At 43.2% G+C, this 257,309-nt stretch overlaps 5 protein-coding genes, 1 long non-coding RNA gene and 1 other non-coding gene across 28 annotated transcripts; 2 read left to right on the plus strand and 5 right to left on the minus strand.

The window, feature by feature from the left end:
* Window positions 1-436: 436 nt before the first annotated feature.
* Window positions 437-36,642, minus strand: DERL1 (derlin 1). 6 transcript variants are annotated; one of them, XR_009536514.1, is made up of 9 exons: window positions 36,267-36,642; window positions 26,442-26,553; window positions 23,000-23,064; window positions 21,899-21,925; window positions 21,260-21,355; window positions 19,107-19,159; window positions 17,515-17,625; window positions 7,203-7,288; window positions 437-665 (listed from the first exon to the last, which is right to left on the minus strand). XR_009536514.1 is itself a non-coding variant. In XM_060128338.1 (9 exons), exons 1-8 carry the CDS (start codon window positions 36,417-36,419, stop codon window positions 7,241-7,243), a joined length of 624 nt encoding a protein of 207 aa, XP_059984321.1. In that variant the 5' UTR covers window positions 36,420-36,641; the 3' UTR covers window positions 437-665; window positions 7,203-7,240. The 6 variants fall into 6 exon arrangements, 5 of the variants coding, with proteins under 5 accessions (XP_059984321.1, XP_059984320.1, XP_059984322.1 ...); XM_060128338.1 differs by having other exon boundaries at window positions 7,203-7,247; window positions 36,267-36,641; XM_060128337.1 differs by lacking the exons at window positions 437-665; window positions 7,203-7,288 and adding an exon at window positions 11,849-14,098 and having other exon boundaries at window positions 36,267-36,635.
* Window positions 36,643-56,676: 20,034 nt separating this feature from the next.
* TBC1D31 (TBC1 domain family member 31) lies at window positions 56,677-117,622 on the plus strand. 2 transcript variants are annotated; one of them, XM_060127919.1, is made up of 22 exons: window positions 56,677-56,859; window positions 60,553-60,699; window positions 64,275-64,390; window positions 67,881-68,059; window positions 75,503-75,654; window positions 78,427-78,586; window positions 81,185-81,385; window positions 85,892-86,068; window positions 90,308-90,387; window positions 90,466-90,612; window positions 90,953-91,086; window positions 95,212-95,345; window positions 95,658-95,837; window positions 96,826-97,064; window positions 97,325-97,477; window positions 98,484-98,619; window positions 102,724-102,816; window positions 105,380-105,520; window positions 106,639-106,833; window positions 107,658-107,781; window positions 115,016-115,108; window positions 116,841-117,622. In XM_060127919.1, the coding sequence occupies exons 1-22, from the start codon at window positions 56,783-56,785 to the stop codon at window positions 116,972-116,974; spliced, it is 3,192 nt and encodes a 1,063-aa protein (XP_059983902.1). In that variant the 5' UTR covers window positions 56,677-56,782; the 3' UTR covers window positions 116,975-117,622. The 2 variants fall into 2 exon arrangements, with proteins under 2 accessions (XP_059983902.1, XP_059983904.1); XM_060127921.1 differs by lacking the exon at window positions 115,016-115,108.
* A 14,179-nt stretch (window positions 117,623-131,801) lies between these two features.
* Window positions 131,802-131,874, minus strand: TRNAM-CAU (transfer RNA methionine (anticodon CAU)). Its single transcript has one exon. It is a non-coding gene; the product is annotated as a tRNA-Met (tRNA).
* Window positions 131,875-135,959: 4,085 nt separating this feature from the next.
* Window positions 135,960-155,584, minus strand: LOC132508077 (uncharacterized). 10 transcript variants are annotated; one of them, XR_009536420.1, is made up of 7 exons: window positions 155,417-155,584; window positions 150,053-150,194; window positions 149,078-149,208; window positions 146,932-148,996; window positions 145,903-145,992; window positions 139,946-140,079; window positions 138,860-139,649 (listed from the first exon to the last, which is right to left on the minus strand). It is a non-coding gene; the product is annotated as an uncharacterized LOC132508077 (long non-coding RNA). The 10 variants fall into 10 exon arrangements; XR_009536418.1 differs by having other exon boundaries at window positions 146,932-147,900; window positions 148,768-149,208; XR_009536423.1 differs by having other exon boundaries at window positions 146,932-147,136; window positions 147,722-149,208.
* FAM83A (family with sequence similarity 83 member A) lies at window positions 149,464-178,008 on the plus strand. 3 transcript variants are annotated; one of them, XM_060127935.1, is made up of 5 exons: window positions 149,464-150,148; window positions 160,213-160,380; window positions 161,986-162,110; window positions 177,147-177,323; window positions 177,782-178,008. In XM_060127935.1, exons 1-4 carry the CDS (start codon window positions 149,669-149,671, stop codon window positions 177,319-177,321), a joined length of 948 nt encoding a protein of 315 aa, XP_059983918.1. In that variant the 5' UTR covers window positions 149,464-149,668; the 3' UTR covers window positions 177,322-177,323; window positions 177,782-178,008. The 3 variants fall into 3 exon arrangements, with proteins under 3 accessions (XP_059983918.1, XP_059983916.1, XP_059983917.1); XM_060127933.1 differs by lacking the exons at window positions 177,147-177,323; window positions 177,782-178,008 and adding an exon at window positions 170,392-171,756; XM_060127934.1 differs by lacking the exons at window positions 160,213-160,380; window positions 177,147-177,323; window positions 177,782-178,008 and adding an exon at window positions 170,392-171,756.
* Window positions 178,009-183,842: 5,834 nt separating this feature from the next.
* On the minus strand, window positions 183,843-209,067 carry C17H8orf76 (chromosome 17 C8orf76 homolog). Of its 2 annotated transcripts, none has more exons than XM_060127399.1 (6): window positions 208,911-209,067; window positions 205,849-205,944; window positions 204,992-205,135; window positions 200,087-200,544; window positions 189,847-189,979; window positions 183,843-185,392 (listed from the first exon to the last, which is right to left on the minus strand). In XM_060127399.1, exons 1-6 carry the CDS (start codon window positions 209,025-209,027, stop codon window positions 185,195-185,197), a joined length of 1,146 nt encoding a protein of 381 aa, XP_059983382.1. In that variant the 5' UTR covers window positions 209,028-209,067; the 3' UTR covers window positions 183,843-185,194. The 2 variants fall into 2 exon arrangements, with proteins under 2 accessions (XP_059983382.1, XP_059983383.1); XM_060127400.1 differs by having other exon boundaries at window positions 183,843-185,422.
* Window positions 209,068-221,768: 12,701 nt separating this feature from the next.
* On the minus strand, window positions 221,769-245,908 carry ZHX1 (zinc fingers and homeoboxes 1). 4 transcript variants are annotated; one of them, XR_009536307.1, is made up of 6 exons: window positions 245,892-245,908; window positions 237,809-237,925; window positions 226,179-229,028; window positions 225,696-225,792; window positions 225,001-225,080; window positions 221,769-223,661 (listed from the first exon to the last, which is right to left on the minus strand). XR_009536307.1 is itself a non-coding variant. In XM_060127398.1 (4 exons), the coding sequence occupies exon 3, from the start codon at window positions 228,801-228,803 to the stop codon at window positions 226,182-226,184; it is 2,622 nt and encodes an 873-aa protein (XP_059983381.1). In that variant the 5' UTR covers window positions 228,804-229,028; window positions 237,809-237,925; window positions 245,892-245,908; the 3' UTR covers window positions 221,769-223,661; window positions 226,179-226,181. The 4 variants fall into 4 exon arrangements, 1 of the variants encoding a protein (XP_059983381.1); XR_009536308.1 differs by lacking the exon at window positions 225,001-225,080 and having other exon boundaries at window positions 225,696-225,787; XR_009536306.1 differs by lacking the exon at window positions 225,001-225,080.
* Between the last annotated feature and the right edge of the window lie 11,401 nt (window positions 245,909-257,309).

Raw genomic sequence — 257,309 nt, forward strand, 5'->3', positions numbered from 1 at the left:
CCTAGCCTAACGGATCTTTGAGCTTATATAAGAAATCCAAAATTGCATTTTTGCAATGTTTTGCCAATGATTTTTGCCTATGACAAAAGTAGACAGACACTGGGATGCCGAGAGAAGCCTCGTGGTCAGCTTCTAAATTAGTTAAAGCTTTCTCAGGAAGCAAAGAGATGCATTCAGGTGACCTTAGCTGGTGGGACACTCGTGGTCAAACTTTCTGCCTTAGACAGTGCTTGACTGGTTCACCTGAAGGGATGAAATATGATTTCCAAGACACCTTGCTAGGTCAGGGATTCTGAGAGCGTTCCAGGTGTGAAAGGCAGAAAGAGGCACACTGCATTTAAGAAATTCAGAGAAGACAGTTGGCAGTTCACTACAGCACTTTATAGGAGGTGTATGCATTTCCGAGGGCTGCTGTAACGAATCACCACAAACTTGATAGTGTAAAACAACAGAGCTTTATTTTCTCACAGTTCAGGAGGCCAGAAATCCAAAATCAAGGTGTCAGCGGGACCGCACTCACTCCAAAATCTGTAAGGATTCTGTGCCTTGCCTCTTCCAGCTTCTGGGAGCTTCAAGTGTTCCTTGGCTTTTGGCCACATCACGCCCATCTCTGCCTGTCTTCACATCACCTTCTCCTCTGTGTGTCTGTGTCTTCTCTTCTTTGTCTGTTAAATATCCCCTGTGTGTCTCTTATTGGACACTTGTCATGGGATTCAGGGTTCATCCAGATAATCCAGGATGATCGCCTCATCAAGACCCTTAATTACATCTGCAAAGACCCTTTTTCCAAATAAGGTCACATTCACAGGGTCTGGAAATTAGTCTATGGACATATCTTTTGGGGGCCACCATTCAAGGCACTACAGGGTGCGTATCAGAACTTGGGGAGTTTGTACGTAATGAAATGATCTTAAATTTTTAGCAGCAGAATTCCCCTGCTTCACTGACCAAGAGTCTTACTTTTTATCTACTGAATAACTTTGGTAAGCCTTTCTGAGGTGAGTAGGTCTGATTAACTGCAAGGCTTTTATTTTGCTGAGTAAAGCGTTTTGGAGGCAGAGCTAAACTGACCAAGGAATTAGAGGGGACTGGAAAAGCCACATGAGGAGAGGATGAAGAGGAAGGCAGGGAGCCAGTTGATAGCTGAAGGGAATTTAGGTTATGAAATGGATTCACTCCTTCAACGAATATTTATGTCAAGAAGCCTGGGGCTTCCCTGGTGGCGCAGTGGTTAAGAATCTGCCTGCCAGTGCAGGGGACACGGGTTCGAGCCCTGGTCCGGGAAGATCCCACATGCCGCGGAGCAACTAAGCCCATGCGCCACAACTACTGAGCCTGTGCTCTAGAGCCCCCAAGCCGCAACTACTGAGCCCGAGTGCCTAGAGCCCGTGCTCCACAACAAGAGAAGCCACCGCAATGAGAAGCCTGCACACCACAACGAAGGGTAGCCCCCGCTCGCCGCAAGTAGAGAAAACCCGCATGCAGCAACGAAGACCCAATGCAGCCAAAAATAAATCAGTAAATAAATAAATTTTAAAAAAAGGACCTAGAAGGACCTAGAAGAACTAAAGAGCAAACAAGCAATGATGAACAACACAATAAATGAAATTAAAAGTACTCTAGATGGGATCAATAGCAGAATAACTGAGGCAGAAGAACGGATGAGTGACCTGGAAGATAAAATAGTGGAAATAACTACTGCAGAGCAGAATAAAGAAAAAAGAATGAAAAGAACTGAGGACAGTCTCAGAGACCTCTGGGACAACATTAAACGCACCAACATTCGAATTATAGGGGTTCCAGAAGAAGAAGAGAAAAAGAAAGGGACTGAGAAAATATTTGAAGAGATTATAGTTGAAAACTTCCCTAATAGGGGAAAGGAAATAGTTAATCAAGTCCAGGAAGCACAGAGAGTCCCATACAGGATAAATCCAAGGAGAAATACGCCAAGACACATATTAATCAAACTGTCAAAAATTAAATACAAAGAAAAGATATTAAAAGCAGCAAGGGAAAAACAACAAATAACACATAAGGGAATCCCCATAAGGTTAACAGCTGATCTCTCAGCAGAAACCCTACAAGCCAGAAGGGAGTGGCAGGACATACTGAAAGTGATGAAGGAGAAAAACCTGCAGCCAAGACTACTCTACCCAGCAAGGATCTCGTTCAGATTTGATGGAGAAATTAAAACCTTTACAGACAAGCAAAAGCTGAGAGAGTTCAGCACCACCAAACCAGCTTTACAACAAATGCTAAACGATCTTCTCTAGGCAAGAAACACAAGAGAAGGAAAAGACCTATAATAACGAACCCAAAACAATTTAGAAAATGGGAATAGGAACATACATATCGATAATTACCTTAAATGTAAATGGACTAAATGCTCCCACCAAAAGACACAGATTAGCTGAATGGATACAAAAACAAGACCCTTATATATGCTGTCTACAAGAGACCCACTTCAGACCTAGAGACACATACAGACTGAAAGTAAGGGGATGGAAAAAGATATTCCATGCAAATGGAAACCAAAAGAAAGCTGGACTAGCAATTCTCATATCAGACAAAATAGACTTTAAAACAAAGACTATTACAAAAGACAAAGAAGGACACTACATAATGATCAAGGGATCGATCCAAGAAGAAGATATAACAATTGTAAATATTTATGCACCCAACATAGGAGCACCTCAATACATAAGGCAAATACTAACAGCCATAAAAGGGGAAATCGACAGTAACACATTCATAGTAGGGGACTTTAACACCCCACTTTCACCCATGGACAGATCATCCAAAATGAAAATAAATAAGGAAACACAAGCTTTAAATGATACATTAAACAAGATGGACTTAATTGATATTTATAGGACACTCCATCCAAAAACAACAGAAAACACATTTTTCTCAAGTGCCCATGGATAGATCTCCAGGATAGATCATATCTTAGGTCACAAATCAAGCCTTGGTAAATTTAGGAAAATTGAAATTGTATCAAGTATCTTTTCTGACCACAACGCCATGAGACTAGATATCAATTACAGGAAAAGATCTGTAAAAAATACAAACACATGGAGGCTAAACAATACACTACTTAATAATGAAGTGATCACTGAAGAAATCAAAGAGGAAATCAAAAAATACCTAGAAACAAATGACAATGGAGACACAACGACCCAAAACCTGTGGGATGCAGCAAAAGCAGTTCTAAGGGGGAAGTTTATAGCAATACAAGCCCACCTTAAGAAGCAGGAAACATCTCGAATAAACAACCTAACCTTGCACCTCAAGCAATTAGAGAAAGAAGAACAAAAAAACCCCAAAGTTAGCAGGAGGAAAGAAATAAAAATCAGATCAGAAATAAATGAAAAAGAAATGAAGGAAACGATAGCAAAGATCAATAAAACTAAAAGCTGGTTCTTTGAAAGGATAAACAAAACTGATAAACCATTAGCTAGACTCATCAAGAAAAAAAGGGAGAAGACTCAAATCAATAGAATTAGAAATGAAAAAGGAGAAGTAACAACTGACACTGCAGAAATACAAAAGATCATGAGAGATTACTACAAGCAACTCTATGCCAATAAAATGGACAACCTGGAAGAAATGGACAAATTCTTAGAAAGGCACAACCTGCCAAGACTGAATCAGGAAGAAATAGAAAATATGAACAGACCAATCACAAGCACTGAAGTTGAGACTGTGATTAAAAATCTTCCAACAAGCAAAAGCCCAGGACCAGATGGCTTCACAGGCGAATTCTATCAAACATTTAGAGAAGAGCTATCACCTATCCTTCTCAGACTCTTCCAAAATATAGCAGAGGGAGGAACACTCCCCAACTCATTCTACGAGGCCACCATCACCCTGATACCAAAACCAGACAAGGATGTCACAAAGAAAGAAAACTACAGGCCAATATCACTGATGAACATAGATGCAAAGATCCTCAACAAAATACTAGCAAACAGAATCCAACAGCACATTAAACGGATCATGCACCATGATCAAGTGGGGTTTATTCCAGGAATGCAAGGATTCTTCAATATACGCAAATCAATCAACGTGATACACCATATTAACAAATTGAAGGAGAAAAACCATATGATCATCTCAATAGATGCAGAGAAAGCTTTTGACAAAATTCAACACCCATTTATGATAAAAACCCTGCAGAAAGTAGGCATAGAGGGAACTTTCCTCAACATAATAAAGGCCATATATGACAAACCCACAGCCAACATCGTCCTCAATGGTGAAAAACTGAAAGCAGTTCCACTAAGATCAGGAAAAGACAAGGTTGCCCACTCTCACCACTCTTATTCAACACAGTTTTGGAAGTTTTAGCCACAGCAATCAGAGAAGAAAAGGAAATAAAAGGAATCCAAATCGGAAAAGAAGAAGTAAAGCTGTCACTGTTTGCAGATGACATGATCCTATACATAGAGAATCCTAAAGATGTTACCAGAAAACTACTAGAGCTAATCAATGAATTTGGTAAAGTAGCAGGATACAAAATTAATGCACAGAAATCTCTGGCATTCCTATACACTAAGGATGAAAAATCTGAAAGTGAAATCAAGAAAACACTCCCATTTACCATTGCAACAAAAAGAATAAAATATCTAGGAATAAACCTACCTAAGGAGACAAAAGACCTGTATGCAGAAAATTATAAGACACTGATGAAAGAAATTAAAGATGATACAAATAGATGGAGAGATATACCATGTTCTTGGATTGGAAGAATCAACATTGTGAAAATGACTCTACTACCCAAAGCAATCTACAGATTCAATGCAATCCCTATGAAACTACCACTGGCATTTTTCACAGAACTAGAACAAAAAATTTCACAATTTGTATGGAAACACAAAAGACCCCGAATAGCCAAAGCAATCTTGAGAACGAAAAATGGAGCTGGGGGAATCAGGCTTCCTGACTTCAGACTATACTACAAAGCTACAGTAATCAAGACAGTATGGTACTGGCACAAAAACAGAAATACAGATCAATGGAACAGGATAGAAAGCCCAGATTTAACCCCACGCACATATGGTCACCTTATCTTTGACAAAGGAGGCAGAAATGTACAGTGGAGAAAGGACAGCCTATTCAATAAGTGGTGCTGGGAAAACTGGACAGCTACATGTGAAAGTATGAGATTAGATCACTCCCTAACACCATACACAAAAATAGGCTCAAAATGGATTAAAGACCTAAATGTAAGGCCAGAAACTATCAAACTCTTAGAGGAAAACATAGGCAGAACACTCTATGACATAAATCACAGGTCCTTTTTGACCCACCTCCTAGAGAAATGGAAATAAAAACAAAAGTAAACAAATGGGACCTAATGAAACTTAAAAGCTTTTGCACAGCAAAGGAAACCATAAACAAGACCAAAAGACAACCCTCAGAATGGGAGAAAATATTTGCAAATGAAGCAACTGACAAAGGATTAATCTCCAAAATTTACAAGCAGCTCATGCAGCTTAATAACAAAAAAACAAACAACCCAATCAAAAAATGGGCAGAAGACCTAAATAGACATTTCTCCAAAGAAGATATACAGACGGCCAACAAACACATGAAAGAATGCTCAACATCATTAATCATTAGAGAAATGCAAATCAAAACGACAATGAGATATCATCTCACACCAGTCAGAATGGCCATCATCAAAAAATCTAGAACCAATAAATGCTGGAGAGGGTGTGGAGAAAAGGGAACCCTCTTACACTGTTGGTGGGAATGTAAATTGATACAGCCACTGTGGAGAACAGTATGGAGGTTCCTTAAAAAGCTACAAATAGAACTACTATATGACCCAGCAATCCCACTACTGGGCATATACCCTGAGAAAACCATAATTCAAGAAGAGTCATGTACCAAAATGTTCACTGCAGCTCTATTTACAATAGCCCAGAGACGGAAACAACCTAAGTGTCCATCATCGGATGAATGGATAAAGAAGATGTGGCACATATATACAATGGAATATTACTCAGCCATAAAAAGAGACGAAATTGAGCTATTTGTAATGAGGTGGATAGACCTAGAGTCTGTCATACAGAGTGAAGTAAGTCAGAAAGAGAGAGACAAATACCGTATGCTAACACATATATATGGAATTTAAGAAAAAAAATGTCATGAAAAACCTAGGGGTGAAACAGGAATAAAGACACAGACTTACTAGAGAATGGACTTGAGGCTATGGGGAGGGGGAAGGGTAAACGGTGACAAAGCGATAAAGAGGCATGGACATATATACACTACCAAACGTAAGGTAGATAGCTAGTGGGAAGCAGCCGCATAGCACAGGGAGATCAGCTCGGTGCTTTGTGTCCACCTAGAGGGGTGGGATAGGGAGGGTGGGAGGGAGGGAGACGCAAGCGGGAAGAGATATGGGAACATATGTGTATATATAACTGATTCATTTTGTTGTGAAGCTGAAACTAACATACCATTGTAAAGCAATTATACTCCAATAAAGATGTTTAAAAAAAAAAAAAAAGAAGCTATGCATGCCAATCTTTGCGCTAGGTACTGGGGATGTGGTGGTGAACAGACCGACACAGTCCCTGCTCTCAAGAATGTGGGGAGTCACTTTCCCTAGATGTTCCATGCCTATCCCCCCAAAAATCTTCAGCAAAATCTACACTGCTTATGCTCTGTAGACAAGCTGGAGACAGGAGATGGGAGGAGATACTGAAGCAATAATATGGATAATATGAACGGCAAGTGTTTTCCTCTTTATATAGAATTGGGCAATCACTGTTGAGTTAAGAACAATAATTTACAGGAGGTATTACAGAATCACAAGATTGGACAGGAAGAAGCCGGGAAAAGATACTTTATCTAGAGACTGATTAGGGAATTTGGGGGGGTAGTTAATTTAGAAATGTCTATTTGTTTTCATCATGCCTCTTACCTATTCCTTTCCGGTCATTTAGCTACATTACACATATTAATAAAATAACATTATTTTCTATAAAATAGAATACCTAATTCATCCTAGGTTCCATTTTGACTGATATTAGTAATTTATGTAATTTACTTTTTGATTTGAAGTCCTTTAATGGCTTCATATTGCATTTAGTGTGAAAAAACATAAACTCCTTTCCATTTAAATTTTATGAATTTTATATTTATCTTTGTTAGCTCAGTATGATATCAACAAACAAGCAAGAACTTACATTCAAGCAGAATTGGGTGGATCTGAATCCTGGCTCCATCATACCCTGGACAGATAATTTAACTTCTTAGGACCCCATTTCTTCATCTGTGCAATGGTTTAAATAATAACTTTCAAAATGAGTAATTGTAAGGTTTAAATGATCTAGTGAATAGAAAGCATTTTGAATACTGTTCTCATCCAGGGCACCCGCCTTCTTCCTGAGGGAAAGCCAGACGCTCCTCCAGGAGGTCACACGTGTGGTTTACATGCACCAGTGGGCCAGCCAGGGCTTTTCAGGCATCCGGCACCCTCTTCCCCCTTATGATGCAACAGCGCTTTGCTTTGCTTTTGGAAAATTACCTCCCCCCTCTTAACAGGGAGACTTAAGGCCAAAGTGAGGTCACTAAGACCCAGGAGTTCAATCGTAAAGGGAGAGATGCAAGCACAGAATAAAGGGTGGAGCTGATTTAGGTAAGATCGGTTCCCGATCCCTGGATCCCTGATACACTCTCCGTGTCAGGCTTCTCAGCAGATCCTTGGAATCTCTGAGATAAGTCTATACCCTTCCAATAAATTCCCTTTTGCTTAAGTTAACCAGAGTCCTTTTTGGGTACCTGAAATCAAAGAACCCTAACTGATGGAAAGGATCATGAAAAGTCCCAGTCCCTCCTGCCCCCGCAAGGGGGCAACCTCCAGGGGACAAGGGCCTGGTTATGGGGACAGATGCATCTTATATCCTAAGCACCAGGTTTACAACTTCTGTATCAGGACAGTTTCCATCAAAACCCAAAGTCTCCCTTAAGCTAACAGTGATTGCCCATCGTTAACAAGGATACTCGCTCTATCAGTGCCAGCCCTCAGGAAAAGGCCAACACACGGACTGAGGAGAGAGAGGGATCAAGTTCATCTGGGTCAGGTTGAGGCTTCAAATGACACATCGCGCTTAGTAAACATTTCCTAAGTGATCCTGCAGCCTTGCACCTGAATTCAATCCCGCACTCCCTGGGGGTCTCTCTGGCCCAGACGCCATGGCAGGGGTTTCTCCTTCTCGCTAAATGCATACGCATTTGTACAGGCCACAGAAGTCCTCAAGGGAGAGAAAGCTAAATTTATACCTTCGATTAATCTTCCCAAATGTTTCTGCCTGCCTTCGGTCTATACTGAGTCTCCTTTTGCCCAAATCACCCCAAGTATCCACTCCCATTAGCAGGCAATTACACAACTGCAAACAAAAGCTATTAACTGCCGTTTTAAAAAGTTTCTCAACTTTGAATCCATTCTTCCCAGTATCTCCAACCTCTTCCAACATCCTCTTTCAGGAGGCTTGATTCCCCTGTACGACAACCTCCCCACACCCCCCAATCCATTAAGGCTCCTAGGAGGCCAGGCCATTCGCTCTCTCCCTAAATAGGCCAAATTCCTCCGCAACCTCTTACCCGGTCCAAATTTTAGTTCAGTGCCTCGAACACAGAAGCACCTGTCTGTGGCAGGCACCGTGCTATGCACTGGGAACACAGCCTTGAATCAGGCGCAGTCACTGCCCGCAAGATGCTAACAGACCACAGGAGAGAGACATGAAGCAAATGATTATAGATGGATAAGTCTCATCAGAGAGCAGGGTGCCAGTGGACCCTATGGGGAGACATTCTACCTCGCCTACAACCCCAGATAGGCCTCTCCTTGATGAAATGATGTAAAAGACGGGGAGACCTGAAGGAGGGGGACAGGGTGGACAACAGGAATCAAGAGAACTGTTTCTCTTTCACTTGGGGCCTTCTGGACAGCTGTCCCCAACTCAGGAAGAGGTCATGTTCGAAAAGTTTATTTTCCCATTCATGGATTTAGAGCTCATAATAATAAAACTTTATTTTTCCACAGAAATACACTTAGAAATAGTGGCTAGGTTTCCAGGCTGGTCCACTGGCACCCAATTATCTATAGTGTGCTGCACCATGTATAGCATTTTTTAACCAAACTCGTTTCTATGGGAAACGTATGCTGAGTCCTGATGTCCTGTGCTCACAAGTCCCACTTTTCCTCACTAACTCCCAGCAGCTCCCTCACAGAGGTCTCTCCAATCCAGCCCCCAGCCCCCAGCCCCCAGTCCCACGGCCTTGGTTCAGGCCAACCTCATACCGACCCACGGCCTTGTGTCTGCGCCACAGCAACAAACTCAAAGCTCAGCCACCTGATCTTCAGCTGCCCCTCTCAGCCCTCTCCCCGCCTCCCAATGCTTCAGCCAGTCACTTTTTAAGGAACAAATGTGAAAATCTTTCAATGGTTCCCACTGCTCATTCGTTCTCCTTCTCAGCCTGGAATTTCCCATCGATTTTTCAAGACCTAACCCCTCTATCCAATACAACTTTTTACATATTTCTATTCTAGCAGCTTATCAAGTTGTATTATAATTTGTGCTCACCTATTCAACAAATACGTGAGTACCTACTACCGGCCAAGCTGTGTGCCTTCGTGGAGAGAACACACTGTGAAGACAGAGATTAGGTTCTATTTGCATCTGCCCAGGCACCACTCAGCAGACACTATATTATATTATTTATTAATATCATATTAATATATGGTTTTTTCTTCCCAGGCTACAAGGCAATTCCCCCCCAGGGATGATAGCAATTTATACCTTCAACTAATGTTTCCCAACATGTTGGCCTGCCTTCAGCCTGGCAAGAAAAGAATCTTCTTCGTCACTTAATGCCAGATTCTCAACGTTGGCTTCCTCAACTGCAGCAGCAGAGGTCTTAACTTAGAGTTGAGTTCATATCTTATCTTTGGTAACTTCTAGCTGCTTGCTCTTAAATGACTTAATCTCTCAAGTTTCCTTATTTGGGAAATGGGGATAATACTACTTACTTCACAAGCGGGTTTAAACATTGATTCCCAAACCCAGCTGAATATCAGAATCACTGGGAACTTGAAAAAGATGCAGGATGAAAACGAAACAAGAAATCTGCATTTTTCAAAAGCCCCAAGTGATTCGCACGTGTAGCCAGATTGGAAACCAGAGATTGGAGGCTTAAATTATTCGTGAAGTACCTGTCACATTAACGCTCAATACCCAGATGAGGGGACTTCCCTGGTGGTCCAGTGCGTAAGACTCTGTGCTCCCAATGCAGGGGGCCCGGGTTCCATCCCTGGTCGGGGAACTAGATCCCGCATGCATGCCACAACTAAACAGTTTACATGCCGCAACTAAGAGTTCGCATGCTGCAACTAAAAATCCTGCACACCACAACGAAGATCCTACATGTGCTGCAACGAAGACCTGGTGCAGCCAAAATAAATCAACAAATATGTAAAAAGAAAAAAGAAAGGGAAGAGATTAATTTAAAAAAAAAAATACCCAGGTGTGCTGTAGAAAATGGGATTCTACCCTAAGGAACAGTGGTGGGAAAATAGGAGGAGCACGGGGAAGCATTCTGGGCATAAACCGTACATGGAAGGAATTACATGACATGATATTCCCCTCAATTCCAATTAGAATCACCAGAGCCACTCTGGAAAGCAAGCAAACTGCCAGGAGACACATATTCTCTCAGCCCAGCCTTTCAAGATACTAATGGTGAGAAGTCCAAGCAGACAGGGGTGAATTTTTCCAAAGGTTAAGGTTTGTTAAGTAAATGTTGAAAATTTCAAAGGGGCCGGGACCTCAGAAAGAGTTGGCAACAGATGCAGCTGTTGGCAGCTGCAGCATCACCTATTACACCCGTGTTCTTCAAAAGGTAGCTTTAAAAAAAAAAAAAAAAAAAGGTAGCTTAGAACACAGTGATACTGGCAATGTGCTATCCTCCAAAACAAGCAAGACTGTTCCTATTTTCTCGGTGTTTCTCCAGCACCAGAATAGGGGTGCACAGCCCTGTACCTTCCCATCACCCAACTCGTGATGAAGGAAGAGAGCCTGCCTAAGGCCGGGGCTAGACTTGGATGGTTCAGGAGTGTCACTGCACCTGCCTTTCACGGTCCATGGATCCTCAGAAAGAAAATACAGAAAGGGGATTAAACTAATTCTGTCCAGTTACAAGACTCAGACCCACGGGTGGAGGTGACAAAAATGCTATACAGCATACTACAATCAGATATAACCCCTAACCCAATGTTCTGAAGCATTCTGCTTCCTTATAATGAAAACCTAAAAATCCTGCTTCCAAGAATTAATCCTACAGGTATTTTCCAACACGTGAACAGAAGGAGGTACAAAAATGTTTGCTGGGACTTCCCTGGTGGCGCAGTGGTTAAGAATCCGCCTGCCAATGCAGGGGACACGGGTTCGAGCCCTGGTCAGGGAAGATCCCACACACCGCGGAGCGTCTAAGCCCATGCGCCACAACTACTGAGCCTGCGCTCTACAGCCCGTGAGCCACAACTACTGAGCCCGCATGCTGCAATTACTGAAGCCCGCGCACCTAGAGCTTGTGCTCCAAGCTTCTCCAAGAGAAGTCCCGCTCACCGCAACTAGAGAAAGCCTGCACGCAGCAACAAAGACCCAACACAGCCAAAAAAAAAATTTTTTTTTAAAAGTTTGCTGTGCGGCTATAATAGCAACACACACTGGACACTCCTCAATGCCCACCAAGAGATGACTAGCTACATAAATTACATCATATCTAAAAGAGGCAGCAGAGTAGGGATACAGAAACTTAAGACATACAACCATGAAGCTGTACATTTTAATTTACAATTCTTACCAATAAAAAGGATTAGTTACAAAACGGGAATTTCTCTATACAAAATTAGGATTTATTTTCTTTCACAAAGAGAATCTGCTGTCATGTCTTGCCTTGCCAAATCAAATCTCAAATAGCTTGCTTAGCTAAAATTATTCCCCAAAGATAGGTAATCCAGACAAATTTAATAAAAATTATCAGCTTCTTAAATGTGTTTAAGAGGAAGAATTTAATGAACATTTTGCCTTGAACTGAAGAATTCTAAGGAATACTTGTAACCTTCAGAAAGACTACTGCTCTCAGGCAGTTGAGCTGCTGTGACAGCGTGTAGGAGACTAGCTCACTTACCGTGAGAATCTTCTTACACATACAATGAGTCTCCACTCCTGCACAGTGAGTGCAAGTATGACGTAACAGGAAGAAGGGTTTCTAAAATTTTACAAGTAAATTTTATTCTGGCCACAGGTCAACAGCAAACATATGACAGTTAGGGTTCAGATTCTCCCCGCCACCTATTTTATCATATAAATTAAATATGAAGAGGTACACTCGAACAAACTTCATGAAAAACGAGGAGCGGATTTCAAATCCCCACTTCCTAGAATAACACACGTCACTGCTTCAGAGCGGGGCGAAGAGTCATACTCTTAGCACACAGTGTCTCCTGCACAGAACCGCTGGTCAAAATGTTCAAAGCCTTCTCTAGTTGACTCAAAGTATGGCAGCCACTCAGCACTGCTCCTAGCAGTTTGCTTTCAGAATAAAAATATAAAATAAGAACTTGTGTGAAACGTCGCGGCCTTCAAAAAGCTATCCGGTGACAAGCCTAGCTCTGATGGAAAAAGCCCACCTGTAAAAAAAGGAGCTGTGGGTGAAGATGGTCTGATGTACCTTCATGACTCGAAATAAAAAAGCTCCTCAAACACAGATGATTCTAAAGCCATTACACCCAAAATCACGTGATTCACTTAGATGTGCTTACAACAGCTTCTAAATAAGATCTACATACAGAGGAGCTGCACCCTCCTCACAAGTAACTGAAGCATATGGCCATGGGGGTGGGGAATGGGGGCTTGGTTTAAAAAAAAAGACAACTTAAAGAGGGTTTAAGGTTCTCCCTCCACTCTACTCAATAAACATACACCCAGAAGGAGAAGGAAGTCAAATCAATCAATGCCCAGGCACCTCTCAAAGAGAGCTTCTCCCTGTGGCCAATGTGCTTTGGAACTTTCTAGCACAATACAAATCCACTACTCTGGGTACACACAGAGCCAGTATGCCCTACACGAGATGCATTGCGATTATGCCCACGGTTAAACACAGCCCCTGTGTAAGATGCAACTCCACTAGGGTTTTGATCACTTAGGATAAAAAATGCCTAGCAAGGACCTTCAGGCCTCATTAATACCGATCTGTGGTCCTCACTGACTCAGCGGTGCTTTTTTTATCAGAACAGCTGAAGAGGTGGCAAACGGTGGCAACTGATATCAGGCCACGACTATCCCAAAAGCTGAGGAAGCTCTTCATCTGCTGTCCGCCTTCTGCACTACGGTTACGGTTCTGCCACCGTAAAACGCTGGGAACAAGGCCTCTGTGGCCAAGCCTTGGCAAAAGCCAACAAACAAAGCGAACTTGTCAGAGGCAGGACCAATTCATGGGCAATCTCCTCTAGCTGGGAGTGTGAGGCTGGGGAAGGAGGAGGCAGGCGTGGGTGCGAGAAAGAGCTAAGAGCCCCCGGGACAGGGGTCTGGTGACCCAACGCCGGGTACCCAGCTTGGTGCCAGCAGAGCGGGACCTGCCGAAACCCATGATTCAGACGGACAAGAAGAGAAGACACCAAAAACTAAGGTCAGTTCCGAAATCTGCCCAGTTGATATTTGTTCTTCTTAGCAGTAAGGACTTGAATGAGAATCACGAAACTCGAGGAACATGTATTTTTTCTTCAGGATTTAAAAAACTGTTTGTCTTGTACTGAAAGACTACATTCAGTGTGGGTCAGGTCCAACAGCGTTGGCTAGAACTCGGTGGTAAAGGTCACCCGGCACTGGGAGGAAACGTCATCTGAGTGGAGGGCTGGTGGGCAGGCCAGAGGCCACTCCGTCACTGGTCCCCGAGCCTAAAGCCCTGTCCCCAGTTGTGTCTCCCGCCTCCACCGTTCTGGTCGGCGGCTCGCCTCATGCTAGCGGGGGGCACACCAAACCCTGACACCCCTCCTCTCCTGCTGGGCAGCCAGCGGTACCTAGAGCAGAGGGGGGAAGAAACAAAAGGAGAGAAAAGCACAGTCACTTCTCCACGCAGTTGTCCATCCCATCTCCCTTCCTGGGGTTCCCACGGCATCTGTCACATTGAATTACGTTCGTCTGTGGCCACGGAGAGGCTGAGGACAATGTCTTATTGCACTTTGCCTTTTCAGCACTTAGCTCAATGCCCTGACCACAGAAGTCACTCACTTTTTATGTTTTCTTTTTAATTTACTAAGCTTTCGCACTAACTTCACACTCTAACTTTTTTTTTCCCTGATTATAAAAGCAATTCGTGCAGGAACAGTATGGAAACAAAAATATTACACCCACGAGCCCAACAACCAGAAAGAACCATCTATATAGCACTTTAGTTTATGTAACTATGGCTCTAACTGGCTCAAAGGATACAAAATAAATTCAGTTCCAAAGGACAAATCTGCAGCCAGCGTGCTTGAGCACCGCCCGGCATCACCACGATGCTGCTGGGTTCTTCGGCGTCCATCAAGGGACAGCAGAGAAGACAGCTTTCTGTCTTGGAATTTGGGTGTGTTTTAAAGTTGATTCATAGTTTGCCCTCCAACTGCAATCTTTCTCTCATAGATGGTGGGAAAGCTGAGGCCCGAAAAGGTTAGCTGATTTCTCACCTTACAAATTAATAAATTAAGTCCCAGAACCGCTAAGAAAATGTAAACCCAGGACTCTATGTTCACAATAGTTTTTCTAACTACTTCCCTTCCTTGACTATTAGTAAACTGAGAATGTATTTTAACCTATTCCACTAATCAGATCCTGATGGTTCAATTTTTGTCTTGAAGGCAGAGACCGTGATCTGATACCTCTTTTTAAACCCCTCATGGCACCAAGAGTAAACCACGAGGGGTGACTTGCCCACAGCAGGAAGCCTGCAGAGTTCAACCTTATCATAAAGCATCTCCCTTACACCGGGTGCTGCGTGTTTATAAGTGCCTCTCATCTTCACGACTGCCCTATGAGGTTGGCACTACTATGACCCCATTTTATAGATGGGAAAACTGAGGCAGAATTGAGCAAAGCTCTTCTAAAGTGACCGACAGGATTCAAACCCAGGCAGCCTGACTCTGGAGCTCGTGCCCCACACCACTTCCTACACCTCACACTTCCGCAGGACACACAGCATGAGATTCAGGTGACAACAGTTAGTGACCGGAGTCCTCATGTGTTTACATCAACCCAGTTAGCTGCACGCTGCCTCCCCAAAAAGATGATTAAACCCCTTGTAAACAGAAAAATAACTGTGCACAGAAGAGGATCTGTCTACTTTTCTAAGTGGAATGCAAAATAGTGATACGACTTAGAATTCTATAACTCGCATCCTCCCTTTTAAACAAATACAGTTTTATCATTACATCAACATGTATTTCCAAGCGCTGGTTTCCCAACATTCATGACGTTCTGGCACAATAACATTCCTCCAAAGTATGTAATAAATTGGAAGACTTAAAAAAGGCAACACCAAGGCTGTCTTGCTTTGCTTCTTACTCTGAGACAATATGGAAGCCATCGCCACTGCTTAAACAGATAGTGAAATTAAATGCAAGTAATTAGTATAAAAAGATACCCAATTATACATAATCAACAAAGATTTATGGTAATTTCAAAGCAGTTACTGCTTTTGCAAGGAGCTACATTTTGTCATCTGATCTTTATGCAAAATTTAACAGAAGGGCTTCCACCAACAGGGAAAGCTCAAGTGGAAGGCAGGCTCCAGTGGGATGTCGATTTTGCCACTAGAATCCCATACACATTGTTGCCCACAATTGAGAAATCTCTCCAAGCCATTAAGTCAGAATATGGCTGTTTAAAGTAAAATAGTTCTTGGCTGCCCCCCAAAGCAACAAATTTTTTTTTTTAATGATGCATCTGCCATCCGACTTGATAAACCTAGATCAAAAATCCAAACCTGCTGTTACTGCGCCCTTTGATAATTAGAAAGCAGACTGGTCATTTGGTTTTTTTTTTAGCCTGAAGGCAACTCAAGGCTCACAAGAGAAACAAGTTTCTTCTTATGCTCTTAACGAAAAAAACAGAACAAAACAAAACAGGGCTTCCCTGGTGGCGCAGTGGTTAAGAGTCCACCTGCTGATGCAGGGGACACGGGTTCGTGCCCCGGTCCGGGAAGATACCGCGTGCCGCGGAGCGGCTGGGCCCGTGAGCCATGGCCGTTGAGCCTGCGCGTCCAGAGCCTGTGCTCCGCAACGGGAGAGGCCACAACAGTGAGAGGCCCACATACCACAAGAAAAAAAATACAACAATAGTGTACTTCTCTGTTTGTATACTGTATTTCACCATAAAAAACCTTCCTCTAACCTATAAAAGTAGGGGGAAGGGGTGCCTACTCAAGTTTACTGCCCTCATTGACCCCCTGGAAGAATGACAAACTGGAAAACATTAAAACGAGCAAGATGTGAAAAGGGTTTTTTGCTTTTTTTTTTTTTTTTTTAAGCTTCTAAGTGCTATTATTGCATACGCCCGACTGGAGATTAAGCGTGATTGTCAGGCCGGCTGTGACACCCAGATGGTGATTTCACTTGTCCCGTCTTCGACAGCCTTTTGCTTCACTGACAGAATGGTCACACTACTTGAACGCTTAAGTGTGTCAGCATCTCTGGGGGCTCATCAGAATCCCGCCCCCCACCCCAACTTCAGGAGCAAGGCTGAGAGCTTGTATTCACTGAGCATCCATCCGCTACTGTGCTGCTAACAGTAAAGCCCACCTCCTGCAGACCCGTGAGACAGGGCCTCCCCCCAACACACAGACTCGCAAACTAAAGCTCGGGGGATTTACTAAGTCACTTTCGCAATATATGAACTGGTAGACGACGGGAATGGGATTCCAACCCAAGTCTGTCTCGAAACCAAAGCTGTGCCCCTGGCCTCCTCACCTTAGTAAACTCTGCAAACAGAGAAAGAACACGCACATCCTCCCAGGGGGCGGGACTATACAAGCCTCCCATCTCTCATTTTAACGCTGAAAAGTCCTTTAAACATTCTGGTCTATAATATTGAATATAAAAATGTTTTAAACTGCTAACCAATGAGACTACTTACCCTCTTACCCCTTCCTCAGGCAAAATCTTGGGTAAAACTGATAACCCTGTCACCCTGGCCCCCTGCTGCACACAGGCGTGCCGCCCGCTCTGCAGGGCCCACGGCTCCCCGGGACGCCTGAATCTAGGCTCAGCGGCCCCTGCCTACGAGCGCTCCAGGAGAAGACCAGGCCTTGGCTTGCAGTGACCTGGGCAAGTCCCTGGTTGGCTCACATTTCTCCATCAGACGGAGAGGGAAACCTCACCCCTCACAGAGTTTTTATCAGGATGCTTACAAACAAAGACAATAAGATGATTATCAAACGAGAGGGGGAAGAAACACTTACAAAAACTGAGGCGTGGATAGAAAATTCCTTCCTCCCAAGTCCATTGGGTATCGGAACATGAGGAAGAAATAAAGATGTCCAACAAGATTTCCAATTAGCTCATTGATGACCCTGCAAACAGAGAGCCAAATGAGTTTAAAGACATTCAAGCAGTGAAGTGAGACACAGCAAGTTTTAGCTAATAGCAGAGGGAAGAGATCCTTCGTGGCAGCCTGTTTCTGGTCGCTGGGAGTCTGTGACAACTCGACAGTAAGCCCTTTTATAAAGTCTGAGAGGCATTCTGAATCAGAAGCAAAATCCGTCCTGCTGGACCAATGGGGCCTGTGCTCTTCAAGGCCGGCTGCCCCTCTGACATGTCTTTCAAGCCCCTGCCCATCCTCAACATGTTGTTTTTGCTACTTCCTGCCTCAGGAGTTGGGGCAAGCCGCAAAGCAAGCTTTTGAACGCTTTCAGTCACGAATACCATATTTGCAAAATGTGGGTAAAACTCAAGGCTGGCAAGAGAGAAGCATGGGAGTAAGGAAAGGAGGGATGAAAAACGTCCACTCCCTCGTTCCTGGAACCATGGATCACGTCTCCCTCACCTCTTGGGTCCCTGACTGTAAGACATCACAGAGATCACTCTGGAAAGCCGACCTTCACCTTGTAATCCTAAAATAAACACTGCCCTTCTTCAATCTTCCCATGGCTGACACACAGGCCACTTCAAGGTTTTACAGATCAATTCTTACTGTTACATATCCTTCTCCGCCTCCGCCTGCAACATGATTCCTCTTAGGGACAAATCACCGTCTACAACTGCTCCCAGATTCTGCCCTTCTGGGCGGCAGGGCAGTTTTACCAAGCCCCGGACTTGCTCTACTCTAAACAGAATCTGTTTACTCGATTCATTCCCTTCTCCCTGTGGATATGCAGCAGAAGTTAGAACCATATAGAGCAAAGAGGTCATCGCATTAAGAACTAGCACTAGCAAAATCTGTTTAAAAATGTTAAAAATATTTTGTGGTGTAAGAAACAGGAGTTCTTAGAATAACTGCATCTTGAAATCCTCCTTCCAAAATTCTGACTGGATACATTCAAGATTTTCCTAAGTCTCAGGTCTAATTCCAGACTAGAAATTTGACCCTGTTTGGCCCAAACTTCTATACTATTAAACCACTGACAAAACTTCCCATCTGAGAATCTGTGCATTTCTGTGACTGGTGAGCAGTTTCCAAGGCATTCTGGAAATGCCTTAAGAATTAAAAAAACAGGAATTTTACACACAGAGTTGGCTTGGATAAAATTAGGTCTGTATTTGCTCAATCTGGACAGTGAATCCAGAAATAAATATTTATTCAAAAACACATATATGGAAGCATACTATAACAACAAACAACAACAATAATAAAAAACCATTCAGTGCTAAATGTGCTTAAAGCCCTGCAATTTTAATCAATTACATCCAAATGAAATTATTTCAAAAGTATAAGGTACCAAGGTATCAACGTTGAGATTCTTTGAAGTGTTATAAAGATTAGAGAAGGAAGATGAAGAATAATGGAAGTCTTCCAAGGGTTAGTTTGCAATTAAATAAATCTAATATCACTTACGAGCCTCCGATGATATAGTTGAATCCAAGGATAACCCAAGGTAAATAACAGGCCTAGGAAAGAATACACACAAACATGAATACACCTACAGAGGATACAGCTGCTAGGGGGCTGAAATGGGGAAGGTTCTATCGAGAAGGGCTTTTATAACACACCATTGTAAAGCAATTATACTCCAATAAAGATGTTTAAAAAATAAATAAATAAATCCTTTGGAAAGTCACTGCAAAAGTTCCTTTTAACAATCTAGCATCATTCCTACTGTTTCAAGCCTTCTTATTTATTTATTTATTTATTTATTTATTTATTTATTTATGGCTGCGTTGGGTCTTTGTACTTTGTCTAGTTGCGGCAAGCGGAGGCCACTCTTCGCAGCGGTGTGAGGGCTTCTCTTGCTACGGAGCATGGGCTCTAGGCACATGGGCTTCAGTAGTTGTGGCATGCAGGCTCAGTAGTTCTGGCTCGCAGGCTCTAGAGCGCAGGCTCAGTAGTTGTGGCGCACGGGCTTAGTTGCTCCGCAGCATGTGGGATCTTCCCGGACCAGGGTTCAAACCCATGCCCCTGCACTGGCAGGCAGACTTCCAACCACTGCGCCACCAGAGAGGCCCCTAGCATCATACTTATTCAGATATTAGCAATTGGAGACAGAGTACTTTGCCCATAGTTTTCAGATCCAATACATACCCTGCTGAATTATAACAAATAGCTTTAGAAAGAAGATGAGTGTCTGGGACTTCCCTGGTGGCACAGTGGTTAAGACTCCGTGCTCCCAATGCAGGGGGCCCAGGTTTGATCTCTGGTCGGGGAACTAGATCCCACATGCATGCCACAACTAAGAAGCCCACATGCCGCAACTAAGGAGCCCACCTGCTGCAACTAAGACCTGGTACAAGCAAATAAATAAATAAATACTAAAAAAAAAAGAAAGCAGATGAGTGTCCTATGGATGCTAATAAAAACATGGTCCATAATAGAGTCACATTAAGACTCCTGCCAGCAAACTGTTACCAGTCAGCTATAAAACACCCCATCTTTTTAGGTTCTCCTTTTACATATTTCACAAAATTACTTTGAATCTTTATCACATTACACATTGATCTCTTGAACTAACACTCTCCCAAGTAAGACAGCTCTCCAGATGAATTCAACATTTGAGCCCCTGTAAAAAAAAAAAAATTAGCAAACAGAACCCTCCATTAAGTAGGGTTGGGAGACCAGAAGGGGGAGCTCTCACGCCCTGTTTCAACAGCAGAGCCCGAGAGGAAGAAGACAGACTTCTTTCCCTGCAAGGACTCAGCCAATGAAAAGCTTTGTTTACCACACCTCTTGACTTCCTTTTCCTCTTTACAGAAAAGCGCTCTCCTTCCCTTTGCATGTAGGGACTTGCTCGTGGCTCACCATGGTTGCAGACCCCGAAATGCAGTTCTCCACTGATTCCAAGTAAACCCATCTTTGCTGCAGAAGTATCTGGCAGCCTATTTACTTGAGGTCAACACCCCTTACCAGTTTCAAGACATCATACTAAGAGCTAAGGGCGTTGCAAAAAACATCGCAGACTGGTAAAGAAAGGGTTACACATCAATAGCTTGAAGGCAGAATGCGGTGACTACTATAAGAACACAGCAGAAGCCCAAAGGCAAGACCAATTCCAGGGAGGAGAGGCAGGAAATACGTTTAGTCCCCCACTCAAATTAAGAATGGGCAGGATTTACATCAGAAAGAAAATAAAAAAGATGTTACAGGTGGAAAGCTGTGAGAGAAGGCACAAAGGGAAGTGTTGGGGGGGGAGACCAATCTGTTTCAGCTTAAGTGTAAAATACATAACAGGCAATGATAAGAACAGACTGAAAGAGAGGGTTCCACATGAGTGTCCTTCCTCCCCTCCCCCTACCACACACACATACATGAGATCACTCAGGACACATGCCTAAAGGGCCTGAGCTCCAGAGGGAGTGAGAAGTAATAGTCAGCAAAGGCCTCAGGGTTGGCTAAAGAAACCCAGGGGGACTGAGGAGAGGAGAAGGGGCTTGCCTACGGTTTACTGCTCTGTAGTGACCTCTTCTGCACGTGTCAGAAAGTACATCTCTGGGCTGAAGAGAGGGATTTCTGCAAAGACAAATGAAAAGGAAATTTTCCCAGCTAGGTTAGAGTACCTTAAATCGTGTTCCAAACCAAAATGATACAATCATGTCTCTGTTCAGCTGGGCCCAGACATAAAGTACTGACATGATCAGAGGAATCATCAGCAACTGCAAAAGAAACGAACACGTAAAGGCTCCAGAGGCACTTAAAACAGAGGCTTAGCGTAAACCTACCTTTTTTTGCTTTTTAACCTCTCCCCTCCAAATAAATTCTCCCATGGTTATTCAAAAAGCAGAAGGAAATTCAACTCATCAGAATTACTTAATCATGCAATGCATGCTTTAAAATCCTCTAATAAAATACAACACAATTATATTATTTGGGATGGATTCAGAAATATCAGGGTCAAGCTCTGTTACTTGGAAAAAGTATGCAATAAAGCTTTACTTACCATGTATTCTCCATTTTTTAAAAATACATATCCACACACATGCACAGAAAACACTGGATAAACCATCGTTCTCAACGTTCATACATTAATACAGAAGCCAGAAATGAGCAAGGACAGTAATGATTTAGGTAACTCACATAAGAGCTTCAAAATACCATATAATTAACCACGCAGTTAATGCAATTTAAACTTCTGTCAAAGGTCATTAACAGTAAGTCTGAAACACATGAAAGGCCAAATAGTTTCAAGGGACACTTACCTGCATATCCATCGCTAAACCAGTAATCTGGGTTTGTAAAGTTAAAGATCAGACACAAATAAAGCATTCTACACCTAATAAAAGTTCATTTCATTCCAGTTTTCCGAAGGAAAACACTTTTCTATAGTTCAGGTTGCTTAAAACACCCCGGAACACAAAGGTATCTAATAATCTTCACTGTGAACACGCTATTAAACTATCCGATGACGAGGAAATAGTAGAAATTAACTGCTTTGGCACATGACTCAGTTTGGTTGCCTGTGTCCTCCGTGCCCTGCCACTGTATTTTAGCAGCTCTCCTTCAATTAGGAGATGGAGGGGCATGTGAAACATGCCTCTGAAACAAATAATGCGTCTGTTCACATTCAGGGCTCCACAGCACAGGTGAAGTCCAAAACAATCTTTTTATCTTCCCTTAAAGGAGGGAAAGGGCATCCAGAGTGCCACAATTTTCTGGCTCTTGGCCAGGTTTCAATGGACACTAAACCCCAAAGCCATTCTGAGCTCCCCAACTGTGCACAGGACTTGAGCCACCAAGCCCCTTCTGCTGCTCTCACTATCTGTAAAGGTCTGCGGCCGGAAGGCTGCTGACAGCTGTGGTTGACACACAGCAAGCAGAGAGGCATGCTGTGTCCTTTCCCAGAGCCAGGCACTTACAGAGGGACCGAATTACCATTTAGGACCTCGAGACAAAGACAGCACTAAAGTCAGAAAGGATGCTGTTGTAAATTAATTTTCTGATAAGGACCACAGCTTTCAAAAGCTATCTCATGGCACGGAATCTCTCTGAGCTGCAGTCAACAAGCTGCCACACACCAGAACACAGAGAACTGGGAACAAGAAGAGGGAACAGTAATAAAACTCAACCAAATGTTGAGTGGGAAAAACCCCACCAAGGCAACGGTAGGGGAATGCATCACTCCACGGCTATGTGATTTACTACTGCTTTTGACAAGAACTTTCATGATTCTTAACTATTAACTATAGTAAACAAAGATGCAAATACTAACATTTAAAATGTTATGCAGATTACTGCCCATTTCCCCAAACCTGAAAAAAAATCTGGTTATTTCTGGCCCAAAATGACAGACGGAAGGATACCACGATGCAAATCCAGTTGAAGAGGAGCATGAATAAATAGTCTGCTGGCCTCCCATCAAAAGCTCCTGGAAACAAAAATAAGCCAAATGTCATGGTTCAGAATTTCGGAACAAAGAGACTTCTATGTTGAGAAATACTTCAAAAAATTGTAGAGAAAACACAAAATGAGAATATTTTAAAACCACTCCTTGGAAGTAAAAGAAAATTTTAATATATAAAACCGTGTCCACAATTAAGCCCTAAAGTTGCCCGGGTGTCAAGGCTAATAATCTGTGTTCCCCTAACTGAATTCCAGTCCGTAAAATGCTCTGCTCAACTAGCACGAGCCAAAAGAAACCCAAAGGGAGGACAGTCAGGTCCACAGCTGCTGAGACCCCATCCGCTGAAGCCCCTCACAGCCTGCTGGCCTTTCCTTCATGGCTCTCATCATGAGACGGAGACCTATTCGTGATTACCTGGTTAATCCCTTCTCCCTCCACTAGACCATAAGCTCTGTCAGGGGAGGAACCATGTCCGTTCTGCCTACCACTGTGGCTCCTCCACACAACTAGGCTGGGAAGCACTTACTGTTGTTATGACTGGAGACACGCGCACACGTACGCGCACACACACACGCACGTGCACACGCACACGCACGCGCACTACCGCACAGTCCGGCACTGGGCTCACCAAGAGGATTCGGTCTCCGTCTTCCAGGACCTCACATTCTAGCAAAGGAAAACAATGGCGGGGGAGTAGGGGGCAGCCACACCTTTCCATGGCCCTGACTCTTCCTACCATATCTGTGAGGGACAAAGGAAAGACCTACACCCTCTTTTGGCAGATGAGGAAGTACAGTTACATGACCAAAGTCACATGGCTTTTAGAAGCAGAGTGAAGTCTAACTACTAGTTTCTAGTTTAGTGTTCTTTCTGCTACGCCACATACTGGGCTTTGTCTTATTACTGGGCAGAACAATCAACATTGGCCCAGCTCTCCCTTCTAAGGATGATCCTCTTGCCTCCAGCTGCAAGACTAGGAGAGGGGCGGAGAAAAGAACAAATGACTGTAAGTTCCCTCTATCTCAAACTGTTACCTCCCCCCCCTCCACACCCCATCACAATTACATGATATATATAGCCCACTTAAAAAAAAATAATCCTGGGCTTCCCTGGTGGCGCAGTGGTCGAGAGTCCGCCTGCCGAGGCAGGGGATGCGGGTTTGTGCCCCGGTCCGGGAAGGTCCCACATGCCGCGGAGCGGCTGGGCCCGTGAGCCATGGCCGCTGAGCCTGCGCGTCCGGAGCCTGTGCTCCGCAACGGGAGAGGCCACAACAGTGAGAGGCCCACGTACCGCAAAAAAAAAAAAAAAAAGACTGGCTATGGGATAACTGTTAAAGATGAGTGATGATTAAAAGGGGCTCATACTGACACATGCTACAACATGATGAACCTCAAAAATATTATGCTAAGTGAAAGAAGCCAGTCACAGAAGGACACATAAAATGTCCGAAATGGGCAAATCCATACACAAAGTAGATGAGTGGTTGCCAGAGGCTGGGAGGAGGGGGAGGGATGGAGACTGCTGGCTTGGATTTTTTGGGGGGTGATGAAAATGTCTGGAATTAGTGGTGATGGCTGCACAACTTTGTGAAGATACTAAAGACCACTGGGTTGTACACTTTAAAATGGTTAAAATGAGGAACTTTATGTTAGGTGAGTTTTCTCTAAATGAAAAGGAAAAAAAATAAAGAGGTTCACTAACCTTTCTCTCTACTTTTGTATATGTTTGAAAATGCCCCATAATACAATTTTTAACAAGTGGTCACGGATCATCCACATTTAATCTAGAGTTTACTACTGATATAAAAAAAAATTCCTCCCACAGCTTAACCCTCAATGAAATCATATCAGAGGGGTAGAATGCTAAGCAAGTTGGCAAGGGAGAATGAATATCATATATTCTGGTAGATTTAAGGATCCAATCCCCGATATGGCGGTCAGAGTCCTGGTTGTCAGTTTCACCTCAGCCAGGTCACTTTACTTGCTTGAATCTCCTGTTCTTCCTTTATAAAACTAAGGGAATGGGCTAGGTCCCTTCCAGAAGTAATAGTCTATTACCCAAAACTTTGTATTAACACGGTGATTTCCCTCTTCTTAAAAAGCACCTAACAGCAAATGCCAATTTAAGGAAAAATGATATTTGACACCGAATGTCCAACCTTCTATATCCCTGCCGTTGTGAGACTGATTCACAATTCTCAAGCATATGAGCACTGACTTAGATTTAAGGGTAGCTCAGAATTTTCTAACCTGAGCTAACAGCCATCAGGTTTCTAGTCTCTGAAGTCAGACCACATTTTCAAAATCATTTAGGCTTTGCCAAATTATATTTTGACACAGCAGTCTATCGAGTTATTGCTTCTCAGTATAAGTAGCTCAGAAAAGCATATAAGGTATTGTAGAAAATAAATAACAACTCAGTAAGAAAGTTTTAAGAAAAGAATTTTATAGCTTATCCATATAGGTAGTCATATCCGAAAAACTACCATGCTATTAAAATCCTGGCTGTATATTTTTTAAAGCTTGAGTGCTTCACACTGAGTATAAATGCTCTAACACAGTGAATAATAATTAAAAAAAAAAAGAGGGACTCCCCTGGTGGAGCAGTGGTTAAGAATCCGCCTGCTAATGCAGGGGACACAGGTTCGATCCCTCGTCCAGGAAGATCCCACATGCCACAGAGCAACTAAGCCTGTGCACCACAACCACTGAGCCTGTGCTCTAGAGCCCACGAGACACAACTACTGAGCCTGTGTGCCACAACTACTGAGGCCCGCGCACCTAGAGCCCATGCTCCGCCACAAGAGAAGCCGCCACAATGAGAAGCCCACACACCTCAACAAAGAGTAGCCCCCGCTCATCGCAACTAGAGAAAGCCCACGCGCAGCAACGAAGACCCAACGCAAACAAAACTAAATAAATAAATAAATTTGTTTATTAAAAAAAAATTTTTTTTTAACTTGCATGTTTCAATTACAGAGACTAAGTCTAGGCTTTTACTTGCATAAAGTAGTGTTTTTCAACCCCAATTTAGGAGATATATACACTTCAGCCCAACTGTGCTTTAAAAAACAGGGACTGCTGTGTGACAAATGAGGGAGACGTCACATGAAGTGAGAGGCACACACAGGAGATGGACAGGATGTGTAAACCTCTGCTCTTGTATTTTTTTCACCTATGAAGTGGTGACACTGCTGCTTACATCTCATGATGATGCTGTGAGGATTAAAACACGAATAATCTAAGTGCCTAGTAGACTCCTGGCACAGTCACTACTTACTGCGCATTTACAGCATTATGTCATTCCTTTATATACGCCATCTGCCCTCAAAATTCCTCCAATAATACATGGATTAGTAAATCAGACAGAAACAATACTTAAAACAACCACAGATAACATACCTGTTTCGAGTCGTGTAGAGTACTGATATAAGAAATATAAATTGACCAAATAAAGAAATCCAGTTCCTGGACCCACAGGGAAATAAAAGGTGGCAGTAATCGGCCTCCAAATCTGTCCAGATCAAAATAAACACGGCTGTTAGTTTCTCTAAGCTGGGTGTTTTTTTTTTTTTTCTTTTAACTAAACAAAATTAGCCCTTGAAAAACATTCTCCTCAGTGATGAGAGCTACCAAATGGACATCACCAATATAATTCAAGAAAACTGAAGAAAAGTTCATATTAGCTACAATGACTTCAATGTGCAAGTCAATGGAATGAGATGGCATCATAAAATAAACAATAAATATTTCTAATCAAGTTGAAAAAAATCAATACTAAAGACATATATGGTTAATCTTTACTGGGATCAGGCTTATAGTTATGCCTATCAAAAACGAATTACAGTATAACTGAATCACTTTGCTGTAACACCTGAAACATTGTAAATCAACTACAGTGGGAACAAAAAAAGAAAAAGAAAAAAGATTTATAAAGATAATTTCCAACAGTATAGTAATTATCTCTATTTAGGAAAAGAATACACTGGGATAACAAACCTTGTCAAAATAATGTCATATTCAAAAGATAGAAGTAAAACAGGAACTTTCCATTCAAATCAATGTGCTATTTAGGCAATATGGATACATAACTTAAAAATATTCCCTTCCCCCCAAAAAACTACAGAAGGTCTACAGTGAGAAGTAAGCCTCCCTCCTGACCCTCAGTCTCCCAGCTCCTTTTCCAGCAAGAACGGATCCATTTATTGTACTTCTTTCGAGAAACAATCATTTCTATTACTATTATTCCTCCCTTTTCACCCTAACTTACCTTGCACTGTTCTATACCTTGTTTCACTCCCTTGAAAAGATATTTTTATAGGCTTCATAATATTCCTTCTGTGTGGATATCCAAACTTCACTGAAGCTATTACAATGCTACAATGAATATCCTCTTTATACATACATGTACATATAGGATAAATTCCTGTGGGTCAACCTGCTAGATCAAACATTTGCATTTAATTTCAGCAGATATTGCCAACTGCCTACAAAAATGTTTAACCAATTTATACTTCCTCCTAAAATGGAGATTAATGTCTGTCTTCTCTCCACAGCTTCACCATTTAGTGTATTTCACAGTCACCAATCATGTTTCTAAAGCTTTAGCATTTTCTTTCTTCATTTTTCTACTCAATTTGCATTTCTTTACACATTATGGAAATTGCCCTTTCTCACTGTTGCAATTATTTTCTGGTCTGTCATTAGTCTTATGCTTTTGTGGTATTTTTGCCATATAAAATGAAATGTAAAAGTTTAATTTTTATATAGGCAAATGTATCCATCATGTATCACGTTTACAAGTACTTCTCCCCCCAAGAATACAACAGTGCTCCCAGTTGTACTGTGGTTTATGTAAGAAGTGAGAAAGAGAGTCAACTTATTTTTCTAGACGGTCACTAGTTTTCTCAATACTATTTACAGAGTGACCCGTCTTCTCTCAATTGATTTGAAAAACTACTTTCATCATATATTGATTCCCTTTTATAGGAAAGTCTACTTTTAGACTATTCTGTTTGGAATCGAATGCCAATACCAATACCAAGCTATTTTAATTTCTAGTTTTATAATGTATTTTCTTATCTGGCAAAGTTATATAATTAAATAATCCCCCTCCTGTTTTTCTTCCACATATGTCACAATCTTCTTGGCTAGTCTCCATATTACTTTCCTAAATGAACGAGAACCAACACCTTTCTTATTTCACTGTGATAAAGACAGTTTCCAGCCAGAAAGTCTTTCATACCTTTCTATTGAGCTTTCGATTTCTATCTTTTTTATACTCGACCACCAAAGCTGAATTATCTAATTGTTTGTGATATTTGAAAACTCAGCCTCTTGCACTTTCCAAGTATACAACTCTATCTGTAAATAAAATTTTGTATCTTCTTCTTGCCTAATTTACTGGCTAACACCTCCAGAATCATGTTAAGTTATAGAGGTTGAAGAAGATGGCCTTCCCAGACTTGGAAATGCCAACGTAATGCTGGCTTTTGTCTTGAGAGCTGTGTCTTATCGCATGAGTGTGAAAGATATGGTCCCTATATCAAGGAGGTCTCGATAATGGGGAGTCTGTCCAAAGAAGCAGAGTAGGGACAGGAAGGGGAACTTGTGGTCTTGGAAAAATGAGTACAAAGTCCCAAAGAACTGCAAGAGCACAATAATGAATGGGTATTGCTCACGATTTGGGTGTGGCTAGAATGGAGGGCATTAGCTGTGGGGCTGGCCAGGCATAGCTGACAAGTCAGGTTCTCCAAGTACAGAACTGTAACCCTCAGAGCTTAACTCCCTGTGGAGGAGAATGCACTTCACATATCCCAAAAGTCACTTCCAACAACCTTGAACTAAACCAGTAAAACAAAATAGGTTAAAATTCATTTTGGTTTATTCACAATTTTATCTCAGAAACAGTTGGGTCTGATGGAAAGAGCACCGGAAAGGATTTGAGAAGACAGAGACTTCAGTAGGCGCTTACAAGTCAGCAGTCCTGAGTCTCAATTTCCATTTGTAAAAGAGGAGTGATATACTAATACTTGCTCCATTTTGGTTAATGGTTTAAAAAAAAAAAATAGTGTACTATTATGCTCATTTACATGTCCTAACTCAGGGGGTAGATTGTATAGATGAGGAAGCAGAATGAGAAAAGGCCAAATAATAGCCAGTAAGCGGCTGAGCTAGAATTTTGTCCCAGACAGCCTGACTCCAGAGTTTATAATACTAATAAGCCCCTATTTTTACAATGCCTCTCACAAGTGACATCATTACTATGAGATATAATTAAAATCAGTAAAAACTTTTAGTACCACTATACTACTTGTATAATCCTGAAATGAACAGAGCGTAAGCTCACAAATTCACTCTCCCCGCTTTAAGAAAAAGCATTGGGGGTAAAAGACCAGAAGCAAGCAAGCTGTGGCCTTGGCTCGGGGCCTTGGAAGAGTCTGGACCTGTGAGTTTGCATCTTCATCTACCCAGTAACATCTGTCCTTTGACTCCCGCCTTCCTCATCTCACAGATTTTGTAAAAGGTTGGAATTAAGAAAGCAGATTAAGAAGGTGCTTTGCAAAAAAATTTGTGTGGGCATACAATTATTACAATCTTTTAGGAGACACGTGCTGACCTGGTTTTTACAAATTCACATTTTAAACTCCCCCCGGATTCCTCTCAGTTACTCCAGGCCTGATTTTGGAAAAGAAACCTCAGGGGTTTTCTGACTACATTTTTCACTAACACTTGATGCCATGATGCTATTTTTAGCCACTGTGTGCACCTGTGCTTTGGAAATCAGTGTCTGTCAAAATACCGCACACTTCTTTTCCCAGTTCATTATGCTTACCCTTGAGGTACACTTGCTCTCACTGATCTAAGGGACTTAGTATTATTTTTACATCACTTTAAAATTATAATCTGAAAACACCAGGAGATAGCTCATCTCTTCAGAGGGACACAGTGTAATATATTTCTGAAATCCCCCTTGTAGGTAACCAACTAAATCCCCTCCTCTCCTCTGATATGTAGATAGTTACGATAAGGAAATGGCTTTATTTTCAGGGCTGGGAGTGGTGAAGGCAACTTTCGAGCCTAGAAAGCCTGCACTGACCTGTAAGAAGCAGCCAGGGGCAGTGCAAAGAGCCTGGGACTTGCAGGCAAGCATCTCACTTTAACCCCACAGCAATCCCAAGGCCGGAAGCATAATCACCCACCTTTTCACGAGGAAAGCTGGGCCCTCATTAGAGTTGAGGTAACCCTCCCAGAGTTCCTCACTGAGCAAGAGCAAGAAGCCCACGTGCTCCCCAGCGTAGAGGCCTTCAAAGAAACATCAGACACTGCTCGTCGTCAGCTGCTAGTCCGACAACTTCTGTTGAGTGTTTAGTTCAACCATCCTTCAACAAAAATCTCCCAAACAATGTGCTACTGAAATCATTACAAACGCCACCCAGAGTCTAGGGCAGGTTTTTTTAACTATCAAAAACAAAGATTTTTCTGCAACAATACAGACTGGTTGATTTGGAGTTAAAGAAAGTCTGCCTGGGTCATCAAGCAAGTAAGAATGAAGAGAACCCATGTGCCAAACGCTGATGTTAGCAAACTCTGGCTTTTCTCTCTCTTTTTTTTTTTTTTGGCAGGAGGTGGCGGTGTGGGGGAGAGGAGCCGGGGGTGGGGCTGGGGGGACACTAGACAGGCAAGAAAATCAAATGAAAGGCACTCAGTCTCAACTGAGGACGTTAAACCAGCTATTAGGAGCCATCAATTCTACTCCTAGGTACGTATGCATACCTATGTTCACCAAGACGTGTTCCAGAATGTTCACAGCAGCACTACTCATTCTAGCCAAAACTAGAACTACCCAAAAAGCCCGTTACCAGCAGAAAGGGTAAATAAATGGTGGTCTGTTCACACAAGGGAACAATATAAGGATGAGCAATCTATAACCACATGCAACAATGTGGGTGACTCTCAAACTGTTGAAAAGAGGCTAGACACAAAAAAATACATATTGTATAATTTCATTTATAGAACAGTAAGAAAACTGGCAAAAACCATCAATGGTATTAAAAGTCAAGACAGTAGTTACCCTTGCAGTGGGTAGTGACCAGAAGGGAGCAGCAGGAAGGTTTTGGGGATGCTGGCTGTGTCTTGATCTGGTGGCTGGTTACATACTGATGTTCAATTTTTGAAAATTCAACAAGCTATAAATATATAATACATACACTTTCCTGCTTGAATACTGCAACTCAACAAAAAGTTTAAAAATGAAGCTATGAGCTCACCCTTAGCTACAGACCACAGCAGAACTGTCTTATGTGGACAGGATTGCAAAGGAAAGATTTTAAAGCTGTACATACCAGAACACTTGCCATAAAGTTCTAAATCCAAACCCTGAGGCTACTTCTATGCTCAGCCCACAGACCAAGTTCATTCCCCTTCCGGTTACGGGTCTATATGACTCTCTTTCCCAACACACTCAGATGAGTCTGCTAGGGCTGCTGTCATCAGGCTAAATGTGAGAACATGAGCAAAAGCTTGGCAAATAAATATCAGCACCAGGCCTGGTCACAGACTCGGTTGGTGCCATTTCTTTTTGTTCCCGGAAACAAATCAGAGAAATTGAGAGTACATATCTTCCCATTTCTAGTCAGGACGCCTTTAGTGGGACAAAAAGAAGGATAATAATCCAGCAGTTACATTTTAATTTCAATTACAAATTAAAATTAGAATATTACTGCCCAAGGAGAGAAGGCAGCAATGGCAGGAATTATTATTGACTAATAAGTAAAAATAGGCACTATTTTTTTAATAGATTATCTACCAGATTATTTACTGGGCACCTTACATTCTTTATGTTTTTATATAATAGAGGCATGAAGTGGGTAACATTTCTCCTCAATTTGAAGATACTCATTTTCGTGTTCCTGAAATTCGGACGTGCCTTACCGTCAATATATTCATTTAATGTAATCTGTACTCTCCTCCCCTTCCAAAAAATTGTATTAAATTAAAGGAGCATCTTATAACCAATGGAGTTACAACACAGTTAACTCTTAGAACAGAGTTAATATGGTATTAAATTCTCCCCACTTTTAGGTGGGGAAACTGAGGCTCAGAAAGGATAAACAGCTTGCCTGAGGGCTTACAGCTTGCAAGGGGGCTAAGCCAGGCCTGGAGACCACGACTCAACTACCTGAAATCCCACAGTCTTTCTACTCTAATAGAAAAGGAACAATAATTTGCTACGACTGGTTTGAAAGAAATCACCCTCAAGAATGTTTCGTTAAACACTTAACTATGTGTTTGGGTAGACAGGATGCAAAAGAGTGAAACAAGAGCGCTTAGAACTATCTTGAACTCACCAAAATAGAAACTGAAACTGCAGCTGTCTATCAACTGGGGTAACGCTGACCTCGGGATGTTTATGGGGGTTAAGTGAGGTATCACATGGAGAAGCCCAACACAGATGTAAGGCAGTGATGTTATTTTGTCCAAAGAAACGAAATCTCCCGTGTGGGCAGCCCTGGGAGACATAATCTCAGAAACCACGAGGGCAGCAGCAAAGTGCAGCCTCTCTTCTCGTTAATCAGGGACCAATATGGAGGCATTTCATCACTGTGTACTATCTGATCAATGAGTCTTAAATGTAAGAGATGAGGAACTTTAGGCAATAGTGGAGTGAGTCTTAACATACACCTACGCCTTTCCACTTACCCAAACTAAGGAAATAACATTTTAAACTTTAGAGTTCCAAACCAACAAGCTACTCAGAAGAAACCCACAGATAAGGAGGAAAAGTAACTTTTGTCACTTCCAGCATGAATCCACAATTCTAAATTGATCACTTCCAAGTTGTCCAAAGATGCAGCTTTTAAGGAAAAGAGGAGCCTCTAGCAGAAAGCACACCACAGGCTGTGTGTCCTCACCCATCAGCCTCTCAGATGCAGTTTTTCCTTTAACTGCTTCATTTGCAAATGAGTTCTTCCAGCTTCTGAAAGCTAAACCTGTTCAGAAAGAGTAGGAGTCAGAGTAGCAGAAAGAAAGTATAGATACTGGTCTCTCCACACCCGGGCAGTGAGCACACTGTCCTGCCTTCTACCAGCAGCTTCTCCCCCGTTTCAGGAAAACAAGCCCTGCCTTCTACCAGCAGTTTCTCCCCCGTTTCAGGATAACAAGCCCACAAGACGCAATGCAAGGAAGATGGGAACATTATGGAAGGTGTGACATGAAAGATGACCTTTCTAATCAGTTCACCACTTTTAATATTATACACATGTAGGCTATTAGAAAGACTTACTTTTACTAAGCTGACTACAGAAACAAGCAAGATTTTGCAAGTAGGGCCAAAGAGCCAGTTTTGACCAGGTCCTTCTCATTGACGACCATTGATGATTTACAATCATTTATGACCACTGCTCCTCAGGCGCCGCATTACCTAACATGCCACAGGGCACAAAGTGCACAACATTCACTGCAACAAATATTTTACCAAAGCAAATAGAAAAGAGTCTGCCATTCTGGCTGCACACCCACATCATATTCTAATACTCAACTGCCTCCTTAACTTCTCCACCTGGATGCCTAAAAAGCCTCTCTGGACTTAATATGGTCAAAATATAACTCTTTATTGATACCTTCCTCCACCCCCAAACCTAAGCCTCCCTAAACATTCCCAATCTCAGAAAAGAGCTGCACCAGGCACTCCATTGCTCCTGTGAAAACAGTGACATCTTCAAGTCCTGCCCCTTCACATCCATTAAGCTGCAGTGTAGTCCACTCCAACTCCCAAATCTATCCACTTCTATCTTCACAGCCACTCTGGTCCAAACCACCATCTCTCTTGCCCTCTAACTTGACTCACCTCTCTGATCCTGTTACCTAGCCCACCCTTTCCCCCATTCACATACCAAGTCCATCCCACAGAGTAGCCAAGGCAATTTTTCAGTCCTTTGTTCAAAAGGCTCTGAAGCCTTTCTAGTGCCTTCAAATTAAAGTTCAAACCACAAAGCCCTACACAGTCTAGCCCCAGCCTACCTTTCCTCTTTCACTTTATTGCACTCACCCCTGGCTATCTCTCTGTCCTCAACTACCAATCCTCGTCCCTACAGCTGACTCTGTACTAACTATCCAGTCTTCTTTCTGTTTCTAATTCCTGCTTCTAAGCCTTTCCCTTATTACTCCTTCTTCTTGGAAGATTGTCCCCAGAGCCAGATCTTCCCAAAGCTGGCTCCTCGTCATTCAGATTTCAGTTCAAATACCTTCTCTGAGGCCTTTCTGGAACACTTCATCAAAGTCACTCTCCGTCACACACCCCTCTCTTATTTTCTTCATGTGAGCTGGGACTTTTTCTGTACTATTCACTAATGTACCCCTAGTGCCCAGCACTGGCAAGTACCCAATTATTTCCACGCATTCAACCCATATATAAGCACCTGCTATATGCCAAACACTAATCTACGTAACAAAGACAGTGGTAAACAGACAAGTGGCTCTCACAGACATTTATTCTCTGAAGGGAAGCAGGCTAACAAACATCAAGGGGTGATATGTAACCAAGAAAAATTAAGGATAAGGGAGACAGAGTGAAGGAGAGGTACTATTTTACATAGTGCAATCAAATAAGGCCTTGCCAATAAGGTGGCATTTGGGCAGACTTGAAGGAGGTAATGAGATAAACCACAGTTATCGTCCTCAAGCAGAGAAATAACATGTGCTAAGGGCCTGAGCAGGGATGGAGTTAGGTGCTGAAGAAACAGAAAGGATTCCACTGTGGAGCCTAATATACAAGGTGGAAAGCGGTAGGAGATGAGGTCAGAGAGGCAGTAGGGGCCTTGCAGGCCACTGAAAGGACTTGAGCTTTACTCATCCAGTTGAGAAGACATTAAAAGGTTCTGGGCAGAAGGCTGCCAGGATGTGATTTATGTTTTAAAAGGGTCACTCTAGCTGTCTAGAGAAAAGATTGAAAGGAACAAGGCTGCTATGATAATGGCTTGCAGTAGAGAATGAAAAGGGATTGCATTCTGGACATCTGTCTAAAATAAACAGAATTTGCTAACAGACTGTGGGATGTGAGATAAGAAGTCAAGGATGAGGCCATGACTTTTAGGGTGAGCTCCTGTAATAATGGAATGGCTATTTACTTCTAGGGAAAAGAATATTGTTTTGGACACATTACGTCTGAGATGTCTATTAGTCATCTAAGTGGTAATTTCAAGTATACAAGTCTGGAAGTGAGATAGATCTGGACTGAAAATATGTATATTTGTATTTGAGAATCTTCAGTTTGTAGAAATTATATAAAGCCATGAAGCTACATGAGATCACCCACAGCTAGGGACAATATGGAAAAGAGGTCCTGGGGTACATCACAATATTTAAGGATCAGGAAGATGGGGAACCAGCAAAGAAAACTAAGAAACAGCCAGTGAGGAGAGAGAAGACAAGAGTGTGTTACCCACAGTCCAAACAACGTGTCGAAATTAATGTCAGATCTTAGTATCCGACCTGCCACTGATTAAAGATTTAAATCACAGAATCCAGTGAATAAAGATAACCTCCAGAAAACTAATATTCTCTTGCCAGGAATGTTACTCTGGGCTGTTTCCTTCATGCTTCAAAAAATAAAGACTTCCATTTCAGGAGCAATTTACTCTTTACTCACTCCTTCATAAATACAACTACTACCTGCCAGATACTAGATCAGGATCTGGGATGCACACAAATAAACTCCCTCTTTGCACCTCGGGCTTCAAATCACTCCTACTGGGAAGAAACTCCATTAACATAAAAAGAACTCAGCTAGTAGTTGAGCAAGGCGACGTCCACATAACATCCACTTGGGTGGCAGAGGGAGGTCAGAGGGCAGCTGCTCCAGGTGGCCCCAGGTTGCTACTCACTGGCGTCCAATAGATTGACAACTATCAGACTTACCTTCCCACTGCCGCCTTCTCTGAGTACAGAGGGCGAGGAGCACAATTTTAATGGAAGGACAAAATCAATCCCTTCCCACCGGGCCAAACCGTGTTGTCTCCCTCCACGTCTCCAGCTACCCAGGCCCACGCTCAAACCCCTTGGCCTCCACCCTACCCCCTGGCCACAGGACCCCGCCCTAAACCGCTGGAGCCACCGCACTACAAGTCCCACCAGGCACCGCGCGTCCGCAACCAGCCGGTCTACGCCCCGCCGCTGCGGGGCCACCTGGGGCCTGTAGTCTCCACTTCCCCAGTCGCCGGTCAGTACCTGGAAGCGATAGAGGAAGGCTTCGGGCCAGAGAAAGAAATAGGCCGGGCTGATGAGACCGAGTTTGCCGACTAAGGGCACCGCGACGGTGGCGGCGAACCAATAGCGCGTGATGGCCGGGATGCTCCTGAACCAGTCCCCGATGTCCGACATCTTCGCCTCTTCGGTGGCCGGGATGTGCAAAGCCGCCCGACTCCTGTCCCGGCCCCCTCACGACGCGGTCCGCTGGGCGAGTGGGAGGTGTCGAGGCGGAAGCCGCCCCAGCCCCGTTGCAGAACGCGGAGACCGTCAGACGTGGCGCCACCGAATTCGGACGAACGAGGGAGAATTCGGCAGCGAAACTTCCCCTTCCGGCGGCCGACGACGACGTTAACCAGAAGTCCCGCCGCTTAAAGGGCGAGCACCGTTTTTACCACTGGGCAGAAGCTCGGTGGTTCGAAGGCGGGAGGGCGAGGGACGGGTCCAGGAGGGGCCGACCTCACGACTGGTGGGGAACAGTGGTTGCCAGGAGCAACGACAGATACTCCAGCCAATAGCGAGGCTGAACGCCCTCTACCCAGTTCCTGCCGGATTTATAGCCCAGGTGGCTCCACTTGGAGGGTGTTTAAAGGGGAAGGAGGAAAATAAAGTACAATGTAGCCCCTCAATTGTCCATCCTTTCCACAAATGTTTATTGAGGGCTTAGTAAGTGCGAGATAGGGTTTTAGACTCTGGAGGTGCTGCAGCTATCAGAGCTGTTGTGGTACATTCTCTCCTGGAGCTTCCATACAAAGGTAGGGAGGTAATGAACAAATAATTGAATAAGATAATTTCAAGAGAGTGGTAAGAAAAATAAGGAAGATAAGTTAGGATAGTGGGGATAGAGTGATGGAGTGGGAGTGCAGAAGTGTGGGGAGAGATGGCTGCTTTCGATGAGAAAGGTCAGGGAGAAGCTGATCTTTGAGCTGAGCACACACACAGATCTGGAGAGTTTTCCACACAGAGAAAACAACCACTCTGCACACACAAAATGTTGCCTGCCATTTCAGTAAACAGAATGTTGACTTCTATTCCAGTAAACAGGGAATGTTGCCTGCCATCAGGCCCTTAGCCACTGCAGCCACCCAGATGGTGTGCCCTGAGGAGAATTCAGGGCGGAGAAAAACAGGATACTGGCCCTAAATAGTTAAGGTGCATATCTAAGGAATAATTTCAATGAGCCAGGTTATTGCACCTTCCCATACAAAGAAAAGCACTAAAATCTTTACCTTGAGATGTCTGATTTTTGCAATTAGCAGTAATCTTTTGACATTTGACTACATGGTTTTTTTGTTTGTTTCAGCAAAAACTCCTATATATCTTGGCTTCTCCCTTACCTCTTTGGAGCAGTTCCTCAGAGCTATCTGAGAGGCTATGTCCTGGGCTATAGTCCTCAGTAAATTCCTCGAATAAAATTTAGCCACAACTTTTAGGTTACGTGATTTTTCTTCAGTCAACAACTCCAACTGGCTTGCAATTTGGAGGAACTGAAAGCAGAAATGATCATGACTCTTAATCTAGTTTGCTGGGTAGGACCTAAATTACAAGTAGATGAAAATCCCTCTTGCTTTTAAAAGAATCTATCAAAGGATACAGAGTAGAACTTTTCCTGTTGTCTTTAGATATAGGACTGTTGGGCTGCACCCTGCAGGCCTGCAAGCCCTGCACTTGCCCAGCTTCAAGACCAAAGAAAGAGCCCAGAGTCAGCCACAGAGACATCAAAGGTTTAATGGATAGGGGGAGCTTACACATCTGAAGCAAGGTCCTGGAGCGACACCTCACCACGTGTGGCAGACAGTGGGCAGGATATGGCAGCAGTCTTTGCTACCTGGGGGAGAGACAGGTTACCAGTTATAGGGGGAATTGACTTCAGGTTGGGTTATCGGTTACCAGGGAAACTATTGGAGGAGCATGCCCCTCACCGCCCCTTTGATAAACTATCCTGGGGGAAATGTTCTGATCTAAAGATTAGAACAATCACTAGCTGGGTCATGGGGTAGGAAGGTCAGTCATGTGAGTAGGGTGTAGGTGAAGTACGTATGTACTGGTCCAGCAGGGGATGTACAGAGACAAGAGAACAGTCATCTTGATTGGCCTGATCATATAAGGGCCTACAGTTTAAGACTGATGAGGCCATCCAGTAGAGACCACTAGGAACACACCTATAGTCCAGAAGGTTAGATTTCTTAACTTGCTAGGAGGGAGACTACACTCCAGAGGAAACTGAAACATCTCACCAAACTAAAGAGAATAGGGTCATTATTGGATTATAAGGAAGGGTTGAGTTGTGGTATAATTTAAATGAAGCAGTGTTTTGATAGGCTCAAAACAGAGCAGAGCTGTCTGTAAAAGTGTTAACATCAGGCCTAAGACTGAGCTGAAAAGCAGACCCAGGGTCCTCTTTCCTTACAAATCTCAAAATTAAGTTAAGTGTGGGGCTTCCCTGGTGGTGCAGTGGTTAAGAATCCACCTGCCAATGCAGGAGAAACGGGTTCGAGCCCTGGTCCCGGAAGATCCCACATGCCGTGGAACAACTAAGCCCATGTGCCACAACTACTGAGCCTGCGCTCTAGGGCCCACGAGCCACAACTACTGAAGCCCATGAGCCACAACTACTGAAGCCCGCGTGCCTAGAGCCCGTGCTCCACAACAAGAGAAGCCACCGCAATGAGAAGCCTGCACACTACAACGAAGAGTAGCCCCTGCTCATCGCAACCAGAGAAAAGCCCGCGTGCAGCAACAAAGACGCAAAAGCAGCCCAAAATAAAAAATAAATAAAAATAAAATTTTAAAAAAATACAGTACTCCTATGATTTAAAAAAAAAAAAAGATAAGTGTGGAATGTTGGGTCTGAAAACTCCTTATCTAAAGCTTTGCACCTGGATTTAAAATCCTGTGTCAAAATGACCCGTATGCGTCAGGTCCTTCAGCAAGAATGGGGTGTTCCATCCACACTGATTTCAAACAGCAAAGTTTCTGCCAATCTGTTTGCCAATTTTGGAGAACATTTCTTAGCACCATGTCCTTGATGTTAATTAACAAAAGCATTTTTTACAGAACAAAAAGGCACTAAATATTCCATAGTCTAATGAGACTATACAATATTCGGGGATCTAAGAAATAACAAGCATAGTAAATAGATGAAGAAACGTCTCACCTGGACAAAGCTGGTGGGAGTGTAAATTGGTACAACCTTATAAGCTAATTTTGATATAAAAGAAAAGCTAGTACGTTGTATAAATAGATATTTAGAAATCTCGCCTAAGTTTCCTTCTCTACATCTCCACCCATTTTCTTTTACCTACTACCCATTGTATCCAAGGTACAGTGAGAAAAAAATGGGTTATCTACCTTAGGTGGAGGGATAAATAAGGTTTCTCTGATGAAATCATAAGTAAGGTACGTGAGAAAAAAAACAAGGATAAAACAACATACATCCAGTGTTTGTCAGTATTTATTTCTGGGTTGTACTCTAGAATTCACTGAGTGTGTGCTCTGGAATTCACCTTCAGGGTTTAGAAACACAAGTTTAAATTGCGACTATGCCACTTATTAGCAATATCATGTTTTTAAAATGAAACCTCAGGACTTCCCTGGTGGTCCAGTGGTTAAGACTCCGCGCCCCCCACTGCAGGGTGTATGGGTTCGATCCCTGGATGGGGAATTAAGATCCCGCACGCTGCATGACGCAGCCAAAAATAAAATAAAATAATCTCTCTGTTCTCAGTCTCTTCATCTGTAAAATGGGTGGGGAGAAGGTAACTCATAGGATTGTTGTGAAGATGTACAAGAGACAAATTCATGTCTAGTGCTTGAAGCAGTATACTTATTACAATTCTCTTTGTGCTTATTTCTCCTTTTGAAATGTTTAAAATGAAAATGTATCTATCACTTTTGTAATTTAAACAAGTTGATCGGTAAGAGTGCTTGTCTGCCTTCAAATTGTCCTACCTTAATGACAGAGCATTGTTTCCAAATGAGAGTGAGTATGAGGGTCACCAGTGAGAACTTGGCCCATCCCCCAGAGACTTCAAGTTTCATAAGCTTGAGGTGGTCCTAGAAATTGGCATTTTCAAAAGCCCTTCCCCCACCCACCATGTGATTCTGATGCAAGTTATCTGCAGACCATTCTTTGAGAACCATCAGACTAGATGGACATTCAGGATTTTCCCATTTCTCTTTATTATAAAATCACTCTACATTGTGATAAACTATTCTGGGCATAAAACACAAAGGTGTTTAATTCTTAGTTATCTTAAATAGAGGATTTCCCCAGTGCTCCAGATAGCGTGCTCTAGAATTCAATCACTTAGCTTGTAAGAAAGTTCCTGTGTTACTGTCATCAACACAAGTCATCATTTAAAAACATGCAGGTAATGATACCAGGCTATGTTCTAGGAAAAAATGTGGAGGTTTGAGGGAAACAGGCGCTCTCGTGAATTACTGATGAGAATATATATTTGTACCCCTCCAGCAAGCAATTTGGCAATATTTAAATGCATTTCTAGGAATTTAAATTTTAGGTACACTCAAACTTTTTTTTTAATGTGCAGGGATAATCATTGCTGCATTTTCTGAAATAGCAAAAGACTAGAAATAGCTGATTATCTGTCAATAAGAAACTGATTAAATAAACTACACTTTATCCATATAATTGAATACTATACAAACTTTATTAGAAAAAAATAATTTTGTACGCCCCCCACATGGAATAATCTCTAATAACATACAGCATTAACACAAGAGTAATAGTACAAGACACATGCTACGCCATTACACAGATGAATTGTACAGAAGGCACACACAAAAATATACGCACAGTATTTGCTTGAAACAGTGGTTACCTTTGGGAAGGGAAACTCAGAGGCTGGGAGACAGGAGTGGGAAGGAGGCGTTTCATTGCATATCCTTTTGTGCCTTTTAAATTTTATCCCAATTATATGTACTTGTGTTTTGAAGTTAACTTTAAAAATAAGTAGAAAGGAGGTTTCTTCAGAAAGGAACAGGTTCAATGTCAACATCTTCAGAAAGATTGAGAAATAGAAAAGATAACTTCAACAATGTCTCTCCTGCTGTAATTGAAATACATTTCCTATTGTTTCTCTAAAAAAAAAGAACTTAAAAAAACTGGAGGGAGACCAACAACGGAGAACACATTATTGCCTGGTGATAGATCTCAACACTATGCTGCTGAGTGATGCTGACAGACAGGGAACTGATGATTTAAATACCTTTCTGTCACAACAGTTACATAGGAACACCATCCTAGTGGGATGCCTGCCACGTTAGTGCCGTCTCGGCTTCAAGAAATCCAAAGCACATTGCAAAGATGTAATTAATCTTTATGTTAACTAGTAGGCGGTTTTGTTAGCCCCATCTTGCAGATGAAGAAGCTATGGCAAGAATAATTTATCTCTGTTATGCCTGGCAGAAGCAGTCCATATTTGTAGTCCTAAGCCTGGGCAATTATTTTTATTTTGGCACACTGGGATGGGAAACAAGAGGATTAGTAAATAGCATATAAAGCATTTCCCATTTGTTATTCTGATTAGTGCACGTGTGTGTGTGTGTGTGTTTGTGTGTGTGTCTGTGTGTGTGTGTGTGTGTGTGTGTGTGTACTAAAGAGCCTTCTACACACTGTAAAGGAATCAACCTGGATTCCAGTCCTGCCTCTGTCCTCTGCTGATTGTGTGACCATGGGCAAGTAACTAACCTCTTAGCTGACTTATCCAAATGGGAAAATAGTATTACCTGCCACCTACATCAAGGTTGTTGTTTGTTTGTTTTAATTGAGAGCCTGCTGTTTACCAAGCTCTGTGCTTGTGCTCTCCGGGCATCATCTCTCTCTCTCTCTCTCTTTTTTAAATAAATAAATTTATTTATTTATTTTTCGCTGCGTTGGGTCTTCGTTGCTGCACATGGGCTTTTTCTAGTTGCGGTGATCGGGGGCTATTCTTTGGTGCGGTGAGCGGGCTTCTCAGTGCGGTGGCTTCTCTTGTTGCGAAGCACGGGCTCTAGGCACGCGGGCTTCAGTAGTTGCAGCACACGGGCTCAGTAGTTGTGGCTCAAGGGCTCTAGAGCGAAGGCTCAGTAGTTGTGGCGCACGGGCTTAGACACTCCGCGGTGTGTGGGATCTTCCCGGACCAGGGCTCGAACCCGTGTCCCCTGCACTGGAAGGCAGATTCTTAACCTCTCCGCCACCAGGAAAGTCCCTGGGCATCATCTCTCTTAATGGTCACACTAATGTTGCCGAAACTCGGCCTCTGTTCACCGGTGCCACTAGAAATGCAGAGATAGAGTTTTGGGTGAAGTTGAAAAGAATAGCTTTATTGCTTTCAGGCAAACGGGACCACAGCAGGCTATTGCCCTCAGAACTGTGTGTCCCACCCTGGAGAGGGTAGTGAGTTTTATAGTGTTCAAGGAGCAGGGAGTGGTCAGCTGGTGGACATTTTTCTGATTGGTTGGTGGTGAGGTAATCAGAAGTCAGCATCATCAACTTTCTGTTTCCAATCCATCTGGGGTCTACATGTCTGTGGGCAGCACACAGTTAACTTCTTCCACCTGGTTGGGGGTTTCAGTATCTGCAAAACAGCTCAAAGGCCATGGCTCAGAATATTATCTATAGTCCTTGAGGAAGAAATAAAGGTCCTTAACTTTGTTTAATGGCTAAAGTATTATTATTTTATCTTGCTTGACTGTTTTCCTTTCTGCATTTTCTCACTTCTCTGATTAAATTTATTCTTTGACTAAATTATTTCTACAGACAAAATGTAGGCGGAGGACATGGGTGGAGGTCTATTCTGGGAAGGCTTCATAGAGTCCTGCTCGGTTACACTAACCCCCATAGGCAGGTACTATTATTACAGAAACAGAGATTAATTTATCCAAAGTCACATAAGTGTAAGTGGTGACTCACATCTAGGTCTATCTGACTTGAGTCAATCTTTTAACCACTCTGCTGTACCTCTGTGAAAATAATGAAGGCTTTTTATAAACTCAAAAGCATCTCATAGGTACTGGTTGTCCTATGCATTGATTAATTTTGTGTGTTGACAATTTGAAAATCTTTATGCATATACGTCTTTGTATAAAATAGCTAACTGTTTTTTCCACTAATAGCTAACATTTACTGAGTGTTAACAGTTTGGCACTTTATCCATTAGTCTTTGCAAGAACACATCACCCTGTGAGGTACTTTTATTTCCATTTATAAATGAAGAAACAGGAGACTTCCCTGGTGGCGCAGTGGTTGAGAATCCGCCTGCCAATGCAGGGGACACAGGTTCGATCCCTGGTCCGGGAAGATCCCACATGCCGCGGAACAACTAAGCCTGTGTGCCACAACTACTGAGCCCACGTGCCACAACTACTGAAGCTTGCACACCTAGAGCCTGTGCTCCGCAACAAGAGAAGCCACCACAATGAGAAGGCCACACACTGCAACGAAGAGTAGCCCCTGCTTGCCGCAACTAGAGAGAGCCCACACAGCAACAAAGACCCAACGTGGCCAAAAATAATAATAATAAAAATAAACCTTTAAAAAAATAAAGAATAGAAGGGAAAACATATTTTAAAAATAAATAAATACATGAAGAAACAGCCTCAGAAAAGTGAAGTCACTTGCCACTTGCCAGCAGATGCATAGGTAAGATTTAAACCCAGGTCTATCTGAATTCAAAGGTGGTGCTCTTTTTCTTTTTGTTTTTGTTTTGTGGTACGCGGGTCTCTCACTGTTGTGGCCTCTCCCGTTGCGGAGCACAGGCTCCGGACGCGCAGGCTCAGCAGCCATGGCTCACGGGCCCAGCCGCTCCGCGGCATGTGGGATCTTCCCGGACCGGGGCACGAACCCGTGTCCCCTGCATCGGCAGGCGGACTCTCAACCACTGCGTCACCAGGGAAGCCTGGTGGTGCTCTTTAATTCGGCCCTTCAACAAGGTTTTTGTCAAATACTTGTGTCTTACTCTGAACCAGCTGCTATAACAAAGTTCCATAGATTGGGTGGCTTATAAGCAACAGAAATTTATTTCTCACAACTCTGGAGGCTGGAAGTCCAAGACCAGGGTGCCAGCAGGGCCAGGTTCTGGTGAAGGCCCTCTTCACGTTGCAGACTTCTCCATCACATCCTCACATTGGTGGAAGGGGCAAGGGAGCTCTCCCAGATCTCTTTCATAAGGGTGTTAACCTCATCATGAGGGTGGAGCCTACAAAAGGCCACACCTCCTACATCACATTGGGCAGTAGGATTTCAGCACTTTGGGAAGAATTTGGGAAAAACACCAACAATCAGACCACAGGAGCTTGTTATTTACCGGGTACTCTTGTAGGCATTGAGGATCCGGCTGTAAACCAAATTGACAAATAATTCTGTCCTCTTAGAGGTTACATCCTACAGGACGTAGAAAGACAGTTGAAAAGGGTAAAAGTAAGAAGTTTAGTAGAAAACTGTTGATAAATGCTAGGGAAAAAAAATAAAGAGAATGAGATTTGGGTTGGTCAGGAAAGGCCTCACTGTGACCTCAGGAGATATTTGAGTAAAGGTCTTAAGGAGGTGAAAGAACAAACAATGTGGATATCTGGGGGAACAGCAGTTCAGGTAGAAGGACCAGCAAAGGCCCAGAAGTGAGATGGTGCTGGAACGGAGGCGGTACAGCACGAAGACCAGTGTGGCCAAGTGGAGAGGGAGTTGGGCAGAAGTTCAGAGAGAGAAAGGAAGAATCAGACAAGACTTTGTAGTTTACTGAAAGGACCTTGCATTTTATCTTGCTCTTAACTACTGTGCCACACTGCCTCTCAATAATTCTACGGAACAGATTTCTAGGAGTGGGATTCTGAGATGAAAGGATACAAACATCCTTATGACTATTATTCCCGGAGATCACCTGATTGTAAAGCTAATCAACATTAGGCTACCGGACCCCTCACACGGCTCTTCCAAGGATTTCGCTTAATTTTGTATTCATAATTTTACTCTTTTTCCTTCAAGAGGGCCCCTCAAATTGTATAAACTTCAGGCCCAACAAAACCTGGATCTGCCCACTTACTGCATATTGTCATACTGCTTTTCAGCCATAGAAAGCTTAGGCTACAGGGTCATTTCCCTTGAGCTCTGCATAGCATAGGAGAAGAATCAGATCCCCGGCACCTCCAGCTGAGTTCCCGATCAAATTCCGGTTCCCACGTAGGGACAGGCTCTGGCTCTCAGCCTATCCACAACCCAGATGGCCAGTCCCCTTCACCAGCCACTGGTAAATGATGAACAGATTTAGGACACCAGCAAAGCAGGGCCTCAGTGAATTTATCTATCGATAGAATCTCCCAATCAGATAATCTGTTGTTTCTGATTTTGAATTACAAACGGGAGTAGGTACCTTCATCTTTTTAGATTTAGGGTCTGACTCTAAAGGTGTCAATCCAGCCCTACCTGCCCTCCCTCCCTCCCACTCCAGCCAAAACTCTCCCCTCCTCTTCCTTTTCTTTCCCTCTGAAAACATTCAGGTGCCTCGAGGGAATGGCCTTCCAGAATCCTGTGACTACAGTTGAATAACACCAATGAGTCATGTTACGTATACAACAAGTACTGATTGCTTCCACCAAAAAAGAAGAGGGTCTCAGACTTGTGACCTCTAGCATGTGAGCTCCACAAGGATGGAGACTTTGTTTTGTTCACTTTTGTATCCCCAGTGCTTACATCTGTGCCTGATACATAATGGGTGCTCCAGAAATACTTGTGGAATGGATGAATTATGATTCATTCTAGAAATTTCCCCTGACTCCCCATCCTAGGTCAATGCTCCACACGCTTCCTCTATACTCCTAGAACACCTTACACAAATCACCATCATTGCACTTAGCTCTCTGTTGTATAATTACGTGTGTGTGTGTGTGTAGCTGTCTCCTCTAGAGTATAAGCTCCTTCAGGTGGAGGCTGGGTTGTATAACTCTTCACACAAGACGGAAGAAATTTCATGAGCAAATCCTGGCCTCTCCAACTTCAAAATATATCCCCAATCCAACCACTTTGCAACATCTCCACTATGCTACCCCCCATCCCAACTATTCCTTAGTGACTGAACTTCTGCAGTAGACTTCTAAGTGGTCTCCCTGCTCCCTGCTTCACCACTGCACCATCATGGAAGTCCAAAATACACACTTTTTAAAACAAATATTTGGGGTTTCCCTGGTGGCGCAGTGGTTAAGAATCTGCCTGCCAATGCAGGGGACACGGGTTCAATCCCTGGTCCGGGAAGATCCCACATGCTGCGGAGCAACTAAGCCCGTGTGCCACAGCTACAAAGCCTGTGCTCTAGAGCCCACGAGCCACAACTACTGAGCCCGCGAGCCAGCCCGCGAGCCACAACTACTGAAGCCTGCACACCTAGAGCCCGTGCTCCACAACAAGAGAAGCCACCGCAATGTGAAGACCACGCACCGCAACGAAGAGCAGCCCCTGCTCGCTGCAACTAGAGGAAGCCCGCACACCGAAATGAAGAACCAGTGCAGCCAAAAATAAATAAATTAAATAAATAAATTTATTTTTTAAAAAAACAAATATTTGCTATTCCAAAATGAAAATCATAAGTTATAAATTACAGTTCCAATAAAATCAATATAGTGCCTAATTATCATATAAATGAGAAATAAAAGAAAATTGATTTATACTATAATATGTATTTTAACATATAAATGTTCAGGCACAACTACATCAGCAGGTGGAATGAAATAGTCTGCTGCTTGCAGTTACACATAAAGTCATGATGAGTGAAGAACTACAAGTGCAGACAGATACCCACATGCTATATTTGTAACTCAAACATCACTAGCCACATAGGTTACAGGATTGGCATTGGTTACAGGATTATCTAAAATGGTGGACAACTCAGGAAAGTTCTGAATATAACAAAGGGCATCAGAGTTCATAGATAATTAATAAAAAGATAAATTGAACTTTGTAAAAATAAAATGTTTGCTTAACAAAAAAGTTACAAAGTCAAAAGGCAAAGTGGGAGAAAATAGTTTCAAGGTATATCACAGATAAAAGACTAATATCCCCACGTAAATAAAGAACTTGTAAAATCTGAGGGGAAAAAAGACCAAAAACCCAACAGAAAGTGGACAAAATACACAGATAATTCACCAAAAAATATATTAAATTACCCGAAAACATATTAAAAGATATTCAACTTTTCTCATAATAAGAGAAATGCAACTTAAAACCATACTCAGATACTATTTCTCACCTATTAGACTGGCAAGAATTAGTATCCCTAGGGAAGGAATTTATTACAATAGAAACAACGTATGCATTTACCCTTTAATCTGACAATGTCAATTTTAGTAATTCAACCTGAAGATAAACCTGTAACAGTACAAAAAAAATTGTACAAAAACTTAGATACAAGGTTATTTATTGTGCTGTTTGTAACTGCAACCTATCGGAAAGAACCTAAGTGCCCATACATAGAAGATAGATTGAATAAACTATAATACATTCACACATTAGAATAATATGCAGCTGTAAACAAAGAATAAGAGAGATCTCTACAAAACCATATGGAGTGATATCCAGGATACCTTGATAAGTGAAAAAGAGTGCAAAATAGTATAAATATATATAATGCCATTTTTCATGTAATAAAGAAGAGGAAATAAGAACACATCCACACATACATTAGAAAGAACAAGTACATACACCTTAAATTTACACAATTTTATATGTCAAATATATTTCAATTTTTAAAAAAGAAGAAAGAAAATAAGTACAATCTTGCCTCAATGAGTACGGTAGGTGCATTCTAGGAAATTTTAGTGAATGTAAAATCCCTGTAAATATCCTTTATGTTTATATATATGTAAAACAGAATTCAGTTCTAGTTTAGCTATTACAAACAGGGTTTTCATTTACAGGAATATCTTGGTAACATTCAAAAGGGTTTGGGACCAGTTTATACACTCCAGGATGCCTACCTAGCATCCCTGCCCCCTGTTCTAAAGGCCAGTTGTGCCCCTAGTCATTGTGAGAACCCAAAACAATCATGGTATGGGTTGAATTGTATTCCCCCAAAAGATATATTAATGTCCTAACCCCCAGTACCTGTGACCATGACCTTATTTGACAATAGAGTCTTTGCAGATGTAATTAAGTTAAAATGAGGTTAGACTAGATTAGGGTGAGCTAAACTACTGGATTAGCAATGACTTGGTTTCCTTATAAAAAGAGAAAACAGACACACAGAGGGGAGAAGGCCATGTGAAGACAAGAGCAGAGATTGGAGTAATGCGTTTACAAAGCGAGGGACACCAAGGATTGCCAGCCACCCCCAGGAGTTAGGAGAGAGGCAGGGAACAGATGCTCCGCAGAGCCTCCAGAAGGAATCAACCCTGCCAGTGCCTTGATTGCAGACCTCTGGCCTCTGGAAACATAGAGGCTACATCTGGTTGTTTTAAGCCACCCAATGTGTGATACTTAGTGACAGCAGCCCTGGGAACCAAATACTAAGCTCCCACACTGTGCAATGAGTACACTGTGGGGAACCTGTCATTGTGTCTCCCTCCCGCTCAGCGTCCAGTTCCCTGATCAGACAGCACCCCTCAACAGTGCCTTCCCTAAACCCCTTAATCAGAGTATCACCCCACCCCCATTGTTCTCATCCCTTTACCCTGCTTAAAATTGTCTTCACTTTTCATTACCTAACATGATATCATTTATTTATTCCCTTAGTTGTTGTCTGTCTCCCCAGCTAGAACGGCAAGCTCCATGCCAAGGCAACTGTGTCTCATTCCCTGCTGCACCCCAGCACCCAGGACAGCCCTGGCCAGCAACATGCGTTCCATTGACATTTACTGAACTAATGAGTGAGGATTCTTTTGCTCAGATAGGGCAAATGTAACCTTGGCATAATGAGGAATAGAACAGAATAGCTTCCCTGGAGAAGCGAGCAAAGAGAGGTATCAAGAGCTTCTGAGAGCTGGAAGACTTGGGGGAAAAGGCATTTGAGATATTTTCCTGGAAGTTGGAGGTGTGACCTCTTTCAGTCGCGGAATTTTGCAGACGTGATGTGCAAACATGCATATGCTTGCCTGGCAAGGCACTGGATCCAGAAAGGCTACATCTGTCACATTTGTTTGAAGCCAATCCAAGTAGGCTAAACATGCATTTGGAGAGCTGGGAAAGAATTTTATATCTTGCACGTGCTGTCAGAGGCAGTAGGGAAAACGTGTTGGGAAGAGAGAGCACATACTAAACAGCCAAACTGGTGCTGTGAGGTTACACACAGGGTTTCTTAGCCTCGGCACTCTTGACACTTTGGGTTAGACAGTTATTTGTTGGTGAGGGGCTTCCCTGTGCAAAGGGTGATTGGCAGCAAATGACAACCTCACCAGTTATGACAACCAAGAACGTCTGCAGATGTGGCCAAATGTCCTCTGGGGTTCTGGGGCAAACTCACCGCTGGTTGAGAACCACTGAGTTATATGTGGTGCTTGTCTACTCCCCCTCCTCCATTTGCAATTCCCCATACATCCTACACACACGCACACACATGCGCACGTGCGCACACCCCACACATGTACGGTAGGACAACACTCTCAACTCCCCTCAAAGGAAGCTTTATTCCTATGTGTACCCCCTCCGAATGTGCCCTGGGATTTCCTGATGTCATCCGTGGTCAACCATTATATTAGTAGCCTATGACAAAATACATCTCTCGGGATTCCTGCACATATGTAATTCCCATCTACATTGAGTCTAGACTTGACCATGTGACCTCCTTTAGCCAATGGGACATTAGCGGGCATGGTGATACAAACAGGCTTGTTAAACACTGACACATTCAGGCTTGTCCTATTGGAACATTTCTTTCTTGAGAGCCAGTACCATGTAAAGAAGATCAGGCTAGACTCCTGAAGGCCCAGAGGCCACATGGAGAGACACACTGGTAGATGAGAAGCCATTGTGGATGTTCCAGTTCAAGATGAACTTGGGCTGAATGCAACCGTGAGTGATCTTGGCTATACCATGTGGAACAGAAGAACTGTTCAGCTGAGCCCAGTCAACTCACAGGACTGGAAAACAGGAAATCGGTTTTGTTTTAAGCCAATAAGTTTTGAGGTACCGTGTTACATAGCAAGTCAGCTGAAACATTAGCAAATGTCCAAGTTGATGAAAGTAAGAAACAGTGCAGAGCTGGAGCAGGCTCATGCTAGCTCACAAGAGCAAACTGTTAAATTTTCTGAGTCAATTATTAAATATTAAATTATATTAACTTAGGTAGAAATAAATTATATCTTTTAAAAGGTAATACTCAAAACACATCATTTTTTAAATTATTTTAATTCATTTTACTATTATCCGTGCTCTTGGGGTTGTGTCTATTGTATCCGTATGGTGACCATACTATATAATAGTGTGCTACGGCTCATCTCTCTCCAACTCTGCATTCAATGACATCACATTCACAGCTTGAAATTGGCCATAGTAGGAGTATTTATACCACAGAAATTGCCAAATTCTACAAACCAGAGTTTTTTGTCCAAACAGCCAGTTGTTAAATGTATCTGCATATCACTGGTACTCTCCCTAGAAGGGCTTAAATAATAGCAATAATAATAACTAGGAGACGACTTCTATGTGTCAGCTGCTGTTCTAAATTCTTCACAACTCTATGGGGTTGGCACTATTATTGGCCTGATCTTACAGATGAAGAAATCAAGGCACAAAGAAGTTAAATACTTTGCCCAAGGTTATAGTACTCGTAAGCTCTAGAGCCAATGTACTTAGGCATTCTGGGTACCATGCCTTTACACATAGGCTGCCCACATTTTCCAAACCACTAGTCAGGGTACAAGATCTAATAAGTGCAATGTACTTGGGGGGAGTACAGGGCAGATTACTTGAAATTAGGACTCTATGTTCACAGTACTTATGACTTAGAGGTTTTAATTTTATGCAAAATTTTAATTTTATGCAAAATTCAAATAGGAGCTTCTATAGGATTAAAAAATAAAAGCAAGCAAGACCAAAGAAGAAACTATGTAATAACGAAGTGAAAAGTGGTTACCTACGCCAACCCGCACATGTCCACATCTGCGTCCTCGCACAGAATTCTCTGAAGGGTCAAGCAGATGGAACCAGCGTCCAGCCCACTACTTCACTAACAAAGACAACACCCTTCTAAGGTCTATAGGTGAAAGAGCCCGCCCCACTGTGCATCTCTATCTTATCTTTCTCTTTCCTCCCGTGGATAGATGCTTGCAGTAGTTTTCAAAGCCATCTATATAATGAAAGTAACAAAAATACTTAGAGAGTTAGAGAGGGGGGAGGGATGAATATAGGTGGAGCACATAGGATTTTTAGGGCAATGAAAATGTTACCAAATCAGGTCGGGCTGCTCGCTGCTTGAAAAAAATCAATACTCGCAGAATTTGGTAGAAAGGAAAGTTGCCTTTAATCAGAATGCTGGCAATCTGGGGAGACGGTGGACTTGGTGTCCCCCAAAGACCATCTCCAAAGATTTTGCTCTGCCATGAAAGTGTTCATCCTCACTCGGCTCTGTGGCCTCTCTCCACACACTGCCCAGAGCGGGCAGGAAGGATGCCACGCTGCCCTAGAATACTTCAGTGGACAATAAATGCTTAGCCCAATCAGTTTGCCTTCCTCCCTTACAGCACTTAGAGGCATTTTACTCATGGTTTACTGGCATCCTGTCACACGTGATAGACCGTCTGTCCTCTGAGCCCACAAAAGTTATTAGGAGCCTGTGAATCAAGAATAGTTATCCAGTCCTATGGGAGATATTCCCAGCATTCTCTGACTCCACAGCCCTCTGCCCAGGGAGGCCTTTGGAATAGGCCATTACATGCAGAGCATAATTTGGAAGGTTTAAGCTTCCCTATAGAAGCTTCCTGAGCTGGCTTATATCAGTGCCTACAATTACACACTTAGATATTAATTTCTCTGGCATAATGTTTGCATCTAAGTTTTTTAAACCCAACTGCCCAAAATAGGGGAATTATTAAATTATGCTGCATCCATAAGATGGGATATTATGCAGTTGCAGCTAAGGCAGAGGTGGCTCTAGGCTGTCCTTGCTTCTTAGGACAGCTTTGGACGAGATAGAGATCAAGAATTCTAAGTCCTACTCCTCTCCTGGCCACGCGTAAGGGCTGTAAAGATGAGAAACTTGCAACCACTGCCCACTCTGCCGTGGAAGAGGGAGCTTCACCCTCTGGTCTCCTCCTTCCTTTCGTCTGGAGGAGGCCTTTTAGAAACCCTAGTTTATGTGAGTTGTTTCTCACTGTAGTGGGACTGATCTTGCCGCCTGTCAAGATCAACATCCCATTTTCCCCTCTGCTTTGATACTGTACCATTTCAACTGTAGGTGTCAAATCCTTTTGATTCCACATGAAATACTACCCTTGGTTGCTTTCATGTATGTTTTATGAGAACCCCTAGGCATGAATATTTATTTAAGCAACTTGGAACACAACCCTTTGATTTTCCTTTTCTGTTCTGATTCATGTTTAAAGGTTGGGGGACATGCACTATGTCATAGTTCACCTGTAATGGCTTTGGCCTCCTCACCCCTTTCCTTACAGGGCCAAATAGTTGTCTAGGAAACGGAAAACATTGCCTGGGTTTGTGTCAGTTAGCAGCATGACAAACGTTCTGTTTTACTGATGAAACAGAACTCTTTCCTGTGCAATGTCAGCTTTCCTACACAATATGTCAACGGACCTTTGTCATCCAACTGTTGCCTGTTTGGTTTCCTTCCACGGTGACTGACTTAGTCAACCCTTCATCCATATTAATAGTTTCTGTGCATTCAAAGACATGGTCAAGAGGATGAAAAAACAAGACAAAGACTAGGAGAAAATATTTGCAGAACATAAACATGATAAAAGGCCTATATCCAGAACATATACAGAATCCTCAAAACTCAATAATAAGAAAACAACCCAATTATAAATCAGGCAAAAGATTTGAGCAGATATATGCAGAAGGCAAAAAATCCCATGAAAAGATACTGAACATCATTTGTCATTCCAGAAATGGAACTTAAAATCACTATGAAAGGGAGTTCCCTGGTGGTCCAGCACTTAAGACTCCGAGCTTCCACTGCAGGGTGTGTGGGTTCGATCCCTGGTCAGGGAACTAGGATCCCACACAAAATAAACTCACCATGAAGTACCACCACACTCCTAGAACGGCTATAATGACAAAGACTCATCATAGATACGGAGTATCTGAAACTATCCTACACTATCCAGTATCAGTGGGTATGTAAAATGACAACTACTTTGAAAATGACTGATACTTTCTTAAAAAGTTAAACCTGGGCTTCCCTGGTGGCACAGTGGTTGAGAGTCTGCCTGCCGATGCAGGGGACACGGGTTCGTGCCCCGGTCCGGGAGGATCCCATATGCCGCGGAGTGGCTGGGCCCGTGAGCCATGGCTACTGAGCCTGCGTGTCTGGAGCCTGCGCTCCGCAGCGGGAGAGGCCACAACGGTGAGAGGCCCGCGTACAGCAAAAAAAAAAAAGTTAAACCTACACTTACCATATGGCCCAGCCATTCCACATCTAGGAATTTACTCATCAGAAATGAAAACATATATTTATACAAAGACTTGAACAGGAATGTCCATAACAGCTTTCTTTGTAATAGCCAAACACTGGAAACAATCCCAACGTTCACCAACAGCTGAATATACCACTAATTGTGGTATATCAATCCCATGGAATACTACTCAGCAATAAAAACATATGCACCACTGATATACCCAACAACATAGTTGACTCTCAAAATAATTATGCTGAATGAAAGAAACCGGATCAAAAAAAAAAGAGTACCTAGTTTAACACCCATTTGTATAAATTTCTAGAAAATATTAACTAATCTAAGAGACAAAGCAGATCAGTGGTTGCCCATGGACAAGGTGGGGTAGGGATAAAAAGAGATTGCAAAGAGGCAGAAGGAAAATTTTGGAGGTGATGGATTTATTCATTATCTTGATTATGGTCATGGTTTCACAGGAATATATTTATGTTAAAACTTATAAAATTATACACTTTAAATATGTATAGTTTATTAAATGCGAATTATACCTCAATAAAGCTGAAAAATATCTATGTACAGTATGCATCAGTTATTGACTACGTAATGATTCAAGAAGGAACTAGAAAACGGTCTACCAACTTGGGTTACTAAATTGGGCGATTAGGGACTTCCCTGGTGGTCCAGTGGTTAAGACTCTGCACTTCAAATGCAGGGGGTGCAGATTCGATCCCAGGTCGGGGAACTAAGATCCCACATGCCACATGGTGCGGCCGAAAAAAAAAAGAAAAGAGAAAAAATTGGGAGGTTGGCAGCCATGGGTGCACATCTCTTCAGTTGCCAGCCTGACCTTCAGATCTGGTCCAACTAAATCCAAAGATAAGTGAAAAGTGGGTGTCCAGAAGATCTGTAATATGGAAACCTCTTTACCGATGTATCTGAAATTGAATAGGATGGTCACATAGGCTGTGACAACCCATACAAGCTGAGCTGCAGGCAGGTTAAACCAGAGTAGTTAAGGAAATCATTCAGAGGATTTGTCTCTGCTACTGATAAAAAGTTGTATGGTTACCTGTGTGAGACACAAATGTGGGAAATAACCTGTTTCAAGTTAGGTGCCCTTAAGCTTAACACCTTAAATTTCCTGAATAATAATGCAAACATTCATACATACAGTTTATTACCATCTCAAGTCCAATAAATAAAAATAAAATAAAAATATTGAAAAATAAAAATCTCCTCTGCAAAGGGTTACTAAGAGTTGTCTCTCAGGGCTACCCCTTGATAACAATACAAAAATTTTAAAATTCAGGGCTTCCCTGGTGGTGCAGTGGTTGAGAGTCTGCCTGCCGATGCAGGGGACACGGGTTTGTGCCCCGGTCCGAGAAAATCCCACATGCCGCGGAGCGGCTGGGCCCGTGAGCCACGGCCGCTGAGCCTACGCGTCCGGAGCCTGTGCTCCGCAACGGGAGAGGCCACAACAGTGAGAGGCCCGCGTACCGCAAAAAAAAAAAAAAAGTTTAAAAATCCACACTGCTAAATTTTTGTGAGCGTTTTGTATTTCTGCTAGAGTTTGCGCTTTTTAAATATCATGGTCATATAATTTTGTAAAAAGTCATTTTTCTACCCGTAGTGGGTTGAATGGTGGACCCCGGAAATATATACCCAGGGAGTAATGCCCAGAACGTGTGAATCTTACCTTATTTGGAAAATGGGTCTTTGCAGGTGTAAGTAAGTTAAGGATCTTGAAATGAGGAGATTATCCTAGATTATCCAGGTGGGCCCTAAATCCAAGGACAGGTGTTCTTATAAGAGAAAAGCAAAGGGAGATTTGAGACAGAGATTAGAGGAAAAGACAAGGCTTGGTGAAGTTGCAGGCAGAGAATGGAGTGATGTGGTCCCACGCCAAGGAAGCCAGCAACCACCAGAAGGTGGAAGAGGTAAAGTAATCTTCCCTAGGGCCTCTGGAGGGAGTGACCTGCCAACACTTTGATTCAGACTCCGGCCTCCAGAACTGTGAGAGAATAAATTTCTGTTGTTTTAGCCACCAAGTTTGTGGCACAAAGCCTCAGCAAACCAATACACTACCTCATAAAGCACTAAAGATGAAGGTGACAGTATTACCAATGTTGTAGGTTTGTTATGAGGATTAAAAAACTTAAATGAGTTAATAGTCCTAAAGCACTTAGAAGAATGTTTGATACCTAGTAAGCACTATACAAGTTCTAAGTAAATATTTACCAAAAAGAATTTCTCTGGCGTCAACGCAACTGGTTGTTGATGACATTGCTTTACCGGTGCATGACTGGTGGATCCGACGCCATAATACTGGAGCCTCTTGTTAGACTACGGAATTAAAACAACATTCAGGACGATGATGAAAAGGCCAAGAAGAGTGGACTCCATCAAGGTTCTTTTTTGAACCCGAATGTTCTATAAAAGGAACTCTTCAATTCTCAATGCATTTGGGTCCTTGCTTCTCTATTAGTTGTCTGTACAACTCCTCAATCCCTAAACGCAACGTGAAACGGGATCTGGGGGCCCTGGGGAAAAATCACTTTTATTGCTTCCGTTGAACGCCTAAAACCCAGCGAGGCCCCCAGAAAGCAGAAATCCCAAGCCGATTCCGCGCGCCAGGTTACACCTGCAGAAAACTACGATTCCCAGAAGGTTTTGGGGGGGGTGGGGAGGGGAGAACGGACGGCGAAAGGGGGCGGAGTCTAAGGGAGAAGGTCGTAGGCTGATTCCATTGGCCTGAGCGGGAGGGGTCGTCTGGGCGGGGTTTAGCGCCGTCCAATCGGCGGCCTGCGCGCTCTTGGTACGGTCGGCGGGGGTCCGGGCAGCCACAGCCGGCGCTCAAGTTTCCCGGGCAGGAAGCGCGGGGCGTGCCGGAAAGGCGCCGGGACCGTTGTCCGCTGGATAGGCGGCGGTCGCGCGTGGACTGCGATATGCAGAGCATAAACCTGGGCAACAAGGAGAGCGGCAAGATATGGCACCGCAAACCATCCCCGGCCACTCGGGACGGGTAAAGGCCGCGGCGGGAGGCGCGCGCTGTGGAGGGGGATGGCCGCCGGCGAGGGGCGGGTCCGCGGCTTTGGCGAGGCGTTGGAGGGGCTGTTGGGGAGGATCTCAGGAAGGGTTGCGGGGGCCGGATGGAGGTTCGGGTCCTGACTCTGATCCTGCCCCGGATACCTGGGTTGGGTGACCTCGAGCAACCCAAGTGCCCTGAGTTTCATGATCCTTAGAGACCCCCCTCCCAGTCCTGGGGACGGGGTCTCATTAGGATCAACGTGGAGCGGGAGGTCCTGGTTTATGCCAGGGAATTTGAGTTTCTGGTGAGTACCAGGACTGCCTGCCTTAATTAACACAGAATCCCTGTAGTATTCCTGGCACGCAGTTGATGCTCAGTAAATACTCGTTAGTTATTCCAGCTGGGAAAGAACTCAGGAGGAGGAACTGATGCGGGAGGAGGAGAACAATGCATTTCTCCCCCTTCCAAATGCCGCAGTTTATCCATCCTTGAATCATTGTTTGTATTCAGGCAAGCATTCGCTCATCGACTATTTGATGAGCACTTACTATGTGCCAAGCTTCTAAGCGCTGAGGGACAGCTGTGGATCAAAACAAACTTCTGGTTCTCTTGGAGTTTACGTATTAACGTGTATGGTGATGATAGTGGTGGAGGAAGGGGTTGCGGTTTACAAGGTAGGGCACTCTTTCTAGTAAGGCTATAGTTGCTGCTGCTTTTTTTTTTTTTGATAAACTTTATTTCTTTAGGACAGTTTTAGGTTCACAGCAAAATTGAGAGGAAGGTACAGAGATTTCCCTTATACCCCCTGCTCCCACACATGCCTAGCCTGCCCCTTATTAATATTCTCCACTAGATATTTGTTGCAATTGATGAACCTGCATGAAGGCATCATTATTACCCAAATGCCACAGTTAAGGTTAGGATTCAGTCTTGGTGTTCTACATTCTGTAGGTTTGGACAAATGTATAATGACTCATCCACCATTACGGTCTCATACAAAGTATTCTCACTGCCCTAAAAATTGCCGTTGCCCTGCCCATTCATCCCTCCCTCCCCAACTCTTCTTTTCATTCAGTTCCCAGGTACCTGTCCTGTTTGAGGCTCCTGGGTGACTTTAATGGAAGCCTTTGTCCCAAAGTGGTACCATCTTGGTTCCAGTTGCTGCACACAGATTAACCTTATTGCTTCTAATTCCTTCGGATCCCGTGGACTTTGTTGCCTCACTTGCACTCATATTGCAGTGTGTTTCTTGTTCTCATGATTTTTCTGTTGATCCTTTGCTTGCTCCTCAACAAATCAGTGCCAACTACACATGCCCAAAGCACACTGCTGCACATTGTACCATTAGTTTCTTTGGTTTCTGGTTGCTATCAGTCCCCTAACAATACTGCTGTCCCATCAACTCCATTGAATAAACATTTTATCTAGAATAGGGGTACTTCAGTAGAGGTTTTCATTTTCAAATTTGGAGTTTATGTAAATAGCACCCTTACTTCTCACGTTCTCTAAATGTTGTAAAAGTTATGCCAACCCACAATAATTCTCTTTCTTGCTGTTATAAAATATCTAGATACACATGCAAGATTCAAAAAATGAAAGAAACGAGTTTGTGTGCAAATATCCTCATTTGTTTCTTCCATTAAAACATAGCTTTCTTTCTGTTCAATAAAACCCATTGTTATGGTGTTGAGAGAAGCAAGGAGCATTGACTGCGGAGTCAGATGCACTTTAGTTGAAGTAAATGTCCACTCACTAGCTCTGTGACCTTGGGCAAGTTAATCTCTTAGGCTGTAAGTGAAAATAATCATACTTAACAGCAAGATTGTCTTAGGGAATTAGTGTCTCATGCATCTTGGTGTTCAGTAAATATTTGATGTTTTTACTATGTTTAAGGACTGAGGAACTCTATCAGGCAAATTGTCAGCAATTGAAAATCCGTTTTAAATATTTGCGTGTGTGATTTATATGAAAAATCAGAAGGACAGAATTTTGCTATTAAATGTGATTATATCATGATGATAGGGTTATAATCAAATTATTAGTGTTTTTCTGTATTTTCCATATTTTGAACAGTGATCATGTAATCCAGACACATAATAAATGTTACAGAAAAAAGACTGGAGGGAAAAGTCGTTTGCTTGGTCTGAGCTTAATTGCCAGGGAACATTTTGATGTTGTTACTTATTATTTCAATACATTTATCCCCCCCCATCCCCCTTTGGGAATGTCAAACAAAAACCAGAGCTGGACAGTAGTTAACGTAAAAACAGACTGTATTCAGGACTGTTGCAATAGAGGAAACAAGACCACAGGGTAGAACTGGGCTCAGTTCTGAATACAGCCTGGGCAAGTGGGAAGCTATAGCCAAGGAGAAGGGTGGGGGTCGCTGGATGGAAAATTACTAAGAGAAAACATCTGGGGTTAAGGGAGTTCTGGCTAAATCTACCTCACAGGATTCCTGCTGAAGACAGGCCAAGGTGATCAGACATCACTTGGGAGATGGTGGAGAATGAGGAACCCATCTGATGTCAAAGTAGTATTGAGGGTAGGGGGGTTCTGATTAAACTGACTAAGCAGCATTCTTGCTAAAAGTAGATTTTATAAGGGAGTGCACAGAAGGGCCTAGGAGAAGGTTTGGGAGCCTGACTAAAGTTTGGTCAAGCCAAGAATCTTTGTCAGGGACTAGATTAAAAATAATTTTATGTTTTACCCAATGAGTCTGAAAGCCTTATTTTTAGATACGCTGTAGAAAATGTTTGATATACTTAATTCAATGTAGTGTTTTTTAAATGAAGTGGTAATGAGGCAGATGTTTCAAATATTAAAATTCAAATTCGTAGAAAGTCAATTAAATAAAAAATTTCATGATTTGAAAACTTGTTGCAGGAGAGAATGGGACTTTTCTGGTCTTCATGACCCAAATATAAACACATACATTATTTTAAAGAGTTAGTTAATTTGTGCTACAAGTTTTATAACAGTTTTCTTTTCAGCAGATACATGGTACATGATCTTCCTCTCAAAAAATAATAGCTTTAGACAAATATACCTAAAAATAAAACTCATGTACACTTGGAACGTTCTGTAATCACAAAAACAACATCTCATTAGGATATCTTAAAGTTAGGATATTGAATTGATTTTTTTCTTACATGTGGTAGCTTGTGATTTATATAAAACTCTCTACTTTTCACTAATTACTTCATTGTTTTTATCATGGGTCTGTTGCTTGATGTAACAATTCAACTACTCGATCAGAAATACATTTTCTTATCATATCCTGTTGTCTATGACTTAATCACAGTTTATAAGTCTCTTCATGTGTGTGTTTATATTTTTTAGTGTCTGTCTTTACTACTAAACTGAAAGCTTCCTGAGAGCAGGGCTCCTGTCTATCAACTACTCTTAGCTCCTGGCTTGTTCAGTGTCTGACACCCTGGGTTTTCAGCTATTTGATAAATAAATGAATGGTAGCTACTTTGACAATAACTTCCAGGACAGTTTTCAGAAATCCTTGTAGGGTTGCTTCTAGGAGAGGCAGAGGGGCCGCAGCAATAGGAGAGGGAAGACGGGGTAGGCAGAAAACTTCAACATTAGTGAGGCATGCTACAAAATCCATGGTTTTCATGACAACAAGTAATGCTTGACATAGAATTGAATGGTTCTTGTTTTTGTTTTTTTTGACAGAATTATAGTGAACATCATTCACAACACTTCTGACTACCTGCCCAAAGTTTTACGATTTTTGAATGTGGCTTTTGATAGCTCAGGTGATTCTGTAATTGCTGGGGACCATCAAGGAAATATCTATGTTTTTGACTTGTATGGAAACAGGTGAGCAGATACTTTGGCTATTTACCAAGTAATTAACTCCTTGACTATTTTAGTACCTGCTATTAATTATTCATTCGGAAAGATTTATTAAGTTCTTACTGTATTTCAGGCACTTTGTAAAACTCTGTCATAAGTGTTGGTAGAATAACGTGAGAAAGAATAGAAAGATAAAATGGTTGGATTACTTTTTCAGAGAATTAAAGTTCTGGTTTTAACAGCATCTCTAGTAGCTTCTTTTCCCTTAAATTTAAAATTTTATTATTGCTAATTTATCAGTTAATGTCTGTTAATTGTTTAGAAAGAACACAGTTTCTTTTGTACATTATTGTCAGTATACTAGATCTAGGAGTTTTAAAGAATTGATCCTTACTCTTCCTCGTCTTCTCTTCCTTTGCCGGACAATTAGTGAAAAAGCAATTAGGTGGGATTGATTAAGGCAGGCATCTGTGCAGTGAGGGTGGGTGGATGGGAGGGAAAACTGTGTTAGCCCAGCCAGAGAGTCAGAACGTGTCTGCCTGGGGGCAGGGCAATCATGGGAAAGAGGGGAGGTTTGGTCAAATGAGTAAATAGACTGAGGATGATGGGGGCCAGATTCCTCACTATTGGAAAGGGGAATTACAAACCTGGAAAGGGAGAATACTCGACTGAACCCTGTGGAACTGGATTGTAATTGGGTATATCTGTGTGAACTCCTGGTTTTGAGCATATATAGACAGACATAGAAATGAACAGAGGTGTGTGTATGAGAAAGTGAATGAATTATATGTACATATATTTCCTAGCTTTGTCCACGCATGGGACCTGGGAGCAGGAACACCGCAGTAGTAATGAATATACCTAGTGCCCAGTTCTTTTCTAAATATCACTCTCTATTACAAGAGATCAGGGATCCTTGCAGAGATAGCCAGTTTCAGGATGGAGGCAGTGAGAGTACAAGATGAGCCTGGAACACTTTGTAGCCAGAAAGAAGGACTTGTTCAGAGAATGACGGGGATGTGTCAAAAAGACATAAACGTCAGCTTGAAGGAGCTCTCTCTGGGCAGATTGGAGACAATTTGCGTTTCAGAATAATTGATAGTGATGGGTCATAATCCACTGAATAAAACAGAAATTCGTGAATTCATGCTGTAATCAACAAACAGATAGTTTAATGAGAATGGATATTTGCATAGTCGCAAAGTACCTCCCCACAAAGTATTTATTAATTAAAGAGGAAAAAAAGAGTAATTTTACAGTGAAGAAACCTGGCCAGCACCACCTTATCAAATGATTAAAATTAAATTAACCAGTAGTGGGACAAATCAAAGTTTGTGTGCCACCTTACAGAGTGCAGTGGTAAGACCACAGTGTTGCTTCTCTGATAGTCCTGTCTACCAAAGACAGGTAACCTGAGTCTGTTCAGTAGAATCAGCAGGCAAAGCTGAATTAAGGGCATTGTAGAACAAGACTGGCTTGTGATCTTCATAAGGGTCAAGGTCGTGAAAGTTGTGGAAAGACAGAAGACTGTTCCAGACGGAGGGAGCCTAGACACATGGCAGGTCAAGGCTTGGACCTGGACTGGTCCCGTTGCTGCAAAGGACATTATTAGGACAGTGGGCAAAACTGGGGTCTGGGGATTAGATGGTAGTAATATATAAATGTAATTTTCTAATTTTGATGGTTATATTATGATTATATAGGAGAATTTCCTTGTCTGTGGGAAACGTGATCTCAGTAACTTATTCTCCAATAGTTCAGGGAAGGAAGAGGTCATATATGATTTATCTATCTGTGATTTACTAGGTAGAAATCTGTTAATCATTGTTTCTGCTCCTTACCAAAAAAATAATAGTCACAGTTTTCCCACCCTTTATTCTTGCTAACCTACCCAGCCAGTTCCCAATCTTAAATCAATACACCTGTCTCTTCTTTGCTCCCACTAAAGAAAATAACAGACTAAACAAAATAAAAATAATTGTTGATTGACTCCATTACAGAGTAACGAACTTCAGCATCAGTGATGCTAGTACTTCATTGGCTTGTATCTATTGTCATTTACTTTTCCCATTCTTCTCTGAATATTCCAAACTTTTACCAATTTCCGTGATTCCGTATGTTCAGACTCTACTCTTATTCTGACGGCCTAGCCTCCTAATTCATGAGAAAATAGACGCCCTCGAGCTTCCCTTTCTTCTCAAGGGAACCTCAAATATATCTGTAAGTTCAGCCATCCATAACTCTTTGCCACTTCATCTGTAGACATAGGTGATCCTAATTTCTTCCAGCCCTAATCTCTATCTTCTATGGCCACCCTTGGGACTTTGCACCATGAGTATTCCTCTCTTTTTATTCAGTCCACTGTCCCTTTTCTCTCTGTAAATATTCACATCTGGGCAGAGGTGTAAGTGGCGTAGCCGTAAGTTGAAATCAGGCCTGTCTGATTCTAAAGCCCACTGCAGTGGGCTCCCTCTTCCTAACCGCCTAATCCAGTGGTCTCTTCTCATTTCTATTTGGGCATCTGTCCCTGGCCTGCCTCCTTCCATATTCTAGGTATTCTCTTTAATAATCTTATCACCATCAAGCCTCAGACTTCAGCTGCCACGTAACATTGTTAACTCAGACCTGCTTCTGCCACCCGCGGAGGAGCTTCTCTTTAGCCCTTGAGAGGCGGCTAGTCCAAGTTGAGATGGGTTTTGAAGACTTACTATGAAAAAAAAATGTAAAATATCTCTAACAGTTTTTTATCAATGAAATGTTAAAACAGTAATATTTTAGATACACAATGAATTAAGTTAAATATGTTAAGATTAATTTCATATGTTTCTTTTTACTTTTTTTATGTGGCTCCCAGAAAATTTTAAATGATGCACGTGGCCTGCATTCCATTTCTTTTGTACAGCATGGCGCCAAATGCTTTTCAAGGGCCTTAAACTCTTCATGTTTAAAACCAGAATGATTGTTTCCTACCCCCACGTGGGTTCCTTTTTTGCCTAAGTTTGAAACCTTCATTTTTTAGTAAATGAAACTCTGGCTAGGTGCCAAGTACTCTGCTAAGTACTTAACATACATTATTTCATTTAAGCATCAGATATTATTTCATTTAACGGTCACAACAACCTTACGAGACGTCTTTTCTTACCTTCATTTCACGTGTGAAGAATTCCTGATTCCTCCCTCTTCACCCCATGTTCCATGCATCCCCAGGCCTTTCTCCATTTGACTTCTGACACCTCTCCTATTCGTCATTTCCATTTTATACCCGTAACTCTGGTTGAGAGTCTCTGTAGTAGCTTTCTTAATCATCTCTTCTTGTCCCCCTGTGCATCTGCCATCTCTGCCAGAATCCTCTTCCTGAAAGACATGCCTGACCATGATTCTGCTGTGCTCAAAAATTCCTGATGGCTTCCCATTCTGTGTAAGTAAAATCCAGACTCCTTCACATAGCAGGTAGCACTCTTCGTAATCTGTTTTTGTTCTTCCAAGATGGGAGCTCATTTTTCTGGGTTTCATTTTCTTCATCTCTAAGGACTCCTCCAATGTGAAATTTTACAATTATTGGAAGAATTTCTGATACTAACGCAGTAATCTCTTCATAGGTTTAATCTTGTTCAGCGAACATCGCAAGCTTGCACAGCTCTGGCCTTTAATCTTCATAGGAAGTCTGAATTCCTTGTGGCATTAGCTGATTATTCTATTAAGTGTTTCGATACAGGTAAGAGGTCCTGTTTCTCTTTTGAAGCAGAGTGAAATGCAGACAGAAATACTGCAGGGAGTTGGCTGATGTCTATAGTCTGAGGGATCAGACCCCACCCGATGACCCTCACTTCAGACACTAGCCACAGGTTTGGGGGTCCCAGGGCCATCCGCAATCAGATCAACAGACTACAAACTCAGGGTTCCCCACAACTTCCCCTAGGTTTGGGAGTTCACTAGAATGCCTCACAGAATTCAGGGGAGCACTATGCTTATGGTTATAGTCTTGATATAGCGAAAGGATACAAATTAAAACTAGCCAAAGGAAGAGACGCATAGGGTGGAATCTGGGAGGCTCACAAAAGAGAAGCTTCCGTTGTCCCCAGGGACACATTACCCTCCTGGCATCCATGTGTGGCCATCCGCACCGGGTATTGCCACACCGGGAAAGTCACCCAGGCTCTGACTTCCAGAGTGTTTATTGAGGCTCCATAACACAGGCATGACTGGATTATTGCCCACTTGATTTTAAACTCAGTGTCCAGCCCTCCTCTTCTCTGGAGGTTGGGCTGACATCATGTGGCCAAAAGCCCCAACCTTCCAGTCACTCACATGGTTGGTCTTTCTGGTGTGGCCAGTCCCCACTCTGAGGTTCTCTCCTTAGCATAAACCATCTGCTGTTGTCCAGGGACCTACCACAAATAACAAAGACACTCCTACCGCTGGAGTAATTCCAAGGGTTTAGAGGTTGCCTTCTTGGAGCCTGGACAAAGGCCATACCTCTCTTTGAAGGCCAAATTCCTTACTACACAGGTACAAGAATAAACACTTTTTAAATATAATCTATGTATTTTATACCACATTATATTTTTTAATAGAGAACTTAGAGTTCTGTAAACTGAACTTATTAAGAAAAAAAACTCAACTGCATTGTTTTTTCTTGTTATTAATGTAACCTATGTATTATAATATTTAGAAAAATTATAAACAATAATAAGAATGGTAGTAATAGTGATAGCTAACACTTATTTAGTGTTTACTCCTTGCCAGGTACTGTTCTATGATTTTATACATATTAATTAATTTTACTCATCATAATAACCCACAGAGATGGATACTCTTGTTATGCCCATTTTGCAGATGAGGAAATTGAGGCACAGAAGTAACTTGACTAAGTTCCCACAGCTTGGTAAGCGGTGGAGCCAGGATTCCTAATCTGGGAGTCAAGCTGCAGGGTCCCGGCTCTTAATCACTGGTACCCTCTCACCGCACACGCAGGAAGAAAAGGCACTCATCCTGCAGTAACGCCCAGAGACACAGTCAGTGTTTTTATAACAGGGACTGATCTTTCCAATCTGTTTTCTATGCATATACCTTTTTTATACTCTAACAAATATATGATCATCCTATATATATTGTTTGGTGGAATCACGTCCTTACCTCATGAAAATTTTATATATTTAAGATCAGTACTCAGTAATCATACTCTATAAATGTTTGTAATACCATAATTGTTTAGCCTTTTACCTATTGATGGACTTTAAACTGTTTCCAATTTTTGATATTACAAACACTGCTGTCACTGAAATTCTGAAAAACTAAGTCTTTAAACTCCTGTGTGATTGCTTTCCTTGGATTTTATCCATTCTCTCCTCCTCTCATCTTAGTTTTATCTTTTTATAGTGTCTTCTGTCTTATGGAAACCCCTCTTAACCAAGCCCCTTCCTCAGATACCGTCTCTACTTCCCCAACTACCTCCCTTTCTTTGCTGCCAAATCCTGCTTCTTCACAGCATCCATCAATGGCTTCTGACTCTTAGTCCCCCCATCCAGGCTTCCAAGACTTCTATCTCCAAGGTCTTTAGTAACCTCTGATTGTGTAAATCCTCTTTATCCTTTCCATTTTGTTTCTCCATAGCTTTTAACACTCTGGGTTACTTCAAGAGTCTTAGTTTTCTGCTGTTACCTCTCTTGGTTCTACTTTTCCGACTCTTGCTTTTCTGGGTTCTTTTAGTGGTTCCTAGACTTTTGGGTATTTGACCCAATTAAAAAGAAAAAGTAGAGGAACCAACATAGGTAGTCAATTTTTAATTTTGCTGATTGACATTGGAAAAAAACAATATAACTTCATTTCATAAAACTAGGGATTTTTTTTTTTTTTTTTTGCGGTACGCAGGCCTCTCACTGTTGTGGTCTCTCCCGTTGCGGAGCACAGGCTCCGGATGCGCAGGCTCAGCGACCATGGCTCACGGGCCCAGCCGCTCTGCAGCATGTGGGATCCTCCCGGACCGCGGCACGAACCCGCGTCCCCTGCATCGGCAGGCGGACTCTCAACCACTGTGCCACCAGGGAAGCCCAACAAGGGATTTTTTTTTAAAACATAAAAACTTAGAAGGATACAATAGATTAAAAGGTAGTACTTTTTTTTTTAAAGGTAGTACTTTAAATTTAGCTTTATGAAAAACTCATTACGTTATCCTTTTCTCATTTCACTGAAGGCCAGTGAAAAATTGAGCATTAAGTAATGCCAGACTTCAGACTGGTGTTTGGAAACCACTCCTCCCTTCCCAAGGGTTTATCTGTTCCTCTATCTTCAGTTTTGACCTACTTTGTGTCTTAATGTTTCCCAGATTTACATCTTGCTTTCTGACTGTTCTCCCCACTTCCATCTTTCTGGAGGAAAAAAATATGACCCTAAAAGTATACCATGCCTATTATAGAAAACTTAGAGACACAGAAAAACGGAAAGAGAAAGTAAAAATCACTGTAATTTTATTACCCATTGATAATTATTATGAAGAGTTTTTGGTGTTTTCTCTACCAGACTGTTTTCTCTGCTTGTGTGTCACACACACACACGTACACACACCAAATCAATGTACAAGATCAAATTTCTTACCTCTTCTCACACTGCTAAGCCTGTCCCTCCTTGTGTATTTATGTCAGGAAGTAGAATCACCACCTGCTTATGTAACTAAACCAGAGCCACTGGAGTCTCACCTCCTCTTTTGTCTCAACACATCCATTTAATCACTGAGTCCTTTGATATTTCTTTTGTAGCTCTTGAGTTTGTTCCTTTCTCCATTGCCGCGTTCTTAGTATAGACCCTCCTTATCTCCTGCCTGGGTTATTACAGCAACAGATAAACTAGTCATTTTGTAATCTCTTCCTCTTTCTAGTATATCCATCATATCTTCAAAGTGCTTTCTGAAACAGACCAGATATGGTATTCTTCTGCGTAAAACTATTTCAAGAGAAAGCCCAGACTCCATCACGTCACATTCAAGGCTGTTCTTAAACCCTCTTTCGGCCTTCTCTCCTCCAACCTCGGTGTTACACATGTTACTAACATGTCCTATGGTGCACTTCATCGACCAGCCACCGGCTTCCATTCTTTTTAGATGTTAACGGAGATGGAGGGACCTCATATAATCCCTAGCCATCAGTTGAATCAGTTCTCGGATGAAATATAGGGTTTGACCTGTATATCTGTTTTCCTTTTTCCCACAGTCACCAAGCAGCTAGTTAGTTGGATGAGAGGACATGAATCGTCGGTGTTCTCGATCTCTGTGCACGCATCCGGGAGATACGCCATCACTACTTCTTCTGATACAGCACAGCTATGGGACTTGGATACCTTTCAAAGAAAAAGGAAGCTGAATATTCTCCAGTCTGTGGGTATACAAAAGGTCAGTGAAGGGGGACACATCTTGGTCTGTTATGCTTCTCAGGCTAGTTCCTTGATCAGCAGAATGTAGTAGGTATTATAAGTAATGGTTCGCTTTGTCCCACTTAGCTATGCCTTCATAACTCAGCAACAAGCAAACCTTTTTTTTTTTAATTATTATTATAGTGTGTAACTTCAACTTTAGTTAGGTGTTAGTTTTTACTTAGCTGGTTGATTTCGTTTTATTTCTTAACCCAATTATGAAAAATTTCAAATATATAGCAGATTTTATATATATACAAGAACTTCACAGTGAACACATGTACACCCATGGTCTAGATCCTACTATACTATACTATACTTACATGTTAGTAAACTATATGATGGATCTATCCATCTTTCTGTTCCTCTGTTTATTAACTCATCTTTTTTTTTTTTGCTTTTTTTTTTTTTTTTTTTGGCTGTATGCGGGCCTCTCACTGTTGTGGCCTCTCCCGTTGCGGAGCACAGGCTCAATGGCCATGGCTCACGGGCCCAGCCGCTCTGCGGCATGTGGGATCTTCCCGGACCAGGGCACAAACCCGTGTCCCCTGCATCGGCAGGCGGACTCTCAACCACTGCACCACCAGGGAAGCCGTTTTTCTTTGCATTTTAAAGTAAATTGCAGACATCAGTGCTTGCCCATCCATGCTTTAAGCCTGCATTTAATTAACTACATTTAATTGGGTTCAGTATTTGTTGATGTAAAATTTGTGTATAATGCACAAATCTTTAAGTATTCATTTATTAAGTTTCGGCAAATACATAACACTTTTGTAACATGTGCAGACCTATTATTACCATCATCCCAGGAAGTTACATTATATCCCTTCCCAGGTAAGGATTCCTCTGATGTTTTTCCACCATAGGTTAGTTTTATCTGTTCTAAAATTTCACATAAGTAGAGCTGGTCAGTAGTGGTATGTGTAAAAGCTTTTCTCATTCAGCATCATGTTTTTGAGATTCATCCATGCTGTTGTATGTATCAGTAGTTTGTTCCTTTTTATTGCTGATCAGTATTCCATTGTACACATATATCACTTTTTTAAAAATTCATTTCTTTTGCTTTTAAGTTTTTTTTTTTCTTCTATTTGATTAGCTAAATTCTATTTTCAGAATTGTCTGCACCTCCCATTTAATTATTTTGCTTCAGGTTATATTATACATGCAGTATTGCTTCAGTTTCTTGGTTATTAACATGAACAGCTAGCAGTGCATGTCAACCAAAAATTTATTTTGTAGTCTCCACGGAAATCTCAGAGATCTTAATAATTTAAAAAAGATAAAAGCTATAGCCAGATTACTCATCAGGTATTTAGGCCAAATGCCTTGGTAGGTCTTTTATTCTTTAACTGCTTTAATACTTAAATTGAATTTTAAATTCTAAGGTAGAGAACATTGAAAGTTGAACCCACAGTGGAAACAGTCATGAAACAATGACATAAAAACCATCTGTTCTTTTCGCCATGAAATTAGAATTAGTATACATGGAATAGTTGCCAATTTTAGCCTTGCCTTGGTCATTCAGACATTTTAGTTTAAAGAATAGGATTCCAAATGTTTGTGATAAGAGAATAAAAGTAAATGTAGTAAATGTGAATACAGTATGCAGTATACATTTAAGTATACTCTAAAATAATAGAACATCATAGTCTATAAGTTACCAGCAAACTTTTCCTCGAAACACCAGCTAGTAAACATTTTTGCTTTTGCTGGCCAAGAGCAAAATTGAGGATATTATGTGTGTACTTACATAACCATCTGAAATGAAATAATTTTTAAATGTAAAAGCCATTCTCTCCTGCACCATACAAGGACTGGAGATGAGTCAGGTGGTTGTCACTCCTGGCTTATTCTGTTGAAAATAGGAAATAGTTATAAACTAATCTTAAAGTAAAAGTTTTATTCTTATCAAGTTTTTATTACACCTGTATTTTTATTGCAGTTTCTGCTTTTATACTTTATTTTTTTATATAAATTTATTTATTTATTTTTGGCTGTGCTGGGTCTTTGTTGCTGCGAGTGAGGGCTACTCTTTCATTGTGGTGCACAGGCTTCTCATTGTGGTGGCTTCTCTTGTTGTGGAGCACGGGCTCTAAGAAAGCAGGCTTCAATAGTTGTGGCATGCGGGCTCAGTAGTTGTGGCACACGGGCTTAGTTGCTCTGCGGCATGTGAGATCTTCCTGGACTAGGGATCGACCCCATGTCTCCTGCATTGGCAGGTGCATTCTTAACCACTGTGCCACCAGGGAAGTCCCTGATTTTATATTTTAAATAAAAGTTTTGTGATTTTTTTTTTCCCTTGATGACACGTGGTGACACATGATTCTATGGGTTTCATTTTATGATGGCTCTTTTAACCTAAAATGGTCTCCTACCTTTCTCTTTTTTTCCCATAACATGAATTTTTCTTTTTTTTTTTTTTTGAGAGACGAGGCCAGTTAGTTGTGTTGGAAAATGCCCCACATTCTGGATTTGTCTGTTTCCTCATTATGTCATTTAACTGGTTCTCTCACCTGTATTTGTTGTAAACTTGAATTTAGGTCTAAAGTCTTGAGTAGATTCACGTTAAACATTTTTGACAAGCTGTTTACCTTGTGTGTAAGATGAAAATAGTAATCGTGCTTACCTCAGGGTTCGTTTCTGGACTGAATGTGATAATCTATGCAAAGCACTTAGCACGATGCTTGTTTATAGAAGTGCTTAGTACAAGTTAGCTGCAGCTGCTATTTCTATATTGTCATTAATGTTATTATTTATTATTGTTATCTATTATCTAGCTTTATTATGAGATTATCTCAGTGCAATTACATATCTTCTTAAAAAGCTATAAGGGAAATGTATTCTTTTTCTTTTGAACTATATTAAATAGATGCACAATCCCTTATTAGCAACTCAAAAACCCAGATGTTTTTTAATAACTCATTTTGTGGCAAAATCTGATTGGAATTCATCTAGCAGCAAAATCTGAACTAAATTGACATGAGGCTGAAATATTAGTATGTTTGAGTATGGAGTGTTGCTCCAGGTCACTGGGGGTTCTACATAATATTACAGAACAGGCATTGTATTACCGTTCTCAAATTGGAAGTAATTCTGAATTCTGGAACACATCTGTCCCTAAAGGTTTCAGATAAGGAACTACAGACCTTTGATTTCAAAATGTTTTTAGAGAACTTACCACTCCATCCTCTTTCCACTGATTTTTGTACCCAGCAATAGCGGTAATTAACACTAATAGTAATAGATACCAATTGTTGAGTCCTTACTATGTACTTAACACTTTGTTTTGTTATGTTTAAGCTTAAATAATCCTAAAAGGTAGATACTATTATTCTCATTTTACAATTGGGGAAACTGCACTTCAGAAAGTGTCACATAGTTTATGAAAGAGCTGCAGTTTTGAACCGAAGCTTGTTTCACTCTGAAGTCATTCCATTACACCATACTGCCTCTCAGGTAGACCAATTAACATTTCTTCAAATTAGGAAATTTGGATTCTTTTTTTGATACTTGGAGGTAAGATATTTAGCTCTTTAGTTAAAGATTTTGGAACAAATCCTGAGATTCCTAATTACTGTCTTTCAGTATGTATCAGAAAAGGTTTTGTGATGGGTATCAGAAAACATTAAATAGTGTGTTACCGAACTTACTCAGTCTCTGTATACAATGGGCGCTCACTAAATTTTTGCTGAATTGTACATTTGACCTTAACTTTCTGTTATTACTATCCTGAACTCTTTAAACTTTGGAAAGGACTCACATACCTCTCAAAAGTGAATTGGGAAGGCCAGGATTTTCATATTTTGTAAGGAAAAACTGCAGCCAACCCTCCAAAGAGTATATTTTGTTACTGCTTTTGAAGTTTCTTCTAAGCATTTTATGTTTGTCAGGAGATGACACTATATTAATAATGACATGATTCATTAGGAACAATTTTATAATCATTGAAATCTGGCAATTAAAATCACAAATCTAGTAATGAATAATCATGTTGGCAACAATCTGTCACAGCTGTGCCTCAAAATAGCAGCTGATGTTCATTAACTTTTAAGCTTTTGCTTCTCCCACTAGGAATAAACTTTATTGCTTTTCTAGAAAAATATTGCTAATTATAATAAAAATTTCAAGTCACTTTTTTTTTTTTTTTTTTTTTTGCGGTACGCGGGCCTCTCACTGTTGTGGCCTCTCCCGCTGCGGAGCACAGGCTCCGGACGCACAGGCTCAGCGGCCATGGCTCATGGGCCCAGCCGCTCCGCGGCATGTGGCATCTTCCCGGACCGGGGCACGAACCCATGTCCCCTGCATCGGCAGGCGGACTCTCAACCACTGCGCCACCAGGGAAGCCCCCTCAAGTCACTTTTTTTGACATCAGATTTGAAACAGTGTTTTAGGGCATTCATTATAGATTATAATGTATTCACTGCAAATTCTTTCTGTATGACCTTAATATTACAAATCTTCTTAACATAATGAAACTGGCAAAAGACCTACCAGATTGTCTTGGACAGAGTGAGCTCAGGACAGAAGTGAGGAGGAGTTGCGTCAGGCAAGGGCATCAGCACCTGATGTAGCTGAGTTACCATTTTTTATTGTCTTATTAGCTTTAGTCCTTAGTAGAGTGTTCTAATTAACCAGTATGTTCCATAGTATATTTTATATGTGTGTATGTATGTATTTTTAGTACTATTATCAAAAAACAGATACTAGTATATATGTGTAATATATATATAAATATATATATATATAGTTACAATTCCCTAAAATTCTTATAGTAATGTCATTAACTATTAGAATCATTTCCTAATAGGCTGGGTGACAATAACACAAATTCGTTGCAAGGCTACGGTATTTCACGTAGATGCCTTATTGACCTGTTATTTTTGTAACACTGGGGAAAGCCATGGTAGATGCAGTGTTCATGCTGCTTTTCCCCAGGACAGCTCTCTCTCATTACTGTGATGACGGTTATATCCAGATACTGAATACTCAGAGACGCTCCAATCCAGTGCTGTAGACACTGAACACTTCATCCCCAAGGAATGTAGCCCTCCCTCTGACGCCAGTAAAATTGTGAAGGTGTGTGATAGATCAGGGGTCAGAATAAGAGGTAACAGATCCTTAAAGGTGCCCTGCCTCCTCTGTGAGTCCCTGCCCCTCTCTCTTGCCAACACAGCAAGTCACATATTTTAAAAATAATAAAGCTGGGGCTTCCCTGGTGGCGCAGTGGTTGAGAGTCCGCCTGTCGATGCAGGGGACACGGGTTCGTGCCCCGGTCTGGGAGGATCCCACGTGCCGCAGAGCGGCTGGGCCCGTGAGCCGTGGCCACTGAGCCTGTGCGTCCGGAGCCTGTGCTCCGCAACGGGAGAGGCCACAACAGTGAGAGGCCCGCGTACTGCAAAAAAAATAATAATAATAATAAAGCTTGTAAAGACACACCAGTAGAAGCTACAAGGTATGTTCAAATGTAAAGTGTTACAATAAGCGATAACGCAGTTAAGGCTGGTCTGGATGGGAAAGAATAAATACCTGGAACTCAGCACTAACTGTTAAAGATGGACATACATATACTGTACACCTCAGAAAAGGGTTCATTCATTCATTTATTCAACAAATACTGTTGAGCACCTTTACTACATTCCTGTCATTGTGCTCAGCACTGACTACACAAAAATAAACAAAATAGACAAGATGTCTGCCCTCTCAGAAACCAACCAAGGGTCTTCATCCCAAGGCAGCTGTGAAGGATGACACCTCTCGCTCAATTTTGTCCACAGTGTATGGGGTCCCATGCATAGAGTCCCTGGGTCGATTTCCTGTGGGCAGACATATGTATAAAGAAATTATAATTATTCTGTAATTCAAAAGAGGAGTGATGGGCTTCCCTGGTGGCTCAGTGGTTGAGAATCTGCCTGCCAATGCAGGGGACACAGGTTCGAGCCCTGGTCTGGGAAGATCCCACATGCCGCGGAGCAACTAGGCCCGTGAGCCACAACTACTGAGCCTGAGCTCAGCAACAAGAGAGGCCGCGATAGTGAGAGGCCTGCCCACCGCAATGAAGAGTGGCCCCCGCTTGCCACAACTGCAGAAAGCCCTCGCACAGAAACGAAGACCCAACACAGCCATAAATAAATAAATAAATATATATATATATATATATATATATATATAAAGAGGAGTGAAATATAAGACCAAAGCTATATTGAGGAAAAAATAAGGGAAAAAAAGAATAAATAGCTAGAGCTCTAACTAATGATCAAACCGTGTGAAATGTCTCAAGCTGTTTCTGGGGTGTTATTGGATTGGCCAGAAAGTTCATTTGGTTAATGAATATGTTGTTCAATAAAGTTCTTGGTGAAAATGAAAAATGTGTCTTTTATTTTTACTTAAAACCAAAAGAACTTTTTGGCCAACCCAGTATTTTGAGAGGATAGGTAGGAATATTTGTCCTTAAGACACTGAATTTTTTTCGTTTTCTTTCCTTCTTTGCTTCCTTTCCTACCTCACTTTGTGTGTTTTACACAAATGACACATAAAATTATATTTGAGGCCATTGAAACTCTTATGAGAAAATATTGGTCAACTTTAATAAAAATTTTATATTATCAAAAGTAAGCATTGCTTACTGCTTATGCAATAGAAAAATAGAAATTAGAATAAAATGGTATTTTCAACTTCACTACCAATTTCAGTCTCATCTGTCCATTAAATAAATTGAATCTAATAAAATATCATGTATTTGTTTTCAACTTTTTACTTTTACAAATAATGCTTAGCAAACATTTATACACATTTATCTTAAAGCATTTTGCTGATTTTTTCCCCAAAGGATTAACTCTTAGAAGCAGATTGACTAGTTCAGAAGAGAGAGATTTTTAAGGTTGTTGAGCTGTTAGACAGTATCTTTAACCAGTTTTTACTATCAGCAGCAGTGTATGACAGTGCCTTTATCTATACTTTCACCAACATTTAATATTTTTTAACACTTATCTGTAGTTAGTACTCAATATAGCATTTATATTAGTATATACCTTATAAATATAATACGTATGTTAATATATGTATAGTTTGTGTATATGTATGTGTGTGCATTATTTTAAAATAAATTTGATACACATAACATGGTATCTTATTTTCATTTGAATCTTTTATAAGGTTAAATATTTTAAATTGTTACCTAGTATTTTATGAATAGCCTAGTCATTATAGTCACCTGTTTTTTGTTTAAAGGAGTTTACCTTTTCTTTTTAGTTTATAATAGTATGTAAAAATATCAGTTTTCTCCCGTCATATGTTGTAAATGTATTTTTCTCCATTTTAAGAAAAAATAATTTTAAGACAGAAAAACTAACTACTTGTAAATTTTGAATTTAAAGAGGACTGTATGATCCTTATATGAACAATAACTTTTTTTCTTCCTCTTTAGGTTTTCTTTCTACCACTAACTAATACCATCCTGAGTTGTTTTAAAGATAATTCCATCTTCGCCTGGGAATGTGATACTCTTGTTTGCAAATATCAATTACCAGCTCCACCCGAAAGCTCTAGTATATTATACAAAGTGTTTGCTGTGACCAGGTAATGTCCTCTTTAAGACACTAAGGATTTTTATGAAATTTAACTTCCAGGGAAATTTTATAAATTTTCATTCAGTATTTTATTGTCCTATAAGCAAAAGTTTCCTTCAAACTTAGATATGATCTAAGATATGGTAATAAGTTTTTTACTTATTGTGGAAAATGTACACAAAAATATAAAAGTACATGAAATCTCAAGGCTAGCACTCTAGTTAGCTATAATAAGCGTTAACTAATAGCCACTCCTACTTTGTCTATTACTCTACCTACCATTTCTCTACTACACTGTCATAAAGCAAAGCCCAAGTGTATCATTTCATGCGTAAGTATTTCAGCGTGTATCTCTAAAGGATAGGGCCCTTTTTGAAACATAACCATGGTACTATCATCAGACTTTTAAAAATTCATAATATAATATCATATATCTAGTTATTCATATTTCCCTGATTTGTCTAATAATTATTTTTTATGGTTGGTTTGTTCAAGTCAGGAGCAAAATAAGGTTCACATATTGCCTCGGTTGGTATATCTCTCTTCTTATATTTTCCTTGCAGTTTATTTGTTAAAGAACTGGTCATTTGTCCTGTAGTTTTCTACATTCTGGATTTTGCTCTTTGCATCCCGGTGATGCTGTTTAATATGATCTTCTCTCGTCTATATTTACTATAAGCTGGTTACACCTATATTTCCTATAAATTGGAGGCTAGATCTTGATCTGGTTTGTAGACATTGTAGGCGGTTTGTGTACCTTCATCAAGAGGAGCACAGAACTCTTTCTTTTGTGATATTAGTGGCCATTGATGATCATTACCTAGATATCGTGTGTTGCATTGGGGGTTAGCAAATGGTGCTATTCTGACTCTGTCTTTCCTTCTCCCTTATTAACCAAAACCTTCTATAGAAAGAAACTTCCTCTCATCAACTATACACCATAAAAATTAAAAAAAAAAAAAAAAGGAAGAAACTGCCTCTCAACTCTTTGGTTACTTTACTGTACAGTTTGTAAAGGAAAGGCAGGATAAATGCTGGATTTCTTCCTATTTTAAAAAAAAATTTTTTTCACCAAACTAATGGATTGATTTTTTGGCATCTTCAAAGGTGGCCGATGAAGTTTTTTGTCTTTAATCTTTGTAAGCTCATGGACTTAAACACAGTTGACATGATTTGACCCATTGAAGTTATTATTCTTAGTGATGCTCCAGTTCTCTCATCTTTGACCAGTGGGATCCTCTCCAGGTCGGCTTTGAACGAACCCTTTTGATACAACCCCGGTTGTCTGTGATAGTTCTCATTCTCTCTGGTCCAACAAGATGTTCCAGTCTTATCTTGTGTATTTCCTGTCCCACAATGGAATCAGCCATTTCTCTAAAGGGGGTGGGTTTATTTTTGTGAGAAATGATACATTGACACTTAATCTGGGTGCTAGGTTCTCACTGTGGGTGGGTTGGTCATTGTTTCCAGATATTAATGGATGTTATTTCCTCTCTTTCTCTCACCCTCTTCTTCTGAGTTATCAGTAAATCCCATCAACTCTACAAATGGTATCTTGAATTGGTCTACTTTCCTTTGTCCATTGCTACAGCTATTACCCCAGTCCAAACTATCGTAGTCTTTTTCAGGCTACTGTAATAGCTCCCTTATTTGGTCTCCCTGTTTTCAGTCTCATTTCCTAAAGTCAGTGTCTACAAAGCAGATAGAGTGGTCTTCTCAAATCATTAAGTCAGATCATGTCATTTCCCTATTGAACTCCCGTAAAAGACTTTCCACTGCTCTTAGAAAATCCAACTCCCTGCCATGTCCCTGAGATCTTTGTCCTCTGGTCTAGGCCTCCCTCTCTTTTCTCATCTTATTTCCTCTTACTGTGTTGCAGCCACACTTGAGTGTGGCTTCTCTTTGTTATTTACACCTATCTCAACATTTTTCTTCTGGCCAGTCAGGAATACTGACCAGCGTGGAATTCTTTCTCCAAGTCACCCTGTGACTGGCCCATTCACATCATTTATGTAGTAGATCTTCCTCCTTTGCCAGCTCTGTAACATTACCTTGTTTTAGAGTTCTTTAAAGAACTTAACAGCTGATATCAAGTTCATTTATTTGTTTCTTTACCTTCCTCTAGACTGAAAATCCCCTGAGAGCAGGGATCTTACCTGTCTTCTTGTTCACCACTGTGTCCCTGGCACCTGGAGTGAAACCTAGCTTATAGTAGACACTTTATAATCCTTTGTGAATGAATGAGCAACAGCCTTGCAAATCAATCCAGCTTACTCTTTCTGTACCTTTTAAACATAAAGTAGCTTTCTTTGGCAGGAAAGAAGTTTGGGCTTTTTGGTTTTTCATATAGCAATGCTGTTATCAGTTCAGTACAGTCGTATGTGAAATACAGAAAGTTGGTTAGTAGTAAGTGTCTGTGAGATTATGCTATAAAATATAAATGTTGCTCAGAAACTCCCAGTCAAGTCATCAAACAGATATTTGTTAAGCTGGTATCTTAGCACAATAGGTGAAAAAAAAAAAAATCTACTGTAACCTGAGTTTTCCTATATGGTAGCCACGGGATACCTGGGACTATTTAAATTAATAAAAATTAAATAAAATCAAGAATTAATTTCCTCAGAAACGCTAGCCACATTTTAGTTCTCAATAATCACATGTGGCTAGTAGTGACTACATTGGACAGCATACAGAACATTTCTCTCATCATATTGGATCAGATTGGACAGTGCTGCTATAAATAATTCATCTAGTCTTACTTTCTCACCTTTTTAAAATACAGAGATGGCCAAATCCTGGCTGCTGGGGGCAAATCGAACCATCTTCATTTGTGGTGCTTGGAAGCCAAACAGGTATTTAGAATTATCCAGATGCCCACCAAAGTTCGAGCCATTCGCCACCTAGAATTTCTTCCTGATAGTTTTGATGCTGGTTCTAATCAGGTTAGTAACGTAAATGTTAGTAAAGTTGTACTTGTTTGGAAAGATCGTTATCAATTTCCGCACTATGTTAGTTCTCTTTAACTTGTAGCCTGATTGTTACAAGGTTTTGAAACTGCTGATAACTTGTAAAGAGTCTAAAACTGAAAAAATGGAAAAATCTTAGGTTCTGTATATTACTGATAACTTGTCCTTTTTCTAAAATCGGTATACTTTGTGTCATACTTTATGGTTTACAGGGTGATTAAGCATGCTGTTTTCTATTGGATCCTTAAAGAATTCATTGAGTGTAGGCAGGGAAGGTATTCTCACCATTATACAGATTGTGACGCTGAAGCTTAGAAACACACAGTGACTTGTCAACACTCCTTTAATTATAAGGATTAAAGGTAGGACTAGAGCTGAAATGTTCTCACTTTGTTACGCTGTGTTCTATCTACCGTAGCTGGCTGCCTCAATCCTATGAGACGTCTGCTTTTTCTATCTCGCCGTCGTTTACACCGCGCTCCCCCCGCCACACACCTTTTTTCTCTCTAATAGTCGAATAGTTGAACCTTAACTTTCTTATTTTAAATTATCTTGGGTGTTGCACATTAACAAATTGTGTGTGCATGTGTGTGTGTTGTGTATTTATGTATAATATATGTGTGTATCATATCTATTTTAAGTTTTTTGAGTAGATAATGCTTTCACATGGTTGAAAACATAAAAAAATATAAAAAGGCATAAAGTGAAGTCTTACTCTTTTCTCCCATTTGCCCAGTTATTCACTCTCCTTAACCCACTGCTGTTGTATAATCTTATGTTTTTCCCATTTTTTTTACCTTGTTTTTTCCTAACTTAGTTTACCTTGACGATTTTTCTGTATCAGTACAGAACGTCGTTCTTTTTTACAGGTGTATAGGTTATTATCACCAGTCCTTTATTATTGGGCACGTAACCTGTCTTCAGTCCTCTTCCGTTACAAACGATGCTGCGCTGAATAACATTTTTGTTTGTTTTTTGTTTTTGTAATTTGTGTTTTGGCCGAGCCACGCAGTATGTGGGTTCTTAGTTCCCCAACCAGGGATCGAACCCGTGCCCCCTGCAGTGGAAGCACTGGAAGCACGGAGTCTTAACTACTAGACCGCCAGGGATGTCCCTTTTTTTAAATACACATAACTTTTGCACATGTCATTTTATACATCCTGTCTGTAGGATAAAATCCCAGAGTTAAAATAGTTGTACCAGGGTTAGATGCATCTGTAATTTTGATAGATCTTGCCAAATTGCCTTCCAGAGAGGTTGCGTCAACTGTGAATAAGAGGGTTTCCTACCATCTGACCCAGAGAAGAACATGCTGTTTATTTATTTACTTTTTATTTTTCTTAATAAATTTGTTTACTTATGGCTGTGTTGGGTCTTCATTGCTGTGCGTGGGCTTTCTCTAGTTGTAGTGAACAGGGGCTACTCTTTGTTGTGGTGCACGGGCTTCTCATTGCGGTGGCTTCTCTTGTTGTGGAGCACAGGCTGTAGGTACGCAGGCTTCAGTAGTTGTGGCACATGGGCTCAGTAGTTGTGGCTCACAGGCCTAGTTGCTCCGCAGCATGTGGGATCCCGGACCGGGGCTTGAACCCGTATCCCCTGCATTGGCAGGCGGATTCTTAACCACCGCGCCACCAGGGAAGCCCCAGAACATGCTTTCTAGGTTGTCACATTCAAACTGCCTCCAACCACCTCTAGACTATGTCTTTCATGTAACAGGGGACATCAGCGTTTCACGAGATCACGTGGTGGCCCTGGGGAAAAGAACCTGTATGTGGACAAGGCAGCAGAGGGGTTTATTGTTTCATGTGTTGAAGCTTTTTTAGTATGTGTTTTTAAGTTCTAAGTTGTATGAGTTACAGCTAATTTTTTTTCCCCTTGAAAGACTAGCTTCCCTCCGACCTGCAGCCCGACTGCCCTTGCAGCTCGCAGACCTTCCCTCTCCACAGCCCAAATGCTAGTTACAACCGTGGGAGTCACAGGTTTGTGTGGGGCAGCAGGACAGGTGTTAGCTCTGGTCAGGCTGGGGATGGAGAAGAGAAACAAGCCCTCCACCTTCCTTGCTTCTGGCGGCCAGTGTGCAGTTAAGGTGAAGGACTGCCATCATCTGTACTCCTCTGGAGGGATTGGTGGAGATGCGCCTGCCCGTGGGGAGGGCTGATTCTTAGGTGACCTTTCTGTAGTGTCCCAGGATGGGCTCCTTACTGGTTCTGGGTAGAGCCAGGCTTATCTGGACCTGAACAGGGCGAATCTACATGAGCCGTAATTAGGGATTTTAAAATACATGACGGCTCTCTGCGAGGATAATCTCCTCTGACTGTCCACCCTCCCCAACCAAAGAAAAGAAAACATATGTAAATACACATGTGTGTATGTGTGTAGTTTGACTTGCAGACATCTGACTTGTTTTAATTGAGGTATAATTGACATAGAACATTGTATTAGTTTTGGGTGTACAACATGATGACTCAGTATTTGTATACATTGTGAAATGATCAGCGTAAGTCCAGTTAACATCTGAGACTTGACTCTTAAATGTGTTTTAGGAACTCATATGTTGTTTCCCTCTACTCTTAGGTTCTTGGAGTGCTCTGTCAGGATGGCATTATGAGATTTGTTAATATACAGACTTGTAAACTTCTCTTTGAAATTGGGAGCCTTGACGAAGGAATTAGTTCATCAGCAATTAGCCCCCATGGACGGTACATTGCATCTATTATGGAAAATGGAAGTCTGAACATATATTCAGTTCAGACTTTAACAAAAGAAATAAATAAGGTATGTTATCAAGTAAACAATATCTTTTTTCTTTTAAGGTTTAAATGCTGTATCATCAAAAATAAAAACTCCGCGTTACAAGCTTCTAACCTCCTCGCACCTTATCCATTTTCCTGGGTACGGTTTCTGCTCTTACCCCCAAAGCCACATCTCCAGATTTTTCTCACCCATGCTGCATCCCTAAATTGCTGTCTTCACAAAAGGCATCTGTTTGGAGTCCTTGTCCCATTCAGGGTACCCCTCTGATCTGCTTCCCAAAAGAGGTCTTCAGTTCCAGTCTCTTCATTTCTGTCCCTTTCTTCCCATTGTTGTAGGCTAGACACCTTGGAGCACTATGTCTGTTTCTATTCCTGTACTTCGCAGATCTAGTCAACACTAAGTCCTTCAGTCCTTGAATCTGAGGTGCCTCTGTATGTGCCGCCTGTTCTGTCTCCATATTGGCCATCCCCGTGCTGGTGCTCACTTGCTGCTCTCGAATAACAGTAACTTAAACAAATATACCAAAACCCAGAGCCCTCAGTGCCCGCTCCTGCCCGTCAGTCATCTTTTATGGGTTTTTTTTAATTCTTTTTTTTATTCTTTTGCTTTTCTCCATCATCTTTTATGTAACGTTTTTCTTTTTTAAAATTTATTTATTTATTTTTGGCTGCATCGGGCCTTTGTTGCTGTGCGCAGGCTTTCTCTAGTTGTGGCTAGAGCTAGTAGTAGCTGAGGCTACTCTTCGTTGCGGTGCGCGGGCTTCTCATCGCGGTGGCTTCTCTTTGTTGCGGAGCATGGGCTCTAGAGCGCAGGCTCAGTAGTTGTGGCGCGTGGGCTTAGTTGCTCTGCGGCATGTGAGATCTTTCCAGACCAGGGCTCGAACCTGTGCCCCCTGCATTGGCAGACAGATTCTTAACCACTGCGCCACCAGGGAAGTCCCAATGTAACAGTTTTCTAAAATAATACTTTCATCATCGTTTCTAAAATAATGCTATCTTAGTGGCTTCCTTCCTTTTGCCTGTTGCATTGAGTCCACACTCCTCTGCCTGGCTCTCCAAGTCCTCTCTAATCTTGTCGTCTCTCCCTAATGTGTTTCCTCATACTTTCAGCTTCCCTCGTCCCCCGTAGACACCGAGCTCATTTCTATGTCTGCTATTACACTACTCACCTCATCTAAAATATACTTCCCACTTCTCTTATGGTTATCTAAAACTCCCCCAGCTCGTTGTCAAGTCCAGTTCTGTGGGAGCCTTTCCAGGTCTGGAATTGTATCACAGTAGCCCTGAGAGGGACTTCGGTGATCACCTAGTCTAACCATTTCGGTTTACAGGGGGAGCAGCTCATGCCCCAACCTAATGACACAGCTAGTCCTTAGCAGGCCCAAGTGTTCTATTCTTAATATGATAATCTTGTTGCCATGTACTCGCTCCTTTTTACCTTTTTCTTTTCCAATTAGATAGATAAGAAGTTCTTATTACAGAGCAAAATCAAGATACAGATAAGCAAATAGGTCAGCAAGTCTCACCATTCTTAGATGATGTTGAAGTGTATGCCTACTCAGTCTTTTGCTGTGTGTGTGTAAATGTATACAGTCTACATGATTCACGGATTCTACAGTTGTGAGTTTGTCTGTTGGTGAAAATTTATCTGCAACTCTAAAATCAGTCCTCACCGCATATTTACAGACATTTGCATGTGCAGAGCAGCAAGAAATTGGAGTTGCCTTCATGCAGGTTCCCCCCTGAGGTCAGACAGAGCAGCACTCGGCCTTATTTCAGCTCTCCATGGGAACAAGTGTCCTTCTCGTGGTCTATTTAGTGCCACATGTTTCACATTCTTGTGATTTTTGTTGGTGATTTTGCTGTTTAAAATGTCCCCCAACCACAGTGTTGACGTGCTGTCTGGTATCCTAAGCACAAGAGGGCTGGGAGGTGTCTCAGGGAGAACATATGTGTGTTAGATAAGCTTCATTCAGGAATGAGCTACAGTGCTGTTGGCATGAGTTCAGTGCTAATGAATCAACACTGTACAGTCAATGAGCGTCTTTATTTATTTTTATTTATTTATTTTTGGCAGCATTGGGTCTTTGTTGCTGCACGTGGGCTTTCTCTAGTTGAGGTGAGCGGGGGCTACTCTTCATTGCGGTGCATGGGCTTCTCATTGCAGTGGCTTCTCTTGGTGCGGAGCACGGGCTCTAGGCACAAAGGCTTCAGTAGTTGTGGCTTACGGGCTCTAGAGCACAGGCTCAGTATTTGTGGCACACGGGCTTAGTTGCTCCGCGGCATGTGGGATCTTCCCCGACCAGGGCTCGAACCTGTGTCCCCTGCATTGGCAGGCGGATTCTTAACCACTGCGCCACCAGGGAAGCCCCACATTATTCATTCTTAATGAGAGTTGTTAGCCTAGCTGAATTTTGTAAGAGCTAGATAAATGTTGTTAATAGAAACAAAGATCTGAGAAAAACCAAGGTAAGCATGAGTCATTGGCTTTCTCTCTGTTATTTATTAAGCAAGTTGAGGTCATATTGACCAGAAAAGCTAGCTTATAACAGAAGAAGGATAATTTTTTTTTTTTTGGACACATTACCAGCACCACCAGTGCTATTCCAGGCCTACAAAATGCTCAGGTTTATGCAAAACTTATTACCCGTGTCTCATTCCTTCAAGTCCTGTTTTCTTGCCATTGGAGAATTTCTGGTATTGTGCTAATAATAAGTAAGCTAATTCCTATTTCTCTGTTGAAGTTTTAACACTCCTAAGGTGTGGCAATTCAGGTCATATCTCAGGCTCCAACTTCTGGGAGATTCCTTCATGGAAGAACCATGAAAAATGTGGCACTAAAATAAATATTACAATAAAGATACAGAAGAATGGACTGAGGTTAGAAGATAGTTCAGGGATATTAAAGATGGGCAATATTCAGAAATCAGACCACTATTAATTACATTTCATAGGTAAAGAATTAAATCATAGAGTAAGTGGTCATTGTACTTTATTTTGGTCAGAGTTATTGTTATTATATTTTGTATTATCCTGTACTCTTTCTAGATGTGAATAAATACCAATGTACCCTAGAAAAACACTATTAAAAAACCCTTACAAATGCAGTTAAAACTTCAAATACTTTTCAAAATAATTTTAAAACAAATAAAAATGCAATATCAATGCCATGTATACTACCTGCTCTATACATTTTACAGTGTTACGTGTCGTACATACTGCAGTTGACAATAGGGAATATTTTCTTGGTCTCCTATAATAGGCTGCAGGTTTCAAAAGCAGAAGTCCTGAACTTTTGAAGGCAACGTGAGAAAAATCTCTGTTTGAAACCTCAAAGTAGTCTTTTTATAGTCTGTTATTTAAAAGGAGTCAAGATGTTTGCTTTGTTCTGTTTGTTTCTTTGGGGACGAAGCGGGAGGAGGTCAGAAAAGTTTGTTTTCTGCTTCAGAGAGCTTTCCCAAAGAGTGGCGATTCATTTCCATCGTACGTCATCATGGAAGCCCACTGTTCTGGCTTTCATGACAGCTTGAATTCAGGGTGATGTGTGTAATATTTGTCTTTCTGAATCTAATATGTTCATTTGGACATTTGGGGTATATTGTGTTCTTATTCTCATATGCAAGGAATTGGCACTTTGGCTTCAAGAAAAATTATTTAAAAATCACAAATCCACCTTGTCTTTGATCTGGATCTGGGCTAATTACTAAGGGAACATTCAGCAGTAATGGTCTCAAACCTTTAAAACACCCTGTGAAAGTCCTTTTACTTGAATCATACTTAGAACTCAGAAAGCCGGAGCTATTTTATCTGCTTATTTTCTTTGAACAATGAAGATCTTTTTATTTCAAAGAGAGTGTTATTCACAGAGAAAATGTCTTAGTGAATCATTTTACCTTAAGTAAATTGAAGTTGTTGGGGGCTTATTTACCTGTTCGTCCCCATAAAAACGAGGGTTTGGCATCTAAGTCGTGCTTTCTGCCCTGCCTCTGAAGCTGTTGATGCAGTCAGGGACTGACAGCCATCTCCATGTAGATTAGAAAATGTAACCAAGGACAAGGCAGGGGTCCCGTGCTTTCAGAGGAAAGTCATGTGACAGTTTCCCTCAAAGAAATTTCACCTGAGCCCAGAGAATGTTAGGGGGCTTCTCTCAGCATTCTAGAGGGCCCTGTGTGTAACTGGGCCTTCTCTGCAGCAGATTACCGCCTTACTACTCACTTTATCATACAGGTGTAAAAAATGGATTGATACTGTATGATTGAGGCCAGCTTTCAAGGAATAACTAAATTCTGTTTATTGTTGTTAATCGTGATCTTTATTACGTTGCTCAAAGGAATTCGGCAGAAATTTGCTTTGATTCGTTAATCAACAAGGAAACATTCTTGGACATTTTATTTACACTTTTTGCCTGAAGGATAATTATATCTATTAAGGCATATTACTAAATTGAGCAAAATACATTTTGTAAATTATATGTTAACAGGTCTATTTTCCAAGGATAACCACTGGATTCCCCCCCCCCCACTTTTAGCCACCTCCTCCTTTAGTGAAAGTGATTGAAGATTTGCCTAAGAGGAAAGTGAATTCTGGTGATCTTAAGATGAAAGTAACATCAGGAAGAGTACAGCGGCCAGCAAAATCAAGGGAAAACAAAATACAAGCTAGAATATTAAAACAAGACCTGACTGGTAATTTTGAAAATAAAAAGGTAAGACTATATTAAACTTTTGTTTGTCATGGCTCTGCTGTAGACAAGTCTTATGATTTCTAGACCATCATCATTCTTCCTTCTCTTAGGAATTAAAGGAAAATTATGGAAAAGAAGCAAGTTGTAACTGAAATTATAACATGCTTTTAAAACTTTTTAATATAAAATTAATACATGTTTATGGTTTTTTTTAAAAAGTCAAAACAGTATAGAATTGCACTGTCCAATATGCTAGCCACTAGTCACATGTGGCTAATCTGATTTGAGATGTGGTATATGTGTGAAATACACATCAGATATTGAGATTTTATTATGAACAAAAGAATGTAAAATATCTGTTTTTAAATTGTAGTTGATTTACAGTATTATATTAGTACAAAATAGTGATTCAGTATTTTTATAGATTATACTCCACTTAAAGTTATTATAAAATATTGGCTATATTCCTGGTGCCGTAGATCCTTGTAGCTTCTTTATTTTATACATAGTAGTTTGTACCCCTTAATCTCCTACCCCTAAAGAATGTACAATATATTAGTTAATAATTTTATGCTAATTATATGTTGAAATGATAATATTTTTATTACATTGGGTTAAATAAATGTATTAAATTTGATTTTTACCTGCTGCTTTCGACTTTTTAACATGAAACTTAAATTATATTCTTTAAGAAAACTTAAATTACATTTGTCTCTTGCTTATCTGTTAGACAATGCTAGTATAGAGGTTGTAAAGGGAAAAGAACAAAAGCATACTTTTCTTCCTCCCTGTGCCCTAGCCCACTCTTCATTGCATTCCCCAGTGGTGACCATTGTTAATAGTTGTTGATGGGACTTCCCTGGTGGCGCAGTGGTTAAGAATCCACCTGCCAATGCAGGGGACACGGGTTCAAGCCCTGGTCCGGGAGTATCCCACATGCCGCGGAGCAACTAAGCCCGTGCGCCACAACTGCTGAGCCCATGTGCCACAACTACTGAAGCTGGTGTGCACCTAAAGCCCGTGCTCCATGACAAGAGAAGCCACCACAACAAGAAGCCCGCGCACAGCAACAAAGACCCAACGCAGCCAAAAATAAAACAATAAAATAAAATAAAATTTAAAGAAAAGATAATTGTTGATATCCTTTCAGAAGTTTTCTGTGTATAAACATAATGTATATCTGTCTGTTACCTTTTTAAAATTTTTTTACATAAATGGAATCATACTATAGCACTGTTTTATAACTTGTTCTTATCACTTAACAGATTGAATATCTGTTTGTATTAGTGCATGTAGTGCTACAACATTTTAAAAATATTTGCATAGTATTGCATTTATGGATATAACTTAATTTATCTCACTAGGACTCTGCTGACTGGCATTTAGGTTGTATCGTCAGTCTTCTGTTAATACAATCTGATGCAGTGGATATTCCTAGGACATTTGAACAAATGTATCTGTAGAAGTAGAATTTTTAAGTCAGAGCATGTGCATAAAAACTTTGATAGTAGTAGAATTACCTATTTCAGTCAGTTTTATTCTCCTTTATATGTATTTTTTTGTATTTTCTTAATTTTCTGCAAAGAGCGTATATTGCCTTGGAATTGAAAGAAAATATGCACATTAATAGACAACCTGCTAACACTTTCAAGGACTTTCAAAACTTTTTATTGACAGCTAATCAATCATATGCATAAAAATACACAGCTCAGTAAATTTTTACAGACTGAATACACCTGTGTTATTAGCACCCAGATCAAAAAATGGACCATTTCCAGCACCCTAGAAGCCCCTCTGCTGCTCCCTTCCAGACACTTGCCCCCTTACCCCAAGCATCACTACTCTCCTCCCTTTTAACACTGTAGATTAGTTCTGCCTTTTTTGTACTTATGTTCATTGGATCATTCAATTGGTACTCTTTTGTTTCTGGCTTCTTTCATTTAACGGTATTTTGGAGAGATCCATGTGGTCGTAAACCATTCACTCACAGCTGTATAGAATTCCATTGAGTGAATAAACCATGCTTTATCCATTCTGCTATTGGTAGGCATTTGGGTAGTTTTCTAGGTTTTTTTGCTATTAGAAACAGTGCTGCTCTGAACATTCTAAGGCATCTTTGTTGAGCATAAGGACATGTTTCTGTTGGGTGTAAACCTAGGAATGGAATTACTGGCATATGGGCTATGCATATGTTCAACTTTAGTAAATACTGTCAGATAGTTTCCCAGGTGGTTGATTTAAACAATCCATATTCCCACCAAGAGGTATCTGAGGGTTCCAGTTGCTTCATATTCGTAGCAACTGTTGGTATTTTTCTCATTAATTTTAACCTCTTTTCTTCTATAAGCAGTTTTAAAATGTGAAACTTCCCTCAAAAGAAGAATGTGTAAAGTGTTCATTAGAAACTCAGTGCCCAGGGTTTTTACTGGAGGCTGGTTATAGGCTCCCTTGCAAAATTCCAGACTCCACAAGGAAAGCAGGTGTTCAGCATAAACCACAGTGTACAGTTTAGGCGCCGTGAGCCGCTCCTGTTCGTTCTGGAGATAGTGGGAACTTCCTGGAAATCCAGATAGCTGGACACCAGACAAGGGCCAACCTTCAAGTGGGCCTTTCTAAGGGTAGCAGTCACGGACCTGCCATGTAAACTCTTCTCTGGACATATTCATATCCACATTAAGAAATAGAGTATTCCCAGTAGCTCTGAAGTCCCCTGTGTGCTTGTCCCCAATCGCATTTCTCTCCCTGTCCCATAGATGTAACCGTTGTCCTCACTTTTGCCTTATGTCCTTGGCTTTCCTTATAGCTTTATCGCCTCTACAATGTAACCCTAAACAAAATACTGTTTAGTTTTAAAAAACTAAGTAGCAGGCACAAACCTAGCTGTGTAAAGGTTAGGCGGTATTGACCCTATTAGTTGAATGTGTTTCTGAGACATGGTCTGGCTTCAGCTTTCCTGAGAGTTCACAGGAGCCTCTTCTGAGAAAACTAGTGTGGGCATGGTGATGATTGACTTCTGGGAAATAAAAGTGACACCACGGTCAGGGCATCTGGCAGCCCTTAGTCTGGATCAAAGTTGGAAGCCCTACAGAAATATTGTCTGGGAGTGGGCGGCTTCTAAAACCCCGTAGCCAGTTCTAAGGAGTAGGTCACAGTAGAGTACTTCTGTGGGTGAAACGCCTGTCCTCGACTAATTGTGTCATCAGGACATGGAAAGGGAAGTAGGAGCTTCATCAGCTCATGGTGAAGACAAAAGTAGATGAAACTCAGGCCAATCGCCCTGGGCATTCTGACCTTTGTTTAAAGAGGCTTCAATGGCAGCGGGTGTCTGGGTGACGACAGTGAACAGAGACAGTGAACGTGTCTCTTTCATGGATCGCATGGCTCCAGTCTGGGCTAGTTGCCCTTAATGTCTGGTACATCGCTCTCAAACGGGGCTCTTCATTCACCATCATCTTGGGCTGTCCCTCACCTCCCTCTTACACTTTGATTACCTGTTTCTTACGTGGTGAAAAGAGTACTGAACTAAGTCAGAAAATGTGGCTTTGAGTCTTGAGCCAAGACTCAACAGATGTGTGATCTTAAGCAAGTTGCTGAACTTCTCTGACCTTCCCATTTTCTCAAAGAAAGGAAGACAAAACGTCTCATCTGTTTCATATAGTTGTTAGGCTTAAACGAGATAATCTATGAAAATGGCTTTATGATCCTAAAATCTATATAAAATGTTTTTCCATTAAGATAAAAATTGACTTAAAAGTTAAAAGTGCAAAAAAATAAAAGAGATGGAAGGATCAAGAGAGGAAAAAATTATCCAGATGCATTGCTCTTGCTACAGGGATTGACAGAGGAGAGCCCATGGGCCCAATCTGGCTACTCAAGCTAAGGATGATTTTTATATTTTTAAATGATTGCATTTTAAATGGTTATATGAGTACCTGCCTAATATGCTTGATTCTGCCTCTTGACCCACAAAGCCTAAAATATTTACTCTCTGACCTTTGACGGCAAAAGTTTGTCAAACCCTGTTACAGGGTAAAAAAATATGTCATAAACTTTATCTGCTGTGTATATGCATACTCAAGAGAGAGAAAGATTGTGTGTGTGTGTGTGTGTGTGTGTGTGTGTGTGTGTGTGGAGAGTTCCATGATATAAAATATATTTTACTGTGTATTGTGTTCCAAAGTTGGAAAGCCACTGTGGACTAGATTACCTTTTCAGTTTTAAGATTATGTCACTTATTGATACTATTTTTTTTCTTTACAGAATGAATTTTCAGATGGATTAAACAAAAAGCGTTTACAAATCTTATTAAAAGGCTATGGTGAATATCCAATGAAATACAGGTAAAATTTAAATTCTTGCATGTTAAATCAATCTTATTCCCCTAATTTTTCTTGGTTAAAATTATGTTTTAATTTCAGAATGTTCATTTGGCGCTCTCTGCTACAGCTGCCTGAAAATCATACTGCATTTAGTAACCTTATAGATAAAGGTATTCATGTGGCATTTCTCAACCTTCAGAAGAAATACCCCATCAAAAGTAGGAAACTACTCAGAGTATTACAGAGGTATGTATGTTCAGTATTTTGCAGTAATGTGTATCTTCCCCAAGATATTTATTAATTACAAATGGGAGAATGGTGATTTCATAGTAGAGAAACATAGCAGACACCTCCTTAACCAAGTAATCAAATTTAAAATCACCAGTAATAAATCCTATCAGTGTGTTGCACATCACTTTTGTTGTATTCTTGCCGAAAACTTATAACCTCAGTCTAATCGTGGGAAAACAGACACACCCGAATTTCACCACATTCACCTTCTGTTTCATTTTTCATCATGTGAATGTATTATTTATTCAAATAAATTTTAACAAGCTTTTCTGCTCTTTCCTTATTTTATTCACAGAACCCTCTCCGCATTAGCTCACTGGTCCACCATCTTTAGTGATACACCGTATCTTCCACTTCTGGCATTTCCATTTGTAAAATTGTTCCAGAACAACCAGCTCATCTGTTTTGAAGTTGTTGCTACTCTTATAAGTAAGTAAATAAGTAAATAATGAAACCAAGAGTAGATACTTAGACATTTTCCGATACCTTTGCAACATTTAACAATTCTAGTGTGAGACAGTCAGAAATAGAGCATAAAACGGGGAGTTTGGACATTTATACATAAATAAACCTTTTTACTTACATTGAAGTTTGGATGGTTGCATTTTAGAAGATACTGTTACAGGCTAGATTTTGTTAGTAAGAAGGAAGCAGATGTTTCACTTATTGAAAGTCAGTTATTATTCATAAGACTGCAGTAAGCATGTAAAGCATTTAGCACACGATGCGTAATGTGGCAGGTGTTGGCAGTTACCCCCATTCTCATCAATCATAGCTAACATTTAATGAGAACTTTCTGTGTACCAGGTACCATTCTAAGTGTTTTGCCTTTATTAACTCATTTAACCGTACAGCAGTCCTGTAGGGTAGGTGTTATATATTATTATTCCCTTTTTATAGTTGAGGAAACTGAGGCACAGAGAGCTTAAGTTCATGATTAGGTTCATGACAGAATAAGGATTTGAACCCAGGCACTCAGAACCTAGAGCTGTACTCCCATTGTGCTACTGCCTCATCATTATCATCTACACTAAAAAGTGAGTCATTTTTTTTTCGTATTAGTAAAATCAGCTGAATGGTTAATGAACTGGATCCAAATTAAACCAACACTGGTTTAACAAAAAGAACATTTTTGTATGTATTTTTCTTGTACAAAGGAGATAAGCACTTAACTATAACAATAAAATTCTGAAAAGTAGAAATAAAAAGATCCCAGTGTACATATTGTGAATATTTTAGTTTACTTCTCTTTACAGATTTTCATTCATTTTATTATGCTGTATTTGCTTTAGTAAGTTTTTACCAATCATTGGAGGAAATATAGGAAAATATACAAAAGAAAAGAAAATTCATGAATATTCCTCTTCCTCAGAAACAATCTTGATGATATATTAATGAATTTCTTTTAAGAGCATTTCCCTAAATCATTAAATATCTTAAAAAATATAATTTATTGCCTATATAATATTTCATCTTATACCATAATGTATCCCCCAACTGTTAGACTTCTAGGGTTTTTTATTTTTATAATTATACTACTTTTATTTCATATGATATATACATGTCTCTTATTTGTATACACTTTGTAAACATTTTATTGTTTATTGTAATTCTATAATGTACATGGTCTAGTTTAATGTTTTATTGTTGGACATTTAGGTTGTTTCTAATTTTTATGTATTAAAAGTAACAATGTTGTGACTAGCTTCACATTCATAAATTTATAATAATTTCTTTTGGTTGGAGTCCCAGAATTGGTATCATTAGGTCATAAAATATGAATATTCGAATTGATCCCACTAAAGGGTAGTTTACCCTGTCAATAACACTAAGAGTTTTAAAAGGAAAAGAAACAAGAACAAGAGATGAACAATCCAATTTAAAAATGGGCAAGGGGGTGGGATAGGGAGGGTGGGAGGGAGGGAGACGCAAGAGGGAGGAGATATGGGAATATATGTATGTATATAGCGGATTCATTTTGTTGTGAAGCTGAAGCTAACATACCATTGTAAAGCAATTATACTCCAATAAAGATGTTAAGAAAAAAAAAAAAAAAAGGGCAAGGGCTTGAATGGATGTTTCTCCAAAGAAGATGTACAAATGAGCTACTGAGCCCATGAAAAGATGCCCAGGATCATTAGTCATTAGGGAAATGCAGATCAAAACCACAGTGAGACACCACTTCATACCTACTAGGATGGCTGTAATTTAAAAGAAAATAAGTGTTGGCAAGGATGTGGCAAAATTGTAACCTTTGTACATTGCTGATAGAAATGTAAAATGGTGCAGTCACTGTGGAAAACAGGTGGTTCCTCAAAAAGTTAAATATAGAATTACCATATAACCCCACAGTTGTACTCCTAGGGATATCCCAAAAAAAATTGAAAACAGAAACTCAAATCGATACTTGTATACAAATATGTTTGTGGAGCATTATTCCCAATAGCCAAAAGATGGAAACAACCCAAATGTCCATTAACAGATGAATGGAGAAACCATATCTGTATATATACAGTGGAATATTATTCAGCCATAAAAAGCAATGACATTCTGACGCCTGCTACAACATGGATGAGCCTTGGAAACATGTTTAGTGAGAAAAGCTAGACACTGAAGGACAGATTTATTTGAAATTTCTCAAATAGGCACAGAAAGTAGATTAGAGGTCACCAGGGCTGGGGAAGTAGAAATGGGAAGTTAATGCTGAATAGGTACAGAGTTTCTGTTTGGGAAAGGATTTTGGAAATAGTGATGGTTGCACAACATTGTGAATAGAATTAATGTCACTGAATGGTACACTTAAAAATGGTTAAAATGGCAAATTATGTTTTACCACAAGAAAGAAATAAAGCAATTATATCTAATTTAGAGTAGGCATGCACAACTATATCGTTTACTTCCAGTAAAATCTTGTTACATAGCTACGTATGATTATATACTAAGGAAATGGATTTTTCTCTTCTGAAACTGAAATCTAAATCTAAAAGATCCATGACAGCATGAGTAGCTATGGATTTTCATCAAGGGTCTCAAACTAGTTTTATTCAATAAACTGAGCTTCAACTAAATGTTAGCCCTGCTTTGGGATAAGCCATTGTTTTGGCTTTCAGGTTACAGTCTAGTTGGGGCCAAGAAGAAATTGTGAAGGAATATAGTTACTTCTATGTATAACTTGGAATATGTTTATAAAAGTCATTTTTAAGCACTCTTTAGAGTTCCTCTTATAACCAGGAGGAAATTCTTCAGGTTTAGTGAAGGGCCTCCACACGATGACCATTTCTCTTTATTCTCCTCTCAGTCAATTCTGTCTCTAGATCCTCTACCCATACTTCTGTGTGGTGGCACCTAGCAGAATACAAGAGGAGACGTTTACTGTATAAAACAGGGTTTGCCTCTTGCTTAATTGAAAAGTTGTTCTATTGATGAAGATTAAATATAAGAGAGCTTTGTGTATGTGTGTGGTGTTTTAAAATTCCCAAAACTAGCAGTGTCTGGGACATCATAGGTACTTACTTAGGAGAGGTTGGATTTTTCTGTTAAAGTTAACGTATTAAGAGCAGCAGTTAAAGAAGCTGAAATGTTTCTTTTAAAGCTTAGTTTTTGCAAGATTTTATTTATGACTTAAATATTAACTCAAATCTAAATACTTAACTAATAAATGAAATAATGGAATGAACCATGTGTAATCCAATATTCTGAGCAGACCATTTGCTAATTTGAGAAAGATCTTATCGTCAAAACATGAAACCCCAGCTCAGTATTTAAAATAAAAAATCTGAATTTAATAATTATGGCAAGTTGTGGTGGTTAGACATAGGTTCATTGAGCAGTGAAACTGATCATCTTCCTAGGGTTTTTGGAAAAGAATGTTTTGGGGGTTGTGCTGGTTACTAAGTGAGAGTGAGTTAAAGTCAGCCTTAGAAGCCTCTTCAGTGGAACGGATTCTCCTTTCTATTGGCTGACTTTCAGAGGACACTGCTGCAGCTGTCACTGATTGGTTGGTTTTCAAAGTCAAGTTTACTGAAACAAGTTGTCATTGATCAGTTAGATTTCAAACCAGTCCTGGTGACTCCCTGTTACCATAGCTATAGAACACTCTTTTCCTAGAAATGGGACTCTTTAATTAGGAATGAATTTTAGTAGATTTGAGGAGATTGCCATTTAACATTGATCACATTTTATCGAAGACTTAAATAGGGACCTTTTTTAGGAGAGGGTCATTTTGTTAACCAGGAGAAATCTAAATACATGCAGCACACAAGCCAGCAGGAAACAGAGCCTTATAGCTACCATCAGGAATACTTTGGGAAGGTTTGTTTGTTTCAGTTGACACTTTCTCATTGACTGCTCTGAAGAAACGGGAATATTCTATAAACCTAAAATACCGCGGTAACATGATGGAGTTTTAAAATCTATTGTTCTAGAATTTAAAGGGTTATGTTTTTCTTATTAATGGGCATGTTGAGGATATAAAGAGTGGATACATTTAAGAACTGCAAAGCTCTTTGATGATATAGAAAGGTAAAGGTAAATTTTCAATTTTTTTCTTCATAGTCAATTGGTGTCAACACTGGTTTGAATATTTTCCTAATCCTCCTATCAATATTCTTAGTATGATAGAAAATGTTTTGGCATTTCATGACAAGGAACTCCTGCAACACTTCATAAATCATGATATAACTTCCCAGGTAAGAAATGTAAGGTTTTTAGAATAACAACTTATTTTGGAAGCTAACATTGGTTCTGGTAAATATAAGACAGTATTTTCTTGAAAGAATATAATAAACATACTACTGTTATGCTTTTAATAGTATTCCATTTTTTTCTTCATTAAACTGCTTTCCTGAAAGTCTGTAAAGAAGAGCCGAAATTAGAGTAGTTCTTTTCATAGTTATGTTCTTAATATAATGATTTTAGTATATAAACCAAATGAACATATTAGCAATGGCTGTTATAACTTTTCCCTCAAGAACTAATATATTTTTTCTTATTTATTTTAGCTGTATGCATGGCCTCTTCTTGAAACTGTGTTCTCGGAAGTACTGACCAGAGAGGAGTGGCTAAAATTATTCGATAATGTCTTTTCCAACCATCCTTCATTCCTCCTGATGACTGTTGTGGCCTACAACATATGTTCTAGAGCTCCTTTGCTCAACTGTAATCTTAAAGATGATTTTGAGGTACATATCCTTGTTCTTAAGTAGTGGTTCTCAAATTTCATTTATTTCAGTTAAAAATCCATGTATTTATTGAGTACCTACTATATGTCAGGTACTGGTGCCAGGTGGTAAGAATATAGCAGAGAATAAGTTATACCACTGCATGCTGGCCCTTACATAGCTGTAGTCAGTCATAGCTTGACTACTAGTCCTAAAATCATAGCTTCGGAGAAGAATCATGATAATATTGGAGTTTTGTGCTTTTTGCCTGTTTAAAGGATGTTTAACAATTGGGTCGTTGTTTATTCTGTGCATGATTTTATCAGTGACCCAGCTGGTCTGGGATAATCTAGATGCTTATTACACATGCAGAATGGTAACTGAGAATTTTGAGGCCAGTGGCTGAAAGAAAGCATTAGAGGTAGTTTTTAAAGGGAGAGGTTCTTTTGGTAACAGGATAAGTTAAGTTGGTTTTGTTTGTTTGTTACTTATTTTGTGGTTCCTATCAAATTAAACTCTCTTTTTACTTCATGATCACAAGATGCGTACATACATGTATGTATGTGTGTGTATTTACTAGAATTTGGACCTGCCAGCAGAACAAGATAATGTGGAAACATGTCAGATATTTTTTAAAAATCAAGGTTATTTTCAAAGGCTAATTTAGTTTTGAATTTACCTAGTTTGGATTTTGAAGAAAAAAATTCCAGTAGAAGAATTTATTTCGTTGTTGAAGCAGTCTTCTATTATGAAGGAAGCCTTCATTTTGAGTTAACATTTTAAAAGTTTTATTTCAAAATTTCATAATATGGTTGTATAAATTTATTTTTTTAAATATGAAACTGGATCTTCATTTTAAAACTTGGGTTATGAAACGCTTCAGTGAATTTGCAAAAAAAAAAAAACCCTCTTAAAGATAAATTCACATTTACATGTTTAAACTTGTTTTAGTTCTACCTTAATTGCTTTACTAGGTCAATCTCAATTTAAACACCAAGTTTTCTTACAGTATTTTTTTCACCATCGGAATAACCTGGATATAAGTGCTGTAATTAGAGAAGTTTATCATCTCATGGATACCACGCCCACTGATATTCATCCAGACAGCATGCTTGATGTTTTTGTGGCACTGACAAAAGGGCAATACCCAGTATTTAATCAATATCCAAAGTTTATTGTGGACCGTCAGACACAGGAACGAGAAAGAATAAGAATAAGGGATGATGAACTGGATTACTTAAGAGAGAGGTAATCATGCAACGGTTGTTCTTTGATAAAAACAAAATCTATTATAAACAAAATTTTTGTGAAAAAGACATGTAAATTATTAAGTTATATAAAATCAGAGTTTGAAGGATGGAAATATCTTTAAAGGTATTCTTGCATATGGAAGTAAAACAGTTACATGTTAATCAGGCATACATTTTGTGTTTTGTTCGTTCTTGGACTTAAATTACTCAGTTTTCTTATTTGCGTTTTGTTATAATAATAAATATTATCTACTCTAGGCAGGCAGTTGAAGACATGCAAGCTGAACTAGACCAGCAAAGAGTTGAAGATGAAGCTTGGTACCAAAAACAGGAACCGCTTCGTAAAGCTGAAGAAACAAGGAGAGACACGCCCTTACAAGAGGAGGAGATGATGATACAGCAAAGACAAAAGTATGTTTAACACTTTGAAAAAAGCTGGACATCTGAGTTATTTTAATAATTTTTATTTCTTTCATTATTATGAAATTATATATAATTATATACAGTTTCACTTTGTATAGTATTACCCAGCTCTGCTATTTCCATTAAGCAAATGTTTAAGCTAATAAAAAGAAATTATAATACATTTTTCAAAAAATTGGCATATAGTAAACTGTAATTCTAAAGCTATACTGAGTATAATATAACTTGCTCTGATTATTCAGAAGTAATACAAGATCTAAGGCACCTTTTACGGTGGGCAGAAATGCCTTGCAACACAATGCTGGTTAGTGGAGTATAATTTTTTAAATTGTGTTTTAAACATATCTGTGTGACCTGAAAATGAAACATAAAATGATTGTCTCATTGTACATTTCATACTTTGGAGGACAGGGAAAGAAGTATTAAATGCTTATTCAATAATACATTAATAAGGCAAAATGTTTAAATTAGTTAAGATCATGGGATAAGCATTGAGATTAAGGCTAATTGTTGGGAAAATCACTCCTGTAAGTGTTTGTTGATTCTTATTTTTGGATAGGACTATGAAACAGATTTCTGGTGTGAATTAAAAAAAATTACTGAACTGAGCCATCAGCCTTCTAAAATTCTAAAAGAATAAGCATACATAATCTTTGGTAACATTGGAGTATTTGGGGGCCGCCTTTTCTCAGATAAAGGATATTAATTGTATTGAGGTGATCTGAGTAGTAGACCTGTTAGAGAATTTTTGAGTATGAAGAAATAGCCAATTGCATGTGGACTTGTCACTTTCATGAATGCAGGCTTATTTTGTAATTGAGCGTTTTCATTTATATATTATAAAAACCCATGTTATGATAGCACCAGTTGAATTGGGAAAGCGGACCAAAATAGGTGGCAGGCCTTTCATTGTTGTGAAACATAGTATTTTTCCATTTAAATATATATTGGGAAATGGTTTTATTTATTCCTCTTGATGTATTTTGTGTTTAAGACTAGCTGCTGTGAAAAGAGAGTTGAAAGTAAAGGAAGTGCACTTGCAAGATGCTGCAAGAAGGCGTCTTCTGCAGCTTCAGCAAGAACAGCGTGAAATGGAGCTAAGAAGACTGGATGATGAAATTGAGAGAAAGGTTTATTATTCTTAGTTCTCATACATTATCTCCATTAACTCTTATTTAAATGTAACGAACACCTTCACGGTGGGAGGCCCGCGTACCGCAAAAAAAAAAAAAAAAAAAGAGAATATAAGAGTACCGATACCCTAGTCAATTTGGAGTGCATCAGTCTTAATATTTGCCAGTCTGATAGGTGATAGGTGAAAAATGGTTTTGTTTTTTTTGCTAATGATGTTAACTGTCTCTTTATTTATTTATTTATATTTACTTTTTTGGGGGGTACATGGGCCTCTCACCGCTGCGGCCTCTCCCGTTGCGGAGCACAGGCTCCGGACGCGCAGGCTCAGCGGCCATGGCTCACGGGCCCAGCCACTCCGCGGCATGTGGGATCTTCCCAGACCGGGGCACGAACCCGTGTCCCCTGTATCGGCAGGCGGACTCTCAACCACTGCACCACCATGGAAGCCCAGTCTCTTCCTTTATTAATCTTCGTTTGTAGAACTAAAAATTGCATATCTAAATCGTTTTTCCATTTTTCTACCAAGTTACTCTTTTTCTTACCAATTTACACAGGCTCTTTTATCATTTGGGGCAGCAGTGTCCAATAGAAATATGATGTGACCCACATGGGTAATTTTAAGTTTTCTAATGGCCACATTAAAAAGTAAGAAGAAACAGGTGAAATTAATTTTAATAATATTTAACTCAGTATATCTGAAATTATCTTTGCAGTATGTCATTAGTAAACATTGTCATTGAGATGTTTTACCTTTTGTTTGTACGAAGTATTCGAAATCTAATAGTCAGTTTATACTTGTAGCACACCTCAATTGGGGCTAATCACATTTTAAGTGACTCAGCAGTTATATGTGGCTATAGTGCTTGCCTCACAGCATAGAGTCAGGGCATTAATCCTTTTGTCTGTTGAGAATGTTTTGCTCGGTCTGTGTTTCTTGACTTTTAAGAATGTTTGCAGTGTCTTTTTTTCATTATGTAAAATATTTTAATTTTTGGATAACCAACTTCATTAGTTTTTTATGACTTCTAGGTTTTCTGTCATGTTTATTAACCTTCCCATTTAAGGTTATATTACCACTTATGCCTATTTTCTTCTAGTTCTGTAGTTTTCTGTTGTTTCTTTAAATCTTTGATTATCTTTTTAATTAATTATTTATTTATTTATTTATGGCTGCGTTGGGTCTTTGTTGCTGCGCGCGGGCTTCCTCTAGTTGTGGCGAGCGGGGGCTACTCTTCACTGAGGTTCGCGGGCTTCTCATTGCAGTGGCTTCTTTTGTTGTGGAGCATGGGCTCTAGGCGCGCAGGCCTCAGTAGTTGTGGCATGCGAGCTCAGTAGTTGTGGCTCGCGGGCTGTAGAGCGTGGGCTCAGTAGTTGTGGCGCACAGGCTTAGTTGCTCCGCGGCATGTGGGATCTTCCCGGACCAGGGCTCGAACCCGTGTCCCCTTCATTGGCAGGCGGATTCTTCACCACTGCGCCACAGGGAAGTCCCTAAGAGTCAGCAGATTATTGTGTGCCAGCAAATCTGACCCACCACCTGTTTTGTTAAGGCCCGTGAGTTACAATGGTTTTAACATTTTCAGTAGTTAAAAAAAATCGGAATCAAAGAATAATAATTCATGACATGAAAATTATATTAAATTTTTAAAACATGAAATTCAAATTTCAGTGACCATAAATACAGTTTTATTGGAAAACGATCACACTTATTTGTTTACATATTTCTTTGGCTGCTTTCGCACTACAACAGCAGAGGTGAATAGCTGACACAAACGATGTCCCACAAAGCCTAAAGTATTTAACTCTGAGACCCTTTACAGGAAAAGTTTGCCAGCCCCTGATGTGTCTGAAAATTGAATATAAGGAATGAGTTAGGAACCAAGCTTACTTCTTTCCAAAGGCAAGTCAGTTTTCCCAGCAGCATTTGTTGAATATTAGCGAAGTCATTTTGCCAGCTGATGGTTATTAAATGTTCAGTTCCCTTATAAACTTGATCTCCTCCTTTGCTGTCTATTCCTAAGCCAGTACCACACTGTGTGAATAACACCTGTGTAATGTTTTACTAATTAGTAGGCCTAATTACCATAATTAGTGTGCCTTTTAAAGGGTTTTCTTGGGGGCTTCCCTGGTGGCGCAGTGGTTGAGAGTCCGCCTGCCGATGCAGGTGGACACGGGTTCGTGCCCCAGTCCGGGAAGATCCCATATGCCGCGGAGCGGCTGGGCCCGTGAGCCATGGCCGCTGAGCCTGCGCGTCCGGAGCCTGTGCTCTGCAACGGGAGAGGCCACAACAGTGAGAGGCCCGCGTACCGCAAAAAAAAAAAAAAAAAAAGAGTTTTCTTCAGTATTCTCAAATGTTTATCATTTCAAATAGACTTTGAAAATTTTATCTCTCCCTCTCTCTCTCTCTCTCTGAATCCTCCCATCCTATTGGAATTTTTATTAGGATTGCATTGAATTTGTAAACTAATTAAGGAGTTTCAAACTTGCTTTTGATAAAGTAGTAAATATTTAAATTTTTCTTAAGATTTTCATTCATCTATATTAATAATCTATTATCTCTTTTTATAGCATGAGATAATACTTTGTTTTGTTTAAAGCCAATTAACTTTAAGTTGGTTTTTAAAATCCATGATTTCTTTTAACTATCTCATCTAGTAAATGAGGTTGGTAATTCATTATTCTAGAAAATCTATGTTCTTCCCCAAAAGTAATACAGGCTTGGAACTCTGATCTCTTTATTCCAAACCCCTTTGAGATAGTGGAAGGCAGTTTTTTTGGTGAAAGAATCCTGTCAAGTCCTTTCAGTGGCACGATCTGGCCTCTGCCTCCCATTCCAGCCTCCTGCCCTTCCATCTCCCTGGTCTGATAGTGAGCTCTGACCCTGCTAAATAGCAGAAGCTTCTCTACTCACCGTTCAGGCACCAGCAGGAAAGGCAGCTTGAGTCCAAAGTGACACGTACAAGTGACACAGACATCTGTTAGTAGCAAGCAAAGTTGATCTGTTTTGCTCTGGTACATAGCTGTTTGTATCTCTGAAAATTCATGAGCAAAAGAGCTTCTGTAATTGAAATTCCTAAAAAGCATTATTTGCTATGCCAAACGTCTCCTCCACCTCAGCATTATAACTACTCTTGCCTCATCAACTCAAGTCTCCCCACCTCTGAGCTAACTGCTTTCTCAGGAACCTCTTTAAGGTGAACTGGTTTTCCGTCCGTGGTTTTTTTACTCCTTGGATGCATGTCCTTGCACATCCCACTATACTCTCATTTTTACTGTTTGTTTCTCTGATTATATGTATTTGATAGTTTGTCTACAATATCTAACACTTTGCCTTATGCGTGTAAGTAGTAATGCAATCATTAACCGTTTACTGGTTGGATGAAATGATTAGGTTAGATGCCTCATGGGTTATAGTTTGTTTTGTTTTGTTCTGAAACACATATCATGTTATTCTCACTCCTAAAGAATGAGCATTTTAGGCAGCCAAGTATTTAAGACAGTTCCCAGGAGTCTCTATCTAAAGAGTTCCTGATCCAAATCCTCTAGTGTATAGGACTGAAAAGCTCCCAAGTAATCAGATTTTGAGAAAGGTGAACTTTAAATGGGCTAAGTCCAAGCAGGGCACATACAGGCTGAACAGTCCACAGTAAATTTTAACTTGAAATTACTAGTTGCCAAACCGAATTTAGAAAAGTATAGAAGTTTAATCAAAAAGAACATTAAATAAATGTTATATCGAATAAGATTAAACATTTTATATTTTTATCCACTGTGAATTGAAATTGCTCAAGTTTTTCTAACTCATAATATGGCTAATGTAATATGGAAAGAGCTGCCATCTGTTCTCCCAGTCTGGGCAGATGAGCATATGGTAATTGTGTTTTCTTTTTTAGAAAATTATGCTTAACTTTAACTCAGACGTTATTTCTAGATTCCACAGTGAATGTTAATGGATTGGCAATTACTCTGGTTTCAAAAACCCAATACCTCTTATTTTAAATGCATTTAGCGGGTTGTTCATATCACAAGATTACTTCATCTATTAAACAAAAAATATTTATGTAAATTGTTTTTGGTATTGACAGTCTGTTATTTGGCCGTAGGTACGTATGAGAGATCGAGACATTGTTGCCACAGCCAAAGACCTAGAAGTGAGACGTCTGGAACTCGGATCACAAAAGAGCCTTCACGAGAAGGTAGAAATCAACAACTTCCAATAGAAGAAAAGCAGAGTTTGTACGAACTGTTTTTAGACAGTTTATTCAAGGTTTTTTAATGTTCATTTTATTTTTTTTTTCAAGAAGAGTATAGTGTTATCCAGGATTGTAAGGTAGCCAGAATGTCTGAATGCACAGTTTGTTGTAATTCTTTAATTCATGTTTCTCTTAACAACTTAGTCTAGTGTCTGAAGCACCAGATGTAAGCCCCAGATTTTGCCTCAGGATCTTTTACTAACTTCCTAAGTTTCCTCATATCTGTGTAACAGTGACTGCAAAATTAACCCAGTACTTCACAAGGATCCTACCAGGTAAGTCAGGTACGAGCTGTAAAGCACTCGAAATTTGAAGCTTCTGGAATCAAATCAGCAAGGACCTACTTTAGCACATATAATTCAGTTTCCAAGACACTGGAAACTTTCTTACTGCTGTAGATATTTTTTGTTGGGGAAAAGCATTATGTTACTCATTTATTTAATGTTGAAACCACGTTTTCACTTCCTTCAGTCCTCTTAAAGTCAGACTGAGTTTGAAATTAGCGATAACTACAAATACGTAACAGGTAACGTGCATATGATTGTTTGTTGCTCACATTAAATAAGATTTAAAACATAGCATCCATTCATAACTACAACACTTTAAGTTTCTACACTGAACTTTTTCTAAATCTGAGCCCCAGGAATTTACACTGAGTCTCCTATGATTTTGAATTACAATTCATTCATTTGAACTAAGCTTGAGGTTATTTTTTACTATCTTTTCTGCGGGGGAGGTGGAGTGGTGGCACCGGGGGCATGATTTCAGAATTAACAGAAATTTTGCAAGAAAATACTAAAAATTTCAAAGTGTTTTTCTCTCAGATTCTCAAATATTAACATTTTGCTAAGTTTGCATTATCCTTCTCTTTCTGTCTATACACACACACACTTTTTTTTCCTGAGCTGTTTGAGTTGCAGACATTATGCTCTTTTACCCCTGAATACTTCATTGTATATTTTCTACAAGGAATCCTTATTACATAATCGCAGTACAGTGATCAAAATCAGCACATTAACATATTATTATCTGTTGTATAAACCGTATTCACATTTTATCAGTTGTCCTAAACATGTCTTTTATAGCAAAAGAAAATCTAAGCTACTCCATTTGTTTCAGTTGTCATGTCTCTTTATTCTCCTCTCAGTTGGAACCACTCCTGAGTCTTGTCTTTATATTTTATGACACTTATACTTTTGAAGTATATAGGCCAGATAGATTGTAGAATGTTCCTCAATTAGCATTTGTTGTTTACCTGTTGACTAATATCAAGCATCTTTTCATATGTTCATTGTCCGTTTTTATATCTTCTTTGGAGATCATGTGGTTAATGTCTGTTTAAAGCATGTAGGGCCATACTTTCTTGGTTTTTGTTATATCGTGTAATTTTTTGTTGAAAACTAGCTATTTTAAGTAAGAGGACATTTCTGGAAATCACATTCTTTTCTCTCCTAAGGGTCTCTTGTTGTTTCTTTGCTTAGTGACTTTTCTGAATTATTCTGTAAAGTATTCTTTGTCATGCGTAGCCACTGAAGTCTCTACTCAGGTAGCCTGGTGACGAGACAGAGATTTCCTCAGGTCCCTTGAACCAGAAAGCCTCTAGTCTTTGCCGAGAGGCACCGTGTGCATCATTTTCGGGCACACTTTCAACACTCAAGTTAGATAGTTTACAACTCTCTTAGATTTCACTTCCTGATTTTGCAAAACCTCAGTTCACCAGAGCTGAGCGCTTAGGACCTTCTCAGGTCTGAGCATTCACACAGCCCTTGGCATGCGCACATTGTACACATGCACACGGCCTTCTGAAGTCCCTGGAATCTGTTGGAGCATTTCAGAGCCCCCTATAGGTATCTGATTCCCCAGCTCTTCCTACAAAGCTTTTTGATTGGCCTGTTGTTTGCTCTGTGATCCACTGCCTTGGACAGTCACGACGTTCAACAGTTTCCCCTGATGGTTTTCAGCAGACATCCCCAGGGAAAAGGCTACAGGTGAGTTATGAGTCAGGTCAAATAAAAACAGCCTTGGAAGTGGGGTCTTCCAAGTCAGATGATGACAGTTCTCTGGGAATGGGAGTTACAAGGACGTCAACTCCATTTTGTCCCCTCCATTGGCTGCCAGGCTAATGATTTTCAAAGCTAATGGCAGAGCTTAGGGGTGGCTGGAATAGGAATAGGAATAATGCAAGTTTAAAATGCCATAAAGTTCGTCTTTCTTACTAAGATTCAGCCATTTTTATGAATAAATGCTCCCCAGATTGCTTTAAGCCTTCAGTTTATTTCCAGAGTTCTGAAAAAAGTTTGTTTTGCCAGTGATCTCAGTGCTTTTATAGATGAGAGAATTTTCAGAGGTCCTTACTCTTATTTCCACTGATGTCACCACTGTTTGCTTTACTTTGAAAATTAGATGATTACAGTTTTGGTATTCTGAAAAAGAGCAAAGACGTTTTTGTGTTCTAACATCATTATTATATGGATTGGTGATTTTTTTAAAATGATTTCTTTAACAGAATCTCACTAGAAATCAAGAAGCTATTGCAAAAGAAATGAGAGAAGATGCAGACGCCAATAAACGAAAAGTGGATCTTGAAGATCACATGTTTCATAGACCGATAGGAACAGATCAAACTCAGAACCAAAACACTCAGAAGGTAAAAATATGATGAATTTAGTGTTATCTATAGAAGGAGGAATTACCATCTGCCATTCTTTTAAAAGAAGGAATTTAATAATGAACTCTATAAAGTTAATTTGTTTCTTTGCTTCAGTTATCACAGTTCCTAGAAATTCACATTATTTTATTTAGAGGCTACTTACTTCACTGACAGCCATATACATGTGTCTTTTATACTCTTAGAGAATTTCAAGACTTGGAAGAAAATACGTAGGGAATAACTTTATAAATTTTAGTGCCCTCCATTGTTAAGTCTCCGAAATTACCCCTGAGTGGATTAGTTGCAAACCATCAGGTCTCTGCCTGGTATATAAGCCAGCGTTTCCAAAGTGTATTCTGTAGAATATCAATAACTAGTATTAAATAAAATGGGGATGACACGTATTGAAAACGCTGTCTTAAAGTTAGGTATTTCCATGCCAGATTTGAGGATATGGCACATTGTGAATCTTTAAGAAAGTTTCTTAAACTTATCTTATAGAATTTCTTGCGGAGTATCCTTTCAGAAATGCTGGCTTAAATGAATGGAAATAGAATTTGAGGGCTTCAGCATAGAACTTTGTCAATTATCCCTTTAACGAAATGGTAAGTGGGTCTGTGGCAGGGCCTGGCCCTGTTCCAAAAGCCAGGAATGGTGTAAGATTTCCCTACCTTCTGTTCTGTCCCTTGGCTTCCCCCCCAGAATATCCCCTCCCCCCTTTTTTGTCCTTATAGGCTTTTGTCCAGTCTGTAAAAATAGGTTCTTCTGACTCCTTTTCAAAGGACTGAAACATAGGAATTGTTTAATTCCACCCATCCCTTAGCCTAGAAGTTCTCAACCTTGGCTATACATTAGAACCACTTGAAGAGCTTTCTAGAAGTACCAATATCCTGCTGATAAAGAGACTGATTTAGTTGGTTTGTGGTGGAGCCTGGACATCAGTTTGATTTAAACACGTGGTGGAGCCTGGACATCAGTTTGTTTTAAACACTGAGGTGATTCTAATATGCAACCAGGGTTGTGAACATCTGTCCTGGACGCTTGGATACGTTGAATGGACATACCTTATTTTATGTAGTCTAAACTTGTTTCTGAAATTTACGAATTGTTCTTAGTTAATTGAAGAAAATTTGGCAAAAGCTGAACAAGCATGTCTAAATACTGACTGGCGAATTCAAGCTTTACATAAACAAAGATGCAATGATCTACACCGAAATGAATGTTACCAGGAAGTGGCCAAACTGCTTCGGAAAAACAGAAAGAAAGAAATGGAAGTATTAAATGCAGTGATGGAGGGGGAAGCTAAAAAGGTAAGAATGGTGTTATAAACTTCTTGTTATTAATCATTTAAATCTTGAAATAGTACATAATCAAATGGCAATAGCATCAAACCACATAATGTGTGTTTGAAAAGATCTTAAAGATGATCTAATTTTAATACGTAGAGCTCAGAGAAGTCCAATGTTGATGCCACCTAAGAATGACTAAGTGTCTTTCTCAGTTACATTAGTGTCTCAAATTCCCAACCTCGTGGATTTGTTCTAGCTGATTGTATAATATCACTACTTTAATTTACCTAATTTTTTATACTAGCGACGTAAAAGACTTTGAACAGTTAGGAATTATATGTAGCTATTAGTAACAAAAACCAAAATAACAGTAACTATAAGCAAGATAGAAGTATTTTTCTTTTTCACATGAAAAGTCTGGAGGTGGGCAGTCCACGGTTGGTATCCTGGCTCCAAGGTCATCAGAAAAACTGCCCCCTTCAACCTTTCTGCACTATTTCCTGGAGCATGTCTTTCATTCTCATGGATACCTTTCCATCCATTAATTTTAAAAACTCAATCCCATAAGGTTTGAGATCTGAAATGTATTGAAATGAATTATTTCAGTGACAGTTGGGACCTGTATGGCACTCTGAGGAATTGAATAGTAGGGACGTCAGAAGTGCCTCTGCTTTCAGGGTTCTTCAACAGCCTTGAGCCAAGACAGGCACCCAGATTCCCTAATACCAAATAAATCCTACATGCCTTGGAAATATAAAGTAGAGGAGACAAAAGGGGCTACTTCACTATAGGAACTTGCATTAGCACAAATTTATGTGATTTTTTTTTCATTTATTTGTATTTAGTGGGAGGAAGCTGAAGAACAGGACTTTCATTTGAAATCAGAAAAGAAAGCTGCTGCTCCTTCAGATGCCTCTAGAAGGTGGTTCCTGGAGAATGAGATACACGCTCAACATCCGTGTCATACAGGTGAGCATCGTGAATGCTCCTCTCTCCCTTCGTGGTGTTAACACCTTCATTCATTTACTGTGGTCTCTCATCATGGATAAATCCCTGAGATGTATTTTGGCACTTTTAGTCAAATTATTGCTCAGTTAAAAGGGTGGGATGAGGAGGTGGGGCTGTTTGAAAAAAAAAAAAAAAGCGGGCTTCCCTGGTGGCGCAGTGGTTGAGAGTCCGCCTGCAGATGCAGGGGACGCGGGTTTGTGCCTCGGTCCGGGAGGATCCCACATGCCGCAGAGCGGCTGGGCCCGTGAGCCATGGCCGCTGGGCCTGCGCGTCCAGAGCCTGTGCTCCACAGTGGGAGAGGCCACAACAGTGAGAGGCCCACTTACTGCAAAAAAAAAAAAAAAAGCTCCAATTAAGAAAAATTTCTCAGCCATCCTGTAGAATTGTTTTATTCCACGGTCCTTGGCATCCCCTTAATGTACTAGGCTATGATTTGTTCCCAAAGTGCTATTTCTAGTTAATTTTAGTAAAAATGTGTGCTTTGCCAATAGCTGGTCCTCAGAACAACAGTTTATTAAAGTAACACAAGGAAACTTATTATAGGATCTAATCAAACATTAGGTTTTGGTGCAAGGCTTACCAGTGGCATTCAATGAAAAATCAAACTTTTAATTTAAAATTCTTGGAAATTCCCTGGCAATCCAGTGGTTAGGACTCAGCGCTTTCACTGCCGTGGTCCGGGTTCAATCCCTGGTTGGGGAACTAAGATCCCACAAGCCCCATGGCACGGCCAAAATAATAATAATAATAAATTTAAAATTCTAAAATAGAGTACCTTTACAGGGAACTTCTGTCTTACTATATCTTGTATTGTTTCAGTCTTTTATAAAATGTTTATGTATTAATTTTTAAAATAACAGCCTTACTGATGTGTAATTCACATGCCATACCATTCACCTATTAAAAATGTACAATTCAACAGTATTGTATTACCATATATTATATTACCATATATTAAAAAATATATTCAGAGTTGTGCAGCCATCAATCACCACGATCGATTTTAGAACATTTTCACAGCCCCAAATACACCCCATGGCCATTTGCAGTCAGTCCTCATTTCCTGCTACTCCCCCCAGCCCTTGGCAACCACTAACCTACCCGTTTCTGGAGATGTGCCTATTCAGGAAATTTCATATACATGGAATCATATGCTGCATGGTCCTTTGTGTCTGACTTCTTTCACTAGCATAATGTTTTGAGGTTCAACCATGTTGTAGCATATATCAGTACTTCACTCCTTTTTAATGCAGAATAATATTCCATTGTATGAGTATTCCACATTTTATTTATCCACTCATCAATTGATAGACATTTGGGTTGTGTCCGCTTTTGGGCTTTTACGACTAATGCTGCTCTGTGCATTACCTTTGTCATTACTTTTGTAGTGCACAGATTGAAAAGCAAAAATAGAGGTTAGATGCTATCATCATTTAATTAGGCTGCTTTTGAAACCCCTCATCACCTCTCACGCTTTTGGGTTTAGGTCCCAAATAGCACCCGGAGCCCTCGGGGGAAGTGGGGAGCAGAATGTCACAAATTAAAAGACACAAACCACTGGAGCTGCCACTTCTCCCTAACCCTGTCACACTTACCCCAACATTAGAAAGAAAAGAAATTTGAGACTTGGAGAACCTACGAATTTAGAAATGGAAAAGGAAAGAGACTGCAAAAAGCTCCCTGCGTCCGTAGTCTTCCTACATGTGGCCCTTCTGCCTCCAGGGTGCCTTCCTCCCAGGCCACCTACGCTTTTTTGACGTTCCTAAATTTCACCAATGAGAGATAGTTTGGTTAATAATCATTCATTTTTCAAAAGGCAAATGTGTAAGGATTTGATCATCGCCTTAATCAGGGTGTATAGATTAAATCCGTGTCACTTAATCCTAAAACTGGAGGATAATCAGCTGTAATTAGGAAAACGGCATGTTGACTGCAAGTGCTCCGCATTGGTTTGTCACTCAGAGCCTAGAAGCGAGGCACCAGGAAGTAGGAAGCAGGTGAGTGTGCCCACGACAGATCATTTATTTACATTTGTGCCTAGTGTCAATCTTTATTAGCAATGGGGGGGAATTCTTATTGTTTCCCAAAAAATAGAACCTTCTGGACAATGTGGGTGACCCTCACTGCTTCTAAAATCCTAGGCCCATAAACTTAAACTGAATAGCGAGTGATGTCTTATCAAATATTAGTCCAGATTTTTAATGGGCAAAGGATTTGAACAGACAGTTCTCCAGAGAAGATATACAATGACCAATACACGTATGAAAAGATGTTCAGCTTAAATTAGTCATTAGGGAAATACAAATCAAAACCACATGAGAAAACATTCAAATTAAAAATATATATACAGTGAGATACAACTTCATGATCAGTAGCATGGATGTAATCCATTAACAAGTGGGGGCAAGGATCAGAGGAATTGGAACAGTGCTGGTGGGAATGTGACGTGGTACAGCCACTTTGGGAAACAGTCTGGCAGTTCCTCAAAAGGTTAAATGTAGAGAGACTGTATGACCCAGCAGTTCCACTCCTAGGTATATACCCAAGAGAACTGAAACCATATCCCTACAAAAACTTGTACACTGAATGCTCACAGCATCATTATTCATAATAGCCCCAAAGTAGAAACAACGCAAATACCCATCAAATGAGGAGTAGATAAACAAAATATGGTATAGCCACACAATGGAATCTTATTTAGTGATAAAAAGGAATTAACTACTGATTCATGGTACAAAATGGATGAACCTTGAAAACCTTATGCTAAGTTAAAGCAGCTAGACCAAAAGGCCACATGTTAATATGAATTCTATTCATGAAATGCCCAGAATAGGCAAACCTGTAGAGGCAGAAGGGGGTTAGTGGTTTGTGGGTGGGAGGGGTAGGGGAGTGGGCCACTAGTGGGTAAGACGTTTATTTGGGGGATGATGAAAATGTTCTAGAATTAGTGGTGATGATTATACAACTCTAAGTATACTAAAAACACTGAACTGTACCCTTGAAAGGGGTGAATTCTGTGATATGTGAATTACCTCAGTGAAACATTTTTTTAATGACATTCGTAAATGCTGGTTGCCAGGTAGGGCCACTGGACCAGGTTTTAAAGCGACTGGGCCTTGAAGAAAGGGAAGAGCTTAGAGCAATTGGAGGACATTTCAGGGAGGGAGGATTTCATGATGTGGTGCAGGAGCCCAGGCTGGATGTCGGGAACACCAGGTTCTGGTTCCAGCCTCATGGTAAACGAAGACAGAGTTTAAAGAATCTTAGCCAGAGTCAATAAGCTGTGTATCTCTGGTTAGTTTATTTACCCACTTGTGTTTCATTTGTGCCTATTAAGAAATGTTTACTGGTCTTCAGTTTCCTCATTTGTAAAATGAGAAGATTATAGACTAGGCGATTTTTAATTTTGTTACAGTTCTAACATTATATTACACCATTTTCTAACCACTGACAGTCTGTGGGTCCCTCTGAGGATCTCTCCCAGAAACATGCACATACACGTACACACACACACAGCACTTTCCCATAATCATTTTTGTGGATTCCCCGACCAAACGCCTCCATGAACTCCTTGCATGAGACAGAACTTGTTAAAAGTAATGAATCAGTGGCAGAGACTTGCCTGTCATGGTGATTCAGGTTAGGCCAGCTGGAGCAGAGAGCTTCTGTACAAGAATGGTTAAAGATATCACTGAAGCATGTAGGTGATGGGGACCTTCAGGCTGAGCAGTGGGCTTCATCCTGTTGACCAGCCTGGCTGCAGAGCAGAATGGCCTGCGGAAGACAGAGTACAGGGCTTGCCTCCTGGGCAAGGAACATGGTTAGGGAAAGGAAGGAAATTTAGTTTGTACCTTTTTGTTCCTTTCGAATTTTGTGAGGTACAGGTAATACCACTTCAGTAAATAAATACTAATTTTAAATAAGAATCACTTTTGGGGCTTTAAAATAAATACATTAAATGAAGGAAAAAAGCAAGTTGTAGTGCAAAAAAGTATAGAAAAAAGAACTTTCACTTTTTACTGTACTATTTATATGTTCAAATTTGTTACAGTTAGCCAGTGAATGGCAATCTTTTGATACATTACAAATTTTTTAAAAAATGCATAGTCAGGACCTCACATTTAATTCTGCAGATTTAAAAAAAAATGGAAAGGGCTTCCCTGGCGGCGCAGTGGTTAAGAATCCGCCTGCCAATGCAGGGGACATGGGTTTGATCCCTGGTCTGGGAAGATCCCACATGCCACAGAGCAACTAAGCCCGTGCACCACAGCTACTGAAGCCCACGTGCCTAGAGCCCGTGCTCCACAACGAGAGAAGCCACCGCGATAAGAAGCCCATGCACTGCAACCAAGAGTAGCCCCCGCTCGCCACAGCTAGAGAAAGCCCACGTGCAGCAACAAAGACCCAGTGCAGCCAAAATTAAATAATTTTTTTTAAAAAACCGGAAAGCTAGATTTTTGTTTTAAAGTTTCACAGGTGGATCTGCTCAGCAGTGTTTGAAACGTTGCTATAAGCAAAGGGGGGGAACCACTGGCTGTGTGATATTTACAAGACGGCATTTAATTCATCCTCCCCAATAGCCATGGGCAGGAGGGATATAGGAGGACAGATGAGAGACAAGGAACTGTGAGATCTCAGATTTGGAAGGATCTGATATGTGAATCATCTCTGCAACATTGCAATAGTGGTTATCCAGCCTATGCCAGAACACTAATAGAGCTGGTGAGCTCGTTACCTCATTCCATTTTCTGCCAGTGTTTTATTTAAAAGTTGCTCCTTCCTTATGTAAAGCTGAACCTGCTTTTCTTTTTGTAAACCGTCTCATTAAAAACTGTTCTCTGGTCAGAATGGCCATCAGAAAAGTCTACAAATAAATGCTGGAGGTGTAGAGAAAAGGGAACCTTCCTACACTGTTGGTGGGAATGTAGATTGGTGCAGCCACTATGGAGAACAGTATGGAGGTTCCTTAAAAAACTAAAAAGAGAACTACCATATGGCCCAGCGATTCCATTCCTGGGCATATATCCAGAAAAGATGAAAACTCTAATTCGAAAAAATACATGCACCCTAATGTTCATTACAGCACTATTCACAATAGCCAAGACATGGAAGCAACCTAAATGTCCATCAACTAATGAATGGATAAAGAAGATGTAAAACATATATACAATGGAATACTACTCAGCCTTGAAAAAGAATGAAATAATGCCATTTGCAACATGGATGGACCTAGAGATTATAATACTAAGTGAAGTAAGCCAGACAGAGAAAGATGAATCATATGATGTCACTTACATGTGGAATCTTTAAAAATGATACAAATGAACTTATTTATGAAACAAACAGACATAGAAAACAAACTTGTGGTTACCAAAGGGGAAAAGGGGGAGAGGGATAAATTATGAGTATGGGATTAACAGATACACACTACTATATATAAAATAGATAAACAACAGGGACTTACTGTATAGCACAGAGAACTATATTCAGTATCTTGTAGTAAGCTGGAATACAAAAGAATCTGAAAAAGAATACATAAGTGAATCACTTTTCCATACACCTGAAACTAACACAACATTGTAAATCAACTACAATTAAAAAAAAACAAGCTATTCTCTGGAGCAATGCAGATTATGCTTACTACCATGATAGCCCTTCAGATATTTTAAGATGCCTCTTATATTCCATTCCCTGACACCAGTTCAAAATTAATCTTTTGGTAATTAGTCACATTATCTTAATGACTCATTGAGCTAAAACGATGAGTTAAAACCATTAGCTGAACACATATGTATGGAATCTAAAAAAAAAAAAAAAGATGGTTCTGAAAAACCTAGGGGCAGGATAGGAATAAAGATGCAGATGTAGAGAATGGACTTGAGGACACAGGGAGAGGGAAGGGTAAGCTGGGATGAAGTGAGAGAGTGGCATGGACATACATACACTACCAAATGTAAAATAGATAGCTAGTGGGAAGCAGCCGCATAGCACAGGGACATCAGCTCGATGCTTTGTGACCGCCTAGAGGGGTGGGATAGGGACAGTAGAAGGCAGACACAAGAGGGAGGAGGTATGGAGATATATCTCTATGTATAGCTGATTCACTTTGTTATAAAGCAGAAACTAACACAGCACTGTAAAGCAATTATACTCCAGTAAAGATGTTAAAAAATTAATTAATTTTAAAAAACACAAAACACATACACACACACACAAAAACCAGTAGCTGAAGCTCTTGAGCCCAGGTGAAAGGCAGGCATCATCTTCATGAGTCAGTGTGACCCGAGCAGTCTGGGCCTGACTCATGGAGGCTTGGATCCTGGTGATGGGAGTAGAAAGGAAGGGACATCCTAAGTGACATTAGGATGAAAAAATCAAAAGGACTCTGATGTCTTACTGGATGTAAAGCTGTAGGAGTTAGGAAACAGTAAAAACACAGCTGAAGGGTGAGTATAAATTTTGAAGTGGGGAGTGATGTTAAAAAAAATAGGAGGTGGCACTGGTTAGGTGTGGAACACTGCCATGCTTCCTACTCTAATAAGTCCAGGTAAAACTTGCCTATCGCTTGGGATGTCCCTGGTAGTCCGGTGGGTGAGACTCCATGCTCCCAATGCAGGGTTTCATCCCGGGTCAGGAACTAGATCCCGCATGCTGCAACTAAGACTCTGCATGCCGCAACTAAAGATCCCACATGCCGCAACTAAAGATGCCACGTGCCGCAGCTAAGACCCAGCCCAGCCAAAATAAATAATAAAAATAAAAATATTAAAAAAAAACAAAACAAAACTTGCCTGTCGCTGCTTCTGGTCTGCTGTATATAGTGATCGTGCCTTGCCTGGTTAAAGCTGGTAGTGATCAGCTCACAGGTGTTCTCAAGGAAGGTTTGCTAATCACATTTAATAGTCTCTCCCAACAAATGTTTGGGATCTCTATACTAACACCTGTATTTTTCAGTAGTTTGTTGGCTTTTTGTTTTAGCTAAAGGTGTTTTTAAAGTACTTTACCAAAACTTCAGCTCAGCTCTTAATTCTCACTAACTGTACTTCCCTTGCCTATTGAATGGTGACAGCATTCTTCCCAGAAAACTAAGGGGCTTTTTATCCTTGGCACTTTTAATTCACTAGGGACCGTCTGGAATTAATCATGGCTTTCTATCCACTCCCAAACATTCTGTTTTTTCACTTTTATAACATAGTGCCCAGGTGCCAAGATGAATGGGTCGCCTCAGGCTGTTTGCCTAGAACCTCACAGTTAAAAGACATTTCTGAAATGGAGTCCTTGACACAGAGTAAGTCAACAAACAAGAAAGATGTCTCCTGTCATGTTCGATTTAGCAATATTTAAGCAAGATTGTGGCTTAGGTTATAGTTGTAGCATGTTGAGACCATTTTCCCAGGGCATTGATCATGGAAATCCTAAAGTGGAGTCAGCAAGATTCTCAGGTTTCCAGCTGGGGAGAAAAACTGGGTCAGTTCGAACCCCAAGTAGAGAAAGCTTGCCAAATATCATTAGTGCGACTGTTTCTCTAGCACCAGCACTGCTGCCCAAAACAGAGTTGGAGGCTCCAATAGAAGTCGGTCACTAACTAAATTAATGATATTCATGACTATTTTTTACATCCTCGTGAAAAGAAAATCTCAGGATTAGTTTTCAAAGCTATTACATATTTGAATTTTCTCAGCTCTTATTCTGGGCTGAGTTCCCTCCAGCAACCATTGGAAACATGTGTCTGCTCTGGGCCCTGAGATGTACTGCAGGGCCAGCTCGCTCAGAACTGCTGAGGGCAGGTGGCTCCATGGTGATTAGTTGCCTTTTGATCCCTTGACTTGATTAACTGGAGGTTTTTGTTTATTTCTGGAAGGGATGGGATGGAAACATCTCACAGAAATGTAGTCATAGCATTAAGCCCATAAAGGAGCTAACAGTTTCCCCAGTAAGTTACTTGGTTTGTGTTTAAAAGGAGGGGAAGGGACCGGAAATTCTGTTAGACTTTATTTCATCCAACTTTTTCAGTAAAACTGTCATATAAGTGAAGCAGAATTTAAGTGTGTTTTGAGTTCTTTTAGAAGAACAGATTTGTATATAATGTCCCCAAAAGACCAGCTTTATAAGAAAGATACCTGGTAACAAGTCATGAGTTCCAGTGTTGTGTAAAACATCCTTGCTAACTCATACTCTTATGTGCATCTCTAAATTCTGTGTCAGGATGTGCATTAAACCAAAAGTCATGTGTAAGTCAAATGAAAGGACAGGAGATTCTCAACTGTTCTCTATTCTGACACGTCAGAACTTTTTAACTAGATAGTTCTAAATTTCAAAATCCAGTTGAGGACATTTGGCAAGTTTCTCATTTGGCAGCAAAACAAGAAAAGCATAAATGTTTTATTCCTTGGGGGAAAAACAGTTTTCAGAAATTGAAGCTATTTGAATATGTAACTAAGTTTCAGAGAAGTATATTTTTAAGATGCTTCTGTTTTGAATTCCAGTATTTACTAGCCCCTCTAAATCAATGTGAAATGACTGTTACACTTGGACACACTGTAATGCTCTAATCTTGATTCTGGACTCTCCCTGCGTTGGCCACTATAAAAAGCACTTGACTTATTTATTTAAGCATTAGGAGAAGTGGTCATGGTGTACATTTCACAATATTAATTTTGGCACCTTGGAATTTTCTCATTACAATAAGCACCATGGTGAAGAAACTTACTATTGCAAAGAACTCAAATTCTCTCTTAAACAAGCTTTCTTCCTAATTTAAAAGGTCATCTGTATTCCCAAATCAAAAAAAAGCTAACCAAAAGCAGATAAGTTCTCTAACAGCATTCATTCAATTCAACGAATAAATATTTGACTTGTAAATGGAACCACATGGGCAGGTAATATGTTTGGCTTTTTGTTTAAGAAGTTTTGTTTTTAGAATATTCATTTCATGATTGATTTTTTTGCAACGTATTTACCTTTAAACACTATACCATTGCTAAAATTAGCTGTTGTTAATTTTAAATTTTGTTTTCAAGTTTCATTAAACCAAAGAAAAACACATTGGGACACCATGGAATGGGATCTTATGGAGAGAGTGAGAAATCTCCGCCAGAGACTCGCCACCCAGGCTCGAAACAGATGTCAAACGCCTCATCTTTTGGCTACTTAGGAGGCTGGTCACCTTGAGAGAGTCAAAGAGCGAGATACCTATTTTGCAATCAGTGACACTGATTTTCAGATTATTTATTTTAAATTCCTATAAAGATCAACCTTTTGTATGAAAAATATGTGTGTATAAAAATTATGTGTTCTCTTTAATTCTGGTGCTTTGGGACTTGTAAATGGCTTATTGTACTTTTCACAATAAAAAAAATTTGAAGCTTTTAAAGCTTTGCATTAGGCCCTTTCAGGTTTCAAGGACCAGCATAAACCTCAGGAACTTTAGTGGATGAGGTTTTATTCTAAAGGTGAACGGAGAAATAAAGAACACGACACCACCTCAGCAGCTGTGCAGCCAGGACTGAGCCAGAACTCAGCAGCAGCGCCAGAGCGCGAGCAGTGAGGAGAGGCCCACCTGCCAGCCCCTCTGCCCCCAGCAGCTGGTCCCCCCCTCGCCCGCGATCCACCGTACCAGCAGCACCCAGGCCACTGTCTCCTCTTCTCCTGACGGCACCGGCTCAGCGCCACAACAGGGCTGCTCCCGGCTTCAGCATCTTGGCAAATTACTTCCCTGAACCCATTTCTAAAGGGAGAGTAGAAACAGCACGTGGTCTTTGATGTAAAGATTAAATAAGATAATGTGTATAAAGTTCCTGATATAGTGCTTTTCCTGGTATGGTGCTTAACACACAGCACACAGTACATATGAGTGTTTTGTTTTGGTACAAAGATAATCTTATGGTAAGCCAAATGCTCTCTTTTGTCCGAAGTCCTAAGAGAATACCCCGTTATAGGACTTCCCTGGTGGTGCAGTGGTTAAGAATCAGATCGCCTGCCAATGCGGGGGACACGGGTTCGAGCCTTGGTCCAGGAAGATCCCACATGCCGCGGAGCAGTTAAGCCCATGTGCCACAACTGCTGAGCCTGTGCTCTAGAGCCCGTGTGCCACAACTACTGAGCCCACGTGCCACAACTACTGAGCCCACGCTCCTAGAGCTTGTGCTCCGCAATGAAGAGTAGTCCTCGCTCGCTGCAACTAGAGAAAGCCCGCGCACAGCAACAAAGACCCAACGCAGCCAAAAAAAAAAAGAGAAAAAAACACCTTAGATTACATCAGGAAAAACAATTTAAAAAAAAAAATACCCCATCATTATACAAGGCATTGGTTTCCCAAGAGCACTTTCATCAGCCTCATCTTTGTCAGTTAGAAGCATACCTTCATGGGCCAGGCTGGTGTGTGTATGTGGCAACAGAAAGTCACAGGATATAAAATATTTCTGGTGTGATTGCAACTTCAATGGGCTAGAAATTGCTCACCTAAAAGGATTTGAATTATAGGGACCCCCCCCCCGGTGGTCCAGTGGGTAAGACACTGCCCTTCCAATGCTCGGGGCCCAGGTTCAATCCCTGGTCAGAGAACTAGATCCCACACACATGCCGCAACTTAGAAGCCCACGTGCCAGAACTAAAGATCCCATGTGCCGCAACAAAGGATCCCGTGTGCCGCAACAAAGGATCCCGTGTGCTGCAACAAAGATCCCGCTCAGCCTAATTTTTTTTTTAAAAAAGCATTTGAATTCTAAAATATTGTGATTCTGCCAGCCAGAATCAACTGTATATTGCCCGTTTTTGACCTCTACTTCAGGTCCTCTTTTACTAGAATTTACATCCATTCAGATTGGTTTTGCAAACTGTGCGCGCGCACACACTCTTTTATAGTCTTATAATATTTTAAACTTTTTTAAAAAGTTTCTATCCATCCAGTGAAAGTGGGTTATGCATACTTTCAATGACATGAAGTTCTTTTTTATTACATTCTTCCCTCTAGTTTTCCCTGAGCCTGCAATTCTCCCAACAGTGATCTTGATAAAGTCACTGGCTTAGCAGAGCGGTAGTTGGCCCAGTCTCGTAAGTCACGTGGGATTGCTTGGCATTTCGGAGGTTAGCACATTTCATGACATCTACGAAATACATTTCTGATTATCTCTTCCTGCTTCTTGGCAGTATATCTTCAACCCGACCCCAATTTCTTTCTTCTTTTTTTTTTAATATTTGTTCATTTGGCTGCACCGGGTCTTAGTTGCGGCATGTGGGATCTAGTTTCCTAACCAGGGATCGAACCCGGGCCCCCTGCATTGGGAGCGCAGAGTCTTAGCCACTGGACCACCAAAGAAGTCCCCCAATTTCTTTATAATATAAACTCTGGGAATTGAATGAAGGTTGAGCTTGGCTAAAATCCTTCCCACACTGACTACAGTCACAAAGCTTTTCTCCAGTACTCCCTTGAGTTAGCTGGAGAAGAGCAGTTCCTAAACGCCTTTTCGTATTCATCACATTCCTAAGGTTTCTTTCTGGTTGGATAAAGGTGGGGCTTCAGCTAAATCCCTCTCCACACTGACTCCACTTAAAGAGTCTTCAGTATGAATTCAATGGTGTTGAATAAGTTACTAACTTGGTTAAAGGCCTTCTCACACATTCACAAGGTTTTTCTCTGGTATGAATTCTCTGATGTTGAGCAAGATTTGAATATTTGCTAAAGGCCTTCCCACTGTGACTCCACTGTGACCGCTACAGCTGTAACGATGACTCTACAAGGGCTGCCAAAGTGTCGATCTATTAACGTGGGTGCACTTAACACAGATTCTTAATGTTGAATCTCAGGTCAGTCTGGAGATAAACCACGTAATTTGAACATGAGAAGTTTAATGTAAAGAGTAAACTACGATAGGGCAGTAAGTATAAAAATGCTAAAGGGTGCCTAGGGCTGAGGGAGAGGACCCAAGGAAGGACAAACTCGGAAGGAGGTCCCTCCCTCCTCAAGGCTCAGGTTCAGAGCGCACTGGCCAGCAGAGGGGTTGCTGGACTGCCCAGGCCAGAGCTGCCCCACCTGCACAGGCAGCAGGAAGGAAGTGGCCAGGGTGCAGGCTGCCAAGGGAAGGCTCGTAGGAAGCCAGGACCCCGAGTGTTACCATAGCCATGTGTGGCCCGGTTGGGCCATGTTGGGAAGGGGAGGGTCATGCTGAGACAGGCTGGGACCTGGGACCCTTCACTGCAGTGCTTGCACCTAGGCAAATGTCTCCTTGATCGACAAAATACAAAGAAACTATAAGGGACTAAAAATAACCGTGTGCATGGGCAGTTGGGGCAAATTATGGACAAGATACAAAAGGACCAAAAAACCCAACTTCCACTTCTAAAGACCCAGAAGCAAAAGCAGAGTGTCAGGAGCAAAAAGCAGCATACTGAGCACGCCCCCTGCACTCAACACGGCCAGAGAGGTGGGCAGACACCTAAGCCACCCCTGGACCCACCCCTACCTTCACCCCAGATAAGGAACCAGCTCCCCGCAAGCTTGGGGAGTGAGCAAGGGGACGTGTTACTTGCTTTCACTCCCACCTGCTGCAGCAGGGGCCCCAATAAAGCCTTGCCTGAAATTTTTGTCTGGCCTCTCATCCATTTCTATTAAGGAAGGCCAAGAACCCTTGTCGGTAACAACGGGGAACCACCCCGCGGGGCACAGGCAAACCAAGGCCAGAAGCCAGGCACTCAGAGCGTGTCGGGGTGCTGCTGGCATTAGAAGTGAACATGCCATGTCCATGTTGGGAGGACCACAGTGAAGTGGTCCTCAGGCTGGGCTGTGAAGTCACTGAGAGGTTGTGTGCTCTGGGCACACGGCTGGCGCAGAGCACCACTGGGTGTCCCCACACACTCCGACCACTGAGGGACCATGAAGCAGGAACTATCAATAGAATAAAGAAAACAGCACATCTGAGCTAGAAAGAGAAGCCCCATTCCTCCTGCAGTGTCCTCCCGCGCCCTCTGCTGACAGCCTAACACCGTGCACACCATAAGAAGAAAGGCTTGAAGGGGCTCATCTGCTTTTGCAGAGCGGGCACTGAAGAGTGCATTTGGAGCTCAGAAGCCATAAATTGATCACAGGCACTCCTGTGCAATTGAAAGTGGCTCTAAAAGTTTACTTGGTTGGTTGGCAGAAACGTGGACTCAATGTTGGCCTCTTTAATTACACAGAGACGCCAGGATATGCCTGATGTGATGTAGATGCAAGCTTGGGGAGGTATGGGAAGGCTTGGGAAGGTATGGACGCAGGAGTGGATTTATCACGTATGAACTTCTCACTCTCTTTCCAGCTACATGCTCAGCCCCAAAGACACTCCCTTCTTAAGGCACTGAGTGAAGGGAGTATCTGCAAATTTGAAAAACTCTGGTGAGAGACGCCCGTCAATATGCTTCCTGATTTCAGTGGGGATGATGGGATTTCATGCAGCAGAGGCCAAGTGTCAGTGGTTTAACTACCAAAGACAACCACTGACAGCTGCCAGCAGCAGAGAAGAAGTATTAAGGGATTCTTGGCTATCAGTAATTGATTATGTTTTCCCTAAGAATGAAATAGGTAGGCAGCCTACTAAAATGTTGCTTGATATATGTTACAGGAAATCTTAAGATCTGGTGGCCCAAAACCTGACTTGAGTCACTGTTACTGAACCACACTTGGGTCCACTCGCCTGCATGCAGTTAAGCCAATCTACCAACACGGGGTCGGGGTGAAGGAAAGTGCAGCATTTAGCGCAGGGCACCAAGCAAGGAGTCCAGGCAGCTGATGCTCTAAAGGCCCAAACTTGCCAGTAGCTTTCAGGGAAAGGTTTTCTAAAGACACAGTGAGGGAGAGGGGTTGTGGGGTGTGTGATCAGCTCGTGGACATTCTTCTGATTGGTTGGTGGTGAGCTAATCGGGAGCAACCTCATCAACCTTCTGGTTCCAACCCGTCTGGGGTCTATGTGCTTGTGGGCAGCATGCAGTTAACTCTTCCACCTGGTGGGAGTTTCAGTATCTGCTAAACAGCTCAAAAGATTTGACTCCGATTTTTGTCTATAGCCCTTGAGGAGGAGCTAAAAGTCCCTGACTTTGTTTAATGGCTAAACTATTGTTATTTGTCTTGCTTGACTGTTTTCCTTTGTTTCTGCGTTTTCTCACTTCTCCAATTAAATTTATCTTTGGAACTTGGGGAAGGTCTAGGAAGCTAAAGTTTTTCTACACACAAGAGGCAAGTGGAGGACATGGGGAGGTCTGTCCCAGGAAGGCCCCATAGGGTCCTGCTCAATGACATCACCATAATGGAGAGCTATGTCTGTCACCCATTTTCCAGACCTAAACTCATCCCCAGATTCAAAGCCTTTTTTTTTTAATTGAAGTATAGTCATGTTAGTTTCAGGCGTACAGCACAGCGATTCAGTTATACATATATAGTCTTCAGATTCTCTTCCCTTATAGGTTATTATGAAATATTGTGTATAGTGCCCTGTGCTAAAACACAGTAGGTCCTTGTTGGTTGTCTATTTTATATTCAATGTCTCTTGATTGAAGGGAAGACCAGGTGCCTATGGTGAAGGATTCTGCAGCTGTGAATGACATATATATATGCTCTAAATAATCCCTCAGTCCTTTCCAAAGAGATCTGTTGGCACTTACCTGAAAGACTGGGTAGCAGGATAAAGAAGACACCCAGCCCTTTCAGGGATTACTAGACATTGGCTGTAAAATGACACTAATTACTTGGGTCCACCAAAGTCAGAGCTAACAGTGGTCAGGTGAAAAAGGAGCCTTGGGCCAGTTTGAATTACAGTGGATGCAATAAGGCCGTGAAACCAACTGTGGTGATTTTGGGTACCTGAATGTATAATTGGAATAAACATATTTGACAAAGGGCAGAATCTCTACACTGGTGCTATGACCCACTGAGTAAGGGTCATTAGAATAGGAAGAGCCAAGTGAAGGCCTCTGAAAGTCCTCCCTACCACGATGTTAACCCAAAAGTATTATCACATCCTCAATGGAGAATTGCGGAGACCAGTGTGCTATCAAAGACTTGAAAGATGAAGGGGTGGTTATAGCTATCACTGTTGCTGAGTCCAAGCTCCTGCTGCTTGCTGCAGGACAGGCCAATAAATGGAGAGAGGAGTTGCTGGGACAAGGAATAGTGACTTTATTCACAAAGCCAGCAGACCAAGAAGATGCGGACTCATGTCCCAAAGAACCATCTTGCCTGAGTTATTTCAGGCTTCTTTTATGCTAAAAGGGGAGGGATTAAAGCCAAACACTTCCTGGTTCCGGTCAGCCTCCAGAGGGTATATGTTAATTTCTTCCTTCTTGTAGTCATTCACATGTGGGCCTGGTCAGGATGTTTCCTATGAGCTAAACAAAGGTATTTCAGCTTAAGCTCATTACCTGGGAGGCAGGGTTCCCAGAGATGGACCATTATGTAAAATTTAAGCTTATAGGCAACATCCCTTTAGTGATTAACTTGTATTACTAATCGAATACAAAGGTTATTCCCTATTACAATTCCCTACTGTCAAGGTCCGTTCCACAATCTTGTGGCAAAAGGGATGAAGATCGCTCTGGCTACTTACTGAACAGAGGCAATGACTATTCCTTAGAATCTTTAGTCAGTCCTTTTATACCTACAATTATTTGAACCTGATGAAACTCCTTAGCACTTTGTTGTCTAATTTGTAATTGAACTTGGGGTTTTGGTTCTGGTTGCCAGTACATATACTAAATTCCTGTGCTATTTATTTGGACAAAATTAAACAAATTGGTTGAAGCTTCTCCAGCTATAATGAAATTACCATCTACTTCAGTTGGACAGGCAGGCCTGCTGGAGGTCAAGTCATGAACAGAGGTTAGTATAATGCCCAAAGTTTTCACGTAGCTGGCAGCTGCTCGGTATTTTAAAGCATTTATAGATTCTCCTGCCCAGGCAGGCACCTCGAATGGCCTACCGACAGTATTTCAAAGGGGCTTCATTTAAGACTGTTTCTGGGAGCCACTGATCCATAGCAGGGTAACTGGCAAGGCCTTATCCCAAGTTAAATTAGTCTTCTGACATAGTCCAATGATGTTCCTTTTAATGTATGATTCATTTTCTTGGTTTTTCCTGATGACTGTGGTCTCTGGGATGAAAGCAATGCTGTAATCCAAATCAGGGGATAATTTCCCTAAGGAGGGCTTTCACCACTTTAGAGCCTTTCTGTCCAGGTGGTATGCTTCCACCCATCCTGAAAACGTGTCCACACACACTAGCATGTTATCTGAAACTTCCTGCAGCTCAAGGCATTTGAGTAAAGTCCATTTTCCAGTCCTCGGTGGGGCAGATTCCTCTATGTTGAGTCCCCATCTGGGGAGGTCTGACAGCAGTATTTGGATTATTTTTAGCACAAATCATGCAATTCTGAGTGACTTGCTGGATGGTCTTTTGTTAGGCCCCATTATATATATATTTGAACCCTTTGTAAGGTGGCATCTCTCCTATAATGGGCACTATTATGAATGGGCTGCAGCCTCAGGAAACAAAAAACCTGTGCACTCCATTTCCAGCCAGGCGTGACCCAAGTGAAACCCCACTCTTTGGCCCTCTCTTTGTCCTTTTCTGAATACACTGGCTGGTATTTTGACTGGTCCATCCTCTTGCCTCAGAGGATAGATTAGGTGTCCCAGCGTCCCTTTTTAATAGGATTCATATTGGTCATGTGCTTTTGGCCTTCCCTGGGATGCCATTAGCACACACTCCTGGTCTTACCTTTTCGTAGACCTGTGATGGGTTAGAGAGAGCTCTGTCTCTTTTTCCGGGGTTCTCAGGAGCCCCATCTGTAGGCTTAAGTGTGTCCCGGTGGGACTCTGAGGTCAAGCTGTTCTGGTGAAAGACTTCAGGGTGAAATCTGTCAGAAAGTCAATCGGCTCATTCCCCACTGTCAATTTTACCCGGAGCTCCTGTGGGGAATTAAGTGCCTCAAGTCCAAGGGAGCCCCTGGGCCTCTTCATTCATCAGTGTTCCTCCCTTTCTACCCTGTTAGAGACTCTCATCTTTTGTTTTTCTTTTGTTTTAGCCTTGGGCAGTGGTTCCTCCTTACAGTAAGTGCATTGTTTCTCCCCCATAGTGATGGCTTATTTCTTCGGTTACTCGCCTTCTGGGAATCCAACACTGGTGTCAAAAACGTGGCGTTTCCTTTTGCATCTTCTTTTCTCTGTTGTTTCCTGTTGAACACTTTAAAAGCAGCATCTATCAATTGAGAAGGGTTCATTCCAAATGCACCACCTAGTTTTTGCAACTTTCTCCTGATATCTGAAGCACTTTGCCCCCTCCTTCCCCTCCAAAAAAGGTCAAATTTATCATTCTAATATTTTCAGGGGCCTTGGGATCTGCATTAGGATGACGTCTATAGGCTTAATAAATCCTTTCCAAAAATTCAGAGAGGTCTTCATTTGTTTTGCTGGATTTCTTTAATTTTATTCAAATTCTTTTGCTTTGGTTCCCCTTTTCAAAGCCCTGCCAAGATATACTAATTAGTAGTGCTCTAATAAGGGCACTCCTCCCTCTTTGTGGTCCTAATTTGGTTCAGCTGTGGATCCTGTCAAGTGGGCTTCAGGTGTAGAGGATCCTCCCTATAAAGGAGGGTTGTGATCCTTCCAGTTAAAGAAGGATGAGAAACCCAGCTGGCTGGTTGTTTGCATTTAGCCCCCTATATGAGATAACAGCAATGGAAAGCTCCCTGCCCTGGGAGTGGCTTCTGGCCCAAATTGGATACACTATTGGGTCTTAGATGGTGATCATGGGACCAAGTCCTTGTACCCCAGAAGCTAACACAGGCTTTTCTAATTGATCCCTAGAAGGAGGGGCAGTCCTGAGCCCCAGTGTCAGGAATTGGGGCTAGACAGGCATGGAAGGTGGTGGAAAGGGTGGGTATACTGGCATAATGGCCAGAGGAGATGGGACAGCTAGCTGAGCCGGAGGAGTTAAGGTCTGAAGCAACATATCCTCACTCTTATCCCCTTCCCTTCTTATTTTCCATGATGTAATAACACAAATGCTTGCACATAAAGGACTTCATCATTCTTCCCTGCTTCCTCACAAAATAGCTATAGAGGTATTCAAAAGCCACTGTAAAACCATAGATAACAATTGATCATCTCTAACCATTGAAAGGATGCCTTTTTGCTTTGGCAAAAGGCAAACTGGGACTACAGTGCAATTGAAAAGAAACTTGGTTACTGCTGTGACATACAACAATTTAAGATAATTATTAAAATTATGGCCAATATCATTTACTAGGATATACCAGAATTGTAGGAGTTCCATATAGTTTCTAGAATGTGTATATTAATAATGTTTACCCATAAGATAAAACTTCTTAGCTTGTATCACCACTTATTTGACAATGCTTCCCATGTAATTTAACATACCAAATAAGCCTAGTTAGTTTAATATTCCTCTCTCTGAAATGGAGAGAAACAAATAATTTGAGGTGTTCCAGGGACCCCATGGAAAACCTCAAAGTTAGCTAGAGGTCAAATGAACTCCATTTAGAATTTGATCTTTGGGAAGTCTGTCAAAAATGTCAAAAAGCTTTAAAACACTTGGTCAAACAGAATCACAGGTCACTGTGAAACAATACTCATTCACTTAACCAGTGATAATAAAAGATCTCAGTGGTAAATACAGATCATTTAAAGAAACTCACAATCTATTACAAAAAGCAGTTCAAGGGGGCAGACAGCAGAAGCAAGAAGAACTATAATCCTGCAGCCTGTGGAACAAAAACCACATTCACAAAAAGATAGACAAGATGAAAAGGCAGAGGGCTATGTACCAGATGAAGAAACAAGATAAAACCCCAGAAAAACAACTAACTGAAGTGGAGATAGGCAACCTTCCAGAAAAAGAATTCAGAATAATGATAGTGAAGATGACCCAGGAGGGAAAAAAAACGTAAAAAACACAAACACATGGAGGCTAAACAATATGTTACTAAATAACCAAGAGATCACTGAAGAAATCAAAGAGGAAATCAAAAAATACCTAGAGACAAATGACAATGAAAACACGATGATCCAAAACCTATGGGAAGCAGCAAAAGCAGTTCTAAGAGGGAAGTTTATAGCTATACAAGCCTACCTCAAGAAACAAGAAGAATCTCAAATAAACAATGTAACCTTACACCTAAAGAAACTAGAGAAAGAAGAACAAATGAAACCCAAAGTTAGCAGAAGGAAAGAAATCATAAAGATCAGAGCAGAAATAAATGAAATAGAAACAAAGAAAACCATAGCAAAGATCAATAAAACTAAAAGCTGGTTCTCTATAAACAAGACGAAAAGACAACCCTCAGAATGGGAGAAAATATTTGCAAATGAATCAATGGACAAAGAATTAATCTCCAAAATATATAAACAGCTCATGCAGCTCACTATTAAAGAAACAAACAACCCAATCCAAAAATGGGCAGAAGACCTAAATAGATATTTCTCCAAAGAAGACATACAGATGGCCAAGAAGCACATGAAAAGCTGCTCAACATCAATAATAATTAGAGAAATGCAAATCAAAACTACAATGAGGTATCACCTCACACCAGTTAGAATGGGCATCATCAGAAAATCTACAGACAACAAATGCTGGAGAAGGTGTGGAGAAAAGGGAACCCTCTTGCACTGTTGGTGGGAATGTAAATTGATACAGCCACTATGGAGAACAGTATGGAAGTTCCTTAAAAAACAAAAAATAGAATTACCATACAATCCAGCAATCCCACTACTGGGCATATACCCAGAGAAAACCATAATTCAAAAAGACACATGCACCCCAATTCATTGCAGCCCTATTTACAATAGCCAGGTCATGGAAGCAACCTACATGCCCATTGACAGACGAATGGATAAAGAAGATGTGGTACCTATATACAATGGAATATTACTCAGCCATTAAAAGGAACGAAACTGAGTCATTTGTTGAGACGTGGATGGATCTAGAGACTGTCATACAGAGTGAAGTAAGTCAGAAAGAGAAAAACAAATATCGTATGTTAACGCATGTATGTGGAACCTAGAAAAATGGTACAGATGAACTGGTTTGCAGGGCAGAAGTTGAGACACAGATGTAGAGAACAAATATATGGACACCAAAGGGGGAAAGCGGCTGGGGGTGGGGGTGCTGGTGGGATGAATTGGGAGACTGGGATTGACATGTATACACTGATGTGTATAAAATGGATAACTAATAAGAACCTGCTGTATAAAAAAATAAATAAAATAAAATTAAAAATTTTTTTTTAAAAAAGCAGTTCAATATTTTAAGAAAACTTTGTCCTCTTAGAGAACCAAATTCAGGTTTTGTACCACCTTGCCTTTAAGATTCATTTTCTTAATTAGGTTCAATCTTATGTTAGCCAGTCCTGACTATGCACAAAATTCTTTCAGTGTTCTTCCTCCACAAACCTTCCACAACTTTCTGTATCCATGTTAATCTGTTCCTCATTTTCTTTTCCATTCAGAAACAACCAGCTCTAGGACAAAACCACCCTTTTCCCTTTAACAAAATGCATTTTCATTCCTCATACCTTCTTTGCTGAAAACACACATCCCGTATCTTTGCATACTGAAGTGTTTCCTTCACAATTCTTAACCTTAAAACCTTAATCTTTAGTGAAAACCCAAAAGCAAGTAATTGTAAACTCTTTGTCATACCAGAATTTCCTGACTGACAAACTTTTGCTTTAGTCTTCCTCTCCTAAGAGGGCGAAAGTAGGTACATTGAGACCTGCCCAGAAGTTAATGTTCTAATGTTTTATCCTATTCGAAATGACCCAATGAATTCTCTTCATTTAACTTAGTTTAGTTTCAGGTTTTGAAAATCTGTAGAGACTATTTTAGATAGACATTCCCAAAACATAATTATTCCTATAGAGTCTACCTTAAAGTCTTACCTCATTTACCTCTATTTTATTTACTTAAAATCTTTGTCATATTGTTGTTTTTCTTGCTGACAAACTTTGTAACAGGAATAATAAGGTCTTACTTCATTTCTACTAAACCTAAGTACAATAAAAGTATTATACTTAACGTTGATGACCCTAAAGACAGGTATGTATTAATCAAACCAACAAGCTCAAGCTAATTAATACCAGATATTAATTCAATACTGAATATTTCCTAGATCATGTGAACCCGAAATTCATTCTGGCCAGTTTCTTTTATTTTTGAGTATTTATATAAGTGCTTAATTTCCTTTAAGCCAATTAAATAGAGCTCTTTTAAAAATTAATTTTAGCAATGCCACACATCTATAACACATGTACAAGTACACAAACACAGGGACCTCATGGTTACCATTCTGAAATTTCACCCATGAATCAGGTCCAACAGTGTAAAACCCATCAGTTACAGAAGAGGTTAGATTCAGATTGGGTTTCTGGCAAATGGGACAAATCAAGGTCACCTGTCTAGATGGCTAAACCCTTTTTACTAATATTAATGGAAAAGACACTTCTATTTCTATTTGTAGCTTTTGGTGATGTTAGGAAACAAGTAGAACCTTTCTCTTCTTCCTGTGAATGTCCCTCTCTTGGACAAGAACAGACAGGTTTTGGTTTTGTCTTTTTCTGTTCCTTTCCTCCATTTGACATCAGCAAAAGTTTTAAGTATCACAAAACTGATTTGGCTGTAAATGGAGAAATAGTACCAAACAAAATGAAATGGAAAACGCAAAGGACAAGCAGAAAATCCTAAGTAAACCCTCAAGTTTGGTCTTGAGGTTTTACATATACCAACGACACCGGAGACCACAAGGGGATCATAAATGAAGTAATTAACACAGCAAGGGTGGCAGTACATGGTGCACAGGGTCCCAGGATAACCCTGCCTAAACCCCTTGCGGAGATCCTAACAGGAACTGTGGCCACACATTGTTACAATAAAATGTCATCTTCCCCTCACCCATGGGTTCATAGCTGTAATCAGATCACTTATCCAAAATGCACCTCGGAGGACTTTCTTTAGGAATAGTTGAAATATTTCCCTTTTTTTTTTTGCGGTACGCGGGCCTCTCACTGTTGTGGCCTCTCCCGTTGCGGAGCACAGGCTCCGGACGCGCAGGCTCAGCGGCCATGGCTCACGGCCCCAGCCGCTCCTCGGCATGTGGGATTTTCCTGGACCGGGGCACGAACCCGTGTCCCCTGCATCGGCAGGCGGACTCTCAACCACTGCGCCACCAGGGAAGCCCCATTTCCCGTTTTTAAAGACAGAATTTCAAGACGAGCAAAACACAAACCCCAAACACAAATGCTAGCGTCCAAAGAAACAAATGAACCAGTTCACAAATCAGGTAAAAGTCCAACAACTCTTTCCTCTCTCCAACAGGGTACCCCACTCAAATACAAATTGGCTTATTCCGGAGAAAACTCCCCAATCCCCAAATGGAGAGGAAATAAAGCTCCTGGCTGTACACAGCCAGAGTGACTTACCCCCCTGTATGGAGCCTGTCTGCTCCCAAACGTTGATTCCTTGCTCCAACTGCCAAGCGCTGGGGCAGTCAGTGCAGCTTCGGGGAGTTCTGAAGGGAAGATCCTCAGGACAAGTGGTTGCAGCAGCTGCTGGGCCTTACCCCCAAATTCCCCAACTGCCAGCTAGCCAGGAGTAGCAAGGCAGGACAGGCCAATAAATGGAGAGAGGACTTGCTGGGGCAAGGAATAGCGACTCTATTCAGAAAGCCAGCAGACCAAGAAGACAGTGGACTCGTATCCCAAAGAACCACCTTATCTGAGCTAGAATTGAGGCTTCTTTTATACTAAAAGTGTGTGTTTGGGGTGGGAAGTAAAGTCAAACACTTCCTGGTTCCCATCAGCCTCCGGAGGGGATGTGTTAATTTCTTCCTCGCTGCAGTCATGCACAGGTGGGCCTGGTCAGGATGATTCCTGTGAGTTAAACAAAGGTATTTCAGCTTAATGCTCATTACCCAGGAAGCAGGGTTCCCAGAGATGGGCCGTTATGTATAATTGAAGCTTATAGGCAACATCCGTTTAGTGATTAACTTGTAACAGAATACGAAGGTTCTTCCCTTTTACAACACATCTCAATTTAATTTGCTATTTGACCTGTTCAGAATGACTGAATTATCAGAAATTTCATGGGTGATCATTGCAATACAGCAACTGTTTCAGATGCAGCGTCAGCACAGCCCCTCTCACGTTAGGCCGGGCTGCTGCCTGCATGACCTCCCTAACACCCTCATCCCCGAGACCGATCTTCTCCTGCCACCTCAAAGCTCTGCAGCCCAAACTCCTCAACAAGGTGTTCAGCGCGGTGCACTGTCTGGCCTCTCATCACGGTGCCGCCCACTTCCCCACAGTTGCCTAGACCCACCCTTCCCTGGGGCCAGGTGTTGATAATCAGGACCCTCCCCAGGAGACTTTGGGTTCCAGGCACTGCCCTGGGGCCTCCATTAGGTGGCTTTGCAGGCAGCGGCGCCCTCAGCGTCCTCCTGGACCTCGAGCACCCCGGCCTCCCCTCACCCAGGGCTGTGCACGTTCCCGCCACCATCAGGGCTCAAGGGCCAGGGTAGGACACCTGGTGGAGGGTGGGACGGCAGGGTGAGTGCACCTCCTGGGTACCCGGGCCGCAACGCTGGTGGTGAGAGTGGGGATCTTCCCGAGGGGCTCACCCGGGCCCCAGCCCGCCGCGCGCTAGTCTTCCTCACGTGCCCACACCCCATGCCCCACCCCCTGCCGCCCCGTCTTCAGGCGCTGGCCTCCCTTCCAGTCCTCCCACCCGGGCCCAGAACGCCGGAGCCGTCAGGGAGGCGGAGCAGAAGAGTGGTTATCTTCCATCAACGACTATGCCCCGCCTCGGTACTTCGGGTTGGCTATGCCAATACGCTGGTGACCCCAGGGCGGAAAAGCGCGGACGCCCAGGGTCTACAGATCCCCTCACAAGCAAGTAAAACCTATCCTTCTAGGACGATAAAGGAGCTGGAGCGAACAAAAGTATCGTGCCCCGTGTGAGGATCGAACTCACGACCTTCAGATTATGAGACTGACGCGCTACCTACTGCGCTAACGAGGCACCTACCAGCCGTTTCTCGGAGAACAATAATGAGGCTCATGCGGCGGCCCAGTACGCATGCTCAGAAAACCACGTTTTCATTTTCTCCGCTGAGTCCCTGATCCCGGACACAGGAGTTGCCGACCCCAGTGCCCGCCCTGGCTGAACCGGCCACGCCGCTCCGGTCTTCCTCCGCCTGCCGGTCTATTTATCAATCAACAAGCACTGCGGCTTGTCGGACCCCATGTGCCGAGTACTGGGGATCCGGGGCCGTGGGATTCTTCCTGCTGTTGTAAACTCTTATTTTTGTAGACTGTTTACAAAGCGTTTGCACATGCGTTATCTCGTGAAACACTTCTTGGGCACCTACCGTGTCCCCGGCCTTGTGCTGGGTGCTGCGTTCACAGAGACACTCTCAGCCTCAAACAACTGGAGTCGGGGCGCACATGCATAATGATTTGAAAACACACACGCGCACACACAATGCACACTACTCCGGCCCCACCGCAAATCCCCAGATCCAGTCGAGTGCCCAGCCCCTTATGACGCTCCAAGTTCCCACCTCTGCCCGGAGCTCAGCGGCTGAGACCACCCTTCATAGAAGCGTCCGCAGCTCTGGAAAAGACAACTCGGGTCGCAGCCTCACCATCTTGGAAGCCCTCTCCCCTCCCTTACCCCCAGCCCTTTATATCAGCTCATTTAAATACATTCATCGTTAAAGGAAACTTTGTCACTATTATAAGTGGAAAACAGATGTTTATTTTTCACCTAATACACGTTAAAATAAATATTAAAATAAAAAGCACTCTTCCATGTACCATCTAAAATCGACCAGAGGAAGGCACACTTAAAATCTGTATATTTCGCTGTGTGTAAATTTACCTTAAAAAATGTAAACTAAGACTGAACTCCAACCAACGACAGACTAACAAGAAGGGCTTTGGACGATTTCAAGTTTGAAGTGTTTCAAAGGGTAAGACGGTTTGATAGCCTGACGGACCTAAGGACAGAGAAGTGGGGAGAGATTCGGGAGACTGCGAGAGTAGCGAGACGTTAACGTAGGTCTAGGAGGTGGATGTACGAATATTCACCGTACTGTACAATTGTTTCAACGTTTCTGTTTATCTGAAAATGTTTCATTATGAAGTGTTGGGGAGTGTTTTTTAAATCACCCATTAAGAGGGAAACTCACAACATCAGCGTAAGAAGGTGAAAAATAATATTATCTTAAGAGCAGGCACCAGAATTCCTGGTTGTTGGTGTAGAGAACATTGGGCGGGGGAGCGCGGATTATTTGGAGAGAGACCCCTGGGAGTGAGGTCGGTGCAGATAAGGGGTGGGCACCTTACGGCGTCCTCCCGTCTCGTTAGGAGGAGTCGCGGACGGCGTAGGTTGCCTGGACCCCGGGCCTAGCAGATTGGATGAAACTTACCCAACCCTGGGGGAGCTCTCCCTCCCACGCTCCGCTGCGGGAACCCGGCCGAGGGAGTGTGCTCCGGGCTAAGGTTGCTGGGGCCCCAGGACGCCCGGCAGGTGCGGGAGAACAGAGGCCCAGGCAGAGGGATCCCGCCCCCAGCACACACACACGGAGGAATCCGGGGACCCCGAGAACGGCAAACAGGGAGTGTCGCGGCAGTTTCACCCAGGTCTCCAGGCCTGGGGAGCGTTGACTGACTTCCTTACTGCCTCAAGGAAGCCCAAGCTGCGGCAGAATCTGGGCAGATACAGTGAGCACCTCCTGGGTACGCTGGAGGGACCCGACGGCTGGCTGCGCCCTGAGTCCTAAATAAAGGGCTCAGTGGTCGGTGTTACGTGCCCATCAGGGTCGCAGGCACAGAGGCTCCTGCAGGTGGCGACCCCCAGGCTCGTCTAGTGATGGGTGACCGTGGCCGGGTGAAGGCAGGTTGTCCCTTTCCGCCGGGGGCTGGGGACAGGGGCTCCTGGAGCAAGCAGTTCCCACCTCCAGGCCTTCGCGAGGGCTGTTCCCTCCGCCTGACACGGTTTTTCCCGTATCAGGCCCCTTTTCTGTGCCAGGATCTCCTTCTTGCCCTTCTTCAGCCAGGTCAAAGGTCACCTGCTCTGAGCAATCTCATCCCCTTTTCCTTCCAGGATTGCTTCTCCCTTCCCCACCTCCCCCCCTCACTTGGCTGAATGGAGGCTAAACGCTTACACGGCGGCGGCTCATTTACTGCCGGGTAAACCACCCGGAGGGGGCCGGTGTTACCGCTGCACTACACACACCGATGCGCAAACGCAAACTCACAGAGGCTGGGCGACCTGCCCAAGTTCGAGCGGCTCGTAGCTACGCGAGGCGGGGCTCCGTCCCGAGTCGGACCACGGCGCGGCGCGGGGCTCTCACCAGCTCATCCCTCACCCCCAGCAGCAGTTTCCGCAAGTGTTTCCTCACGTGCACCTCCTACAATAATCTTGAGAAGCGTCTACACACCTCCTCGATTAATGCTAAATTTGTATCTAAACGTTCTCGTTGTAAATTCAAAGGATGTAATTTCCAGTAGATTGTATATGCTGATTTTCTAAAAATAAAACTGCATGTATGATTTTTTTTAACCAGGCATCCAATGAAATCGAAATACCTTATGGATTCCACACAAACCATAATCTATTTTAAATACTCATGAGTAAGCTTCTCTAACATTTGTTAAGTTTACATTTATTTTCACCCCAGAACTCATATTTCCATTATACTCCCACCGCCAGCATTTTATCTTCATATAATAGTTTATGTTTGAATGTCTGTTATTGAGCACCCTAACTTGCCTCTCAGCGGCAAGAATATGTACATAAATTGAAAATTTTGTTTCCTGTGACCATAAGGTTTTGTGTCATATTTTTCTTCTAAGTTGACATATCACTATTTTTGTTAGTACACAATCAAAAATCATAAATATATTTATGATTTTGAAGAATAATTATTAAATGGAAAATCTGAAACAAATATCCATGAGATGGATGCAACTTTTTAATTCCACTTAATTCATGTCTGCATGGCTAGCTATTCCCTTTTCCTAGAATGAGATGGGATTCAGCATTAATTCTGTTTCTATTTTCCATATTTATAGATGTAAATGTTGAGACACTCTGTTCACATGAAGAAATAAAAAAGGATGGAGAGAGCTTTGTGTCGACACTAAAACTCAATTCCTTTAGCAATTTTGAGCTATATTCTAAACAATCATCTCTTACTCATCGCCTTGGTTGTGTATGTCCTCTTTCAGTTTTGAATTAGAAGCCACTACAATTAGTCATTAGCGTCTTTCACGTTCTCAACTTCTAAACCAATGTTTTGAACTGAACATTCCCTTTATTTGCAGCACTGGAGGTTTTCTCATCTTCCATAAAATCCTGAAGGTGGAGAAAGAACAGATATGAAGGAGAGACAGGAAGGGAGCAGAGGCCCGACCGCCTACAGCAGCTTTTTCTCCAGCTGATCAATTTTGGGACATCATCACATCGTACCCCTGAGGTGCATATCCAGGTGACATTTGAGGGGCTTAGATTTGTTCTGATGGGCAGCAGAGGCTGTCGTAAGCCTTCTTTACAGATGAAAAGGGGGTGTGTGTGTGTGTGTGTGTGTGTGTGTGTGTGTGTGTGTGTGTGTGTTGAGAGGCAGGCTCAGGGCTGGCTGAGCAGAGTAACGTACTGGAAACAGGTTGCAAATTATTCTTCCCCCATGGCCTGGATAGACCCTGGCAGGGAGACCACCTGGGAAGCCAGGAAACAATCCAGGCCAAGGGAGATGAAAACATGTTCTGGGAGATGCTGCAGAGCCGAGTGGAGACACAGTCTACAGGAACGGCCAGGATTTGGGTCTGGGTTACTGCCAAGAATAAAGAGAGAAGCAAAGTGTCACTCCAAATTTAGAGGAGAAATGTCCATAAATGCCCTGGTGCCACCACTGGGCAGGAAAACAGAAAAGAGGGGCCTGTTCGGAGGGAACCCGATAAATTCTGATTTTGCATATTTTTATTACACAAATAATATGTGCTCATTATAAAACACATGCATACATACTGTATCAGTCAGCTAGTGCTGCACAAGCGCTGCTTAACAAATCACCCAAAACTTAATGGCTTAAACAATGTGGGTTTCTTTTTGAATAGCTTTATTGAAATATAATTCTCCTGCCATACAATTTACTTGTTTAAACTGTATGTAATTCAGGCACTTCCCTGGTGGTCCAGTGGTAAAGAATCTGCCTTTTAATTCAGGGGACGTGGGTTCAATCCCTGGTCAGGGAACTAAGATCCCACATGCTGCGAGGCCACTGCACCACAACTAGAGAGAATCCTGCATGCCTCAGCAAAGACTCTGTGTGCCACAACTAAGACCTGACACAGCCTAAGGAAAATAAGTAAATAAAATAAATATTTTTAAAAGTAAGGTGTACAATTCAATGTATTTTTGGTATGTTACATTATTATTTTTTGAAATTGTGGTATGAGATATACATAACACAAAATTTACCACTTTAACCATTTTAAGTGTCCAATTCAGTGGCATTAAGTACATTTGCGATGTTGTGCAACTATCATAACATCTGTTTTCAAAACCTTTTCATCCCCCCAAGCAGAAACTCTGTGCCCATTAAGTAATAGCCCTTCTTTCCCCTCTCTCCCCTCATTCTCCTCCCCTGGTAGCTTCTAATCTATTTTCTGTCTGTGAATTTGCCTTTTCTAGATATTTCATATACGTGGGATCATACGATATTCGTCCTTTTGTGTCTGGCTTACTTGACTCAGCATGTTTTCCAGGTAAGCATGTATTTTTCTTGCTCACAGGTGTGTTGTTGGCTGGGCTAGCGCCAGGCTGTGGTTCGGTTCAGCCCTTCTTGTCATGTCTTCATGGTCTCCATTGGCAACAGGAAGGTCAGTCTTAAAGACTGTGGTCTTCGTGGTCAGCCATTTCCTGGGGTGCCTTCTTCTCACTGAGGGTCACAGAAGCCTGAGAGACCAAACTATACCAAGCAAGCACATTTAAGGCCTCTGCTCTGGGCACCTCCATCCAAATTCTATTGGCCAAACCAAGTCACCCGGCCAAGTTCAACATCCACGGGCCAGGGAGATATACCCAGCCCACAGGGAAGAAGCTGCAAAGCCAGGGCAAGGAGGGGAGTGAAGAATTGAGAACAATAATCCAATCTCTGCACAGACTTACACATATAAATGTCTCCCTCACCCCACCCTTACCCCAATCCTGTTACCTCTCCAGAGGGAACCACTGATATCAGTATCATATTGTCCAGTGACTTACTTTTTCCACTTAACAATAAGCTGGGAACTCTTTCCCTGTCAATACATATAGATCTTCCTTGTTCTTTGTAACTGCAGTGCAACTGTTTCTGAGAACAGGAGATTAGGATGCAGACCTGCCCGGGGGAAGATCACATGAAGACTCAGAAGGAAGGTGGCCGTCTGCCAGCCAAGGAGGGAGGCCTTAGAAGAAACCAACCCTTCCAACACCATGATCTCGGCCTTCCTGCCTTCAGAACTGCGAGAGAACAAATTACCGTGGTTTAAGCCCCACCCCACCCCTGACCCCTCCACCCTCAGCCTGTGGTACTTTGTCCTCGCAGCCCAAGCTGCTCTAGGTCTTCTAATTCTAGAACATCGAATTCTTCCCAATTAGTAACAATTACTGTAGCGAACATTCTTGTACACCTTTAACAATGGACATGTGAGGAGCTTGTGGGCAGCTGAAAAATCTGTTCTGTCCTGGATTCAGGTGGGTTTGCTGTTTCACCCCGCAGGGAGCACATGAGGAATTTTCCATTTATCTGAGGGTGAAGACCAGAGGTTCTGGGCGTTTGCCTGTGCTAGGGCAGTTGCCGCTGTTAAGAGCTTTTCTTTTCACCCCTGACCTCTCCCTGCACTTCCATCCTCCCCCAAGGGTCATGGTCTCCATCTGCTTGGCAGGGGTCACAGCCAGATTGTGGGTGGCACCCGACCTGACCACAGCCCACGGTCTTTGCACAGTCCCCTGCAGTCACTGGTCCAGTGGAAGGGAAGTCAGGGTGAGTGGGCTTCAGAATCAGGCTCACTGTGACTCTCAGCTCCTTTCCAGTTCCCTCTGCTTACAAAAGTCAATAGATAAAAATTGAAAATATAGAGGGAGTCAAGAGGCTAAGTAAGGAGAAAGCTTACTGGGGAAGGAAGGAGGCTGGAGAGAAGGGACCGGTTTGGGGTGTGGATTCTCCCACGGTGCTTTGAGAGGGGGCAGAGGTTTCCCAGACCTGACCCCCTCCCAGCCAGGACTCGATAACGTGGCAGGGCTTGGCCGCGGGCCCACAGGTCCCATCTGGTTATTCTGGCTGTGACAAGCCAGAAGCCAGGGCGCAGCCAGCTGGGCAAGTTCAGGGAGGCGGCGGAGGCCGCGCGGGGGGCGGGAGGGGGTTTTCCTCAGAAACGCCCTGCAGGGAGCAGCTGGCGTGTCTTTGCCATCTGTCCCGGGCAGCGCCAGGCCATGGCCCTTCCAGCTCCATCTTTGACTGGGCGAGCGGCCGCCACCGCATGAGTCAGCCTGTTGCTGGAAGCTTCTGAGAGTCACTGCTCTGAGCCGTGCTGACAGAGCACCCAGGAGGAAGAGGGCCTCGCCCCTGACTGCCAGGATGTTCCCTGAGGGGCCGTGTTCTTGCCACACTGAGGCCAGAGGCAGCCGTCACAGAAAACGCTTGTCTGGCCTCCTGTCTGTCCGCGTGACAGCTTCTGTAGCTCCCACATCCATGAGATAAAGACCCAAATCCTCTTGCCGTGCTCCCTCCCACCAGGGTCTGACCTCTGGGCTCACCTCCTCCCACTCTTGTGCCCCCCCAGCACACACCCAACCCCTGCACCCCTGGGGCACCCATTCCCTCCCACCTCCCCCAGCTAATGCCTCCAACCTGTCGGGACCTCAGACAGGCCTCCTGACCCCAGGCTAGGTCAGCCCCACCACCACCCCCACCACCCCCACCACCCCACCCCACCCCCACCACCCCCGCTCTCTACGCTCCTGGCTCTTGCTTCTCTGACCTTAACACTCATCCCAGCTCAATGTCATGACTTTTCATTTGCCGTCTTTCCCACTGGACTGTAGGCATGGCCACAGTGGGGGTCATGCTATAGGCTCTGCAGAGCCCATGGTGGGCCCTTGAGCATTTGATGATGACAGAAAAGGCTTCTCACATTCTACTGTATTTGCTTGTCTTTCCTTGAGGGCAGACGCTGCAGTGGGTTCATTTCTAGATCCCCAAATTTTAGCCTGATCAAAGACCTCATTCCTAGTTCCAAAGATGGGCAGGCTCTGATTTCAATAACCAAGCAGGCCTTTCCATGAACTGGCCAGAAACACATTCAGGTCCATCTCCCATGCTCCACATACAGAGAGGTCCCCTAGCCAGAGGAGAGGAAAGGGTTACAGCACTCACCTCTCAGCGCCCTCCCACCCCACCCCCTCTGACAGGTGAGACAGGTGGTGGTAGGTGTGGTCCCAGCAGCCCTGGGGCCACAAGGAACTGGGCCTGCCCCTTCCAGGTCCAGACCTGGAACAGGGCAGTGGTTTTGCCCACAGTTCCAGCAGGTGTAATGGCAATGGCAGAGGTCACGGTATATGTCCTGGCACCCCAAGCAGTGCTGGGATGCAGAGCCATGAGGCCACCTTCATCACAGAGCTCATGGGTGTCGTGGCTCCGGCCTGAAGTCAGCAGGCATCCAGGGGCTGGGCTGCTTGCACAGTAATCCTTTCAAATCATGTCACTAACATCTATTCCTGCACCTGTATTTCAAACGTAGGGTTTGTGCCTGAAATTGCACAACCCCATGGGAAAGTTGCATTATCAGGCTCATAATTAAAAGCTTAGAGACTTCAACTAATTTAGGTGACAGTCTGATGGCGAAAAGGAGAAAGTCTGATTACAAAGGGGCATTTATTGGGAGGTCTGGATCCCTTCCAGCACCTTGCACATGCATGCATAGGAGGCACTTGGTACGTGTTTGTGGAATGAATGAATGATATAATGTTTGCCCTCCTGAGTCTGTGGGTCTTATTCTATTCAGAAATCTGTCCCCAGCTATCACACACAGACACGTATACTCACCACAGAGCAGGGCTTTGCTCATTGAAGGGAAGCAGGGAGCTGGCCACAGTGAGCTGATTCATCCTTATAGTCTTTTTAAGTCACTAGCAACGAAGAGGGGTGCAAGTGGGAATCTTCTACAACATTGCATTTCTCTGCAAAAAGAGGCAATCAGCAAGTGTTGGTGGCAGTGGGGAGCAGTTGTACGCATAGAGGGAATACAGCCCACTTGGTCCACAGAAGTGGTGAGGCTAGTGTTTCTGCTCTCTCTTGGGGTAAGGGGTGCTAGAAGGTGACCAATTATTTCACCCAACAGATAGCTACCAAATGCTGCTGTGGGATAGCCACTGGGATCAAAGTGGTGAACAAGACAGAACTGGTTCCTCCTCATTAAAAGACACTAAGTAGGTAAACAAATATATAAACAAGGCAATTCCATATTTTGGTAAGTGCTATGAAGGAGACAATAAAAGATAAGCTGAGACCCAAAGGTTGAGTTCTTCATTGCAGACAACAGAATCCACTCTAACTGGTTAAGTAGAAAGAGGTTTGTTGCAGAGACTTAGTTCACTACAAAATTCCCAGGAGGCCTAGGGAACCACACTTGGATGCTACAGAAAACAACCCAGCCGGGAAGATGCCCAGTCCCACCATGGACTGCTCCAGTGGAAGCCTTCCTGCTGCCACCGCTCTCCACCTCTGGCGCCTTGGACTAGCATCAGTGTTCCTGTCTGCTTAAGCTGCTGCTACAGAAAAACCTTCCAAGTCATGTGAGGATGCTGCTGCCTGTCAGAGCTTGGGTTCCATGCAGAGCTCTGCTTTTGGGAGGCCTGGGAAAAAGAGTTTTGAGCTTCCCGGATGCCATGGGAAAGCACATGAGAGGGAGACTGCAGTGGGTTCTACAGGATCTAATCTACATTGTTGCCACAACACACAAGAAAATGTTAAAAATTACAGTGCAGTGGCTAAGAATCCACCTGCCAATGCAGGGGTCACGGGTTCGAGCCCTGGTCCAGGAAGATCCCACATGCCGCGGAGCAACTAAGCCCGTGCACCACAACTACTGAGCCTGTGCTCCAGAGCCCGCGAGCCACAACTACTGAGCCCACATGCCACAACTACTGAAGCCCGCGTGCCTAGAGCCCGTGCTCTGCAACAAGACAAGCCACCGCAATGAGGAGCCCGTGCACCACAACAAAGAGTAGCCCCCGCTCGCCGCAACTAGAGAAAGCCCACGCACACAGCAACGAAGACCCAACGCAGCCAAAATTAAATAAATAAATAAATAAATTTATATGTAAAAAATTACAATGTCTAATGGTGTGGCTATGGAAGATGTTTGATTTTTTTCTTTCATTTTAATGCATTTTATTTATTTTTGCTTGTTTTCCCCAAATTTTTATAATGAACCCATAATAGTCACAAAACAAAAGCAAAAGCCAATAGAGTTATTTTCAGAAGAAAAAAACCAGAGGAAGAGTTTCCCAGCCCAGCTCGGAGGGAGAGCCCTGATTCACATGGCAGCCCAATGGCCACCTTGGGCGGGTTCTGATCATTTGGCCACCTGCAGCATTTCCACTTTCCGATAAGAACAAAATACACATGCATGTATAAATGAAATACAGACCATGTAATTTCAGTGATTCTACATACAAGTTAAAAGCTCTCATATTTGCATTTATAATGGCTTTGCACATGGGAATTCTCTGGTGGTCCAGTGGTTATGAGTCAGCACTTTCACTGCCATGGGCCTGGGTTTGATCCCTGGTCAGGGAACTAAGATCCTACAAGCTGCGGCCAGAAATAAAGAAAGAAAAAAAGTCTTTTTAAAAAATGGCGTTGCACAATATAAAAATAAATGGTAAATGGCAAAGTTCATGCTAATAATTTTTAATTTTAGTTTTTCTTTACTTAAAACATTAAATAGCAAATTTAAAAAAATACCATGAGAAGATGAGAGAAAGACTACAGAAGAAAGGAAAAAACTTTCTATTTTAATACCATTAATGGCACTTTTTCCTTTTGTTTGAAACAAGGGGGCTCACATTTTCATTTTGAATTGGGCCACGTAAATGATGTAGCTGGCCCTGCTGTCGCCAGCACTGGATGTCATCATTTTGTAAAGTCTGTGCAGTAACAAAGATATGGGGCTACCAGAAGTCTCCTACATGGATGGTGGGCACGTAAAATGGTACAGGATCTTAGAAGACAGTTTGTCAGTTTCTTATAAAGTTATCTATACACCTACCGTAGACCCAGCAATCTTGCTCCTAGGTATTTATCTAAGTGAAATGAAGACTTATGTTCATACAAAAACCTCTATATGAGCATTTACAGTGGCTTTATTCATAAATGCCCCAAGCTAGAAACAACCAAATGTCCTTCACCTGGGAAAGGGATAAACAAGACGTGGTACATGCATGCAATGAAACATGACTCAGCCATAAAAAGTAGCTAAGCAGGGACACACACCACAATATGAATGTATCCCAAGTGCATTATGCTAAGACAAAGAAGCCAGATTCAAAAGGCTCACGCTATATGATTCCATTTATGGGACATTCTGGAATAGGCAAAACTTTTTTTTTTTAATATTGAGGTTTTTGATGTTTGTTTTTTAAACTTCTCTATTTTATTATTATTTTTAAATTATTTTTGGCAACACCACATGAGATCTTTAGTTCCCCAACCAGGGATTGAACCCATGCCCCCTGCAGTGGAAGGGCAGAGTCTTAACCACTGGACCACCAGGGAAGTCCCTAGGTAAAACTTTTGGGAGAGATAACTGATCAGTAGTTGCCAGGGGCTGGGGGTGGGGGAAGCAGTTGACTACAGAAGGGAATGGGGATTTTTTTGTGTGGTGATGGAAGGATTCTAGATCTTAATCATGCTGCTGGTTATGTTACTGAAGCATACTTGGGTCCACTCACCCACACCCAGTAAAGCCAATCCAATGACACTGGGTTGTGGTGAAGGAAAGGGCAGCGTTTATTGCAGGGCACCAAGCAAGGAGTCCAGGCAGCTAGTGCTTGCTTATAAGACCTGATCTCCCCAATGGCTTTCAGGGAAAGGTTTTTAAAGATAGGACGTGGGGGCTTCCCTGGTGGCGCAGTGGTTGGGAGTCCACCTGCCGATGCAGGGGACACAGGTTCGTGCCCCAGTCTGGGAAGATCCCACATGCCACAGAGCGGCTAGGCCCGTGAGCCATGGCCACTGAGCCTGCGCATCCAGAGCCTGTGCTCCGCAACAGGAGAGGCCACAACAGTGAGAGGCCCGCATACCGCAAAATAAATAAATAAATAAATAAATAACGATAGGATGAGGGAGAGGGGTTGCAGGGTGTGTGGTCAGCTCGTGGACATTTTTCTGATTGGTTGGTGGTGAGGTAATCAGGAGTCAACATCATCAACCTTCTGGTTCCAACTGGTCTGGGGTCTATGTGCTTGTGGGCAGCATACAGTTAACCCTTCCACCTGATGGGGGTTTCAGTATCTGCTAAATGGCTCAAAGGACATGGCTCAGAATATTCTCTATAGTCCTTGAGGAGGAGTTAGATGTCCTTGACTTTAGCCATTAAACAATGGCTAAACTATTATTTTGTCTTGCTTGACTGTTTTCCTTTGCTTTTGCCTTTTATCACTTCTCTGATTAAATTTATTCTTTGGAACTCGGGGAAGGCCTAGGAAGCTAAAGTTTTTCTACAAACAAAAGGGAGGTTGAGGACATGGGGAGGTCTGTCCCAGGAAGACCCTGTAGGGTCCTGCTCGGTTACAGTTATACAACTGTACACATTCCTCAAAACTCATAAAGCTGTACAGTAACAAGGGTAAATTTTACTGCATCTAAGTTATACTTTAATTTTTTAAAAAGCATCTGCAAATTTATTAGCCAAGAAAAGGGAGCTCTTTGTGGTTTTTATGCACGTCAGAAACCTCGAGCAATGGACCGGGAACTCGAAAGTAGGAAACTTGAGGGAGCAAAGGGACTTTGCAGCTGTGGCTTCCTGGGAGTTAAGCTGTGGCTTTGCTGGGTGCCGAAGATGGACTTGCCAGGAGGCTGCTCCCATGAAAAGCAGTTGTAGAAGGACCTGGGGGTGGGGTGGGTTTAGGGTACCTGGCTGGACACCCTGTCCCATTTCTGCTCCCACCCTAGGCCCTGGCCTGCCAGCAGCAGCAGCAGCTGCTTGAGCTCTGGCCTGCCTGCACTGAGCTGATTATATGCAGAATGGATTGATTGGTGTTGACAGGGAGCTATTTACCCGTCTAATTAATTATGCCAACTAATTTTCAACTTAATTGCACTTCTTGGGTCGCTGGGTAATGCAAGCGTACAATTTTCCTGCTGCTGCAGGCCTTGATGGGGATGTGGTAGGGAGAGGCTGGCAGGTGCTCCGGGAGCTCAAACAGGCGCCCTGTTCCTCCAGGTTCCTGGGCCCACAGCCCAGGCTCTCAGCCCCCGGCTGCCCCACAGACAAGCTCTGGAATCCTATCTGAGCACCTTCTGCCTGTGCAAGTGGGCCTCTGCCCCAGGAGCTCTGAGCCGTTTATTCACCTAACAAACATTCATTGAATGCCTACCACGTGCAGCCCCAAAGTGGGAGAGGCGCTGGGGAAGCTAAGTCGTGCCTAACCTGTCCCGTCCCCCGCCTCAAATCGCTCACAGTCTAGAGGAGGAGATTTTCACTTACACCAGCAATTACAGAATTTGGGTGCAGATAGGAGCCAGGTCTTTGGAGACAAACCCAATCCAGGCTCTGCAGTTGGGCTCTTGAGGAATTTACTTAACCTCCCTCTGCCTCGGTTTTACAAAGACATTGCAGGGCTGTGACAGGATGCAGTGTATCATATAATATCGACAATATTCCGGAAGATATATTGGTGCTGTATTAGGCTGAGGAGCAGAGCAGAAACTGGGCAAGTTTGGACCACTCATCACACAGGCCTTCTCCCTTAGATCTCACACCCTCTGAGGCTCATCCCGTCAAGGAGGCAGAAGGCACCGTGGTTACCAGAGGGACCGGACCACCCGCCTGCGGCTCCTGGATCAGCCACTTCCCGGCCAGTGAACTTGGTAGTCAGGTAACCTCTGTGTTTCAGTTTCCTTCATCCATGAAACAGAACTGGTCATAATAGCACTTACTCACAGGGCTGCTGTGAGGACTGAATGAGTTTACACACGTAGAGCACGTAGAAGAGCACCTGGTACTTAGGACGTGTTCCAAAAGTGTTCTGTGGTTATATGGACAGAAAAGTGAAGTTCAGGCAGGTCCTCTAAGTTACCTACCTGAGGTCACATATTATCATAGGCACAATCTGAACACAGTTGTGCCTGATTCCAAGGGCATGGAAGCTTTTTGACTTTGCACCACTCAAGGAATTAAATGCAGTGGGAGATGGGGAAGTGCACCCATCACTAGTACAAGACTGACTGAGACAAGTTCTAGAAGCACCTTGTAGGCTCAGAGGAGAAGCAGTTAAGGCTGTTTAGGAATAGTCAGGAAAGGCTCCCTCCCATAGATGGGAATCGGGAGAGATCTTGAATGCAGAGAAGGATTTGAATAAATTGTGTTGGGGGAAGCAAGGACTTCCAGCTGAGGGGGCGGGCTGAGCAAAGGCAGGGGACTGGACCTCCTACATGGGCGAGGGCCAGTCATGTCACTAGTCATTCCCCGGGCCCTAGGCCAGGGTTCCTCAGTCTTAGCACTATTGACATTTGGGGCCAGATAGTTCTTTATGGTGGGGGCTGTCCTGTGTACTGCAGGGTGTAGCAGCATCCCTGGCTTATACCCACTTGATGCCAGTGGCTTCATCACCCCTCCAAGCTGTGACAACCAACAATGTCTCCAGACACCGCCACATCCCCCCCTAGATGGGCAAAATCGCCCCCTGTTGAGAACCATGGCCCTAAACAAATGGAATTCTCAGGAAGCCCCAAACACCACTCATTTGCTAACAGGAGACTGGCTTCTCATTCCTTACCTCTTTGTCAGTATCCTCATGAGTCAGAGAGACTACACTTCAGGTCACAGGATGGAAGAAGGGAAGTAAGTTGTCCATAATCCACAGCGCCTGGAATCAAAGGCTCTTTGATAAGGATTTCTCAACGTATGACAATGTGGCTCAACAGCTGGCCAGACTTCCTGGTCCAGAAGTGCAATCCCAGGGGAGAAATTTGTTATTTCAGCCAGCAGACCCAGCAAGAGTGATGACATTTCACATGGCTGGGGCTGCAGAGGAGGGGAGGGCCAACGCTGATGACAGTCACTGGCCAGCTGTGTGACTTTGAGAACAGTCACTTTCCCTTTCTGGGCAACAGCTTTTTCATCAGTACATCTTGGATGTACGGTTTTCTCATCAGTACATCCAAGATTCCTTCTAGGTGAGAACTTCTCTTTGAGCCCCGTAGAGAGCAGTGAGGGGATGGTTCCCAGCTTACAGGGAAGAAGTTCTATGATCAACTAGTAACGTCTGCCAGGAGTGCAGGAACGGGGGCAAAGGTGGGACAGCACACAGAGACTGCATTTGCTGTCTATTCTAAAGGATTTGATAGAGTCCCTGGGGTCTGCGTAAGGGCAGGGAGCTGGGGACAGGAGAAGCAGGGCTCTTCTTCCTCCAGCAGCTTGAGGGGAAAGTTCCACTCAAAGAGTCTTAAAAAAAAAAAAAAAGATAGCTACTGTGCAAGTAGACTAGTGAAAATGGCCCCCACAGGCCACGGAGACCTGCCTCTGTCTCAGAGGGACCTCCCATCATTTATTCATCTACCAAAGAGAATCAGGCCCAGGTGAAAGGTGAGCCCCAGAACCTCTACCCACTTCTGTCCTTCTCCCATACACACTTTCTGGAACTGATAAGAGGACTTGGATTGTTCTGAGAGTGGAAAGGGACCGGGGAAAGGAAGGCAGGGTGAAGCTTGGCACAGTGGAAAGTGCACTGGCTTTGGAGGGACTGTGTCGGGCTCTGCCACTTACTAGCTGGGCAAGTTACTCAACTTCTCTGAAACTTGCTTACCTCATCTGTGAGACGAAGCCTCATCCTCCATGTGTCCCTTAGCTCAGAGAGCCAGCGTGCAGGGAGGACTCGATGACGGCCAAGTGGAGGAGAGGTCAGGCTGCAATGTTCACACAGGTCACAGACATGCAGGGCCCCAAAGGCTAGGCTCGAGACTTGGTGCTCAACGTGCCAGGCAACTGCAAGCCATCCACAGCTTCTGAGCCTCGGAGGGAACCAGCGCAAATCCCACGGATTATTATCCCCTCACCAGACTGGGGACTGGATTTGATGACAGATTGGAGAGTGGGCTGAGGACCCAGAGGAGATGGAGAGGAGGGAAGGTCCAAGGAGAATGTGGGCAAGAGGTGAAGTCAACCTGCACAAGCAGGGAGCTGGCAGAAGGGAGGGCGTGCGGAGCCAGGGGCACCAAAGACAGAGAGGGTATTAGCTTTGTCCCCATCAAGGGTCCATGCCCTGTGGAAGGAGATAAAGTGGAATAAGGGGAAGGGTGCCCGAGGTCTTGAATTAGATTCCTTCTATATCCTTCAAAAGAGAAGAAATCCCTTTTAAATCCCCTTTCTCTTTCTTGGACTGTGCGTTTAGAAACACTGCTCTACTTCCAGACAGCCTCCCTCCACAGCTTTTGTGGGGCTACAGAAGCATATATATAGCACGTCCTCCAAAGAGTAGATAGATGTGCCGCGGAGAGGCATCTGGCTCTTACCACGTGCCAGCTGTCTGAAGACCACTCAATCCTAGTTTCCTGCCATAGTTCTCATAGCGGATATTGTCGGGGCCCCGCTCTTACCTCGTTAGCTTGTCCTTTGCACTTGTGACCTCTGCCTGCAGGCTTTCTCGGGCTCCAGGGCTGTGCTTGGCGAGCCCACAGAACCGGCCAGTAGGGCTGGGGAACTAATGCAGCCCCACAAGCAGCCCTGGACCAACGATCAGTGGGGGTTGGTAGATAGATTCTGCAGTTTTCTCAGCCTTTGGGTAGGAAAAGTCTGAGATGTATTCTATACCGTCTCCTGGAGGTCCCCGGCAGGACCAGAGCCCAGACGTTCCCACAGATGTTCAGAAATCCCAGATGTCCACAATGGTGACATGCTCCTTAACGTACCCTGCCCCGAGCAGCTTCCCCTCACCTTCCTGTCTCACTCCTCTGCTCCCCTACCAGAGCATCTTGGGATCACCTCCCAGTTGGCTACTTGTACTCGAATCCTAGTCTGTTTCTGGAAGAACCCAATCAAAGGCAGTCCGTGTAAGCAGCTTTGGGCAGGAAAGAGCTCTCTGCAGGAGGCCCCTTTGTCCTGTCACTAACCTCAAACCAGGCGCCCTATGCCCTACTCACCTCCGGCCCTAGCACACCTTTCAAATCTTTTGATCACACCACACCTTGTCTAATCTGTTGGTTCTTTCCATAGACCAAATTAGAAATGAAGAATAAGTAATCAGCCGATGACCAGATCTCTTCCCTAGCTTTTCTTTCAGCAATCTCACGAACAAACTGTGTGAACAAGAGAGCACCTAAGGGAGAATCACAAGGAGCCGACAAGCCTGCACACGGGGAGGGATGGCGACGACTCTGACTCCCTACGTCAATGACTGAGATTACTTCCCCTTTTCCCTTTACAAACTCCACGGCTGAGCAGAATTTTGGGAGGTGGGTTTTGGGGACACTGGGTCCATTTCCCCAGATTGCCAGCATTCTGATTAAAGGCAGCTTTCCTTTTCACCAACTTTTGTCTCTCTCTGGAATATTGATTTTTGCGCATCAAGCAGTCAGACCTGATTCAGTAACATCAGGGCTCTAGGTTTTGCATTCCATTGACGTGGAATTGACCATGGCCTGACCTGGAAAGAAAAAGTGGCTCCTCCCTTAGCAGTTCATCTACTTCAAACACGCCTGCGGCCACCTGCCCCACCAGCACCAAGACAGACTGATCCCATCGGTCCGGTCCGTGGGCCCGGACACAGCCGAAGATTCTTCTCCAGATAGTATTCCAAGCAGCCGTCGCTTCCAACAGATCAGCGCCGGCCCCAGAAATGGAACCTCTCTGGGGGTTCTGTTCAAGCATGACCGCTGCAAACACAATAAGGGAAGAGAGATGGGAAAGAAGGCTTTTCCAGAGAATGGGGAGGGCTGGGAACTTGGAGGTGTTACCAAGAGAAAGGAGCAGTGCCTGGTGAACAGTGCTGCCTGGGGGGCATCCAGCTTCCCTCCTCACATGGGCACAGGATGGATGGCAGATCTCAGGGGCCCATCAGGGAAACTGTCTCTGAACCAACTGGCGTCTGAAATGAGGAGCACAGGAGGGGACCTGAGGCACAGCGGTGACTGTGCTGGGAGAGGCTACTTGCTTTGTAAATGGGGCCTGAGGGTCTTGGGAGAATTGCACAACAAGCTGGAAAGCTGGCTCACTTTGGCTGCTGGGAGGAGAAGAAGTCTCCCAGGGCTGAGTGTGCCCAGGCGTGATAGAGCCAGCCCTCCTGGCCCGCGGGCAGGGCGGGTGTCGCTCAGAGATAAACCAACCCCTGGCAGTGGGTGATGATTCCTGTGAAGCATTGCTCAGGAGGGCAGGATTACCTTGGAGCAGGTAATCCTGGATGCGGGCCGCACACCAGTGCTAGGAGTGGGTGCTTTCCAGAAGTGCTGTGAGCCCCGCTCCTCCTGGGTGGTGTGGCCCGCTTGCCCCTGACATCAGGAAGAGCTCGGGTGCCGGCTGCCCCCCACACGACTCAGGGACAGGGCAGCATGAGCGGGGCAAGACACGTGGGCAAGATCCAGAAACGCCTGGAAGAGGTCAAGAGCCAGCGGGTCCGGCCAGCCAGGGCTGACTTCAGTGACAATGAGAGTGCCCGGCTGGCCACAGATGCCCTCTTGGATGGGGGTCCCGAGGCCTACTGGCGGGTGCTCAGCCAGGAAGGCGAGGTGGATTTCTTGTCCTCGGTGGAGGCCCAGTACATCCAGGCCCAGGCCAAGGAGCCCCCCTCTGCCCCGGAGCCCCCAGGAGAGGCCGCGGCAGGTTCCAAGGGACTCGATTCCTGCTCCGTGGCCTCAAGTACCTACTTCCCTGTGGCCTCAGAGGGCAGCGAGCCGACCTTGCTGCACACCTGGGCCTCAGCTGAGAAGCCCTACCTGAAGGAAAAGTCCAGCGTCACTGTGTACTTCCAGACGGACAAGCGCAACAACATCAGGGACCTCATCCGCCGCTGCATCACCCGGACCAGCCAGGTAGCGATGGCGGAGTCTGCGTCTCCTTGGCCATGGGGTGGGGGGACTGGTGGAGAAGAGGAGAGAGGGATGTGTCCTGCTCTAAGGGATGGAGTCCAGGTGACTGGAGCTTAGGATGGAGCCAGGGATGTTACGCTCTGCCCTGCCCTAGGTCATTGATTTCCTGATCCCATTTGTCACAGTCTGGGTCCCGGCCACCAACACCCATCGCTGGAACTCCGGCAATAGCTTCCCGTCTGACCCTCCTGTTCCATCTTGAGCCCGACCACCTAGTCTCCAAGCTGCTGTAGACACTCTTTCTATACTTCAAATTTAACTTGGTCCCTTCGTTGCTTAGAGCCTTCAGTGGCTCCCAGTTGCCCCCAGCGGGACCAGCAGACTCCGTAGCATGGTTCACGGCCTCTCCAGCTCCCCTTCCACCCCCTGCCACTCAGTCCTGAGTGACCTGCAGATTCTCAAACACATCAGGTTCTGTCCTGAGGCCTCTGCACATGCCGTTCCCTCTGCCTGGAGCCCCCTCACCTTCCCTGCTTTTCCCTTAACACCTACTCCTCAGGACCCAGCACTGAAGTCCCGTTCTCAGGAAGCCTTTCCTGAGTTCCCCAGCCTAGGCGAGGTGCCTCACTTCTGTATTTCTGAATGAAGCGGCCACTCCACTGGGACACAAACTCGCCCTGTTTCCTCTCAGGCTCGGCTTAGACCTGTCTGCCCACAAATTCAGTGCAGCGCTTGAATCCAACCTGTGGTCAGGCAGAGACAGAGGCGGCAGCAGAGGTTTCTCCCTCCCCAGAGTGTTTATATTTTAATAAGTGACTTTAGAAGAAGAAAAATCCTTCAAGGCCAGAGCTTAGCTGGCAGAATTTCAGGCACCGGGACTGGCATTTGGCCGGGAGTTCTCCCAATGCTCCTGGAACTGCAGGCCCACAGGGGCTGCCTGCTCCCCCGGGGAATTGGCGGGGGGCACCCCAGATCATTCTACCCAGGTGCACAAAATGACCATTCAGCACAGGGGTACAGGTGCCCCTCCACCTCCTGAAGCTGCAGGGGCAGGGGTGAGAGTGGACCCCAAGGAAAGGACTCAGTGTCATCTGCAAAGGGTCTCTCTCATCACTAAAATTATTTAGTTTGTTCCACTTAAAAGAATTCAAAAATGGGCAAATTGATATTTAAGCTCATTTTCTGCTGAGATCCCACTCTCATGACAGAACCCCCTCCCGTGTCTAATAGTGTGTGTAATCTCATGGCTCCAGAAGAAGCCACCAGGAGGGGGGAAGCTGTGCTCAAACGGGACGGAGGGAGTGGAGCTCTGGAGAATAAAATAGAAGGTGACAAGGGGTGGAGTATTGGCTTTTCACGCTGCTGGGCTACTTCAGAGCAGCATTTCATGCTTCCCTGGCAAGGCAGCATCAGGAACTGACAGGTGGGCTCAGGCAGGCAACCAGGAGTGCCCACACTGCCTGGGGTGGGCTGCACAACGCAGGGCAAGTCCCTTGACCTCCCCAGGCCCCAGATCCCACACTGGACTAAGGGGTCCCTTCCAGCTCCCAGGGCTTGTTCTTAAGTGTGCTACCTCTGGTCTCTGCTGGAGTTCAGTGCTCGCCTGAGGGCGGGGAACCAATGGTGTTGGCGAAATTCTCAGCCGCAGCTGCTGCGGCTCAAAGGGTGAGTGAGACTCCCTGGAAAGAAGCCAGGTTGGGGCTTGTCCTAATCTCCGGGCTGAACGCTTCCCCTTCCCCCACCCCACCTAGAGAGGCTTCTCTCTCTTCACCTCTGCGGCCTTGAGGCCTGCTGCTGTCCTTTGCTTTAGCAACACAGTATGTTACAAATTTAGGACAACACTTAAAAATCAGAAGATTTCACCTGAAAGTAAGAATTTCCAGTTCCTCTTAGCAAGTCGGAAGACCTGGCTCTGTTGGCGCTGAGTTGAGGTCACCTCTTTGGGTGGGTCACCTTTGCGGCAGTCCCCACCACTCCCTCTTGTCCCAGGCCATGATGAACTTCACCCATCTTGTTACCTGTCAGACTCCTGCAGGCAGTTTGCAATACCATTCCCATACACAACACACACACACACAACAACACACACACACACACACACAGAGGGCTCAGGAGTGACCAGTGACCTGTTCCCACAGAGATGCCAGAGGGGGCTGGATCCCCAGCCACAGGCTGTAGATGGAAGTAGGCTGTGTCCACACAGAGGGAGGACAGGGGGTTTGTTTTCTCCCTCTCCTGTGGCTTCAGCCCCCTCAAGAAGAGAAGACAGGGGCACAAATGGAGCCAGCCTGCTGGGCGTCTCCCGGAGCGGCTTCTGCTCCCTGAGGAGCAGGCATTCTCCCTCTTTCCCTTCATGCTCTCATCCCTTTATTTCACAAAGCCAAAGTCATTGGTCAGGCCCTGAACCCAGGATGGCAGAGCAGAACAAGGGGCCTCCCTCCCTCCAGCCACCTGCCCTTGGGGGAGAGGTGGGAAGAGAGGGGACACTGGTGGATGGCAGTGCTGGGCTTGAGCAACGCTTTGTGCCGGGGAGCAGACGGGAGGGTGACTAAGGCAGGCTTCACAGAAGCGGTGGCCTCTGAGTTGAGTCTCAACGGCTGAGTAAGAGTTTGCTGGGCAGAGAAGGGAGGTAAAGGAATTCCAGGTCTAGGGTGTGTCAGATACAGACGTCTAGAGGAGTGAGAGGTCTGGATGACCTGGAGGTAGGGAGGCGTGGAAGGGACTGTCAGGGAGGAGGAGGTTTTTGCTCACAGTGTCCTAGAAGCAGGAGGCACCACACACTGTGCAGGGCCACACGGGGAGCACCAGGGTGGCGAGGCAGGGCCAGGTGAACAGTTTAGGATTGGCTACTTTGAATAATTCTAGCAGGCTCTGGGCCACCTATGGTCCCTGGTTGTCCCATAGCTGGCACTGGGGTGGTTTAGGATGGGCAGGGAAATACTGTCTGGATGCTGGAGAGTCAGATAAAGGAGGCTTGGGACATGGCTCTGGATTGCTCGGTTAGCATATCAGAGGCTGCGCCTAGTCGAAGTGCTTGTGATCTCTAGTAATCAGTTGGCACTGGGATGTCAAAGTGTCATAAAACACAGAAAACAAAAAACACGAATTATCCATCCTCCAAGTGTGGTCCAGGATCCCTGAGAGTTCCAAAACCCTTCCAATGGGTCTGTGAGATCCTGCCCTTTCTAACCACTTATCTGTGTGAGGCCGGATTATCTTTATATATCTCCTTCCCAACAACACATCACAACAGATTGCTACAGGAGCCGATGTGAGAACCAGCTGTCTCCTGGTAAGCCAGACACCACAGAGAGTTGCAAAACTGTAAAAGGATGCCATTCTGCTCACTCATTTTGCTGCTGCTTTGGAAAGTATAGTTATTTTTGCTTTAAAATTGTTATTTATGTTAACATGTAATGGGCTTAATATTGTTTTAAGTGAGGAATATTAGTTATTTTAAAATAACTAATAAACACTAAGAATTTTCTGTTTGTTTCTAATCTGACAAGTCTCAGTAGTTATGACCCACAGAAACCAGAGCCCTCTGGAGCCTCAGTAACTTCTAAGAGTGTCAAGGGGTCCCAAGATCAAAAAGGTGGAGAACTTGAGCAGGCAAGCCCCCTGTCCCTGCTCGATCCCCTCTCCCTCTCCCTTTCACTGCACAGAGAAAAATCTATTCAGTTCTCTGGGGAGGTAGGGGGAGAGTGGGGTGAGCATGCAGAGGACCAAGGGGGCAGCTGTGAGAAGGTCCCAAAGAAGCTCCCCCCACCCCTAGGTGTCAAGGACCACCTTTTCAGGCCAAGCCCCTGCCCTGGGAGCAGCTGAACAAGGGACAAGGGTGGAGGGATGGGACACAGCAAGAAGTCTGAGCAGGAACTGCACAATCCTGCCCCCACCCCTACTGCGCCCCCAGGGAGCTGACGAGCAGGTCTGCCTCATGCCTGACAACTGGGATTCCAGGGCCTCGAACACCACCAGGGTCCCCAGGGCGAGGTCTCCGGCTGTTCCCCCGACAAGGGCCGCTGAGGGACGGGCAGACCTGGGAGAGAGGGGTCTAGCCTGCCAGGCCTGTGGGGTCTCTGGGCCCAGGTCCCATCTAGGTCCTGCCAGAGTGGGGTGGGACGGCCCCCAAGGGCCAGCAGAGATGCTCCCTGCGCCCCCGGCATCCTCCTGGGATCTGTGATTGGCCTGTCTCCCTTCCCACGGGAGTTCCCTAGAGGAAGTCCCTCTCCCCCTCTGGGAGGCGGGGCTCAGCGCTGGCATATTGTCACTGCTCCAGATTGGCGGTGAGGGAGGGGAGCGCCAGGCACACCCAGAGGCGACACAAACAGGTGGGAACATGTGGTTGCAGGGGGATGGTCCTCTCACTGCTGCCTTTTTAAGGGCTGCTGGCCCCCTCGCACTGTGGTCAGCAGATAGGTGACGGGGGAGGGTCCACCTGGGCCCCCTTCCCTTCTTCTGTCCACATTCTCTTTGAGTTCTGCTCTGGGGTCCCCCAACCCTCCCAGGGCTTGACTCTCCCTACTTGGCCCAACCTAACCCACAAGCAGAGGAGGGACAGGCTGTATCTGATGTAAACAGAGATCAGAGTCCTTCTCTTAGGCCTGCAGTAGACTGCAGTTGGGAGCATGGCTCTGGGTTGGGGTCTGGGGCATCTCCTCGCATTCCAGCTTTTGGAAAGTTACTTAACATCTCTGCACTCCTGGCTCTTCACCCGGGAAGCCAGGGTAACTGTGCCGTGAAGGTTACAGGGGACGAACATACGGCTGAGAGTAGGTGCTCAAGAAAGAGTTGCTGGGGGCTTCCCTGGTGGCGCAGTGGTTGAGAGGCCGCCTGCTGATGCAGGGGACACGGGTTCGTGCCCCGGTCCGGGAAGATCCTACATGCCGCGGAGCGGCTGGGCCCGTGAGCCATGGCCGCTGAGCCTACGCGTCCGGAGCCTGTGCTCCGCAACGGGAGAGGCCGCAACAGTGAGAGGCCCGCGTACCGCAAAAAAAAAAAAAAAAAAAAAAAAAAAAAAAGAAAGAAAGAAAGAGTTGCTGCTGTTATTACTCATCCACCAAAAGCAAGCTCAAAAACGAAGCATCAGCACGTAGGAGAGAAAGTGGGAAGAGTAGCAATCGAAGCACAAACTGGGCCTTGGGGTGCTAAGTGCCCCCCAACAACTGGCCCCAACATGCTTGGTGGTCCCACCAGGACCCAAATCCTCTTTCCCCTCCTGCCCCCTGCCCTTCCCAAAGCAGCAGGATTTCCAGCCCATGAGGAACTCACGTCTGCCGCTCAGGTAGTGAGGGATTCTCAGCCAGGATTTGAGGTCTCCGCAGGATGACCCCTGTCTGTGGGTATCACGCTAGTTGACCAGCAGCCCCCTGGCTGGGCCCCGCCATCTCACTGAAACTCCAGATTCTCAGAGCCTGCCGGCCAGGCAGCGCTCCCAGACCAACTTCCTTCCTTAGCACGGGAAGTACCTCCTTCCTGTTCTCAGCCAACCCCACACCTCTGGGCTGGGCCGTCTGATTGGCCCTAATAAGAACCCTACTCTGTTCCTTTTTTATGCCCATAGTGGTGTGGGCACTAATTTTAACCGTCTCCCATAACCTGAATTAAAACAACATTCTCTCATGCTGGTATTCTAACATTATCCACACTTGCTCAAGAATAATGCATATAAAAATCACAATCATATTTTAATGACACACTTTACTTCTGCATATGTTTCCGTTTATATTACCTGGGCTTACGGTTAGACCCAACTTACATGACAGCTAATGCTCTTCTATCGTGCAATGTTTTATAGGTAAAGAAACTGAGGCCCAGAGATGGTAAGTGAGTTGTCCGAAGGCACTCAGCTAGCCTCCACTAGCGCCACAGCTGGAGCTAAAGTTCCCTGTCTTCCAGATCGTTTTTCCCCTGGATTATGTGCTACTGCTCTGTATTAGTTTCCTAGGGCTGCCGTAACAAATTATCACACATTTCGTGGCTCAAAACAACAGATAAGGGCTTCCCTCATGGCACAGTGGTTAAGAATCCGCCTGCCAATGCAGGGGACACGGGTTCGAGCCCTGGTCTGGGAAGATCCCACATGCCGCGGAGCAACTAAGTCCGCGTGCCACAACTGCTGAGCCTGCGCTCTGAAGCCCGGGAGCCACCACTGCTGAAGCCAACGTGCTGCAACTACTGAAATCCACACGCCTAGAGCCCGTGCTCCGCAACAAGAGAAGCCACCGCAATGAGAAGCATGTGCACCACAATGAAGAGTAGCCCCCGCTCGCCACAACTAGAGAAAGCCCGCACACAGCAACGAAGACCCAACGCAGCCAAAAATAAAATAAAATAAATTTATCAAAAAAAACCCCTTAAAGCAAAACAAAACACAGATAAGTATTCTTTCACAGTTCTGGAGGCCAGAAGTCCAAAATCAAAGTGTCAGCTGGGCCATACTCCCTCGAGAAACTCTAGGGGAGGATCCTTCCCTCCTCTCCCAGCTGCTGGTGGCTCAGGTGATTCTTGGCTTGTGCCTACAGAAGTCCAGTCTCTGCTTCCGTCCTCACATGGCCTTACCCTCTTCTCCCTGTCTCTCCTCTGAGGGCCTTTTATAAGAACACTTGTCATTAGACTCAGCGTTCACCAGAAAGCCCAGGATGATCTCATCTTGAGAATCTTAATTACATCTGCAAAGACCTTTTTTCCAAATGAGGTCACATCCACGGTTCTGGTGGTTAGGATGCGGACATATCTTTTGGGACCTGATTGATCAACACACTACACCCTGCGAGGTAGGACGCCCACGTAGGGGATGCAAGAAGTTATTGGCCTTGAATCGATCCAGCTGGGAGGCAATCCCAAAAGGAGGCAAACAAGATAAACCTAGCTATCATGAGCCTGTCCTTCCAAGCATCGCTTAAGTCAGGACGCTGGGTTTTTTGCAAACCTCTCCCCTTTTCTGTCAATCGGTCACCTGCTTACCAGCCCTGTCTCTGCCAACGAAGACTCACTGGAACACAACTGGGAGGATTTACTGACCTGCTGGGGAGAGAGCATTGTCTCTTTTGCCAATACCTTGGATGAGGAGGCATTTATCTTTCAGGAGAGAGGAACTTATTGGTGCCATAAGCTTCAATATGCACATATACCTAATTGTGTGTTAACAGGGCCATGGCTCTAAAGGATCAGGGGCCTCACTACTAGAGCAGCTCTAGCTCTAGTGACCTCTAGCCGAGGGTGAGCAATTTCTTCGCAGTTCCGTCCCCGGTCCAGACACCCACATCAGCTGAGCAGAAAGTCAGCCCCAAGTGGGTACCAGCCATCTCCTTCACCTGCCTCCATGACACTCTTCTTGTCCTTGCTACTTCCCAGATGTGGATGGTCAAAAAAATTTATTGTAATTAGTAGAAAAGTGGTTGAACGTTATTATTACCGGTAATGTTGAAGAAAAGATCGCCATAGTCCCCCATCCAAATATGACTGTTAGTTTTTGCTTTGCACTCATCTATCCATACACCACCTTCCCTTGCTGGCAATAATGATGGACATGCTATCATTTCGTGCTTTGGTTTTTTTTTTCACTTAATTCATTAACTGTTAATGCACATTTGTTGAGCATATATTAAACAGCAAGTTTTACTTTAACATTTCACCGTGATTTATAGTTTCTTTTTTTTTTAATTAATTTATTTATTTTTGGCTGCGTTGGGTCTTCGTTACTGTGCGTGGGCTTTCTCTAGATGCAGCGAGTAGGGGTTACTCTTCATTGTGGTTCGAGGGCTTCTCATTGCGGTGGCTTCTCTTGTTGCGGAGCATGGGCTCTAGGTGTGCAGGCTTCAGTAGTTGTGGCGCACGGGCTTCAGTAGTTGTGCCACGCAGGCTCAGTAGTTATGGCGCCCGGGCTTAGTTGCTCCGCGGCATGTGGGATCTTCCTGGACCAGGGCTCGAACCTGTGTCCCCTGCATTGGCAGGCAGATTCTTAACCACTGCACCACCAGGGAAGTCCTATAGTTTCTATGTAACCATTATAATGATCATTTTTACTGGCTGCCTAATAATCCACTTCTCAACACACCACAATTTAGGTACTAGGAAGGACTTTTGATTGAGTGACAAAGAGTTCTAGTTCTGTTCCATTCCACTGTGTGGGAGCCTTTCCCACAGCACCAAGCAATTCTTGGACATCAGCTGGGTGTCCTACAACTCAACTCATGCCAATCGCAAGCCGAGATTGTCACCTGTGCTTCTGACCAACTAGCGACGGATTAGAGATTCCAACAACACCCTCCTTGGGTTTGATCAATTTGCTAGAGTGGCTGAGAGCAGAGAAACTTTTTCCTTAATAGAGTACCAGCTTATTATAAAAGGATATAACTCAGGAACGGCCAGAGGGAAGAGATGCATAGCGCATCTCTCTGAGTGCACCAATCTCCCTAAACCCTCACGTGTCCGACAACGAGATGCTTTCTGAACCCTCTCCTTCTGGATGTTTATGGAGCTTCATTACATAGGCATGATTGATCAAATCATTGGCCATTGGTGACTGATCAACCTCCAGCTCCTCCCTTCTCCACCAGAGGCTGTGGGGTTAGACTCAAAGTTCCAACCCTCTGATCACAAGGTTGGTCCTCCTGGCAAAGAGCTCCACATCCTTAAGTGCCAATGCCCTTGGGTCTGAAAGTCTCCTCATTAACATACCAAAAGACCCCTTTATTGCTCTCAGCTCTCATCAGGTTGGAAATTCCCAGGGTATTAGGAGCTCTGTGCCAGAAACTGATATGAAGACCAAATATACATTTCTTATTGTAAGTCACAACATCACAGAAAGTAACCCCAAAAAGCTTAAGAAGGGGACCATGCATTGACATCCTCAGTGGACAAGTCAAGCGTAGGATTGGCTTCAGGGGTAACTGAAATCAGATGTCGAAAGGATGCTGCTGGGCATCTGTCTCCACCTCTTAGCCCTGGTTTCTCCAGATCCGGCTTTGCTTTCAGGCAAGCTGTCCCCACATGGGGCAAGATGGCTGCCAGCAGCTGTAGTTTATAATCTACTAGCTAAGCAATCCCGGTAGAAGGAATGCCTCCTTTCCCCAGGAGTCCCAGCAATAGTCCTGGGCTGACTCCCATGAGGATAACATGTCATGTGACCACCTTTAGGCCAATCCCTGTGGCCAGTGGTCTGGCTTCAGTGTGCCTCCCCCACACCCAATCCAGGGCACGGCAGTAACCCCACCCAAAGCACATGCATGGTGGAGCAGAGGTAATTCCTTCAAGTGAGCTTGGGGGTGTTCCCTGGCGGTCCAGTGGTTAGGAATGGGCGCTTCCGCTGCAGGGGGCCCGGGGTCTATCCCTGGCTGGGGAACTAAGATCCCACAAGTCGCACGGTGTAGGCCAAAAATAAAATAAAGTGAGCTCGGGGTGCTGTTGGCAGGAAGGAGGGGTGCCTGGCAGGCAGGAACACACACGTCTCTCCCCGTTGTTGGCTATCTAGGGCCCCCCACCCCCCAAGTTTCTGCTATGATGGAGGATGCAGTACCTGCTGGCTGAGCTGGACTCCCTTCTCCATCCCACTGGGGCAGCTCAGCCTAGTCTAGTTTATATCCCCTGGGGTCTCCACAGGGATTTCGTTTGAGGCGAGGATTCCACGGCTTAAAAACATTTGAAAGCCAGTGGCCCTAGAGCGTCTTAAAGCTCCAAATGTTTGAGAACCTGTGACTTTAAATCTGTCCCTCTCCTGTGACCCTGCCAGGCCACCTCCCCTTGGCCTCATCTCCCCCCCACCCCACCCCCGCCTCATCTTTTTGCTCATCTCCCCTTTCTCCTCTGCACTCTCCATGCCAGCAGTGGGTGGAGAGGCCAGAGGATCTGTGGTGGGGCTGGAAAGATGACGTCAGGACAGAGGCAGGGCCCACACTGCAGCTCTGCGCCCCTCCTTGAGTCCTGCCCTGTCAGACCCTCCCCGCTCCAGCGCAGCAGCAAAGGGAACAGCTCTCCCAGGCCGGCTGGGACTGAGGGGTTTTGTCTGAAAGAAGTCAGCACCTGGCCCTGACTCTCTGGTGTCCGACCCCTCTGCCCTGGCCCAGGTCCTGGCCATCCTGATGGATGTGTTCACAGACGTGGAGATCTTCTGTGACATCCTAGAGGCGGCCAACAAGCGCGGGGTGTTCGTCTGTGTGCTCCTGGACCAGGGAGGCGTGAAGCTCTTCCGGGAGATGTGTGACAAAGCCCAGATCTCTGACAGTCACCTCAAGGTAGGGTCCCGTGACAGTGTAAAAGGTATTTTGTGTTAGAATAGGCTACGCTGTGGTAACGCATGCCTCCATCTCAATGGCTTAACACACATTCCTTTCTTGTTCAAAGTCCAGTTCAGACGGCCCTCCCTCACCTTGTAGCTGCACCACAAGGAATACACGGCCCCCGAGACATAGTGACAGGGAGAGAGAGGGAGGGAGGATTCTGAGGGATGTTTTTAGGACCTGGCCTGGAAGAGATTTCCATCATTCCCGCTCATAGCCCTTTGACCTCACACAGCTCCACTGGGGGCTGGGAAGGATAAAGGGGCCCGACCTCTGCCTTTTCTCCTCTCAGCTGAGGAGACCCGGTGGGTGCACTTCTGGGGCAGTGAGACATCCAGGACCTGTGGGATGCATCTTTAGGGCTCCATGGCCCCAACAGGATGCTGATCCTCTTGGACTTAACCGAACTCCTCACTTCCTTCTTCCAGCAAGGAGAAGGGAAACCCAGAGATGAGGGTTCACTTAGTCACGGCAAATTTGGGGCAGCTAATTCAAGCTCTAACGTGAAACCGCCCACAGCTTTCACAAGCAGACCCAGCTGAACAGCTGACAGGTGGTTTCCTTGGTGACTGCCCCCCAGCTCAGGCAGGTCAGCCCCGGGAGACCCCAACCTCCCCACCTTCCTCCTTCCCTCCCCCTCCACACTGACCGGGATGCAGCTGAGTCCAGGCACCTCCGGTCGCCACAGGCCTCAGGTCCCCGACTGCTGGGTCTGCTTGACGTAACGTGGATCACACGGCCTCAGCATGAGGCCATCGAAACAGGTCCAGAGTCAGTGCGGGCCTTGTCCTCGTGGCCCACACCCGCTGCACCAAGGGACAGTGGGACGTGGCCCTGTTCCCGCCACCCCCAGAGCTTGTGGAGAGGCTGGAAGGAGTGGTTGGAGGCGCTGGGCAACCCCTTCCCAGAGCCCGTCCAGCTACCAGCAGGCATTCTCGGCACCAGAAGCGTCCCGCTGGCCTCTGACAGCCCCCTGCCTCACCTGCCTTTCATTTCTTCAGCTTCCAGGGGTGCTGGCTTGAGGGCTGGAGCGGCGGGTGCCACTGGGGAGGAAAGGGACAAACAGGGCCACAAATTGAGTTGTGGCCACACCTTTTCTTACAGCAATCTAGGGTCCATTGAGGTCTCCACAAAGCCGCCCCCTCTGATTGCACTGGGCCTTCCCTCTGACCAGCCTGGAGTCAGGGACTCATGTCACTAAAGCCACTTACAGGGTGAGGCTGGGCCTGCCAGGCCTCTGTGGGCCATGGGAGCCTGGACTGAGGGCTCTGTGGACACCAGGCCCGCATCTTCCTTCTACTTTCTGCTTTGTTTGAATTCTACCATCTCCCCTTTCTTTTCTTTTCTTCTTTTTGTTTTTCCCCCATTACTCAAATAATGTCAGGACATTGAAGAAAATTTAGAAAATTCAGCCAAGGAAAACATAACAATGGCCCACAATCTCACCAGCTAGCAATAACCCTTCTACTCTTGGCAAGCATCCTTCCAGATGTTTTCTTAGGCAAGTGTGTGTCTCTGGGTACACAATTAGCGAGGATACCTTGACTTCCCTTGCAACAGAACGTTTCCATCCGGAGCGTGGAAGGAGAGGTGTACTGCGCCAAGTCAGGCAGGAAGTTCGCCGGCCAAATCCAGGACAAGTTCATCATCTCGGACTGGAGATACGTCCTGTGCGGATCGTACAGGTGAGCGCTGCGCTTCACCTTCTGTCGGGGCTTTGCGGAGGCCAAGGCCCACAGGCCCACCGGCAACGCCCTGGGGGAGCTGGGGGCTCATCATATACACGAGGCTGGAGGCAGGACCAGCCTGCGTGAAAGGGGAAAATCTGGGCCCTTCCTGGGAGGACTTCGGGGTAGGGAGACACTTCCAAGTGCCTTGGTTTCCCTTTGCGTGGCAATAGGACATAAAATCCTGTTTCCCTCCTCAGATCTCTCAGGTGTGATTCTAAAGCCATGTGATTTGTTTGGTTGTGTATGGGGGCCCCATTTTATTTTTAAAATGTTTGGTTATTTTAATATAGTGAATGTATGGAGATGTAATTCACATGTCAGATACTTCACCCATTTAAAGTGTGCAATTCTTTTTAGCATCACTTTTCTCATCCGTAAAATGGGGATAACAATACTTCCCCTTGCAGACTATTGTTAAGACTCAACGAGATAAAATTTGCAAAGCCTAGTGTAGCTCCCAGCACACAGTAGGTGCTCAGTAAGCGGTTGCTATCAGCCAGCCAAAGCCCCAAGGGAAGGGACACGTAATAGGCAAGACTTGAAAGGGTGTGGGCTGAGAAGACGCTGGTCGTGAAGGGCTGCCCAGCAGAGCAGGCCTGGGCGACGCCCCGTTGGCTGGGGGAGAGGGTGTGTGGGCCCCGAGAGGGCTGGAGAGCACCGAGACAGCCCTCCTCTCACTTCAGAATTGCCAGGGCTTTCTGAGCTGTCACCATGTCCTAGATAAGATTACAAGCGTCACCCTCTGTGGCCCCTGACCACCAGCTTCCTGGCCCCTCCTCCACTTCCCTGTCAGAAGTGTCTCCAAATTTCATGGGACCTCAGGCTGGCACTAGGGACGGGAAGTGGCAGCAGCCCAGCCTAGAAGATAGATAAGCTAAGTTCAGTTCCCAGCTCTGCAGCTTCCTGGCTGGATGACCTCGGGCAAGTCACTGCACCTCTCTGTTCCTTCATTCGCTCACCAGCTATGTAGAGACCTAGTAGATACAGACCAGGCCTGCTGCAGGCATGGAACAGGATGGGGCTCCCTCCTGCAGCTCTGCTCGAACTAGGCGGGTAACCGATAACAAACCCAGGGGAGGGAAGGGGGCCTGGGATGGCGCCAGGGTGCCCCTCTCTGGCTCCCCATTTCCACCTCTTCCTGAGCCTGTTCTCCTCAGCTGTGTGAAGGGCCTGTGGCCTCCACCTCACAGGCTGCAGTAAAGGAAGCTGGGAGGCACTGTCCCTCTGCGAGGGGAAGAGCTGAGGTTTTACAACTAGTGTGCAGGGAGGGGGCTCAGGGACGAGGCAGCCCAGAGGGGACACCTCCAGTGTCCTGGGGCCACTGAGCCCACGTCTGTTTCCACCCACAGCCTCTCCCCTCATCCTCTGCTCCATCCGGGGGCACCTGTGGAAAAGGAGCCCCCCTGCTTCTGATTCTCAGGCCCTGTCTCCAGCCCTTGGTTGTTTGTAAGACGCTGAGGTGGGGCTGAACTCCCCTCCCCAAGTGGCCAAAGCCACCTTATCAGCCTTTTGTTCTTTCCCTAGAGAGGGACAAAGGCCTCTGGGCAGCAAGCACATAAAGCTCAGGGCAGGAGCTCAGCCTAAAACCCTACATCAGGCCTCTGACCTTGACCTCTGACCTTGACCAAGCACCACTAGACCGAGTTCACCACCTGGAGGGCAAGGGTGAGGGCCGGGCCTGGGCAGTTGCCCCAGACCCCAGGAGCCAAGCCTGGAGGGAGGGGTCAGTCAAAGCAGAGGAATTCTCGCTCTCTTTTTTATTAGGTGAAATTCACGATAACATAAATTAACCATTTAAAATGTACAATTCAGAGGCACGTAGTAAAGTCACAGTGTGTGCAACCATCACCACTATCTAGCTCCAAACACTTCCATTGCCCCCAAAGAAACCACGCACCCATTGTACGGGGAGGAAGAACTCTTTTCTTTTTCAGCTACACAGCTTGTGGGACCTTAGTTCCCTGACCAGGGATCGAACCCGTGCTCCCTGCAGTGGAAGCGCAGTGGTCCCGTGCCACCACTGGACCACCAGGGAAGTCCCAGGAAACACTTTTTTCTAATATCCTTCTCGGTTCTCTGGCTGGGGCCCTGTAAAATGGACTGGTGAGAGAGAGATGAACAGGAGAAAAGCAGACAAGTCTATTTAATACAAGTTTTACGTGACACAGGAGCCTTCAAAAGGAAATGAAGACCCAAAGAAATGGTTAAACCTTAGTGTTTTTATATGAGGTTGGATGAAGAACGGACAGCCACGGTAAAACGTGATAGGACGAAAGGGAAGAGCTAAGGGTAGTTACTGGGGGAAACAGAGCAAGGCTGGTCCATTCGGATCCCTCTGAGTCCCCCTGCCCTTGGAGATAAGGATGCTCCTTTCCTTTGGGTACAGGGAGGGCATCTCTCACATGAGGGCCTTGTGACTGGCTTCAGGGAGAAGGGGGAGGCCAGAGAGTCCTTCCTGCACCTGCTTCTCAAATTCCTTCAGCTCAAAATAACGTCTTTTGTCAGAGTGGCATACACAGACGTGGGGATGACACATCCACAGCCCCTCCACCACTAAGCGGTCACTTCCCCTTCCCCATCTTTGAGCAACCAGTTGTGCGACTGGCAAGTGGCTTACTTAGCCATTACAAAGATTTCCATACATTTGAAAAGGACAGAGAAAGAAATTCTGAAAGGAGATGAAGAGGGGGGAAGCCTCTCCTCTTATTTTCAATAAGGAGAATTAACTCTCTCAGGTTTCATTTGTATTTGCCCTTGAGCTCATCATGCAGGGGTGGCCTTGCCCTTGGAAGGGGCAGAAGGAAGCATAACCACCTTGCTGAGCTTTGTGCCAGGCCCTGGGCCAGGTGCGATCAGACCTTTAGTAAGGATTTAATCTTCGTGACTTCTTTTTTTTTTGGCTTGCCACATGGCATGCGGGATCTTAGCTCCCCAACCAGGGAGCAAACCCATGCCCCCTGCAGTGGAAGTGCAGAGTCCTAACCACTGGACAGCCAGGGAAGTCCCTTAATCCTCGTGACATTTTGAGGGAGGCATTATTCTTCTAAATGACAGATGGGAACTGAGGCACAGAGAGGCTAGGTGATTGGGTCAGGGTCACCAGCTTCCTTGACTAGGATCTCCAGCTCGTTAGTGCCTGCCGAGGCCAGGTCGGGCTTGATATGGGAGGTACCAGGAGGAGGGTGGCAGTGGGCTTGAAGACATGCCGGGCCATTCCTGGGAACTGTGGAGAATCCAGCTTCTGGAGGGAGGGCAGGACAACTATAATGTTTTTGCTCTCAACATTCAAAGGTGATCTGTTTGCCAGCCTTTCAGAGGATCCTTTTCCCTGGGACCCTTAGAGCTGTTTCCAATAAAAACAAAAGATCAATCAGAAAAGCCTTCACCCCATCCTTTCAGTCCACCTGTCTCTGGGCCCCTCCCTCTGGTTGCACACAGTTTTCCCAAACTGAAGGGCTCTGTCCATTTCTCTGGCTGAGTCGCGGGGGTGGGAGTGGGGAGGGTGTGCATTTCAACATTTCAGCTCTTGTTGAGGGTCTCACCAGCACAGGGCTGTGCCACATGCTGGGGACACAGAACTCCTCTCTCTCCTTAGGAAATGTAGATGAATGACCACAGGGTGCGGTATGGTGTGTGCTCTAAGATCAGCATGAGCTAAGAAAGTGCTCTGGGGTCAGCCAGGAGGGAGCTCCCACTTCTGCCGGCAGGTCCAGGAGGCTGGATTGAGGCTTGGAGGATGAAGAAGTTTGGGGCGGGGGCGAGGTGCAAAATCAGGCAGCTGCAACAGCATGAGCGACGGCATGATATCAGCATGGCCTTCCAACGGGCTCCTGAGTCCATTCCTGTCCTGACCCCTGCTGCCACCCTGGGCTTTACCAGAAACAGAAAGATTTTTAAACACAAACAAGATCAAATCACTTCCATCCTTAAAATCCTTCGATGCATGTCACTGCTCCTGGGGGGAAAGAAACCCACCTTCTTACCGCGGCCCCTGTCCTAGCAGAGCTCTTCCTCCCCTCCTCTGTGTTGCAGCCACACTGGCCTCTCCCCAGGTCTTTCAGGCCTCAGGGTCTTTACACTTGCCGTTTATTCCCTTTGCTGGACAGCTCAATCCTGTTGTCCTTACCCTGCTAACTCATCTTGCCGGAGGCAGCTTCCAGACCATTCCCTAGAGACCTTTCCTGTGAACTTGTTTAGCCAAGATTTAAGAAAGATGACGTCGGGGCCTGAGCTGGGTCTCTTTTCTTTTCTATTGCTTCCTGGCAGGAAGTACAGTTAATACAGTGCCGGTATGTTTATACATGACCATAAATATTTGTTGAATGAATGGATGTTCATGTTAGGTCCTGGCCATCCAGTATGGCTAGAGGAATACAACTTTTGAAACTGTGCATCCCTGTCTATGAAATTGATTTAGTGGCTGATCCCCAGAATTCTTCAAAAATGAAATAGGACAGAACAAAAGTAATCAGAGCACCGAGGTAAAGGATGTTCTGGAGCTTGTTGTGAGGTTATGTACGTATCTGTGTCTGTGAGGAGGTTACAGTGTCTCAATAAGATGTATTTCTCCAAGAACAGCCAAGATGAGTCTGAAGAAGAACAGGCAGGGCGGACTTGCCCTTGCAGATGGAGCTGTGGTAACCAAGACAATGTGGCATTGGGTGAAGGACACACACAAAGTGACAAATGGAACAGAACAGAAAGCCCAAACACAGATTCCCACATGACAGGGCATGTCAGAGCAGTGGGGAAAGGTGAAACCGGAAAAAAAAATGCTCCATGTGAGAAGTTGGATTCTACTTCACACATACACACTCACACATGCGGTGCACACACACAAAATCACCTCCTAATAGATTAAAAGAACTTAAGTGTCAAAAACAAATTTTAAGACTCTTAGTAGAAAATATAGACGAATGTCTTTTAGACCTTAGGATAAGGATTAGGTGCCATAACATAGCCCCCCCTCTGTGTTAAACAGAACACAAAAAAGCATTAACTGTAAAAGATTGCTAAATCTGACTGTATTACAATTAAGAACTCTGGTTCCCTCAAAGACAGCTCAAAGAATGTGAAAAGTCAGATTACAGACTGGGAGCAGGTTTTCATGATGCCCTGACAAGATTAGTGTCAAGAATCACAATGAACTCCCACAAACCACAAAAGAAACAGAACAATGAAAGTGTGGGGTGGGGGTGGGGGAGGTGAGAGCAGGCGTTTCACGGAGAGGAAACACACGAAAAGATGTTCAGCATCCTCAGTGACCAGCAAAATGCAAATCAAGGCTAGAATGAGTTAACCATTTTATACCTATTCAGCAAAAAAAAAAAAAAAAAAAAAAATTGGGTTGGCCAAAAAGTTCATTTAGGTTTTTCCATAGCATCTTACAGAACAAGCTGAACAAACTTCTGCCCAGCCAGTAAGAAGCCTGACAGTACAAAGAGTGCATTTACAAATCTCTACACTGCTGATGGGATTGCAAATCGGTACAGTGACTTTGGAAAGAGTGTGGCATTTTCTCTAAAGCTGAACATTCACCTAGCTTTATCCAGCAATTCCACTCCTAGGTGTATTTCCAAGAGAAACGGGTCCGCAGGGCAGTGGAAGACGGGTATAAGAGTGTTTACAGAAGCACTGGTCACAACAGGAGAACCATGGGAACAACCCAGATGCCTCTCAATGAGAGAATGTATGAATAAACCATGATATAGCCCCCAGTGGAATATCATACAACAGTCAAAGACAAGTGAAGTACAGCAACAAGAGATAACATGGATAAACTGCAATGCTGAAGTGAAAAAAAATCCCCAAAGATTAATCCCCAAAGATATATGTTAAAAACAACGAAAATAGAAATATTTACAGTTGTTCCTCCGCATCTGTGGGGGATTTAGATACCAAAATCTGAGGATGCTCGAGTGCCTTATATAAAATGGTGTAATATTTGCATATAACTTACCCATATCCTCCTGAATACTTTAAATCATCTCTAGATTACTTATAATACCTAATACAACGTAAATACTATGTAAAGAGCTGCCAATGGGGCAAATTCAAGTCTTGCCTTTTGAAACTTTCTGGAAAATTTTTTTCTGAATATTTTCCATCTGTGGTTGGTTGAATCGTCGGATGCGGAACTCGAGTATATGGAGGGCTGACGGTACTTTCAAGAGTATAGAAAACTTTTTCTTACTATAGAAAAAGGAAAGTTTGGGAACCATGACACAGGCTTCTGGGTGATGACTTCCTCTATTTGGGGGAAACTGGATGGGTTCCTAGGAGGGACCATGTGATTAGATGCTGGTTATTGTCAATGCTAGCTTTTTATTTTAGGTGATGGGTTCATAGGTGCTTATTAGATTATTTAAAATAACTAAGTAAAGGGATTTCCCTGGTGGTCCAGTGGTTAGGACTCTGCACTTTCACTGCCAAGAGCCCGGGTTCAATCCCTGGCCGGGGAACTAAGATCCCACAAGCCGCTTGGCGTGGCCAAAAAATAAAATAAAGCTGCAGAAATGTAAATGGGCCATTAATAGATCAATGATGAGAGTGGGTCTTGAGCCAAAAATTATGATTAAATCAACTATCTGTACTTAAGGGCCAAAAAAACAATAAAAATAAAATGTAATTCTTACCATGGGTGGTGATAAAAGAAAGTGTAAAAGCTAGAGCACAGGATGAATGGACATGTGGGGTGTAGAGGAGGGAAACCCATGAGCAGCGAGCAGGGTCAGGGGATGGCACTCAGGTGGTGCAGGGATACACAAGGGGCACAGGGGCACAGAGGGTGCATGGGGGCCTGAAACACTGCCAGGGCACCTTTGGACCTGCCTTTTTTTTGGGTGGGGGGCCATGTGGCGGGAGGGATCCTAGTTCCCTGACCAAGGATTGAACCCATGACCCCTGGAGTGGAAGTACAGGGTGTCTCAACCACTGGACCGCCAGGGAAGTCCCCTAGACCTGCTTTGTTAAGAAAGCATGCAGTTGCTTGTTCTAATCTAGCCTGATTCCAAAGAACACAGGGCGATTGATTTCTTCGTGTAGCCAAGAGTCCGGCTGTCCCAGAGTTTGCTGCCTTCCCCATCACCTGGTTGGCCAGAGGCACGGTATCAGCTGCTCACCTCTCTGGGGTGCATGGGTGGCTCCTGGGCAGGAGGTGAGGTTTAAACAAAGCCTCACTGCTCTTCCCAGGATTGCTCCGGCCTTGCGTGGGCCCTGCCCTGCCTCACAGAGCAGGGGACTCCAGAAGCTGGGTCCGCCTTTTGGTGGCAAGACACGCGGGCTGGGGGCTGGGGGCTGGGGGCTGGAGGCTGAGACTCTTGGTTGGGTCCTTTCTGTCCCCCACAGTGACCCTGTCCCCCTCTGACCATGCTGTCCTCATTGCTCCCCACGCCTAGGTCCACAGTATTAGGGACCCAGGAATCTCTCAAATGATGTTCTTGGTGGGTCTCCTGTGCTGCCACCAGGCTTTTTTGCGGGGAGTGGGGTGATGAGGGGAGTTTCCCATTAGAGATAGAAAGGAATCTGTTTAAATTAGGGAATCATAAAAGGTAACACACAAATGCCTTGAACATTTTGTTTCCATTTAAAATGTGTAAATGGAGAGAAGGCCAAGGCCTCTGCTTAAGGGCGGCCTCCCGTGGGTGTCTGGGCAAGCCCACTGATGCGGCATCTTTCCCATCCTGTGGGCTCACCCCTGTGTTCTCCTTTCCATCCCCCAAAGAGCACAGGAGTCTTCCCCCCACTCGCACCCCTTCCGGCCCATTTGCCTGAAAACTGGGCTACACCCTTCAGCTTTTCATGGAAATACAGCCCTTCCTTCCAAGGAGCAGCCCCAGACTGCTAACCTATTTGGTTAGAAGAGGCAGGTGTCACACCTGTCACAGGTGGAGCCGCTAAGGCCCCAGCAGCTGGTGACTCACATCAGCACAGAATTGGGGACACTGGCGCTCGGCCCCTTTGGGCCTCCACAGGGATCTTCTAAGGGGCCATAATCTGCGCACCAGGAAGGAACACTGACCGGAGGCCCAGATTCACTCTGCATCTTAGCTACTCCCCTGCAAACACTTGCTGGTCTCTGAGCTTCAGTTCTCCCATCTGTGGGAGGGGAGGGTTTGGGCCTGGGTGGAAGCAGCCGGCGCGGAGAAGCGGTGGGCACGCGTTAGTGGTCCTTCGGGCGCAGGGTGCCCAAGCCCTCCCCATCCCCAGCCCTCACTCTCTCTCCTCTCGCCTCCAGCTTCACCTGGCTCTGTGGGCATGTGCACAGAAACATCCTCTCCAAGTTCACGGGCCAGGCAGTGGAGCTGTTTGACGAGGAGTTCTGCCACCTCTACGCCTCCTCCAAGCCCGTGATGGGCCTCAAGTCGCCCAGGCCGGCCGCACCCCTCCAGCCCAGAGCAGCCCCCGGCCCCCGACCCGGCCGCCTCAGTGGCAGTAGCTGCTCCACCAGCGACGGCACGTCCTCCAACCCCTTCAGCAGCCTGTCGACAGGCAGCAACCCCCAGAACCGGAGTCTGTCCACGTCCTCGGGGCCCGGCAGCCCCCTGGTCCCAAACCCACCTCTGGCCCCTAGGTTCCAGCCCTATCATGGCCCTTGGAGGGCCCTGACCTCACAGGCCCACTTCTCCCCGAGGCCCCATGATGGCCTGTTCGCTCTCTACAGCAACCTCAATGGCTACAGGCCTACGCGGCTGCAGGTCGAGCAGCTTGGCCTGGTGCCCAGGGTGGCCCACACCTGGAGGCCCTTTCTACAGGCCTCCCCGAATTTCTGAAGGGTCCCTTCCTCCAGCTGACCTCCCCAGGGCCAAAGCTGGGCATTCTTGGATTTTCTGGCTCAAGGACCCTACCTTAATCAGTGGCCCTTTGAACTAAAGGCACTTGGACGAAACCATTGCCTGTGTTTGAATGTTCCCAGGCCTCAGACGGTTCGCTTCCTGACCCCCACACTTCCCTGGGTTCCCCTCTCTAGTATGGCCTATGCAGCACATTCCAGAAGTTTCCAGGGAGGTGGCGGGCAGGGAGCTAGAGGACAAAATCATGAAAATAGAGCCCCTTTCTCCAAAGAGCAGCCAGTGCTTTCATATTAACATTTTCCAAATCTCTGTAATGTGAGAAGGGGCTGATGCAGCCCGAGTTTTACATATGGATAAACTGAGGCACTGAGAGCCAGGGGGTAGGTGTGACCAAGGTACTCCTGTGTCCCAGTGCCCAGGGGTGGTCTGCTCCCCAGAGATTCTGGAGAGACAGATTCAGGAGTAAGTATGGGGACATTCTAGATGTTCCTGGGAGGGGAGGTAAACTCCTCCTCCCTGGAAGAGCATAATACTAGAGTATCCCCGGCCCGATGAATGAGGGATGAGGCCCCAGAACCTGCCACTGTAAGTTATGTGTGGCTGGTTGAAAGGGTGGCCACCAAGGGTGGAGCAAACCAAGGTATCTAGGGGATGGACATGGACAAGGCAGTTGGGCAGCTCAGGTTTTTGCTCTGAAGAGCCTTGGGCTGGCCTGGAGGTCCCTGGAGTCTGGGCTGGAACCCAGGGGTTTGAGTTGTCAGATCTGGGAATGGCCCTGCAGCAGTGCTTCAGGAAGCCTTGAGCAACCAATGAGGACCCCGCATTGACCTTGCAGCTCCCAGGCTTAGTCAGCTACCTCCAGATCCAGGCCCCTCACCAGTCTCATCATTCTTTCCTTCTCAGTCACAGCACGTCCTGTTTGTTGCTGGGGTGGTAATAGATGCTAAGGCCACAGCGTTGCTGGGGTAGAAAGAACACAGGATGCTGAGGGAGCACAAAGGAGGGCCAGCCAGCCCAGCTTGGGAGGCCAGGGGACACTTCCAAGAGAAGCGACAGGTAACCCAAGACCTAAGGAACAAGGCTGTATGGCTGGGGCGAGGGATGCGACTTGGGCTGTTTCAGTCCAAGAGAAGCAGGGGCAAAAGCCCCACACATGTCTTTTGGTTTCCATGTCCTCCACCGCCACCAAGTCGTCTCAGCAAATGTCTTCCTGTTGCCCTTCTCCGGCTCAGAAGCTTTGCCTTTGCTGCGGAGGCTGGAGGGACAATCCTTCCTCCTGGTGGCCTCTGAATCCTGATGCACATGGCATCCCGAGTCGTGCTCTGCAGAGGGCATCTCCCTGCAGCCCAGCCCTGTTTGTATTTGTCCAACACTCCTGGCAGAGGCAGAGGCAGAGGCATCTTTGCTTTTGTTTTAAACTGTGTTTCTGTCCTCACTTCACCTTTTTATTCCTTAGTTCCTGAAAATCCAACAATAACACCAAAAGCCCTTTGGCTGCTGAAGGTTGTTTTTTTTTAAAAAAATAAATCCATTTATTTATTTATTTTTGGCTGCCTTGGGTCTTTGTTGCTGCATGTGGGCTTTCTCTAGTTGCAGCGAGCAGGGGCTACTCTTCGTTGAGGTGTGCAGGCTTCTCATGCGGTGGCTTCTCTTGTTGCAGAGCATGGGCTCTAGGCGTGTGGGCTTCAGTAGTTGCAGCACGTTGGCTTCAGCAGTGGTGGCTCCCGGGCTTCAGAGCGCAGGCTCAGCAGTTGTGGCGCACGGGCTTAGTTGCTCCGCGGCATGTGGGATCTTCCCAGCCCGGGGCACGAACCCGTGTCCCCTGCCTTGGCAGGCAGATTCTTTACCACTGCACCACCAGGGAAGCCCCTCCTGAAGGTTTTTTAAAACCCGGTCCTGATGACCGCCGTCATGAGGTTAGAATGACCAGGGCTGTGGAGTGTCCTAAGCTTGATTTCACAGCCTGACGAGAAAGCTTTGGGAAGGTAAAGCTTGCTGGGGTGCCCAGAGCTCCACAGGTGGGCTCTGTCCCCACGTCCGGCTTGGTCTGGGTGGAGAGGGGGTCTGCAGCCAGAACAAGCCCTCCTCCTCCACCGGCCAGTTTCCCCTCTGCAGTCGTCTTAGGGGTTTGCGAGTATTGTTTTTCCTCCTCTGAGCACCTTGTCACTTCCTCGTGATCCCAGCCGGCCGGGAAGTTAGGTTTGGTTGGCTTTGGCCAGTGGAATGCGAGCTGAAGTGTTGAGGACTGCTTCCAGCTTTTAAGCACTTGGGTGCAGATGGCCTTACCTCAAGATGGAGCCCCTTTCACCAGCCCAGGTTTCTAGGAGACTACAAAGAACAGGACACGCCTGCCGCACTGACCTGCGGTGGCTAAGTGGTATGAGCAAGAAATAAACTTTTGCTGTTTAAGCCACTGAGAGTTGGGGCTGTTTCTTACTGCACCATGATCCAGCCTAGCCTGACTGAGAAAATCTCGGGACCCACTGATGTGAGGCTGGGCCGTTCCTTTGTGGGACTGGACTCTCCAGGGCCCCCAGCCTTGGGCTCTTGTCCCAAAACATTATTTCCACCAGGGGACTACGTGGCTTTTACACACCTGGCAAGGCAGTGCTTGAAAGCCAAAGCAAGTCCTTATCCAAGTTTCCAATCCTCCCAAACCCAGTTTTGCCCAGCTTTAATTCTGCTCCAGGCAGGACTCACACCTGCAACTGCCTTGGCAGGCCTGTTTGCTGGGGGCCATCCTGAGACGTACAGAGTCTCTCCTACAGTGTGAAATTCAACGACAGCAGTGGAGTGCCCACCATGTGCCAAACAGATTTCAGCAACAGGCAAAGAGACCCAGCCTCACATCTGTCCTGGAGAATGCCAGAGTCAGCTGGGGGCGGCGCCCATGAGAACCACCACCGTGAAAAACATGAGAGAATGGGAATTCCCTGGTGGTCCAGTGGTGAGGACTCTGCGCTCTCACTGCCGAGGGCCCGGGTTCGATCCCTCGTTGGGGAACTAAGATCCCACAAGCTGCGCGAGGCGCTGCCCCCCAAAAAAAGAACATAAGAGAATGAAATTGTATGATGGTCATGTTCAGGGGGGGACACGGTGGAAACACAGTCCCCAACCAGGGATCAGGGATACTATTACCCACCTGTAGGGTTATCAGCCAGGACTGGGGTGTTGATTGGAATGAGCATCCCTTCCCCTCAGGCCTCCCTCTCCTAGAAATGATCTGTGGCATCCATTGGTCCTCACCAGATCTCCCTATCTGTATTGTAAGAGGCCCCCCATGGGTGGTCCCGCACACAATGGATGCTAACTGACTGGTCAAGGAGCTTTGCTCCTGAGGGGGTCAAACATTCAGACACCCCAGGATGACCTGTACTCGCCCTCACCTTGACCTGGGCTCCCTGCCTCTCCTCTGCTGGCCCTGCTGGCCTGGCCTAGAAGTGCTAGAGCCGCATCTTCACATGATTCATTTTCTGGACTCAGTCCAAAAAGCTGTTGGACACAGAGAAACTGTCACTCATTTTCTCAGCTTCCTCCTGAAGAGGAAAAACTGTCATCAGAGAATGCAAATATTGCAGACATACGTACGAGTATAAACGACCTTTTTCCCTGGTTGCTCACTGCATATCCACTAAGATAGACATGCTGCCTCCCAGGGACTCCATACTTCACTCCTCTGCAGGGTGTGGTGAGTGAGGGTGTCCACACGATGATGTGCCAGCCTGAGTGGACAGAGAGGCCCAGAGGAGGTGGCGTAGCATGAGGCTGCAGTGTGTGCACAAGGCCAAACGTGAGGGGAGGGTGGAATCCAGCTCTCATAAGTGTGCTTGCCAAGGCCACCTTCCTCCACTGCCTGCTCACCGCGCCAGGCAAATTCACACAGACACCTTCTAGGCCGGTGGGCTGGGCTCTGAGAACAGAGTTTCTAGACCCACCCACTGAAATGGTTGCTAATGAGGAAGCCCCAAGCTCTCTGAACCTCATTTTCCCTGTGATCCTGAAGCGCACAAGCCAGGCCTCTCCCCTGACTTTTCAGAAATGGTGAGGACCCGTCCACTGGGGCTGCTATAACGAAATACCAAAGACTGGGTGGCTTCTAAACCACAGACATTTCTCACAGTTCTGGAGGCCGCGACTCCAAGATCAGGGTGCCGGCATGGCTGGGTTCTGGGGAAGGCCTTCTTCCTGGTTTGCAGGTGGTCACCTCTCACTGTGTCATCACATGGTGGAAGGGACAACCTAGCTCTCTGGGGCCTCTTTTCTAAGAGAACAAATCCTACTAATGAGGGCTCCATGCTAATGACTTAATCACCTCTCAACGGCCCTGCCTCCTAACACCATCACCTTGGGGATTATGTTTCAACATGAGAATTTTGGGAGGACACAAACATGCAATCTATAGCAAAAGGTCATAAGCATAGAAGGTATCTGAGAGAAAAAGAAATGAGTAAGAAGTCCTCTCAGGGGATGGGAACATCCCTTGTTTGGAAGAGAGTGTATTTATTTGCCAGGGCTGCCGTAACAAAATACCACGGACTCAGTGACTTAAACAGCAGACGTTTATATTCTCACAGTTGTGGAGGCTGAAGTCCGGGATCAAGGTGTCAGCAGGACTGGTTTCTCCTGAGGCCTCTCTCCTTGGCTCGCAGATGGCCATCCTCTTGCTGTGTGCTTATGTAGTCTTTCCTCTGTCCATATGCATCCCTAGTGTCTTTTTTTTTTTTTTTTTTGCGGTACGCGGGCCTCTCACTGCTGTGGCCTCTCCCGTTGCGGAGCACAGGCTCCGGACGCGCAGGCTCAGCGGCCATGGCTCACGGGCCCAGCCGCTCCGCGGCATGTGGGATCTTCCCGGACCGGGGCACGAACCCGTGTCCCCTGCATCGGCAGGCGGACTCTCAACCACTGCACCACCAGGGAAGCCCCCTAGTGTCTTTTTGTGTGTGTCCAAATTTCTTTTCCTTATAAGGACACCAGTCAAATTGGATTATGAATTTAAGGAGATGAAGTTGACCAAGTATGGACTTTTGATGGCTTATTTTATGTGTCAACTTGACTGGACCATGGGGTGCCCATGTATTTGGCCGAACATTGTTCTGGGTGTTTCTGTGCGGGTGTTTTTGGATGAGATAAACATTTAAAATGGTAGTGTAAGTAAAGCAGATTGCCCTTGCGAACGCGGGTAGGCCTCCCCAATCAGCTGAAGACCTGACAACAAAAAGGCTGACTCTCCCTCAGGTAAGAGAGAGTTCCTCCTGCCTGACTGCCTTCAAACTGGGACATAGGTTTTTCCTGCCATCAGACTCAAACTGAAACACTGGCTCTTCCTGGGGCTTGAACCTGCTGGTCTTTAGAACTAGACCACTGGCTCTCCTGGGTCTCCAACTTGCCGACTCAACCTGTAGGTCTTGGAACTTGACAGCTTCCACAACTGTGTGAGCCAATTCCTCATAATAAATCTCTCTGTACATAAGTAGCTATAGATATAGACAGATAATATAGACACAGAGATGCAGATACACATACAGCTATAGATACACACATCCTATTGGTTCCGTTTCTCTGGAGAATCCTGACTAATACAGATTTTGGTGCCAGGAGCTTAAAGGTCTTATCTCCTAATACGGTCATATTCTGAGGTACTGGGTTAGGGCTTCAACGTATGCCTTTTAGGGGGACACAATCAGGCATAAGAGGCAGGCCTCCCGTGTCGGCCCACGTGGCCAGAGGAGCCCCGGCTCTGTACACCCACCTACAGCTGCTCGCCCTCCGCCCCCACACACTCCCCGGCCGCGCTGCAGGACAGCGGGCACCTGCATCACCTCAGCTGGGCCTCCGGAGGTGGCCCTTCTCAATACAAACTGCTCCTCTCTACCAGCAGAGCCAGCACTTGCTTCTGGTGGCCGGCTGCTCTTCGAGAACGGCGGCCCTAAAGTGGAAAGGTCCCAGGGCCGGCTCCCCGATTTTTCCCCCCAACGCCCACAGCTGTGCTGTCCTCCCAGCGCAGCTCCTGTGAGAGGCACACCAGCACTGCTGCTCTGGGAGCCCTCCCTGTGGCCACGGTATGAAGCAGCATCCAGTTCAGAGTTCCCTGGCTGAATGATTCTGTCCTCCGTCCTTGGAGGCCAGCCCTGGCTTCCATTCCCAAAGGGCCTGAATTCATGTATTTAACCACACGCTTACCCCCAACCCTGTCCCCCAGTATGCCAGGGGCTGGGCAGCCCGCATGGGTGGAAACAGCGGTGTCCCAGCTCCCAGAGGGCTTATGTGATGGTGCCAAGAGCCTCCCTGCCTCCAGCGTTTGCAGTTCCCTGATCGGTGGTTTGCTGGGTCTACAAGGGAATGAAGGCGGAAGGAGAGATCGAGCTGAGACCTGAAAGTAAGGAGGACTCACCTGTGCACAAGGCAGGAGGGGCAGTGGGCAAAGCCGTCAAGAGTTTGGCCTTTTCCAGGTGGGAAAGCCCTTCAGGGTAACAAACTCCTCAACAGTGTGGATTCCCCAAAGCGTTGGGAGCTCTCAGTGACTTGAGTTCACCTCCACCCTCCACGTTAGTGCTCGTTATCTCCTAGACCCAGAAAACACATATTGCACGAAGCTGAAAGGTTGTTTAACACGTAGAAAGTGAAACCAGATTTATCGGCTTAAAGCACAACCCTAAACCAGCCATTCCCGGGCTCAGAGACCTTTCATAGCTCAGTATATCCCACACCAAGTCAAGTTCCCTACCAGGCACTCAAGATCATCCATCATTTGACACCGGTTTACCCGCCCAGCCTCATTACCCACCACATCCCTTCACACCACTAACCTGGATGACCAGCCTTCATGTCCTCCAGGCCTTGGCTGCTCTCATCCCTCCACTGCGAAACCTCGCGGGCCTGCCTTCCATTCTCTGCAGAGGCTGCTACAAACCACCCCCTCACCAAGTCCAGCTCAGATGTTACCGCCTTCGTGAAAACCCCCTTCCTCTGCACTCCTGCGCTGTCAAGTCCTCCCTCCTGACCTTTATTTGCCACTTATGTGGATGTCCTATTACGTCTACTAGAGATGGAAGCTCCTTGGAAATAGGTCTTGTCTAATATGTATAAAATGGATAACTAATAAGAACCTGCTGTATAAAAAAATAAAAATTAAAAAAAAAAAAAGATGAATTTCTCAAGCTTTTTCAGTCCACGATACCAAGCCAAGGCCCTTCCACAAACTTGGGCTCTATTAGATGACTTGCCAGAGACAGAATTATGAATTCCTGGTAATTACTAATGAAATTAGAAATGAAGTCCTTACCATTTGATTCAAGTCATTCCAATTCTGAAGACTAACACCAGTTATAAGAACAGATCAATGATATTCTGAAACTTTGTTTTTTTAAAAAAACAAACCCAAAAAACCTCAGTTACTGGGAGAAAACTGATCCCCTTTAGCCATGCAAAGCATGAGAAATGACCTTAAGTCCTTGGTTCTCTGTCAACCTTACTGTTCTCTAGCACACCCAGCCGTCTTTGTTCACAGCAAAGCTTAGACTCTTTACTTACAATCTCTCTCTCACCTGTGGATCACACCTGAGTAGGAAAACTTTTGCACCTTTTGTTTAGGATAAAGCAATTCTGTGGTCCTTCTCCCTAGGGATTCCATTCAAAGTCTCATTTCCCTCCAGCTTCTATAGAGATTGCCTTACTGTCAGTAAAATCATTCAGCTTTTGCCCTGGGTTGATTATGTATCAAGGGCTATGTTTGATGATTCGGAAAGAAAGGAGACATTGTCACTATCCTCATGTAGCTCACTGCCTAATGAAAAGGACAGAAAAGTTAAACGTGTCACAGGTGGAATGTCACAGGTAAGCACAGGGTACTAAGGGGGCGCGTAGAAAGGGATCCAAACTGAGACTTAGAGAGACAGGAAGTATTCTGGAGAAAGGTGATGGCTAAAATAAATTCTAAAAAAAAAAAATAGGTGTTGTGTCTTATCTTTGGTATCTCCTACAGCGATGCTCTATCAAGGTTTTACAAAAGAATGTCATTTAAAAAAGAAATAGCCTTCTGAGACACAATGTCTTATTTTAAAACCAAGATTGAAAGGACCCAAGTGGTCCATACCAGGATTCTTTGGTTGCAAGTAGCAGAAACTGAAACTAGCTCAAGCAATCTTAAGTTATGGGTAGGTTACTTTGTATATTGGTTTCCGATGGCGGCTATAACAAATGACCACAAACATCATGGCACAAAACAACACAAATGTATCACCTTATAGTTTCTAGTTCAGAATTCCCACATTGGTTTCACTGGACTGAAATTAAGGCATCAGCAGGGCTGTGTTCCCCCCTGGACAGCCTAGGAGAGAATCTGTTTCCTTGCCTTTTCTAACTTCTACAGGCCGCCCGCAGTCCTTGGCCCATGGCCTCTTCCTCCATCTTCAAAGCCAGCCGCACAGCATCTCTCTGACCCTGACCCACTCCTTCTGCCTCCGTGTGATGGCTAATTTTATGTCAACTTGACTGGCTAAGGGATGCCCAGATAACTACTAAAACATTATTCTGGGTGTGTCTTGAGAGTGTTTCTGGAGGAGATTGGCATTTGAGCTGGTGAATTAAGTAAGATCACCCTCCCCAGTGCAGGTGGGAACCATCCATTTGTCAAAGGCTTGAATGGAACAAAAAGGCAGAGGGAGGATGAATTTGCGCTCTCTGCTTGAGCTGGGACATCTGCCTTCTGCCCTTGGACATCGGCACTCCTGGTTCTCGGGCTTTTGGACTCAGATCAAGACTTACCCCATCAGCCCCCTGATTTTCAGGCCTTCAGACTTCAACTGAATGGTATTATTGGTTTTCCCCGTTCTCCAGCTTGCAGATGGCAGCTGGTGGGACTTCTTGGTCTCCATAACCACTTGAGCTAATTCCTATACTAAATCTCCTCTCACATGCATCTGTATCAGACCTATTGGGTCTGTTTCTCTCGCAAGTCCTAATACACTCCATCTTCCATTTGCTAAGATCTCAGTGACTACACTGGGCTCACCTGGGTAATACTCTCTATTTTAAGGTCAGTTGATAAGTAACCTTAATTCCCCTTTGCATTGTAACCTAACATATTCACAGGCTGGGACACCCTGGGGGATCAGGACACCTTCGGGAGCCACTATTTCGCCTGCCACACTCCAGGTGTTTCGTGGAGGCCTCAGCCAAGACTGTAGCTGGGCCTACAGAACAGGAAGGGCCTGGAATCAGGAGGCAGCAGAGCAGACTGTCCCTCTGCCCCTTTCTGGGCATCTCTTTCATCCTCTTTCTGCAGACCTGCTCTGTCTATCCCCCATTCCATTTGGCAAACACAGCCACCCCCCAGTTTTGACCCAGTTTCAGACACGAGAAGACTCATTTCTACATCTCTAGGGGAGATCCTGACTGGCTCAGCTTAGGTCAGGTAAACCCTGCTTCCTCTCTCCCATCATTAGGGTCAGTGAAGACGAATATGGCTGCCAGGTTCCCAGAGATCCCAGAGATGGGGGGCAGGGTGGTCGTCAGCTCAAGGGCTGAGCAGACACAACATCAAACTTTTAAGTGACCAAGTCATTCTGTGCCGAGGAAGGAGGAAAGGATAAGGAACAGTAGGCCCCAAGCAGACAAATGCCTGTCCTATTTCTCTGACCTCATTAGCAAAGTCACCTGGTGGAGACACTTCGATCACGAAGACAGGATTGGAGCAGCCCTAGGCTGTGACTCATCAGGACCATTGTTTCTCGAGCTTTGAATTCTTTTGTATAATCCTCTCTGGTTTTTGTTTGCTTGTTTTCACGATTAAGACCTTGGAAAGTCGTGTATAAATTACTTTTATAGATGAAATTTCAAAAGCACTAGAAAGCTGCTATTTAAAATAATCATTTTTATAAACATTGGCCTTGGATTTGTTTCATAGAGATTTCTACCCTAGGTTTTCCTAAAATGAAGCCCATCTTTGTTGAAATGCGGTACCTCACAGACAGGTGGGGGCACCTGTGGCGCTGGCAGTGGAGCTCTGTACGGACTGGCTGCGGGCTCACTGGGCTTCAGGCCGTCTCTTCAAGTGCCTGGGGCTCCAGCAAAGCAGCACTGGGCAGAAGTCACGGCACGTCCAGGAAGCTGAGCTCCGCCATGAAGGGGCAAAGCAGAGACACAGTCCTGGAGCTTATGGCGTAGCCAGGAGGATTCATACAAAGAATATTCAATTACAATTCCATTAAGCACCTAGCGGGGGGAATAAAAAAGCAGGCGCTCTGACAACATTTAAAGGGGGGACCTGAGCAAGTCTGGACTCAGAATCATCTTGTCTGAGAGTGACCTTTGCGCTGGGATCTGTAGGAAGGGCAAGTTTATGGCAGGGTTGAGGGACCACAGGGAGTGTTCCAAGTAAAGGTAACTGGATGGGCATAGGGCTTGGGTGGGAGGACACTTGCCGAGTTCAAAGACATGAGAAGAAACCAGAGTGAGCTGGGGTGAAGTGGGCCAGGGCCAGACCACACAGGGCCTCCCAGGCCTCAGGGGAAATCACTGAAGGACTCTGAGAGCAATCTTTATTTGTATAAGATCTCTTTGGCTATAGTATAAGATTGCAGGGGTGTCAGCATATGAGAGACAAAGGACTCTCAACAGCTCAAATTCTGGGCATGGCCATGCCCCCTTGGGAGAAAACACTGAAGACAGGCCTTTTGAGTCAAGAGAGGCAAGAACTGCCCTTGGGTCCCCCCCCACCCACTGGAGGGCAGACAGACATCTCTGTGCTTCACATTTGCTCACCTTCTGAGTGATTCATTCACCAACAAGAGGGTGGGGTTAGGAGGCAGGCTCAAGACGTCTTTACCATAATCATTGCTCAGTTAATTACCTTCACCATCTGTGCTGGAAATGATCAAGATGACTTGTGTGTGATGACACCCAGAGATGCCCAGGCTTCCTGGGTTGCCCTTTCCTGTCCTGCGTTACAGCTCCGGTATCGGGGTAGAGGAGGCTGGGTTCTAACGTGGGTGGACGCGCTGCTGCCAGGAGAGTGAGGTGCGGCGGGAAGTGAGGGTATGGGCAGATCCACAAAGACCACTCAGCGGCGCAGGACAGCGTTGATAGTGGGTCTGGGAGGAAAGCCAAGGGGCTGCAAGCTAGAGGTCTGGGCAAAGTTAGAAGGGGACTAGGATGAGACGGGAAACCTAGAGAAGTTATGAGGGAAAAGGGCATATCCAGGAGGCTGAGATGAACGGGAGGAAGGGCTTTCAGCTACAGAAAGAGAAATGGGCAACGTTTCTGAGCGGACTGCCTCAGCACTGTCAGACCTTTGAGGTATTAACCTTTTGTGCAAACAAAGATGCTGGCCGATTAATTCAGGGATTCTTCTCCACAAACATCTGGCGAGATGCCAGGTGTTCTGCCCTCGGGATACAAATATGAACAAGACAGTCCTGATTTTACAAAGTTTAAAGCGTCTCATGGAAAACAAACAGGCTATGACAAGACAGCATAATAAGGGCCAATACAGGGGTCAAAGAGCAGCGCGAAACCTACCACCACTTGGGGATCAAGACTTCTGGAAGCTGAAACCAGGCGGAGGCCTGTGAGCCAAATACAAATTAGCCACGTGAGGGCAGTGGGTGGGGAGAGGTTCCAGGCTGAGTTGCCGGCCTGAAAGCTTAAAGGTGACAAATAGGACACATTCAAAGGTTGGGAGCGGGGAAAGACGAGAAGCCCCTGGGAGCCAAACGCTGTGTCGTGAAGGGCTTGGCAACCACGGTCCCTTTGGGCTCTATCCTGCAGGCCACCCACAACCAGACCATCAACTCCACAGTAACCAGTGTCTCCATGGCAACCACACAACGCCTGTCCCCTAACAGGACCCAGTAAGTGATTATTAATGACTCAATGAAGGGATGGGGGACAGTGGGGAGCAGTAAAGGGGTTTCCATACTTTTTAATGGTTCCTAAAAATTGAAATGCCTGTTAAACATACAGTCTTTTGTTTCACATTAGAGATAAATGACTAAACCTGCAATTGCTAGTCATGTTCTCACTCATACTAAAAGAGTCTCAAACTATAAACAAAACCAGACCTTCGTCTGTTTTGGGAAGGGGCCTGGGAAAGGGAGAAACGAGCTGGTGAAGTGGATGGGAAATCCTGATGACTTCACCTTTTTGCCCAGGGCTGGAATTTTCTTCCCTCTACTGAGAAAAAAAAAAAAAATTAAAAGCTGTGTGGGACTACTGGGCATATACCCTGAGAAAACCATAATTCAAAGAGAGTCATGTACCACAATGTTCACTGCAGCTCTATTTACAATAGCCAGGACATGGAGACAACCTAAGTGTCCATCAACAGATGAGTGGATAAAGATGTGGCACATATACACAATGAAATATTACTCAGCCATAAAAAGAAACGAAATTGAGTTATTTGTAGTGAGGTGGATGGACCTAGAGACTGTCATAAAGAGTGAAGTAAGTCAGAAAGAGAAAAATAAATACCATGTGCTAACACATATATATAGTATCTTAAAAAAAATGTTTCTGAAGAATGTAGGGGCAGGACAGGAATAAAAACACAGACGTAGAGAATGGACGTGAGGACACAGGGAGGGGGAAGGGTAAGCTGGGACAAAGTGAGAGAGTGGCATGGACATACATACACTACCAAATGTAAAACAGCTAGTGGGAAGCAGCTGCATAGCACAGGGAGATCAGCTCGGTGCTTTGTGACCACCTAGAAGGGTGGGATAGGGAGGGTGGGAGGGAGACGCAAGAGGGAGGAGATATGGGGATATATGTATACGTATAGCTGATTCACTTTGTTATAAAGCAGAAACTAACACAAAGCAATTATACTCCAATAAAGATGTTAACAAAAAGAATATAACATTGAAATGTAATTATAATAATTTACAAAGGCATAAACATTTTTATTTATTTTTATTTATTTATTTTTGGCTGCTTTTTGGTTCTTCGTTGTTGTGTGTGGCTTTCTCTAGTTGCGGCGAGCGGGGGCCACTCTTCGTTGCAGTGTGTGGGCTTCTCATTGCAGTGGCTTCTGTTGTTGCGGAGCACGGGCTCTAGGTGCACGAGCCCCAGCAGCTGTGGCACGTGGGCTCAGTAGTTGTGGCTCACAGGCTCTAGAGCGCAGGCTCAGTAGTTGTGGCACACGGGCTTAGTTGCCCAGCGGCATGTGGGATCTTCCCAGGCCAGGGCTTGAACCTGTGTGCCCTGCACTGGCAGGCGGATTCTTATCCACTGTGCCACCAGGGAAGCCCATAAACATTTTTAAAGAAAATAAAATATTAGCCACGGGGGAAAAAAAAGTTATGTGGGACAACACTTGAAGTTTTTGGTCTATTACTAAATTTCACTTCTCATAAGGGAGCTCTTCCACCCTGGATAATTCAAGTAAGCCTTTTGCATTTGAAGATGATGTGGCTGAAAGGAGAGGATAATCACCTGAGACAGAGCTCCATGGGTCTCGTGTTTCTGTACATCTTGTGAGCAAGGCACTTACAGCCCTTCATTCCAGACTATCTTCCCAACAATGCTTGCAAAGTAAACACCCTTAAAAAAGAGTGTTCTCCCCTGGAGCACAGGGCAGGCCTGCTTACTGTTCGTTATAAAGGATCTGCGTCTCCTAAGCTCAGGGTTCCTCTCCTATAACGCACCCCACTGCACGTACACTCTTTCGTTTGGGCACATGTGTGTCACGTGCCTTGGGACTTGGAGGCAAAGGAACTGATACAAATATGCTGAAGCTTATCCTGTTCCCTGGGCCACGAGTAATCAAGTCTCCTGCAGCATCTATGACACTGGCAGGTTAATGCGCGGGCTGACAGGTGTGGTAAAGTCTCAGAGCCTTCGCAGACCTCGACGCACCCTTCCTGGAAATGGTTTACTATCACACTGTAGCATTCTTGGTCATTCTTGATGAATTGACCTAAACAACGTAATGCTTACATCGCTGATTATAATACAATAACTGTTTTTAAAAGACAATAAAATCTGTAAGTCTCTTTTATACACTTTCCCAACAGATTATCTTCTAAAGGGGCAGTAAGCCTCACGTATGTGAATGACAAAAATCTAAAAAGAAAACAAAAAACCAAAAAACTGAACACAGTAGAAATAAGCTGGGAGAGAAGCCATTTTTATAAGACATAAATAATTGTTTTTAATTCAGTATATTCCATGATTAGCAGTGGATTCTGTCTGAAGTAAACCAGCACAATTAATACAAGATGTTTTGTTCTGTTTTGAAAGGGACCACTAAACCAACATCTGTATCTCTGTATGGAACTGATTTTCAAAGGGACAGAAGTGGTCTTTGATCTTTCTGAACCACTTGTCTTCAAATTCTTTCGAAGATGCGATCACCAAGGCAGTCAGGGCTGCAGGGCCAACACACTTCACCTCTGTGTGAACCTCATCTCTTATTTTTTCTGGGACGATATCTTCACCCATAACCTGCAGTAGGAGGGGAAAAAAAAAACAACCCTGTCCCAATAACAGGGGAAGCAGACACGGAATGACGGGATGAAGACCACGCTATTTATCAAGTGTAAATGATTTCGTACAGAAGGATTTCTTTAGCAGCCAGGTGACAACTCTAGCAATTCAACATATCGAAAGGATGTTTATTCAGAAGCAGTGATCCAAGACCACATTTGTAAAACATCCCCTACTTCCAGTCTCGTCTTCCCCTGAGCAAACAAATCACCAAAGCACTAGCATGGCAGCAGTACCGTTCAGGCTACAGGGAGAGAGAGTCAACCTTCTTATGTCATATGGAGCATCTGCAGCTGACAACAATATACACCACCAGTGATCCTTCCTCCTTGTAAACGACAGAAAAGCAGCGCTTGCACAGAATGTAACTGCTGCTGTGTAGAGAGCACAGATCCCTTCTCTTAGAAGTTCTCCAAAGAAGTCAAAGGCAGCAAACAGTCGAGCAGCAAGTAGCTGAGTCCACACTTTACTGATCCAGAGAGACTCCATCCCTCCAGAAAGGTTACCACAGCAACCTCAGGGACTTAAGGGCATGCCCCGCACTCTGAAGGCACAATACTGCTCCCTACTGGTCAGATCCAGGTCCAGGTTCTGCGTTAGCTTCTCTTTGACAAGACACCCACAAAGTTAAGTTTGTAAGAAGCTTGCATCTGAACTCGCTAAGTGATCAGCCCACCTTTGGTAAAGGACAGTGAACTAAAATTAAGTCCCAAAACATTTCCCACGATTCGGCATGAAAAGTTAGGGAGCCATTTGGCAGGGATGTTGTAGACGGAATCTGTCACTTGGATTTGGACTAGATGGTCCCTAGGTTTCCTACAAACCCTGAGGTCCTATGTGTCCATGAATACTCAAATTATAATGGATTAGAAACCCACTCAAAGAACAGGTTCCACTGGCTTTAAATCTTCAAAGACTACTTATTGTTTGAGGCTAGAGCTGACAGGATGAACAGCAAGCAACTGTCAGGATTTATTAAGGCATGTTATTTTCATCAATTCAAAGACAATTTTTGGTTTTGTATTTTAACATTTCTGAAATCAAGATGTATCTTATACCCACTGGTGTGTCACAGTGTAAAGAGCATCTTGTTTTTCTTTTAGTGGCACATCAAATAATTACGTCTCTTAATGACTGATGACTGCTTGGACTCAATGAAATACAGTATTTTAAAATCTGGGGTATAACACCAAAAGTGTTTTTTTTTTTTTTAATTAAAAAAAAAAAGAGGGGCTTCCCTGGTGGCGCAGTGGTCGAGAGTCTGCCTGCCGATGCAAGGGACATGGGTTCGTGTCCTGGTCCGGGAGGATCCTGCATGCCGCGGAGCAGCTAGGCCCGTGAGCCATGGCCACTGAGCCTGCGCGTCCGGAGCCTGTGCTCCGCAACAGGAGAGGCCACAACAGTGAGAGGCCCACATACCGCAAAAAAAAAAAAAAAAAAAAAGAGAGAATTGAATAATAGTAATACTCAAACAATGCAATATTCCAAAACGCAGGCTCGGCAGGTATATCATTTACAGGTGTCAAAAAATCTGCAGAAGTCTTTGGCCAAATAAAAATTTAAACTTCTATATATCAAAAGTATCATAAACTTCAGAAAATACTGAAATACTGTATTTATAAATACAGTATTTATATAAACAACATATAAAAGGTTAGTAAGCCTAGTGTAGAAAGAGCTCTTAAAATTAATAAGAAAAGCAGAAACATATAAATAACGAAGAAAAAGCATGACTAGGTATTTCACAAAATATAAATGGCCAATGTGTGAAAAAATTGTTCATTTTATTAGTAATCAAATAAACAGTAATATTAAAAAGCGCTATTTTTACCAATGAAAGTACAGATTTTAAAAAGTAATAATATTAAGTTGTTCAATATAAAATTCTGGTTTTATGGTCAAAATGATTGACTATTGACAATTTCACATGGTTCAACCTAATACCTAGGTTTGGAGAAGGAAAATCAGTATTATCATATGCTGCTGGAGGATATATAAACAGAACCAACCTTTCTTCTCTATTTTTTTTTTTTTTGGCCACACCGCGTGACTTACAGGATCTTAGTTCCCCAACCAGGGACAAACCCGAGCCCTCAGCAGTGAAAGCGCAGAGTCCTAACCACTGGACTGCCAGGGAATTCCTGGAACCAATCTTTCTCAATGACAATTTGGAAACATGCTTTGAGGCTTTAAAATGTTCATATACTTTAACCCAGTGATTCTATTTCCAGTAATCTATTCTAAAACAAACAAAAAAACTGATTTTTTTTGCAAAGACTTATTAAAGTCGGTACTGAATATTTGTTAAATGTCCAATATAGGACTTAAGTAGATAAATGATAGCTCATCAAAAGCTGTAACTGGAGTAAGGTAGATAGCTAGTGGGAAGCAGCCGCATGGCACAGGGATATTGGCTCGGTGCTTTGTGACAGCCTGGAGGGGTGGGATAGGGAGGGTGGGAGGGAGGGAGACGCAAGAGGGAAGACATATGGGAACATATGTTTATGTATGACTGATTCACTTTGTTATAAAGCAGAAACTAACACACCATTGTAAAGCAATTATACCCCAATAAAGATGTTAAAAAAAAAAAAAGCTGTAACTGGACTACTATCCAATCATTAAAAATTATGCACTCAAATAATATTTAAGGATACAGTGTCATGATCATACCACAATGTTAGGTAAAAATATCAGCCTATAAAACAAAATGCAGTTTGGCAGTTCCTCAAAAAGTTAAACACAGAATTACCAGATGACCCAGCAACTCCATTCTTAGGTAGATGCCCAAAAGAATTGAAATCAGGAACTCAAACAGATACTTGTATGCCAATGTCCATAGCAGTATTATTCACAAAAGCCAAAAGGTGGAAAACAATGCAAGTGCCCATCAACAGATGATGAATGGACAAATAGGATGTGGGGTGTGTGTGTGTGTGTGTGTGTGTGTGTGTGTGTGTGTGTGTGTGTGTGTGTGTGTGTGTGTGTGTGTGTGTGTGTGTGTGTGTGTGTGTGTGTGTGTGTGTGTGTGTGTACATACACACAATGGAATATTATTCAGCCATAAAAAGGAATGAAGTTCTGATACATATGGAAGAACCTTGAAAACATTATGCTAAGTGAAATAAGCCAGACATAAAAGGACAAATATTGTATGATTCCACTATTTGAAATATCTAGCACAGGCAAACTCATAAACACAAAAAGCAGATTAGAGGTTACCAGAGGTTGGGGTAGGGTTAAAGTGTTTCTATTTGGAGTGACGAAAACGTTTTGGAAATAGTGCTGGTGGTTGCACAACATCGTGAATGTAACTAACGTCACTGAATTGTACACTCAACAGCAATTAAGATGGCAAATTTTATGTTAGATATATTTTTTATCACCAAAAAAAAGAGGGGGAAGAGGAACTGTTATAACATTAAAGAGATGTAAGAGACAAAAGAATCAAACACAGTATGTGGACCTTATATGGACCCTAATTCAAATAAAACAACTATAAAAAGAAAAAAGTATGTAATTAAGAAATATTTAAGGATACAGGGTCATGCTCATGTCACAATGTTAAGTAAAAGTAACAGCACAAAATGAAATGCAGATTATCATCCCAAAGAGGGCCCAGACATTTCTTTTTTAAAAAGCTATTTTAAATGCAGGTATTTCCCATGCATTGTCCAGGCAGAGGACTACTATTCCAGTCACACATGGGGAAGAATATGAAGATGTTTAAGACACCTTGTAAGGATGTCTCACTTATAAGGAACTTAAAATCTAGCTGAAAAGACATTTTTAAATTTTGGGGGGGCCCCTCAGAGCTATCTAATTCCAGCAATCACTCTCTGAGTTCAGAGAGAAACTGCCACAGACCAAGTTAAAAAAAAACCTGACATCTGAATTTCTCTGCAACCATCAAAGTAGTAACAGGGTGGAGCAGAAAGAAAATGGACTTGGAGCTGGATGGGTTCCAAACTAGTTCTGCCACTTAAAATCTGACCTTAGGGCAAGTCACAGCCTCTATGAGCCTCACTCCAGCTCCCCCCATCCCCCAGGCTGTTCTGAGGATGAACCGGAGAAAAAACAGACAAAAGAGCTGCCCAAATGTCAAGTCACTCATTCATTCATTTATTCAGCATTCACAAATCAATTACCGGGCATTTCTGATGTTCAAGCAGGCAGGTACTAACAAGCACTGACAAGTAAACGAAACACAGCCCCTGCCTCACAGCACGCTACTGCTCAGAGGGGATGAAGAGGCCACTTTCGGGGGTTAAGTGATCAAAAGGCACGTAAAGGAGGGAGACAGAAGTCCTTCAGAAGACGCGATTTGGCCCTGTTTTTTAAAAAATGGTCTCGGAGCCAGGAAAAATATCTATGATACTTTGTTTCACATAAACCCTAGAGGACACACTCACCTCTGCTATCAACAGCAAAGTGTCTTCTTTGAAGCTGAACCCTTTCATTTTAGCTTCAATTTCCTGCTGAGTCTTTAAGTTCCTCTCCAAAGCAAACGATGTTTGCTGAGATTGGGCGAGCTGAAGCAAAAGCCTGAAAAACAGAAAGTCCCAATGTGTAGGCTCACATAAAGGACAGCAGTGAGGACATGTTCATACACAGCACTGGAACTGGGCTGGATGTGAGTCCAACTCGGCTAAAGAGAAGGTCCTCACCTTCATTTGAATCCTGAAAGCTCCTTACTCTCAACAAATTGCCCAACTTTACACTGGAGAGTTATCTTTTCTAAAATTCATAGACCAAAACTTCTCAAAGGAATCTTTACAGAGCAAGCCTCAAAAGAGCTTCCTGTAGAAGTCAAGTGATTGAAAAGCACAAACAATGCAGAGTGAAAAGAACAAACCTCCCCATCAAAGGCTCCTCCCAGAAGTGTCAGGATGTAGCTCTCTGAAGTCGGTGCTCTATGACCCTTCCATCTCCCTGGGCCTCAAGGACTAACAGGATCTCTAGCACGCTTCCGTTACCCACAGCAGGGCCATCCCCTCCACGGCCCTCGCAGGGCCACTCTGCACCTGGCTCACCCCGGTCTCCCCGTCACGGTCCTGGCCTGGTCTCCTCTTCTCTCCTCCCACACCTCCTGCTCTTCTCTGTTTTCTAAAATGCTGACTGCAGATTTTTCCAATTCCCCTCAGGCCTCACTGCTACGTCCAGAAGCACTCAGCTCTCCTGTTCACTCACTTCCTGCCTTGAGAAATGCCCCCCACACTACTCTAGGCATTGAGGGACGTTGGTGAGCAAAACAGACAGGTTTCTGCCTCAAGGAACAGGAGAGCAAAGCACAAGCAAATAAGATCACCTCAGGCAGTGACGAAGACTATGAAACAAAAACTCAAGACAGGGTGGACGAAGCGTCCACCTCAGACGGGGCAGTGATGGAAGGCTTTTCTGAGCTACCGCTCAAGCTAAGGCTCAGATGGTGAGCAGCCAGCCGCAGGCTCACGGCGGGAAGAGGGCTTGGCCAGGGGAAGGGGGCCCTGCCAGAAGAACCAGCTTGCCGAGTCTGGAAATCAGGAAGATCTCTGTGGCCGGAACACAGCCAAGAAGAAAACAAACTGTAGTGAAAGAGGAGAAAAAGACAGGCAGGGCCAACTCACATAAGCCCCTGCAGGCCACGGAAAGAAACGTGGAGTTTACATAAGTGCAATGGGAAGCCGCTGGAGTTTTATAAAAGAACATGACCTCACTGGCCTTCACTCTGACTCTTCACATCACCTTACCTGGCCTCTGGAGGCACTTATACGCGTGGCCTCTTTATGTCCTTGCTTTCTCTCTCTCGCTCCTGAAGTTACCTGAAAATACAGCTTACCCTTGCTGCCTCCATTTCATGTTCATTCACCCTCAGTCCTCTGCAGTCTGCCTTGTCACCGCATCGCTACTGAAAGTGCCTTCTCAAAGGTCTCACAAGACCTCTCGCCTTCAAAGCTTCTTCTCACTCCATCTGATCGCTGATCTTTCCTGGAGCTCAACCTCTACACTTCCCTTCTTCCGAGCTCAGCTCCCACTTCTAATGGAAAACTCCAGCTGGATTCCCACCCTCGATCCGCTCTGCTCTCCAGCCCTGTCCTGTCTCAGTGGAGGCACCAGCATCCACCCTCACCCACAAGGCAGACTCTTCAGGGTTGTCTGACTCTTCCGTCCTCCCCTCCCCACCCCGGCCTACCCACACATTCAGCTCGTCACCAAGTCCTGTCTGTTCCACCCTCAGTGCCATCCATTTCCCCTTTTGATTCTCAGCGCACTGTGCTAGGTCAGGGCCTCGGCACCATCCACTGATTGGTCCACAGCCCCTTCCCTTGTGTCCCTGGATCCAAACTCCTTCCTCTAATACGTCCTCCTAGCCACCAGATCTCCCTCGAAATCAGAGCTCTTGTCACACCACTTAAACATTTAAATATTCTTCAGACCTTTGGCATAAGGCCCAAACTCTTTAAGATGACATTTAACACCTTGTGCGAATAAAAACAAAACAGCAGAAGTACAACATTTACCAAATGTTTACGCACAATGCATACATACTACAATAAGTGCTTCAGATACTTTAAACCTCACAACTCTACAAAGTAGGCATTTCCCCCATTTCTCCATCTGTCAAGATGAGGAAACTGGAGATCGGAGAGCTGAAGTAATTTGTGCAAGGTCAGACGGTGAGCGAGCAAGCGCAGAAGTCCAGGCTAATTCCCTCAATAACAACGGTTTATTAGGTCCCTTAAAATGGGATCTGACTCCAAGGTCCTGCCTCCTGCTCATGACGCTGTTCTGGTCTCGGGGTCCACAGCCCACCTCTCGGTCTCCTGCCACCAAAGCTGCTCTCACTGCACCAGACCACGTGACACCACCATTCTACACCAGCCCTTCCACTCCTTGAGCCGTGCTTTCTCTCTCGCAAGATATCCTGGCAAGAACACAGGCTCTGGAGTCAAAGATCTGGGTCCAGATCCTGGCAGCACTTCACAGCTGCGCCACCTTGGGCATGATTCCAAATCAGCTCCCCAGTCTGTACACTGCGATCCCAACATGTACCCCAGAGAGTGGTGAGGGTTAAAATGAAATAATGTATACACAGCATCGAGTACATTCATCTACACAACTGACAAATGTTCCCAGGAGCCCCCATTCCATCTGTGGAGGTCCTTCTTCCTGCCACTCTGCACAGCTCCCAGGTACTGGTCCCTGAAGGGTTCTCTGCCACTGACACACTGTTTAGCACCTGTGCTGCTGGTCACCGACTGCACATATGTTTTCCTCAATACACTGAGTAGTGTAAGGAAAGGGACTCTTTTTTGATGATCTTTATGATCCCAGGCCCCAGCAGGTGCCTGGAACCCAGATGTCGTTCAATGCACTTCTGAATTAAAGTGATATAGGCAATGTTAAATAAACATCCACTGAAGGAAGTTTAAAATCTGCCAAATAGATACCGCTTCTCAGTAAGACTCACTGTTAACATCAATACTTCTTGAATTCTTCAGAGTTAAAAAAAAATAAACAAAACAAAACCCAATGCTATGTTTTTTTGGTATTATCTGAGACCTAAGAGAGTCTGTTTCTCTCATAAATTACAGAACTGGTCCAGTGTACTCTCCCCTCTCCCTAAACTCTTATACACTATGGATCCAAAACCATGGGAGTCCCTGAACCATGGGAATTCCCTGTAGAATGAATTAAACGTTGTTTATTTGTGTTATTAATAATGATTTGAACACACGAGCAGATTTCCTTCTTCGGTAGCTTTCTGTGGAATGTGAGTGAAAAATTCCTTCTTTAAAATATCGTTTCCCGTGTGCAAGCACAGGTCACTATCCACACCCCCCCTCCTGGGAGCCTGTGCAGCCCACCACTGCAAGGGTCCCGGGATCCAGGGACAACTTCCCCGGGAGAACACACAGCGCGCCTCACGCTGATGCAACGTCATGCTGGCCTCTGCCGCCTGCTCGCCCTGCAGCCGTACCCCTCCCTCCCCCACAGCCTGAGTGAGCCAGAGCCACCGAATCAGCTGCTCCTTTAACCCCGTCCTGTCTGAGCGAAGAATAGAAGCCTGAAGGCGACCTACACGCAGAGGCGGGGCCAAACCCAAAGGTGAACCCAGGGAGCTGTGAGAACAAAGAAGAGAAAGGGAAGTCTCTCCCAGCAGCCTCAGGAGCAGCGGATTAAATCTCCACAATCAACTTGATGTACCTGCATCTGTGGAATACCTGAACAGACAACGAATCATCCCAAATTGAGGAGGTGGACTTTGGGAGCAACGATATATACGTATTTTTCCCTTTTTCTCTCTTTGTGAGGGTGTATGTGTATGCTTCTGTGTGTGATTTTGTCTGTATAGCTTTGTTTTTACCATTTCTCCTAGGATTCTGTCCGTTTTTTGTTTTTTAATTACTTAAAAAATTTTTTTTAATAATTTTTTTTATTTTAATAACTTTATTTTATTTTATTTTATCCTCTTCCTTCTTCCTTTCTTTTTTTTCTCCTTTTTTATTCTGAGCCGTGTGGATGACAGGCTCTTAGTGCTCCAGCCAGGTGTCAGGGCTGTGCCTCTGAGGTGGGAGAGCCAAGTTCAGGACACTGGTCCACAAGAGACCTACCAGCTCCACGTAATATCAAACAGCGAAAATCTCCCAGAGATCTCCATCTCAACGCCAAGACCCAGCTCCACTCAACGACCAGCAAGCTACAGTGCAGGACGCCCTATGCCAAACAACTAGCAAGACAGGAACACAACCCCACCCATTAGCAGAGAGGCTGCCTAAAATCATAATAAGGCCATGGACACCCCAAAACACCCAGCTGGACACAGTCCTGCCCACCAGAAAGACAAGATCCAGCCTCATCCACCAGAACACAGGCACTAGTCCCCTCCACCAGGAAAACTACACAACCCACTGAACCAACCTTAGCCACTGGGGACAGACACCAAAAACAACAGGAACTACGAACCTGCAGCCTGCGAAAAGGAGACCCCAAACACAGTAACTTAAGCAAAATGAGAAGACAGAGAAATACAAAGCAGATGAAGGAGCAAGGCAAAACCCCACCAGACCAAACAAATGAAGAGGAAATAGGCAGTCTACCTGAAAAAGAATTCAAAAAAATGATAGTAGAGATGATCCAAAATCTTGGAAATAGAATAGAGAAAATAAAAGAAATGTTTAACAAGGACCTAGAAGAACTAAAGAGAAAACAAACAGTGATGAACAATACAATAAATGAAATTAAAAATTCTCTAGAAGGGATCAATAGCAGAATAACTGAGGCAGAAGAACGGATAAGTGACCTGGAAAATAAAATAGTGGAAATAACTACTGCAGAGCAGAATAAAGAAAAAAGAATGAAAAGAATTGAGGACAGTCTCAGAGACCTCTGGGACAACACTAAACACACCAACATTTGAATTATAGGGGTCCCAGAAGAAGAAGAGAAAAAGAAAGGGACTGAGAAAATATTTGAAGAGGTAATAGTTGAAAACTTCCCTAATATGTGAAAGGAAATAGTTAATCAAGTCCAGGAAGCACAGAGAGTCCCACACAGGATAAATCCAAGGAGAAACACACCAAGACACATATTAAACTATCAAAAATTAAATACAAAGAAAACATATTAAAGGCAGCAAGGGAAAAACAACAAATAACACACAAGGGAATCCCCATAAGGTTAACAGCTGATCTTTCAGCAGAAACTCTGCAAGCCAGAAGGGACTGGCAGGACATATTTAAAGTGATGAAGGAGAAAAACCTACAACCAAGATTACTCTACCCAGCAAGGATCTCATTCAGACTTGACAGAGAAATTAAAACCTTTACAGACAAGCAAAAGCTGAGAGAGTTCAGCACCACCAAACCAGCTTTACAACAAACACTAAAGGAACTTCTCTAGGCAGGAAACACAAGAGAAGGAAAAGACCTACAATAACAAACCCAAAACAATTAAGAAAATGGTGACAGGATCATACATATCAATAATTACCTTAAATGTAAATGGATTAAATGCTCCAACCAAAAGACATAGACTAGCCGAATGGACACAAAAACGAGACCCGTATATATGCTGTCTACAAGAGACCCACTTCAAACCTAGGGACACAAACAGACTGAAAGTGAGGGGATGGAAAAAGATATTCCATGCAAATGGAAATCAAAAGAAAGCTGGACTAGCAATTCTCATATCAGACAAAATAGACTTTAAAACAAAGACTATTACAAAAGACAAAGAAGGACACTACATAATGATCAAGGGATCGATCCAAGAAGAAGATATAACAATTGTAAATATTTATGCACCCAACACAGGAGCACCTCAATACATAAGGCAAATACTAACAGCCATAAAAGGGGATATCGCCAGTAACACAATCATAGTAGGGGACTTTAACACCCCACTTTCACCCATGGACAGATCATCCAAAATGAAAATAAATAAGGAAACACAAACTTTAAATGATACATTAAACAAGATGGACTTAACTGATATTTATAGAACATTCCATCCAAAAACAACAGAATACACATTCTTCTCAAGTGCTCATGGAACATTCTCCAGGATAGATCATATCCTGGGTCACAAATCAAGCCTTGGTAAATGTAAGAAAATCGAAATTGTCTCAAGTATCTTTTCCAACCACAACGCTATAAGACTAAATATCAATTACAGGAAAAAATCTGTAAAAAATACAAACACATGGAGGCTAAACAATACACTACTAAATAACCAAGAGATCACTGAAGAAATCAAAGAGGAAGTCAAAAATTACCTAGAAACAAATGACAATGAAAACACGACAACCCAAAACCTATAGTATACAGCAAAAGCAGTTCTAAGAGGGAAGTTTATAGCAATACAATCTACCTCAAGAAACAAGAAAAATCTCAAATAAACAACCTAAACTTACACCTAAAGCAATTAGAGAAAGAAGAACAGAAAAACCCCAAAGTTAGCAGAAGGAAAGAAATCATAAAGATCAGATCAGAAATAAATGAAAAAGGAACGAAGGAAACGATAACAAAGATCAATAAAACTAAAAGCTGGTTCTTTGAGAAGATAAACAAAATTGATAAACCATTAGGCAGACTCATCAAGAAAAAAAGAGATAAGACTCAAATCAATAGAATTAGAAATGAAAAAGGAGAAGTAACAACTGACACTGCAGAAATACAAAGGATCATGAGAGATTACTACAAACAACTATATGCCAATAAAATGGAAAACCTGGAAGATATGGACAAATTCTTAGAAATGCACAACGTTTTGAGACTGAACCAGGAAGAAATAGAAAATATGAACAGACCAATCACAAGCAATGAAATTGAAACTGTGATTAAAAATCTTCCAACAAACAAAAGCCCAGGACCAGATGGCTTCACAGGGCAATTCTGTCAAATATTTAGAGAAGAGCTAACACCTATCCTTCCCAAACTCTTCCAAAATATAGCAGAGGGAGGAACACTCCCAAACTCATTCTACGAGGCCACCATCATCCTGATACCAAAACCAGACAAAAATGTCACAAAGAAAGAAAATTACAGGCCGGTATCACTGATGAACATAGATGCAAAAATCCTCAACAAAATACTAGCAAACAGAATCCAACAGCACATTAAACGGATCATACACCATGATCAAGTGGGGTTTATTCCAGGAATGCAAGGATTCTTCAATATACGCAAATCAATCAACGTGATACACCATATTAACAAACTGAAGGAGAAAAACCATATGATCATCTCAACAGATGCAGAGAAAGCTTTCGACAAAATTCAACACCCATTTATGATAAAAACCCTCCAGAAAGTAGGCACAGAGGGAACTTTCCTCAACATAATAAAGGCCATATATGACAAACCCATAGCCAACATCGTCTTCAATGGTGAAAAACTGCAACCATTTCCACTAAGATCAGGAACAAGACAAGGTTGCCCACTCTCACCACTATTATTCAACATAGTTTTGGAAGTTTTAGCCACAGCACTCAGAGAAGAAAAAGAAATAAAAAGAATCCAAATTGGAAAAGAAGAAGTAAAGCTGTCACTGTTGCAGATGACGTGATAGTATACATAGAGAATCCTAAAGATGCTACCAGAAAACTACTAGAGCTAATCAATGAATTTGGTAAAGTAGCAGGATACAAAATTAATGCACAGAAATCTCTGGCATTCCTATACACTAATGATGAAAAATCTGAAAGTGAAATTAAGAAAACACTCTCATTTACCACTGCAACAAAAAGAATAAAATATCTAGGAATAAACCTACCTAAGGAGACAAAAGACCTATATGAAGAAAATTATAAGACACTGATGAAAGAAATTAAAGATGATACAAATGGAGAGATATACCATGTTCTTGGATTGGAAGAATCAACATTGTGAAAATGACTCTACTACCCAAAGCAATCAACAGATTCAGTGCAATCCCTATCAAACTACCACTGGCATTTTTCACAGAACTAGAACAAAAAATTTCACAATTTGTATGGAAACACAAAAGACCCCGAATAGCCACAGCAATCTTTTTTTTTTTTTTTTTTTTTTGCGGTACGCGAGCTTCTCACTGTTGTGGCCTCTCCTGTTGCGGAGCACAGGCTCCAGACAGGCAGGCTCAGCGACCATGGCTCATGGGCCCAGCCGCTCCGCGGCATGTGGGATCTTCCCGGACCAGAGCACGAACCCGTGTCCCCTGCATTGGCAGGCGGACTCTCAACCACTGCGCCACAGGGAAGCCCGCCACAGCAATCTTGAGGAAGAAAAACAGAGCTGGAGGAATCAGGCTCCCTGACTTCAGACTATACTAAAAAGCTACAGTAATCAAGACAGTATGGTACTGGCACAAAAACAGAAATACAGATCAATGGAACAGGACAGAAAGCCCAGAGATAAACCCACGCACACATGGTCACCTTATCTTTGATAAAGGAGGCAACAATATACAGTGGAGAAAAGACAGCCTCTTCAATAAGCGGTGCTGGGAAAACTGGACAGCTACATGTAAAAGAATGAAATTAGAACACTCCCTAACACCATACACAAAAATAAACTCAAAATGGGTTAAAGACCTAAATGTAAGGCCAGACACTATCAAACTCTTAAAGGAAAACATAGGCAGAACACTCTATGACATAAATCACAGCAAGATCCTTTTTGACTCACCTCCTAGAGAAATGGAAATAAAAACAAAAATAAACAAGTGGGACCTAATGAAACTTTAAAGCTTTTGCACAGCAAAGGAAACCATAAACAAGACGAAAAGACAACACTGAGAATGGGAGAAAATATTTGCAAATGAAGCAACTGACAAAGGATTAATCTCCAAAATTTATAGCAGCTCAATATCAAAAAAACATACAACCCAATCCAAAAATGGGCAGAAGACCTAAATAGACATTTCTCCAAAGAAGATATACAGATTGCTAACAAACACATGAAAGAATGCTCAACATCATTAATCATTAGAGAAATGCAAATCAAAACTACAATGATATCATCTCACACTGGTCAGAATGGCCATCATCAAAAAGTCTAAAAATAATAAATGCTGGAGAGGGTGTGGAGAAAAGGGAACACTCTTGCACTGTTGGTGGGAATGTAAATTGATACAGCCACTATGGAGAACAGTATGGAGGTTCCTTAAAAAACTAAAAATAGAACTACCATATGACCCAGCAATCCCACTCCTGGGCATATATCCTGAGAAAACCATAATGTAGAAAGAGTCATGTAGCATAATGCTCATTGCAGCTCTATTTACAATAGCCGGGACATGGAAGCAACCTAAGTGTCCATCAACAGATGAATGGATAAAGAAGATGTGGCACATATATACAATGGAATATTACTCAGCCATAAAAAGAAACAAAATTGAGTTATTTGTAGTGAGGTGGATGGACCTAGAGTCTATCATACAGAGTGAAGTAAGTCAGAAAGAGAAAAACAAATACCATATGCTAACACATATATATGGAATCTAAAAAAAAAAAAAAAGTCATGAAGAACCTAGGGGCAAGATGGGAATAAAGACACAGACCTACCAGAGAATGGACTTGAGGACATGGGGAGGGGGAAGGGTAAGCTGGGACAAAGTGAGAGAGTGGCGCGGACATATATACACTACCAAATGTAAAATAGATAGCTAGTGGGAAGCAGCCGCATAGCACAGGGAGATCAGCTCGGTGCTTTGTGACCACCTAGAGGGGTGGGATAGGGAGGGTGGGAGGGAGGGAGATGCAAGAGGGAAGAGATATGGGGACATATGTATATGTATAGCTGATTCACTTTGTTATAAAGCAGAAACTGACACACCATTGTAAAGCAATTATACTCCAATAAAGATGTTAAAAATATATATATGTATGTATCGCTTCCCCCTTTGTCAATGTTTTATACATTTAATTTTCTTTCCTAATTTTAATGGCTGCCAATTTTAACCTTTTATCTTGAGTGATGATACAAGTTGTATTTTTGAGCAAACATAGTTTTGTTTTTAAATCTTACATGCTAAAAGGATGCATTCAAAGGATTCTATCTAGACCATGGGAAAAATCTTAAAAACATATACTAAGTGTGTGGTCTAGAATTTTTAGAAGCTTAAAATTAGAAAAATAAAACCTTTACTCTGAGCTTAGCACCATGTGTGTTTAATTCACTCTTAGCTTACCTGGTTCGTATCAAAGAGGCACAGGCTTTCATCTGAGTTTCTAGCAACACTGCTGCTCTCTCTTCTGCCATACAGTTTTGAATATTTTTTAAAGCTTTCTCATTCTTCTGGTTATTACCACTGCTCGTTTCCACAGATAACGCAGAGCTCTCGGGCAACATTTCAGGGAAACACAAAAGACAGTCTTTTCCTGAGTGGGGACAAGAGGATTTGATAGCCTTGTCACTCGAGGTGAAACTGTTCTGTTTCTGAGATGACGCAAGCAATGCTGCAAGCACTGGCTCCAGATTCAGGTAAGCCTCTCCCAATCTGCCCCAGTTCCAAGGATTAAAGGGATGCAAAGAAATCAGTTTCTGTAGGCAGAAAATTGTTTTCTCCAAGTTCTGCAAACTTGAACAAATAGCAAACTGGAGGTAGAGCACAGTGGTTAAATGGTCTGTGTTAGTTGCCTTATTTTCCTAAGGAGAAAAAAAAAAGATTAGGAAGTTTAAACTATGGAATGTTTCCCATATAAAAATGAAGATGCCTAAAAATCCAAGTTGTACATGTTATAAATGACAAGTAGCCACACAAGTAGGGTGAACTAAATATTTTGCAATAGATCTCAGTTCAAAACCATAAACCTAGAGAAATATAAACTAACCTAACAAAATAATCACCAGTCATTCCCAAACACCCTAATGTCACAACAGTCACATAATCCAGGTGATAGTGGCCTGGCAAAGTTCAGCACCAAAAACCTCTGTGTCAGTTTATTTTCCATTTGTATTATAATCTTTATTGTCTTCAGCCAGATATCTGAAAGACCCAAGCCAACTTTTTTATACCCTGTGCTAATGGTTCCATTTTAATATTCCAGGCTTTCTAAAAATCCAAATCGTAATTTCCTTGAGGATTCAAATGGACTCTATTTCCAAATTTTACTTGGCCTAGATATCCTAAACAGGATGGCCCTGCAGCTCTCAGTGTTTCGTGATGCATAACTGAATCCAAATGCCCTCTCTGGTAACTATTAGCAGGGCCAATTATTTCTGGCTGGAGGGGATTGCTTGGTTTCCTTCTGATCAGAAAATCCTTTTCAAATCTCCTTAATCAGAGCCATCACCTCTTGCCTAACTTGCCAAATGGCAAAAGCCCTGTGGGTTAGGGAAACAAGCCTCCTTTTTCTAAGTTAAAGTCTGTAGAGATTCAGTTCATTTTAAGTCTAAGGAAAACCTGGCCTACTAGTATTCAGATCAAGCCCCTGCATAGAACTGAGCAAGAAATATGAGTAAAACTACCCAGCATGGGGCTTCCCTGGTGGCACAGTGGTTGAGAGTCCTCCTGCCGATGCAGGGGACACGGGTTCATGTCCCGGTCCGGAAAGATCCCACATGCCGCGCAGTGGCTAGGCCCGTGAGCCATTGCCGCTGAGCCTGCGCGTCCGGAGCCCGTGCTCCGCAACGGGAGAGGCCACAACAGTGAGAGGCCCGCGTACCGCAAAAAAAAAAAAAAAAAAAAAAAAAATCTACCCAGCATGCAGCTGGAAGAAACTGGCTGACCAGTGAGTGAAAGCTTGAGGAGGATTCTAAGTATTCATATATTGAGTGAAAAGACAGGAAATAAAGCCTCATGTAACCTATTCAGTCATACTATACCTTCCCGATGACAGATCTGATCTGGTTTTATTATTAGTATTGTTCAGTATTCTGTCCTTCCCCAGAGACCATTAAGTTCCAGAAGTTTTTGTTCAATGCTGAATTCCTAGTAGAGAGCACAGCACCTCAGACATAGCAGATGTCTAATAACTGTTGAGTAATACATCTTTATGTTTTTTATTTATAATAGTGAAAGCAACACGTATAAACTAACTACAGCAAACGCCACCTTTCCTCTACAGTCTATAGTGCTCTATACTGTTTACAAACATTTTCAGATTGCGGAAGCAAGTATGTGGTGGGGTAGGGTGGAGCACACAGGCCATGGTTTTGATGGCCTAGCTAGTAAAGAACTCTCTGGAAACTACATTCCATTTAAACGAGTTTGTGTGCACAGTACTGCAACTCCTTCTATAATGCAATGATGATGACGAGAGTTAACATTTACAGAGTGCTTACCATATGCCAGACACTACTCTAAGTGCTTTACTCATTTAATCCTCAAGACAATCCTTTAAAATAGACTCTACCACTATCCCCATTTTATAGTTGAGGCAACTGAGTCCTAAGAGAGAAGTCAGATAAGCTGTCTGACGTCACACAGCTAGTAAGTAGCAGAGCTACAATCGGTCCCACTAGAAGTCACAGAATAAAGGTACTTCAGAAGAGCTGACGCGTGTTAGCTGGCTTAGGATTCTCCCACTAGACACTAGGCCAGCAATGTATGGGCAGGGTATGGACATGGTTTTCTGTCTCCTTAGCACCGAACCCAGAACTGCACACATGGTAAGACTGAAATAAATGTTTGTGAAGTGATAAATGGAAAAAAAAGTCAGTAACTGTCAAAAAGCAGTTTCCTTACCACAGTTTATCACATGAGCCTATCAGCCGCTATAAGATGTTTAAACTATTTAAGAAATAAGTTCCAGGGCTTCCCTGGTGGCGCAGTGGTTAAGAACCCACCTGCCAATGCAGGGGACATGGGTTCGAGCCCTGGCAGGGAAGATCCCACATGTGGAGCAACTAAGCCCATGCGCCACAACTACTGAAGCCCGCGAGCCTACAGCCCGTGCTCTGCAACAAGAGAAGCCACTGCAGTAAGCAGCCCGTGCACTGCAACAAAGAGTAGCCCCTGCTCGCCGCAGCTAGAGAAAGCCTGCACACAGCAACGAAGAACAAAATTTTGGCTGCACTGGCAGCCAAAATAAAATAAAATAAAAAGAAAGAAATAAGTTCCATTACAAATTTTATCCAAAAATGATTAAGAAGAGAGCTGAATAAACTTCAGTAGAAGTTGTGAGCATAAAGTGTTCATATCCTGCTGGGCACTCCAAGACTCACTGTGTTTTGTTCAATGCTGGGTCATGACCTGCCCACTCCAGAGCACGAGGGGGCAATAACCACTGGGACAAAACCCAGAAACGGGCCGGAGCGAGTAACAAGAAGAGGGTCTACAAGTAGGGAAAAAGAAAACAAAACACAGGGCATCAGGAAATGAGAAAACCATGCAAATGGGCAGGCTCCACTGAGATCATGTGAAGAGACCCAAAGAAAGGGGTGAGACCTATTAGCCTATGCTGCCATTTCTTCCCCAACACTCCTGCCCACCAGGGTGCCCAGCAGCCCAAGGACCAGTTCTCAAAGTCCTGACAGAGGAGCTGAAGGTGTTCTGACTGGTCCTTCCTCCTGCCTGGTAACTATCCCAAGCTCTGGATGGCATCTGCTGGCAACAAATCCTTCTCTGAGCCACAACAGCAGAGACTCACTAAGCTAGAAGGAACCAGAGAGCCAGTCCAGCCCCTGACACTAATCCACCTGTCACTGCTTTCGGTGGTCTGGGGGGGAGACAAAGCACAACAGTGATATGCAGGTGATGTGAGGAAGAAAGAGGCGATGGGAGAGCATAACAGTGAGGAAGGATGGGTGACTGATGTCTAGAAAAAGCAACTGAAAGAACCGAAGTTGCTGTTAATTTTCAGACCAGGGAGACTGAACACCATTAAATCCCGCCAAGTTCACTGTGTTCATGCCATGTGCTTCCTTAACAGGGTAATCTTATCTTCCAGCTTAAGAATTAACCCACAATTAGTAGAGGGGAGAAAAAGAGTGAACAAAACACAGCTGTTTTCCATGTTCCGAAGACAATTACCACCAAGGGTTCCTCTCACTGCAAGAGGCTGAGGTCCTATGCAATGAACCCTGGCAAGCAAACTGTGGGATTTCTCTTAGTTAATGAAACGGAGGAGGACAACTCAATTGGCTGCGTACTTCAGGCTGACCTCTGGTCAACGAGATCCACAGGATTCAAGATCAGAGCCTCAGTGCCTCAGTAAGTCCCTCTGAGGAAGAAAACTGGTCATCTATAAACTAGGACTGGTCGACTGAGACTTGTCCCCATATAAAATTTACACTAAAAACTGTAGATGCTTTAATCTGAAAACAAAAACAAGCAGGATACAGAATTGCAAAAAAACCTGCTTTTATTAAATTCCTTAAAAAAAATTCTGCAGACTCCAAGGATTAAGCTTGGCCTAGTATGGTATTTAGTCATTTTTTGGTAAACTTTTTTCCTGTTTATAAAAGTAATATATGTTCATTGTAGAAATTTTGGAAAATAAAAATCTAAACAACAACAAAACACCTAAAGAAGAAAACACATCACATAATCCTTCCACTCTGAGTATTTACTCCTAACAAGAGTAAAAACCTTTGCAAGTGAGACTTCCACGGTGGTCCAGTGCTAAAAAGTCTGCCTTCCAGTGCAGGGAATGTGGGTTCGATCCCTGGTAGGGGAACCAGGATCCCACATGCCGCGGGGCAACTAAGCCCGCACACCGCAACTACTGAGCCCGCGCTCCTCAACTAGAGCCCATATGCTCTGAAGCCTGTGTGATACAACTAGAAAGAGAAAAAAACTGCACACCACAACTAAAGAAGTCCGCACACCTCAATGAAAGATCCTGCATGCCACAACTAAGACCCGACACAGCCAAAAAAAAAAAAAAAAAACCTTTGCAAGTGAGATTTTCAGGCAATGAAAAATTCTGAGCATAACACAGGAAAAAATATTACAAGCAAATGATTATGTCTAGACCTCCAAACTGTTCATCATAATAAAGTTGTTCCACCACTGACAATTTTCTTCTGCTTATCCAAACACACAGATTTAGCTGCAACAAGTTGTCTTTTGTTTTGTTTTGTTTTTTACAAAATAAACCATTCAGCCATCCTAGGGAAGCAAATGGAAATACGCACAGAAACCACTCACCAAGTTTGTAGCAATCTCCAGGGCTTCCTCGTGCCTCCCCAGGTGAACGAGACACCGAGCCTGGCCTTCCTGGACATCCCTTTTCATGGCAAAATTCGTAGACGGCAGTTTTTCTGAGATACTGGAATACTCCTGCAGTGCTTTCTGGCAAATATTTGTTAAATAAAGGAAAATGAAGGGAAGGGATGAAAAGAAAGGCAGAAAACACAGTAGAAAAAAGAATTCAGTCATGGGGGTGACGTGTTTCCTAGGCAGAAGGTAATGTTATAACTGACCCTACAATGAACTAAAGGAAGACTTGAGCATTTTAGTCAGTACTCTTTTTCTGAAAGGTAGAGAAAAAATGGCTGGAGACTATAAATAAAGCATTCTGGAGCCCAAAAGACCAGAATGTGAATCCTGGGTTTGCCACTAACTTGCTGTATAACCTTTTCACCTCAGCAAAATAACAACAGGACTCTTGTGAAGATGACATGAAGTCTCTAAATAAAGCAAGCTGACAACTAATCTAGTTGTTAGTTCTTTCCTTTTCTTACACATTTTCGGGTGCTTTGTTCCTGTGGCCCCATGAGGTATCTGTGCTAGAGGTTCCCACATAATTAGGAGATACAGAACCTGGGGAAACAGACCTACAAGGATCCCAACAAGCTCTCTATACTGGAGTTACAGGAAACAAAACAAATTATACAGAGCTAGAAACTTGGGATTCTAAGATTACAAACACATATCACAAAAGATTAAATTCATCTTCACAAACAACACACTCATAACTCAGTATACTGTTATTTAAATATACTGTAATGGACAGAACAAAAGCCCATTTCAAGCAGTGCAATCTTCTATATGTTAAATTCTACCTGATACTCCTGCCGTCTGTAGGCCAGGTCCCCTTTGAATTTCTGGATAGTCAGAGCTTCAACATCATCACTGCTCCCCGTTTCTTCATAAAACCACTAGAAATTGTGAAAACAGCATATTATAGAGAATGAAACTACACTTTTCCACCCCCTACTCAGAAGCTATTTCCCATATATAATTAATTAAACCTCAAAAAAGACATAATTCTTCAGGATAAGACTCAGGAAAACATCTGACAAAGAAGAATGACAATTCTAATGGTGGCCCAGTTTTTATGAAAATTATCACAAGTAATAAATATACCAATGATACAATACCTCTTAACTAAAACACAAAAGTATACGGTTTTATCTATAGCATTTCCAATTTGGGGTTGTGATGCTTGGGAACCTACATTTAACTAGCACAGTTCACGATGGTTCTTTAGACTGAGATGTTTTCCTGCAGAGAAATTTTTAGGGTGGATGGAATAGGGATTGACAACTCTTTACGGAGAGGACACAGAAAAGAAGAACTGTCATTATAGTGCTATTATGAAAGTGTAAAAGCCAAAAGTAGAATCAACGCAAAGAGGAAATAGAGATGAAGGCTGAAAGGTGGCTTCCGTGCAATCAAATGCCAAAGTGCTACAGGAGAAAAGTCTCAGGAAATGCCCATCTGGAATATTTTATTCACTTTTCTACTGATTTAAACCCTATGGATAGAAAGATCTTTTTGATTGTTGCATAAAGAACATTAAGATGAGAAAACACGAATGGCGAGAAGCACTGTGTGCCAGTTTCCCAGCTCCAAATAAGTATCTCCCCTCCCCCCCCACCTTTTTAAAAAAAGGTTTTTATTTCTGGCTGCGTTGGGTCTTTGTTGCTGTGCATGGGCTTTCTCTAGTTGCAGCGAGCAGGGGCTACTCTTCATTGCAGAGCACAGGCTCTAGGCGCGCGGGCTTCAGTAGTTGTGGCTCACGGGCTCTAGAGCGCAGGCTCACTAGCTGTGGCGCACGGGCTTAGTTGCTCTGCAGCATGTGGGATCTTCCCAGATGAGGGATTGAACCCGTGTCCCCTGCATTGGCAGGCAGATTCTCAACCACTGTGACCTCAGGAAAGTCCCCCATCCTCCCTTTTACTCAGAGTAAAACACACTGAGGCTGAATGAAGTCAGTTACACACTATTATTAATTCAAACGTAACTGCATTTGTGATGGTTCCACCATCACATCAAAATTTCTTGGTTCTATTTCTAAAAGAGTTGCTTGGGTATCACTGCCCCCCTGTTAATTAGTAATATTGTTAATTAGTAATCGTTTCCCTCCTTAGCCTGATTCATCATTGTGGAGAAAGCTAGCAACCACTGTTTTTCTGTTCTCCCTGAAGTACTGTGTAACCCAACAACAGCCTATATACTGAACCCATAATTTTCCTTTGCACTTTATTGCTCTCCAGTCACATACGCTATTAGATTATCAGCCAATCCCAACTTCTTGAACAATAACTGAATAACTGCAAACCTCCATCCAATGTTCATCATCCTACTGGGAAATGATCAAGCAAAATTGGCTTTCAAACGCAAGAGCGCAGATGGAGATGGCTTTAAATACCCCGTTCTGATAAGAGTAGGAGGGAAAAGCTGTGAACAAGGGTGAGACTAAGAAGGGAAGTGCTGGTAAGGCAAAACACCTGGTCCCACACCAAATAGGCAGGGAACACAGATCTTCTAACTCAAACTCCTGGTTTTACACTTGGGGAAACCAAGAGGACTTGAATGGGGCCTGAATTTATGAGCAGTTACCATTTACCAAATAAATTCTAATGACAAGTGATTTGGGGATTTTACTTTATAAGTATACAGCATACCACACCTGGCGAAGTATTATCTCATTCCACTCTCACAATAAACCTGTGAGCCAGCAAACATTATTTTTTCTCAAATGACAAATAAGGAACTGACACTTTGAAAGGCAACCGGTAAAGCCAACGCTGGAACGCAAGGGTCCTATCTCACACCCGTGGCTTTTTAATGCGGTACCCCATGACTTTGAAAGCCCATTCCCCGCTTTTAGTCTACACGATCAAGTACTAAAGGTCACTCTGAAAGACTGCATGCGGCAAGGAGAAAATGTAAGTGAAATAAAGCAAGCATACAATTCAGTAATTTCTGAGTGCCTGACATCTGTAAGTACAAGGGTTTTAAGGACAAATGAGACAATACGTGTCAAGGAACCCTGCGCAGTGCCTGGAACACTACCTGATAAAAAGGAATTATTATTGGTGAGATGACATTTACACACATGAAAGAATACCAGGTTAATAGTCTACTTATTCAAAATATTCACGGAGTTCCCACTATGAACAAAAACTGCCAGGCACTGTGGAGGACATAAAGTTAAGCACGCACGCTCCTGTGATCATTAAGCATTCTGGGTCTAAGAGTTTTATGAGATACTGACAAGTGCTTTAATAGGTAAAAGAGGGAAAAGGAGTCAAAACAAAAATATGTGGTTGGAAGGGGGAATCAGAAAAGACTTCTTGGAGGAGGTGGCATTTAAGGTGCGCCTTGAGAAATGTCTGTAATTGAACGATTGTGACCATCTGAACGGGGTTAACACGGGCAGGGGGAACTCAGTGAACAAGGGCAGGCCTGTGGATGGGACGTCACGGTTCAGGGAGCAGACAACACTAAGGTCTGAAAAGTAGGCGGGGGCTGGATTTCTGGGGGCCCTGACTTCCCGGCAGCAGAAGCAGTGAAGCTCCAAGGGAGCTACTACAGATTTTAGAGCAGGGGCGTGAGGCCAGCGAGCCTCCGGGAGGCAGGCCGAACGCCAGGTGCGAGTTGATGGCCGACGGCGCGGGGATTCCCTCGGGGACAGAGGGGGCCGGGCCCAGCCGGCTGCGGCTCGAGTAGGGGAAGGGACACCAGGGAGTCCGCGTGGACGCAGGACTCGTGCCGGGAGGGTTTGGGTTCGGGGGTAGGCCACGCGGCCTTGGGGCGTCTGAAGCGCTGTCGGGCCGGGACCCGGGAGCGCGAGACCCGGGGGCTGGGATGAGGCCAAGAGGCCCCGCTTTCTCACCTGCGGCTCGCAGAGCTTGGCGCGGTAGGACGCAAGCGGTCCAGGCCGCCTCTCCCGCCTCTCCTCGAACACCGAGTCCTCAAACTCGCCGCCAAGCAACCAGCAGCCGGTTTCCATTGCGCGCCCAGGACAGGAGCACCGAGAGGAGGCGGTGCCTAGAGCGGCGCCCACGTGCCGGCCAACGCGGAAGGGGCGGGGCCGTCGAGGCCCAGCGAGCGGCATGCTGGGACTTGTAGTCTTTGGGCGGGAGCCAGACCGGGACTTGGCCCACGGCAAGTTGGGAGTCGTTGAGCTGAGATTTTATCTGGTTCACGACGCGAGGACAGAACTTGACTTCTCTGTTTCTGGAGATGGACAGAGCGATCCTTACGTGCACGCATCAAAAACCACTAGCCTCAGGGTACCTGTTCAAAACTGGTAGGTACCAGTTTTTCACTATTGACCATACTCCTAGCACTGTGTTAAGCACTTTTTTTTTTTCTTCCATTTTACTGTATCCTTTCCTAACAACCTCTGAACGGCACGATGATTCTCATTAAAAACTGGGGCTTAGAGAGGTTACTTATCTTGCTCAGGATCAATTATTACATGGCAAAGAGCTGGGAAAAAAAGAATTGAGTCAGTAATACCCCCGTGTCTCCATAGAAGAGACACACCAATAATAAAGACCAGGGTACAGTAATTCACGCACTTGTAAAACAGGACATGGAGATTTACTCTGGGGACTCCATCAGGGAGCATTAATTCTGCCTAGAAAAACACTAAATCCCAGAATTCTAACACCAACATTTACTAGAATTCTTATACCTTCAAGATGTTCCTTGAGACAAGAAGGTAGAGATTGTTGACAAAATACCGGCCAGTATTCCACAGCACAGTATTACTGTGCCATATTACACAGAAGGTAATAGACATGGAGGTTTTCTCTGGTTTTCCTCCTGTTTCTCCTCACTCTCACCAGCTCCTCTTCCACCAACTGTCTTCCAGGATTCTTTCCTCAACCCAAATTTCTACTCCACACATTCACCCTAGGGGAACCTAATTCACTCCCTGATTTTTCAGAATCCATCTCTCTGCTGATGACTCCCCAAATCTAGAAGCAGCTCATATATCCTTGGTGGAAAGCTCCACCAGAACAGCCTCCAGACATTAACTACTGATGAATCCATCCATAGAAAAGCCATTAAGAAAAAGTTCTTAGGAAAAATTTAGAACTTATAGAAAAGTGAAGGAAAAAAGGTATCCATAATATTGTCACCGAGAAGCAATGACGTCTAAAGAAGGTAAACCTATTTGCCCTAATTCTAATATGCCCTTGTCCTACCAAAAGGCAATACAGCATAGTGTCAAAGGGCCTCAAGCACCAGATTTGTCTGGATTCGTGGTCCTGGTTCAGTTATTCGCCCACTGTGTGACCTGATCTGTGAAGTGGGCATTGATTAAAATAATGCATGTAAGGTGCCTGTCAGCAAGTGAGTAATACATGTTCATTCAAAATTCCTGTTCCAAGTGCAAAGAGAAAAGCAAAGGCAGGCAGGGAGATTTTTTTCAGCTTTCTCTTTTTGAAGGCTCCTTGGTTTTGGAACTTCCACCCTCTCTTGTTCTGAGGTGCCCCCAGGTCTGACCTCCTGGCCCAACAACTAACTGAGGTAGATATTTTGCTGAAATGGTCAGGAAGTCACGGAAGGGCAGTTTACAGGTAAAAGAGAGTTCTTTGCCCTTTGAACTCAGGCTTCCTGAGCTAAGGGGTTTCCAGCTTTTTTACCACTAAGAACCCTTTTAGTTATTTTCCCCCAGAGTAGTGGAGGATTTGTGTATGCAATAAAACTGTGTTTATTAACCAATGCTTGCTTCATTTTCCTTTACAAAAATAATTGAATCCAAATCCTGTATAACAGCCAATCCAAGCCTCTGCCCAGCCTGAGCCTATCAGCATTGCCTCGCTGTGTGTTAAGAATTCTATGAAAGTGAAGAAGTAACTGCCAAAGGACCCTGGGAAGCCTGAGGAAAGGTTAAACGTGATTGATGTTGAGTCTTTGGCAATAATGAAAACAGCTCAAAGACCCCTATCACTGTTGAGGACCCGGGGTCTGGGACCCCAGCTTGTAAACCACCACCTCAATTGATAGGCCCTGGAATACTTTTTTAAAAGAGGAGAGCACTCTGTAACTGTTAAATATATCTTACCTAGGAAATGCCAGGTGTTAGGGAGTAGATGGAAATTCTGTAAGCATCTAAAATGGTATGGATGGTGATAAAAGTGATAAAAGTTGATTTCTATAGATTTGTATCTATAAAAATCTGAATTTAGATAGAGGGGTGTGATTGAGTTTCCCCAGGCAAGGTAGCTATCACCTCCTCGAGGCAGCCCGCCTTCCTCTTTCCTGTAATTTCCCCATGCTTCTATCCACTGTGGCATTAATCACACCGTGGACTGTTGGAGATTGGAAACTGTGTCTTTTTCACTCTTGTAAACTCAGCCCCCAGACAGGGCTTGGCCCAGAGCAGCTCAATCAATGCCTGTTGCATGGATAGAAATGGCAGAAGGAGAAGACAGGAGCATTTCTCAGTTGTAAGTCACATGTTCATGTCCTCTCTATGAGTGGGAGAGGGGAGAACATTTATTGAGCATCTGTGACGAACTAGGTTGTGCTATGGGCAACCTATTAGCTTTATTTTAATTAATCCTCACAATCTCTCTCTCTCTCTCTGAATTAGACGTTATTATCTCCATTCAAAGAGCTGAAGGCTCTGGTGCTTTGCTGGTTGCTCAGAAGAGGCTGTGGGGCTGGGAGGTGACAGGGAAGCCAAATAGACATAGATGCGTAGTCTACAGGATTTACAACCACCGGGATCTTTGCCTTGGCCTTGGCTGGGAGGCCCTGAGCACATCACTCTTAGGGGTTCTTTCAGGGACAGGACTGTTCTCACTGTACTTAGCAATTGCAGTCCTTCACGCCCCTCCCAGTATCGGGCCCCTCTCAATTTCCACCTCTGCCTCTCAAAGGCACTCCCCTGCAGAACACCAAAATATCATCTTTAATCAAAGGTGGGAAGACTGGTTGTCTTCAGAGCACTTCTGGAATTGCCCAGAAATACAGACCTTCTATGAGGCAAGAGGGAGCCTGAGGAAGTTCTTATCCAGCCCTCAAGGATGGGTGTCTGAGGTTAGCACTTTCCTCCCTGGCCCAAAGGAGATGTTGGAGGTGCTTTGAAAAAGCCTGACACCTTTCTAACTATGCACCCCTTAGCTAGGCAATCAAAGCCATCTACAACCTGTTGCCAACCTAACCAATACTGTTTCATTATTATTATTTTAGTGTTTTAGTTTTTACAACTTTATTGAGGTATAATTGAGGAACAGTAAACTTCACACATTGAAAGTGAGGAGTTTATATAAGTATACACCTGTGAAACCTTCCCCAAAGTCAAGGTGATGAACACGTGCATCACCCCTGAAAATTTATCCCCGCCCGCCTCTTCCCCATCCCCTTAACTGAATCATTGCTCTACACCCAGGCTGGTCCTACCCAGATTCCACCTCCCAGATTCTTCTCCCTGAGTCTTTCCCTCATCCTGCAACCTTCCCTGCTTACCAGGTTTCGGCTCACCATTTCCTATGTCAGGAAAGTCCCTCCCAGTGCCCTCCATCTGGCTGACTCCCTGGAAGCCTTTCCTGATCCCCTAGTCTGGGCTACATGCCCCCTATCTCTGTTCACATAGTGCCACGTGCTTTCCTCTAACAGGGCGCTTCTCATCCCGGATAGCTCTTGTCCAAGCTCGCTTTTTGGCCCTTGCTCACTTGTCCATCACCTGCAGGAGACTGTGAGCTCGTTCTACGCAGGGACTGCGTCATTCTCTCTGTGTGTAGCACCGAGCAGTGTCTGGCACCCAGTAGGCCCTCACTCCATGTTTGTTAAATGGATTAATCATTAGCTGTTTGCACAGAATTCTCTCCCTTGTACACTGTCCCCTCGTCCTCTAGGGAAACACTTGGTCCACAGTATTCACTTCTGCATTCTGTGCGCCACCCAATATATTGTTGAGAGCCTGCTCTGTGCCAGGGGCTGAGGATACCACCCATGGTCCCTGCTCTTAAAGAGCCTAAATTAAAGTGGGGAAGACAGGTGATAAACATGTAAGCAAGCAAATTATTTAATTACAGGTTGTGGCAAAGTGCTAGGATAGAGAATAACAGGGCTTAGCAGGTGTAAAACATCTTCCATGATGAAATCACATCTCTTCCTCTCCTTTTCTTACCCAAGCAGTTTACCTCTGACCTCCCTTTCTCAGTTTCCATGGATATTTGTAAATATTGCTTTTCCTCCTTTTCCATCTCTTTTGGTTTCTTTTGAGCAAAGCATACCCTTCCATTACTGTTATGAGTTCCAGCACACTAATTCTCATTTATTAATTTATATTACTGTATTAAGCTTGCTCATTTATTTCCCATATTCTGTAAATTTTTATAGTTGGTACATTCATTGATTCAACTAAAATGTATTGAGTACCTGCTATAAGCAAGGACTGTTTTCAGAGTGGAGGATACAGTGATAAATAAGACAGATGAGATCCTTGCTCTCATGGAACTTCAGTTGTAGTGGGCAGACAAATAATAAACAAGGAAGTAAACGAACAAGGTAGTTTTAGACCATGTTAAGCGCTACAAAGAAAATTTGAGGGATGATGTATAAGGGACTCCTTCATGTAGGGTGGCCAGGGAAGGTGCCTCTGAAGAGCTGAGCCTGGAGTGAAGAGAAGGAGCTGGCCAAGAGGACATCTGGAGCAAGAGTATCTGAAAAACTGCAAGGCAAGAATGAGTGGGAGGCGAGCCACGGCGCCGAGGCCAGGCGAGCGTGCAGCAGAGCTTGCTGTGTGGCCTGAGACGGGAGGGTGGGTAGCCAGGCAGGGAGCAAATCGTGTGCACAACACATGTTTATTGAAAGAACGAATGATCTAATGATCCCAGACTTCAAGTATTGCATCTTACTAGCTTCTTGGCTGTATTTTTTTTTTCAGTTTTAAAATTTTTAAATTTGTTTCAAAGTTAAACCCAAGACACATTGACTTCATAGGAAATCCACTGAGAAATGTTTTTCTAGGCCGAACACCTCTTTCCCTTTAGTCTCCCCCAACAGAGCATGTACATGTTACTTTCATTTTATAATCACTGCTGTCCTACCACTATACCAAGATCAACTAAACTCTGTGTGTAGTATTCTGAATGTTCTTAGTTATACCGTAAGTTCACCGATTGCAAAAGATTTCCTGGGATAACGTGTCACTTGAATTCTTTGGCTACTTTTGAAGATGAAGTCCAAAGAACTGTTAAATGATTCTCCTTTTTTGGGGTGCGTGGTATTTTATAGGCATTAGCAACTAGCACCTGGGGCTGTGCTGATCCCATCTGGCATCACTGGGAGACCCTATAAAGCCAAAGAATCATTTGATGCAGCAGCCAACTAAGTGACTCAAAACTGAAGGTTAAATTTAAAGAGAAAACTAACTTAGAGAAAAAAAGGTAATCCTAGAGGAGCCCATTCTAAGCAATCAATCATTATGCCTGTGTGTGTGTGTGTGTGTGTGTAAGGCACAACCAGATCGATTCAGTGCAGCCCGGTAGGTCCCAGATGACACTCCTTTTTGGGAGACAGTGGTCTGGGGGAGCAGAATCTGGCAAGTGGCCAGTACCCGTAAGCTTCTTGGCTGTACTTTATTGTATTTACTGTGTCTGGTGCCCATGATGTCGCATTATTTTGCCATCACTCCCTCGGTTGTCATATGATCTGACTCTGTAGCTGAATTTTGGCCTCTTTCCTCTTTCCCTCTACAAAACTCAATTTCATGCCCTTTTATTCAGGTCAGCAACTCCTGAGCCAAATGAAATTTTCTCAGGACTTGTGGAGTGTACTGTCTCTTGCTGAGATCATTTCATTCCAGTATCACAGGCTGTTGCCCCAAAGACAAACACTGCCTGCCAACACCGGCTATGTGCACAACCAGCCGGCATTGCTTTTTTCTCTCCTGGCTCCCAAACTTGCAATCTTCAGTGCAATTTGATGAACATTTACTGAGCAACAATTTTGTGAAGACAAGGCTAGGCACTAGAGGCAGTGGTTAAGGGTGAGAGCTCTGGAGATAGTTCATGTTTTATGCCTCCAACACTTACTAGGTATGTGAATTTGAGCCTTTGTGAGGCTTGCTTTCCTTATCTATACCGTGGGGGTAATAATAATATCTACCTCATGGATCATCCATGGATTGAAATAAATCATGTAACTCTCTCAATCCAGTGCTTGACACATAGTGTTCAATAAATGTTAGCTTAAAAAATTTTTTTTTTAAATGTGGTTTCTGCCTTCAAAGTGCTATAAGCTAGTGAAATAGATGTACATACAGAGTCAACTAGGACCTGCTGGGTAGATGTAGGGGGAGCAGTCAGTATTGACTAGAGCAGGAAGGGAATGAGGGAGGCCTCAAGGGGGCAGCAACTGTGGTGGTGACGTCAGAAGAACAAGCCAGACAGAAGGAATAACATAAATGTATTATTTCAGTCAAAGCAGCTGTGTACCTGTGTAAAAAACAGTTAATGAACAAGGGCCTGAATATAATACAAGATTGAAAGTAATGAACCCCTTAAGAGAAATATAAAGTGCAAAGGAAGTCAAGGAGAAAGAGAGCTTAATTCCACTAAGGTACTTTGTATTTCAAGATAGTCTTCAACAAATGGTGCTGGAATAACTGGACATCCACAGGCAAAAAAAAAAAAAAAAAGAATCTAGACACACACCTTACACCCTTCACAAAAAGTAACACAAAATGGATCATAGATCTAAATGTAAAATGCAAAACTATTAAACTCCTAGAAAATAACATGGGGAAAACCAAGATGACCTTCAGTATGGCAATGGCTTTTTAGATACAACACCAAAGGCATAATCCATGAAAGAAATAATTGATGAAATGGACTTCATTAAAATTAAAAACTTCTGCTCTATGAAAGACAGTTTCAAAAGGATGAGAAGACAAGCCATAACCTGGGTGAAAATATTTGCAAAAGGAAAATCTGATAAAGGACTGTTATCCAGGGACTTCCCTGGTGGCACAGTGGTTGAGAATCCACCTGCCAATGCGGGGGGGGCACAGGTTCGATTCCTGGTCCGGGAACATCCCGTATGCTGCGGAGCAACTAAGCCCGTGTGCCACAACTACTGAGCCTGCGCTCTAGAGCGTGCAAGCCACAACTACCGAGCCCACAAAACTAGAGCCCGTGCTCTGCAACAAGAGAAGCCACTGCAACAAGAAGCCTGCACACCACACCGAACAGTAGCCCCCGCTCACCGCAACCAGAGAAAGCCTGCATGCAGCAAGGAAGACCCAATGCAGCCAAAAAATAAATAGAATTTTTTTTTAAAAAAGGACTGTTATCCAACATATAGAAAGAACTCCTAAAACTTAGTAAGAAAACAAACAACCTGATTTAAAAGCAGGCCAAAGGGCTTCCCTGGTGGCGCAGTTGTTGAGAGTCCACCTGCTGATGCAGGGGACACGGGTTCGTGCCCCGGTCCGGGAAGATCCCACATGCCGCGGAGCAGCTGGGCCCGTGAGCCATGGCCACTGAGCCTGCGCGTCCAGAGCCTGTGCTCCGCAACGGGAGAGGCCACAACAGTGAGAGGCCCGCGTACCACAAAAAAAATAAAAATAAAAGCATGCCGAAGACCTTAACAGAAATCTCACCAAGGAAGATATACAGATGGCAAATAAGCACATGAAAAGATGCTCAACACCATATGTCATCAAGGAAATGTAAATTAAAACAACAGTGAGATACCGCTACATACCTATTAGAATGGCCCAAATCCAGGATGTTGACAACACCAAATGCTGGTGAGAATGCGGAGCTACAGGAACTCTCATTCATTCCTGGTGGGAATGCAAAATGGTATAACCACTTTGGAGGATAGTTTGGCAGTCTCTTACAAAACTAAACATACTTTTACCATATGTCATAAAGACATCACAAGAAGAGATACGTATAGACCTATATCCCTTATGAATATAAGTGTGAAAATCCTCAACAAAATACTAGCAAACGTAATACAACAGCATATCAAAAGTATGGCACACCATAACCAAGTGGGATTTATCCTAGGAATATGAGTGACTCAGCAAAAGAAAATGAATCAATGTACTACATCATGTTAACAGAACGAAGGGGAAAAAAAGTAAGCTCAGGGCTTCCCTGGTGGTGCAGCAGTTAAGAATCCACCTGCCCATGCAGGGGACACGGGTTTGATCCCTGGTCCAGGAAGATCCCACATGCTGCAGAGCAACTAAGCCTGTGTGCCACAACTACTGAGCCTGTGCTCTAGAGCCCGCGAGCCACAACTACTGAGTCCACATGCCACAACTACTTAAGCCTGCGTGCCCAGAGCCTGTGCTCCACAACAAGAGAAGCCAACGCAGTGAGAAGCCCGTGCTCTGCAACAAAGAGTAGCCCCCACTCATCACAGCTAAAGAAAGCCCGCGTGGGGCTTCCCTGGTGGCGCAGTGGTTGAGAGTCCGCCTGCCGATGCAGGGGACACGGGTTCGTGCCCCGGTCCGGGAAGATCCCACATGCCGCGGAGCAGCTGGGCCCGTGAGCCATGGCCACTGAGCCTGCGCGTCCGGAGCCTGTGCTCCGCAACGGGAGAGGCCACAACAGTGAGAGGCCCGCGTACCGCAAAAAAAAAACCAAAAACAAAAAAAAACAAAAAGAGAAAGCCCGCGTGCAGCAACTAAGACCCAATACAGCCAAAAATAAATGAATAAATAAATTTAATTTAAAAAAAAAGTAAGCTCATTTCAATCGATGCAGAAAAGGCATTTGACAAAAGCCAAAACTCTTTCATGATAAAACCTCTTAGAGGGCTTCCCTGGTGGTGCAGTGGTTAAGAATCTGCCTGCTGGGCTTCCCTGGTGGAGCCGCCTGCCAATGCAGGGGACATGGGTTCGAGCCTTGGTCCGGGAATATGCCACATGCCACGGAGCTACTAAGCCTGTGCGCCACAACTACTGAGCCTGTGCTCTAGAGCCCGCGAGCCACAGCTACTGAAGCCCGTGCGTCTAGAGCCCGTGCTCTGCAACAAGAGAAGCCACCACAATGAGAAGCCCACGCACTGCAACGAAGAGTAGCCCCTGCTCACCGCAACTAGAGAAAGCCCGTGTGCAGCAACGAAGACCCAACACAGCCAAAAAATAAATAAATTAAATAAATAAGTTTTAAAAAATACCTCTTAGAAAACTAGGAGTAGAACTTCCTCAACATGATAAACAGCATTTAATAAAAACCCACAGAGAACATCATATTTGATGGTGAGACTGAAAGCTTTCTTTTATGATCAAGAACAAGGATGCCCTCTTTCACTATTGCTATTCAACACAGTACTAGAAGTTCTAGCCAGAACCATTAGAGAAGAAAAAGAATAATAGGCATCCAAATTGGAAAGGAGTAAAACAACATCTATTTATGATTCTTTAGAATTTCCTATATATAAAAAATTCTAAAGAATCCACAAGAAATCTACTAGGGCTAATAAACAAGTTCAGAGAAGTTGCAGGTTACAAGATCAACAAAAAAAATTTGTTGTGTTTCTATATACCAGCAATGAACAATCTGAAAAGGAAATTAAGAAAGCAATTCTAATTAACAATAACATCCTAAAAGAATAAAATACCTATCAATAAATGTAACCAAGAAGGTGAAAGAAAGACTTGTACACTGAAAACTACAAAACATTGCTGAAAGAAATTAAATAAGACCTAAATAAGTGGAAAAACATCTTGTGTTCATATATAGGAATACTTAATATTGTCAAGATGTTAGTACTACCCAAAGCAATCTAAAGATTCAACATAATTCCTTCCATAATTTATAATTCAAACTTTCAACAACTTTTTTTGCATAAATGTAAAAACCAACCCTCAAATTCATATGGAATTCCTAGGGACCCCAAATAAACAAAACAGTCTTGAAAAACAAGAAAGCTGAAGGACTCGTACTCCTGATTTGAAAATGCACTACAAACCTAAAATAGTCAAAACAGTGTGGTACTGGCATAAGGCTAGACATATAGACCAATGGAGTGGAACTGAGAGCCCAGAAATAAACCTTTACATATATGGCCAATTGGTTTTTGACAAGGGCGCCAGGTCCATTCAAAGGGGAAAAGATAGGTGCCTCAACAGATGGTGCTGGGATAACTGGATTGCCACATACTAAAGAATGAAGTTGGACCCCTACCTCACAGCATATACAAAAATTTACTCAAACTGGATTAACCTAAATATTAGAGCTACAACCATAAAATCTTAGAAGAAAATATAGGGGTCAATCTTCATGACCTTGGATTTGGCAATGGATTCTTAGATATGACACCAAATGCATAAGCAACAACAAAGAAAAATAAACTAGACTTCACCAAAATTAAAACTGTGCGTGCATCAATTTTTCTGTGTGCACTATCAATAAAGTGAAAAAGACAACCCAAAGAAGGGGATAAAGTACAGTCAATTCTCATTACTTACAGTAGTTATGTTCTATAAAGTCACCACGAATACTGAACAGATGCTCCTAGGGTTAAGATCCTGGGATCTGGACTTCCCTGGTAGTGCAGTGGTTAAGAATCCACCTGCCGATGCAGGGGATATGGGTTCGAGCCCCGGTTGGTGAAGATCCCACATGCCGTGGGGCAACTTAAGCCTGTGCGCCACAACTACTGAGCCTGCGCTCTAGAACCCATGAGCCAGAACTACTGAACCCTCATGCCACAGCTTCTGAAGCCCGTGTGCCTAGAGCCTGTGCTCCACAAGAGAAGCCGCCACAATGAGAAGCCCGCGCACCACTACCAAGAGTAGCCCCCGCTCGCTGCAACTAGAGAAAGTCCACACGCAGCAACGAAGACCCAACGCAGCCATAAATTAATTAACTAACTAATTAATTTAAAAAGATCCTGGGATCTTCTGGTCATAAGTTTCATCAGTCAATACATAACCTTGCTTCATGTGTTTTTGCTTAAAGACACCTTTTTAAATATATATTGATATATACTATTTACTCATTAACGTTGAATTCACGGCCAAGAGCACTAGTCCTCATGTCTGAATGAAGCTTATCTAACACACATCTTCTCCACAAGGCACCCCACAGCCTTCTTGAGTTTAGGAATGCTAGACAACACTTTGGTACTACACTTGGGGGATCATTTTAAACAGTGAAATCACCAACAAAAAACACAAAAGTGGCACTAAACATTACAAAAAGGATGCTTCTTTACAGTCTGAGAGCTGAAACAAGAGGCAAAACGTCACCTTTTTTGACCTCAGCTGGGAATGTACACACTGGGCAACTCAAATATTTTTGCCACTATGCACAAGCACATGAATGAGCACTAAAGTGCCATGAATATTGATTCGGGGGTTACAGTTAAGTTTTAACGAGTAAAATTTGCGTATATAGAATCTGTAAATGAGGATTGACTGTATTTACGAATCGTATATCTGATAAGAGTGTAACATCCAGAATATATGAAAAACTCCTAAAACTCAACAACAAAAGGGCAACCCAATTAAAAACTTAGCAAAGGACTCGGACATTTTTCCAAAGACGATATACAAATGGTCGTTAACCACATAAAAGATGCTCAACATCATTAGCCATTAGAGAAATGCAAATCAAAGCCACAGTGAGATATCACTTCACACCTACTAGGATGGTGATAACAATAATTTTAAAAACTGAAAATAAAAGGTGTTGGTGAGGATACTGAGAAATTAGAACCCTTGTATATTGCTGGTGGAATGTAAAATGGCTACAGACAACTGTGGAAAACAGTTTGATGGTTCCTCAAAAAGTTAAACACAGAATTGCCATAAGATTCAGCAATTCCACTCCTAGATACATACCCAAAAGAACTGAAAATAGGGACTCACACTGTGAATTGTATGCTGATGTTCACTGTAGCATTTTTCTAGCCAAAAGGTGACAACAACCCAAGTGTCCATCCATAAACAGATGAATACACACACACGTGGGCATACACATTGGAATATTATTCAGCCATAAAAAAGAATGAGGGCTTCCCTGGTGGCTCAGTGGTTAAGAATGCCTGCCAATGCAGGGGATATGGGTTCCAGCCCTGGTCCGGGAAGATCTCCCATGCCGTGGAGCAACTAAGCCCGAGCGCCACAACTACTGAGCCTGTGCTCTAGAGCCCACAAGCCACGACTGCTCAGCCCACATGCCTCAACTACTGAAGCCCGAACACCTACAGCCCATACTCTGCAACAAGAGAACCCACCACAATGAGAAGCCCACGCACCGCAACGAAGAGTAGCCCCCACTCGCCGCAACTAGAGAAAGCCCGCACGCAGCAACGAAGACCCAACACAGCCCCCCAAATAAAAATAAATTTATTAAAAAAAGAATGAAATTCTGCTATATGCTACCATATGAATGAACTTTGAAAACACTATGCTAAATGAAATAATTCAGACATAAAAGGACAAGGATTGTATGATTCCACTTATTTGAAATATCAAGAATAGGCAAATTCATAGAAACAGAAAGTAGATGAAAAGTTACCAGGGGTTGTAGGGAGGGGGCAATGGAGAGTTATTGCTTAACAGTTACAGAGTTCTGTTTGGGATGATGAAAAGTTTTGGAAATAGTGGATACTGTTGCCCAACACTGTATATATAATTAATGCCATTGAACTGTACACTTAAAAATGGATATAATGGCAACTTTTGTTATATTTTACCATGATTTTTTGAAAATTCAGTTAATAAAATGAAAAAAAAATCACTGAAAACTACTAATCACTGCTAACTTTTATTTTGTATTCAAGGACACAGTTAACCAGGAGAAGAGGGTTCTTTGCTCTGTCAAATAAATATATTTAAAAGCTAGCAAACATCAGAGCAGATTTCAGTGTCAAGTCTTCAGAGACTGGGGAAAAATTACTAATAGTTATTTACAGTTATACAAAGTTAACATATTGCAAGGGAAACATAATATAAATATATTCAAAGGTTTCATTTCCAATACTTGACATTTCAAATTTTGAAAACATTAAAATTATTGTCAAACAAAACTCAGACCACATTAGCAATGATTTAAAAAAGGGAGCAATTTAATCATTATAATACAGAGTGCTTTAAGAAGTTTTTAAACGTGTAAAAGAAAGAACAGTTTAGTGCATTAAATCGTTACTGTCTTTACATTGCTTCTCTTAAAAAAAGTTAACAGTAGTATGAAAAAGCCACCCACAAAGCCAGCTGTTTGAATGAAGAAATAAGCTAAATTGCAGCATTTTGGAATTACTAATAAAGCTATAGTTAAAAAATGAAAAGTTTATAAAAATGAAAGCAGCATGCATAGTCAAGGCTTTTTAATAACATTTTCATTAGATGACATTTAGGTAAAAACAAGAGCTTAATATTTATTATTCATTAAATTAGATAAAATAAACTGGCCAAGCCCACTACATCTGGTCATTCAGAAAAACATTTTAAAATCCAAAGCTAATGAAACTGAACATTTCTTCTATGAAGAAAGCACATTTTGAAAAATGGTCCTGTAGTCACAAAGGAAAGGGTCCTTCTCAACACGAATGAACAGCACCGGTCTTTACAAAGTTTGAGTTAGGAGGAACTTTCAGTCTCCTGAAATGGCAAGAGTTAACAGTGAACACTGCCATGTTCATAAGTGAGAAGCTAAGTTTTACCTCATTCTGATCAGTTCAGAATTTTTTTCTTTATTCATTGAAGTTGTTACACAAAGTAGAATTTCACCAAAAGATAATTCTTGAAAATTCTGATCTGTCACCTGTACAAAATTTCTGATTTCTATACGATTGTAAGAAAACACTAAGTTAATATTTACTACATGGTTCTTTTTCACATTTTTGGTACAATATTTATTTCAGAGTTTCACCCTATCCAAATTCTTATGCCAGTTTCTTTCCCTTTTTCAGTACTGATTATGTTCGGTTTAAGAAAAAGCTAATTCAATTTCTAATGAAAAAAAGTAACAGAGTATTACAAGTAGTAATAGTGGTATCCATGAATGTGTTCAATGAAAGATCCAATCATTAAATTAAGCGCCAATGATACCACAAAACCTTCTTGCTCCAATATGTCCAAAGCCTGTTTTTCACTTACGCTGTAATTACATAAACCCACGCACAACTCCTTAATCTTAGTGCAGGGCCTGAGAAATGAGACATAGAAATAAATCAGATTTTTCTTTTTCCTGCTTCAAACAAGTTTTACTCTGTAAAATGTTTGGTCACTCAAAGCTATAATCTTAATCATATATCAAAGAATACAGGCAATAAGGCCCATCTTACAAGACATACAGTATTAAGCTGAACAGAATATGAGGACAAGCTCTAGTGGTCATTAAACCCCCTCAGAAAGTCTAAGAATCAGAATGTCTCCATCATATCAGAATAAAAATGCACTTCATTGAAATGTGACTGCTTACAAGTTGTTTTAATTAGTGTCCTGTGTGCGCTGCAGGACTTCTGCCGTCTGCAGCAGTTTAACTTTGACACAACATTGAGTCCCACTGTTTTTGGGTATTGGATCCTATTTTTTGAGATTGTGTATGCCCCCAAACGTTTTCAGTGTCATCAAAGATTGAGCCCATTCACAGTAAACCAGACATCTGGAGTTGAAGAATTGATTCTCCTCCAACGTTTTAGGCAGCTATAAAAGAAAAACATAATAAAAAACTAAAATTTTAAAGATAACCATATTTTAACATTTACCACTTTTAGAAACAAAAACGATTAAAATACATCCTCTGTATTCGCTTATTAATCCTGAGATCACTTGCTATATGTATCTTGTGTAATGCAGATTTTGTGTGCAACTCCAGTGTATATGTTCTGCATATACCAGATTTGCTTATAGACATTTTTTACCTACATGTAATAATTTATAAAAAAATATTAGTTGGAAGTATATATTTCATTGTATTCATAATAGACTATGAAATCTAAAGACTTTTATATATGGGGCTAGCTTGTGCAAAAGACATATGTGTTTATCACTTTTTTGCAGTAACTGTTTTGGAAAGGTTTTGGTTACTTTTTTTTTTTGGTAAATTAAACCGTATCTAAATGAAGAAGTAACTGTTTAGAGGAAATTTATGGTGAATCCTTTTATAAGATGAAAAATTATTTTGTTAAGCCAGTGATAACTTGGTAATTAATGGGTTTTATAATTTTAGACTTTTGCGTATTTTAAAATTAGAGCATGCCAATATAGGTACCACAAAAGTACATGTATAACATATACGATACAATTTTTTAAAAACCATGCATGGCTTTGTGTGAATTTTCTGACCCTAGTGTCCATTAGCGTATTGATATATAACTTAAGAATTACCCACACAAACTTAAAGTAAGGTCAAACTAAGCTGTACAACAAAGTTCACATTATTTTTAGAATGAGATTACAACTTCCTCCAAAATCACTGCAGAGCTTACTACTACAACAACGACAACAATTCACTGCAGCAACAAATTTGTTGATTCAGTCTTGGCCGAGTGCACATTCTTGTGTTTAGCAACAACAACAAAAAAGCCTGTAAAAAATATTTTCTGCATCTGGGTCAGAAGAAAGCCTGTCCTGAAGATTTCTGACATAAGGAAATGGAGGGCTGCGTTTCAGGATAAAGCCGTACAAGACTGTTTAACTTCTTGTGACTCACAAGGATACATTATGCTCTATAACCTGGAGTCAGATTCATTCTAAAATAGGTGCATTTTTAGTCTCATCTGTTTTTCTGCCTGAAAAAAAAAAACTGTTAATGAAAAGAATATCTGGAAAAAAAGAATATCTTGCTTACTGCCAAGCAATAAGAATAGTGCCTGGTACATATTAAGCTCTCTATAAATAATTGTTAAAACAAAATAAATAAAACCAGGGAGGAAGGCATGGGGGAATTAAAGAAATTCTGTGTAGAATAAGAGAGCATAAAAGTAGCAGATGGGGTAGGGATGCAAAAAGCTGTGGAAGTAAGTATAATAAATATGCTCACATGATGAGGGTCTAAGCCTCTTTTCCTCCCCTGCTGTTTCAGAACACTGCAGTGATTTCTGACAACAAGGTGCTTTTGGACTACTGATGGACAGATACAAACACTTCATGACAATTGCACTGTTTTTAAAAAAAGTACAGTCTTATCCTAGAACACTCTAAAACAGAGAGTAGAAAAGAAGCAAACTATGCTACTGAATTCCAAAAGTATTAAGAATTCAAGTTCTAACTCCAAATCAGGTATCTGGATTTGCAACTACAGTGAAATTTTAATTAATCCAATCTATAAAAGAATTAAGAGTTAAGGAACAGGCCAAACCTTTCAAATTTAAAGCATATATACTTGCACTTTTATGCCTACAGAGAGATATTTTTAACTTAATAATGTGTTTCTGCTGGTAGCAGGTTTGTTTTATATCAAATAAGGAAAAGACATTTTAGGCAATTGAGTTAATTTAATATAAAATCTGTTATTTACCACTGATCCCTAAAACAGAAATAATTTATATCACAGTTTTCAAAGACAGATGCCACCTAAGCAAACATGAATTTATATATTGCTTAAAACAGACCTTTGGCTTTTAATAGAAAAAAATTGAATAATTTTAATACTTAAAGCATTTTAAACTCTAGTTAAAAATCTAATAGTTTGGGGGGCAATACAATGAATAAAGAAAGAGAGATAGCCATTTTCACCTAGTTTCCTAAAACTGAGCAATCTTCACCCCTGTGGTAAGTCTTTCCTTCGGTATACTTTTCCCCTTCTTTTTAGTTTTCGTTTTTGAATTCTTTCCTTAAACAGGCAAAAAATGAAGCTTTAGTGAAGGAGGGTTGCAAGAAATACATTTTAGTTATCTTTAGTATGTGTGAATCCCCAACCCGCCCACCAGTCTTCCTTCTTCGAGAATGGGTAACTTTCCCTTAAAACAAAGTAAAGAACATTTCACATAAAAAATAATTAAGGCAACATTAAACTCTACATAATAAACATAACCATCACAAGAATCAGACTACACATGATAATCGTATCTCTTGGCTATACTCATGGCACCTAGTCCTCTTATGAGGCATAAGAGAAACTATTTTAGAAAAAATCCGTCAAAAGTGACGATGACAAATACGAGGTGACTGTGCTAAATGTATGTGGTTGGTGAATGCACACGCAGCTTAACAACTTACATTTCAGTCATCTGATTTAGAAAGCTTCCGCTTCACATGTCGTGGGGGTTCCCAAGTGTCACTGTCATCTGTTTCTTCTTCATCCTCTTCCTGATCATCAATAACTTCATCTTCCTCCTCATTTTCCTCAAATAATTCTATACCTAACTCTGATCTTCTCTGTCTTTCAGCAAACCATTCTCTGACCTGCTCGTAGCCCATATGTGATTTGTTAACAAGTTCATCGAGGTCTTGCTCATTAAGAAATTTGTGCTTCAGGTAATAATCCTTAAGTATTGCAGTTCCAGTTTTAAATTTGATGAGGGACGGCCCCCTGTCCCAGTTGTTCATTCTCTTGCTTCCTCTGGGCCGCCCGCGAGGTCTTCCTCTTCCCCTTCCTTTGGGTCTCCCTCTCCCCCTTTTTCTAAGAGAAGACAGACCATTCATACTGCTTGAATTGGCGCTTTGATAGTAGTAGTACCATTTTAAGTTTCCATTTTTCCAAGCATAACGGGTGTCCCCAAACCAACTAACTATGTCTGTTCTAGCAAGCCCACTTTCTTCAGCCAACTTGTCATACTCTTCTGGCGACGGCCACTGTGTTCGGACAAATGCGCTTTTAAGCATGTGCAACTGCTCGGGTGTTTTTTTACATATTTTGCCCGTACTCCCTGACTTAGGTGCACTAGACTCATCTCCAGGAGAAGTTTCTCCGGTTTCTTCTTTGGAACTACCTGCATTGCTTTCCTCTATTTCTCCTTTCTCTTCCTTTAAAGCTTTTGATTTCTTCTTCTCTGTAAACCAAGCATCAATTTCCCTTCTGGTAAGTTTGGTTTGCGCTCTTAACCTATTTAATTCTTCTTCTGTAAGTACGGAGCTGTTGAGAAAACTTGCCTGTAGGGCACGAAGCTGCTCTGCCGTCTTCTCTTTAAACTTTTGGGGAGTAAAGTCTGGAAAAGGATTCCAGGATTGTTTCTGCTGTGAAGTAACAACAGTTGGGGATTCCGTGGTTTCATCACTGGAGTCTATGATAATAGTGGCGGAGGAATCATTGTTGAGATGTAAGCACTGATTACTCTTTGAATTTCTCTGGTTGTACCTTGTGTCACTAAACCATTTTTTAATCTCTCCTTTTGTCAGCCCTGTGATTTTCATAAGTCTGATAATTTCGGAATCATGGGGAAACTGATTCTTTAGGTAGCTAACTTTTAATTCTGCCAGTTGCTCTTTAGTCTTTTTTGCCCGAACGCCGAACGCATCAGGGTTCGCCACTGCAGTCTCATTTTTTACAAGCTGAGAGGATGGGGCTCCTGCTGCTGCTGGCTTGGTCTCTGCAGTAGGCTGAGCGGCTGGGAGCTGACTTTTCTGTGCGTTTGTTTGATTTGGAACCCCTGCCACTGTCAAGGCTATAGGTGCTGCTACTGGCAAGGTATTCGTGCCAGCCACTTGGGTAAGGACCAGACCTGGCTGGCCAACTATTTGGCATGTCTGTAAGATGGATGGTAAACCATTACTCCCTGTGGAAATGTGGGTGGGGATGACAGTTATGGTCTGAGGTACAGTGTGGACTGTTCCGTTGAATTGTTTTCTTCTCGCCTCCTCTACTTCCTCGGGAGTCCAGCTAACACCATGTTTTAGACGTTGGGCTGAAAACCATATCTTGATCTGTTCCTCCGTATATTTTGCTTGGGCAGAAAGAACAGTAATTTCTGACATTGTTGGATAAGGGAATTTGTTGTAGGTGTTAAGCAAAAGGGGGTTGTTATCCAATGCAGCATTGTAGGTAGGAATGCTATTAACAGGGATGAGGACTTTGGGAATCAAATTGGAATTCTGCTGAGCTGATACAGCAGTGATAACCTGTGCTAACCCAGGAAGAACTGCTGCCGGGGTCACAACTGTGCTGGCAGTATTTGGATGTATTCTGTTTACAATGGAAGTACTTGTATTCGATTCAGAAGCTGAAGAACTTGGATTTTCCACAGTTCCTTCACGGTCTGGTTTGATTTCATTCTCTTTCTCTTCCGGAACGTCCTCAACTGAATTATGATGAACTGTAATCCGTTTGTTCTCCACTTTATTTTTCATCATTTTCATGATAGGAGTTTTACTGATAGATATTCCCGAAGAAGAAACTTCTGTCGATTCAGCTTGCTCTGAATTCTCCTCTTTAACAAAACTGCCATCAAAAGTCAGATCATTTATTGTTTGTTCAAAGATTGTCTGGTTATTTCGTTTCACCATAGTCAACTTGAAATTTTCTTCTCCCGGGTGATATTTCAGATTATGCTCGGAAAGTGCATCATACCTTTTGGTAAGAAAATTGCATTCGACACAAACATAGGATGAATTTAGCACTACATTGGGATGTTCTGAATCCACATGAAAAGTAAACATATTTAGATCTGGAGTTTGAAAAGTACAATATTTACATTCATAGCCACCTTCAACTTTTTTATTTTGCTGATTGTCAGAGTCTACGGATTCATGAACTTCTTCATCACTTGAGATACTCTCTGCTCTGGTGTTTTCTACAGGTGTAAGTACAGGAGGACCTTCATCCAAATCTGATATCAGCTCGAGGTCTGGATCCTGTTCGCTGGCAAGGACCATGCAGGGTGTTGTGGATTTTCGCCTGCTTGCCATTCTGATGTTATGGGGGAAATCTCAGTGGTGATTAAAAAGCATTGGGGCTTAAAACTGTTCAGTATTCTTCATTTGAAAACAATGGCTTTTGGTTCTTCAAGTCTGTCTTTGTGCTCAACAAGTCTCATTAGCAGCTTTTTCATGGTGCTATCAAGTAAAGAGCTTATGGTTGGCAAATAAAATACTGCTGAACTGCTGAAATTTTTGAAGCACAACTCCAATCACCTACATTAAGATAAATTAAAAAATGTTTTTAAATGAGTGATTATGATCTATTAAGCAAATTACAGTTATATTTCACTTACATGAAGTTGTTGGAGAGCTCAGTTATGAAGATGTAGAATAAGACCAGACCAGGAAAAAAGTCCTCTAAGGGTCAAAATAGATGTCTCCAAGCCAACTCACTTTAGGTCATGTACTGTACCTCATGGGTCAGCCCACGGGCTTGTTTATTTGGATTTTTCAGCTAGCCAGCTATACATTGGAAGGGAAGGGGAAAAAAGAGTCTGCTTCGGCAGGCATACTAATATCAGTGTGAAATGATAATCTGTTAACAGGGGAGGAACTTTAAAACTATAAAAGCAGCCACAGATACTCAAGACTATGACCACTAAGTGTATAAGAAATTCAATCCATCAGTTATGCCCGCTTCTTCCTCCTGGTCTGTCTTATCCCCAAAGCATGCCCAAGTATGGCAAAAGCAACAAAGGCAGAATATAAATGATCAAAGTTTCAGAAACATTATCTTAATCATTCTCCACAATGCTATCAAAATTGGTAAAACATATCTAATCATGTCAGTCTCCTGACTTCAAGCTTATGATGGGTCCCCAGTGCTGAAAGAATGAAGTTCAAACTCCTTAAGCCACATGTAGTTCTCTTCACATCCTGGCTGCAACCTCAATTTCCTACCATCTCCCTCCTGACTCCTATTTCTTTATGTTTTAGGCACAGAGCAAAAACGATTGCTATTCTAAGGACTCTCAGTGCAGGCCATTCCTTGTGCCAGGACACTTGTTTGTGCGCTGGGTGTGATGACCTCTCTATAAATCTGCCTGATAGATCACCTTCTCCCCTTAGCTCCGCCCAACCTCCTCCCCGGCTTATTTTCTAGTATAGAACTTACCATATTGTACCAGAGGAATGTTACACTTCTGTCCCGAAACCTCCAGTTTCCTTATTCATTTTTTCCTTCTTTTTTAAAGTAATAGCTTTTTTGAGACATAGCAAAGCTCCTGAAACTCTGGATGGAGGCAATTTCCTTTATGTCTTCAATCTAAGCTCTCCCAGCTGAGCTATCTTGGCTGACTTCTCATACATTTCTATATCTCCTTTTGCATACAGAAGCCTGGAAGTAGAGACTCACTAAATGCTTATTAACCTGAACTAGGGAGTTCCCTGGTGGTCTAGTGGTTAGGTTGCAGCGCTTTCACTGTTGTGCCCCGGGGTTCAATCCCTGGTTGGGGAACTAAGATCCACCCCTCCCCAACACACACACACACAAAACTACTTCCAACCTGAACTAGAATGAATAGAAAAAGAGTCCTGTAAAATTCAAAATGCCCTAAGGGCATCACCATGGAAAACGTAGCTGAAATTCACAAGAATGACCTTGAATCATCAAGAAAAAGTGAGTTATGTTCATACAAATACATTTTAATACTTTTGCACCCAAAATAGTTAAAATACAATTTTCATGCTAAATCAAAGTTGGTGTGCTTCTAAATTCTAAACCAAATGAAAATGAATATAGTAAGTGGTATCACTTATTTTGTACCATGAATTGGAACTATTTTCATTTACTAGCATAATCCTTGTCCTAGCTGAACTGAGGAGAAAAAGTTTATTTCAAAGATTATAGCAAAACTAGGTCTCCATGACTCAGTAAAGGGAGAAACATTTTTAGGAAACAGAGCTGTCCAAAGAGAGAATGTCCTGCCGTTGAAGGTGGTAAGATCCTCCTCACTGGGATTATTCAAATATATACTACATATCCATTTGATGGATCCAAGCAACAGGTGGAAAGTTGGACCAAAAGTCAGACTAAATGTCCTGATTTCCCATATTACAAAATAAAGAGCATCAGCTTAGTAATAATAATGGTATCAACAATCCAAACCCCACTCTCAAAAGTGTTAGTGTTCTTTTTTTTCTATAAAAAATCTTTGGGGCTTCCCTGGTGGCGCAGTGGTTGAGAGTCCGCCTGCCGATGCAGGAGACACGGGTTCGATCCCCGGTCCGGGGAGATCCCACATGCCGCGGAGCGGCTGGGCCCGTGAGCCATGGCCGCTGGGCCTGCACGTCCGGAGCCTGTGCTCCACGGTGGGAGAGGCCACAACGGTGAGAGGCTCGCATACCGCAAAAAAAAAAAAAAAAAAACAACTTTGATTTCTAAGGGAACATAAAGAAATCACTGAAATTTAAAATTATTTCTTAACTAAATGTTATAAACTAAGATAATACCATCTCTCCTACTCAGTTCAATAAGGAACACCACTGTTTTTATCATTTTTTCCTCATTAGAAACAGGGAATTCCTCAAATAAGACTTTAAGCAGAACAGTAACCAATGAGCAGCACCCACATTTTTAACAGTGAAGGAGAATTGCTGAAAGGCAGGGGAGTAAGCTATTTTGTGACTGTTATTCTCATAGAATCTTAGATTATATTTAGTTAGGGTATATTAACAGCCAGAAGTCAAAGATAGAAGGGTTTTTCTTGAAACTACATTTCCTGAAAATGGTGGTTTTCAAACTTTTTGTTGTAAGCAGGACAGCCCTTTCTTCAAACAAAATTCTATGAGAAGCCTAAGTGCAAAACTGATTAAAGAATATAGCCACTGGTCGGAGAAGTATAGAAGCTAAACTACTTCCTGACCCCATCCCACGGACCCCACAATCCCTACTTCCACCTCTGATGGGTTCTGAGATGTGTCTGAAGCCTTTGCCTTAAAAATGTAAATACTGGGGCTTCCCTGGTGGCACAGTGGTTGAGAGTCCGCCTGCCGATGCAGGGGACACGGGTTCGTGCCCTGGTCCGGGAAGATCCCACGTGCCGCGGAGCAGCTGGGCCCGTGAGCCATGGCCGCTGAGCCTGCGCGTCCGGAGCCTGTGCTCCGCAACGGGAGAGGCCACAACAGTGAGAGGCCCGTGTACCGCAAAAAAAAAAAAAAAAAGAAAGGCTTAAAAAAAAATCTTCAGTAATGCAAAAGACTAAAAATCTGATTATTTTGAGTAGCCTAGGTTGCCTCAACCTGGATTACTTCTATACTCAACTACATAGACCTGAGAAATACTCTTTCCTCTTCACTTCTAAAACTGTTTGCTCACATTTTGCTAACAAAACCAGAGTCAATATATTATTTAACATATTTCCAAAGGGAGACTAAGAGTTTCCAAAAGAGCCTCAAGATTTGGTCCAATGGCTCAATTCTATTATTATGATATAACCTAAAAATAAATCAAAGCACAAACAAGGGCATCCTCGTGGTCCTTATTATAAAGTCATGTTCTGGGGGTAAGCAGGGACCTCAGCACAACCGTCCCTTTTTTTTTTTCTTTTTTACCAGTACGCGGGCCTCTCACTGCTGTGGCCTCTCCTGTTGTGGAGCACAGGCTCCGGACGCGCAGGCTCAGCGGCCATGGCTCACGGGCCCAGCTGCTCCGCGGCATGTGGGATCTTCCCAAACCGGGGCACGAACCCGTGTCCCCTGCATCGGCAGGCGGACTCTCAACCACTGCGCCACCAGGGAAGCCCAATCGTCCCATTTTTTTATGGAAGAAGAAACCCAGGCCCAGGGGGATAAGTTCACAGAGGCTTTGTGGTGTAGGGTAAAACCACAGGTTTTAGAGTCTCCTCTGTCACTTAGTAGTTAGGTGACTGGAAAAGTTACCCAATATCAACTTCATATCAACCTCAGTTTTCTCACCTATAAAACCAAAATTCTTCAGTTCAACAAATCCACTGAACAACTATTTGTTGAAGGTCAACCACGTGCCAGGCACTGTGTTGGGCACTTGGATTACAGCAGTGACCAGGACAGTTCATCTCTGGTCTGCCAGATTCTAGCAGTTGAGCAAGGAAAACAGGCAGTAAACAATTACTTAGACTAACTATGATCAACGCAATGAGAGACGAAGTATCGGGAACTATATAAGCACACTACAGGAGGCTTCTAGAAAAGAAGCAGAGAACGCTGCCCTGGAGAAAATAAGAATACTGGTATCCTACCTCAGAGGCTGATCAAATAAAAATGCTTCACACACTCTGATATACAGCAGGTGCCTAACTAATGCTTTTTCCCCCAGTCCCTGAAAAATTCTTTTCGGAATAAATAAATACCATTTATTTACTATTATTCTCTTTCTTTCTATCTCTCAAGCAACATAATCAGCTGACAAGGCACACAAGTTGAACGAAAAAGCAAAAGGGGTTAAAAATACAGAATAAGAATTTCCATGGTGTGGTTTCAATTCATCTCCTTTCATCATTACAGTGCAGTGGAGCTGAAACAGGAAAACTGCCATATAGAAATTTCTATTAGCTGACAGGCATCTCATCCTCCCTTTGAAAGTCAACTCAAAAAAGCTTAAAATCAATTTGCAGAAGCTTGCACTATTTACCTATAAAAGAGGGTTAGAGTTTAGCTGCACAACTGAGGAGCTAGGTGGCTTCGCAGTTAAAACATAATTAAAGTGAAGTCTGCCAATAAAAGAAAAAATCATGCTCTAAATGCATTCAGCACTGTAAATATAATTATATTTGAATGCTATTTTCAGTTACTCTTTCAGTAGAGAAATACGTTAAAAAAATAAATGATCAAATCCATTACACTGCCATTAAAAATGATATTCAGGGCTTCCCTGGTGGCGCAGTGGTTGAGAGTCCGCCTGCCGATGCAGAGGACGTGGGTTCGTGCCCCGGTCCAGGAAGATCCCACGTGCCGCGGAGTGGCTGGGCCCGTGAGCCATGGCCGCTGGGCCTGCGCGTCCAGAGCCTGTGCTCCGCAACGGGAGAGGCCACAGCAGTGAGAGGCCCGCGTACCGCAAAAAAAAAAAAAAAAAGATATTCAAAAAAGTAATTAAGGAATATGGTAAAGTATCCATTTACTGTTAAATTTTTAAAAATCAGAACAAAATTTGTATATTGATTATAAAATAACTATGGGAAAATATGTATGCATGTGGACAAAGACTAGATGAGAACATAAAAAATGAAATTTTCACGAGATTATGGGTGAAATTTTTTTATGTGTGGTATTTACAAGTTTTCTTTAATATTGTTATGATATTGCTTTACTGTAAATACAACAAACAATAGTTTCAAGGCCTTAAAACTGCAAATAGACTAAAATATTTCTATGGTCATTTGTCTCAAGCTGGAAACAAAGTTTACTTTCTATTTTTAAAGCAAAAACATGTGCTACATAAAGGTTTTTTCAGGAGGAAGAAGAATCTGAGTGTGTACAGCATTCAGGGGTATTCCAGACGTCTTTGGGTACTGCTGCCCCACGGTAGAGAAGTCAGACTGGTTCTAAGAGCCCGCAAGACCACACATAATCTCCAGGGTGTAGATATAGGCCAAGCCAATTTCCATGGTTCTGTCTGCGCACTGGTTCTTCTCCGGAGGGTAGGGTGCTCCTTAATCAATTCATGATTCTTAACTCATGAAAATAATTACATGAAATTTTCTCTGCAGAAAAGCATTTAGTGAAAGCAAAATTTATTTCATCACAGAAAAAAAATCTGGAGCAGTTCTAAGAGTAGTTCTTCTTACATGGCTCTCCACTATATTCTCAGGGCCAAACAGCGCCTATTAAGACTCCAATAATATTTGCTGGGGAAAAAACAAGCTTTAAAATATATGTGTATTGTGTATTATAACCTACATTCTACTTCATTAAGCACTCATTTATAGAGGAGCTATAAAGAACAGCTGTGCTCGCTTTACAGTACTTTCACTGGTAAAATCCTTACTAATAAAATTACCTTAGTCCCTAGAATACGAAAACATGCTCAAATATAAAACACTCTATTTATTAAAACACAGCAATGGATATTCAACAAATATTTACCAATATCTATAATTCTACCATAACAAATCAGTTTTATATCTAAATTATAGTGTATATCTAAATTTGTAGACTATATAAAAATGAAACAAGGATGATAAATTCATTCAAAGAATTAGTCCTGCAGTAGAATTCAGAAGAAAAGGCACAGTTCTTATAAAGATAGCAAATGCAATTTTGAACTTAGAATCATTATTTCTCTATAAGAGAAAACTATATTTTAATGATATTCTATATTTTTAAAGAGATTTAAAAACAGGTTCTCAATGTAATACACTATAAAAAGTTAGTGAATTGTTTCAAATTCTATGCTTAGTGCTAAAAAAAAAGTTTAAAAAATTTTATAACTAAGTAGGTCCATAGCTACACTGAATTTCCAAGCCTCTATTTTTCTGACTGTCTTGTACTTTAAATTAAATGATTAACAGTTTATTGGCCTAGTTAGCCACAAAGGCATGTTATTTTGGTAAGATTTTATGCGAATAAAAACAAACTTTGTTTTTAGGCCAATTCTGGGTCAAATAAGAACATTTAGAAGATAACTATGATTTTTAAGTACTGTGTTAGTTTTGACCAAGTACCAACTAAGTAAAACTGTTCTTAGGACAAGTAAAATATACAAACTAAGAATCCTTTGAAATGTGTATTTATACCTATCCTGAGAACTCTTAGGACTCTGTATTCTATTTAGTTTCACTTCTCCCTCTCTGAGTCAGAGTTCTGTTTAGCCAGCTGAAAATACTTATTTTTACATGTTTGTATTCAAACTAAAAGTTACAAATCCACCAAAATCACAGAATGCCTGAAATAACAGTAGGAACAAAGAATAATGGACTCAAATTAAAACAAATGCTATCTACCATGTTTTTTCAAAAAAAAAGTGTCCAAGAGGATACTTTTTTTAATTACAAAATTTTTCTTTGGTCTTTACAAACTTGAGGCATTTTTCAAAGCTAAAATATAAAAATATTTAGAAACAAGAGTCAAGTTCTCAAAAAAAAAATTAAATGAGCGATTTGTCAACCCAAATTTGTACCCACAACAAACGTTTGTAAAAATTACTGTAACCTAGAATTATTACCTAAGAGATAAGTCTCAAGAAAATTGTCAAAATGGTCTCAAAATAATAAAAATTCAAGTATCAAGGTGAATACAGACGGGAGTGAATGTGATCCAAGTAACAGCATCTAAGAAACTGTGGCCAAAGATTATCTAATTTCAGAAGATCCCTTTGCTAATGCTAATTAAGGCTTAAAGGGTTAGAAACTCTATCCTCTCTACCTGTTTTTTTTTCTACCCGAGAAAGCCAACTTTAACGCTGCTAAAGATTAAAAGAAGAATCTAAGCTAGACAGATTTCTCCTGGTAAGCTCTGACCCCAGATTTGAGGAGTGAAATGTCTTTTTGAATGGTCTCTAGGACACTAACATCCTGGTGTTCTACCTTCTGCTGGCATGTATGTCGGTATGTAACATAATGAGAGTGATATACAAACTAGCCCTATAATGAAATCTCCTGTCTTTATTATTCAAGTTTGTGAATATGATCCAAAAGTAATTTTCGGCTGAAAATAATTTTCCCCTACTTTTCTCAAGGAAGCGTATTAAATCTTTCACAGACAATCTAACACAAGAATGCTATTCTTGATTCTAAGTGAGATTATCATTGAAAGGCTGAAAAGCCATTCATCTGTCCATTATCTTCCCCATTTATAAAATAAAGTAACTGTTACCTATTTCACTCAGGATATAATCATTCAATTTTTAAAAATACTTTGAAGGGGGCTTCCCTGGTGGCGCAGTGGTTAAGAATCCGCCTGCCAATGCAGGGGACACGGGTTCAAGCCCTGGTCCAGGAAGATCCCACATGCCGCAGAGCAACTAAGCCTGTGCGCAACAACTACTGAGCCTGCGCTCTAGAGCCCACAAGCCCCAACTACTGAGCCTGCGTGCTACAACTACTGAAGCCCGCGCGCCTACAGCCTGTGCTCTGCAACAAGAGAAGCCACCGCAATGAGAAGCCCACGCAGAGCAACGAAGAGTAGCCCCCGCTCGCCGCAACTAGAGAAAGCCCACGCGGAGCAACCGAGACCCAACACAGCCAAAAGTAAATAAATAAAATTAATTAATTAATTTAAAAAATACTTTGAAGGATAACAGTAATTAGTATTGGTAATGTCAACTTGTAAGAACACAAAAAATGAAAGTGAACCACCAAATTAATGGTTATGGAATCTTTCCTAGTACTTTCTGGAATCATATACAATAACAATTGGACTAAATAAATATTTCCAACAGTATAGTATGTAATCTAATGCTTCTTATAAAAGCCAAGTTATATCAGGTAAATAAAATATAATAAGTAATTAAGTAAAAATATATTCAAATATTTAAATAGTGGTATGCCTAACCTAAATCAAAGTATTTAATTATTAATATCTTAAATTTTATAATTGTAATTATTCTTAGAGGATTGTATACTGAAAACATATTTTCAGAAGTTGTTCTTGTAAGTCTTGAAGCATTTTTCTGGATATAGGCAAAAGAACAGTAAAATTTCTAGATCAATTTCCCCACAGAAAAGGTCTCTACCCTCATGACCTTCATTTGTCTGTTTCACCACTATTACCACAGCACCTGGTACAGTGCCTGATACACAGTGGATGTCAGCAAATGTATTGAATAGATTGAAAACTCAATTCTAAATATACCACATAGATTTATTATGAAGTGTGTTGCTGTTTCCTTTGAAATTAAAGCAGACAATACTTCTATATTTTTCAAGTTTTAAAGTACATTTCTTGAAAAAGAGTTAAGAATATATCTGCTGCTTTTTTAAGAAAAGCTTTTAAAACTTTAGCCAAATATAGTATCACTATATTAAGTGAGCACATTCAGTATCTGAGTTTTTACCATACCAAAACGATGAAACACATACTTGCCATAGCTTCCTTCGCATTCTGTTCTTTGACACAGAAGGGTGTCCCCTCAAATTAGGAGATGTTTAGCTCAGGCCATCATTACCAACAGGTCCAAAGTACCTATCTGCCATCTCCTACAAAAAAAGTAATATCGCTTTATTATTCTAGATACGATTCAGTCTTATTCGGAAACTTTAAGCTTATGCTTTGGCTTTTTAAAAATAAATGTAATTTTTAAAAAATCTCATTTCCTCACAGAACTTTTAAAAGAATCATCGAAATGCCAAACTCAATCTTAGTAAGAAATTCAAAACTGAAAACTACATTTCAAAATATCTTTATATTTTATAAAACAACCAAGTCACTATTGTACTATTTTCAATAAAAGTTTTCAAAAGGTGAATATATGCAGTCTATAATATGAAAGCTGAGATGAAGAAATTGGGGATTGTAAAAAATTAGTACACAAAAGTTACGATAGACAACTTAGTTAAACTAAGAGTTGGGAGGAGGTGTGTGTTTGTATGTTTACATGTAAGCCTAGTGATATTTGTACCCTAATCTACTACATATTAATTGGAATGAAGTGGATCATTAATGCTGGGGACATGCCAATACTACTTAAATAAATTAGTGGTATTCTACCCCTAAACATATGGTATATCTAATAGAATGACTGGTGGTTATTTCATTTTTGCAAGAAAGCTACTACTGAATGGTTTTTCAATCAGTGCATTGTGAAGCATTAGATGGTACAAAATCAAGCAAACTGAAAATTCTCTGAAAACTCAGATTTGTGTCTAAAAATGTTGTGGTATATTACTCAGAGTTGTTAAACCAGTCAGGAAAATTAAGTAAAAACTATAATTGTTTGCCTTATTAAATAAAAGTAAATAATGCTTTTGAAGGGTTGAAGCATTTTTATAATTGTTCTTTAAGCAGAGAAACTCTGAAAACCATAGTGAATGAATATTAAGGAAGATGATTTCCCTCAGTACCTTATCCTTTGATTCCTGCTATTACTACATACAACTTTTATGAAGAAGTTTGTTAAAACTTGGCTGGGAACTTCCCTGGTGGCGCAGTGGTTAAGAATCCACCTGCCAATGCGGGGGACACGGACTCGATACCTGGTCCAGCAGGATCCCACATGCTGTGGAGCAACTAAGCCCGTGCGCCACAACTACTGAGCCTGCACTCTAGAGCCCGCGAGCCACAACTACTGAGCCCACGTGCTGCAACTACTGAAACCCGCGCGCCTAGAGCCTGTGCTCCACAACAAGAGAAGTCACCACAATGAGAAGCCCGCGCACCGCAACAAAGAGAAGCCCCAGCTTGCCGCAACTAGAGAAAGGCCGCACACAGCAACGAAGACCTAACGCAGCCAAAAGTTAGAAAAAAGAGAAAAAAAACTTAGTGGGCTTGGACTCTACTTGGGAGTGGGGGTTGGTGAAAAAAGAACAATCTCACTGTATTACTATGATAAGATTATTTATATCAGAAGTTTGTGAGTTCTATGAAACACCCCTTAAAACGTGTCATATATTAGTGATTCATCTTGAAGCTAAGGTCAGAGAAACTATGTGCATGTTGGGATGGGTGTTGGGGTGCATGTTGATTAATGTCTACCTGCTAGAGCCAGCCTATTCTAGCATTGCTTATGAAGAGCCCACTTAAATAGAGAAATCATGTAAATATACCAGTTCTTTAGTAAAATACTTGTAGGGTAAGTTAAAGCTTAGGCTGAATAATTACACTATTTTCATGAAAAGCAAAAGAGCATTTTCTTGGTAGACCCAGTGGAGCATCCTGTTCTGTCTGCAGCCTGGGATTCTACAATTTCATTTCCTGGTATCTCCTTGTTTGGACACTCCTTAGCCATCCATCTACAAGATGTGGACTAGAAGAGAGGATAGGAAACAGCTGTCAAAGCGGGGAGGTTATTTTCCAAAATGAATTATTAATATTATAGGAAATTGGTAACCTATTTGAATCCATTCTTAAATCACACAGTAATTGCAAGATGTTTTACTGAACCAGAGTCTCTGAGAAGAGCTGCCAAGACATGCAAAGGCACAAGGCAACTAGAGGAGCAACAAATGAGTTCCTCAGCATTTCTGGATGAAAAGCATACTTGCCTGATGAAAAGCATACTTGCCTGAAAAGCATACTTGCCTGATACTGGGAGTACTTTAGGACACCTCTCAAATTCAAAGTATCATTTTAAAATTTAGGAATAGAGTGAACTTAGAAAATTAAATAAGTCATCTCAACCATATACATTATGTAATAAAACAGATCAGTTATTTTGGCAGTAGAGGACAGACTGGAAATAAAGATGAAGAATTTGGGTTTTGGAACCAGAGTGCATGGGTTCAAGTCCCAGCTCTGTCACTTACTAGCTGTGTGGTCCCGGATAAGCCACTTAGCCTGACTGTGCCATAGCCCTGTCATCTGTAAAATGGGGCTAATGATAGTACCTATTTAATAGGGTTGCTGTAAGTATTGAAAGAAATAACACATGTAAAGTGCTTGGACTATTTCCTGGCCCATGGTAAGTCTGCAATTAGATTTTTCTGACTCTTATTTAAGGTATTAACTAAGTTATACAACAAAGAAAGTCTTTGTTTAAATTTTGCTAAATGTTGAGAACTAGCATAGTGTTCTGGGTCAGTTATACTTCAAAAAACAAACAAACTCATAGAAAAAGAGATGAGATTTGTGGTTACTGAGGCAGGATACAGGACTGGGGGGTGGGGGAATTGGATGAAGGTGGTCAAAAGGTACAAACTTGCAGTTATAAGATAAATAAGTACTAAGGATGTACTGTACAGCACGATAAATATAATTAACACTGTTTTATGTTATATACGAAAGTTGTCAAAAGACTAAATCCTAGGAGTTCTTATCACACACACATACAATTTGCTAAATGTTGAAACATTATAAAATATTTTAAAAGTCCACAAAACAATCCATTTTATTTTCCATTTCATACCTCTGAGCATATTAAGCAATGATAGAATAGGCTGGCTTTAGCAGGTAGACATTAATCAATCATAATTTATACCCCCCACCCCAACATGCACATAGTTTCTCTGACCTTAGCTTCAAGATAAATCACTAATATATGACACGTTTTAAGGGGTGTTTCATAGAACTCACAAACTTCTGATATAAATCTTATCATAGTAATACAGTGAGTGTTCTTTTTTTCCAACCCCCACTCCCAAGTAGAGTCCAAGCCCAGGCAAGTTTTTTTATTATTATTTTATTTATTTATTTATTTATTTATTTATTTTGGCTGCATTGGGTCTTCGTTGCTGTGCGTGGGCTCTTCTCCAGTTGCGGAGAGTGGGGGCTACCCTTCGTTGCGGTGTGAGGGCTTCCCATTGCGGTGGCTTCTCTTGTTGTGAGGCACAGGCTCTAGGTCCGCGGGCTTCAGTAGCTGTGGCTCGCGGGCTTAGCTGCTCCACGGCATGTGGGATCTTCCCGGACCAGGGCTCGAACCAGTGTCCCCTGCATTGGCAGGCGGATTCTTAACCACTGCGCCACCAGAGAAGCCCCCAGACAAATTTTAACAAACTTCTTTTTCACAATATCGGAAGGTAAAAGGGAATAAACTTAGTAAAGAAGAAAAACATAATTATGAGTGAAGTGCTTAGAAATATCAGAATATTCCTATGTCCCTTAATTCCTCACAACAATCAAAAAAAGAGAAAGACCTTTAGGAAGGGGAAAAAGGGAGTCAGAAGTCCTAAGGGAAATATTAAATCACTAAAATTTAATGACAAAGTTATTTTATTTTAAATGATAAATATGTATATGATATATCTACCATTTTAATGGTTTAATTTTTTACATAAGCTTTGATAAAATGATTTTTAAAAAATCTAAATTTAAAACTGAAAACAAAAATCCTGTGTAAAAAGTGGTTTACTCAGTTTTTACTCCCTTGAAAAAACGTCACTCTTAAACTGCTCATATATACTTGTTTTCCAAAGTATATCATCATATTTGTTCAGACCAAAGGTACATAAGACCATCTTTATACCTTTCAAATACATTATGGGATACTGATTATATAAACTGAAAAGATTAAGTACCCTTTAAGACCAAAACCTGGCAACCTACATAAAAATTTACATAAATATTTACTTTAAAAATTTACTGTATAGGTCTTCACTGGTGGCGCAGTGGTTGAGAGTCCGCCTGCCGATGCAGGGGACACGGATTCGTGCCCCGGTCCGGGAATATCCCACATGGGCCCGTGAGCCATGGTCACTGAGCCTGCGCGTCCGGAGCCTGTGCTCCGCAACAGGAGAGGCCGCAACAGTGAGAGGCCCGCGTACCAAAAAAAAAAAAAAAAAAATTAAATGTATAGGGCTTCACTGGTGGCACAGTGGTTAAGAATCCACCTGCCAATGCAGGGGACATGGGTTCGAGCCCTGGTCCGGGAAGATCCTACATGCCGCAGAGCAACTAAGCCCGTGTGCCACAACTACTGAAGCCCGTGTGCCACAACTGCTGAAGCCTGCGCGCCTGGAGCCTGTACTCCGCAACAAGAGAAGCCACCGCAATGAGAAGCCCTCAGCAACTAGAGAAAGCCTGCACACAGCCATGGAAGACCCAACGCAGCCAATAAATAAATAAATCTATATTAAAAAAAATTAATTGTATAAAACACAGATCTCCAAAATGTAAATGCAAATGTATATCCTGATTAGTAATTTAATCAGCAGCTGAGTCATGCAAATCTGGTTACTCACGGACTACAACTATTAATATATCAGAGCAACAGTATACAATCATATTAGGGAAACACTGGCTATTATTCAAAGGCCAGTGCCATAGTTTTTTTTCCCTTCAAATAAATGTAATTTAAATTACTTTTGAAATTACATAGGATGACTTAAGAGGATTTTAAGTTAGAAAAAATTTAGACATAAAAGTGAATGTGCTATACTGGCTATTACCACAAACAGTGCAATAGATATTTCTGGACACCTCCCTGAATTGACTGAATATGATATTAGATTAAAAACTAGCTTAGGCACTGAAATTTCAAAACTGTTAATATTCAAATAAATAGAGCCTTTTTTTTTTTTTTTTTTTTTTTTGCGGTACGCGGGCCTCTCACTGTTGTGGCCTCTCCCGTTGCGGAGCACAGGCTCCGGACGCGCAGGTTCAGCGGCCATGGCTCACGGGCCCAGCCGCTCCGCGGCATGTGAGATCTTCCCAGACCAGGGCACGAACTCGTGTCCCCTGCATCGTCAGGCAGACTCTCAACCACTGCGCCACCAGGGAAGCCCTAAATAGAGTCTTTTGAGCCCAAATCCACAATGCTGCAACGTACATAAAAAGGTTATTTCCTCAGCTACACTTGTAATCATTTTAGTAATTTTAAGAGTACTTCCATTTAAGTAAGTCCCAAATATCATATTTTTGTGCCTATTTACCATTACAAGAAGGAAAATGTATAGTATATCATAACATCACCTTTCAGTCTCAATGTGAAATATAATAACAAAAGGGAGAAAATCTCCAAAATGATCCACCTCACCTATGCTATCAAGTTCATAAATAAAATAATTGTAAAACTTTTTTTCACATTTATTGAAAAAAAGAACTTATAACACAAGTATCATTAAAGGTGAAATAACTGCTGCATCATTCGTGAACTGTCCTCCAATCCAGTGAAATAATCAGCTCACTATAAGGGAGAGACATCTACTAATGAGCGCTCACCAGCACAGGCACATTTATGTTTTCAGCCTTAGCATATTTTCAAACCATCTGGCAGCAATGCCTTTCTGGTTCATCCAGCCTAATCTGGTCAGAATTGAATATAAAACTAGACCTACGTGCACTTTGGGGAAACCAAAGAACAGCACACATGAATAACAATGTTCCAAACATGCAGCTCTAAACTAGTTTATACTTGAAATGTGTTTTTAAAAACATTTCTATTGAAGACGTTAAAGCTCTTTTAAAAAATACTAGAATGGTTCAAGAAATCTATATGAATCAGAGCTGTCATCAGTTACCCAAGTCTTCCTTTAATTCTTTTTTTTTCATTTTAATCCTGATCACTAAATAAAGCATTTGAAGAGATTCTTCTACAAAAAGAGTCCTTGATAAATGAAATGCTATCAATTCTATATTGAAAGGACCCAAGGTTTGACAACTTATTTTGCACAAAATTAGTCTGCTTAGCCCTAAAATGCTTAGAGTAAGAAGGGAAAAACTAAGAGGAAAAAATATTCATGAAAGCCCTTTTTCTTTTATATCCTGTTACAGCATTATTGTTTTTGGCAGCACTCACATTTCTTTTGCTTAAAATCAAGAGTCAGAATTTCTACTTAAGAAATTTTTTTAAAAAATCTATGAGATATGCTAGGGTCAGTATCTTTGTTAACACCAAATCCTGTTCATCCTCACCACTGGCATAAAAACAAACGACTTTTTCAGGATGATTTTTCAGAAGCAAGGATAATTCACGTAGCACCATATAACACAAGTTAAAGCTTTCAGACAAAGACTGAGAAACAGTGACCAATACCGACAAATCTTAAGGTGCACTCATGTAGGTTATACACAAACATATACTCCAACCCAACAAATAGTCACTATTCCTGGGATAAAGCTGCTTCTTCCTCCCTAACTGGGAACTACTCTATTTCCCAATCCTGTGATTTTCCCTTTTTTGCTATCCTCTCACTCTCCAAGAGAATTGCTTCTTCGTTTCAAGTTACATGCAATCCCAACCTAAACACATTACAAATTCTCTATCAGTTAGTTTTCCTGACATTTTTTTCTCCCCACAAAGATTAGCCTCTTCTCATGTTTTTCTTTAGAGCTGGGGTGAGATGACAGAAAAGCCCTGTGGAATTCCCGCTCTGCCCAATCTCTTCCCCATATGCCTCCTCTATCCATCCCCTCTCCCGCTTCCTAATTCTCCTACCCGAGTCTCTCACTGAAACCTGCCAGAGAGCTGGATCCTGCGCTAACATAAGCTAAGGATATCCAACGGAACCTTTTTCTTCTCTTTATTTTATTTTTTTCTTTCTGTCTTGTATTTTTTTAAATTTATCTTTTTTGTTTTCCTTCTTCTTCTCCAGGGTTTTGCTTTTCCCTTAGTGTTACCCACAGAGAGGTGGGGAGAGACGTATTGAAACAAAGAATTTCAAGTCCTGTTTCCTAGAACTTTGGTGTAAATACGCAGGGAAAGAGCATCCGCCAGGGCTCTTCTTTGCTGCCATTAGACCCCCTTCCTCTCACAGCTCCTTCCTAGCCCTTCATTCCCTGCAAAGACCGGGAGGTTGTTCCCTTCAGGCCCTAAGGCTTGGAGCGGTCCATGGTCAGCCTCCCTCTCTCCCTCCTGAAAGGGTCGGATAACATTTACATTCTCTCTAATCAACTTCTCCCTAAGTCCCAGGGCTCCCTCAAAAGCTAATATAGTTCTTAAGGACTCAGCTCTGAGTCTTGCCCCGAAATGGGTGCCCAGCCTTACCCGAAGTGAGGTACAGCCCTTCCCCGAAGGATCTCTCCGGGCTCCAACCCCAATACCAGTGCGCTCAGCTCCAGCAAGAGAATCTCTCCTGACTCTCAGGGAGACTAAGTCCCCACGAGGCCACACGCCCCTGCAGGGCAGGGCTCCCGACCTCCCCCAGGACCCTCAACATTGCTAGGGTGTTCCATCACTGCGGCGCCTGCCCCCCTTCTAGGGAGACCCAGTCCTCACTTCCTTCAACAATCCCAAGTTGCTCAGCCCTCTCGTAGGCAGGAGGGCTGAAATTTCCCCTTACAGAGCCCACCCCAGCTCCTTCCGCGGCCGCAGAGACCCCGGGAGCGCAAAGGAGGCTCAGGGTCTGTCCCCTGGCGGCGATCCCGGCCCAGGAAGGCCGGGTCCCTGCCCCTTGGACGCCCCGCGCCCATCCGCCTGGCCACCCGCCGCGCCGAGCGCGCTTAGCTCTCCGGGGTCTCTGCCCCGGGGCCGCCCTCCCCAGTCCGGCCCGCCGCGGACTCTGCGCCGCCGGTCCCCACCCGTAGCCCCGGACGCCCTGGGCCGCTGGTCGCGGAGCCCGCTCGCGCAGCTACCTGCAGGGGCCGCCGTGCCTCTCAGAGCCCCGCCGCCGCCATCTTGCATTTCAAACCGGCTGCACTCTTCAGGGAGTCAACTTTGACCTGTGAACCCTACACCCGGAACCGCTCGGCGGGTCGGCTCACGGCTTCGGAAGCTCTGCGAACTCCGCGGAGCGTAGGAAGTCGGGGGTGGGGGTGCGAGGCGAGGCGCGCGCCCCAGCAGCCGACCGGGGGCGGGAGTGGGGGTAGGGGAAGAGCCGGCCCAGGCGGCGCCCTCCCACGTGCGCGCGCGCGCGCCCTCCGCGCGCCCCCACCCCGCTCCGTGCCTGGCTCTCCACTCCCGGACCCTCCTGCTTCCCTGGGGTCCGACCCGGCCCTCTGCGGGCCTCTGCCTCACGGCAGGAGGTAGGGAACCGTCCCGCCCCTCTGTCAACAGAAGCCCCGCCCAGGTCTACGGAAGCCCCGCCTTATGTCAACAGAAGCCCCGCCTTCTCCAGGTCTCGAAGGGGCCCCGCCCCTTGCCGGTTATAGCTCCGCCCGCTACTGGCAGAAGCCTGGTCTTCACTCAGGTCAATCCAGAAGGCACCCGGCCCTCTGTTAGTTGTGGCCCTACCCTTTGAGCGCTCCGCTTTTCTAATGTCACTGCCAGATCGTGAGAAACGCCCCTTGTCATCATAAGCCCCATTTGGCGGCAGTACGATCCAAGCCCCGCCCCTTTAGGCGGGAGACCGCCCCCACTGTCAACAGAAGCCCCGCCTTCCTGAGACCCTTCTCGATTCTACCCCGAAGCCCCACCTCCTGTCAACTGCCGTCCCGCCTCCTCTCGCCTCCTACTCCACCAAAAGCAGCCGCTCCACTCGCGGACAGCAAAAGTTCGGTTCAACTTCGCTTCGAACCGCGGTGCAAGACGGAGCCGCCCTCTGCTCCCCGAAAACCTTCCTTTTCCCCCTTACGAGTCACTCTTCTGGAGGGTTTTCTCTTCAAGCTGTGTTCTTCAAATCCAGATGGCGTCAATGTGAACCAGCCCCGCAGAGGCCAGCGAAGGACCCAGGCTTTGGGGAAAATGGCCCCTTCCCACCTCTCTCCTTCCCTCTGCAGCCCCCACCCCCATCATTTTTAAAATGGAGAAAAGTACAGACCAAAGCAAAAAGAAAACGTCTCACCCTTTAAGCTACTCTGCATAGATTCACGGGCCAGGACGTGTGAGAACTCTCTGGTGCCCTGATGTTCATTCCCAGCCCCCATCCCAGTCACGGACCCTCTGTGCTTTGACAACAGCGCTCCACTGAGCCACTTGAATCCTAAAACATGCAGTTGCTTACAGTGAAAGCCTGATGGTTGAAATCAATGTACACAAGCTTCCTTTTACTTGCATGTTTCGTGCTAGAATCCTAGAACGTGTGGAAGCAGAAGCAAGCAAAGCTTAGTCTTGTAAACGTAAGTATTCAATCCTGCCATACTCAACACCCTGTATATTACTCAACACAACAAAAATTTAACACCACTTTACTCTCCCGGAATTGAATTTATTGATAATGTAAACTATCTGCAAGAAAACACTGTAATATTCTAATAATACAAAGGTGAAATAAGCGAAAGTAATGTCTTTTAAAATACTGTATTAATATTGGGCTTCCCTGGTGGCATAGTGGTTAAGAATCTGCCTACCAATGCAGGGGGACACGGGTTGGAGCTCTGGTCCGGGAAGATCCCACATGCCGCGGAGCAACTAAGTCCGTGCACCACAACTACTGAGCCTGCGCTCTAGAGCCCACGAGCCACAACTACTGAGCCCATGCACCACATCTACTGAAGCCCGCGCGCTCTAGAGCCTGTGCTTGGCAACAAGAGAAGCCCTCGCACCGCAACGAAGAGTAGCCCCCGCTCGCTGCAACTAGTGAAAGCCTGCAAGCAGCAACGAAGACCCAACACAACCAAAAATAATAAATAAATAAATTTATTAAAAATACTATACTAATATCAATAAAAATAATAATGTGTTTTTCACTATGGAAAAACTGGCACCAATACGAGAACTACAGTACAAAAACTGCCCCAACAAAATTTCAATATGCCCCTTAGGGGCACTGCTGTGCCCACTGAGAACTGCTTAGGATTTATCTCTAAGGAAAGGAAAGGCTTTAGATATGGAAATTTATTCTTTTGTTCATGCATTTAACAACTAGTTTTTTGAGCACCAGGCACTGTGGAAGATGCAAAGCTGAGTCAGGCAATATTTCTGTCTTCAAGGAGATTACAGTCTAACAACCAAGCAAAATACAAGAGCATAAAAACCTCAAGCAATGTGGGCAGTCAGAAAGATCAAGGAGAAATACATAGAGACCCCTTAAGGGTATGGACTAATGAATGTAAATCTCACCTCTCCCTTCCTCTCTCTCCTTCTCCCACCCTTTTTTCCTTTCTTCCTTTCCTCCGACCCATCCTCCCCCTCCCCCTCCCCCTCCCGCTCCCCCTCCCCCTCCTCTTCTTTAGCATCAGTTTATAGTCATCTTCTTCTGTCTATAAGCTGTCTGCCTGGTTCACTGCCCAGTGCCAGCAGCCCAGAGTCCTCCCAATGTAGGGCCATGCCCAGAGGGCAGTTCTGTCCAGGAAAGCAATTTCAACAGCTCAGTGCTGAGAACAGTGTCCTTAGCTGAATTGCTGCCAATTATTTGTATCCTTGTACAAAGCAAGACTGTTATCATCACCACTCAAAAAAACAAAAAAAAAAAATAAAAAAACCCAAAAACCCCCAAAGCAAAAAACTGGTTGCAGACCTAAGCAATATGAATATACGTGTAGCATAGCAGATTGTGCCAGCCCACATAAATCTGTTTAGAGATCACGCTCACAGAGTAACTTGTTTTTATTAAAATAAACTCATTTGTAAAAATTGTAAATATGACTGATTTCAACAGCTGTGTGCTCCAGAAGTAAGTTTTTTACCCACGGATCGGCACAATTAGAAGAGTCTAGATTTCTTTATGCATATGTTTTGTGATTTGTCATACACAGTCTGGTGTGGCAAAACTTCAGTACTCTTAGAGATGAGAAGTTGTCCAGCAGGTTTTAAAAAGCACAGAATTTTTGCTATTCAGAGCCACTTCTACCTTTGGAACAGTGAAAAAAATATTTGTAGGAAATGAAAAGCTCTGAATCAAAAGTTCTAAGCACTGGTGTCATCTGAAGAGGAATAGACTTCCACCACTACTTATTGAAGTTGTTTCCTTCTGTCATTATTTTTCCTTTTTCTACTTTTGGTGAAAAGGTTTCTAAAAAACATGCTACCATGAAACAGATCAGCCAAAAAGACATCAAACTGAGACACTTTTAACTAGAGCTAGGTGAACCTGAAAATTTAGCCCTAGTCAAATACTCCCACTACTCTCTCTAATGGCTACTTTCAAACGATTTTTTTTTTTTTTTTTTGGCTGCTTTGGGTCTTTGTTGCTGCGTGCGGGCTTTCTCTAGTTGCGCCGATCGGGGGTCTACTCTTCGTTTTGGTGCGCAGGCTTCTCATTGTGGTGGCTTCTCTTGTTGCGGAGCACGGGCTCTAGAGCACGCGGGCTTCAGTAGACGCGGTGCGTGGGCTCAGTAGTTGTGGGCTTAGTTGCTCCGCAGCATGTGGGATCTTCCCGGTTCAGGGATCGAACCTGTGTCCCCTGCATTGGCAGGTGGATTCTTACCCGCTGGGCCTCCAGGGAAGTCCCTCTAATGGCTACATTCAGAAGGTGAACAAAAACATTCCTGCTTAAAGCTAGTTCAGACTGCACAAACTTTCAAAGTCAATTTAAGGTCATTTCCTATTCCTCTTAGTGCTTGTTTTGTGAAAATAATAATGTAATTGATAAGAACAGTAAAAATAAGTTAATTTTGTTAACAAGTTAGTATTTTGGTAAATGCCCTCCCCACTCTTCTCCTCCCCTATTTCTGTAACTAGCATAAGTCCATATATAAAGATTATAGATGCAAAACAAGAAAAACAGGAAAAACTGATTTCCCAGTATTTATTCAGAGAGTAATATGTTGATACACTTAAAAAAATCATGGTGTCGGGGCTTCCCTGGTGGCGCAGTGGTTGAGAGTCCGCCTGCCGATGCAGGAGACACGGGTTCATGCCCCGGTCCGGGAAGATCCCACATGCCGCAGAGTGGCTAGGCCCGTACGCCATGGCCGCTGAGCCTGCGCATCCGGAGCCTGTGCTCCGCAACAGGAGAGGCCACAACAGTGAGAGGCCCGTGTACCGCAAAAAAAAAAAAATCATGGTGTCATCTGGATTGGGTCATTCATTGGTGCGTACTCTATTTCCACCAAAAGTTAGTGGCTATGTCAACACTACTTCTGCAAAAAAGGTATTAGTTTTTGACCTAAAATCTTAGGACACAAACAACCCTAGGGGAACACCCAACTAGAAAGCAATACTAGAGTGAGAACATGCAATGCGTCTGTTTTTGTTTTTTTTTCCAATGTAACTTTTTAAAAAAAATAGATCTTTATTGGATTATAATTGCTTCATAATACTGTGTTAGTTACTGTTGTACAACAAAATGAATCAGCCATATGCATACATATGTCCCCTCCCTCTTGAGCCTCCCTCCCTCCCTCCCTATCCCACCCCTCTAGGTCATGGCAAAGCACCGAGCTGATCTCCCTGTGCTATGCTGCTGCTTCTCACTAGCTATCTATTTTAATTCGGTAGTGTATATATGTCGATGTCACTCTCACTTCACCCCAGCTTCCCCACCCCGCCCCTCCGTGTCCTCAAGTCCATTCTCTATGTCTACGTCTTTATTCCTGCCCTGCCACTAGGTTCATCAGTACCATTTTTTTTTTTTTTAGATTCCATATATATGTGTTCGCATTGCGTCCCTGTTTTTAAAGTCTTAGTAGAGGGGGCTTCCCTGGTGGCGCAGTGGTTGGGGGTCCGCCTGCTGATGCGGGGGATGCGGGGTCGTGCCCCCACCGGGGAAGATCCCACATGCCGCAGAGCGGCTGGGCCTGTGAGCCGTGGCCACTGGGCCTGCGCGTCCGGAGCCTGTGCTCCGCAACAGGAGAGGCCACGGCAGTGAGAGGCCCGCGTACCGCAAAAAAAAAAAAAAAAAAAAGTCTTAGCAGAGGAACTTTAATGTGCATGGAAATTATCGGGGCACTTTGTTTAAAATGTAGATTCTCAGACCCTGCTCCCAGGAGTGTCTCATTCAGTAGGTCTGGGATGAGGCTGTAAATCTGCATTTGACAGGCAGCTGGTGACTGTTACGTGTGTGACCTGTAGATTTTACTTTGAGGAATGCTGAGCTAGAAAAAAGCTTATAATTGGGGGGAAAACTTACTGCATTCTTTTAGAATTAAGGGTTACAAGCTATATCAAAGTCAGTATCTGTCGGTTGTTTTTTGTGTTTTTTGGACTCACCACACGGCACGTGCAATCTTAGTTCCCCAACCAGGGATCAAACCAGTGGAAGCATGGATTCTTAACCACTGGACTGCCAGGGAAGTTCCCCCCACAAGAGTCAGTATCTCTAAGAAGAGATTTCCATTCCTAAAACTGCCAGTTGGTTGAACATCAACACTGAAAGTGAAATTCTACTTCAGCTACTAAGAAATTTTTGATGCTCCCACCCCCATTGCAAACTTCCATCTTCCAGGAAACCTCATGGCCTGCTAAACTCTGGACACTTTAGATGTACTATCTCATTTTACCTTCCTGGTGTCTCTGTGAGGTAGTTGGTATTGTTCGCAGTTAACAAAATGAGGAAGCCAAGGTTTGGACAAGTTAATCTGCCCAGACAGTTGCCCAGTAACCTGCAAAGTAAAGTGGGTTTTGAACTCACTCAGACCAATCCTGCAATCTAATGAAGATGCTACATATAGGGCTTCTCAGAAGGAAGGTAATGCATTGGCCAGGCTACAGTGTGCACAGGATTTGAGAGCATACACTGGTGTGGAAGTCAGATGCTCTTCTGTTCAGGTCCCAGACCCTCAGCACCAGCAGTTGTTGCTGCATAACAAACCCACCAAAGCTTAGTGACTTAAAAGTCTAAGGTAATTATTTAGCTCAGAACTCTGTGAAGTTGGCTGGGTGGCTCGGCTGATCTTCGCTGGACTCACTCATGCATCCGCAGTCAGCAGGTGGGTTGTCCCAGAGCTGCCTGGCCTCATTCATACGTCTGTTAGTTGGCCGAGTGTCAGGGGATCATCTAGGGGCTGACTCATCTAGGATGGCCTCAGTCACACCTCCAGTGGTCGGCTGGCTATTGATCACAGGGGTTACTGGACCACATGTGTCTCACCTTTCATTAGAGTAGCCTGGACTCCTTCACATGTACAGGGTTCTAAGAAATCAAGAAGCAGCATTAGACCTCTTAAGCCTAGCCTCAGAACTGACAATGTCATTTATGCCACATTCTACTGGCCCAGAGCAAGTCACAGGGCCAGCCCAGATTCTTCCTCTTGATGACAGCAGCTATAAAGTCACATTGCAAAGGGGGAGGATACAGGAAGGGCAAATAATTGTGGCCATTTTTGTATTCAATTTACCACAATAACTATACAACTAAGGGCAGGTTTCTTAACCTCTCTGTTTTTACTCATCTGTTGTCATGCCCTATCTCAAAAGCTGATAGTTCATGCAAAGGGCCTGGCTTATCTTAATTTCTCAGAAAATAGTAGCCATGATGCTGCTGATGCTGTCCTCTAGGGTTTTTCTAGCCTGAAAATCTTCTGTATCTGCACAGAAGAGAGATTAGGCTGATTTTTTGGTGGCCCCTCAGGGCAGGGCTTTGGCCTCAAGGTTCTCACTCTTGATTTCATGATGTTCCAGTTAACACTCTTCTGTTTGTGGTACAGAAACCCATTCAAGCCAGCTCCACTAAAGAAGTCAAATCTACTGTTTGTCCCTGCATGTCTACTTTATCCTCTCCTCCCTCGACTCACCTTTTAAGACTCTTCTAGAATATGGCCCAGCCAAGTGGCCTTGGCCAGGGAGTCCAATATGACTTTCAACTCTGTTCATTAGAGCTAAATGGTCTGGTTCTCAGTGTTGCAATTCCAAAATCTAAAGAGAGAATCTGATTGGTCCAGCACATCTTTTCTTGAAAGGTCAGCTTAGTCCAATCTGCCATGGCAGGAGGGGTAGGCACTCTTGTGGGGGAAAAGGGCAGCTTTATGTGGGCAACAGTGGCTTTGAGCCAGAAGACACAATGATTCACATTTCCTGGCCTTCTCTAATTAAAACTACCTTCCTATCAAATATTCGAAGTACTCAACTTCAAGAACCTTACAAAAACCCCATCTTCTCTCTGAACATCTCTTAATAAAACAGAGGCAGGGTGGCTATTTCTCCCACCCACTCACCAAAAACCTACCACACACTTTAGCTATAACACAGGTATATTAGTTTGCTATGGCTGCTGTAATAAAGTACTACAGGCTGGGTGACAGAAATTTATTTTTCTCATAGTTCCAGAGGCTGTAAGTCCGAGATCAAGGCGTTGTTAGGGGTGGTTCCTTCAGAGGGCTGTAAGGGAAGGATTTGTCCCAGGTCTCTCTCTTTGACGTGCAGATGGCTATCTTCACCCAGTGTCTTCATATCATCTTCCATCTGTACGTGTCTGTGTTCAACTTCCTCTTATGAGGACACCAATCTTATAGGATTAGGGCCCACCCTAATGACCTCATTTTAATTTAATTCCCTCTGCAAAGACTCTACGTCCAGATACAAATTAGGAGGTACTGGGGTTAGGACTTCAACATATGAATTCAGAGAGAGACACAATTCAGCCCATAACAGCAGAAAAACAGTCATCACTATAAACAACATAAATGGTATCTCGAGCCTGTTCTTTCCATTGCAACATCGCTGGGCTTATCAGAAGGTCCTTCAGTCCTGACAGCATCTAGTAACTACTTATTGACTCCGTGTCTGTCATTTATAAATAAGCCTTTTTTAAAGCTCCAAGTCTGTGAAAAAGTGGCCATTCTCTGTATTGTTTGAAGTTTTTTTTTCTATTATTAAGATGATGATGAAGCCCGATGATGAAGGCTTTATTTTAAATTATGTGTAATCAAATATTTTGCCTACACATTGCCTAAGGCAATAGTTCTCAACCCTGGTTGGACAACAGAATCACATGGTGCTTTTAAAAACCATCTGCCCCAGCCTCACCTCCACAGATTCTGATTATTTGTTTTAGGGTGGGATACAGGTATTATTTTTTTTTTTAAAAAAGCTTCCCAGGGCTTCCCTGGTGGCACAGTGGTTAAGAATCTGTCTGCCAATGCAGGGGACACAGTTTCGAGCCCTGGTCCAGGAAGATCCCACATGCCGCGGAGCAACTAAGCCTATGCGCCACAACTACTGAGCCTGCTCTCTAGAGCCTGCAAGCCACAACTACAGAGCCTGCAAGCCACAACTACTGAGCCTGCGCTCCACAACTACTGGAGCCTGCGTGCCTAGAGTCCATGTTCTGCAACAAGAGAAGCCACTGCAATGAGAAGCCTGTGCACCGCAATGAAGAGTAGCCCCCACTTGATGCAATTAGAGAAAGCCTGTGCACAGCAATGAAAACCCAACACAGCCAAAAATAAATAAATAAAATAAATTTGTTAAAAAAAAAAAAGACATGCATGTGTCCAGTTTTTTTTTTTTTTTAAAAAAAGAGCTTCACAGGGACTTCCCTGGTGGTCCAGTGGCTAAGGCTCCGTGCTCCCAATGCAGGGGGACCAGGTTCCATCCCTGGTCAGGGAACTAGATCCCACATGTCACAACTAAAGATTCCACATGCTGCAAGGAAGATCCCGCATGCTACAACTAAGGCCCGGTACAGCCAAATAAATAACTTACAAAACAAAACAAAACAAAACTTCTCTAATGATTTTATCCATCCACCTATCCATCTACCTGTCTACCTATCATTTATGGCTGCGTTGGGTCTTTGTTTGCTTTGATAAAATCCCAAAAGTTGTGGAGGCCAAAAGTTTATTTGGGTTTAAATATTGGGTAACAGGGGCCTGTCTAGGTCTGCAGGTTGGTCAGGCCTTTTTCACTGTTGTGAAGTGAATCAGCACAGAAAGACACAGCAGTTTTGGCTACTTTTAATTTTTTAAACAAATTTATATATTTACTTTTGGCTGTGTTGGGTCTTTGTTGTTGCGTGAGGGCTTTCTCTAGTTGCAGTGAGTGGGGGCTACTGTTCGTTGTGGCGCGCGGGCTTCTTATTGCAGTGGTTTCTCTTTTTGCGGAGCACGGGCTCTAGGCGTGCGGGCTAAAGTAGTTGTGGCTCGCGGGCTCTAGAGCGCAGGCTCAGTAGTTGCGGTGCATGGGCTTCGTTGCTCCGCAGCATATGGGATCTTCCCGGACCAGGGCTCAAACCCCTGTCCTCTGCATTGGCAGGCGGATTCTTAACTACTGCGCCACCAGGGAATCCCTTGGCTGCTTTTAAAAAGCAGATCTCATAGTCTTGCCTTCATACTGATTCTTCCATCACTGGCTCACCAATCATCAAGTGAACGTATTATCTCTATTTATCAGAACAGACTAGGCGATGCTGCTGTAACAAACCCAAATACCCTCTGTTTAACATATAACGATTTATTCATTACTCATCAAGGTTTCTTATAGCTCTTAGTGACTCTCCGGGGCAATGTTTACCAAAAAGTGACTCAGGGTTCCAGGCTGCTTCCTCTCTTTGGCTATATCATTTGGAATACCCTTCTTCTAGGTTGCCGAGGCAGAGGGAAGAGAGGTTTCTGCCAGCTATTAAATGCTTTGGTTTAGAAGTGACACATAGCACTTCTGCTTAGAGCTCTTTGATCAGCCCTAGTCACAGGAAATGTGAGGGAGCACAAGGACATCTTGGTGAGCGGTAAATGTCTCTGCCATGTTACTGTAACAAAAGGCTTCTTTTTTGGAGAACATCTTCAAGAAGATTGAAGCCCATGTTTGACTCCACAGTCTCTGCTTCTCCACTGCACAGTGAAGCCTACAGTCTGTGCTTCTGTGCCATGGAGGATAAGGTAAAGGCAAACCCATATTCTTTAGTGAGGTATGAGGCAATTTGGGTGTGTTAACATGTAATTTCACCATATTACACATTCCTTAGGGGGCAGGGACCATATCTCATTCTTTTTTAAAAAAATCTCCCTAATGCCTTATAGGTATTAGGATACATACATAAATATATAAATTCAGCAAATACCTTATAGGTATTAGGATACATACATAAATATATAAATTCAGCAAATATTAATTGGACAAGACACATAGTCCCTGCCCTCATGACTACAATTAAAATATCCTAATAACATCTTCATTTTGTGTCTTGTCATTTGTAATGTAGTTTAACTATCATTATCTCATTTTAATTATGAATGTTATAAATTGAAAATGTAGGCCAATTAGCTTGGATTTCTCATTGTTAACTTTTCAGTTACTTTGTAGCTCAGGTATTTTGTAATTTACTTCTTCCTTTCACATTTCCCTCCTGTTTCATAGCTGGGTGAGAGGTATGCAGTTTGCAGCCAGCGAGGTGATATAATGCTATGCTTATATTATGCAGGTACCCAAAGGTTGAATACCTCCTTTCTGATCACACAGATAAGATCTGCAGACTTTTAACAACTTTTCTGAGAACTATTTGCCCAAAGACAGTAGCGGAACAGTATAAAATAATCACTTCACAGAAGCTTAAGAAAGATAAGAATTCATTCATGCTTCTCCCTTCCTAACCACTATTAGCATTTTGTTGTATATCCAGATCAGCTATTTTTAGATGGAAAAAAAATGTGTTTAATAATCTGTTTCTTCTCCTGAAAAGTTATTTGGTATAAGAATATTAGAAAACTGTCATTTTGGATAGACAATTTCATTTAGCTAGTACTTTAGTGATTATACTTCATGCAACAGCTGTGAGGTGAAGGTTCAGAAGAAACCAGGGAATTTATTTGAGTGATGGTGGTAATTTACATTTTCTCCTTGATGGGTTGGGGAAGGAGTCTTAAGGAAAATTTAAGGAAGAAACAGAAAAGGAACATATGCTGTGGTCCTAAATATAAAACACGTAAACTGAATGTAAAAAATAATTACAGAACATAAGATTGGGGGGTAACTTATTTTTCTTCCTAAATAATTAAAGCAGATGCTAGTGTCTTTTTTTAAGACCCTGATTTTCTTAAATATTCACCACAGTAAATAGCTATAATTAGGATTCATCACACGTAATCAGTTTCCAAATTATTTCATGAATACATTATCTATTACAATGAGCAACACCCGCCTTCTCCCCAAGTCAATCTTTAAGCCAGTTGAAGTTTCACAATGGTACTTGTAGCTCACAATGTCTGCATGTCCAGGGTACCCACGTTTGGCACTTTTTGATCCATTAAATGTTTTAGTCCCATATCTTTTGGACGTTTAAATCATTTTGATTTGGCATG

This window comes from Lagenorhynchus albirostris, chromosome 17, assembly GCF_949774975.1.
Source record: "Lagenorhynchus albirostris chromosome 17, mLagAlb1.1, whole genome shotgun sequence".
NCBI lineage: Eukaryota > Metazoa > Chordata > Mammalia > Artiodactyla > Delphinidae > Lagenorhynchus > Lagenorhynchus albirostris.

What these genes read in the sequence shown, in the direction of transcription:
- ZHX1 (XM_060127398.1), bottom strand. Translation starts at nt 228,803, where the DNA reads ATGGCAAGCAGGCGAAAATCCACAACACCCTGCATGGTCCTTGCCAGC.
- DERL1 (XM_060128337.1), bottom strand. Translation starts at nt 36,419, where the DNA reads ATGTCGGACATCGGGGACTGGTTCAGGAGCATCCCGGCCATCACGCGC. An exon ending in CCTTCCTCTATCGCTTCCAG is followed by an intron (nt 26,554 to 36,266) that starts GTACTGACCGGC and finishes TGATCTGGACAG; the next exon opens with ATTTGGAGGCCGATTACTGC. An exon ending in CTCTACACGACTCGAAACAG is followed by an intron (nt 23,065 to 26,441) that starts GTATGTTATCTG and finishes TTTTGTTTCCAG; the next exon opens with GAGCTTTTGATGGGAGGCCA.
- FAM83A (XM_060127933.1), top strand. Translation starts at nt 149,669, where the DNA reads ATGAGCGGGGCAAGACACGTGGGCAAGATCCAGAAACGCCTGGAAGAG. An exon ending in GCATCACCCGGACCAGCCAG is followed by an intron (nt 150,149 to 160,212) that starts GTAGCGATGGCG and finishes GCCCTGGCCCAG; the next exon opens with GTCCTGGCCATCCTGATGGA. An exon ending in GTCCTGTGCGGATCGTACAG is followed by an intron (nt 162,111 to 170,391) that starts GTGAGCGCTGCG and finishes TCTCGCCTCCAG; the next exon opens with CTTCACCTGGCTCTGTGGGC.
- TBC1D31 (XM_060127919.1), top strand. Translation starts at nt 56,783, where the DNA reads ATGCAGAGCATAAACCTGGGCAACAAGGAGAGCGGCAAGATATGGCAC. An exon ending in TTGATGCTGGTTCTAATCAG is followed by an intron (nt 78,587 to 81,184) that starts GTTAGTAACGTA and finishes CTCTACTCTTAG; the next exon opens with GTTCTTGGAGTGCTCTGTCA. An exon ending in ATGATACAGCAAAGACAAAA is followed by an intron (nt 97,478 to 98,483) that starts GTATGTTTAACA and finishes TTTGTGTTTAAG; the next exon opens with ACTAGCTGCTGTGAAAAGAG.
- C17H8orf76 (XM_060127400.1), bottom strand. Translation starts at nt 209,027, where the DNA reads ATGGAAACCGGCTGCTGGTTGCTTGGCGGCGAGTTTGAGGACTCGGTG. An exon ending in CCAAGCTCTGCGAGCCGCAG is followed by an intron (nt 205,945 to 208,910) that starts GTGAGAAAGCGG and finishes CACAATTTCTAG; the next exon opens with TGGTTTTATGAAGAAACGGG. An exon ending in TGGAGATTGCTACAAACTTG is followed by an intron (nt 200,545 to 204,991) that starts GTGAGTGGTTTC and finishes TTTTCTCCTTAG; the next exon opens with GAAAATAAGGCAACTAACAC.